The following is a 288358-nucleotide window of genomic DNA, read 5'->3' on the forward strand; positions in this document are numbered from 1 at the left end:
GTAGCCATTCCCTTCTCCAGGGGATTTTCCCAAATCAGGGATCTAGGTCTCCCACATACAGACAGACTCTTTACCTTCTGAACAGGGCTCTGACAATGAATACTTGAATAAAATGAATCCCTTTTTGAGTTATAACATACCTGGTAGACAAGTTTAGAGATGTTATTTTAGAGCAAAATTTTATATACAATTCTCTGAGTATATTTTTTTCTAATGATTTTTAAATTACCTTTCAGGAGTCTCTTGATCTAAAGAAGGGAGAGGGACATCAGATGAAGGGGCAAACAGATGAAGTTAACCCTCACATCCCACATGAACTTCTGCTTCCTACTTCCATCAATTTACCTGTTTCACATGGTAAGCATCTGGACAATATTTCATTTGGAAAAGGAATATTTTTGTTAAAATTATTTTAAAGAACTTTGGATATTTTATATTAGCTTATGTAATTAATCACATTCTAGCATTTTGGGATTCTATGTCTTATGAAAAACCCAGTAAACTGGATGTTAAAATCTCTTATATTCAAATTAAGTTCACATTTCCAGGGATGAAAGTTCATACAAAGATATGAAGCCACTTAAATCTACATAGAAAAATTTAGGATAAAGAAATTATTTATAACATAACCAGATTATATGCTTGTTGCATATTACAATTTGACATTGTTCTTGAGCTTCAATAATAATTCAGCTGACTCTTGAACAACAAAAACTCCACTGGTCCCCATGTATGCAGGTGCCTTTTCACTACATGCTTGCTACAGTACTATTTGTAGTACTGTAGTTGATTGAGTTCTGGGTTGCAGAACTCGGGACACAGAAGGCAGGCTGTAAACTTATACTTGGATTTCAATTGTAGGTTGATAGTTGTTGGTGCCTTCCACAAATTATTAAAGGGTCAAAGGTATATAGCACATTTTTTAGGAAATTCTATGGTCTTTGTACATTCTCCCAAAAAGGTCAAAATGTAAAACTTGTTTTTTAAAGAGGATAATTCATGTGTTATTAAGTGAGTGATTTTTGTTTAACATCAATTGCAGAGCAAGGTAAAGGAAAATAAAAATAGACATATTTAGAAGTTTCATATAAGACAAGACTAGAGGAATTATAATCCTTCACGAGAGTCATCCTTTTACTTTTTAAGAGTTGGGATAATGTGCCTGTCTGTTCCATAAAATAAATTTCCACTGAAAGTAAAAATAAATAAATAACTTTTGCCTTTGTTATGGCCCATCATAGCATACTCTGCACATACTGAGTAGACAGATGAGGTGAGATTTCTACTTTTTTTTTTTTTTAATCACAATAAGTCAACTTTAAGATTGCCTACATTCTTAGACAAAGGTTTAACAATTTTCAGTGCTATTACCTTTAATTATTCATTGTGCCTATAACAGAAAGATAGAACTGATTTCAAAAATAGTAATTTTGTCATTTGGACTGAAGAAAAAAGTTCACAATTTTAATTGATCACTGTGACAGTTTTTATGGTCGGAAATAGGACAGAGGCAAAAAGAGAAAGCACAGTTCCCATTTATCTTCCTTAGTAGTGTGGAACAGCAGAGAGAGAGAATCTGTGCTTGTAGTGTTCAACTTTATCCAGGAGTTTAAACTTTATGTTGATAGACAATGCAACAATATTTTTCTCAACTCTAAAGAATATGTATCACCCTATCTAATCATTTTAGTATTTTCTTATTTATTTTTTCAATAAATATTTCTTAGGTCCATGTATTATTTTATTAAAATGTTGTGCTAGACAATGTTGTCCTAAGAGTGAAAAAGATGATACAAGCTACCAAAATAAAATACCAAAATGATATGGACAAACAGAAATTAATGATAAAATTCAAGAATGAGTTTTAGCCAAGACATGCATGCGTGCATGCTAAGTCGCTTCAGTCATATTGGACTATTTGAGACCCTATGGACTGTAGCCTGCCAGGCTCCTCTGTCTATGGTATTCTCCAGGCAAAAATACTGGAATGGGTTGCCATACCCTCCTCCAGGGGATCTTCCCAACCCAGGTATCAAATCTGCATCTCCTGTGTCTCTGGCATTACAGATGGATTATTTGCCCACTGAGTCACCTGGGAAGCACATACTAGTTATAGATAGTTGTTATTAATCATTTTATACCCTAAAGTTGATTAATAATCTGAAGAAAGACATATAACCACCATCCACTTCTTTTCCCTCAAAAAATAAAAAATAAAAAGAATAAAAGCAAACAAAAAAAAAGAAATTTTGTACACTAAATCTTTCATTCCATGTAAGAAAATACATAAATATTGTAGAATCTAATGTGGCTTTTATGAATACAATTTATAGTGAAGGTCTCTCAGTCATGTCCAGCTCTTTGGGACCCCATAGATTCTACAGTCCATGGAATTCTCCAGGCCAGAATACTGGAGTGTGTAGTCTTTCCCTTCTCCAGGGGATCTCCAACCCAGGGATCGAACCCAGGTCTCCCACATAGAAGATGGATTCTTTACCAGCTGAGCCACAAGGGAAGCACAAGAATACTAAAGTATGTAGCCTATCCCTTCTCTAGCAGATCTTCCTGACCCAGGAATCGAACCAGTGTCTCCTGCATTGCTGGTGGATTCAACTGGTAAAGAATCCACTGGCAATGTGGGAGACCTGGGTTCGATCCCTGGGTTTGGAGGATCCCTTGGAGAAAGGAATGGCTAACCACTCCAGTATTCTGGCCTGGAGAATTCCATGGACTGTGGTCACAAAGAGTCAGGCACAACTGAGTGATTTAAAACAATATCCATACTAATTTAATTGATTATTCAATAAGCATTGCTCTTGGAGAAAAAGAGAAATGATATCTTAAGCCTAAACCTTAAATCAAACAAAGTCCCATGATAGAGTAAAAATCACATTCAAAAAATAGAATACATGTTACATTTACATTAGGATCTCTGTTTAAAGATTATTTTTCCACATTTTAAAAATCAACATATCCAGAATTAACAATGCAAACTCAGAATTAAACAGAACCAGAACTTAAAGAACTTTCTAGAGCACTTGGAATAAACTGAATTAAACAGAACCAGAACTCACTAGGAGGCTCTGGGCTCACAGAACCTTGGGGAGTCCACCATACGTCCTTCCCCGTCAGGTTCAGTGCTGGCAGTTGATCACCACTGCTGGACTGGCTTCACATGCCCTCCCAACCTGGATTCTTTAACCCCTCCTGTAGCACAGGGACTGCTGACACTGCCCTGTTTTGTGTGATATCTCTCACTGGAGTGGGGACAAAGATGAATATCCTCATCATGGAGCAGGTGTGACCCACTGGCATAACCTGGATTTTGTTAAAGTGACAGATTCTGAGATTCGGGCAGTGGACTGTTAGAGAATCTGCATTTGACAAGGTTTCTCAGTGATCTACAACTTTAACAAATATCTCCAAAATACAGCTGCTAAATCAGTGAGCTTTTATGATCTCACACCATTTCTGAGGGTCAAGGAGAAGCTTCACTGGATTGCTCCAGCTCAGTCCTTCCTAAGGCTGCAGGCAGATTTGGACAAGCCTGGCCTGGGGCAGGAGGGCCTACGATTCTGCATGGCATTAGTATTTACATGGCCCATGGTGATAGTTCCTTAACATAGGGCCTTTTCACCACTTGGGACAACTCAACTGTCCTTACAATATGCAGCTGGGGCCCCACAGCAGGTGGTCCAAGAGAGCCAGGAGGAAGTCCCAGCACCTCCAAAGTCACATGTGTCTTTATACAGGTTGGCTCCACTCAGACAGTGAGGGGTCACTGGGGATGTGACTGCCAATGGGCAGGATCATGGGGGCCTACATGAAGCTGAAGACAAGATCATTACAGTTGAGGAAGCACTAGCTTCTCCCCAAACCCACTTCCCTGATGCATGAGGCCTGTGATGGTGTATTATATATATATATATATTTTTTTTTTTTTACTTTATTTTACTTTACAATACTGTATTGGTTTTGCCATACCTCAACATGAATCCACCACGGGTGTACATGAGTTCCCAATCCTGAACGCCCCTTCCATCTCCCTCCCTATACCATCTCTCTGAGCCATCCCAGTGCACCAGCATCGAACCTAGACTGGCGATTCATTTCTTACATGATATTATATATGTTTCAATACCATTCTCCCAAATCACCTGAGATTTGTTGGTGTTGGTGGCATTGGGCCTCCTTCAAGCTAGTGAGCTGCTCACACTAGCCAGTCCTGGAAGGGCTCTGCTTGTCCAGTGCTGAAGACACTTGTTGGAGGGACAACCCACAACTCACAGACCCATCAAACTGCAGGGATATTTGGACAGTGAGGTGGCCAGTGAGTACCACTGTCTCCCCAAGGATTTGAGGCAACTGCCTCTCCCACCAGCATCTCCATTCCCCCACATCCCATCAGCACTTGTGTTTTTTCCAGTTTCTACTCTTCACTCATTTATTTTGGCTTGATCCCAGGTCAGGAAGGTCCCCTGTAGAAGGAAATGGCAACACACTTCAGTATTCTTGCCTGGGAAATTCCATGGACAGATGAACCTGGTGAGTTGCAGTCCATGGGGTCTTATGAGTCAGACATGACTTGGTGACTAAAAAATAGCAAAACCATTTAGCAGATGTGGAATACATCTTATAGTTTTCATGTGAATTTCCAAGATTCCAAATGAGGCTTATTGTTTATTTAAATTTCCTTTGTGTGAAATGCCTCTTTTTCCACTACAATGTTTCTTTTTTGACTGTTGATATCCTTTATATATTTTAGATGCAAATCCTTTGCAGTTATATGTGAGTGTTATAAATAAAAATAAAAGTTCTAATGCTGGGTAAAACCACCAGATAATAGGAGAGATGCAAGTGGCTGACCAACTCTCCTCCCCATGAGCCTTAAAACCCTGAATAAAGATTACTTGTCTCACTCAATAACTATACTCTTGAGGAGCACATTTTCCTTTATGAAAACTTAATATTGGAATGAGATGTCAGTTCTGTTGTATAGCCAATAACACTCTCTTGGAAGACATTGCTTCATTGTAGAGAAGGATTTAAAAGAGTCTCTAAGTTATGAAAATTAAAGCAAATTGCCAACCCTTTTTGTTGTTCAGTCATTCAGTCATGTCTGACTATTTGTGACCCCATGGACTGCAGCACACAGGCTTCCCTGTCCTTCACCACCCCCCAGAGATTGCTAACTCCTAACCAGTGTGAATTTGTGTGTAAGTATAGGTATGAACAATGAGTGCATGATTGTTGCTTAGCAACGTTGCCTTTCCCCTTCATGTGCAACAGGGAGCTCCCTTCTTGTGCTATGCTGAGGTGGTCTCATGTAGGGGGAGCAGACCAGTATCCATGGGTACTTATTCCAGCACATCAGAAGCCAGGGCTGTATTCTGCAGCATGGCCCACCTGGCACTGTGCTAAGCATTAGGGGGAAATGTCTGAGCATGTGAGTATGATCTTGATGTGTGGCAAAACCAATACAATATTGGAAAGTAATTAGCTGCCAATTAAAATAAATAAATTTAAATTTTAAAAAATCAAGGGTAATAAAAAAGAGAGAGAGAGAGACACATCCTCAGTGCTCAGGGAAATACTGGTGGAATGAAGAGAAGAAAAGAGCTTAATAAATAAAAGTATTGTGGTAACAGTGAATATATTTCCTGCCATCAGAATTTGCAAGACCAGCTGTAACTACACTTGGCAGAGACGCAAGCCTTGGTGTTAGTGGACTGGTCAAACTTCCTGTTTAACTGTTTCTTGCTGATTTTTGTAGAGCAGGACCAATTTTCTTTGAACTTGGTTCAATGTCTCTAGTGTTCCTGCCCCAGCAGGTGGTTGGGAGAGGGTTTTGAGAAATAAGGGCACTTTTGTCACTGAGGGCAGGTGGGTGTTAGTAGAGAGGAAGAAGTTTCTTCAGGTGGGAATGATTAGAAGAAAGAATACATTAATAGAAACACAGTGGTGAGAAAGCTTGTGTGATGGAGGGTTCAGTCTAGGTCTCTCTGAGCTAAATTGATAATATATGCTTATTGATGGGTATCCCTACTAAGAGGAAATAGAAAACTTCAAAGAAAGAGTTGCACATCTCAGTTTTCTGGGCCTAATATCAGCCATCCAAGCACACTTAAGGTGGCAGACAGAGGGGACAACACCTTAATGCTTATTCTAGATTTTATATTTATTTTCCTCCCTTTATGGTTTAGTGGGTGTTGGGTAATATGTGTGCAGAAAGTAATAGAGAAAGTGGGAAAAATGTTTTCTGTTCTTTCCTCTATAATTTTAGGGGCCACACTGTAAGTGAATTAGAGGTCTAAGTACCATTGTGATGTCTAGACTGTATGAGAAGAAATAGGAGGCAGTAAGACACAGCTTATCCAGTGATTCCTGGGGCTGAGCCTATGTTAATGGTTTGATTTCCCCGAGAGTGACTGAAAACGTCAGGACAGTCTCTATTTACCGGCAAAGAAGACTATTTCTTTTTTTTTTTTTATTTTTTTAAGTTGTTACTCTGTTAGGAAACTCTATTGTTGCAGATTTTCTTCACAATAATATTTTACTTTGTATTGTATTTTTTCTTTTGCTAATGTAGAAATTGATCTGGTATATCATGTGTGTTTTGCTACTTGTAGCCTGAGAAGAGTTTTGAAAAATGTAGAATTGTGAAAAGGTACAGAATTTCCCTGGTCTGAAAGATTTATACCAAATTCAGACAAAATTGAAAGACTTCCACAAATATGATAAATTCAAAGCATTGGAAGTTGAAAAACTGAAAGAGGTTACAGGATCAGAAAACTTGAGTGGAAAAACAAACACATTTAGAACATTTACTCACATGGGGCTGGGTTCTCGAGAATGTTAAAATAAAGATGAAACTTAGAAACCAGCAACATTTTACAATTCATATGTATTTCTTTGTTAGTGAACTTCTACTGCTAAGTCACTTCAGTCATGTCCGACTCTGTGCGACACCATAGACGGCAGCCCACCAGGCTCTCCCGTCCCTGGGATTCTCCAAGCAAGGAAACTGGAGTGGGCTGCCATTTCCTTCTCCAATGTATGAAAGTGAAAAAAGTGAAGTCGCGGACCATTTAAATGTGTGAAATCACTTTTGCAAAAATAATAACCTGATAACAAGGTCATCTTTACATAACCAGCATCCCTGACATGAATAAAATAAGTAGAATAAAGTCAATTAAATTACAAAAAGACGAGAAAAAATAATTTTATGTGCAATATTTGGCATGAAACAAAATACTCAAAGATGGATCAGTATGTCATAGTAACCTATTTGTGTAAATGGGCATGTATAACCAATTTGCACCCAGGGAAATATTGCTCATGATATTCACAATCAATCTTCCCTGACCCAATTCAAAATCAAGTGTCCATTGGTCTTTTTGTCACTTAGCATTAGCTTTCTCTCTCTCTCTCTCTCTTCTAGAATTTCATATAATCGGACTTTTATACTTTTTTGTGCCTGGCTTCTTTCAGTCAATATGTTTTTGAGATATTTCCACAAAGTTTTGCATATCAGGAATTAGTGATCATTTAAAAAATAAAAGTGATTTTTAAAAGTACAATAAAAACAATAGATTCAGTTACAATGATAAGAATGTATTTCTTTATGTCAGAACGAGTTAATATATATTAAAAGGCACATAAAAATGGATAAATGTTTCTATAGATTAAACAAACTATTATAATATCTAGTATACATAAATTACTAAGGTATATTTAACATCAATTAATAAAATGGGTAAAGGAAATTTATAGAAAATAATAAATATGAACAACTAATATATAAAATACCCAAGATCCTAATAATAAAAGGTATGAAAATGAAAGTAAAGCGATATTTAATTTGTATTGTAATGTAATTAATGGAAAGAAACAGAAGAAAACAGTACAATGGAAACTACTAGAGATCTCTTCAAGGAAACTGGAGATATCAAAGGGACATTTTATACAAGAATGGGCACAATAATGGACAGAAGTGATAAGGACCTAACAGGGGCAGAAGAGATTAAGGAGAGATGGCAAGAATACACAGAACTATAGAAAAAACCACAATGGTGTGGTCACTCACCTAAAGCCAGACACCCTGGAGTGTGAAGTCAAGTGGTCCTTAGGAAGCATCACTGTGAACAAAGTTAGTGGAGGCAATGGGATTCCAGCTGAGCTATTTCAAATCCTAAAAGAGGGTGTTGTTTAAGTGCTGCACTCAATATGCCAGCAAAATAGAAAATTCATCAATGGCCACAGGACTGGAAAAAATCAGTTTTCACCCCAATCTCAAAAGAGGGCAATGCTAAAGAATGTTCAAGCTATTGAACAATTGTACTCATTTCTCATGCTAGTATAATTATACTCCAAGTCCTTCAAGCTAGGCTTCAGCAGTACTTGAATCAAGAGTTTTCAGATGTGCAAGCTGGTTTCAAAAACGAAAGAGAAATCAGAAATCAAACTGTCAATATTTGTTGGATCATAGAGAAAGCAAAGGAATTCCAGAAAAAAAAAAATTACTTTTTCTTCATTGACTGCACTAAAGTATTTGACTGTGGATCACAACTGAAAAGTTCTTAAAGAGATGGAAATATCAAACCATCTTACCTGTTTCCTAAGGAAACTGTGCTTGGGTTAAGAAGCAACAGTTAGAGCGTTACATGAAACAACTGATTTGTTCAAAATTGGAAAAAGACTAGGATACAACGGTATATTGCCACCTGTTTATTTGACTTCTATGCAGAGTACATCATGTGAAATGCCTGGCTGGATAAGTTACAAGCTATAATCAAGATTGCATAGAGAAATATCAACAAACTCAGATATTCAGATGATAACATTCTAATAGCAGAAAGGGAAGAAGAACTAAAGAGCCTTTTGATGAGGGTGAGAGAGGAAAGCAAAAAAACTGGCTTAACATTCAACATTCAGAAAATGAAAATCATGCCATTTGATTCTATAACTTCTGCAAATAGATGGGGGTAAAGTGGGAACAGTGATAAATTTTCTCTTCTTGGATTTCAAATCACTGTGGATGTTGACTGCCACCATGAAATTAGAAGACACTTGTTTCTTGAAAAGAAAGCTAGACAGTGTATGTAAAAGCAAACACATCACTTTCTGACAGATATCCATACAGTCAAAGCTATGGTCTTTCCAGTAGTCATGTATGGATGTGAATATGGGATGGATGTGTCTGAGTTCTGAGTGCTAAGAACTGATGCATTTGAATTCTTATGGTGGAGAAGACTTTTGAGTGCCCCTTGGACAGCAATGAGATCAAATCAGTCAGTCTTAAAGGAAATCAACCCTTAATACTCATTGGAAGCTGAAGCTCCAGTACTTTGGCCATCTGATGTGAAGAATTGATTCATTGGAAAAGACTCTGATGCTGGGAAAGATTGAAGCCAAAAGGAGAAGAGGGCAACAGAGGATGAGCTGGTTGAATAGCATCACCAACTCAATAGACATGAACATGGGCAAGCTCCAAGTGATAGTGAGGGATAGGTAGACCTGGTGTACTGCAGTTTATGGCTTCACAAAGAGTCAGACATGACTTAGTGACTAAACAACAATAATTGCTGTAAAATAAGAAAAATATTATCATAATAAATATTCTCAGGATGCAATGACATAGACATTTTCATGTACCATTTGTAGCAATCTCTACAATTTAAATTTGTAAATGAAAGATTCCCAAAATAGAAGTTTCCAAGTGCAGATAGTTTCATGGACAAATTCTTCCAATTATTAAATAAAGAGTTATATACAATCTTTCCCAGAAAAATAGAAAAGAAGGCAACACTCCCAGTTCATTTTATGAAGACAGTATTACCTGATAACAAAATGAGACAAGTATAAACAAACAACAGTAGAGATCCTCATTCCTCATAAATATAAATGCAAAATCTTTGACAGAATCAGCAAGTGAAATTTTGCAATACATAGTACAATTATGTACAATGACCAAGTGGACTCCAAGGGATGAAACGGTACATAATTATTAAAAAAAAAAAAAAAGTAAATTCAAAGTTCCCATCAGGGATCATAGCCTTGTCATGCTTAAGAGGCTTGCATAACTCAGTGAAGCTATCAGCCATGCTGTGCAGGGCCACCCAAGACTGATGGGTCATAGTGAAGAGTTCTGAAAAATTTCACCCATGGAGAAAGAAATGGCAATTCACTCAAGTTTTATTGCTTGGTAAACCCCATGGACAGTATGAAAAGGAAAAAAAAAAAAAGAAGAAGAAGAAGAAGAAGACGACGAGTCCCTCCAGGGCAGTAGGTGTCCAATATACTAAATGGGAAGAGCACAGGGCAATTATTAATAGCTGAAGAAAAAGTGAAGTGACTGGGCCAAAATGTAAAGTACACTCAGCTTGCATGTGGTAGTGAAATTAAAGTTCAACACTATAAAGAACAATATTGCACAGGAACATGGAGTTTTAGGTTCATGAGTCAAGGCAAATTGAATGTGGTCAAATAGGAGATGGTAAGGGTGAACACTGATGTCTTAGGAATCAGTTAATTAAAATGGGAGAATGGGCAAATTTAATTCAGATTAGCATTATATCAACTATTGTGGGCAAGCATTTCTTAGAAGAAATGGAGTAGCCCTCATGGCCAGCAAAATAATCTGAAATGCAGATTTACATTCAGTCTCAAAAACACAACAGAATGATCTCAGTTCATGTCCAATGCAAACCAGTCAACATCACAGTAATCCAAGTCTATGCCCCAACCACTGATACCAAAGAAAATGAAGTGATCAGCAGTTCTATGAAGATCTACAGCACCTTCTAGAACTATCAAAAAAAAAAAAAGGTGTCCTTTTCATCATAGAGGATTGGAATGCAAAAGTAGACAGCCAAGACATATCTGGCATAAGAGGCATGTTTGGCCTTGAATAGAAAATAAAGCAGGGAAAAGGCTAATAGAGTTTTGTCAAAAGAACATGCTGGTAAAAACGAACACCTTTTTTCAACACCCCGAGATGACTCTACATATGGACATTACCGGATGGTCAGTACAAAATTAGACTGATTATGATATTTGAGTCAAAGGTGGATAAGTTCTATACACTAAGTAAAAACAAGACCTTGAACTGACTGTGGCTCAGATCATGAGCTCCTTTTTTATTTTTGCAAAATTCAGGCTTAAATTGAAAAAATTAGGAAAAACTAGCCAGCCATTCAGGTGTTATCTAAATCATATCCTTTATGAGAAACACTCTGGCTGTGACAGACCGCTCAGTAGCATAGCCAAGAGGAGCTACCTCTCACCCAAGGTCAGGGACAGCGGCAGAGAGGAGCTACCCCACAGAAAGGAGTGGTGGCTGCATGGGCACAGAAGCGCCGAGATGAGCTACTCCACGTTCAAGGTCAGGAGGGGCAGCTGTGAGGAGATACCCCTTCTCCAAGGTAAGGAGCAGAAGTTGCGCTTTGCTGAAGCAGCTGTGAGGAGATACCCCACGTCAAAGGTAAGAGAAACACAAGTAAGATGGTAGGTGTTGCGAGAGGGATCAGAGGGCAGACACACAAACTGTAATCACAGAAAACTAGTCAATCTAATCACATGGGTGACAGCCTTGTCTAACTCAATGAAACTAAGCCATGCCATGTGGGGCCACCCAAGACAGGCAGGTCATGTTGGAGAGGTCTGACAAAATGTGATGCACTGGAGAAGGGAATGGCAAACCACTTCAACATTCTTGCTTTGAGAACCCCATGAACAGTATGAAAAGGCAAAATCATAGTATACTGAAATAGGAACTCCAGAGGAGGGTAGATGCCCAATGTGCTACTGGAAGTCAGTGAAGAAATAACTCCAGAAAGAATGAAGGGATGGAGCCAAAGCAAAAACAATACCCACTTGTGGATGTCGCTGGTGATAGAAGCAAGATCTGATGCTGTAAAGAGCAGTATTGCATAGAAACCTGGAATGTTAGGTCCATGAATCAAGACAAATTGGAAGTGGTCAAACAGGAGATGGCAAGAGTGAACGTCAACATTCTAGGAATCAGGGAAGTAAAATGGACTGAAATGGGTGAATTTAACTCAGATGACCATTATATATACTACTGCAGGCAGGAATCCCTTAAGAGAAATGGAGTAGCCATCATGGTCAACAAAAGAGTCCGAAATGCAGTACTTGGATGCAATCTAAAAAATGACAGAATGATCTCTATTCGTTTCCAAGGCAAACCATTCAATATCACAGTAATCTAAGTCTATGCCCCAACCAGTAATGCTGAAGAAGCTGAAGTTGAACAATTCTATGAAGACCTCCAAGACCTTTTGGAGCTAACACCCCCAAAACATGTCTTTTTCATTATAGGGAGCTGGAATGCAAAAGTAGGAAGTCAAGAAACACCTGGGGTAACAAACAAATTTAGCCTTGAAATCCAGAATGAGGCAGGGCAAATGCTAATAGAGTTTTCCCAAGAGGATGCACTGGTCATAGCAAACACCCTCTTCCAACAACACAAGAGAAGACTCTACACATGGACATCACCAGATGGTCAACACCGAAATCAGATTGATTATATTCTTTGCAGCCAAAGATAGACAAACTCTATACAGTCAACCAAAACAAGACCAGAGCTGACTGTGGCTCAGATCATGAACTCCTTATTGTCAATTTCAGATTTAAATTGAAGAAAGTAGGGAAAACCACCAGATCATTCAGGTACGACCTAAATCAAATCCCTTATGATTATACAGTGAAAGTGAGAAATAGATTTAAGGGCCTAGATTTGATAGATAGAGTGTCTGATGAACTATGGATGGAGGTTCGTGACATTGTACAGGAAATACGGACCAAGACCATATCCATGGAAAAGAAATGCAAAAAAGCAAAATGGCTGTCTGAGGGGGCCTTACAAATAGCTTTGAAAGAAGACAAGCAAAAAGCAAAGGAGAAAAGGAAAGATATAAGCATTTTAAGGCAGAGTTCCAAAGAATAGCAAGGAGAGATAAGAGAGCCTTCCTCAGCGATCAATGCAAAGGAATAATTGAAAACCAGAGAATGGGAAAGACTAGAGCTATCTTCAAAAAAATAGAGGTACCAAGGGAATATTTTACACAAAGATGGGCTTGCAAAAAGACAAAAATGGTATGGACATGACAGAAGCAGAAGATGTTAAGAAGAGGTGGCAACAATACACAGAAGAACTATACAAAAAAAAAAAAAAATCTTCATGACCAAGATAATCATGATGGTGTGATCACTCACCTAGAGCCAGACATCCTGAAATGTGAAGTCAAGGGGGACTTAGAAAGCATCTCTACAAACAAAGCTAGTGGAGCTGATGGGATTCCAGTTGAGCTATTTCAAATCCTGAAAGATGATGCTGTGAACTTGCTGCAATCAATTTGCCAGCAAATTTGGAAAACTCAACAGTGGCCAAAGGCCTGGAAAAGTTCGGTTTTCATTCCAATCACAAAGAAAGACAATGCCAAAGAATGTTCAAACGACCACACAAATGCACTCATCTCACACACTAGTAAAGTAATGTTCAAAATTATCCAAGCCAGTCTTCAGCAATGCATGAACCGTGAACTTCCACAAGTTCAAGCTGGTTTTACAAAAGGAAGAGGAACCAGAGATCAAATTGCCAACATTCGCTGGATCATGGAAAAAGCAATAGAGTTCCAGAAAAACATCTATGTCTCCTTTATTGACTATGCCAAAGCCTTTGACTGTGTGGATCACAGTAAACTGTGGAAAATTCTGAAAGAGATTGGAATACCAGACCACCTGACCTGCCTCTTGAGAAAACTGTATGCAGGTCAGGAAGCAACAGTTAGAACTGGACATGGAAGCACAGCCTGGTTTCAAATAGGAAAAGGAGTACTTGAAGACTGTATATTGTTACCCTGTTTATTTAACTTCTATGCAGAGTTCATCATGAGAAATGCTGGGCTGGCAGAAACACAAGCTGGAACCAAGATTCTTGGGAGAAATATCAATAATCTCAGATATGCAGATGACACCGCCCTTTTGGCAGAAAGTGATGAGGAATTTAAAAGCCTCTTGGAGGGTGCATGTTGATGTATGGCAAAACCAATACAATATTGTAAAGTAATTAACCTCCAATTAAAATAAATAAATTGATATTAAAATAATAAATCTCCTGAAAAAAAAAGCCTGTTTATGAAAGTGAAAGAGGAGAGTGAAAAAGATGGCTTAAAGCTCAACATTCAGAAAACAAAAATCATGGCATCTGGTCCCATCACTTCATGGGAAATAAATGTGGAAACAGTGGAAACAGTGTCAGACTTAATTTTTGGTCGCTCCAAAATAAATACAGATGGTGATTGCAGCCATGAAATTAAAAAACAAACAAACAAAAAAAAACACGCTTATTCCTTGGAAGGAAAGTTATAACCACCATCCATAGCATATTGAAAAGCAGAGACATTGCTTTGCCAACACAGGTCCGTCTAGCCAAGGCTGTGGTTTTTCCTGTGGTCATGTATGGATGTGAGAGTTGGACTGTGAAGAAGGCTGAGCACTGAAGAATTGATGCTTTTGAACTGTGGTGTTGGAGAAGACTCTTGAGAGTCCCTTGGACTGCAAGGAGATCCAATCAGTCCTTTCTAAAGGAGATCAGCCCTGGATGTTCTTTGGGACTGATGCTAAAGCTGAAACTCCAGTACTTTGACCACCTCATGTGAAGAGTTGACTCATTGGAACAGACTCCGATGCTTGGAGGGATTGGGGGCAGGAGGAGAAGAGGAGGACAGAAAATAAGATGGCTGGATGGCATCACTGACTCGATGGACATGAGTCTGAGTGAACTCCGGGAGTTGGTGATGGACAGGGAGGCCTGGCGTGGTGCAGTTCATGGGGTCTCAAAGAGTTCAACACTACTGAATGACTGAACTAACTGAACTATGATTTATCAGTTGAGGTGACAAATTCAATGGATTAGATCTGGTAGACATAGTTTATGAACAACTATGGATGAAGGTTTTAACATTGTACATGAGGCAGCGACAAAAATCATCACAAAGAAAAAATAAATGCAAGAAAGTAAAGTGGTTGTCTGAACAGGTTTTAGAAATAGCTGAGGAAAGAAGAGAAGTGAAAGACAAGGGATAAAGGGAAAAATATACCCAACTGAATGCAGATTTCCAGAAAATAGCAAAGATAGATAAGAAGGTCTTCTTAAATGAACAATGCAAACAAATGGAGAAAGACAACTGAATGTGAAAGACTTGAAATTTTTCAAGAAAATTGAAGATATCAAGGAACATTTTATGCAAGAATGGGCATGATAAAGGACAGAAATTTTAAGGATCTAACAGAAGCAGAAGAGATTAAGAAGAGGTATAAAAATAACACAGAATAAGTATACAAAAAATCTAAATGATCCAAATAACCATGAGGTGCAGTCACTCACCTCGAGCCAGACACCCTGGAGTGTGAAGTCAAGTTGGTCTGAGGAAGCATTTTTATAAGCAAAGCCAATGGAGATTATGGGATTCCAGCTGAACTATTTAAAATTCTAAAAGATGATACTGTTTAAGTGCTCCAGTCAGCATGCCAGCAAATTAGGAAACTCAACAGTGACTATAGGACTGGACAAGGTAAATCTTTGTTTCAATCCCAGAGAAGGACAATGCCAAAGAATGTTCAAGCTACTGTATAATTGAGATCATTTTATGTACTAGTAAGTTTATCGTTGAATTTTTTTTCACATTAGGCTTCAGCAGTATTTAAACCTAGAATTTCCAGATGTACAAGCCAAATTTAGGAAAGGCAGAGGAACCAGAGATAAAATTGCCAACATTATCACATCATGGAGAAACAATCTGATAGATTCACCTTGTTTATGGAGACCCCCCTGGACTTCAAGGAGACCAAACCAGTCATTCCTAAAGGAAATCAAGACTGAATATTTATTGGAAGGACTGTTGCTAAAGCTGAATCTCCTATAATCCATCCACCTTATGCAAAGAGATGATTCATTAGGAAAGCCCATGATGATGAGAAAGATTGAAGGCAAAAGCAGAAGGGGATGGAAGAAAAATGAGATGGTTAGATAGCACTTATTCAATGGATATGAATTTGAGCAGACTCTGGTATATAGTGTAAGACAGAGGAACCTGGTGTGCTACATTCCATAGGGTTACAAATAGTGAGATATTATTAGTGACTGAACAACAACAAAAATATTAAGCACCATTAACTTGCTCAAAAAGTGACACAATTATATCTACTACTATATATAAAAAAAGTTTTCAACCTTGCTACAGAAAACAGAATCCATAAAAGGAAAAATTGATAAATTATACATTGTCAAACATTTTGAAGTGAACCAAAAATGTTTGTTCTGTGATGGTACCACTAATAGGGTGAAAAATAAAGCTTACAGCCTGGGAGAAAATATTTGAAAATATATTAGAAAAGCTTCCAGAAACAGTGAACAAGAAAAAAAAAAAAACACAACTGCCTTTAGAGGACAAACTAGGAGTTAGCAGTGGGGAGAGGGGAGGGAGGAGGTGCCAAATAGGCCTAGAGGATGAAGAGGTACATAAACTACAAGGATATACTGTAAAACACAGGGACCTTAGTTCAGTTCAGTTTTGAGTAATGTCCAACTCTTTGCAACCCCATGGACTGCAGTATGCCAGGTTTCCCTGTCCATAATCAACTCCCATAGCTAGCTCAACCTCATGTCCATCAAGTCGGTGAAGAAATCAAACCACCTCATCCTCTGTCATCTCCTTTTCCTCCTGCCTTCAATCTTTCCTGGTATCCAGGGTCTTTTCCAATGAGTCAGTTCTTTGCATCAGGTGGCCAAAGAATTGGAGTTTCAGATTCAGAATCAATTCTTCCAGTGAATATTCCGGGCTAATTTCCTTTATGGTTGACTAGTTTGATCTCCTTATAGTCTAAGAGACTCTCAAGTGTCTTCTACAACACCACAGTTCAAAAGCACCAATTATTCAGTACACCTCTTTTTTCATGGTCCAAGTCTCACCTCCATACATGACTACTGGAAAATCCATAGCTTTGACTATATGGACCTTAAGTTGGCAAAAAAATATTGTCTAGGTTGGTATTTCTAAGTATCAAGAAATGGAAACGTCTTAACTTCTATACTCTAATGCTTCCAGCTTGAACTATTCAACAAAACTACTTTAACTAGAGAAACATCAAAACAATTACTATTTATGATCTATACTGGCCACATTTGCTAGGCTCTATGACAGATGACAAAAGAAAACAGGGAAAGGATGTGTTCTATCGGAGTAAGTTGTTTAAAGTTTTGTGCATGTTGTTTGGTTTTGTTTTTCAGTTTTTTTTTTTTTTTTATTTTGTATTTTGTTATTTGTGGCTTTTTTACTCATTCTACCTAGATGTCCATCAGCAGATGAATGGATAAGAAAGCTGTGGTACATATACACAATGGAGTATTACTCAGCCGTTAAAAAGAATTCATTTGAATCAGTTCTGATGAGATGGATGAAACTGGAGCCGATTATACAGAGTGAAGTAAGCCAGAAAGAAAAACACCAATACAGTATACTAACACATATATATGGAATTTAGGAAGATGGCAATGACGACCCTGTATGCAAGACAGGGAAAGAGACACAGATGTGTATAACGGACTTTTGGACTCAGAGGGAGAGGGAGAGGGTGGGATGATTTGGGAGAATGACATTCTAACATGTATACTATCATGTGAATTGAATCGCCAGTCTATGTCTGACGCAGGATGCAGCATGCTTGGGGCTGGTGCATGGGGATGACCCAGAAAGATGTTCTGGGGAGGGAGGTGGGAGGGGGGTTCATGTTTGGGAATGCATGTAAGAATTAAAGATTTTAAAATTTAAAAAATAAAAAAACTAAAAATTAAAAAAATAAATAAATAAAAAATAAAAATAAAAAATATTTTATATATATTTTATATTAAGGATTCTTTAAACTTTTCATTAAAGATGATTTCCAAAATTATATAAACTTCAAGCCTCCCAAAGGCAGGGTGCACATCTGTATGCATCCAGCCATCATCACATGGTGTGGGGTTGGGTTCTTTGCAGAGCATCCAAAGCCTGCGGTGGTCACCTCTGAGGGGATTTTCTTGATGTGGGCAACATGTTTCTACCATCTGGCTACTTGCGGTGTCTCTCTCACCTCCTGTTGTTCTCCCTTCTTTCAGGGTCTTATTTCTTTTGAGATGACACTTCCTTGAGTTCTTATCTAATTCCCAGAACCACATATGTTTGTCACATCATCAGTGGAAGTGCAGCTGGTTCCAAACATAGCCCCATGTGTCTCTGCTCTACTCAGTCATCACACATCCAGCCCTCACTGTACCTGTCAGATGTGTATGGCTCATGTATCCACACTTGAGGACACAACGCTGTGAGTGGTCCCTTTGAGCAGCAGTCCCCAAATTTTTTGACACCAGGGACCGGTTTCATTGAACTTATTTTTTCCTCAGGGGCAGCAGTGGAGAGGCTGGTTTTGGGATGATTCCAGCACATCACGTTTATCATGCACCTTATTTGTAATCGAATGAGACTGTTGATCTGACAGGAGGTACTGGTCTACAGACTGAAGGTTGAAGAACCCTGCTTTGGAGCACCCTCACTCACCCAAAGAATAGGAAAGTATTCTTTACTTTTTACTGAGTGGAGACGGACTGCACTCTCTAAAGGACTTCATGCCACAGTTTTTTGGCAACTCTGTTCTTGTAAAGCCTTGCCTTATAGGATAATGTGGTCTTGCTAATCTGTTTCCCCATCTCACTGTGGACTGCATGATATGCTGTGTTTACAGATTACTACATGTTTACAGAATATTAGGTTAGGACTTGGGGTGATAAAATCCACACAAGAAGAACCCCATTTAAAAATTTTATTGCATGTCCTTATAACAAGATATATTCATGTTATTTTTATATACATTGCAATTTTAAAACTAGTGACTCACAAATAGTGAAATACATCGTATACCGGAAATCACTTTTTAAATTACAATTATGAAAGATCACATCCTTTCAGCTTTTTATGTTAATTGTTGTTCATAGGCCCTAGCAAATTCTATATATGTAATAAATAAGGTTTTTTTTAATACAGTTTCTCACAATCAGTTGTTTTTTCACATAATCTTTCAGATCAGAAGCATTTGAGTGTAGAACTTCAGTGTATCTTAATGAGTGGTTTTCTCATAATTGCTAGTGTTTTGTTTGCCTTGTTTTAATTTTAATTCCTTGGATCGCTTGTCCAAGAAATTAACAAACCAATAGGACTTTCCTACTATTTCATGAAGCACAAAGAGGGGTAATTTGAACATAAAAAGTTGAAAAGTGATGGAGAAAAAAGATTAAGGGTATTTTCAGTTGACTGTTAAACTTTTCCACTCTGTCCCACTAGATGCTGATATTAGCTATTCAGGAGGTTTAGTGTGCAGGAACATTGCTAGATCATCTTTGAAATCCCATCGAGACCTGAGAATACCTTAAATTTTAAAATAAAATATTCATGAGCCCTAACTTTTTGTAAAATGCTATTGAGCTACCTGAAAGTGACTCATATCCTATATATTTCACAAGGAATCATAAATCTTCTTTAAATGTACTTATCATAAAGAGGTTCAAGAAGAAAAAAAATAATTTATTTCAGAAAATTTAGATAATAAATCCATGTTATTTTATTTACTATGAAAGTATTATATATTAAAAATTCACAGTTAATTTAATATAGCAAGTTAAGTATATTCAACAAAGATGAATGATTTCTGAATATAATAATTAATGAAGATTTGTACTGCAATATTGTATGTTAATTGAAGCAGTTTTCCCCAAAGTTATTAAACCCAACTTCTTCCACTAATTAGTTGCTCTGAGACTTTCTTTAATTGAAGGATAAAAACATCATTGGTGAAATAGAATAGGATTGGGCCCCTTTCTTCTGTTGGTTTTATTGGATAAGATAATGCATTTCAGGACACAGGGCAGTGACCATTAAAATGTTCAATAACACAGGAGTGACAACAACAGTGATAGTATCAATGAAGACAATTGTTATAGTGTTTTCAGGTCAACCTTGAATTTTTACTGAAAGCAAAATGATGAATTACCATTACAAAGCAGACAAAATGTGATTCCTTTGACTAAAAGAAATGCTGTAATGAGCAAATAATCTTAATTTCACATAATATGCATTAGTTTTTGTACTCTTCATTGAATATTGTTGTGAAATAGAATTGAAATGCTATTACTGCTATTCTAACTTGACATATGTTTAGCCTTTAAAACAGTGAAATGGACATTTCAATTGACTATAGAATGAAAAGGAGAAGGCAATGGTACCCCACTCCAGTACTCTTGCCTGGAAAATCCCATGGACGGAGGAGCCTGGAAGGCTGCAGTCCATGGGTTCCCTGAGGGTCGGACACGACTGAGCGACTTCACTTTCACTTTTCATTTTCATGCATTGGAGAAGGAAATGGCAACCCACTCCAGTGTTCTTGCCTGGAGAATCCCAGGTACAGGGTAGCCTGGTGGGCTGCCGTCTATGAGGTTGCACAGAGTCGGACAAGACTGAAGTGATTTAGCAGTAGCATAGATTGAAAGCTCCTCACTGAAGGCCATATTCTACACTTTACCCCACAAACATCCAAAATAATATATCCAGAAACTGAAATATTGACTATTTAAACTTGAAGAAAGCACTGAATAGATTTTGAATCTGCTCTTACATTTGGCTGCCAATTCTATTAATACTTTTAAACATATCATAAAATATGCATCTTAATATAGTTTTATTTATATTTTGAAGATTAAAACAAATAAATGAAGGCTAGGAAATTATTTCTTATTGGACCATTTTAAGAAATTTTATATATCACACCAAATATTAAGTCAGAAATTTAATGCTCTGGAACAATGTTTTTGACTATGCAAGAAACATGATGCTTTGACAAGAAACAAGATTCCCTAAGGAGATGATTTGAAATCATAGTCTAAATGATTTAATTTCTTTGTCACATCATGAAATATATACCTTGTAGTTTAATTTCTCGACCAAGAAACTCATATAGTCATCTTTACTCTTCCATAGAAGCATGCAGCAATAAGAGAAGGTTTTATTCACCACACAGTTCTCCTCAGAGTCTGGAAAGGATACAAACTGAGCGACAAGGATTGGATGATATGTAGTAGTCAATATTATCTAATCAAGATCAAGAATCAGGATTGCCGCTGTTTTCTCTTGTGAAATAATGTAACAAGGAAGGGCTAATTTTGAAACTACACTGGATCTGGTTCTGTGAATTTAACCCTTATCTTGATGCTTTTGTTATAGTCATGCATAATGGCCTGCCCCTCACTTAGCCCACCTGTGAAAAAATGTGATATTCTTGAATTCTTTGTGGGGCAAATGACTCAGTGCCTGGCGACCCCTGTCTGCTGCTTACTTTCTTGGCCCAGAAATTCACCTTGAGGCTGGAATCACAGATACATGTGACATCTTTGTTGATGTGAGAGGAGATATTCCATTTCATAAGACCCATGAAATGACTATAAGGAAATGAAACTAACATATCCCCCTACCTGAGACTTGCCATTCTAGAATCTATTTGTACGAATTAAATGGTCTTTTTACTTTGTTTCTGCACTCCCTCCATCTCTGATCCATAAATTAATCTAAAATCCAGACCCCAACAAGATGGTTATTTTGAGATGCTAGCCTGCCATCTTCTCAGTCAACCAGTTTCTGAGTGAAGTCCCCTCCTTGTCCCAACTCTTCATCTCAGATTTATTGACCTATCTTGTGGCGAGCAGAGCAAGCTTGAACTCAATAAGAATGAAGTGAAGTGAAGTCGCTCAGTCGTGTATGACACTTTGTGATCCCATGGACTGTATGGGATCCTCCTATCAGACTCCTCCATCCATTGAATTTTCCAGGCAAGAGTGCTGGAGTGGATTGCCATTTCCTTCTCCAGGGGATCTTCCCGACCCAGGGACGGAACCCAGGTCTTCCGCATTGCAGGCAGATGCTTTACCATCTGAGCCACCAGGGAAGCCCTCAATAAGAATACATGTACTCCAAGGTTTGGCATGGGAAACAATAAATTCTATTAATATAGCAGTACCTTTTCTTTCATATTTCAACATTTCCCAAAGCATCTTTTCAGCCTATGATCCAAAACTCAAATCTGAAGCACTTCACTCATCAGCAGTGTGAATTTTCTGTGTTAAAAAGAACCAAAAATGACTTTAGCCCTCATATATTTGACACACATACTCTTTAATATCACTCATACTTTTAAAATCTGTTGTTCCATTGATATAACTGGAACTGATCATACCTCTTGATCAAGTCATTTCCTATCACATGCATATCATCTGGTTTTTCTCTAAGCAAGATAACTCTCCTTGATATTTCATGTGGTTTTATAAATTCCTTGTAATAGAGTCACTGATGCCAGTGGTGTTTGTTCAGAGCCTAGGAGTAGGGGTGAACAACTTGTAATTTCAATTAAAGCCAGTTTTCAGGTATACATATTTTCATGCATACTTCTTTCTTCCACCTACATTTGCAAAAATCATCTTATAGGGGTCTGGATATCAGAGAGACAGAGGCAGGCAGTGAGGAATAGAGTAAAAGGGCAATTTATCTTGAAAAATATATCCTTGCTTGTAGTCCACATAAGAGAGGGGGACTATTATTTTTTTTTTCCTGCAGTCATTCACAGATGGGCAGGGTTTACTGAGGCAGGACATTATGTATGAATATAGCTATGGACAGTATTCCTTTAGTAATTACAATAAGTAAAGCAATGAAAACCAAATGTTAAAGTAAAAGAAAAAGATCCAGCCTGAGGTCAGATTTGCCCCTTCACTGTCACAATTCCCCACTGTCATATCTATTCCACCATCCTGTGGGATACGGAGTGACTATCCCTATTAGATATTTCCTGCTGTGAAGGAGTGATAAGGGATGATCATGGAATGGAATTTATCAGCATTGCACAAGGAATCATCCTTAGAATTTTTAGTAAATAGTACTGATGCTATGTTATTCACTAGAACAGAATTTAACAAGTGGCCTAGAAAGCAGTGGTTTTTCCAACTCAAGACAGCAGAGTAGAAGGACATTCACTCACCTTCTCCAAGAACTCCAAAATTGCAACTCACTGATGAACAACTATCAACAGGAGGTTATTGGATCCCACACAAAACAAACAAACAAAAAGATACCACACATTCAAGAGCAAAGGAGAAGCCACAATATGGCAATAGGAGGGGTGAAATAACATCAAACCCCATACCTGCCAGAGATGCTCAGTAGCCTCAATAAAACATTATGCACACCAGGACCCAGAGATTCTACAAGAGACTGGGCCAGACGTGTCTTTGAGTATATGAGTGTTTCTTGTGGTGGCATGGGTCAGTGGTGGCCTGCCATGGGCACAGGGGCTCTGGCTGTAGCACACCTGGAAAGTCAGTGTGTGGCACAAATGCTCTTGGAGGAGGTCGCCATTACACCCACTGTAGAGACACCCAGCAGATAACCCATAAACTGAAGAACAACTGTATCAAAGAAGCTATTGCATTGTTGCAAAAGTTCTAGGCCCCATGATAGATTCCCCAGCTTGGAGACTTAGCAAAGGCACTGAGAACCCCCAGGGAATTTGACTTTGAAGACCAGTGGGATTTGATTACAGAATTTCCACAGAACTGCGGAAACAGAATCTTGGAGGGCACAACTGAAACCTTGTGCACACCAGTGTCAAGAGAGTGTGTAATTTCCTTGGTTCTGTCTCACTGCAACAAATATTTGAAACAGTGGACCAATGTTACAGCTTGGTTATAGCTCAGAGTTTTATTCGGCAAACAAAAGGTAAATACATCCTTGATGCTTGAGGACAGGGTGACCCCAAAGGAGAGGCCTCAATTTGTCTCGGCTTCCTCTTTTTATACATTTTGCCTCCCCTTCCCCCTCCCATGACTTCCTGAGCCTACTATTTGCAAATTGGGCTAGTCAAGAAGGGGGTGTGTTTGTTCAAACTGAAGTTCTCACTCCAATCCATGGAATTTATTTTGTTCCATGTTCACGGGCTTTTCCCTTTCTTTGTCTTTTAGCCATCAACATTTTGGATTCCTTTTTCCTGTTCTAACTACCTAACATCTTCCCATCAAGAAAGGGGAAACACAATTCTTTGAGAATAGGGATGTCGAGGCCTCAGAATCCTTACAGCAGTGTCCATCTAAAGGTGAGTGATAGATATTTTCTGTGGTCGAGTGAAGTTTTATGTATCCTTGTTGAACTAGAACTGCATTTTGTAGCTTGTTGATCTGGGCAGAGGAGCAATCATAAGAAGTATCAATATGGTGATAACAGGAATTAGTACGGACATTAGCCTATCCTAAATACCCCTTCATCAAGAGAAGGATCCCCCAAAGAGAGTTTGTAGCTGTGCTAAGGACTCTCCTGATCATTCTTTGAAATTTTGTAGGATCTGAATGCTTATTTCTTGAGGACTGTAAGACTTTCTTTAACTTGGCTGGAAGTATTTACCCATGTCTCATTCAACATGGCTCAAGTTCATCCTTGTTCAGGGATCAGGAGATCTATCTCCTGTTTATTTTGTAGTACAACCCCTGCCAAGCTGTGTTGTCTCTTTAAATTTATCCTGAGAAAGCTTATCCCCAGAAACAATTTGGGGGGTGTTTATTAGAATGACACTTATTTGTAGCCCTGAATATGTATGTGAGATCTCCTAGGGGCTCACCAGTGTATTGAGTGTCCTCTTCTATTTTCTTCCATGGCTTGACTCATGAGTAGTGAATCCAGGATTCATGCCCTGGTACTTTGACTGATGTGGGGGTAGAAAGTATTACAAGGTAGGAGCCTTTCCACGTGGGCTGGAGTTGAGCCTTTTGGGACCCATCTTTCCAGATTTTAATTGGACTTGAGTTCCTGAAGCATATGTTGGTAGCCCTTCAGAATCTTTTGGGTCCTGATTGGCATCCCATAAATGTATTTCTTGTTGGAATTGCCCAATGGCTATGGTACAAGACCAGAGAGTCTGAGCCTATGGATCTAGGAAGATGTCATTGATTTGAGCAAAAGGTCTCCCATATAGCATCTCATAAGGGCTAAGACCCCCTTGGAGAAGGAAATGGCAACCCACTCCAGTATTCTTGCCTGGAGAATCTCATGAACAGAGGAGTCTGCCAGGCTGCAGACCATGGGGTCATACACAAGAGTCAAACATAACTTAGTAACTAAACAACCACCAGTAAGCACTAAGACCAACCTGTTACTTAGGGGCAATTTCGGTGTGGAGGAAAGACAATGGTAAAGCCTCCTTCCATCTCAGAGGAGTCTCCTGGGTTACCTTTTTTATTATTGATTTTAAGAATTTGTTGGTTCTTTCTACTTTTCCTGAAGACTGAAGCCCCCAGGAAGAATGGAGGTAATAAGTAATGGCCAAATCTTTAGAGGCTCCTTGGTGACCTTAGAAGTAAATGATGTTCCATTGTCATGTTGTAATGACCTGGGCAGGCCAAATCTCACAATGATTTTATAGAACAGTTAATTTGTTTGTTTGTTTACTATCTCCTTGTCCTTCTCAGTCTAGGTGGAAAAACCTTCAATCCATCCTGTGAATGTATCTATCATGATTAGTAGGTATTTATACCCTTTAGAAACTAGCATCTGGGGGAAGTCCATCTGACAGTCCTCTCCTGGGTAGGTCCCATGCAATTGGATGGGCTGGGACAACTGGGGTCTTCGAGTTCCTTTCCAGTTGTTTAACTGAAAAATGGGACAAGAGGAGAGCACTTGCCTTGTAGTTTTTTGGAGGCCTGTTTCTCTGAGGGACCTTTCTAGTAATCTTTGGAGGGCCTTGTCCCCATATTATTGGTGGCATGTAAGGAGTTAACTAATTTCCACTGAAAGTTCCGAGGCAGAAAAAAAGGAGTCTCTCCTTTAGGAACACCTCATATGATCTTGAAAGTCTCACTCTTAGCTTTAAGAGTCTCATCTTCACTATATGAAGAAGTTTCTGGCAAATTAGTCTGTGGGACTAAAGTGGCAACCCCTATTAGGCCATTGTTCTGTAATGCTGCTCTCTTAGCTGCCTGATCAGCTGCTTGGTTCCCTCATGCCACTTCCATGCTCCCTTTTTGGTGTCTTTACAATGGGAGACTGAAACCTCAGGGGGCAGATGGACTGCCTCTAAGCCTAAGGATTTGATCACCATACTTGACTGGGTAACTTCAGGTGGTCAACTGGCCTCTTTCTTTCCAAATAGCATTATATGCATGTAGCACCAGAAAGGTATACTTGGAGTGGTCACATATAAATGATCCATGTAAAGCTTTTCCCAGCTCTAAAGTTCAAGTGAGGGCTAAGAGCTCAGCCAGTTGGGCTGAAGTACCTGGTGTCAAAGGTTTAGCCTCTATGGTCTCAAAATTGGAGACTACTGCATATCTGGCTTATCTTTTTCCATCTAAGACAAAACTGCTTCCATCAGTGTACCAGATTTCCTCAGGATTGGTCAGAGGATCTTCTGACAACCCTCTCAGAATTTTGTCCAATGGTCCAAAGTTTCTAGGCAACAGAGAAAGGGGAGAGAGCCCTCGGGGGTAGGCAAGAGGGTAGCTGGGTTAAAAACCTCACAAGGGGATATAACCAGGCCTGGATTTTCCATCAGCACTACTTGATATATGAGGGTCCTTTGATCAGACATCCATAAATGGCCTCTCCCATTCAGGAGTTGTTTCACTTGGTGGCTGGTAAAAATAGTTATTTTGCCCTCAAGAGAGAGTTAAAGTATCTTCTATCAGGACTGGAATAGCTGCAAGCTTTCAAAGGCAGGGAGGCCTGACTGGGCAGTTGGGTTTAGCCTTTTGAATAAGAAAGCTACAGGCTGGGGCTTAGGTCCCAATCTTTGAGTTAACACTCCCAATGCTATTCCTTCCTTTCATGGACCTATAGTTGGGATGCTTTTTTCTTGGCCTGGCAACCTCAAGATGGGTGCTTGACCTAAGACTTCTTTTAGTGTAGCCTCTGCCTCCTTTTGAGGAGTTTCCCAGGCGGTGGCGGCGGCAGCGGCTGGTGCACTAAGCACAGGCAGCGGCTGCAGCCAGTGCACTAAGCATGACCAAGAGCTACCCCACGTCCGAGGTCAGGGGCAGTGGCCTAGAGTGCCAGGCTGTGACGGTGCAGGAATGGCCAAGAGGAGCTACCCCACGTACAAGGTCAGGAGTGGCAGCCGAGAGGAGCCACCCTATGTCTGAGGCCAGGGGCGATGGCCAAGAGGAGATACCCCACGTCCAAGGCCAGGGATGGCAGCTGGGAAGAACTACCCCATGTCCAAGGTCAAGGGCAATGGCCGAGAGGAGCTACCCTGCATCCGAGGCCATGGGCCACGGCCGAGAGGAGATACCTCACGTCTGAGGCCAGGGACAGTGGCTGGGAGGAGCTACCCTACGTCTGAGGCCAGGGGTAGTGGCCGAGAGGAGCAACCCCGCGTCTGAGGCCAGGGGCAATGGCTGAGAGGAGATACCCCACATCCGAGGCCAGGGACAATAGCCGGGAGGAGCTACCCCGCATCCGAGGTCAAGGGCAATGGCCGAGAGGAGCTACCCTGCGTCTGAGGCCAGGGGTGGCAGCGGGGAGGAGCCACCCCCCATCTGAGGCAAAGGTGGCGACCGGAAGAAGCAACCCCATGCCCAAGGAGTGGTGGCTGTGCGGACACAGGAGAGCCTAGAGAAGCCATCCCAAGGTGAAGGTCAGGAAGGGTGGCGGGAGGAGATACCCCTCATCCAAGGTAAGGAGCAGAGGCTGTGCTTTGCTGTACCAGCCGTGAAGAGATACCCCATGCCCAAGGTAAGAGAAACCCAAGTAAGATGGTAGGTATTGCAAGAGGGCATTAGAGGGCAGACACACTGAAACCATACTCACAGAAAACTAGTCAATCTAATCACACTAGGAACACAGCCTTGTCTAACTCAGTGAAACTAAGCCATGCACATGGGACAACCCAGATGGGCGAGTCATTGTGGAGAGTTCTGACAGAATGTGGTCCACTGGAGAAAGTAATGGCAAGCCACTTGAGTATTCTTGCCTTGAGAACCCCATGAACAGTGTGAAAAGGCAAAATGATAGGATACTGAAAGAGGTACTCCGCAGGTCAGTAGGTGCCTAATATGCTGCTGGAGGTCAGTGGAGAAATAACTCCAGAAAGAATGAAGGAATGGAGCCAAAGGAAAAAAAAAACAAAACAAAACAAAACAAAAAAACAGCTGTGGATGTGACTGGTGATAGAAGCAAGGTCCGACCCTATAAACAGCAATATTGCATAGGAACCTGGAATGCCAGGTCCATGAATCAAGGAAAATTGGAAGTGGTCAAACAAGAGATGGCAAGTATGAATGTCGACATTCTAGGAATCAGTGAACTAAAATGGACTGAAATGGGTGCATTTAACTCAGATGACCATTATATCTACTACTGCAGGCAGGAATCCCTCAGAAGAAATGGAGTAGCCATCATGGTCAACAAAAGAGTCTGAAATGCAGTACTTGGATGCAATCTCAAAAACAACAGAATGATCTCTGTTCGTCTCCAAGGCAAACCATTCATATCACAGTAATCCAAGTCTATGCCCCAGCCAGTAATGCTGAGGAAGCTGAAGTTGAATGGTTCTATGAAGACCTAAAAGACCTTTTAGAACTAACACCCATAAAAGATGTCCTTTTCATTATAGGGGACTGGAATGCAAAAGTAGGAAGTCAAGAAACACCTGGAGTAACAGGCAAATTTGGCCTTGGAATGTGGAATGAAGCAGGGCAAAGACTAATAGAGTTTTCCCAAGAGGATGCACTGGTCATAGCAAACACCCTCTTCCAACAACACAAGAGAAGACTCTACACATGGTCATCAACAGATGATCAACACCAAAATCAGATTGATTTCTGCAGCCAAAGATGGAGAAGCTCTATACAGTCAACAAAATCAAGACCAGGAGCTGACTGTGGCTCAGATCATGAACTCCTTATTGTCAATTTCAGATTTAAATTGAAGAAAGTAGGGAAAACCGCTAGACCATTCAGGCATGACCTAAATCAAATCCCTTGTGATTATACAGTGTAAGTGAGAAATAGATTTAAGGGCCTAGATCTGATAGATAGAGTATCGGCTGAACTATGGAATGAGGTTCATGACATTGTACAGGAGACAGGGATCACAACCATCCTCATGGAAAATAAATGCAAAAAAGCAATATGGCTGTCTGGGGAAGCCGTACAAATAGCGGTGAAAATAAGAGAAGTGAAAAGCCAAGGAGAAAAGGAAAGATATAAGCATCTGAATACAGGGTTACAAAAAATAGCAAGAAGAGATAAGAATGCCTTCTTCAGCGATCAATGTGAAGAAATAGAGGAAAACAGCAGAGTGGGAAAGACTAGAGATCTCTTTAAGAAAATTAGAGATACCAAGGGAACATTTCATGCAGAGATGGGCTCAATAAAGGACAGAAATGGTCTGGACCTAACAGAAGCAGAAGATATCAAGAAGAGGTGGCAACAATACACAGAAGAACTGTACAAAAAAGATCTTCATGACCCGGATAATCATGATGGTGTGATCACTAATCTAGAGCCAGACATCCTGGAATGTGAAGTCAAGTAGGCCTTAGAAAGCATCACTACCAACAAAGCTAGTGGAGATAATGGAATTCCAGTTGAGCTATTTCAAATTCTGAGAGATGATGCTGTGAAAATGCTACACTCAATATGCCAACAAATTTGAAAAATTCAGCAGTGGCCACAGGATTTGAAAAGGTCAGTTTTCATTCCAATCCCAAAGAAAGACAATGCCAAAGAATATTCAAACTACTGCACAATTGCACTCATCTCACATGCTAGTAAAGAAATGTTCAAATTTCTCCAAGCCAGGCTTCAGCAATAAGTGAACCGTGAACTTCCTGATGTTCAAGCTGGTTATAGAAAAGGCAGAGGAACCGGAGGTCAAATTGCCAACATCTGCTGGATCATGGAAAACGCAATAGAGTTCCAGAAAAAAAACATCTATTTCTCCTTTATTGACTATTCCAAAGCCTCTGACTGTGTGGATCACAATAAACTGTGGAAAATTCTGAAAGAGATGGGAATACCAGACCACCTGACCTGCCTCTTGAGAAATCTGTATGCAGGTCTGGAAGCAACAGTTAGAATTGAACATGGAACAACAGACTGATCCCAAATAGGAAAGGGAGTACGTCAAGGCTGTATATTGTCACCCTGCTTATTTAACTTATATGCAGAGTATATCATGAGAAACGATGGGCTGGAAGAAACACAAGCTGGAATCAAGATGGCTGGGAGAAATATCAATAACCTCAGATATGCAGATGATACCACCCTTATGACAGATAGGGAAGAGGAACTAAAAAGCCTCTTGATGAAAGTGAAAGAGGAGAGTGAAAAAGTTGGCTTAAAACTCAACATTCAGAAAATGAAGATCATGGCAACCTGTCCCATCACTTCATGGGAAATAGATGGGGAAACATTAGAAACAGTGTCAGACTTTATTTTGGGGGGCTCCGAAATCAATGCAGGTGGTCGTTGCAACCATGAAGTTAAAAGATGCTTACTCCTTGGAAGAAAAGTTATGACCAACCTAGATAGCATATTCAAAAGCAGATACATTACTTTGCTGACCAAGGTCCATCTAGTCAAGGCTAGGGTTTTTCCTGTAGTCATGTATGGATGTGAGACTTGGACTGTGAAGATGGCTGAGTGCCAAAGAATTGATGCTTTTGAACTGTGGTGTTGGAGAAGACTCTTGAGAGTCCCTTGGACTGCAAGGAGATCCAACCAGTCCATTCTGAAGGAGATCAACCCTGGGATTTCTTTGGAAGCAATGATGCTAAAGCTGAAACTTCAATACTTTGACCACCTCATGCAAAGAGTTGACTCATTGGAGAAGACATTGATGCTGGGAGGGTTTGGGGGCAGGAGAAGAAGGGGATGACAGAGGATGAGATGGCTGGATGGCATCACTGACTCAATGGACGTGAGTCTGTGTGAATCCGGGAGTTGGTGAATGACACGGAGGCCTGGCATGCTACAATTCATGGGGTTGCAAAGAGTCGAACACTACTGAGCGACTGAACTGAACTGAACCACATCAATGGGATTAAATCGTCCTGTCCCTTCAAGTTTTCATATTAGGGTTGAGTAATTAGACCATAGTTGGGTATCCAGATTCTACAATACTCGGTTGGCCCCAGCAAAGCTCACAATTGTTTTCAAGTCCTGGGGAAGGATTCCTTGTACTCGGTCAGAGAACAGCCTTCTGTACCCATGCATAAGCTGAAGTCCCAGGTAAGTGACTTCTGTAACTTTGCCTTAGAACGGGATAATTTAATCCCCTCTCTGTCTAAAAATTTAGAACCTCAATTGCATGTTGTTGGGTTTTTTTCTCATCTGGAGAGCAGATCAGGTCATCTACATATTGTAATGTTTTCCCATTAGGTCCCAGGTCCAGATCTAGCATATCTTGGCTAAGAGCCTGTCCAGACAGGTGGTGGCTATCTCTGAACCCCTGAGTTATTACTTCCTCAGTCATCTGTGGTGTTTTTCTCCTGGAACCTCCCACTTGAAGGCAAAACGATATTGGGATTCTTTAACTAGTGGTATGCCAAAAAATTCATTCTTAAGATCCAGGACTCTAAACCACTTGGCACTGGGTGGGATTACATAAGGATTCTGTACTGTGGGATGGAGGGGGACTACAGCTTCACTTATGATTTGGAAACTTTTAACTTTCACCACGTTCTATTCTTTTTCTTTATGAGGCAGATCGGGGTGTTACCTGATGAATTAGTGGAGACCAGTAGCCCACAAGCAGGTATTTTATTTATTAGAGGCTGTAGCCTTTCACAAGCTTTTCTTCTGAGGGTGTATGGTTTCAGTTTTGGAAACCAAGTGGGATCTTGGAGGACAATGATAACCAGGTCAGCATTGTGGGCTCATCCAGGATTCCCAGGAATCTCTTGGTCCCACACCTGGGGGTTAATTTTGTCCTCCCATAATTGTTGGTCCCACCCTTTTGGAGAGGGTGTAATAGGTTCCTCAATAGTAACCAGAAGCTGTAGGACTCTAGGGGTTGAAAAACTTCACATCACAAGGGTGGCCCCAAGCTTAGTGAGTATATCTTTTCCCAATAAGGGAGTAGGACACTCAGGGACCGCCAGAACGTGGTAAGGGGGTGGTGGTGGTGGAATATTTGTCTATCCCAGCAACAAAGAAGTGCTCTGATAAAACTTTTTTTGTAACTGGTTTTCCTGTAGCACCCAAAATGGTACAGGCTTGGAAGGAGAAGGCTCCAGAGTAGGAGGTCAGGACAGAGTAGGTAGCCCCTGTGTCAACCAAGAAATTCTCAGACATACCTGCCGCATCCAGTTGCACCCTTGGTTCCAGCCCTGTGATGGTTATCTGTGATAGGCAAGCAGGCTGGAATAGGCCACTTTGGTCCTGTTGAGCCATCATGAGGGAAGGTGTGGTGCTTGAACTTGAGGCTCTTGGGTTCCAAGGGTAGAGTGCCACCCAACGCCCCAAATGATGGAATTTGTAGCAAGCCATATTTTAGGTGACTTGCCATAGTTTGCACACTCTTTGGCCCAATGTCCCACCTGTGTACAGATTAGGCATTTGCCTCATGTCTTGTCCTTCAAGGACTCAAGTTTTGTCATAAGGGTTCCCTGGAGGGTGGCCATTATCTGGGCATGCCGTGTCTCTCCCTCTCTCCCTTTCCTGTGCCTTGACTTCCCTCTCATAAAAGATATTGGTGGCTGTCTGGACTGCCTCATCCCAAGAAGAAACAGGGTCCTGCTGCTCTAGCTGTTGTAACTTTGTCCTGATGTCTGATGCACCCTGGGACAGGAATTTGTCTTTTAAAATCACCTGTCCCTTGTAAGAGTCTAAGTTCAGAGTGGTAAACTTTTGGAGGGACTCTTTTAGCTTTTGGAGAAAGGCAATGGTGTTCTCACTGGGCTCCTGAATTATTGCTGAGACTGATCATAGCACCACAACTAATAGACTTCCTTCTATATTCATGGGTGGGCTTCCTTAAGGGTGAGTCTTTCTGAAGCTTATCGTACCCAGTACTGGTGCAACCTGAGAGCCAGGAAAACCCGGGTCAGGGTGCAGCTCCCCAAGCAGGTTGAGGTTTGACAACCTCCTGAAGATCAAATCCCTAGGCAGGTAGAGGCAGGTCTACCTCCTGGGACACCAGGCTGGAGTTGGGCATCCCCAAAGTCTCCAGCGTGACTAGTGGTGAGTAGGATTAAGGGGTTATACTTTTAACTCATTACTGGTTTGTCCACCGCGGGTGGGAATAGATAACATGATGCAAAGCAATCTGAGTCTGTGCACTCAGACTGGGAACATAGAAAAATAGCCATAAATCTTATCCTCTTATTGCTCAGAGATAATATAAGCCACTGATTTCCTCTCTTAGTCTTCCATAAGAACAGTTTAGGGTGTCTCCAATGATAAACATTTCATTGTCATAAACCCAGTCTAGGTCATAACAAAAGCAATGAAAAAGAAGTGGGTTATCTGCTCCTGTTAGGGGTGTTAAGAGTATTTTAGCAATAAGCTGGGGGAAGAGATGTTGCCTACAGAGGAGGCAGGGTCCTGGTTGTAGGAGTTAGTAAGTGACTTAAGGACAAATTGATAAGAGGCAACAGACAAGATATTCCATAAAAGTGGAGAGGAGATTTGAGCCAAGGGTATGTTTGTAATTTTAGGAGAAGGGTGGTAAGGGTTCAGGCCCAAAAGGCCTACAGGGTTAAACCCCAAAGTGGCAAACATTGTCTCTGGAACCCCAATTGCCCTTGAAGGGATGCCACCAACAGATGGACTTCTAGCAGGCACTGTGTGCCTGTCATCCACTCTAGCAGATTCACTGAGAAATGGTGTTGTCATATATGTAGTAGGAAACATGGAAGATGAAGGCTTCTAGAGTGATAGGATATTATACAGTATTTTCTTCCCAAGGGTCAGCTATTTTCTGGTTGTTCCATCAGAAGATTGTAGATTCAACGTTGTGGGCCTGGATGGGACTCATGAAAAGAGCATGAAACAGGAGGGAAGGGGGCAGGGCACAACTTTTGAAAGAATGACATAGCCCAAGGAGATAACATAAACTGATTAAAATCAAATACTTCCAAAATGGCTGACAAGTGGGTTTCAGTTAAACCTTGATCCTCAATCTGCAAGCTAAATGACATACCCAGTGGCTCCAAGACAGTTCCAAGGCTCTATCAAAAGACCAAGAATTGGTTGGTTCCCCAACTGTTGGAATGATCTTCCAACTCATTACCATGTGAAATGACTCAGCCCATAAAAACTAACTGTACCACATTTCATGGCCTCCACAGTCACCTTCTGGGATGACCCACACTCTGGAGTGTGTTTCTTTCTGAATCTGAACAAATCCACTTCTTACCTATGGCTGTGTCTCTACTGAATTATTTCAACAATGAGAAAACAAGAAACTGAGATTCATTAAGTCCTGAAAACAGGCACCATGGATTTTGGCTTGGTTTGAGTCCCTGTCACATAGTTTCATGCCTCAGTATGAGGTAAATGGTTTCAGTCACAACTTTCAGAAATAGAAAGTAGATGACCTGCCCAATACTTTGTAAACAGCAGCACAGATGGAGAGAGGAGCTGAAGGATGGGAGGAAAAAACAGTGGGAAGAGCATGCCAAAGAATCTCTTTAATAATCTGCCAGGAAGCTGATAAATGACTGACCTGTGCCCACGGGTTTCATTGCCCTGATCCTTGGCACAAAGGGGATTAAGGATAGAAGAACTGTCACCTGCTTGGGCAACAGCTACTAGGGCATAGCAGATAGAGTAGTGTCCTTTGGGACACACTGTGGAGTAGCCCCTTTCAGCATCTTTCAGTTGCAACCACTGCCACTCCCTGTTCACAGTGGGTTCGAGGAGACAAGAAATGAAAGATCATAAAGGAATTAAGATTTTTTTAGTAGTATATCTTTCCAACCATAGGGGTTAGGTCCTCCTACCTTAACCAGAGGTCTTCTGGAATCTGTGACTGAGCTACACGAACCTTCTGCCAGATTAGTTTTTGGATTAAAAATTTATTGAGGCTGGTGCACCCATTGGAACAGGACCCAGATTCCCCCACAACCAGTCCCTACCATCAGGAAACTTCCCTAAGCCTCTTACCCTTATGCAGAGGGTAGACAGAATGAAAACCACAATTACAAAAAACTAAGCAAACTGATCACATGGATCATCTATAAGTCAATTAAACTATAGGCCATGCCATATAGGGCCACCCAAGAAGTAAGAAGAGGTGGCAAGAATACACAGAAGAACTATACAAAAAAGATCTTCATGATCCAGATAACCACGATGATGTGATCATTCACCTAGAGCCAAACATCCTGGAATGCGAAGTCAAGTGGACCTTAGGAAGCATCACTCTGAACAAAGCTAGTGGAAGTGATGAAATTCCAGTTGAGCTATTTCAAACCCAACATATGTTGCTATGAAACTGCTGCACTCACTATGCCAGCACATATGGAAAACTCAGCATTGGCCACAGGACTGGACAATGTCAGTTTTCATTCCCATTCAAAAGAAAGCAATGCCAAAGAATGTTCAAACTACCACAAAATTGCAGACATCTTACAAACTGGCAAAGTAATGCTCAAAATTCTTCCAACCTAGGCTTCAGCAGTACTGAGAAATTAAGAAGTTCAAGCTGAATTTAGAAAAGACAGGGGAACCAGAGATCAACTTCTATTGGATTATAGAAAAAACAAGAGAATTCCAGAAAAATAAAATTCCACTTTATTAACTATATCAAAGCCATTAACTGTGTGGATCAAAATAAACTGCAGAAAATTCTTAAAGGGGTGGGGATACTAGAGCACCTTACCTGCCTGTTGAAAAATCTGAATGCAGGTCAAGAAGCAACATTTAGAAACAAATATGAAACAATGGACTGGTTCTAAATTGAGAAAGATGTATGCCAAAGTCTTGTACTTTCAGTCTGCTTATTTAAGTTATATGCTGCTGCATTGTACATAAAACAAAATACTGGGCTGAATGAAGACAAGCTGAAATCAAGATTGAAATGAGAAATATCAATACCCTCAGAGATGCAGATGACACCACCCTTATGGTGGAAAGTGAAAAGGAACTAAGGAGACTCTTGATGAAAGTGAAAAAGGAGAGAGAAAAAGCTGGCTTAAAACTCAACTCTCAAAGTAAAAAGATCATAGCATCTGGTCCTATCACTTCATGGCAAATACACGTCATAGCAATGTGAAGAGTGAGAGACATTTTTGTTGTTGATGGGCTCCAAAACCACTGCAAATGGTGACTGCAGCCATGAAATTAAAAGATGTTTGCTTCTTGGAAGTAAAGCCATGACAAAATGAAACAGCATATTCAAAAGCAGAGACATTACTTTGCTGGCAATGGTCTGTCTAGTCAAAGCCAGAGTTTTTCCAGTAGTCATGTATGGATTTGAGAGTATGACAGTAAATAAAGCTGAGCCCCGAAGAATTGATGCTTTTGAACTGTGGTATTCAAAAAGATTCTTGAGAGTCCCTTGGACTGCAAGGAGATCCAACCAGTTACTCATAAAAGAATTCAGTTCTGAATATTCATTGGAAGAACTGATGGTGAAGCTGAAGCTCCAAAACTTTACTTCAGTTCAGTTCAGTCACTCAGTCATGTCCAACTGTTTCTGACACCATGAATCGCAGCATGCCAGGCCTCCCTGTCCACCAACTTGCGGAGTTCATGCAGACTCATGTCAATCGAGTCAGTGATGCCATCCAGCCATCTCATCCTCTGTTGCCCTTTTCTCTTCCTGCCCCCAATCCCTCCCAGCATCAGAGGCTTTTCCATTCAGTCAACACTTCACATGAGGTAGCCAAAGTACTGGAGTTGCAGCTTTAGCATCATTCCTTCCAAAGAAATCCCAGGGCTGATCTCCTTCACAATGGACTGGTTGGATCTCCTTGCAGTCCAAGGGACTCGCAAGAGTCTTCTCCAACATCGCAGTTCAAAAGCATCAATTCTTTGGTGCTCTGCTTTCTTCACAGTCCAACTATCACATCCATACATGACCACAGGAAAAACCATAGCCTTGACTAGACGGATCTTATTTGGCAAAGTAATGTCTCTGCTTTTGAATATGCTATCTAGGTTGCTCATAACTTTTCTTCCAAGGAGTAAGAGTCTTTTAATTTTATGGTTGCAGTCACCATCTGCAGTGATTTTGGAGCCCCCCCAAAATAAAGTCTGACACTGTTTCTACTGTTTCCCCATCTATTTCCCATGAAGTAATGGGACTGGATGCCATGATCTTCGCTTTCTGAATGTTGAGCTTTAAGCCAACTTTTTCACTCTGCACTTTCACTTTCATCAAGAGGATTGTTAGTTTCTCTCCCCTTTCTGCCACGAGGGGTGGTGTCATCTGCATATCTGAGGTTATTGATATTCCTTCAGGCATTTTTGATTCCAGCTTGTGTTTCTTTCAGCGTTTCTCATGATGTACTCTGCATATAAGTTAAATAAGCAGGGTAACAATATACAGCCTTGACGTACTTCTTTCCCTATTTGAAACCAGTCTGTTGTTTCATGTCCAGTTCTAACTGTTGCTTCCTGGCCTGCATACAGATTTCTCAAGAGGCAGGTTAGGTGGTCTGGTATACCCATCTCTTTCAGAATTTCCCACAGTTTATTGTGATCCACATAGTCAAAGGCTTTGGCGTAGTCAATAAAGCAGAAATAGATGTTTCTCTGGAACTCTCTTGCTTTTTCCATGATCCAGCGGATGTTGGCAATTTGATCTCTGGTTCCTCTGCCTTTTCTAAAACCAGCTTGAACATCAGGAAGTTCACAGTTCGTGTATTACTAAAGCCTGGTTTGGAGAAATTTGAGCATTACTTTACTAGTATGTGAGATGAGTGTAATTGGGCCATAGTTTGAGCATTCTTTGGCTTTGCCTTTCTTTGGAATTGGAATGAAAACTGACCTTTTCCAGTCCTGTGGCCACTGCTGAGTTTTCCAAATTTGCTGGCATATTGAGTGCAGCACTTTCACAGGATTGTCTTTCAGGATTTGAAATAGCTCAACTGGAATTCCATCACCTCCACCAGGTTTGTTCATAGTGATGCTTTCTAAGGCCCACTTGACTTTACATTCCAGACTGTGTGGCTCTAAATGAGTGATCGCACCATCATGACTATCTGGGTCATGAAGATCATTTTTGTACAGTTCTTCTGTGTATTCTTGCCCCCTCTTCTTAATATCTTCTGCTTCTGTTAGGTCCATACCATTTCTGTCCTTTATTGAGCCCATCTTTGTATGAAATATTCCCTTGGTATCTCTGATTTTCTTGAAGAGATCTCTAGTATTTGCCACACTGTTCTTTTCCTCTATTTCTTTGCATTGATCACTGAAGAAGGCTTTCTTATCTCTTCATGCTATTCTTTGGAACTCTGTATTCAGATGGTTATATCTTTCCTTTTCTCCTTTGCTTTTCACCTCTTTTCTTTTCACAGCTATTTGTAACAGTATTCTTGCCTTGAGAACCTCATGATAGGATACTGAAAGAAGAACTCCCCAGGTTAGTAGGAGCCCAATACACTACTGGAGATCAGTTGAGAAATAACTCCAGAAATAATGAAGGGATAGAGCCAAAGCAAAAACAATACCCGGCTGTGGATGTGACTGGTGATAGAAGCAAGGTCTGACCCTATAAACAGCAATATTGCATAGGAACCTGGAATGTCATGTCCATTAATTAAGGCAAAATGGAATTGGTCAAACAAGAGATGGCAAGTATGAATGTCGACATTCTAGGAATCAGTGAACTAAAATGGACTGGAATGGGTGAATTTAACTCAGATGACCATTATATCTGCTACTGAGGGCAGGAATCCCTCAGAAGAATTGCAGTAGCCTTTATGGTCAACAAAAGAGTCTGAAATGCAGTACTTGTATGCAATCTCAAAAACAACAGAATGATCTCTGCTCGTCTCCAAGGCAAACCACTCAATATCACAGTAATCCAAGTCTATGCCCCAACCAGTAATGCTGAGGAAGCTGTAGTTGAACAGTTCTATTAAGACCTAAAAGACCTTTTAGAACTAACACCCATAAAAGATGTCCTTTTCATTATAGGGAACTGGAATGCAAAAGTAGGAAGTCAAGAAACACCTGGAATAACAGGCAAATTTGGCCTTGGAATGTGGAATGATGCAGGGCAAAGACTAATAGATTTTTCCCAAGAAAATGCACTGGTCATAGCAAACACCCTCTTCCAACAACACAAGACAAGACTCTCCACATGGACATCACCAGATGGTCAACATCTAAATCAGAATGATTATATTCTTTGCAGCCAAAGATGGAGAAGATCTATACAGTCAATAAAAACAAGACCAGGATCTGTCTGTGGCTCAGATCATGAACTCCTTATTGCCAAATTCAGACTTAAACTGAAGAAAGTAGGGAAAACCGCTAGACCATTCAGGTATGATCTAAATCAAATCCCTTATGATTAGAAAGTGTAAGTGAGAAATAGATTTAAGGGCCTAGATTTGATAGATTGAGTGCCTGATGAACTATGGAATGAGGTTCGTGACATTGTACAGGAGACAGGGATCAAGATCATTCCCATGGAAAAGAAATGCAACAAAGCAAAACGGCTGTCTGGGGGGCCTTACAAATAGCTGTGAAAAGAAGAGAGGCAAAAAGCAAAGGAGAAAACTTTACTTACTTGATGGTAAAAACTGACACATTGGAAAAGACCTGGGAAAGTCTGAAGGTAGGAAGAGAAGTGGATGACAGAGGATAAGATGGTTCGATGGCATCACAGACTTGATGGACATGAATTTCAGCAAGCTCTGGGTGTTGGTGATGCACAGGGAAGTCTGGCCTGCTGCAGTCTCTGGGATCACAAAGTATCAGACACAAGTGAATGATTGAGCTGAACTGAGAGAGCAGTGGCTTTATGAACCTTTATAAGATCTATTTTTGCTCTTCAAAAAGGATACGTGTTGAGATTGCATTTTCCTTACAGATGAAGGAGAGTGGGTCAATCTAATTGGTTATCCTGTACTATTAATAATATGGTTCTTTATATTGATGACTAAAAAATATAGTCACAGCCTGAAAGTAGAGTTATTTTATTTGATGGGAATGTTTATGACAGTCTGGGAGACAGCATCTTGGTAGCTCTGAGAAAACTGCTCCAAAGAGGCATTAATGTTAATCAGGATATGTACAGATTTTTAACAAAGAGAGCAGGGAGTCTGAACATCAAAGATCAAGTATCAATTTAAGGAATTTAGCATTTTACATATGGGAAGATAGAAGCTTCTGGATTCACTGTATTCATTCCTTTGATATACAGCTCAGCTATCTGGGGCCAATCCTGTTTCTTCAATTACTTTGCTTTTTGCATTCCCCCAGCTCCTCGGCCATCACCATGGAGAGTGGCAGTTAAGCAGAAATTGCTCAACAGTGTAGGTCGCTGAGACCTTGGTTCTTTCTATTTCTATGGTTTACTCCTCAAGTAAATAACTCACTTTATTAGCTTAAAACTACACTCTTTGTTCCAACTTCCAGGCTTTCAGAGCAATGCTTCCTTGGTCTGGTAAATCAGAAAACATTCAGACCCTGGACAAGACAGTAATTAACTGCTATTCAGCTTCACAAGAATACTAAGCAAACCATTTTACTCTTAGTCCATACATGTGATACCTAAATAATGGTCTGTAGTCGTGAGAAAGGATCAAGGGATGGCAACTCAGTGTCTGGGAAAACTGAAAAACTGGGTACCAAAGGGAGTCATAAAGATGTCAAATTGGACATGGTGGTCTTTAAATTAATTGATTAGAAATTGCATATGTTGAAATGGAATGTACAGATCAATACTAGTAAAGAAATAAACTCCTATAATTCCCACCTTTTAAGGCACTCCACCTCGACGCAGCATCTATAATGAGAGCTTTACACCCTCTCGCTCGAAAGTAAACTCTGCTTGCCTGCTTCTGTGAGTGTTTGTGTGTTCGTGAAGTTCATTCTTTGGATCTATGAATAAGAACTTGAATTCCCATTGCAGCACCACCAGATAGACTGCAGTTTTGGGAGCCATCAGTCATATTTGGAGGGCAGAAATCAATGATGTCTGTGATGTTTCTTTATTAATATTGTGGAAGATATTCATTTCACAATACACACAGTTATATTTACTGCTTGCTGATATAACTTTACTCTGAATAGAAATATTCATATAATTTTGAATTTTAGTGTACTTCTTTAAAAGACTGTTCTACATTTTTAAATGAAAATATAACCATGCACACACACACAGATACACAAAATAGCCCACATGACTTGGGAATATGGTTATGATTATCTAATTTTATACAATGTAAATGTTATTAATAGTATATGAACATCTATTTTGATATTTACATGAATTTAGTATTTTAAATTCAAGAGGCCACAACTAGCACTGAAAAAATTTGACAAAAGTTAAAATACAATGCTGAAACAGATATGCCAAAATATGTAGCATCACTAATAAAAATTTACTAAAATATTAGGTTAAAAATTAAATACTGATTAATGTACCAAGTTGAAATATATATATATATATATATATATTAATTTTACAGATTGTCACTCCTGCTATAACATTGCTTTTAAAAGTGTGAAATGGTACAGTCCTTTTGAAGGGCTATTTGACTGCATTATCAAAAGCTATATATCTGTGCTTGCCAGTTCTCTAAGAAGTATCCTTCTAGGAATTAGTCTAAGAATATAATCAAAGATAGGAACAAAGATTTAGACGTAATGATCCTGAAAGCATTTGCAATGGAACAAAGCAAAGATCACACTAAAGTATTTTAAATATAATTTATAACACAATCAATAGACATTACCAGACAAATAATCTTAAAAAGGAATAATCATAAACTGCAATTATGTTAATAGTTTATGTTAATAATGCCAGCTATGAAAATATGCAAAATGTTATTACATAGAGACACAATTTACAGCTAAATATATATATTTCTGTATTTCTATCTCTGCATTAACATTTTATTAAACAAGATTTACTTCTAGATAAATATGTAACAAGATGTTTCTAATAGTTATCTCTGGATGAAATATTGATAGAGTGTGAAGGCATGAGAAATGCTTTTTAACGTGTCTTTGTTTAACTAATAGATTTCCAAGTAAAATAAATATTAAGAAATATATGCTTTTTTATCATTGCTAAAATGTATGTTTAATTTATTTGTAATAATATTTTCATGTTATGGACAGAAGTAAATTAACAAATTCTCCTTTTAATTACATTTAAAAGAGATATATAAAAAGTATAAATTCAACCAATGAATTCAGGACTTTTGGAGACACGGAAATTAGAAACAAAATACATTAACATCAGAATATATGCAATTTCTATTATGCTCATAAATGATATTATGTTTTGAAATATTTTCTTCTCTACCCTCTACCAGTAAACAAGTCTTTTCCAATTGCAAATTTCTGAGCCCAGATGAAAAAACCATCTATTTGGAAAATATTAGCTACTTCCTCCCCAGTAAGCACTGAGGAGCTGGAGGGATTTGAGATGTGGCCAACCACCACACTGGCCATCTCTTACTATAAACAAGGAATTAGTATGTGAAAAACAAAGAAAACAGGATTGCCCCAGATAGTACATGCATATGAGGGAAATGATTTCAGCAAGCAAAGACACTTGCATTTTCTTATACATCATACATTAAATCACTCATTCATGTTGAAGGAGGAAACAGACAGAACAGGCTCCATCTTGAAAGCAGGACTCCATCTTGGGCGGGACTGTGGACTTCGAGCTATATGCCCAGTATCTATGGAAACAACATATCAACTGGAAAACCAACCCCCCTGGATGGAAAAAACCCAGGGCTCATACCTAGACTCTCTGTTGCCTTAAAGAATACCCTAATTATCTGTGTAACCAAATAGAATCATAAATTCTATTATGCTTATTGGGGTATGACCACAGGACTTTGATAATTGTCCACTGTTAACTACCTAGGATTAAGGCAGATGAATCACGGGTTAACTTTGATTGTATCTTTCTTTCCCTTTGTTCAGACTAGTTTCAGGTAATTTGGGGAGGTGGGTTTGGGCACATACACTTACGGTATATAACATTTTTAGAAAAACTGCTCAGGGTCCTTGGCTAAGAGGAGACTCTGCCTTGGGCCTGCCAGTGTAATAAACTGCACTCCACTATCTTTGTTGTCCTTCTGAGTTAGTTTGTTTCCCAGAATGCGTGGCTACATTTGGTGCATTAGCCAGGAAACTCCTCACTTTGAGGAGACAAGTCCCATTTGGGACTACTTTGAGGCCTGTGGCTTGAATCGTCTAGAGGCAGGAAGACACCTCGCCCGCCTGGAAGGATTCTGTGTCTCAATGCCTGGACCTTTCATGTTAACAGATAGTGGACAGCAGCAGGGAAATTGAGCACTCAGGTGAGCAGGAACCCAAGCAGTAGGGTGGAAGAGGGGGCCTGATAACCCCCCCTGGGAGGGATTAGAAGGGGCACAGACACACAGGAGCCTGGAATAGGCAGGTGACAATGATTGCTTGGTACACAGGTTGACGGGCGTGTCAGGGCTTAAGGAGGAAATTTGTGAAGTTCATTTAGAAAGTGCTGTCCATGCCGTTTTGGGGAAAATTATTACCACGTAATTGCCAGGGGATTTTTAGCAGAAGAAACTTTCTTTTCGTGTGCTCATATTCCACCCTCCCCAAGGAGTTGTCCCATCTGCTATGAAATTCTTGACCCTCTCAGAATTGTCAGGCTAGAAGGAGGGGGATACATAAGTGAGTACTAATTGGCTTTTCTGGAGATGGCCTGGGACGCGGGATATTTAACCCAACTGTATTTTATGACCCCACAGTCCCATTGCTCTTCTCCATACAAAATTGTGTATGGGAGGCCCCTCCCATAATAAGACAGGTGTCAACAAATTTGCCTCAGGTAAAGGAAGGTGAGATTTCACAGCAGATGGAACAACTGGATAAGGTAATAAATCAGGTAACTGGCGGCCGGGAGGAGACACCTCACGTCCGAGGTCAGGGCAGCGGCCAGGAGGAGCTACCCAACGTCTGAGGCCAGTGGTGGCAAGGAGGAGATACCCCACGCCCGAGGTCAGGGGGGGTCGGGAGAAGCCACCTCGAGCCTGAAGCCAGGGGCGGTTACCCTGAGGAGCCACCTGGAGCACAAGGCCAGGAGCATCGGCTGGGAGGAGCCACCCACGCCCAAGGCCAGGGCTGGCGGCCCAGAGGAGCAACCTGAGGAGCAGTGGCTGAGCAGGCACAGGAGAGCCTAAAGGAGCTATCCCACGTTGAAGGTCAGGAATGGCGGCAGTAAGGAGATACCCCTAGTCCAAGGAAAGGAGCAGCTGCTGTGCTTTGCTGTACCAGCCGTGAAGTGATACCCCACGCCCAAGGTAGGAGAAACCCAAGTAAGATGGTAGGTGTTGCAAGAGGGCATCAGAGGGCAGACACACTGAAACCATACACACAGAAAACTAGTCAATCTAATCACATTAGCACCACAGCCTTGTCTAACTCAATGAAACCAAGCCATGCATGCGGGGAAACCCAAGATGGGTGGGTCATGGTGGAGAGGTCTGACAGAATGTGGTCCACTGGAGAAGGGAATGGCAAGCCACTTCAGTATTCTTGCCTTGAGAACCCCATGAACAGTATGAAAAGGCAAAATGATAGGATACTGAAAGGAGCTCCCCAGGACATTAGGTGCCCAATATGCTACTGGAGATCAGTGGAGAAATAACTCCAGAAAGAATGAAGGCATGGAGCCAAAGCAAAAACAATACCCAGTTGTGGATGTCACTAGTGATAGAAGCAAAGTCTGATGCTATAAAGAGCAATATTGCATAGGAACCTGGAATGTCAGGTCCATGAATCAAGGCAAATTGGAAGTGTCAAATAAGAGATGGCAAGTATGAAAGTCAACATTCTAGGAATCAGTGAACTAAAATGGACTGTAATGGGTGCATTTAACTCAGATGACCTTTATATCTACTACTGCAGGCAGGAATCCCTCAGAAGGAATGGAGTAGCCATCATGGTCAAAAACAGAGTCCAAAATGCAGTACTTGGATGCAATCTCAAAAATGACAGAATGATCTCTGTTCATCTCCAAGGCAAACCATTCAATATCAGAATAATCCAAGACTATGCCCCAACGAGTAACACCAAAGAACCTGAAGTTGAATGGTTTTATGAAGGCCTACAAGACCTTTTAGAACTAACACCCATAAAAGATGTCCTTTGCATTATAGGGGACTGGAATGCAAAAATAGGAAGTCAAGAAACACCTGGAGTAACAGGCAAATTTGGCCTTGGAATGTGGAATGAAGCAGGGCAAAGACTAATAGAGTTTTCCCAAGAGGATGCACTGGTCATAGCAAACACCCTCTTCCAACAACACAAGACAAGACTCTACACATGGACATCACCAGACGGTCAACACCGACATCAGATTGATTATATTCTTTGCAGCCAAAGATGGAGAAACTCTATACAGTCAAAAAAACAAGACTGGAAGCTGACTGTGGCTCAGATCATGAATGCCTTATTACCAAATTCAGACTCAAATTGAAGAAAATAGAGAAAACTGCTAGACAATTCAGGTATGATCTAAATCAAATCCCTTCTGATTATACAGTGAAAGTGAGAAATAGATTTAAGGGCCTAGATTTGATAGATTGAGTGCCTGATGAACTATGGAATGAAGTTCGTGACATTGTACAGGAGACAGGGATCAAGACCATTCCCATGGAAAAGAAATGCAAAAAAGCAAAATGGCTGTCTGGGGGGCCTTACAAATAGCTGTGAAAAGAAGAGAGGTGAAAAGCCAAGGAGAAAAGGAAAGATATAAGCATCTGAATGCAGAGTTACAAAAAATAGCAAGAAGAGATAAGAATACCTTCTTCAGTGATCAATGTGAAGAAATAGAGGAAAACAACAGAGTGGGAAAGACTAGAGATCTCTTTAAGAAAATTAGAGATACCAAAGGAACATTTCATGCAAAGATGGGCTCGATAAAGAACAGAAATGGTATGGACCTAACAGAAACAGAAGATATTAAGAAGAGGTGGCAAGAATACATGGAAGAACTGTACAAAAAAGATCTTCATAACCCAGATAATCATGTTGATGTGATCACTAATCGAGAGCCAGACATCTTGGAATGTGAAGTTAAGTGGGCCTTAGAAAGCATCACTACAAACAAAGCTAGTGGAGGTGATGGAATTAGAGTTGAGCTGTTTCAAATCCTGAAAAATGATGCTGTGAAAATGCTACGCTCAATATGCCAACAAATTTGGAAAACTCGGCAGTGGCTACAGGACTGGAAAAGGTCCGTTTTCATTCCAATTCCAAAGAAAGGCAATGCCAAAGAATGTGCAAACTACCGCACAATTACACTCATCTCACATGCTAGTAAAGTAATTCTCAAAATTCTCCAAGCCAGGCTTCAGCAATACGTGAACCCTGAACTTCCTGATGTTCAAGCTGGTTTTAGAAAAGGCAGAGGAACCAGAGATCAAATTGCCAACATCCGCTGGATCATGGAAAAAGCAATAGAGTTCCAGAGAAACATCTATTTCTGCTTTATTGACTATGCCAAAGCCTTTGACTGTGTGGATCACAATAAACTCTGGAAAATTTTGAAAGAGATGGGAATACCAGACCACCTGAACTGCCTCTTGAGAAATCTGTATGCAGGTCAGGAAGCAACAGTTAGAACTGGACATGGAACAACAGACTGGTTCCAAATAGGAAAAGGTGTACGCCAAGGCTGTATATTGTCACCCTGCTTATTTAACTTATATGCAGTGTACATCATGAGAAATGCTAGACTGGAGGAAACACAAGCTGGAATCAAGATAGCTAGGAGAAATATCAATAACCTCACATATGCAGATGACACCATCCTTATGGCAGAAAGTGAGGAGGAGCTAAAAAGCCTCTTGATGAAAGTCAAAGAGGAGACTGAAAAAGTTGGCTTAAAGTTCAACATTCAGAAAACGAAGATCGTAGCATCTGGTCCCATCACCTCATGGGAAATAGATGGGGAAACAATGGAGACAGAGTCAGACTTTATTTTGGGGGGCTTCAAAATCACTCTAGATGGTGACTGCAGCCACAAAATTAAAAGACACTTACTCCTTGGAAGAAAAGTTGTGACCAACCTAGATAGTATATTCAAAAGCAGAGATATTACTTTGCCGACTAAGGTCCGTCTAGTCATGGTATGGTTTTTCCTGTGGTCATGTATGGATGTGAGAGTTGGACTGTGAAGAATGCTGAGTGCCATAGAATTGATGCTTTTGAATTGTGGTGTTGGGGAAGACTCTTGAGAGTCCCTTGGACTTCAAGGACATCCAACCAGTCCATTCTGAAGGAGATCAGCCCTGGGATATCTTTGGAAGGAATGATGCTAAAGCTGAAGCTCCAGTACTTTGGCCTCCTCATGCATATAGTTAACTCATTGGAAAAGACCCTGATGCTTGGAGGGATTGGGGGCAGGAGGAGAAGGGGATGACCAAGGATGAGATGGCTGGATGGCATCATGGAGTAGATATACTTGAGTCTGAGTGAACTCCGGGAGATGGTGAATGACAGGGAGGCCTGGTGTGCTGCAATTCATGAGGTCGCAAAGAGTCAGACACGACTGAGTGACTGAACTGAACTGAACTGAAGTTTATACAAGAAAGGGAGCCATTCCCCCTTATAGAACATATTTATGAATTTGTGCCCAGGGATCAGGTGTGGTCAATGTGTGGAAACATGACTCCTTGGCCCCACATTGGAAGGGTCCATATACTGTTGTTCTAACCAGCCCTACTGCAGTTAAAGTTTCAGGTGTCACTCCGTGTATTCTCCACATGAGGGTGAAGAGAGCATACCACACAGACTGGGAGGAAGGTGAGCAGACTACACAAAAGGACTCCACTGCTCCCTGGGAAACCAAGATCATCTTAAAGAAGAAAAAGAGATAAAGCTCTACAATCAACTGCTGCTACAAGGACTTGCTGGTATCATCTTGAGACTAACCATAGTTTCAGTACAAAGAGGGACCTGTGCTATAATTAGAGTTGAATGTTGTGTATATATTCCTGATTTATCTGGCTATATATCAGCCACCCTAAATGACATGAAAGTTCAGGTAAAAGTTATGTGTGATGATAATTTTCCTTTTTGGACTTCGCTCCTAACTTGGGTGAAGGATGATTGGTGGAAAATTATATTTACCATTTTTATATTTGCCTTGATATTTCTGCTTTGTGGACCCTTTATTTTACAATGTATTGTGAACTTTGTAACCCAAAGGTTGATGTCGTTCTCCCAAATTGGAGGTTGGATCTTCAGGATGCAATATATCCCTAATAATGATGCTCATACTGTGAGTTAAGAGCATCAAGAGGGGGGAATGAAGGAGGAAACAGACAGAGCAGGCTCCATCTTGAAAGCAGGACTCTATCTTGGGCGGGAATGTGGACTTTGAGCTATATGCCCAGTATCTATGGAAACGACATACCAACTGGAAAACCAACCCCTCTGGATGGAAGAAACCCAGGGCTCATACCTAGACTCTGTTGCCTAAAAGAATACCCTAATTATCTGTGTAACTGAATAGAATCATAAATTCTATTATGCTTATTGGGGTATTACCACAGGCCTGTTGATAATTGTCCACTGTTAACTACATAGGATTAAGGCAGATGAATCACGGGTTAACTTTGATTGTACCTTTCTTTCCCTTTGTTCAGACTAGTTTCAGGGAATTTGGGGAGGTGGGTTTGGGCACATACACTTACGGTATATAAGGTTTTTAGAAAAACTGGTCAAGGTCCTTGGCTAAGAGGAGACTCTGCCTTGGGCCCACCATTGTAATAAACTGCCCTCCACTATCTTTGTTGTCCTTCTGAGTGAGTTTGTTTCCCAGAACGCATGGTTACAACAATGTCCAATTCTTTGTGATCTCATGGACTGTAGCATGCCATTTTCCCTGTCCATAACCAACTCCCATGGTTTTCTGCAACTCATGTCCTTGGAGTTGGTTATCCCATCCATTTCATGCACTGTTGTCCCCTTCTCTTCCTGCCTTCAATTTTTCCCATCATCAGGGTCTTTTCCAGTGAGTCAGTTCTTCACATCAGATGGCCAAATATTGGAGCTTCGGCTTCAGCATCAGTCCTTCCAATGAATTTCAGGGTTAATTTCCCTGAAATTAACTGTGTGACTGATTAACTGAGTGACTGGTTTGATCTCCTTGCAGTCCAAGGGACTCTGAAAAGTCTTCTACAGCATCACAAGTTGAAAGCACCAATTCTTTGGTACTCAGTCTTCCATATGGTCCAAGTACATGACTACTGAGAAAAACATAGCTTTGACTATACGAACCCTTTATTAGCAAAGCAATGTCTCCACTTTTTAGTATATTGTCTAGATCTGTCATAGCTTTTCTTCCAAGGAGCAAATAATTTCAAGACTACAGTTACTGTCCACAATGATTTTGGAGCCTAAGGAAATAACATCTTTCACTGTTTCCATTATTTCTCCATCTATTCGCCATGAAGTGATGGGACTGGATGCCATAATCTTTGTTTTTTGAATGTTGAGTTTTAATCCAGCTTTTTGACTCTCCTCTTTCACCCTTATCAAAAGGCTGCTTAGTTCCTCATCACTTTTCTATACCTAGAAGATCAATAAATCTCTCCATGTGAGAAATTTAGTTTTATCTTAATAACAATCTTTTCATATTCAGATTACCTGCCTCTTGGTGCAAACTTGTATATAGACTGTCTTTTACCTTGCCTGTTCAGAATCTACTTTCTCAGATCACCTGAGATACTGTCTCTTTGGCTCAAGTCCAAAACTTACCACCAAATAAGATCTAACTTAACTTTTAGGTTGTGCACATTCTTTTTTTGTTGTTATTGTTTTTAGTTGACAGTATTTATTTAAAATGGCAACTTAAACTTCTAAAACACATTTGAATATATATATCCACATACACACACACACGAGTGTGTTGCTCTTCATTTGTTTTTAATGAGTAACAAGAGACATATATTAGAATGGTGACTTAAAGAAAAAAGAAAATGTTTATTCAAATGATTTCAGAAGCCACTAAAGCATCTGCCAGAAAAAAAAAAGTAGTATCCACTTTGTATAACTAAACATTTGACCATTTATTTTGTCAATTATAAATATAATTCACATTTTAAAGAGAAGAGCAAATGAATTAGACTATTGTATAGAGTATCATATTAAAAGCCTGTCCTTTAATATAACTAAAATGAAATCAGTGATAAAGTAATTTATTCTAAAGTAAGAAATTAAAATAATATGAGTTTTGTTTTATTTTAAATATTTGAGTGTAGAACATCTTTTTAGATATCACTGATTAAGCCAATTACTCTTAAAATGATTTTTGCAATGAATCTTTGCTTAATCAGAACTTAACTAAGATGAAAATGAGTAATTAGAGTTGGAATAAAAGGAAAAGATAATATGTAATGAATTCCCAGTAGCATCTCTCTGCTATGGAGCTATCAATGTTGTTTCTAAAATTTCAGGTCTAGTGTAAACTATATTTTCCTCATAAAGACTGACATGGTCTTTCGATCTTACAAAAATAGTGGTAAGATAATTCAAAGACTCTATGCATGATTAATTTAGAAAGATGAAAACTTAGATTCTTGAGATGAAAAAATGCCATGGTTCAAATTTCTCTCTACTTAAGCTAATGATTCTCAATGGAAGGGAGTGGGAGATTTTGCCCTCCAGAGAAAATGTGACCATTTATGGAGATATTTGTCAGTACAATACTGGGAAGGGTGTTGTTCAGCATTCTCTGTGCTTAATAAAATATCTTACAACAAATAAAAAAAAAGGTAGTGTAAAGAGTTAATATAAAGTATTTGACTGACAATGGCTTTATTATGCTATTTTGGTAGATTTTTCATGTGTGAGCTGTCTCATTCTCTATGGGAACCAATGAAGAAACAGAGCAAAATAAAACAAGTTTATATTATATGAGCATATATTCTTTGGAGACTTCTATCTAGAACTGAAACAAAGTTTATCTTAAAATTGATTGTAGAACATTGGAATGAGTAAGCCGTTAATAATTTGGATGAATTTGGAAAACTAATTATTCCTTGATCTCCTATTGTTTTCTATATGAAAATATGAACTTTTCACCACTGAACAATAATAACTTTAACAGTATTCTATTCATGTCTCCATATGTAAAGGATGCAGTCCTTCATAAGTCTTATCTGGAAAAATGGTTTATTAATTAAAATATATAAACTTGACAGATAGCTTAAGTAAAAAAATAAGGGTTCATTTCACATTCTAGTGAAGGTGAAAGTTTAGTCACTCAGTTGTGTCTGACTTTTTGTGACCACATGGATGGTAGACCACCAGGCTCCTCCATCCATGGGATTTTCCAGGCAAGAGTACTGGAGTGGGTTTCCATTTCCTTCTCCAGAGGATCTCCCAGATCCAAGAATTGAACCCGGGCCTCCCACATTGTAGGCAGATGCCTGTCTGAGCCACCAGGGAAGTCCCCTCATTCTAGTAAGGTTTTGCTCAAAATCTTTCAAACGAGGCTTCAGCACTTGAGAACTCCCAGGTTTTACTAACAGTAGAATCAATCTGTAAAAATGCAGTCAAGCAATTGTGCTTATGACATAATATTTTGGAAGCAGTTCACTGAATGGAGAGTAAATGACTTCTAGGAAGGAGGGGAACTGTTATTTATAGGCTTGCTCACAATAAGTCCTAGAAAAAAACAGTGGAAAAAATAATACTCTTAAAGTAAATATACTACCCAAGGCAATCTACAGAGTCAATGTAGTCTCTATCAAAAATACCCAATAGCATTTTTCCCAGAATTAGAACAAAAAATTATGGAGGTTCATAACATTGTATAGGAGGGAGTGACCAAGACCATTCCCAAGAAAAATAATTTCAAGAAGGAAAAGTGCTTGTCTGAGGATGTTATGTAGTCCAAGCTCACTCTTCTAGCTTCACGATAGGCCAATAAATGACAGAGATGAGATGTTGAAGCAAGGAATACAACTTTATTCAAAGAACTGACTGACCAAAAAGATGACAGACTAATGTCTCAAAATGACTGTCTTGTCAGGGCCTGGATGCCAGGTTCTTTATGGATCAGAGATGACAGGAGGTGAGGAAACAGAGTAAAAAGACCACTTAATTCTTGCAAATATCTCCCAGAATGACAAGCCCCAGACAGGGGGATATGTTAGTTTTACTTTCTTATAGTCATTTCACAGATGGTGTGAAATGGAATATCTCCTGTAATATCAATAACATGGGATTTCACACCACAAATGTGAATTTTTGAGCTTTGCTGGCAATCAGTAGATGAATTTTGTCATTCTTCACAAAAGGAACTTAGAATGTTACTGTCCTTCACAGGTGTGCAGAGTTAGGTTATCTCCCTATGAGTCAAACAAAGTCAGTTTAAGTTTAAGGGTCATGCTGGGTGGGGGGCGGGGGGGGGGGGGGTGCAGGGTGGCAGTGTTCCCTGAGGCAAGCCATTACATATGTTATAATAACAAAATATACAAAAAAAAAAAGGAAAGAAGAGAAAAGAAAAGCATTAAAGTCACAGAAATAGAGCCAGTATGGAGTCCAAACTAATCCTTCCCTGAAACAAGCAGGCCTTATGAAAATCTTAGGAAAGAAAAAAAAAGTAAATGGCAAGGAAGAAAGGGAAAGATACCCAGCTGAATGCAGAATTACAGAGAATAGCAAGGAGAGATAAGAAAGTCTTCTTAAATGAACAATGTGAAGAAATAAAGGAAAACAAAAGAATGGGAAAGACTAGAGATCTCCTCACAAAAACTGGAGATATAAAGGGAACATATCATGCAAATGTGGGCACAATAAGGGACACAAATGCTAAGGACCTAATAGAAGAAGAAGAGATTAAGATGTGGCAAGAACACAGAATACAAACCACCACAATATTGTAAATTAATTAGCCTCCAATTAAAATAAATAAATTTATATTTAAAGAATAATAATACCCCCCGCTCCCCCCCAAAAAAAAATACGTCTAAATGAGCTTGGTAACCACAATGGTGTGGTCACTCCCCAGAGCCACACGTCCTGTAATGTGAAGTCGAATGGGCCTTAAGAAGAAACACTACAAACAAAGCGAGCAGAAGTGATGGAATGTAGATGATATAAAGATATTCTCACACAAGAACTCTCTTCAAGACTGAAATAGTTACCTGCTTACTTAATTTCATAGAGGAAATGTGAAGAGAGAAGTCTGTTTAATTGAATAAGCAAGAGAAAACTCCTGAAAAAAAGAAATAAATGAAAGAGAAATAAATAATTTACCAGATAAAGATTTCAAAGAATTATAATAAGAATTCTAACTGAATTAGGGAAAAGAATAGATGAACACAGTGAGAATTTTTCTTTTTTAAATTTATTAGAATATATTTTCAGATATATAGCAAAGTAAATCAGTTATACATATATCCAGCCATTCTTTTTTTAGATTTTTTTCCCATATAAACCATTACAGAGTCTTGAGTAGAACTTTGTGTTATACAACAGATTATTTTTTTCTATTTTATTTATAGTGTTGTGTATATATCAATCCAATCTCTCAATTTATCCTGTCTCCCAACAATGAGAATTTTAACAAGAAGTTAAAACATACAAAAATAATAAATTGGAAGAGAAGAAAACTGTATATAAAATGAAGAACATGTTAGAAGAAATGTACAGTGGACTAGATAATACAGAATAGCACATAAATGATCTGTAATATAGAATAATGGAAACTACTCAATTAGAACAGCAAAAAGAAAAACACATTAAAAAATTAGAGTTACCTCAAGAGCAAATATACTAATGTTTGCATTTTATGAGTCAGAATGTGAAGAGAGAGAAAATGGTAAAAAACGTATTTGGTGTAATTATGGCTGAAAACTTCCTGAACTTGAACTAGGAAACAGATATCCTAGTACAGGAAATACAGAGTCTCAAACAAGACAAACCAAAACAAGCCCATACAAAAGCATTTCATAATTAAAATGGCAAAAATTAAGTATAAAAAGAAAGTTATAAATGCAGCAAGTAAAAACACAAAGTCATATTCAAGGTACTACCATAAGGACATCAACTGACAGTTCTATAGAAACTTTGGGAAAGGGAATGAGATGATATATTCGAAGTGCTGCAAAAGACAGAAAAACCTGAAGCTAGTATACTCCACTTGGCATGATTATCATTCAGAATAGAAGGGAAGATAAAGAAATTTTTAGACAAGTAAAAGCTACAAGAGTTCACCAATATTAATCTTATCCTAAAAGAAATATTCAGTGGTTTTCTCTAAGTGAAAAATAAAGGCTACAAGAAGAAGTAAGTGTAAATATAGGAAAAATTCCACTAATAAATATAAGTATATAGAAAAGGCTAAGGATCAATCATTTAAATAAACTAGTACAAAGATAAAAAGAAAACAATTGTAAAATCAAATGCTATTACAATATTCATTAAAGGGCTAAACATGCAGATGTAAAATATGATATCAAAAACACAAAATTCAAAGTAGGGAAGCAAAAATGTATATATTTTAGAATATGTTTGAACTTAAAATCAAGTAAATATAATTACAGATCAACATATATAAGTCTCATGGCAACTACAAATTAAAAACCTACAATAAATACACGAAATAAACAGAAATATATACAAATATAAACAAACATAACACTAAAAAAGAATTATCAAACCACAAGGGAAGAAACTAAGAGAAGAAAAGAACAGAGAACTACAAAAACATAAGAAAATAAGTAACAAAATGACGAAATGACAGCAAGTACTTACTTATCAATATTCATGCTTAGTTCAATAAATTAAATGCTCTGGTACATGAACATAAGGTAGCTGACTGGGTAAACCACATGAATCATCTGTATACCACTTATAAGGGAATAACTTCAGAGATAAAGATACATGCAGACTGAAAATAAAGGAAGAGAAAAAGGAAGTCAGTGAAAATGATTAAAAAAAAATGTGGGTAGAAATACTCACAGCAGACAAAGTAAACTTGAAAAAAATAGTTATAGCAAAAGATAAAGAAGGAGATTATATGAAGATGAAGAGATCAATGCAAAGAAAAGATACAATGCTTCTTAACATGTATGCAACTAAATATATAAAGCAAATATCAACAGATATAGTAAGAGAAGTTGACATAAGCCTACCACAAGAAAAAACAAAAATCTCATATAAACCACCCAACCTATGCCTTAATGGAAAAGGAGAAAAAGCCTGAAGTCAGCAGAAGGAAGGAAAGAATAAAGCTCAGAGAAGAAATAAATAAAATAGAGACTAAAATATTGTTTTTTAAAAAGATCAACAAAATTGACAAGCTTTTAGCCAGGCTCATCAAGAAATAAAGAAAGAGGACCCAAATAAACAATATGGAAAATTAGAGAGACATGACATGACAACATATATCAGAAAACCATAATAATCACAAGAGAATACTAAGAACAGTTATACACCCACAAATAGGACAGCCTAGAAGAAATGTACAAGTTTCTGGAGACATAATTTTACAAAACTGAATCAGAAAAGAATATATCCTCTGAATAGATGAATTGTTAGTAGCAAAACTGATTTTTCAATAAAGAAAGTCTAAGAAAACAAAATTCGAGAATCTGAAAGTTCCTCTGGGAAATTATACTAAACATATAAGAAGACTAACACCTATACTCTCAAACTATTAAAAAAAAAAAAGAGAGAGAATTGGACACACCCTAATTAATTGTATGAAGTTATTCCCATGAAACCAAAATCATTCAAAGACACCATTTAAAAAAAAAATTAAAAGGCAAGCCAATCTCTTGGATAAATATAGATGCAAAAATGCTCAAAAATATTAGTTAAATTCAACAATATATAAATTTTTTCATACAATATGAGCAAATGAGATTTATTCCAGTAATGTAAGGATTATTCAGTATCTGCAAAGTAATCACTGTGATACTCCACATTAAAAAAAGGAAGAATAAAAGTCACATGACTATCTCAATATTCACAAAAAAGCATTTGACAAAGTCAGCATCCATTCATGAAAAACATTCATCAAGTTTGGTATGTAGAGAATATATTTCAACTTTTTAGAGGCCATTTACAACAAACCCACCACTAACATCATATTCAGTCATGGTGAATATTCAGTCAGCTAAAATCACTTCCTCGAATATCAAGAACAATATAAGAATTCCCACCTTCACCACTTCTGCTTACCATATTATTGGAAGTCTTATCTCTACAGCAATAAGAAAAGAAAAATAAAAAGCATCCTGATTGGAAGAGAAGCCATTAAATGACCATTATTTGTGGATGACATAATCAGTTCAGTTCAGTTCAAATGCTCAGTCCTGTCTGACTCTTCACGACCCCATGTACTGCAGCATGCCAGGCCTCTCTGTCCATCACCAACTCCTGGAGTTTACTCAAACTCATGTCCATTGAGTCGGTGATGCCATCCAACCATCTCATTCTCTGTCGTTCTCTTTTCCTCCTGCCCCCAATCTTTCCCAGCATCAGGGTCTTTTCAAATGAGTCAGTTCTTCTCATCAGGTGGCCAAAGTATTGCAGTTTCAGCTTCAACATCAATCCTTCCAATGAATATTCAGGACTGATTTCCTTTAGGATGGACTGGTTTGATCTCCTTGCAGCCAAGGGACTCTCAAGAGTCTTCTCCAACACCAAAGTTCAAAAGCACCGATTCTTCTGCACTCAGCTTTCTTTGTAGTCCAACTCTCACATCCATAAATAACTACAGGAAAAAGCCATAGCTTTGACTAGATGAACCTTTGTTAGCAAAGTAATGTTGCTGCTTTTTAATATGCTGTCTAGGTTGGTCATAACTTTTCTTCCAAGGAGTAAACATCTTTTAGTTTTTTCGCTTCAGTCACAATCTGCAGTTATTTCGAAGCCCCCCAAAATAAAATCAGTCACTGTGTCCACTGTTTACCAATCTATTTGCCATGAAGTGACTGGACCAGATGCCATGATCTTCACTTTCTGAATGTTGAGCTTTAAGCCAACTTTTTCACTCTCCTCTTTCACTTTCATCAAATGGCTCTTCTTCACTTTCTGGTGTAAGGATGGTGTCATCTGCATATCTGAGGTTTTTTTATATTTCTCTCAATAACCTTGATTCCAGCTTGTGCTTCATCCAGCCCAGGGTTTCTCATGATATACTCTGCATAAAAGTTAAAAAAGCAGGGTGACACTATACAGCCTTGGCATACTCCTTTTCGTATTTGGAGTCAGTCTGTTGCAATTTGTAAATTACATATTATATATCGATTATCATGGGCTTCCCTGGTGGCTCAGATGATAAAGAATCTGCCTATGATGCAGGAGACTCACATTAGATCCCTGAGTTTTGAAGATTCCCCTGGAGAAGGAAACAGCAATCCATTCTAGCATTCTTGCCTGGAGAATTCCATGTACAGAAGAACCTGGTGGGCTACAGTCCATAAGGTCAAAAGAGTTGGACACAACAGAGAGACAAACATTTTCACTTTCACTTTCAAATCTCCATCACCAAAAAAAAAAAAAAATAAAAAAAAACAAAAAACTGACTATTTAATAAAGTTATAGGATACAAGATTAATACTTAGAAATCTGCTGCTTTTCTCTACACTAATAATAAACTATGGGAGAGAAAAAAACAAAAATCTATTCCCTTATAAAATCACATCAAAAATAATAAAATATCTAAGTGAAAGGCCTATATTCCAAAAACATTAAAACAATGGTGAAAAAAATTTAAGATGAAACAAATGAAAATATATTTCATATTAATGAATGGGAAGTAGGAGTAGTGTTAAAAATTACATATTGCCAAAATAATCTACAGACTTATTAAAATTTCTGCTAAAATTGCAGAATTTTTTTTAATAGAAAAATAGTCCCCAATTTTATGTGGAACCACAGAACAGCCTTAATTGGCAACGTAAACTTGACCAAAAAAACCCCACAAATCTGGCAGTATCACATTCCTTGTTTAAATATACAGTAATCAAAACAGTTTTGTGCTATCACAAAAGCAGTTACATAGATCAATGAAATAGAATAAAAAGCCCATATATAAATCCAAACACTTATGAGTAATTCTAGTATAAAATAAGCCTCTTGAGGAAAGTGAAAGAGGAGAGTGAAAAAGTTGACTTAAAGTTCAACATTAAGAAAACTAAGATTATGTCATCTAGTCTCATCACTTCATGGGAAATAGATGGGGAAACAGTGGAAACAATGTCAGAGTTTATTTTGGGGGGCTCCAAAATCACTGCAGATTGTGATTGCAGCCATGAAATTAAAAGACACTTACTCCTTGGAAGGAAAGTTATGACCAACTTAGATAGCGTATTCAAAAGCAGAGACATTATTTTGCGAACAAAGTTCCATGTAGTCAAGGCTATGGTTTTTCCAGTGGTCAAGTATGTGTGTGAGAGTTGGACTGTGAAGATAGCTGAGAGCTAAAGAATTGATGCTTTTGAACTGTGGTGCTGGAGAAGACTCTTGAGAGTCCCATGGACTGCAAGGAGATCCATCCAGTTCATCCTAAAGGAGATCAGTCCTGGATGTTCATTGGGAGGACTGATGCTGAGGCTGAAACTCCAATACTTTGACCACTTGATACGAAGAGTTGACTCATTGGAAAAGACCCTGATGCTGGAAGGAATTGGGGGCAGAAGACAAAGGGGACAGCAGAGGATGAGATGGCGGGATGGCATCACCAACTTGATGCACATGAGCTTGGGAGAACTCTGGGTGTTGGTGATGGACAGGCAGGACTGGCATGCTGTGATTCATGGGATTGCAAAGAGTTGGACACGACTGAGCGACTGAACTGAACTGAACTAAATCTAAAATAAAAGAAGGAAGAATACACAATGAAGACAAGAGAGTCTCTTCAATGAAAGGTACTGGAAAAACTGGACAGTTACAAGCATAAAAGTTATACTAAAACATTTCCCCCCACCATATAAAAAATAAACTCAAAATGGATTAATGTGAAACTTGAAATCATTAAACTCCAGGAAGAAAACACAAGATGTAATTTTTAACAATTTTTGCATCTCTCTCCTAACACAAGTGCAAAAAGGATAGAAAAAAAAAAGCAATCTAATTAAACTTAAAAGCTATTGTACAACAAATGCTATCAGCAAACAAACCAACAAATAAACAAAAAATCCATCATATGGAAGAAAGTATTTTCAATTGATATGACCGATAAGGAGTAATATTTTAAATATGTGAAAAACTGATACAACTCAATATCAAAAAAAATCAAAGAAACCAATTAAAGAAAGTCAAATAGCTTTAACAAATTTTCTACCAAGGAAGGCACACAGATATTCAGTAGGCACATAAAAGATGCTCAGTATCACTGATCAATAGATAAATGCACATCAAAATCAAATTCAGATATCACCTAACTGTCTGAATAAATATCACCAAAAAGGACACAACACAAATAACAAATGTTGGAGAGACTGTGGAGAAAATAAATCTCACGTAAAATATTAGTGAAAATGTAAATTTGTATTGCCACTACAGAATGAATATTCCTCAAAAAAACTGAAAATCGAACTACCATTTGATACAGCAATTCTATTCCTGGGTAGATATCCAAAGAAAACAGAATCACTCATTCAAAAAGATACACTCATTGCATTGTTCATAGCAGCATTATTTATAATAGCCAAGATATGTGAGGAAAGTAAGTATCCACTAACAGATGAATTGATAAACAAGAACAGTAAAATGCTACACAACCATACAAATAATAGAAATTTTGCAATTTGAAACAACATGTATGACTCTGGAGGGTATTATGCTAAGTGAAATAAATCAGATAAAGACAAATGCTATATGTTATCACTTATATGTGGAATTTTTAGAAAGAAAGAAGAATAAATATAACAAAACAGAAAAAACAAAACACAGATATAGGGAATAAGTTAGTGGTTATGAGATGGAAGAGAGAATGGACAAGTTAGGGGTATGGAGTTAAGAGGCAGACAAGACTATGTATAAAATAAATCTGCTACAAGTGTATATCATTCAGCACAGGGAAAATAGACAATCGTCTATGATAACTTTTATTGAAACATATCTGTGTGTCACTATGGAAATATTTTAAGTCAGCTACAAGTCCACTAAAAAAATTAAAAAAAAAATAGAAGCTGTTGATCACCTAGAACTAAGTTTATAAACTTACTGTAGAAGGGAAAACAATGTCTGTCAGAGTCTTAGTGTCTGAAAAGCAAAAAGTAAAGAATATTTAAATAATTTGTCATCTGGATTCAGATGGCTTACGATGTCTTTAGAGTGGAAAGTAGGTGAGATTGAAAAGACTCTCTGGCAAATGAGTTTACGATGGGCAGAGAGAGAAAATTGAGGAGCCTATGGACTACCCAGTTGAGCAACTGCCACCCAGATACAAGCATTCTTTGTCAAGAAAATTAAACTACGATCCAGTAACACTGAAAAAGCTAAAGTTGAACGATTCTATGAAGATTACAAGACCTCCTAGAAACAAATCCCCAAAAAGATGTCCTTTTCATTATAGGGGACTGGAATGCAAAAGTAGGAAGTCAAGAAAGACCTGTAATAATGGGCAAATTTGGCCTTGGAATACAGAATTAAGCAGGGTAAAGGACAATAGAATTTAGCCAAGAGAACACACTGCTCATAGCAAACACCCTCTTCCAACAACACAAGAGAAGACTCTACATATGGACATCACCAGATGGTCAACACTGAAATCAGAATGATTATATTCTTTGCAGCCAAAGATGGAGAAGCTCTATACAAAAACAAGACCAGGAGCTGACAGTAGCTCACATCATGACCTTCTTACTGCTAAATTCAGACTTAAACTGAAGAAAGTAGGGAAAACCACTAGACTACTTGTGTATGATCTAAATCAAATCTCTTATGATTATACAGTAGAAGTGAGAAATAGATTTAAGGGATTAGATATGATAGATAGAGTGCCTGATGAACTATGGATGGAGGTTAATGATATTGTACAGGAGACAGGGATCAGGATCATTCCCATGGAAAAGAAATGCAAAAAAGCAACATGGCTGTCTGGGGAGGCCTTAAAAATAGCTGTGAAAGAAGAGAAGTGAAAAGCAAAGAAGAAAAGGAAAGATACAAGCATCTGAATGCAGAGTTCCAAAGAATAGTAAGAAGAGATAAGAAAGCCTTCTTCAGCGATCACTGCAAAGAAATAGAGGAAAAGAACAGAATGGGAAATCTCTAGAGATCTCTTCAAGAAAATTAGAGATACCAAGGGAAAATTTGATGCAAAGATGGGCTCGATAAAGGACAAAAATGATATGGACCTAACAGAAGCCGAAGATATTAAGAAGAGGTGGCAAGAATACACAGAAGAACTGTCCAAAAAAAAAAAAAAAAAACTTCAATACCAAGATAATCACAATGGTGTGATCACTCACCTTGAGCCAGACATCCTGGAATGTGAAGTCAAGTGGGCCTTAGAAACATTACTATGAACAAAGCTAGTGGAGGTGATAGAATTCTAGTTGAGCTATTTCAAATCCTGAAAGATGATGCTGTGAAAGTGCTACACTCAATTCACCTGGAAATTTGGAAAACTCAGCAGTGGCCACAGGACTGGAAAAGGTCAGTTTTCATTCCAATCCCAAAGAAAGGCAATGCCAAAGAATGCTCAAACTACCTCACAATTGCCTGTATCTCAGACACTAGTAAAGTAATGCTCAAAATTCTCCAAGCCAAGCTTCAGCAATACGCGAACCATGAACTTCCAGATGTTCAGGCTGGTTTTAGAAAAGTCAGAGGAACCAGAGATCAAATTGCCAACATCCCCTGGATCATAGAAAAAGCAAGAGAATTCCAGAAAAACATCTATTTCTGCTTTATTGACTATGCCAAGGCCTTTGAATGTGTGGATCACAACAAAATGTGGAAAAGATCACCTGACCTGCCTCTTGAGAAACCTATATGCAGGTCAAGAAGCAACAGTTAGAATGACATGGAACTACAGACTGGTTTCAAATAGGAAAAGGAGTAAGTCAAGGCAGTATATTGTTACCCTGGTTATTTAATTTATATGCAGAGTACATCATGAAAAACGCTGGGCTGGAAGAAGCACAAGCTGGAATCAAGATTGCCAGGAGAAATATCAATAACCTCAGATATGCAGATGACACCAACCCTATGGCAGAAAGTGAAGAGGAACTAAAAAGCCTCTTGATGAAAGTGAAAGAGGAGAGTGAAGAAGTTGGCTTAAAGCTCAACATTCAGAAAACGAAGATCATGACATCTGGTTCCATCACTTCATGGGAAATTGATGGGGAGACATTGGAAACAGTGTCAGACTTGATTTTTGGGGGGCTCCAAAATCACTGCAGATGGTGATTGCAGCCATGAAATTAAAAGATGCTTACTACTTGGAAGAAAAGTTATGACCAATCTAGATAGCATATTCAAAAGCAGAGACATTAATTTGCAAACAAAGTCCGTCTAGTCAAGGTTATGATCTTTCCACTGGTCATGTATGGATGTGAGATTTGGACTGTGAGGTAATTTTAGTGCCAAAGAATTGATGCTTTTGAACTGTGGTGTTGGAGAAGACTCTTGAGAATCCCTTGTACTGCAAGATAATCCAACCACTCCATCCTAAAAGAGATCAGCCCTGAGTGTTCTTTGGGAGGAATGATGCTAAAGCTGAAACTCCAACACTTTGTCTACCTCATGTAAAGTGTTGACTCATTGCAAAAGACTCTGATCCTAGGAGGGATTGGGGGAAGGAGAAGAAGGGGACGACATAGGACGAGATGGCTGGATTGTATCACTGACTCGATGTTCCTGAGTTTGAATGAATCCTGGGAGATGGTGATGGACAGGGAGGCCTGGAGTGTTGTGATTCATGGGGTTGCAAAGATTCAGACACGACTGAGCCACTGAACTGAACAGAATTTCCAAAACAAGTAATACAGTTATTTTGTGTGCTGCAGCCCATGCAGTCACAAAACATCGGACACAACTTGGTGACTGAACAACCATCACCGCTACAATAAATAATCCTATTTACATGAGAAAAATTTCATGAAACTGTTGTACTGTTGATATAGCTGTTCTCAGCTCCCATTGTAGGTTATGTTGACACAGGTAATCTCAGTTTTTTTAAGACATTATTTTCAAGTATGGATAAAGCACTTCCCTCCAAATGATGCCAAAGTTTGTTTTAATACAAATATTTAAGTAGTATAGATAAAGTATTGTTTCTAGCAGATGGTTCTAGTAGAAATCTAGAGGTTGTGTCGTGTTGGTAAATTATTTCTCCACTGGTATTCCATTGTTCAGGAGTATATTTCTTGTTGCTTAATGTTTCCAATTGGAAGAGCCTACATGGGGTAACTCTCCTGATTGATGACTGCTCTTCACTTATTCATACATGCAGAAGAGGAGAAATAACTATATTTAATTTTCGTTTTTTCCCCCTTTATTTTACTTTACAATACTGTATTGGTTTTGCCATACATCAACATGAATCCACCATGGGTGTACATCAGTTCCCAAACCTGACCCCTTCCATTTCCCTCCCCATACAATCTCTCTGGGTCATCCCAGTGCACCAGCCCCAAGCATCATGTATCCTGCATCAAACCTAGACTGGCGATTCATTTCTTTCATGATATTATACATGTTTCAATGCCATTCTCTCAAATCATCCTGCCGTCTCCCTCTCCCACAGAGTCCAAATGTCTGTTCTATACATCTGTGCCTCTTTTGCTGTCTTGCATACAGGGTTATCCCTACCATCTTTCTAAATTCCATATATATGCATTGATATACTGTATTGGTGTTTTTCTTTCTTGCTTACTTCACTCTATATAATAGGCTCCAGTTTCATCCACCTCATTAGAACTGATTCAAATGTATTCTTTTCAATGGTTGAGTAATACTGCATTGTGTATATGTACCACAGCTCTCTTATCCATTCATCTGCTGATGGACATCTAGGTTGCTTCCGTGTTCTGGTTATTATAAACAGTGCTGTGATGAACATTGGGGTACACGTGTCTCTTTCAATTCTGGTTTCCTTGGTGTGTATGCCCAACAGTGGGATTGCTGGGTCATAAGGCAGTTCTATTTCCAGTTTTTTAAGGAATCTCCACACTGTTCTCCATAGTGGCTGCACTTGTTTGCATTCCCACCAACAGTGTAAGAGGATTCCCTTTTCTTGCTTATAGACTTTTGGATCACAGCCATTATGACTGGTGTGAAATGGTACCTCACTGTGGTCTTGATTTGCATTTCTCTGATAATTAGTGATGTTGAGCATCTTTTCATGTGTTTGTTAGCCATCTGTCTTCTTTGGAGACATGTCTAAATAAACTCAAAATGGATTAAAGACCTAAACGTAAGACCAGAAACTATAAAACTGCTAGAGGAGACATTAGGCAAAACACTCTCCAACATAAATCACAGGATCCTCTATGACCCACCTCCCAGAATACTGGAAATAAAAGCAAAAATAAACAAATGGGACCTAATTAAAATTAAAAGCTTCTGCACAGCAAAAGAAACTACAAGAAAGGTGAAAAGACAACCTTTGGAATGGGAGAAAATAATAGCAAATGAAGCAACTGACAAACAACTGATCTCAAAAATACACAAGCAACTCATGCAGCTCAATTCCAGAAAAATAAAAGACCCAATCAAAAAACGGGGTAAAGAACTAATTTTCTTTTTTATATAAATTTATTTATTTTAATTGGAGGTTAATTACTTTACAATATTGTATCAATTTGCCATACATCAACATGAATCTGCTACAGGTGTACACGTGTTCCCCATCCTAAACCCCCTTCCCTCCTCCCTCCCCATACCATCCCTCTGGGTTATCCCAGTGCACCAGCCCCAAGCATCTAGTATCATGCATCGAACCTGGACTAGTGATTCATTTCATATATGATATTATACATGTTTCAATGCCATTCTCCCAAATCATCCCACCCTCTCCCTCTTCCACAGAGTCCAAAAGACTATTCTATACATCTGTGTCTCTTTTACTGTCTCACATATAAGGTTATGGTTAATTTTCTTAGGATAATCATAGTTTATTCTGAATTAAAAACTAAAGCTTTTGAAAAACAGCCAGTGAATGTTTGAACGTTGATGGGTAAAAACAAATAAGGTTACAGATGAAATATTTTCAAAGTTTAATCTAGCATTAAATAATATTTCATTGATTATGAAGTTTGCAATCCTTTATTACAACACACTTCCTTTCATTTTTCTTCTTTAAAGTCTTAGTGTGAATTATTCAGTTGCCAGGGAAGTATTATTGATAAATATATTTTCAAGCCTTTGTGATCTAATCTTCTATATTATTTTTGGTTCATTCATTAAGAGGAAATATTTAGGCTTTTTTTTTTTTTTTTTGGACATTCATGGTCAAAGATGATGTTGAGTCAAGCTGAATACCTCTCTTTCTCTCTATCCCTTACCATCTTGTCCAGAAACCAAAATCTCTCCTGGATACTTAAGAATGACTTTACTGTTCACATAACCGTATCCTGATTAATTTAGCTTATTATTTAGGTTTATTTTGTATGAATATGTAATTTAAAAAATTTTATCACTTTCAAACGATTTCTTTCTTACACCTGTCATATCCTAGGGAGTTAAAATACGTTGGATATCATCATCCCTGTTTTACATATTAAGAAATAAAGTCTCAGAGAAGTTGAATAACATGATATGGAAAAGTAAAGCATCCCAGATATTCCAAACATGAGACTCAAAACCAGAATCAGTCTGAATTCAGTGGTTTCACTGTCTTCAGTATACTTGATTATCTCTTACATGTAAAAGTTATTTGATAAGTTTTTTTACTTGTCTTAATTGATTAAGCTTTAATTAAACACAGAACATTTTTTCTCAGCATTTTAGAAGCACAAATGAAAGAAGTCAAAGTGAAGGCAGATGGGCTGATCTGAGGATACTAAGTAAAAATAAGATTTTAAAAATAGTATATTCTTTTCTTATTCTTAAAAAATTATTTATTTATTTTGTTGCATTGCACATCATGAGGAATCTTTTTTTTTTTTTAAATTTATTTTACTTTACAATACTGTGTTGGTTTTGCCATACATTGACATGAATCCACCACGGGTGTACATGGGTACCCAAACATGAACCCCCCTCCCACCTCCTTCCCCGTAACATCTCTTTGGGTCATCCCCATGCACCAGCCCCAAGCATGCTGTATCCTGCATCAGACATAGAATGGCGATTCCTTTCTTACATGATAGTATACATGTTTCAATGTCATTCTCCCAAATCATCCCACCCTCTCCTTCTCCCTCTGAGTCCAAAAGTCCACTCTACACATCTGTGTCTCTTTTGCTGTCTTGCATACAGGGTCATCATTGCCATCTTTCTAAATTCCATATATATGTGTTAGTATACTGTATTGGTGTTTTTCTTTCTGGCTTACTTCACTCTGTATAATCGGCTCCAGTTTCATCCATCTCATTAGAACTGATTCAAATGTATTCTTTTCAATGGCTGAGTAATATTCCATTGTGTATATGCACCACAGCTTTCTTATCCATTCATCTGCTGATGGACATCTAGGTTGCTTCCATGTCCTAGCTATTATAAACAGTGCTGCAATGAACATTGGGGTACATGTGTCTCTTTCAATTCTGGTTTCCTCATTGTGTATGCCCAGCTGTGGGATTGCTGGGTCATAAGGCTGTTCTATTTGCAATTTTTTAAGGAATCTCCTTACTGTTCTCCATAGTGGTTGTCCTAGTATGCATTCCCACCAACAGTGTAGGAGGGTTCCCTTTTCTCCACACCCTCTCCAGCATTTATTGCTTGCAGACTTTTGGATCACAGACATTCTGACTGGTGTGAAGTGGTACCCCATTGTGGTTTTGATTTGCATTTCTCTGAGAATGAGTGATGTTGAGCATCTTTTCATGGGTTTTTAGCCATCTGTATGTCTTCCCTGGAAAAATGTCTGTTTAGTTCTTTGACCCATTTTTTGTTTGGGTCGTTTATTTTTCTGGAATTGAGCTGCATAAGTTGCTTGTATATTTTTGAGATTAGTTCTTTGTCAGTTGCTTCATTTGCTATTATTTTCTCCCATTCTGAAGGCTGTCTTTTCACCTTGCTTATAGTTTCCTTTGTTGTGCAGAAGCTTTTAATTTAATTAGATCCCATTTGTTTATTTTTGCTTTTATTTCCAGAATTCTGGGAGGTGGATCATAGAGGATCCTGCTGTGATTTATGTCGGAGAGTGTTTTGCCTATGTTCTCCTCTAGCAGTTTTATAGTTTCTGATCTTACATTTAGATCTTCAATCCATTTTGAGTTTATTTGTGTGTGTGGTGTTAGAAAGTGATCTAGTTTCATTCTTTTACAAGTGGTTGACCAGTTTTCCCAGCACCACTTGTTAAAGAGATTGTCTTTACTCCATTGTATATTCTTGCCTCCTTTGTCAAAGATAAGGTGTCCATATGTGTGTGGATTTATCTCTGAGCTTTCTATTTTGTTCCATTGATCTGTATTTCTGTCTTTGTGCCAGTACCATACTGTCTAATGACTGTGGCTTTGTAGTAGAGCCTGAAGTCAGGCAAGTTGATTCCTCCAGTTCCATTCTTCTTTCTCAAGATTGCTTTGGCTATTCGAGGTTTTTTGTATTTCCATACAAATCTTGAAATTATTTGTTCTAGTTCTGTGAAAAATACCGCTGGTAGCTTGATAGGGATTGCATTGAATTTGTAAATTGCTTTGGGTAGTATACTCATTTTCACTGTATTTATTCTTCCGATCCATGAACATGGTATATTTCTCCATCTATTAGTGTCCTCTTTGATTTCTTTCATCAGTGTTTTATAGTTTTCTATATATAGGTCTTTAATTTCTTTAGGTAGATATATTCCTAAGTATTTTATTCTTTTCATTTCAATGGTGATCCTCCACGTAGAAAACCCTAAAGACTCCACCAGAAAATTACTAGAGCTGATCAATGAATATAGTAAAGTTGCAGGATATAAAATCAACACACAGAAATCCCTTGCATTCCTATACACTAATGAGAAAGTAGAAAAAGAAATTAAGGAAACAATTCCATTCATGAGGAATCTTACTTCCCTGATCAGGGATTGAACCTCTACCCTTTGTAGCAGAAGCCTTGATTGGATTTGTAATCACTCGATCTCCTGGAAAGGACCTACTCTGTTTTATTCATTTTACATTATTTATTAAAAGTTTTATATAAAAAAAGTTTGCTGATTTTTGCCCATTTTTCCTTATAATTATTAACTATCTATACATTGATCTATCAGACACTGTTGAAGCACCTTAGCAGCAGCAGCTTACATTGATTTATTGCCTATCCATTCAGTTTAGTACAGTCACTCAGTTGTGTCTGACTATTTTAGGCCCCATTAACCACAGTATGCCAGGCCTCCCTGTCCATCAACCCCCAGAGCCCATCCAAACCCATGTCCAATGTTTCAGTAATGCCATCCTACCATCTCATCCTCTGTCTTCCCTTCTCCTCCTGCCCTCAACCTTTCCCAGCATTAGAGTCTTTTCAAGTGAGTCAGCTCTCCGCATCAGGTGGCCAAAGTATTGGAGTTTCAGCTTCAACACCAGTCCCTCCAGTGAACACCCAGGACTGATCTCCATTGGGATGGACTGGTTGGATCTCCTTGCAGTCCAAGGGACTCTCAAGAGTCTTCTCCAACACTGCAGCTCAAAAGCACCAATTCTTCTGCACTCAGCTTTCTTTATTGCCCAACTCTCACACCCATATGTGACTATTGGAAAAACCATAGCCTTGACTAGATGGACCTTTGTTGGCAAAGTATTGTCTCTGCTTTTTAACATGCTGTCTAGGTTGGTCATAACTTTCCTTGCAAGGAACAAGCGTCTTTTGATTTCATGGCTGCAATCACCATCTGCAGTGATTTTGGAGCCCATAAAAATAAAGTCAGCCACTGTTTCCACTGTTTCTTCATCTATTTCCCATGAAGTGATGGGCCCAGATGCCATGATCTTTGTTTTCTGAATGTTGAGCTTTAAGCCAAAGTTTTCACTCTCCTCTTTCACTTTCATCAAGAGACTCTTTAGTTCTTCTTCACTTTCTGCATAAAGGTGGTGTCATCTGCATATCTGATGTTATCGATATTTCTCCCAGCAATCTTGATTCCAGCTTGTGATTCTTCCAGCCCAACGTTTCTCATGATGTACTCTGCATAGAAGTTAAATAAGCAGGGTGACAATATGCAGCCTTGATGTACTCCCTTTCCTATTTGGAACCAGTCTGTCATTTTATGTCCAGTTCTAACTGTTGCTTCCTGACCTGCATATAGGTTTCTCAAGCGGCAGGCTAGGTGGTCTGATATTCCTATCTCTTTCAGAATTTTCTACAGTTTATTGTGATTCACACTGTGAAAGGCTTTGGCATAGTCAATAAAGCAGAAATATTTTTTTTTTTCTGGAATTCTCTTGCTTTTTCAATGATCCAGGAGATGTTGGCAATTTGATCTCTGGTTCCTCTGTCTATAAATGTTTCAAAGGTATCATTTAAAATGTTAGCTGTACAATTGACTTTGTTGAAATGATCTCTACTTCTTTCTTTACAAAGGAAGGTTACTCTAATAGATGTAGGATGATATCTTTTTAATTTCAGTTGTTTTAATGTACTTGATATCATTATCCAAGGAACTCTGGGTGGAAAAACAGTTGTGCACCTTTTAATTTTACCAGTATTAACACCTGAGACCACTCTTTTCAAGTATAATTATATCCTTACATTGAAAACATTTTTCCCCCCTTCTAAGGTTTTCAAAGTCCTACTACCCCTCCAAAAGATTCCCAAGTAAAATTTTCTGGAAATAAACTTGGGATTATTGTTCATAGGCTTACAGTATAAATGTTCATTTCAGTGGTGTTTTCACTTTGTGTGCACATTTGCAGAAGTTGGAGCACTTGTTTGAACTGACTCATGGATGCTTTTATTCTTGTTTCCAGGTGGTTTGTATGGTAGAACATTTGTAGAATAAATCAGAGCCCATATATTTACTAACATACCCAATACTTCCTCTAGTGTTTAAACAATACCTGTCTTACAACTAATTGTTGGTTTAAATTCTGAGTACTTTTTTTTAAAAAACAAAATAAAAAAGATAATGAGGGTACCTCTAAATACTGTCAAGTAGATTAAAAGCATCTATTAAGAATCTACACTTGCACTTGGTATATCTCCTAGCTAACTGCAAAGCTCAGCCACAATTGCCTTGATGTTTACTACAAACCACTCTTAAAATAACCAACATGACCTACTTTAGTATCTTCTATTTGCTTGTGAATAGCAAAAACAGAAGAGTTTGGATCTGCAGATAGCAAAATGTACTGTTTATTATCTATAAAAAGTGGATTTAACATTAAAAAAATTCAGCTATAAATCCTGATTTAACTGTTTACTAGCTGTATGAATTTTAAGCAAAATGTTTAATGAATATATGTCCCCATCTGAAAGAATGGCCACAATTATTATTGACTTTACATAATTGTGAAAAAGAACATTTATATACCATATAACACATGACATAATTCATATAAAAATGCTCCCAAATCACACAGTAGGAGCTCAAAAATTAGTGGATATAATGAATAATATCTGTTCACATTCACTTTTGAAATGGCAGTGTTTTTTTGGGGAAACTAGGGTCATGACTATTGTTTTTTCAAAATATGATCTCAAGAACTTCCTATTAGCTACACTATGTTTTACAAATGATAGTATATAAAATTATGATTTTCTCAAAAAGCCAGCCCAATGTTAAAACAAAAGTTTATTAACATTGTGATGGAAAGGAGGTGGGAGGTGGGAGATTTGCCTTACAGATTTGCCAAAGTCCAGATAAAAATCTCAAAATAGAATCTTTATATGGTAATATTGTTCTTTCTTTAATTTTCTTACTTATTTAAAATATATTATTTTTCTATATTTTAGGCATCTTTGTAAGACAATTTAAATCTTCATTGAAATGTTATTCATCAGTCAATTAATGTCATTCTTTTTTTAATTTAAATTCATTTACTTCAATTGGAGGCTAATTACTTTACAATATTGTATTGGTTTTGCCATACATCAACACGAATCTGCTTGACTAAAACTAAAACCTTAAAATGTTTATCAGCAGTAATTTAAATCAAGAGAAGATAGTTTAGTTATTATCAGTTTTAAAATAACTGATAAATATTCGCTCATATTTAAAGGGATTATGTGGTAGACAGAATTCTAATCTGGCCCTCAAGATTTCTGCTAGTGACCACACACCTTATAAAATTCTTTTCTCTGAGTGTAAGCCAAAATCTGTGGAAACGATTTGGTGCTTCCATGGTTACTACAAGGCAGAGGGTTTGGTTGGCTCCCATAATTATGTCACAGCAGACTTAGACCAGCTGACTAGAGAAAGTATCTCCTATAGCCATAAAGAAGTAAGCCACTGTACTGAGAGAGAACCTAAGGACCAGCTGAGAATTATCTCTGACCAGCAGCCAGCAATGAAATGGAGACTGCCATCACCCTGCTCCAAGAAAGGGAACTACCAAAAGTGTGAATGTGGAAGAGGGCCTGAGCTTCAGAAGAGCCTGCAGCCCCACACATTACCCTGACTTCAGCCTGGAAAATTCCTGTGGAGAGGACTTAGTTAGCTCATGCCTGACTCCTGATCCAAGCAAAACATGACATAGTACATTTTTGTTCTTTTAAGCTCAAAATGTGTCATAATTTGCAGCAATAAAATTTAATGAGCGTTAAGCAAATAATAATGTAGAAAGAGTTGCCACATTTGTGTGAGTATCTTTCAAATTGATGTGGGGAGGCTGGGCTGAAGAGAGTGTGAAAAGGTCAGGATGAAAATGAGAATTCCGTCCAACCCTACCCCGTGGGATGAGGAAACAGATTACAATCATGACCTAAAAGAAAACATTAATCTTAAAAGGAAAGAGGAAATTCTGAGCATAATATATTGTCCATCAGGTGAGTTTTTCTTTTGACTTATTTGTTTTGACTCTAGGAGTTGAGTCTTATCCTGAAAACAGGAATTGCTTATGGCCATAGATGCAAGCAAAATTAAATATATATATATATATACACATACACATATATATATATACACATATATTTTATACATTTATAAATATTTACATATTTATAAATAAATATATATATATATATGCTCATCTTCAAAATCATTGTGGTTTACATAAATTCTGACACTTTGACAATATGCTAAGATTAACATTTTTTTTTCTTACTTTAATAAAAACAGTGTGAAATGAAGCCTAGTTTCACCCCATATATTCAACTTACAGTGGCAGATTCATTAACACAGATTTTGTGTGTGTGAAGAGGCCAAGGAAGTGACAATATTCCATATTGGGTGATGATGATGATGATGATGATGATGATGATACTATTTAAGCAATTGAAAAAATAGCTTAGAATAGCTAAAATTTAATGTTCTTCAATTAAAGGGAATTGTCAGAAATAATAGAAAATCCTCTGGATTTTATTCACACATGATGTAAAGTGTGTATAATATCATAATAGAGTATGTTTTAGTGAGCTAATAGAAATGTTACAGATTTATATGGCTGGTGGAGATTACTAAAGGTCATCTGGACCATATTGTCCTTCCTTTAGAAAAACTTACACTTAAATCTTCCAAGATGACTCATTTCTAAAAACACCCTGAAGTTCTACGACCTCAGCAAAAATATATATACAGATTTTCCTTCTGTGAGAAGTTTCCTCTTCATATCTACTCTAAGTCACCTCACACCCATTTAAATTTATGAAGATTTTGTTCCAAACAGTTCATACAGTCTGATATTTAAGGAAAAATAAATAACAAAATTGGGCATAAGACCTAAAGTGACATCTCTCCAAAGAAATACTAACGGCCAGTAGGCATATGAAAAGATGATCAGTGTCACTAATTATTGGAGAAATGTGAATCAAAACTACAAAATGGTACAACCTTACACTGACCCGAATCAATATCATAAGAAAGTCTAAAAATAATATTGCTGAAGAGGGTATGGAGAAAAGGGAATTCTTCTACACTACTGGTGAATGAAAAAGTTGTTTTAAAACACAGCAGTCACAAAACTAAGATCATGGCATCCGGTCCCATCATTTCATGGCAAATAAATGGGAAAACAATGGAAACAGTGATAGCCTTTATTTTCTTGGACTCCAATATCACTGCAGATGGTGACCGCAGCCATGAAATTTAAAGAAGCTTGTTCCTTGGAAGAAAAGCTATGACAAACCTGGACAGTGCATTTAAAAAGCAGAGATATTACTTTGCCATCAAAGTTCTGTTTAGTCAAAGCTATGGTTTTTCCAGTACTCATGTATGGATGGGGGCTTCCCTGATAGCTCAGATTCATGTTGATATATGGCAAAATGAATAAAATATTGTAAAGAATTCACCTGCAATGCAGGAGACCCTGGTTCAATTCCCAGTTTGGGAAGATCCCTTAGAGAAGGAATTGTCTACTCACTCCGGTGTTTTTGGGCTTCCCTTGTGGCTCAGTTGGTAAAGAGTCCACCTGCAATGGGGGAGACCTGGGTTCAATCCAGGGGTTGAATCCAGCTCAACATTCAGAAAACTAAGATCATGGCATTTGGTCCCATCACTCCATGGAAAATAGATGGGGAAACAGTGGAAACAGTGGCTGACTTTATTTTTCTAGGCTCCAAAATCACTGAAAATGGTGAAGATCCCCTGGATAAGGGAAAGGCTACTTACTCCAGTATTCTGGCCTGGAGAATTCCATGGACAGTCCATGGAGTCACAAATAGTTGGACACGACTGAGTGACTTTCACTTTCACTTTTGGAGAAGGAAATGGCAACCCTCTCTTGCAGTCTTGCCTAGAAAATTCCATGAACAGAGGAGCCTCCCAGGCTACACTCCATAGGGTTGCAAAGAGTCAGGCATGACTGAGCAACTATCACTCATGTATGGGTATGACAACCATAAACCGTAAAGAAAGATCCATAGAAAGCTGAACAAGAAAAAAAAAAAAAAAACAAAACGATGCTTTTAAACTATGTTGTTGGAGAAGACTCCTGAGAGTCCTTTGGACTGCAAGGAGAACAAGCCAGTCCATCCTAAAGAAAATCAGTCCTGAACATTCATTGGAAGGATTGATGATGATGACAAAGCTTCAATACTTTGGCCACCTGATGTGAAGAACTGGATCATGGAAAAAGCAAGAGAAATCCAGAAAAAAAAAAAAAAAACAAAACATCTATTTCTGCTTTGTTGACTATGCCAAAACCTTTGACTGTGTGGATCACAATAAACTGTGGAAAATTCTGAAAAAAGATGAAAATACCAGACCACTTGACCTGCCTCATGAGGAACCTGTATATTGGTCAGGAAGCAACAGTTAGAACTGGACTTGGAACAACAGACTGGTTCCAAATCGGAAAAGTAATATGTCAAGGCTGTATATTGTCACCCTGCTTATTTAACTTTTATACATCATGAGAAACGCTGGGCTAGAAGAAGTACAAGCTGGAACCAAGATTGTTGGGAGAAATATCATTAACATCTGATATGCAGATGACACCACCTTTATTCAGAAAGTGAAGAAGAACTAAAGAGCCTCTTGATGAAAGTGAAAGAGGAGAGTGAAAAAGTTGGCTTAAAGCTCAGCATTCAGAAAACAAAGATCATGGCATCTGGTCCCATCACTTGGGAAATAGATGGGGAAACAGTGGAAACAATGGCTGACTTTATTTTTCTGGGCTCCAAAACCACTGCAGATGATGATTACAGCCATGAAATTAAAAGACGCTTACTCCTTGGAAGGAAAGTCATGACCAACCTAGACAGCATGTTAAAAAGCAGAGACATTACTTTGCCAACAAAGGTCCGTCTTGTCAAGGCTATGGTTTTTCCAGCAGTCACATACTGATGTAAGAGTTGGACTACAAAGAAAGCTGAGAGCAGAGGAATTGATGCTTCTGAGTTGTGGTGTTGGAGAAGACTCTTGAGAGTGCCTTGGACTGCGAGGAGATCCAACCAGTCCATCCTAAAGGAGATGAGTCCTGGGCGTTCACTGGAGGGACTGATGTTGAACCTGAAACTCCAATACTTTGGCCATGTGATGCAAAGAGCTGACTCATTTGAAAAGAGCTTGATGCTAGGAAAGATTGAGGACAGGCAGAGAAGGAGATGACAAGAATGAGATGGTGGGATGGTATCACTGACACAATGGACATGGGTGTGGGTAGACTCTGGAAGTTGGTGATAGACAAGGAGACCTGGTATGCTTCAGTTAACCGGGTCTCAAAGAGTCGGACATGACTGAGCGACTGAACTGAACTGAACTGTGAAGAACCGACTCATTTGAAAAGTCGCTGATACTGGAAAAGATTGAAGTTAGGTGGAGAAGGGGATGACAGAGCATTAAATGTTTGGATGGCATCACTGACTCAATAGACTGAGTTTGAGCAAGCTCTAGGATTTGGTGATGGACAGGGAAGTGTGGCGTACTGCAGTTCATGTGGTTACAAAGAGTCAGACCTGACTGAGCTACTGAACTGAACTGAAATGATTGGTGAGAATATAAATTGGTGCAACCGCTATTGAGAACAGTACAAAGGTTCTTGATAAAGCTAAACACAGAGTTACCATATGATCCAGAAATCCCAGTTCTGGGCATGTCTCTGGAGAAAACTCTAAATCAAAAGATGGCAGTACCCCCGTGTTTATTATCACACTATTTATAATAGTCAAGGCATAGAACCTAAGTGTCCATCAATAGATGGATGGATAAAAAGGTATGGTATGTTTTCTATTCCAGCACAGTGGAATATTGTACATATATAAGAAAATGAAGCAATGTCATTTGAATCAACATGGACGGACCTAGAGATTTTCTTATTAAGTGAAGGGAGTCAGACAAAGGCAAATATCATAATATTACTTATATGTGGAATGTAAAAACATGACATAAATGAACTTATTTACAAAACAGAAATAGGCTGAGAGGCATAGAAAACAAACTCATGTTTATTAAAGGGAAAAGGTGCGAGAAGAAATAAATTAGGAGTTTGGGATTAACACATACACACTACTGTAGACAAAGCATAGAAACAGCAAGGACCTATTGTATAGCACTACTGTATAGCACTAGGAACTATATTTAATATTGTATAATAACCTATAATGTAAACGAATTTGAAAAAAATATGTACATACATATATTTGTCCATGTTTATATATGGAAACAAAAGCATTCCATGCTTCACCTCAAACTGAAAACTAATTTACAACGTTGTAAATTAACTATACCTCAATTTTAAAAAAAAAGCCTTTGATATGCACTGGAGCTAAATTATATGTTTATGTTCTTTTCCATATTTATATCACATATAGAGAGAATTCTGCCTACAGTAAATCATTAAATATATATTTAATATTGGAATGGTGGTCAGGGGAACTGTCGTAGATGTGACAAAGGCCAACTGGATATTCATCAAGCCTGATTCCCTTTGCTTTGATTACGATTATAAGCTTCTTTTGCTCTTGGCTGGGGGCTATATATTAATAGCAAGATCCTGGCTAATAAAATCTATGCAGAAGTGATAAAATATCTCATCCAGGCCTGACAAAAAGGAAATCTGAACTATCTTCCATGTCTCTTTTTCCTTTTCTGCTTGACTGGAAGCAAGAGATCTCAAAGGTGGGATGGGAAGGGAGATGGGAGGGAGGGGACCTGGATGTACCTATGGCTGACCATTGTTAATGTCTACACAGAAAATCACATAATTCTGTATAGCAATTATCTTTAAATTAAAATGAATATATATGGTGGCAAAAAAGGAATATAATCTCCTTGCAGTCCAAGGGACTCTCAAGAGTCTTTTCCAACATCACAGTTCAAAAGCATCAATACTTCGGTGCTCAGCTTTCTTCACAGTCCATCTCTCACAGCCATACATGACCACTGGAAAAACCATAGCCTTGACTAGACGGACCTTAGACGTCAAAGTAATGTCTCTGCTTTTGAATATGCTATCTAGGGTGGTCATAACTTTCCTTCCAAGGAGTAACAGTCTTAATTTCATGGCTGCAATCACCATCTGCAGTGATTTTGGTGGCCCCCAAAATGAAATCTGACACTGTTTTCACTGTTTCCCCATAAATTTGCCATGAAGAGATGGCACAAGATGCCATGATCTTAGTTTTCTTAATGTTGAGCTTTAAGCCAACTTTTTCACTCTTCCCTGTCACTTTCATCAAGAAGCTTTTTAATTCCTCTTCACTTTCTGCCATAAGGGTTGTGTCATCTGCATATCTGAGGTTATTTATATTCCTCCCAGCAATCTTGATTCCAGCTTGTGCTTCTTCCAGCCCAGCATTTCTCATGATGTACTCTGCATATAAGTTAAATAAGCAGGCTGACAATATACAGCCTTTACATACTCCTTTTCCTATTTGGAACTAGTCTGTTGCTCCACGTCCAGTTCTAACTGCTGCTTCCTGACCTGCATATAGGTTTCTAAAGAGGCAGGTCAGGTTGTCTGCCGTTCCCATCTCTTTAAGAATTATCCACAGTTTCATTTCAATCCACACAGTCAAAGGTTTTGGCATAGTCAATAAAGAAGAACTCTCTTGCTTTGTCCATGATCCAATGGATGTTGGCAATTTGATCTCTGCTTCCTCTGCCTTTTCTAAAATCAGGTTTAACATCTGGAAGTTCACGGTTCTCATATTGCTGAAGCCTGACTTGGAGAATTTTGAACATTAATAGCATTGGAGATGAGTGCAATTGTGCGGTAGTTTGAACATTCTTTGGCATTGCCTTTCTTTGGGTTTGGAATGAAAACTGACCTTTCTAGTCCTGTGGCTACTGCTGAGTTTTCCAAATTTGCTGGCATATTGAGTGCAGCACTTTCAGAGCATCATCTTTTGGGTTTGAAAGAGGTCAACTGGAATTCCATCACCTCCACTAGCTTTGTTCATGGAGATGCTTTCTAAGGCCCACTTGACCTTACATTCCAAGATATCTTGCTCTAGGTGAGTGATCAGACCATCATGATTATCTGGGTCATGACGATTTTTTTTTTTTTTGTACAGTTCTCCTGTGTATTGTTGTCACCTCTTCTTGATATCTTCTGCTTCTGTTAGATCCATACCATTTCTGTCCTTTATCAAACCCATCTTTGCATGAAATGTTCCCTTGGTATCTATAATTTTCTTGAAGAGAAGCCTTAGCATATATTAGACAATACTATTTTAACAACTGAACACATGAGTAGAAACTAAGTAACCAGAAATAGAAATAAGATTTTGGTTACTCATCACTATCTCTGTCTCTGTAATGGAATCATCTGGCAAAGAAAGTCTCATTAATTTTCCTTATTAAATCCCCTTATTCTGAAAAATACTCAATTAATTTCAGAAATCAAAAACCTATCTATTAATTTTTCTATTTGTTTAAGGGGTAAAATACCAAAGTAGTAAATGTATTCTCATATGGTACATGGTTATTATATTTAATATTAAAAATAATATATATCTATAGCAACAAATCAAACAATGTAAAGAGAAGTAAACTTCAAATTCTCTAATCTCCAAAGGACAGGGTAAGATTTTAAATGTATCCTTCTTGATCAATCTTTATGTTCATGAAAAGTGTTTCAAATCCAGTCAACCTGAGGACAATTTTATCCCTTCATCTTTCACTACAGCATGTTCTTTGATGATCAGTGGTCCCTGTAGTAAATGGGAAAGCTGCATTCATGAGAAGCTTCTGTAGCACTTAACACTCACTTGGACAACTTCTTACCTCAACTACTTGAGTCTCTCATCTCTTGGGCTTAATAGCTCTTGCTAGTGCCATAGAAGTGTGCATTTCCAAGACATATTGACAATGGGGATAGGGGGTTGCACACAAGGAGGGGAAAGTGACTGAGAATAAACACCATTCTCTCCTTATCCTTCAGTGGGACCTCATGAGGCACACTTCAGACAGTGTCTGAGAGTCTCCAACAGGTTTGAGTCCGGTGGTATTTTCTTACATTACAGAATCATTAATGGACCACATATCACACTATTCATGGACTTCTCTCCCTTCTCTCTCTCGCTGTCCCTACATCTTCATTTGTGTTTCCAAGAATCACCTCCCATGTAATCTATCTGAACTCAGTTTTTTGTCTGTTTGTTTGAAGGAAATTCTCTGAATCAAAACTCCTATTAAATGTTATAACACTGTATACATTATTCTGCACCCAATTGATATTTTTAATACCAGTAAGACATTATAGATATACTTCTAGTTTTATATATAACTATATATATAAATATATAATATATATAAATGTAAATCTGCAACTTGAGATTTACATTATTATTCTTCTGTCACTAAGGCATATCCGAATGTTGACAGTATACCTATTTCTTTATGAGGAATATAACTCGAATATGTAAAATATCTTTTATATATGCATGTGTGTATATATGTGTATGTATGTGTGTCTATATATATTAAGCATATATTTATATATATAATGAAATACTTTCTTACTTATTTTAAGCTTAACATGTATTATTCTTGAAATCTCCCCAAGACTTCAAGTTTATCCTTCTCCTATGTTAAGCTCATGCCACTTTTTGAGGGTCTTACTTAACAGTGGAAATCTAACTTACCCTCAGTCACCAGTCTATATAGGTGAGCACCAATTATCTATCATCCTTATTCCTTGTCTTACCAAGTTCTGCTTTGCTTTTTGGGCATATTTGGACATAGACATTTGTTTTGAGACTATCCATTGTCCTATTTAGTTTGGATACATCAGATATTGAAATTTATTTTCCAGAAACTTTACCAACTCTGTAACTGAGGTGCAGATCCGCTTCTTCAACTTTAGGAACCATGGTAGGATCTATGTCTTTTGATCATCCTGTACCAATAGTCTGTCTGGAAAGTGAAAGCTGCAATCTCATTTTGCTTGAGTCCAGCTCCAGCAGCCAGGGATTCAACCTGAAGGGGTGAGTGGTGTCAGCGAGAAACTGAGGCAGCCTCTCATTTTTATTGGACTGCCTGTTTATTTCAAGCTTATGATTCTCTTCTATACTTTTACAAAAGCATGAGGTCGGAGGTTTGATATTTTTAGTCCCATTGACCCAGATTTATTTTCCTCCAAAAATCATTGTTGCCCCTCAGAAGGAGTTCCTTCCTCAGTGATTGTCTTATCTACTTTTTCTCATGTGTCCTTGTGAATACACTGCAACTCATGCTAATGTCTCATGCTACATTCCTCAGTTTAATTCTTAGCTTTCTAAACCCTATTTGCCCCTAGAATCCTAAGCTCACTATTTCTTAGAAAGGGCTTCTAGCTAATAATATCTCTAAAGTCCCTAATTTCTATAAGCTATAGTAGAATATGCTAACATTATAGCATCCCTTAAATCTTTAGCTTCTAACTATTTTAATTATTCCTAAGCCCTAAATTCAGCAAACTCCTTTGCCATAAACACTTTCCTCACAAATGGGCTTCAGATAGCAATCCCTCCCACGGCCTCAAGCAGCAGCCTGTGTGCTCATCCTGGAGCAGTCTTTTGTAAAAGTCCTTGAACAAATGTCAGTGTTTAACTTTATGAATTATTCTTTGAGCACAGCTGCAGAAGGCTTATGCCTTCTCATGCTCCTCTCAAAAACAGTAATCATCTTTATATTCTCTTTAGTCAACTCAGCTGAGGAAAGGAAAACACAAGTCAGAATTACAAAGCCTAACTCCTTCATTCTGGGTCCATGCCTATGGAACAAAGGGAGGGGGTTTAGGGTCGTGCCTCCATTTTGTCGGTAATGCCTAACATGGCTCCCGACATCATTTCTCTTTCAACAACACATTCTCAAATACCTTCTTAATATCCCATTTCATATTAAATTCATTCAACCATCTAGCAAGCCAGCTGAAAAGCACTTGACTTGATTGACTTTTGAATTGTAGATATTTATTTTGCCATAAACATTTTGCAGATATTGTTATTTGATACTTTTAATGCTCTTAGATTATTTCATTGTTTCTCATAAGCTAAACTCCCATGAAATATATTGAAATTGGTTACTTTTAATATTAAAATCTGATGTATGTATAAGGACTAGATTATGATTATACATTTTCAAATCATTGATTTTTTTTTTATCCATTATCCTTTTTGGCATAGATATTGTTAGTTCATTCTTTAGCTTAGAAGTGTAGAAATTTGAGGCTCATTTTTTTCCACAGACTTCACTAAAATTTTCTTCCTACCTCTTCCTGGCATTTGCCTCTTGTATTCTCTAAAGTTTCTGTTTTACCTAGGATCAGCATGCCCTCAGAGCATGACCCAATTTTAGAGTTTGCTCTCTTTCAAGATTTATGACTCAGTTTTATTTTTGGTCTTTGAAAAGCTTTCTTTCTTAAATCAGGTAAGTCATAGGTTTAAAAAAAAAACTAACATTTTATAGAACTTACAGCTGAAGGATTTTAAGGATATCAGAACCTCCTTTCTGTTAAAAAATGAAGTGTCAAGTATAAAATGTATATTATTAAATATAGGTTCTCATTTAGGACCTTGACTCAGTGATTTGCTTCTGAGAAGAGGATTGTCAGTCAGTATTAAACGTAGAGAGAACAGAAATGACTATACCTAGTAGAAGACAGCTTGGGAATGTAGGTGATGCTGTAATTACCCAGAGAGGATGAACTTTTGGCTCTCTCTTCTCAAGGAACTCAGTCCTCACTGACTGGCAAGGAGACCAAGTTAAAAGGTCAAAGGTTCCAGGCTAGAAAGGAAGACTTAATGTGTTGAAGATTGTTCCCCAAAATTCGTCTCCACTTAGAAATTCAGAATGTGACTTTCTTTTGAAATAGAGTATTTATAATGCTGTTAAAATAAGAATCAAGGTGAGATCATAATAGGTTTAGAGTGGATCCTAAATCCAATGAGCATATCTTTAGAAGAGACAGAAAATTACCTTCAGGGGCAGAGGAGAAAATGCCATCTGAAGATAAAGGCAGAGATTTTCTCTTGTTCTCCCATTAACCAAAGGAAGCTGGAGCCACAGGCTTTTTTCCTGGAAGCATTTGACAGACCATGGCCCTTGTCAACACTTTGACTTTGGCATCTGACTTCCAGAACTGTACTGTGAGAGAGACTCTTTCTTTTGTTTTGTCTACTATGTCTGTGGTATTTACTATGGCACCCCTGGGGAATGAATGCAAAGGGTTGGCAGTACTTGGTACAAAGCAAGATCACTCCCTAACACTACAGATCTGAAAGCAAGATTCTTGTTCTGCAGAGGGAGAGAAAGTCACCTAGTCACAATTAAGAAGCAGCAGTGCATTAGGAAGGCATTATGGACTTGCACTCAGTTTACTTGACTTGCCATCTGGCTTCACCAGATTCTAGCTGTGTGATTTTTCTTCTCTGAACATCAGTTTCCTGCTCTCTAAAGTGAGGAGAATAAATATTCCTATTTTACAAGTTGCAGTGAAGATTAATAAAATTAATACATAAAGCACTTGACACAACAATGCTTGGCACATTTTAAGTATTACATTTCCAGCTTCCAGAGCCATGACTATAACCATGATGATTATGGATCACATTGTACCAAATACTGGATATAGATAAGTAGACAGAAGAGAAAGTCAATTATTACTATCCATAATTTGATTTTTTTTAAATTTAAATTTGGTTTGTTCGTTTGTTTTTTTTTTTTTTTTTTTTTTGCTAGAAGAGTGATATAATAGATAATCTGTTAGTGGAGTAAGGAAATCTAAATTATTTATTTCCTTTTGTTAAATTGTCCCCCTGTACTTTGGCCCAATCTTGGTAACTGGTCCCTCTTTAGGAAGGAAGAAACTCTGACTCCTTCATTTTAGTGTGCCTTCAGGATCCTTTTGAGCTCTAACTAGTGTATGCTGCTGCTGCTAAGTCACTTCGTCGACTGTGCAATCCCATAGACGGCAGCCCACCAAGCTCCGCAGACCCTGGGATGACTTGCGTGTGTGTGTGTGTGTGTGTGTGTGTGTGTGTGTGTGTATAGCAAAAGAGCATTCTGAACAGGAAGAATATCATGAAAGTTGAGTAAATGCAGTCTGCCTTGCATAATCAATAAATGACAAAAAAGTGTATAGATCCAAGGTGGAGTGAGTGAGAGGAGAAGTAATAAGCATTAAAAAGCAAGAGAAGTGACAGATGCTACATCATGGAATGCTTGTGGGCCAATGTAAGGAAATGATTTGGCTCTTATTCTGCATGGAAAAGGGAAAAAAAGGACAATATTCTGAACACATGAGTGCCAGAGTGTGAATTACTAAGAGAATTATCGTGGCTTCACCTTTGCAAATACATCAAATGGGCATAAGTTTATAAATAGTGAAATTAGTCTGAAAGGCTAGTGAAATAACCCAGGTGAGAAACAGTAGTGATTGAATCAGGATGTTAGCAGTAGAGCTGGTTAACAGGTAGTCAGATTTTACTGATATTTAATATTCTGTAGGCAGAGGCAATGGATACTTTTGACAATGAGTGTATGATAAGAGAAAGAGATCAGGAATGACATGAGGCCATTTTGATCAAACAAATAAGAAATATAAGTTCTTTCTTTCTGAGATAAATTTGAAGATGATGAGGAAAAACAGGAACTTATTTTTCACACACTAGTTTGAGATGCCTGCTAGACATCTGAATGGTTATGATGATAAAGCAGCTGGCTGTATGAGTTTGGCGATATCTAAGCTTAAGCATAAATTTCAGTTTATTGGTGAAGAGAGAGCATGAAAATCCATGACACTGATAACAATAAGAAGGGAGAAAATAAAGAATAAAAATAGAAGCTGCTCAAAAGCTTGCCTTTGAGGCAAACTATATTTTTAGATAGCCAGAGTCCTCTTACTCAGGCTATGAGTGCTATCATTTGGACATGCCCTAGGCAGACTGTAGATATTGTTATTTTCCAATGCATTTCATACATTCAAATATTTAGAAGAGATTTGCTTTCTTTCATTTTTTGTAAACTCATTTTCAGATCATGTTTCTATAATGAGAATGCAATACCTTGATGTTTATTTCCCACTCAGCATGTTAAACTATGATTAACTTCAAAGATATCTCATGCCTAAAGGAAATTGTATCCACTGTGTGTGTGTGTGTGTGTGTGTGTTTTCTATATAAACAAGTATATGGTTTATTCAGCATATAGTTTACATACAAAAACAATTTCTAGATATTTCTCGTATTAAGATTGCCTTTAGGTTTGAAGCTACTGAAAAACCTCTATTTATTTAAAAATTAAGGCTTTTGTTCAGTTTGAATAGGTGTCAGGTGATGATGGACCGATCTGTTTTTGTGTATAAGCTTTTTTTTTTTTTTTATAAGAAATACAGTTGCTACACAGTTTTTGTTTTTCTCAAAGGATTCCATTCTTTCATATTTCTCCTTCATTGATGTTCTTTTGTGTTCAGAGTTGTTTTTTCAATACTGTTCCTGAAACTTGTTTTTAAACTTAATCTAAAATGGAGCTGATGAGACATATAAAAACACTGTGGAATGCTGGTAAAAGTATTGCATTTTTATAAAACCTAAGATCTAGTCCCAACTACTTGCTTTGCCATTTATTAAATGTGTGATTAAAGTTACACATCTAGAAATTCTGAGTCTCAAATTTCTTCTTTCAAGAAAAATTCAATGTAATGATGTTGTGAAGTTTGTTTCTGTTATTTTTCTCTTTTTACTTTTTTAAAAATTATTTTTAAATGAAGGATAATTGCTTTACAGTATTTCATGGTTTCTACCAAATATCTATTTGAATCAGCCATAGGTTTACCTGGTTATATAGTCCTGATTCAAGAGAAAAAGAGGCTGATAATTGTAACCAAAGCAGGAGGAATCAGGCTTGGTAACTATCTAGCTGGTTTTTGTCACATATACTGCAGTTCTCCTGACCACCATCCCAACACCAAAAATATGGAATTATTTTCTGTAGTACAATTTTATCTACAGGTAATTTATATGAAGAACATAGCATTATTCTTCAACATAATCACATTAATTAATTTAGTTCCAGTCCATGTCAAAGTTTTAATAAATTTAAATAGATGTGTTAGGATTTAGTGTAGGTATGAAGCAGACATTTCTCACCGAGGGAAAAGCTGCACATATAATTACACTGAAGTCATAGAACCTCAGGGTGTTTTTAGAAATAAGAGTCATCTGGGAAGATTTAGATGTAAGTTTTCCTAAAGAAAGGAGAATATGGGCCAAATGACATTTAGTAATCTCCACCAGCCATATAAGTCTGTGACATTTCTACTAGCTATCTAAAATACATCCTATTAGGATGATATTATAAACACTTTATAGAGTATATGAAAAATGTCCAGATGCTTTTCTACCATTCCTAAGAATTACCTGTAATCAAAGAGTACTCATTTAAGCTATTCTAAATCAACTTTCTAACTTCTAAAATGGTGTAATACCAATAATAGTAATAATAGAACTGTAAAAGGCTGCCTTTGTCTTGGTCTCACATGTAAAACTCTGGAGTACCTATAATGAGTGTCTTAAAATCTGTAGTAATAAATCTGTCACTGGAGGGAAAGGGGCTGGGAGGAACCTAGTCCTCACAGCCTCCTATTTCTATTATTATTATTTTTTAGGTCATTGTATCATGGCTTAGTCTCAAAGTTTTAGAATTAATATAAATCACAATGACTTGGGAGTGGTGCATAAATTTGTAAATTATTAATTTAATTCCAAGGGCACCTATAACAGTAATTACTGTTTTCTGAATAAGATTCAACACTGAGTGTAAAGACAAACAAGTAAATCAACAGAAAAAACATCCCCTCTTAATGTATTTTTGTTTGGAGTTTGTTTCTTCACTGTAAGGATAAATTAAGTCTTCTCAGGAACATATGAGGATAACAGTTACTCTATAGCCTTGTAATCATTTGGAACTTTTTATCATTTACTTTTAGCCATGTTGAGAATTTGTATTAATAATGCTTAAACAAATATGATTTCAATTTGCATTTTCCTAAGCGAATGAAGTTGAGTATCATTTTTACATAATTAATGAATTTGGGGTGCTCTTTTTATAATATGTATGTGCTCAAATATTTTATTCGTTTTCAAAGTGTACGTTTTGTTTTTTGCTTAAGAATTTGTGTGAAGGAGTTTATTATAAACTCATTTACCCAACATTGTTGTGAATACTCAATTGTTAAATGTCAGGTCAAGAGTAGAAACATCTACTCATGTAGACGCATGAGTACTCATGTGCCTCATGTCCATCGCATCGGTGATGCCATCCAACCATCTCATCCTCTGTTGTCCCCTTCTCCTTCTGCCTTCAACCCATCCCAACATTAGGGTATTTTCCAATGAGTCAGTTCTTCACATCAGGTAGCCAAAGTATTAGAGTGTCAGCTCCAGCATAAGTCTTTCCAATGAATACCCAGGACTAATTTCTTTAGGATTGACAGGTTCGATCTCCTTGCAGTCCAAGGGACCCTCAAGAGTCTTCTCCAACACTACAGTTCTAAAACATCAGTTCTTCGGCACTCAGCTTTCTTTATTGTCCAAATCTCACATCCGTACATGACTACTGCAAAAACCATAGATTTGACTAGACGGAATTTTGGGGGCAAAGTAATGTTTCTGCTTTTTAATATGCTATCTAGGTTTGTCATAACTTTTCTTTCAAAGAGCAAGAGTCTTTTAATTTAATAACTGCAGTCACCATTTGCAGTGATTTTGGAGCTTAAGAAAATAAAGTCTGTCACTGTTTCCATTGTTTCCTCTTCTATTTGCCATGGCGTGATGGGACGAGAAAGCATGATCTTCATTTTTTGAAAGTTGAGTTTTAAGCCAGATTTGTCACCATATTCTTTCAATTTCATCGAGACACTTTAGTTCCTCTTTATTTTGCCATAAGGATGGTGTCATCTGCGTCTCTTAGTTATTGATATTTCTCCAGATAATCTTGACTCCAGCTTGTGCTTCATCCAGTCTGCAGTTCCCATGATGTATTTTGTATATAAGTTAAATAAGCAGGGTGACAATGTACAGCCTTGACATACTCCTTTCTCAATTTTGAACCAACCCATTGTTCCCTGTCCAGTTGTAACTTCTTGACCTACTTACATATTTCTCAGGATGCAGGTAAGATCTTTTTAAGAATTTTCCACTGTTTGTTGTGATCAACAGAGTCAAAGGCTTTGGCGTAGTCAATAAGGTGTGGTCAATAAAGCAGAAGTAGATGTTTTTCTGACATTCTCTTGCTTTTTCTATGATCCAACAGATGTTGACAGTTTGATCTCTAGTTCCTCTGCCTTTTCTAAATCCAGGTTGAACATCCGGAAGTTCACAGTTCTTGTACTGTTTCAACAGCCTGGCTTGGAGAATTTTGAGTATTACATTGCTAGCATGTTAATGAGTGCAGTTGTATGGTAGCCTGAACATTCTACACATGGACATCAACAGATGGTCAATTATGAAATCAGGTTGATTATATTCTTTGTAGCCAAAAATGGAGAATCTCTATATCGTCAGCAAAAAAAAAAAAAAAAAAAAGAAAAAGGAAGATATCTGTGGCTCAGACCATGAGCTCCTTATTGCAAAATTCAGGCTTAAATTGAATAAAGTAGGGAGGAAAACAAAAACAAAAACAAAAACAAAACACTAGACACTTTAGGTATGACTTAAATCAAATTCCTTAAGAATATACTGTGAAAATGACAAATAGATTCAAGGGATTAGTTCTCATAGAGTGCTTGAAGAACTATGGAAAGAGGTTTGTGATATTGTACAGGAAGCAGTGATCAAGACCAACCCCAAAAGAAATGGAAAAAGGCAAATGGTTTTCTGAGGAGGCCTTGTAAATATCTGATGAAAAAAAGAGAAGCCAAAGACGGAGGAGAAAAGAAAAGATATATCCATCTGAATGTGGAATTGTAAAGAATAGCAAGGAGAGATAAGAAAGGTTGCCTCAGTTATCAATGCAAATAAATAGAGAAAAATAATAGAATGGGAATGACGAGAAATCTCTTCAAGAAAATTAGAGATACCAAGGGAATATTTCATGCAAAGATAAGCACAATAAAAATAATACCATGGATATCATATCATAAGGGTAATATAAAGAGTAGGACATATCATAAGGGTACATAAAGAGTAAGACAAAAAAAAATTGGAACTGAGAACAGAGAAAAGAAAATAGAAACAGAGCATACTAAGTCAACTAAGACATGTCAAGTAAGGGAGAGTAGAGAGTTAAGTCAGCTGCTTCACCAATCTTCACATTGCCATTGAGTGATTAACCTGAACATCCACAAAAAAAACCCTCCTTCACATGAGGCTGCTCTCACTGTAATCTCTACCTATTCTTCAGCAGACTCATTGGATACATCCAATTCTGTGTGCTTTTGGAAAATGCCTTCCTTTATTCCTGCTACCTCACTACAAGTCACAAGCTCAAATTCAACATTTGCTTTAAGGCAACAATGACATTATCAACCTTATTCTCTGTTCATAATGTCATTTTAGGAACGGCTATACCACACAATTGTGCTCATTTTACATGCTAGTAAAGTAATGCTTAAAATTCTCCAAGTCGGGCTTCAGGAACACATGAACTGTGAGCTTTGAGGCGTTAAAGTTGGTTTTTAGAAAAGGCAGAAGAACCAGAGATCAAATTGCCAACATCCATTGGATCATGGAAAAAGCAAGAGAGTTCCAGAAAAACATCTGTTTCTGCTTTATTGACTATGTCAAAGCCTTTGACTGTGTGGATTAAAATAAACTGGGGAAAATTCTGAAAGAGATGGGAATACCATACCACCTGACCTGCCTCTTGAGAAACCTGTATGCAGGTCAGAAAGCAACAGTTAGAACTGGTCACAGAACAGACTGGTTCCAAATAGGAAAAGGAGTATGTCAAGGAAGTATATTGTCACCTGGCTTATTTAACTCATATGCAGAGTACATCATGAGAAACGCTGGGCTGGAGGAAGCACAAGCTGGAATCAAGATTGCCGGGAGAAATATCAATAACCTCAGATATGCAGATGACACCACCCTTATGGCAGATAGTGAAGAAGAATTAAAGAGCCCTTTGATAAAAGTTAAAGAAGAGAGTGAAAAAGTTGGCTCAAAATTGAACATTCAGAAAACGAAGATCATGACATTTGGTCCCATCACTTCATGGCAAATAGATGGGGAAACAGTAGAAACAGTGGCTGACTTTATTTTGGGGGGCTCCAAAATCACTGCAGATGGTGATTGCAGCCATGAAATTAAAAGATGCTTACTCCTTGGAAGGAAACTTATGATCAACCTGGACAGTATATTCGGAGATGGCAATGGCACCCCACTCCAGTACTCTTGCCCGGAAAATCCCATGGGCACAGCAGCCTGGAAAGCTGCAGTCCATGGGGTCGCTGAGGGTTGACTTTCATGCATTGGAGAAGGAAATGGCAACTCTCTCCAGTGTTCTTGCGTGGTGAATCCCAGGGATGGGAGAGCCTGGTGGGCTACCATCTATGGGATCTCACAGTGGGACACGACTGAAGCTACTAAGCAGCAGCAACAGAAAGCATATTAAAATGCAAAGACATTATTTTGCCAGCAAAGGTCCATCTAGTCAAGGCTATGGTTTTTCCAGTGGTTATGTATGGATGTGAGAATTAGACTATAAAGAAAGCTGAGCACTGAAGAATTGATACTTTTGAACTGTGGTGTTGGAAAAGATTCTCGAGAGTCCCTTGGACTGCAAGGGGATCCAACCAGTCCATCCTAAAGGAGGTCATTCCTGGGTGCTCACTGGAAGGACTGATATTGAAGCTGAAACTCCAAATTTGGCCACCTGATGCGGAGAGCTGACTCATTTGAAAAAGACACTAATGCTGGGAAAGATTGAGGGCAGGAAGGGAAGGGATGACAGAGAATGAGATAGTTGGATGGCATCACTGACTCGATGGACATAGGTTTGGGTAGACTCTGGGTGTTGGTGATGGACAGGGAGGCCTGGTGTGCTGTGGTTCATGGGGTTACAGAGTTGGACACGACTGAGTGACTGAACCGAACTGAATACTGCAGGGTTAGCTTTCATCATCTGAACTCTTATCCCACAAATGTTTCTGAGAGGATTACAAGTAGGGAGGCCAGACATCTCCAAACAGCAAGAGGAAGTAAATTGCAAGTGGCAAACTTTTTTTTTCCCCTTCTCTCTTAAAGAAACTGGTTTTGCCTAAAACTAACTTTGTTTTTTGTTGTTGTTGTTTTTCTTTTTTTTGTTTGTTTGTTTGTTTGTTTTCCCTTTTCTCAAACCTTGGTCTGATAATGGCTCAACAAACCAATATTCGTGCCAATTGTTTTATGAGAGGGGATGATTTACTTCATGCTCTTCTATCTCAAAAATGAATATTGTGGGAGAGGGACCTGGTGAAACTACCTCAGTCTTGAAGTGTTTTCCTTATCTGGTAAATAGCTTTTAAATTCCAGTGAGTGGCAGCTGTGTGGGCACTGGAAGGCCGAGAGGAGCTACTCCACATTCAAAATCAAGAGGGGTGGCTGTGAGGAGATACCCTTTGTCCAAGGTAAGAAGCAGTGGCTGTGCTTTCCTGGAGCAGCTGTGAAGAGAGAGCCCAGATCCAAGGTAAGAGAAACCCAAGTAAGACAGTAGGTATTGCAAGAGGGCATCAGCGGGCAGACACACTGAAACCATAATCACAGAAAACCAGCCAATCTGATCACACGGACCACAGCCTTGTCTAATTCAATGAAACTAAGCCATGCCATATGGGGCCTCACAAGATGGACGGGTCACGGTGGAGAGGTCTGACAGAATGTGGTCCACTGGAGAAGGGAATGACAAACAACGTCAGTATTCTTGCTTTGAGAACCTCATGAACAGTATGAAAAGGCAAAATAATAGGATACTGAAAGAGGAACTCCCCAGGTTGGTAAGTGCCCAATAAGCTACTAGAGATCAGTGGAAAAATAAGTCCAGAAAGAATGAAAGGATGGAGCCAAAGCAAAAACAATACCCAGTGGTGGATGTGACTGGTGATAGCAGCAAGGTCCAATCCTATAAAGAGCAATATTGCATAGGAACCTGGAATGTTAGGTCCATGAATCAAGGCAAACTGGAAGTGGTCAAACAGGAGATGGTAAGAGTGAGCATCAGCATTCTAAGAATTAGCAAACTAAAATGGACTGGAATGGGTGAATTTAACTGAGATGACCATTATATCTACTACTGCAGGCAGGAATCCCTCAGAAGAAATGGGGTAGCCATCATAGTCAACAAAATAGTCTGAAATACAGTAGTTCGATGCAATCTCAAAAAGGACAGAATGATCTCTGTTCGTTTCCAAAGCAAACCATTCAATATGACAGTAATCCAAGCCTATGCCCCAACCAGTAATGCCGAAGAAGCTGAAATTGAATGGTTCTAGACTGAACTGAACTGAACTGATGAAGACCTAAAATGCCTTTTAGAACTAACACACACACACACACACACACACACACAATGTCCTTTCATTATAGAACAAAAGTAGGAAGTCAAGAAACACCTGGAGTAACAGGAAAATCTGGCCTTGGAGTACAGAATGAAGCAGGGCAAGGGCTACTAGAGTTTTGCCAAGAGGATGTACTGGTCATAACAAACATGATCTTTCAGCAATCAATGCAAAGAAATAGACCAAAGCAACAGAATGGAAAAGAATAGAGATATATCACTTCAAGGAAATTAGAGATATCAAGGGAACATTTCATGCACAGATAAAGGACAGAAATGCTGTGGACATAACAGAAGCAGAAGATACTATGAAGAGGTGGCAATAATACACAGAAGAACTGCACAAAAAAGATCTTCACGACCCAGTTAATCACGAAGGTGTGATCACTCACCTAGAGCCAGACATCCTGGAATCTGAAGTCAAGGGGGCCTTAGAAAGCATCACTATGAACAAAGTTAGTGGTGGTGATGGAATTCCAGTTGAGCTATTTCAAATCCTAAAAGATGATGCTGTGAAAGTGCTGCGCTCAATTTGCCAACAAATTTGGAAAACTCAGCAGTGGCCACAGGACTGGAAAATGTCAGTTTTCATTCCAATCCAAAAGAAAGGCAATGCCAAAAATGCTCAAACTACTGCACAACTGCACTCATCTCACATGCTAGTAAAGTAATGCTCACAATTCTCCAAGTCAGGCTTCAGCAATATGTGAACTGTGAATGTTCAGATGCTCAAGCTTGTTTTAGAAAAGGCAGAGGAACCAGAGATCAAAATGCCAACATCCGATGGATTATGGAAAAAGCCAGAGAGTTCCAGAGAATCATCTATTTCTGCTTTTTGACTATGCCAAAACCTTTGACTGTGTGGATCACAATAAACTGTGGAAAATTCTGAAAGAGATGGGAATACCAGAGCAGCTGACCTGCCTCTGAGAAACATATATACAGGTCAGGAAGCAACAGTTAGAACTGGTCATGACACAACAGACTGGTTTCAAATAGGAAAAGAAGTACGTCAAGGCTGTATATTGTCACCCTGCTTATTTAACTCATATGCAGAGTACATCATGAGAAACACTGGGATGGAGGAATCAGAAGCGAAGAAGAACTAAAAAGCCTCTTGATGAAAGTGAAAGAGGAGAGTGAAAAAGTAGGCTTAAAGCTCAACATTCAGAAAACGAAGATCATTGCATCTGATCCCATCACGTCATGGGAAATAGATGAGGAAACAGTGTCAGACTTCATTTTTTTGGGCTCCAAAATCACTGCAGCTGGTGATTGCAGCCATGAAATTAAAAGACTCTTACTCCTTGGAAGGAAAGTTATGACCACCCTCGATAGCATATTCAAAAGCAGTGACATCACTTTGCCAACAAAGGTCCGTGTAGTCAAGGCTATGTTTTTTTCTAGTGGTCATATATGGATGTGAGAGTTGGATTGTGAAGAGAACTGAGCACCGAAGCATTGATGCTTTTGAACTGTGGTATGGAGAAGACTCTTGCGAGTCCCTCGGATTGCAAGGAGATCCAACCAGTACATTCTAAAGGAGATCAGACATGGGTGTTCTTTGGAAGGACTGATGCTTGAAATCCCATATGCTGCATGTTGTTCTAACAAAACTTTGGCATATCTCTGACCATTTTTCTCCTCTGATATATTTTACACATAAAAGAGTTGTGAGATAGCTCTTAAGACATCACTACACATGCTTTTCTTTCCCACCAAAGACATTGTAGATTGAAAGAAGAAACATTTCTCATAATTACCTCTTCTACTTCCACCCAACATCAATCTACATAATACTGCAATGATTATATTACTATGTAATTTATTGTGTCATCTTCTGTTGAATTCCCTATTGTGGTTTTCCATTTCAGCAAAAGTAAAACCACAAACTGACGATCTCTTCAATGTTTTGATGACTTGTCCCTTCCAGTTACCGTCTTCTCTGATTTCATTTCTACTGTTCTTCTTGCTCAGCCTGTTGTAGACACATTGGCCTCTTCAATTTCCTTAATGCCCAGTAGACCCCTAAGTTCTTTGTAAAATGCTGAATCAGAGGTCTGGAATGCAATTCCCTTAGGAAATCTATAAATTTCACTTACAGTCTGTTGTTCAGGTCTTTGGTTAAAGACCTTATCTCATCAGATAAGTCTGTATTTACTATGCTGGTAAAATATCACCACCCATTCTTCCATCTATCCTGATGTCTCTAATTTTCCTTGTGAAATAATTAAAATCCTTAAAGTATGAAAGGAGCCTGAGTTAAGGATTTTAATACCAGGAAATCAGAGATGGAGGTTGTTGAGTTCAATTAGGGAAAATTTGAGAAAGACTCAATTGAGGTGATAAAGAGCCCACATAAACTCTCCGGGAGATGCGGGTTTAGTGTAGGCAAAACTTTTAACTGAAATTACATATATCTGACTCCAGCCATTATATGAAAACCAATGATGAAGGTAGGAGTACAAGATAATTGGGAAGATTTAACATGTTTGTATTTCAGAGAACATATTAATGATTGTTGATTAATGATTTCAGCAGTAGTAAACGAGGATTTGAGAAAAGTAATTTTGAGATGATGAGGGAGTGTAGAAGTTTGTGCTACAAATTAGGAACAAGAAAGGTGTATTTTCCATAGATAAGATAAACTATTTAGCATCACTAAGTTAGTATTTACTTCCAGAGAACTGGGAAATATCTAGGGAGTAGGGAAAATGCTATCATATAATTCAAAACTTCTTTGACTTCAAGCACTACTGTGGATTCTTATACAAGATCAGCTTTAAAAAAACTAATCCATAGGAAAACTGCAGAAGCATATCTTAAAGCACATGAAATATATTTTTACCCATGACATAGAAAAATCATCTTCATATCTCATCGGCTTGTACAAACCTGGGTAAAATGTGCATATAAGGGGCCTTGAATGTTCATATGCCACCTGATTACTCACTTTCTACTCTTCAGATAGGAGATACCCAAACAGGAATTGTAGCTCAATCTTCCAAACACTGCTAGAGTTTGTCTTTTATTAGTATTTATCTCCATATCGGTGAATCTCTGTGGTCATCCTAAATTAATTTTGCATCCTCACATTTCTTTTTCCAGTCACTAGGAATAATACTGGAGATTCTCTCTGCAGAGGCCCTTAGCCTGGCCTTTTCTTAAAATTAAATTTAAATACTGGATGTCATAACTGATACAACTGATCCCACACCATGGTTAGCTCACATAATTGCATTGAGTGATAATCAGCTAGATAACATCTTATTCCAAAGTAGGAACTCATATATTTTACATTTTTGAATGAAAATAACTGTACCTATGTTATTTTGAGGTAATTTCAGAGAGTTAAATAGTTAAATATTGTAAAATTTTATAAATTCTTTCAAAAATAAAACAAGGAATAAATGTTTATTTTGGTTTGAAAAACTTACTTTCATCAGTGGCATAACATTTACTCTGGAAACCATACACTAAGACCCACTCAAAGAGACACCAAGAAAAATGTTTCAAGAATACTCTTAGCAGTTAAAACAACAACAACCAGTTTTTGGATGTCTGTAAAATAGTCACTGAGTCTGTTTATAAAAGCTTATTTTCCAGAATAAAAACACACACACAAAAATACATATTTGTAATGAAAGGTCTATTTTTTGTCTAGACTCGAATTTTGAATGTGTATATTTTATTTTACTATTTTTTTAAAATTTCTACATTAATTTTATTGAGGTCACAACCATCTCCAGAATATTTCCCAAGTCCTGATAAGTATGTTCTGAGTAACTATGCAGACGTTAACTTAACATGAATGAACTGCTATACCATCCTATGTCTAAAAAGAACTGGAAGAAAAAGTCAAACAAAATACTAACATAGTCTATCATAAGCAATAAATAAACAAGAGTTGAAATCATAAATCAAGATTCTCATCAACATACCAAGGTAATTGAAATAGACATTGTAATTCATGCATTTTATAAAAATTATATGAAGTTTTAGTTTAAAATTTTAAAAAAGCTTTATATAAAGAGTAATTATATAAAAATTGGAAATAGAATTAAAAACTAATAGAAAATTAAAAATTAACTGATAGCTAACTAACTAATAGTAAAAGAGCTGATATAGATACACACAAGATGAATACAGAGTATTGCTGCTGGGTGCTGCTGCTAAGTCACATCAGTCGTGTCTGACTCTGTGCGACCCTATAGACGGCAGCCAACAGGCTCCCCCATCCCTGGGATTCTCCAGGCAAGAACATTGGAGTGCCCAACAATATTTGCACACACAGTTACTAGTATCATCTTTTATAATAATAAATAGTGAATCTCAGAAAGTCGTATCTCAAGGATATGAACTGCAAAGTTAGAATTCAAATCTTGTGCAATTTAATTTAATTAAGCTACTGGAAGATTTTATATACTTAAGTAAGAAAGATTCACTAGGTGAAATTTGAGAATAACCACTAAGGCACCATTGAAAAACCTATGCAATCATATGCAGTTCACGTGGATAGTTTTGCTTTTAACATGGCTAATCTATTGCTTTGATTGGTTTCTATCTTGTCTACATAGTTGTCCCTGGACTAGCGCAAAAATCATCTTTCCTTGAAAATAAGAAAACCCTGTAGGTATTACTCAATAGTATTTTTATTCTTTTCCACTGGTAGCAATTAGCTCATTTTACTCTTATGTCACATATGTCCTCATATTCCTATTTAAGTTTCTAATTCCCTAAGAAAAACTCAGTTTCTCAAAGTCTGATTTATCTTTTTACAACCTTTATGGCATTGAATAAAACTCAGGTCTCCATTTAATATTTTAAATCTCAGATATGCTTTTTTTTTCAGAAGTGTAGCTAAAAATGGAATTCCCATGTAACCCTTCTTTAGTTTTTAAATTTGTTTTAATGCTATTGAATGATAGTTGTTTTGCAGTGCTGTGTTAATTGATCCTGTGAATCAAAGTGACTCAGTTACAAAACACACACACATGCATATGTGTTTGTATATATATATTCATACACATCTAGATAAACCATGATGGAAGATAATATAATATTATATATATATATATATATATATATATATATATATATATATATATATATGCGTGTTTGTGTGTGTGTGTGTACTCTTTCCCATTGTGCTTTATCAAAGGATATTCAGTATAGTTCCCTGCATTATACAGTAGGAACTTACTTATCCATCCTGTATATAATAGTTACATCTGCTGTTCCTAAACTTCCAATACTTCCCTATCTCCCCTTCTCTTTCCTTATAAACTACGCCTGTATTATCTTTGTCTGTGGTCTGTTTCCATTTCAGCAATAAGTTCATTTGTCTCATATCTTAGATTCCACATGTAAGTGATTTCATGTGAAGTGACATCATGTGAAGTCTTTCTGAATGCTTAGTATGATCATCTCTAGGTCATTCCACACTGCTGAAAATGGCATTATTTCATTCTTTTATGGCTGAGTAATATTCCACTACACTTCATTCCAAATATATATATAATATATATACAAATGTAGGAGTGAATTATAGTGTGTTGGGGTATATAACCAGGAATGGGATTGCTGGATCATATGGTAATTCTATTTTTAGTTTTGTGAGGAGCCTCCCTATTGTTTCCACAGTGGCTATACCAATTTACACTCCCACCAAAAGTGTAAGAGAGATCGCCTTACTCACATTCTCTCTGGCAGTTATTTTTTGTAGACTTTTTAATGATGGCCATTCTGACAAGTGTTCGATGCTACCTCATTGTATTTTTGATTTGCATATCTCTGATGATTAGCAATGCTGCACATATTTTCATGTGCCTATTAGTTATATATATATATATATATATATATATATATATATACACATATATATGTAAATGTATATATATGGAAATAAGAAAACCCTGTAGGTATTACTCAATAGTGTATATATATATATATATATATATATATATAGAGAGAGAGAGAGAGAGAGAGAGAGAGAGAGAGACAGAGACAGAGACGGAGACAGACAGACAGACAGACAGACAGAGACAGAGAGAGAGGGAAGGAAATGGCAACCTACTCCAGTATTCTTGCCTGAGAACTCCCATGGACAGAAGAGCCTGGCAAGCTACAGCTCATGGGGTTGCAAAGAGTTGGACACAACTGAGTGACTAACAGGAGAAATGTCTCTAGCTCTTCTACATATTTTTCAATTGAGTTGTTTTTGTTGTTATTATTGAATTATATGAACTGTTTATATATTTTGGAAATTAAATCCTTATTGGTCACATTATTTTTATTATTGTTTAGCCATTGAATTGTGTCTGACTCTCTGCAACCCCATGGACTGCAGCCTGCCGGGCATTCCTGTCCTTCACTATCTCCCAGATTTAACTCAAATTCATATCCATTGAGTTGGTGATGCTATCTAACCATCTCATCCTCTGTCAACTCCTTCTCCTCTGCCCTCAATCTCTCCCAGCATCAGATATTTTCCAATGAGTCGGCTTTCAGGATTTTGTGGCAAAAGCATTGGAGCTTCAGTTTCATCATCAGTCTGTCCAGTGAATAGTCAAGGTTGATTTCCTTTAGGGTTGACTGATTTGATCTTCTTTTTGTCCAAGTCATTCTCAAGCATATTCTCTAACAACACATTTCAGAAGCATAAATTACCCAGTGCTCAACATTCTTTATGGTCCAACACTCATCACATCCATACATACTACTGAGGAAACACCAGTTTTGGCTATAGAGATCTTCATTGGCAATCTGATATCTCTGCTTTTTAACACACTAAGTTTGTCATAGCATCCCTTCCAAGGATCAAGCATCTTTTAATTTCATGGCTGAAATCCCCATTCCCAGTGATTTTGGAACTCGAGAAGTCATGGTTTCTACTTCTACCCTTTTATTTGCCATGAAGTGATGGGGCCAGATGTCATCATTTTGGTTTTTTGAATGTTGAGTTTTAAGTCAGCTTTTGTATTCTCATCTTTCACTATTATCAAAAGGCTTTTTAGTTCCTCTTCACATTCTGTCATTAGGGTGATATCCTCTACATATCTGTGGTTGTTGATATTTCTCCCATAAATCTTGATTCTAGCTTATAAATCATCCAGTCTGATATTTTGCATGATGTACTATGCATATAAATTAAGTAAGCAGATGACAATATATAGCCTGTTGTAACCTTTTCCCAATTTTGAATTAGTCCGTTGTTCCATGCCTGGTTCCAACTGTTGCTTCTTAGCGTGTATAAAGATTTTTCAGGAGACAAATAAGGTGGTCTTGTATTCACATTATTTACACCTTCTTCCAGTAGTGTTTTTTTTTTTTTTGAAACAAATTATGGATGAATAAGATGAAGTAAGGGGAACTTCCCTGGCTGTCCAGGGGTTAAAATGTCACTCTCCAATGCAGGTTGTGAGAGATCCATTCCTGTTCAGGGAACTCACATCATACATGCCTCAAAAATCCAAAACATAAGCAATTCTGTAACAAATTCAATAAAGTTATAAAAAAAAGATAAAGAAATCAAGTGTTGATGTTAACGTAAATCAAGGATGAATTCTCAATACCAACAATTAAGAAATTTTAAGGTAAGAAAATGGTTCAAAAAATATCATTCCCACATTTCTGTCTAAAGTGGGGAGTGGTATGCATACTTATAATTTGTATCTATCCTTTTATTTTTTCTATTACCATAATATGTGAAATTTTATAATGCATTTGTGATAAGGAAAACTCTCAAGATTTCAGAAATTATGGCTATTTTCTGATTAATAACCTCTTTAGCCCCTGAAGCCCTTATTTAATTTTTAATTGGTTGTTCTAAATAATAAATGATAAAGAAACATTCATTCTTTTATATTGAAATTATGCATACTATTATTTTTGTTGTTTTTGTAGCCCGCAGTGTTTTGGAGTTTAGATAAAATAAACTGATGACTTTGACAAAATATTTTCTTAAAAAATATGTGTAAAGAATGAAATTAGAACACGTCCCAACACCATACACAAAAATGAACTCAAAATGGATTAAAGATCTAAACGTAAGACCAGAAACTATAAAACTCCTAGAGGAGAACATAGGCAAAACACTCTCTGACATACATCACAGCAGAATCCTCTATGACCCACCTCCCAGAATATTGGAAATAAAAGCAAAAATAAACAAATGGGACCTAATTAAACTTAAAAGCTTCTGCACAACAAAGGAAACTATCAGAAAGGTGAAAAGACAGCCTTCAGAATGGGAGAAAGTAATAGCAAATGAAACAACTGACAAATAACTAATATCAAAAATATATAAGCAACAACTGCAGGTCAATTCCAGAAAAATAAAAGACCCAATCAAAAAAAGGGCCAAAGAATTAAATAGACATTTCTCCAAAGAAGACATACAGATGGCTAACAAACACATGAAAAGAGGTTCAACATCACTCATTATCAGAGAAATGCGAATCAAACCACAATGAGGTACCATTTCATGCCAGTCAGAATGGCTGCGATCCAAAAATCTACAACCAATAAATACTGGAGAGGGTGAGGAGAAAAGGGAACCCTCCTACACTGTTGGTGGGAATGCAAACTAGTACAGCCACTATGGAGAACAGTGTGGAGATTCCTTAAAAACTGGAAAAAGAACTGCCTTATGACCCAGCAATCCCACTGCTGGGCATACACACTGAGGAAACCTGAATTAAAAGAGATATGTGTACCCCAATGTTCATCACTGCACTGTTTATAATAGCCAGGACATGGAAGCAACCTAGATGTCCATCAACAGACGAATGGAAAAGAGAGCTGTGTTACATATACACAAAGGTGTATTACTCAGCCATTAAAAAGAATGCATTTGAATCAGTTCTAATGAGGTGCACGGAACTGAAGCCTATTATACAGAGTGAAGCAAGCCAGAAAGGAAAACACCAATACAGTATACTAACACATATATATGGAATTTAGAAAGATGGTAATGATAACCCTGCATGTGAGACAGCAAAAGAGACACAGATGTATAGAACAGACTTTTGGACTCTGTGGGAGAGGGTGAGGGTGGGATGATTTGGGAGAATGGCATTGAAACATGTATACTATCATGTATGAAACGAATCACCAGTCCAGGTTCTATGCATGATACTGGATGCTTGGGGCTGGTGCACTGAGACTACCCAGAGGGATGGTATGGGGAGGGAGTAGGGAGAGGGGTTCAGGATGGGGAACATGTGTATACCTGTGGTGGATTCATGTTGACGTATGGCAAAACCAATACAATATTGTAAAGTAATTAACCTCCAATTAAAATAAATAAATGTATATTAAAAATATGTGTATGAGCCACTGAAAAAATAATCATGTCAAAAATATATATTAATGAAGACATTATTTTTATGCAGAACAAATAGTTTTAGTCAAATGTTAAAACACTGGAAAAAATAAAATATATTGGCTTGCATAATATTGTATGAAGAAAAAAAATATACAAGGAAATGCTATTCTAGTTATTTTTTCCTGAGACTATGTAATGTTGTTTTCTTTTGTAATTGATACCCTTTTCATTTCCACCTGTTTACCTACTCTATCTTCTTTCTACCTATCTGTCTATCCATTTATTTTTCTTTCCATAGGCCCTGGTTTTATCTGAAGTCTGGAAAGGTGAAATAATGTATTTTTGTGTAACCTGCAACACTGGTTAAAGTAATTTTACTACTCAAAGTAGGATTATCTATCTCATGACATTATATTAATCATTAAATAAAAGGATAGCTTACATTAAATTAGAATTGGAAGTTGTGCACATGCTAACATAGCCTACTTAAACTTTATACATGAATATAAAAGGAAGTGATTTGATATTTTTTATGAGAAAAAAGCAATTTGTTACATATATTTACATCTAATTAACATCCATAGAGTTCTCTGGACTTGTATATAAACAGCTTGTAAGTCTTCTTGGATCCACTGAAGATGGGAGGAGACAAAGCAAGGAGAGATAGACAGGTGAATACAGGGATTGTGCCCATAGGAACAGAGACTTACTGGCAGACACTTCTCAGCAGTCAGTGCCAGGGTAGGAAACCTGAACAGTAAGTGGTAAATTACTGTTTCAGCTATGAAGCAGTTTCATAGCTGATACCATGTTCTGTCTTCCTATTACTTTGTGCACAGCTGAATATGGCTATTCCCAGATTTCTTAGCTTATGGTTCTGGATCCCATGACACCCACAGAGACACTTTTGTTCCTGGATAGATGTCAAATTTTAGCTGTCAAACTGGGGACAAGATGAGAGATATCTTATGCTACCAGATTGCTGATGTCCCTCTGTACTGTCTTTTTTTATGCTTTGTTTTAACCTGGCAACATTTATATTGGCATTATCCAAAATGAAAAGAGAAAACCATCTTTCTCATACTAGGAAAAAAACATTTGGGAAGATAAAATTTAATTCAGTTTTTGGTATTTGCTATTTAGATATGTTAGCATCCTGTAAGCCAATTGGTAATTTTTTTTTTTTTAGTTAAATATTGTTTTCTGTTTTGTTTTGAAATTTTTATCGCATGCCCCCCAAATTGTAGCCCAATGCACTTTTTAATCAAGATGTTTCACATGGTGTGTACTCAGTGATTAGTTGCTCAGTTGTGTTCAAATTTGCAACACAATGGACTGTAACCCACCAGGCTCCTCTATCTACAAGATTTCCTAGGCAAGAATACTGGAATGGGTTGTCATTTCCTCCTTGAGGGGAAATCCTGCGTTGGTGGGCAGATTCTTCACCACAGTGACACCTCAGAAGCCCATGTGTTAACAAATGTTTATTCATTACTGCCAAGTAGAAGCACTTCTCCCTTTATTCACTTAATACAAAATTGCATTTCCAGAATGTTAGAAAGTGTTAGTGGTCATAAATTAAGTATGCTAACTGCCAATCTAGTCACCTTAGGATGTGAAATGAATGGGGAAACTGAACAAAAGATGACTAGACATAGGTTGGAAAGGAAATCCTAAGTGCAGAGGGAACATTTTAAAACATATAGCAGCGGGTAAATATAAACTGAGTGTGAGGTACCCAAAGCCACCAGTTTAGCTTGTGTCAGACATATGGGCAGAGATGTAGAAGGACAAAGGGACTAAGATGAAAGTTTGCATCAGAAAGCCAAGATAAGAAGTCTTATAATTATTTAGCATATGTGAAAACTTTGGAGCAGGTGGGAAACATTTTATTTCCTTGAAATGTCTTATTTGTCCCCCAGAAAAAATGAAAAAAAAATTAGTTGTAATGCTTTTGGACTTCCTTTTACAAACAAAGGCACAATGAAGACAAGAGACATGAACAGAAATCAAAACTAACACAATAGATAAAAAGCAATTATTGTCAAGTAAAGCCAAAAGACACAATACTGGATATTTTCTAGTAGGCTTCTTTGTTTCATAACGGCTGGGAAAAACAAACAAATGCCCATGATATTTTTTTCACTGAATACAAACAGAATCAAAAAATTATATCTTAATAAGTCTGAGATAATATTGCTCAGAAATGTAACTGGGGTGAAAAATAAGAATTTAAACAGTAATTTAGGAAGAATCTAAGCATTAGCACAGATCAAAGTAAGAAAGATAATATTGATTTAGATAAGTACAGGAAAAAGGATGTCATCAGAGTGACTCATAGGTTTATATAACAAAAAATATAAACAATATGTTGAATAAGATAATTTTGGCTTAAATGTTATAGAATCAAAACACACGGGGAAAGACATGAAATTCTGGATATTGATTGAACTCAAATATTCCATATACCATATTAGATTTTATGCTATATTATAGTTTACCTGATAAAAGCTTCAAAATTCATCAGATAATTATAATGGCTGTTTTTTTTTTTTTCTCAAAGTTAGATTTTATAAAGCATTTTAAAAAATTATATTGGCCCTTTCAGCAGTGAGGAAATATTAAGAAAAGTGAAGCAATCAAAGAATACATAACTTGATCAAAGTTCACCAGTTTGAATGATATTTATTAAAATAAAATGTTATATGTTCAAGTATTAATTACTAACACTCTTGCTGGAACCTTATTTTTTCAAGACAATTTAATGCATATGGATTGTAGTAAATTAAACTGTTTCCCCAAAGCCATATAGAGTTAATATGTTTTTTCCATCTGCTAAAATCTAATGTCTACAGCTCCTATTTAATTGCTTAAGTGTGGTTTAAAATCAATATATTCTAGCAACCATAAAGATTTACCTCAATTCGTTTACAAAGACTCATATTTCTAATTCAAGTATCTAATAAGCAATGAAATTTAAAATTATGGAGTAAGGTAGCTGTAATGGAGAGGGTAGGGCTACTTGCCTGTTGTTTCATGTTCTCAGCAGATTTTCTTTGAATTACTTTGAAATCCCAGGTAGGATATATTTATATATATTGAATTATTTGTCACGAGATACATACGCTGAGTGCTTTTAACATCTTAAACCATGAAATCAACTAGGACCCATAATCTTATGTATTCCACCTCTGAATGCCTTCATTTTTACCTTTTCCAATGGGCTGGGCTATGTCTGACTTGTGTACTCTTGAAACCCTGCTGCCTAGCATACCAGCTGATGCATAGTAAGAAGCCAACAACCAAGTGTTACATGCAGGAATGCATAGTAAACTGACAGACCAAAGAACAAACCTATGTTGTATTCACATATCAACTAGTCTTCTCTGTAAGCTCAGATAGTGAAGAATCTGAATGAAATACAAGAAACTCAGATTCAATCACTGGGTAGGGAAGATCCCTGGAGAAAGGAATGGCAACCAACTCCCAATATTTTTGCCTGGAAAATTCGTTAGACAGTGGGGCCTGGCAGGCTAAAGTCCATGGGATCCAAAAGAGTTGGAACAACTGAGTGACTGATACTTAAACTTTCAACCAGTCTTTATTAAGTAAATTTACATATACTATGTAATTTTCATACATACATATGTAATCTTCAGTTCAGTTCAGTTCAGTCACTCAGTCGTGTCCGACTCTTTGCGACCCCATGAATTGCAGGAAGCCAGGCCTCCCTGTCCATCACCATCTCCCAGAGTTCACTCAGAATCACGTATATCGACTCCGTGATGCCATCCAGCCATCTCATCCTCGGTCGTCCCCTTCTCCTCCTGCCCCTAATCCCTCCCAGCACCAGAGTCTTTTCCAATGAGTCAACTCTTCGCATGAGGTGGCCAAAGTACTAGAGTTTCAGCTTTAGTATCATTCCTTCCAAAGAAATCCCAGGGCTGATCTCCTTCAGAATGGACTGGTTGGATCTCCTTGCAGTCCAGGGGACTCTCAAGAGTCTTCTCTAATACCACAGTTCAAAAGCATCAATTCTTCGGCGCTCAGCCTTCTTCACAGTCCAACTCTCACATCCATACATGACCACAGGAAAAACCATAGCCTTGACTAGACGGACTTAGTCGGGAAAGGAATGTCTCTGCTTTTGAATATACTATTTAGGTTGGTCATAACTTTCCTTCCAAGGAGTAAGTGTCTTTTAATTTCATGGCTGCAGTCACCATCTGCAGTGATTTTGGAGCCCAAAAAGATAAAGTCTGACACCCTTTCCACTGTTTCCCCTTCTATTTCCCATGAAGTGATGGGACTGGATGCCATGATCTTTGTTTTCTGAATGTTGAGCTTTAAGCCAACTTTTTCACTCTCCTCTTTTACTTTCATCAGGAGGCTTACTTGATGCACTATTATTACAATATAGAAGATATTATCAGTCTATATTTTTCAATTGATATTGGTGTGAAAGGAATTTGAATGGTTGCTTAGTGTCATACAACCAGTGAGTAGCAAAGGCTGTAGTGGAATGGGTGTCCTTGAATGTTCATATTTACGGAACAATAACGTCAAGATAAGGTGTAATAAAATTAGCGAATACTGTTATGCTGCCTTTATCAATTTATTATAGTGAACCTGCCATATAAAAGGTTAATAGAATCTTATAATAAAGTTATGTTTTATCACAAGCAAGCTTCATGTTTACCATCCTCATATCAGTGTTTAGATCCTATCTTGTGTTAAGAAACATATAGACTCATAGTACATAATGAAAATTATTGCTGAATAAGAATTCAAATAATCCACAAATACAACTTTAGTAGAATTTGTCTATTTCTGTGATATTAGAAACATATTAGAGCAGATGATTCATATTATATAATATCATATATTAATAAAGCTTCATTCATAGAAATCTTCTCAGAAAATATGGTACAGAAACTTGTACTTTTGATAATGCTTTCTTAAGGGTTGAGTAGAATAAATGTTACACATTACTGTTTATGCTAAAAAGCTTTTACTTTAAGAAATGCATTAAGAAAATTACAGTTAACAAAATAGTAGCTACATCATTTGTCAGCCACTCAAAAACATAATAAGCACAATGAGAAACTGCGAGACAGGCACTTCATTACTTTATACATAAGATATAAAAATGACTTTCAATTTTATTTTAAACAGGGTTACACACACTTAGCACATCATCATATCTTAAGGGCATGTAATAATAGAATGCATGAGCTGAAGAGAACTCTATTTTATTTTTATTTGGGAATATAATTGAAGAAAGAAATATGTCCTGTCAGATATGTATTAAATGTCACCCAGAAACCACAGAATGTTGTTAAATATTTCAATTTTTTAAACTAGCTACTATTCCACAGATCTTTGATCAACTGATTAACTCAATAAATATTTTGATAAATGAAGGGCATAGTACATAAATTAAAAGGCGCTTACTCCTTGGAAGAAAAGTTATGACCAACCTAGATAGCATATTCAAAAGCAGAGATATTACTTTGCCAACAAATATCCGTAGTCATGTATGGATGTGAGAGCTGGACTACAAAGAAAGCTGAGTGCCGAAGAATTGATGCTTTTGAACTGCGGTGTTGGAGAAGACTCTTGAGAGTCCCTTGGACTGCAAGGAGATCCAACCAGTCCATTCTGAAGATCAGTCCTGGGTGTTCTTTGAAATGGATGATGCTAAAGCTGAAACTCTAGTACTTTGGCCCCCTCATGTAAAGAGTTGACTCATTGGAAAAGACTCTAATACTGGGAGGGATGGGGGCAAGAGGAGAAGGGACAACAGAGGATGAGATGGTTGGATGGCATCACTGACTCGATGGACATAAATTTGAGTGAACTCCGGGAGATGGTGATGGACAGGGAGGCCTGGCGTGCTGCAATTCATGGGGTCACAAAGAGTCGGACATGACTGAGTGACTGAAATGAACTGAACTGAATGCAGTATACTAGTGTACTTCCATGAAGTACTTAAATCGTATCTCTGCAGGATTCAAAATGCATTATAAATTTTTGCTTTCATATAATACATTTGCAAGGGTTTCTGTGCAATAAGTTACCCCATGTTAACAAATCTTTTTTACATGACTTTTCTCACCAGAGACAATGTAATTTCACCATTCAAATAAAATTCAGAATTACCACATTAACATAAGTTTAAAAATATTACATAAATGCCCTATGAGAAAATGGAGCTTTGCATAGAATTTAAAATATGGAAGGTTGTCAATCTATGTCACCTTTAAGCCTGTATTAATTTTAATAAGACCAGTGTCTTTGCCAAGAATTTTAAGTCTGGTAGAATTTTCACTATCATAAGAATAATTAGTTTCATCTAACAAACCGAAATGAAATTCCAGTCCTTGAAGATGAAGAGATCATAGTGTTTGTTGTGGGGCTATGGTGGGTATAGTGATCAAGTTTGTCCGTGTGTTTAGAATCTAATTATTTATTTATATTTAAAGATTATGGAAGGAGTTCTAAGTGGATCTGACAGTGCATAGAAGTATCTTATGGAATGGTGGAGGCCTATTATTGTCAGTCAATATGAATATGAAGCGTTGTCCAGAATAATTTGTCAAGAGCAGTTTCTAATAACAATATATTGATCTTTGTAACTAACCTTACCTTTTCAGTGGTGGTGTTTACAGGGTAAATTTCTAGGTGCTATGAACAGTACTCAAAAAAGTAGCAAAAACACAGCAACAACAGAAACAATAAAAACAACAAAAGAGACCCTTTCTTTTTCATAAACATGCACCAGATAAAGAGATTCAATAGATATATCTCTGTTATAGACATGTTGTTCTAAAGAAATCATGGTGCTGATAGTAAAAGAAGTAGGCTGTTACCTTGAGGTTATAGTAAGAATAATAAAAAAATAATAAGTAATAGCTAAAATTCACAAGTCCTAAAAATTTGAGATGAGAGAATATATTTCAATTATAAGGCATTTTTGTTGTTCACTAACTTGTGTTCAAATTTTTCCAGCTCCATGAACTACAGCACACCAGGGTTCCCTGTCCTTCACTATCACCCAGAATTTGCTCAAACTCATGTTCATTGCATCAGTGATGTCAGAAAATATACATATAGTCATTTAAAAGTGTACCATAATCAGACAAAAAATAAACATTATTAGATATCACTTAGTGAATTTACTTACAAAACAGAAACAGACTCAGACTTATAAAACAAACTTACTCTTACCAAAAAGGAAAGGTAAGGAAGAGGGAAAATTTGTTTTGTATTAACATACACACACACTACTAGATATAAAATAGATAACTAACAAGGACCCATTGTATAGCCCTGGAAACCCTACTTAATATCCTGTGATAACCTAAATGGGAAAAGAATTTGCAAAAGAACAGATATATGTATATGTATAATGGAATCAATTTGCTGTATACCTGAAATTAACACAGCATTGTGAAATAAAATAAGCACTTAAAAAATTTAGCATAGTGAGAATAATATTATCATGAAAAACAAGGGACTCAGCTTTTTATGGGCTTCCCAAGTGGCACTAGTGTTAAAGAACCCATCTATGCATACAGGATATGTAACAGACATGAGTTCCATACCTGGATTGGGAAGACCTCCTGGGAGAGAGCATGGCAACTCACTGCAATATTCTTGCCTAGAAAATCACAAGGACAAAGGAGCCTGGCCTGCTACAGTCCATAAGGTGGCAAAGAGTTGGAGGTAACTGAAGTGACTTAGCATGCACACCCACATGCATAGCCTTATAGTGCTCATTAGCTGCAGAATCACCATGTGGATTTTGACCTACCATATTACAATATTTTAGAAATTTGAGAAATCTCTTAATAGATTCCAACCAATAGTAGTAAATTGCAAAAGAGATTTAGTAACAATTAAAAAAATTAAAAAGAAAAGGGAAAAAGATATGATGCTGAGATAAACTCCTCAGATCTGTAGATGCTGAATATGCTACTGGAAAATAGAGGAGAAATAATTCCAGAAAGAATGAAGAGACAGAGAGACAGTGAAAACAATGTGCAGTTGCGGATGTGACTGGTGACAGAAGTAAAGTCCAATGCTGCAAAGAGCGATATTGCATAGGAACCTGGAATGTTAGGTCCATGAATCAAGGTCAATTAGAAGTGGTCAAACAAAAGATAACAAAAGTAAATGTCGATATTTTAAGAATTAGTAAACTAAGATGGACTGGAATGAGTGAATTTAACTCAGATGACCATTATAGCTAGTAATGTAGACAAGAATCCCTTAGAAGAAATGAAGTAGCCATCATAGTTAACACAAGAATCCTAAACGCAGTACTAGGGTGCAATCTCAAAACCAACAGAAAGATCACTGTCCATTTCCAAGACAAACCAATCAATATCACAGTAATTCAAGTCTGTGTCCCAACCAGTAATGCTGAAGAAGCTGAAGTTAAACGGTTCTATGAAGACCTACAAGATCTTCTAAAACACCCAATAAAGATGTCCTATGCATAATAGGGGACTGGAATGCAAAAGTAGGAAGTCAAGAGATATCTGGAAAACAAGGAAATTTGGCCTTGGAGTATAGAATGTAGCAGGGCAAAGGCTAACAGTGTTTTGCCAAGAGAATGCACTGGTCATAACAAACACCCTCTTCTAGCAACATAAGAGAAAATTCTACATATTGACATCACCAGATGGTCAATACCAAAATCAGATTGATTATGCTTTTTGCTTCCAAAGATGAGGAAGCTCTATACTGTCAGTAAAATCAAGACAGAGCTGACTGTGGCTCAGATCATGAACTCCTTATTGTTAAAATTAAGATTTAAATTGAGGAAAGTAGAGAAAACTAATTGATAATTCAGATACGACCTAAGTCAAATCCCTTGCAACTATACAGTGGAAGTCACAAATAGATACAAGGGATTAGATCTGATGGACAAAGTGTCTGAAGAACTATGGATAGAGGTTTGTGACACTGTACAGGAAGCAGTGATCAAAACCATCTCCCAAAAAAAGAAATTCAAATAGGCAAAATGGTTGTCTGAGGAGGCCGTACAAATAACTGTGAAAGAAGAAAAGTGAAAGGCAAATGAGAAAATAAAAGATATACCCTTCTGAATGCAGAGTTCCAAAGAAGAGCAGAGAGATAAGAAAGTCTTCCTCAGTGATCAATGCAAAGAAATAGAGGAAAACAACAGATTGGGAAAGATTAGTGATCTCTTCAAGAAAACTAGATACAAAGGGAATATTTCATTAAAAAAAAAGGCACAATAAAGGACAGAAATTGTATGCGCCTAATAGAAGCATAAGATACTAAGAAGAGGTGACAAGAATACACAAAAGAAGTACACACAAAAAAATCTCCATTACACAGATAACCATGATGGTGTGGTCACTCACCTACACCCAGACATCCTGTAGTCTGAAGTCAAATGGGCCTTAGGAAGCATCACTATGAACAAAGCTAGTGGAGGTGATAGAATTCCAGTAGAGCTATTTCAAATCCTAAAAGGTGATGCTCTTAAAGTGCTTCACTCAATAAGCCAGAACATTTGGAAAACTCAGCAGTGGCCACAGAACTGGAAAAGGTCGGTTTTCATTCCAATCCCAAAGATGGGAAATGCAAAAAAAAAAAAAAAACAAAGTACAAACTATTGCATGATTGTACTCATCTCACACTCTACCAAAGTAATTCTCAAAGTCCTCCAAGCCAAACTTCAACAATATGTGAACAAGGACCTTCCAGATGTTCACTCTGGGTCTAGAAAAGGCAGAAGATCAAGAGGTCAAATTGCCAACATCCATGGGGTCATAGGAAAAGCAAGAGAATTCCAGAAACACGTCCACTTCTGCTTTATTGATTACACCAAAGCCTTTGACTGTGTGGTGCCGGGGTCTAGCCAAGGTGGATCCAGGGTGATTCAAAGGTGGGCAGACGGAGTCAGCATCTTTGGAAAAATACATATTTAATCACAGATATAGAGAGATTAGAAATGGATAGTGTAGTAGGAAGATTAGTGGAGAAAAGGAGGCTGAAAAACTTGGATTACGTGGAATAGCATCCATGCTCCAGAGGGGAATTCAGCCAGAAAAACGGGAGCAAGAAAGAAGCGACATGGGGGAATCAGTCTTTCCGGAAACTGATCCAATTTCTTTATTTTGGGGTTTGCTTATATACCTTTTGTTACACATATGGATGAATACAGAGTCATGTAGGGGTCAGCAGTCCTGACCTTTATCAAAATCAGGTGCTTCACATAAATGTATAAAAAAAGGTCTTAGGGATATTACATCATCTTCTGGCCATGAGTGAGACCTTCTGACATTTTATGATCCTTTCTTTCTGATAACCAAAAAACTTATTTTTTTCCTAGTGTGTTTTTTCTTAAACCAGGCACCACCCTCCAAATAAAGTTGCATTCCTATAGGGTAAGGGTGTAGTGAGTTACAATCAAGAAAGGAATGTATTTAACCCAAGGTTAACATGATTAGTCTTAAAGGTTAATACTTATTTCTCCTATATGTTAGTTATATTCATTATAAGGGTAGGGAACATGGAGATTTAGCAGCAAACATCAGCCCAACAACTGAAAATCCTTTCACCAATGCTCCCCTTAAGATCTATGTAGTCTTAAGATATGATAAAGTTACATTTTTACATAGCAAGGACACAGTGATTTATAACAAAGTATAGTGATCTATTACAAAAGAGAAAGTCCATTAACTCAAAAAGTCTAGTATTGTTAACATCAAACTACTATATTTCCTTCGCTATATTCCAAATACATTGATTAATATATTCCCAGGTGCCTAAGGATATGGAGGCCTGGCGGCAATCATTGACTCAACAAGAAGAAAAAGCCCTATGCTAATTAAGACTCTCAAAATACTCCAAAACTCTCTGTGCTGTTTATGGTTAAGAGGTAGTAAACAATCATGTGGCAGGAGTATGGATAATCCTGTCACACAAGCTAGTCTGTCAGCAGAGAGGTTTGACCTGAGACACCCTAGTCCCACCCAGAGCAGAGAATTAGCAGCAATTATTGACACAACAAATGAAAAACCCTTCACCAATATAATTCCTAACCAACCCATTAAACTAATAATTTCTAACTCCCCAAAAGAATTTGCCTTTAGTAACTCTAAAGCATCTCATGCCTCTCAGGTTGGGAGGCTGTAAACAATCACATGTGGCTGGAGGAACCTATACAGGCGGGCTAGATAACCTTCAGAGGAGTCTGTAAGCTGAAACACTCTTGTCACGCCCAGGAATTTTTATTGCCTTGGAGCTGTGCGTTTACTCCTTCTCCAAGAGAAATGGTTACGGGGGAGACCCCCCCCCAGTAAAGTCAGAGGTGTAGGTGAGAGCATAAAACAGACTCTGGTTTGGGGGCTAGATTCTCGGGAACAGGGGGTTTCCTGAGGCTTGATCACGCCTTTTCGTATGCCAAGCCTCCTTCCTCATGACCTTTGCCATGGGCGGAGTTCCTCACACTGGTCCCCAGCAGTGTGGATCACAACAAACTGTGGAAAATTCTTAAAGAGATGGGAATACCAGAATACCTGAACTGCCTCTTGAGTAATCCATATGCAGGTCAAAAACCAACAATTAGAAACAGACATGGAACAAAAGAATGGTTCCAAATCGAGAAAGGAGAACATCAAGGCTGTATATCACTCTGCTTATTTAACTTACATGCAGAGTACATGATATGTGAAATGACGGGCTGAATGAAGCATAAAATGGAATCAAGATTGCCTGAAAAAATATCAGTAACCTCAGACACACAGATGATATCACCCTTATGGCAGAAAGTGAAGCAGAACTAAAAAGCTTCTTGATGAAAGTGAAAGAGGAGAGTGAAAAAGCTGGCTTAAAACTGAACATTAGAAAAACTAAAATCATGGCATCTGATCCCATTGCTTCATGACAAATAGATGTGGAAACAATGGAAACAATGACAGACTTTATTTTGGGGGGCTCCAAATTCATGGAAGACAGTGACTGCAGCCATAAAATTAAAAGATGCATGGTGACTACAGTCATGAAATTTAAAAAAAACAAAAACAAAAAACAAAAACAAAGCTTGGAAGTAAAGGTATAGCCAAACTACACAGCATATTAAAAAGCAGAGACATTTCTTTGCCAGCAAAGTCTGTCTAGTTTTGTTTTTTTTCCAAAAGCTATGGTTTTTCCAGTAGTTACATATGGATGTGAGAGTTGGACTATAAAGAAACCTGAACTCCAAAGAATTGATGCTTTTGAACTGTGGTGTTGGAGAACACTCTTGAGAATTCCTTGAACTGCAAGGAGATCAAACCAGTCAATCCTAAAGAAAATAAATCCTGAATATTCATTGGAAGGACTGATACTGAAACTGAAACTCCAATATTTTGGCCACCTTATACGAAATAAAGACCATGGAAATAATTGAAGGCAAGAGGAGAAGGGAACAATAGAAAATGAGATGATTGGATGGAATCACCAACTTGATGGACATGTATTTGAGAAAACTCCAGCAGTTAGTGATGGCTAGGGAAGCCTGGCTTGCTGCTGTCCTTGGGGTTGCAAAGAATCAGATACTACTGAGGGATTGAACTGAACTGGAAAAAAAAAAAAAAAAAAGCTTCTTATTTTGGTTCAATACTCACAAAATTTACCCAAGTACATTGTGCCAATGATTATACAAATGGATACCAGGAAAAATAATGCAAAATGATCTTTCCATATGTTTCAGTTGGGAATAAATGAGAGATTTCTAGATGGAAATTGGTAGAAGAAAATAAAGGACGTTGCTATTAGTTGAACTGTTTCTGCTCAAAATTTATATGTTGAAGTCTAAGCCCTCTGGACCTCAGAATGTGATTTTCACTTGGAGATAGGTCATGAATTAAAATGATGTCATTAGGGTGGGCCCTAATCCAATGTGACTGGTGTCTTTATAAAAAAGGGGAATTTGGAGATACACACAGGTTTGGAGAGCAGGAAAAATGCAGATGAAGGCAGAGATCAAGTTGATGTTTTCACAAACTAAGGATCTCTCAGAATAGAGTCTGAAGGAGAGACATGTTTAGAATATTCCTCACAGCTCTCAGAAGGAACCATACCTGCTAACACCTTTGTCTTGGTCTTCTAGCATTCAGAAGCATGTGGCGATACTTTATATAATTTAAGACACTCATTTTTTGGTGCTTTGTTCACATAGCCCTAGCAAACTAATACAGGAGCTGTATGTCTGTACAGCAAAGTAGACACAATCTCATGTTTAATTAGCAAATAAATGTTCAGAATAAACCAGCTGTTTAAACCTTCATCTGAAAGTAAAGGTATTGCAATTTAGAAAGATAAAATTCTCTCTCTCTTTTTTTTTTTCCATTTTTCAGATCATGTTAAACTATCCTATCTGTTTTTATCTCTGTAATTTGCTTGCTTTAAAATGAGAAATAAGCCTTTGCCCTGTCTAACAGGAAAATCTTCCTTTTTGGATATTTACAATTTTTGCTTCTGTTACCACATTGTGTGGTCAATTTTAGTTTTATTAAATTTCAATCTACTTTTGAAAATAGACACACTTTGGACATATGATTTTTCTTTATTTTGTCAGAAAATTCACATATAGAAAATAGCAAAAAATGTGAAAGTGTAGTTTAGTAATTAACTGTAAACAAATATTCATATAAAAACCCAAGTTATTACAAAGAAAATTGCCAGGACCTTGGATCCCCTGGTATATGCTAACCTAGTCACAGATTTCACTCTAACCTTTAAAATCAGTCATCCCATTTTATGGGAATAACTTCTTTAATTTATTATTGAACTTCATGTATGCATTCCTAACCAATACCATTGCTTATTTTGATTTTTATAAAAACATATCCATTGTCTCAGGTTTTACTTCTTTAACTCTTTTGGTTTTGTTTAGAGATGCAATTTATTAATTCTAATTATTGTACACTGATAATTATAGATTTATTCTGGATAGATATTTGATATTACCAATATGGAGTTATTAAGAATAATAATGCATAAGATTTACCAGGGAATATAATTATGATGGAATTTCTGGGTCATGCAATATTCTTTTCTTTCTTTGCCCCTAGAAATGCTAAAAACACCCTTGTTTTCTTTAACAAGAGGTCCTAGAATCATCCTGAGTTTTACCTGGACAGGTAATGAAATAAAATGCCTTACCAAAGATCTTATCTGGGAAATAATAGTATAAGAAAATAAAATTGGGTAGAAAAGGCTGCACAATTCCTGCCTAATATGATGACTGGAGATTAGCAGGGTGATGAGAGAGGTGAAGGATTTTTAATTATTGTAAGAGCAGTACTTTTTCTAAAAGTAACAGAGCAATTATCTTTTTCTGAAATTAAATATCATGGGCTTATATTGGTATTTCCAATATGTCTCTAATTTATTGTTTCTTCTGCGTTGCTTCAATAGCAGAGCTTCTAGACCAACATCTAAGGGCACTAACTGTGGAACCTGACTCCCTGGGTCCAAATCCAGTCTCCACTATGAGAATGTATTGCACGTTTTTGGTATACACTTATCATATTTTAATTCATTATAGAATAGGAATAAAAATACTCCCTAAAATTTTCTAATAGATGTAAAATGAAAACATATTAGCAACATATTAATTGAAAAATATCAATTTAGATAACAAGAAGATGCTATTGGATTCAGTAATTATTGATATTTCTTTGGCTTTCTTGGAAAAAGGTCCTAAAAGGCAAGATTCTAAAATGAAGAACAATCAATCCAGGGAATCACCAAAAGAAGTAGAGATAGAATCTATTTTTGCACTTAATTCATTTGTGAACTCTAAATCACAGAGGCTTCAATTATTAAGTACTTTATGGGCTAATGTTTTAAAATGAAGGATTTGCCTCTTAATGTGAACTCTGCAGTTCAAGGTAATGTGAAGAAAGTAATGTTCTCAGCTTAGTAACTCTCCAGAGAAGCTTACTCTCATTTTATGCTGTCTGCTAGTACATAAAAAACAGATATTTGGGAAGAAAAAAAAAGCTATTTCCATATGAAAACATGGCAGAATATTAATACATTGAAGTAGAACAGCTTCTTTTAAAGCAAAAAATGCTTTATACTAGCGATTTTGCTGGAAATTCAAATATTTTATATGAAATCTCTTAGGTTTATTAATTCTCACTATAAAACTTAAGATATAGCCTTCAAATAAAAGTCACTCAAACATAATTGAATTCCCCTTAACAAGAGTAAAGTATTCTAAAAATAATCATAACATGTTAGAGAAATAAAACATTAAATTTACAAATATAAGAAACTTTAAAATTCTCTTCATGAGTTAATAATACTTCTGTTATAGAAGATCAAAACAACATATTATCTGAATTTCAACTAAAACTTTTGCATCCTTTAAAGTACAAAGATTTACCACTATTTTATGGAAGGAAGTGATTTTTGCATAGTGTTATCCTATGTCCATTTAAAATAGGTTTATTAATGATACAAGGAGAGATATGTTCTTAATTTTAATATTTCTAAATATCTAAACATGGATTCATTCATTTTATTTCTGCTTTTGCCTATGTAGTCATTATCCTCCCTTATTTCCACTCTCTTCTTGAAAAACTGGTGACAATGGAAGGTCCAGAGCTAGAATTCTGTATCTAAGCTTGCCATAACATGTTTTATTGACTTTTGGATTCATCTGGTGCCTGAAAAATTAAACCAGAGGTAATAGAGTGTTTAAGGTGAGAAAAGAAAGCAATCTGGCTAAAAATTTAGTGAGGGTTAATTAAATTAGCTAGACAACAAGGTCCAGTTAAATCAGACAATAGATATCAATAGCAAAGCTGCAACACCTAAAGTATGTCTTATTTGGGGTACTACATGGTGACAGAAATAGTTGTTTCATGAATTTGCATCTTAGTATTCATATGGACTATTTTGATAGAGATACCCTATTCAGTTGGGAAGAGGAAAATGACCAATTATTGCTTATAGGATGCCAGTCCCAAGCATACTAGGTAAAATTATGTTTGGAACCATTTGGTCTGTTGATTCAAATAATAAAGCAAGGGATAGGTACCCTTGAATCTATGAAAAGATGATAGGTATTTGCATTTGTGGTAAGTACATGTGAATGCAAATATGAGGCCTATGAAACAGCCCTCATTTATGTTCTGGTGGAAGAATAGATTTACTTTTTTGAAAAGTGTTGATGATGAAAGAAGTTCCTTTTGAAGCCTAGGGTGGAAAGCTAAAGGGTCCTCCATGTAAAAGTAAGTGAAGTGAAACTGTTAGTTGCCCAGTTGTGTCTGACTCTTTGCCACCCAATGGACTGTAGCCGTCCAGGCTCCTCTGTCCATGAAACTCTCCAGGCAAAAATACTGGAGTGGGTTGCTATTTCCTTCTTCAGGGGTTCTTCTTGAATCAGGGACTGAATCCAGGTCTCCTGAACTGCAGGCAAATTGTATCATCTGAGTCAGTAGAGAAGTCTGAAAGGACTCTCTAGTGATAGACAATCACGAATTTGGGTCCCCTGATACTTCTAAAAGAAAGAGAGCACATAACCAGCAATTAAATCAGGACTGTGAGATTGTGCTATGACTTAAGTGAAGAGATGTCATAGTGTCCAGGGCTTTTGAAGGGATGGGGGAATTATTAAAGAAGGAACAGCTTGTGTGAGGGGAAGAAAAACAATAGTATTGAGACAATGTAAAGCTCATTATGTACAAAAGGTCGGGGAGACAGAGTCTCATTTGCAGAAGCAAGAGGGAAAATGCTGTGGGTACGAATGTCAGATTTGAGAGGAAAAGAGCATTGGAGGAAGACTGATGTGGCCTTTAAGTGACTAGGCAACTTCAGATAAGGTTTATGGAGGTTGTGGAAGGGCCTACTTGATATTTGATAGGGAGAACAAGTTTTTGCTTGCTTGTATCATCATATCAAGTTAAAAAAAAAAAAAAAAGCAGGCTTTTATTTGTAGGTGTTTCTGGGTCCCTGAAATTCAAGGGCTCTTGAAACATGGAAGCTTTGGGAGATTGCAGGAGTCCAAAAGTGATCTATGCAACTATAAACTATCCTTGATGTTTTGAAGGTTTGGAACAGAGTTAGTGTCATGGTGTTGACATATTGTCTGCTGAAAGATGGAAGAAAGGCATCCAGTACCTGACAGTTAACTATGAGAAAGTGGTATTAGATAGAGAAAGGAGCCAGGAAGGAAAAAGCCGTCTCTGTCTCAGTGTCTCCTACAGTTCATGTTGAGAAGCTGCAGGACTTGCTCAAAGCAATCTGTGGATAAGGAGGAAGAAAGATTAGAAAAACCTCACAAAAGAATGGAATACCTCTGCTTCAGTCAGGGAGTTAATCTCCAGTTAAAAGAACCATGAACACTTCGATCCAGGAAGTTCTCTCTTGAATAGAAATGAGTCAGGAAGCATGTTGTTCAATAGAAATAGTCAGGGATTAAATTCTCCCTCAGGGAATAATTCTACTAGGGAAGATTCTCAGTCAACATTAAAGAGCCAGTGAAAGTCCTGTGCACACAGAAAAGAATGTGATGAGACGGAGAAGAATTAAAGGAACTCCCCGCATCTGGTGAAGCTATATCATTACAATTCACCAAAAAATTATCATGAGGCTATTAATTAACATAATACCAAGCAAATGATGAGCAGAGATAATTGGAGAATGTGACTTCTAGTGTGGTAACTCATATCATAGAAACTTGCTTTCATTTGTATGTTCATAAAATTGAGAAAAAGAAAAACCATTGCTTCTGTTATCCAGATAATTGCTTATTCTCTGCAATTTGAATATACAGTTTACCAGTTAAGCATCATCACTAATGTCCAACAAGGAAGATCGTAATCTTTTGAGATATTAAATAGGAAACAAACATATATATCCTTTTTACTTTTAGTTATGGAGACAAAAATAATTAGATTGTGTTCCAGGTCTCCAGAGACAAAGGCTGTGCGTTCTCAAAGGCATATGGTTGAAGTAATTTTTTATGCTGAATTTATAAGCAATAAAATCTCTTAAAAAAAAAAAAAAAAACTGGACCAAGGAAATTGGATATAGCCTAACAACCAGAGAGGACCCAGAGGTGTTATTTATAGTATTTCTTAATATATAAACTATTCAAACATTTGGCAATGATTAAATATATTTGAAATGAATTTTGCTTGTTTAAAAGACTAAACAACTACTTGGGTAAATCTGCTCTCAAAGTTTTATCTGCACAAAAATAAGCATCCACACAGAATTTTAAAGAAAATCCCCCAATCTTTTGAAATACATTTGTATTTCACATAGAAGTGTTTTTGTATGATTTTATCAAGTTTTGAAAGGCAAGAATGTTATACAAGTTAAATTCTCCTTACTTTACACTCAAAAATTTTGATTCAAAGAGATTTTTCTGTAATAATCATTCCTTCCTCAATGCCACCCCATATTTTTCTCAATTAATCATAAGCCAAGATTCAACTATTCAGATATAACCTCAGCTATCTACACTTAACCACTGTGTAGCATTTAATTCTCTGTTTTGAGAACAAAGGAGAAAATAGTTTCATTATATTTTTAAACAAATTTTTGTGATAATTACAACTTATTGTGTATACAATTGCAGTCCAGAAATAAATGGAAGCTCTGCTTGTCTAAACTGAATATTCACTATAATTTCTTATCTCAAGCCTTAGTGTAAAACAATATATGCTTTACATGATTGTTTTATTTCTCACAATTTTAACCAATAGACAATATCTAAAAAAATTAAAACTATTCTAATGCCATTACCAACCTAGACAGCATATTAAGAAGCAGAGACATTACTTTACCAACAAAGGCCCATCTAGTCAAAGCTATGGTTTTTCCAGCAGTAATGTATGGATGCGTGAGTTGGACTATAAAGAAAGCTGAAAGCCGAAGAATTGATGCTTTTGAACTGTGGTATTGGAGAAGACTCTTGAGAGTCCCTTGGACTGCAACGAGACCCAATCAGTCCATCATAAAGGAAAATCAGTCCTGAATATTCATTGGAGGACTGATGCTGAAGCTGACACTCTAATACTTTGGCCACCTGATTAGAAGAACTGACTCACTAGAAAAGAACCTGATGCTGGGAAAGATTGAAGGCAGGAGGAGAAGGGGACAACAGAAGATAAGATGATTGGATGGGATCACCGACGCAATGGACCTGAGTTTGAGTAGACTCCAGGAATTGGTGATGTACAGGGAATACTGGCGTGTTGCAGTCCAAGGGATCGCAAAGAATCAGACATGACTGTGCAACTGAACTGAACTGAATGGCATTTTCACAGAACTAGAACAAATAATTTCAAGATTTGTTTGGAAATACAAAAAACCTCGAATAGCCAAAGCAATCTTGAGAAAGAAGAATGGAACTGGAGGAATCAACTTGCCTGACTTCAGGCTCTACTACAAAGCCACAGTCATCAAGACAGTATGGTACTGGCACAAAGACAGACACATAGATCAATGGAACAAAATAGAAAGCCCAGAGATAAATCCACACACATATGGGCACCTTATCTTTGACAAAGGAGGCAAGAATATACAGTGGATTAAAGACGATCTCTTTAACAAGTGGTGCTGGGAAAACTGGTCAACCACTTGTAAAAGAATGAAACTAGATCACTTTCTAACACCGTACACAAAAATAAACTCAAAATGGATTAAAGATCCAAATGTAAGATCAGAAACTATAAAACTCCTAGAGGAGAACATAGGCAAAACACTCTCAGACATAAATCACAGCAGGATCCTCTATGATCCACCTCCCAGAATTCTGGAAATGAAAGCAAAAATAAACAAATGGGATCTAATTAAAATTAAAAGCTTCTGCACAACAAAGGAAACTATAAGCAAGGTGAAAAGACAGCCTTCTGAATGGGAGAAAATAATAGCAAATGAAGCAACTGACAAAGAACTAATCTCAAAAATATACAAGCAACTTATGCAGCTCAATTCCAGAAAAATAAACGACCCAATCAAAAAATGGGCCAAAGAACTAAATAGACATTTCTCCAAAGAAGACATACGGATGGCTAACAAACACATGAAAAGATGCTCAACATCACTCATTATTAGAGAAATGCAAATCAAAACCACAATGAGGTACCACTTCACACCAGTCAGAATGGCTGTGATCCAAAAATCTGCAAGCAATAAATGCTGGAGAGGGTGTGGAGAAAAGGGAACCCTCCTACACTGTTGGTGGGAATGCAAACTAGTACAGCCACTATGGAGAACAGTGTGGAGATTCCTTTAAAAATTGCAAATAGAACTACCTTATGACCCAGCAATCCCACTTCTGGGCATACACTCCGAGGAAACCAGAATTGAAAGAGACACATGTACCCCAATGTTCATCGCAGCACTGTTTATAATAGCCAGGACATGGAAACAACCTAGATGTCCATCAGCAGATGAATGGATAAGAAAGCTGTGGTACATATACACAATGGAGTATTACTCAGCCATTAAAAAGAATTCATTTGAATCAGTTCTGATGAGATGGATGAAACTGGAGCCGATTATACAGAGTGAAGTAAGCCAGAAAGAAAAACACCAATACAGTATACTAACACATATATATGGAATTTAGGAAGATGGCAATGACGACCCTGTATGCAAGACAGGGAAAAAGACACAGATGTGTATAACGGACTTTTGGACTCAGAGGGAGAGGGAGAGGGTGGGATGATTTGGGAGAATGGGAATTCTAACATGTATACTATCATGTAAGAATTGAATCGCCAGTCCATGTCTGACGTAGGGTGCAGCATGCTTGGGGCTGGTGCATGGGGATGACCCAGAGAGATGTTGTGGGGAGGGAGGTGGGAGGGGGGGTCATGTTTGGGAACGCATGTAAGAATTAAAGATTTTAAAATTAAAAAAAAAAGGAAAAAAAAAAGGAAAACATTTAGTCTTTTAGTGCACTTTTAAATTAATGTGCTAGAAATTGCAATGATTATAACTTTAAATTTGTGTTGTAAAATAAAAATTAGAATAGCATAAGTATAAGAAAGTTCTCTCAATATCAGTACACTTCTTAATCAGTTCTATTTTCATCAGTTTGTTGCCATTGAGGGTTGAAACAGAGAAGGTAAGGCAATGATTTTAAAGATCAGGTTCCCAAAATTATGAACTTTAGCTTATCTATTGATATAGTTGCTCTCCTTCTTGAAGAGAGGTGCTTCAAGCATAAGGAAAGTTTTATTTCCATTTTTGGAGAAAAAATAAGTTAAAAAGCAAACAGTAATAATACAAAACCCACTTGAAATCAAACACAGATCAAAATATTTGTTTCATGACACCATTCCCAAGACTGCATCTGAAACAAAAGAGGTGGGATTTTTTACACTGTCTATTTTTATGAAACATTATTTTCAGAGTGGCCAACAATGTTCATTTAAACTGCATTCTTCCAGGAAAAGATGATTTGGACATAGAATAGTTACGGAGAGACACGGTATAATTACTCTCCAACACTGGAGTTAGCTGGATGTGTCTCTAATAATAAGATGCCCTGCATTTCAAGGACAGCTTTGACATTTGGAGGACTTATGTGTAAAATGGAAATCATATGGCATATAGCAGAAGAAATTTCTATTATAAGGATGTAAGTTTCCTGAAATACTTTTAACCTCTACAGTAGGGTTAACCTATAGAGTAGGTTAACCTAACCTAACCTATAGAGTAGGAAATTGTACAACCTGCACATAAACAGAACAGAACAAAATAATCAAACAAACAAACAAAAAAAGTCTGCTAAGACACAATAAAAATATTAAGCAAAACCCCATTTAACCTGGAACAACAATTAGTCTTCAATAGATGATATTTTTCTCTAAGATTGTTCTTTACTTTTAGTGTCAGATGACCTAAAACAAGCTGACTATCTAGGGATAGGATTCTCAATTGGCACTTAAGGCAGACCTAAGGTTTTCCTTGCACAAATTTGTTCATGTTTTGAGTCTAGTATTAGAATTGTGTAAGAGATCTCATAGACAAATTAGTCTGTGGCCCAGATAGCTTCCAGTGTAGATGATGCCTTTGTGGTTTGATGTTCTTTAAATAAAGGTGATAGACTAGACAACAGATGTAAGGTTTGATTTTAATATACTGAAGAACTATCTATCCAAACATTAAATTGTGTTTTTCAAATTTGAGGCATTGACCATATTTTATATGGCAGTTTTTTTGAAATGTAATTATTACCCACTTCCTTGCTTGGTTGTGCTCTATATAGCATGTAACATGTATCATCTTCGGATATACAATATAACATTTATTTTGCACATTATCTCACATGAAATAGAATATAACCTTCTTTAGATGAAGGATTTTGGTCTTGTCTTAATTGCTGCATTGCCAGGCTCTAGAACAAAATCCAGAACAAGGCAGACACTTAGTGTCAAATGTGTCAAACAAAGGGGAGAGTGAGCATGAAGAACAGAAAAGAACCTCTTCAAAATCATTTTAGTTTTCACCTCAGTATAATGTATCAAGAGTTTATGATCAGACACTAACTTTTCTTGAATATTTAGGTGAAAAGTGATCTGTTTTGAAGAATGTTCAGGATGTGCTGACATTAATTTTGACAATTGTTAATGTGTCATAACCTTGCTCTTGATCTGTGGCTAGTTACCCACATGTGTAAACTAGTCAAGAATCTTGTCAGCTGCCAATTAATCACAATGCCTGTGAAATGGTTTCTGAGTTTTTAAAGGATTATGGTCATCATCTGTGGAAGCATTTAATGACATGACATAGTTGTAGACACTAACAAAGTTGTACCAGACAGATTTGGATCCTAGCTGGATCTGTAGCCCACAAAGTGTCACCTTTACCCATTAAAATGATACCAGGAGTGGCCAGCAAGTCCTAGGCAAGACAATTCACACATTCCTTTCAGTGCTTCTAGTATCAAAAGTATTTATGCCTCAGGTAGTTCTTTATATCTGCCTTCATGGAGCTCATTTCATTAAGTGCAAATTGGAGTGTCAATTTCTGCTGGAAAACTGTACTTTCATGTTATTTTAATGTTTAATTTACTGAGCTGTGTCTTCAAAGTACCTTTTTGCAGAGTACCTATCCATCACAGGTAATATCTATGTATCTCTAAAGTCGCATAGGTAGCTATTCTCTTTGCTTACTTAGTATATTTTACATAAGTTTGACTAATTCCCTTGGGGAATAGTTTCAGAGAGAGCAGTACAGAATCTTGGGTCCCATTGAGGGTGGAGGAGTCAGACAGAAATTTGGGAAGCCTCTGCGTCTTCTTGGTGTGCCTAGTTAACTTACGATGGGTCAGAGTGGGATTCAATCAAAGCGAAGGGCTAGATGTCTCCCTTCCATGAGGTCAGTGATTATGGTGTATAGGGAGAAAGGGAAGGCAAGAAAGTATCCTGTGGACTGTCAGGAGTCATCCTTGTTCCTCCTCGAGGACTCCAGTCTACTACTCAGTTTAAAAATAAAGGGGGTTGGGGAGAAAGGTAGACACCAAGTTGTAGAAAATCATGTTGCCTCTCAGAACTTTGTTAGATCTCCTTCCTCCAGATGAGTTTGGCTCCCTTCTAAAAAAGGAAGGAAATAAAGCAAAGCCCTGTTCCATTCAAACTCTTTTGCTAGGCTCATTTGCAATTGCCTCCTTAACTCAAAAATCTGCCCGTCTTTCTGCCTCTTGTCTAAATGGGTCTCTTTAATTTGTTCCTTCTTTGCATTTTGCTTGAATTCCCCACCTGCTATCCTCTGCGTCAGTAGTTTGAACTGAGTGTACATACACTTTACGGTAATTTCAAGAGACATATTGGAAAACAGAATTTTAAGATAAGTCTCTATATTCTCAGCTTTCATTTCTAGTTTTCATCTGTAGTCTCTCCTGAACTTGAACTGTTTCAGCATTCTACTCTTGTCAGGGCATCATGCACGTTGTTTTTTTTTTTTTGTTTGTTTTGTTTTTTGTTTTTTTTTTTTAACCCCTTTGTCTTTCATAATCACACTTCTTATATTCTACAAAATAAAAATCGTGTTTCTATTCATCCTAAGTCTCACTATCATGTGTTGTTGTGGGTTGTTATTAAAATCTCAGGGTATTAAACAAAGACAGAGTACAAAATTAAAATATTCTGTTGGTGAGTCATTATTAATCAAGGCATCTGATCTTATTTTAGGGTTTCTTGACTTTCCCTGTTTTATATATGTTGCGTTAAAGGCAAAATACGACATCATAAATGAACTATCCTCACTTGTTTCTGGATATTTTTATTTCAGGTATATTGCAAAATGGTGCAGCAAGAGTAAAGGAAAACTTTCCTCTTCTACCTATCAACCATTATTAAAGAATATAACGCTTGTAAGAGAGCCCCATGATAACACTGAATGCAACACTGCCAATAAACACTGAAGAGGTTCATAGTCTCTCTGCTTTATCCATGTTTTAAAAACAACTGGAAATAACATTTCTCTAGTAATAAGTGCATCCTTATTCATTCTTCATTTTTACCATTCCATATAGTAAGTCAGAACTTTGTGTAAACTTTCATTTGTCAATGCTTTTTCTAGGTTCCATTTGCATACTTTCCTTCTGTGAAATTAAAATAATTAATTTTTTTTGCATATGCTTCCTGCAGACCACGACTATAATTTATCTCTCACACACTCAAACTATATGCTTCTTTGTAGGAGGCCACCGAAGCTTGAGATAGAAATGGATAAAGCCATCAAAATATACTTTAGGCACCCTTTCTACAGTATGCTTCTTCTGTTACTTCTTACAGAATCACCCTACTCCTTTTCCCTTGAGTTTTATGAAGAAACACTTTCATTCATATTTCCAGCATTCCTAAATTCCTGAACATTGAACATTGTCCATCTGTAATACCCTCTTTCTGCTTATACCTGTTCTATGTGATGGTCAGTTTGATGGTTCTTAGCTTGGCATAGTACCCATAGCACCCAGTTAAACAAACAAAAACTTACTTAGGTATTGTCATAAAGATACTTTGCAAATGTGATTAATATCTGCAATCAAGTGAATTTAAGTAGTAGAGAGTATCCTCAATAATCTTGCAGATCTGATTCAATCTTCTGAAAGGCCTTAAGAGCAGAGTTGAGAGTTCTGGGAGAAAGAAATCCACTTGTTGACTACAGCATCCACTTATGCCCTTAAATTTCTACTTCAAACGTCCCAGTGGCCTACCCTACAAATTTCCCACTTGTCTAGCTGTGCCCCTAGGCATTTAAAGCAACAAAATCTACATCAGTTTTTTAGGAGTGCCTTAACAAATTATAAAAAATTGTGGCTCATGACAACAGAGATATGTCCTCTCATAGTTTAAAGGCCAGAGACCAAGATGTCAATGGGATGGCATATCACTTCAGAGGCTGTCAAGAAAATCTGTTCCTATTCTCCTCCAGCTCTGAAGGCTGCAGGCACCCTTTGGCTTGTGGCCACATTAGCCCATCCTCTGCCTCTGTCATCCCATTGCCTCCTCCTCTTCCCTGTCTTTATGTGTCATCTCAAAATTCCCTCTGCTTCTCTCTTGTAAAAACACCTTTGATTGAATATACTGCCCATGGGGTGGGGATAATCCAAGATAAGCTCCTCTGTTAAATATCTTTAACAAAATCACATCCCTTGATATGTAAGTTAATATTCATTATTTTGCTATATAAGGTAATATTCAGTTCCTGGAAATTAGGGTGCAAAAGATCGAGGAGGGGCAGTACTTTTTGCCTGCCACAGTCTGCCATTTGACTCCATAATATTCACGTCTATCACACATGCAAAATATATTTACTCCACCCCAAGGACCCAAAGTCTCAAATGAGCACAACATCTATTCAATCTTATAATGCCATCTAAACATCATCTATTTAAAAGTCTCAAATCTCAACATCTAAATAATCTAAAGCAGGTATGAGTGAGACTCTGCTTATTATTCTTCTTGGGGAAAAACTTCGCTCCTTTTCTGGCCCCATGAACTAGAAAATAAATTATGTATTCTTGAAATACAATGGTGAATAGACCTGTTATAATAGTTACAGACATTTCTGTTTCAAAAGCAAAAATGAAAGGCAGAGAAGATTTACAAGTTCCAACCTATTTCAAAAATGCAGCAGACAAATTCACTAGGCTCCAGTCCTGGGAATAGGCCAGTGAGTCTTGCAGCTCTACCCTCTTGTCCTGTGACTTGGTTCTCAGCCTGTAGCTCACCCCTCTAGACCCAGTTTCCTGTCCTTAGAATTTTTCATACTGCCTTTGGAGCGGTGCTGTAGTGCTGTGCTGTGCTTAGTCACTCAGTCATGTCTCCTTGTGACCCACTGGACTGTAACCTGCCAGGCTCCTTTGTCTATGAAATGTTCCAGGCAGGGATCCTGGAGTGGGTGTCCCCTCTCCAGGGAATCTTCACCCCCCAGGGATTGAACCTGAGTTTCCTGCATTGCAGGCAGATATCTGAGCCACCAGGAGAGCCCACATTTTTACCATACACAGCAATAATAAACCAGGCTGCACTGTAATTGTTGGCTGGAAATTGTCTCAGTTTAACATCTAAGTTCATCACTTACAAGTTCTGTTTTCCCTACAAATAGAGGACACAATTCAGGTAAGTTTTCTACTTCCATATGACAAGGACCACCTTTCCTTCCATTTCCAATAGCATGTTTCTCATTTCCTTTTGAGTTTTTACCAAATACCAAAAGAGACTTTCCATTTATATTTTAGCAACATTTTGTTTATGACTGTACAAACATCCCCTCAGATGAAAGACATTAATGGACAATACTCTTCACTTCTTTTTGATCCCTGACCTCTTATCTAATTCCAAAGTAACTTCCACATTTTCAGATATTTGTCATACAGTAGCAACCCACTTCTGGTACCAAAATCTGAATCAGTTTCCCAGGCCTGCCATTAAAAAAAAAAAAAAAAATCACTACCATTAAGCAGCTTAACATAATAAAAATATCCTCTCTCAAAGTTCTGAAGATCAGAAGTACAAAATCACCATGTTAGCAGGCCTGCAGTCTCTAGGGGAGGTTCCATTCCTCACTTCTCCAGTTTGGGATGACCTCATGTCCTCTGTTTTCCTGGTCCCTCTGTAATCTTGTCGTCTATGTGTCTTTTCTTTCTTTGACATAATGGAATGCATGTTTATTTTCATTGACTTTAGCTGGTACAACAAAAAGTAAATTAATTTAAAGATTAAATTTTGTATTTATTATATCCTGAACTTTCTTTTTCTTCCCTCACCTTTTTTTTTTTTTTAATTGGAGGATAATATTTGCCTTTTGGTTGAGCTGGGCCCTTGTTGCTGTGATGAGACTTTCTTTGGTTGTAGTGAGAAGGGGCTACTCTTTGCTGTGGTGCATGCACTTCTCACTGCAGTGCGTTCTCTTGTTGCAGAGCAGAGACTCTAGGCATGAGGGCTCAGTAGTCATGGGACATGGGCTTTGTTGCCCTGAGTCATGTGGAATCTTCCCAGATTGGAGATTGAATCCACGTCCACTACACTGGCAGGCAGAATTTTATATACTGTACCACCAGGGAAGTCCATGTATTCTCTTTTGTGTAATGATTCTAAAATCCCTTGTGCCTCTTTCTTATAAGGACACATATGAATACATTAAGTGCCCACCCAGATAATCCAGGATAAACTTTTTCTCTGAAGAGTCTTAACTTTATAGCATCATTTGTGTATGAGTGAGTGAATGAGTGAAGTCGCTCAGTCGTGTCCAACTCTTTGCGACCCCCTGAACTGTAGCCTACCATGCTCCTCCATCCATGGGATTTTCCAGGCAAGAATACTGGAGTGGGTTGACATTTCCTTCTCCAGAAGATCTTCCCGACCCATGGATTGAACCCAGGTCTCCTGCATTGTAGGTAGACACTTTACCTGCTTTACCGTCTGAGCCACGTCCTCATTTGTGTATACTATACGGCAATGTTCACTTCAAAAGATGGACTTTCAATTAAATGGACTGCTTTATCAAAAAAGAAACATTTTCCTGATTGTCTTGTTTCAAAAGGAAGGTTTCTTGTTTGTACTAATTCTCTCGAGCTTTCACTTGAACCATGAAAACAAGTAGTTTCTCAAAGAAAAAAGAAAAATACCTGGCAATGACTCTAAATTTTCATATCTTACATTTTATTTCCATTTGAAAGATTAAAAAAATGAAGGATTTTGGAGACATTGCATGTTTATTTTTCCCTTGATAGTTCCTCATCATTCCACAACTCAGCAATGTATTACTTCTAGATCACTTAATTCCTGTGTTCAACCATACATGTACAATCTTAACTGTGACATTTTAAAAAACATTTTTTCTGGGGGTGAAGGCAAAATTACTTCTTCATAGCAAGAAATGATTATATATTTATTGTTTTTGTTAAAATTATATTTGTCTCTTTTCTCCCAGGGAATATTTTGAAAAATATTTGAATATAATTTTAACAAAATCATAAAAATATCTATAGAATATTGCAAAATAATTAAATGTTGAAAGAAAAACGAGATAAAAATTGAAATGCCATACCAATTGCATGTCCAAAAATAGTTTGAAGCAGTTTTATTTGCAAGTCAAAAACCTTTACACACTTGCTTTAAAACTGTTAAATGTGACTATATGCAAACATTACTCTCATTAGTCAATGGTTCAAAAAAAGGGAAATAAATTTTTAAAACATAGTATATCTGTGTTTTGTTATATTTCCTACATCTGTTTATCATGAGCCTTCTTAAGTAATTTGAAGGATTCTTTTTTCCATTGCTTGAATGATTTAAAAGTAATTTAGTTTTTTTTTTTCTTCCTAGACTCACACCAGTGGTTTTACTTGCTTGGATATTGTCTAAAATAACCCTAGATGATATAAAACATCTAAAAGATAAATGCTTATTTTTATGTCAAATGTAAAACATGTGGCATAAAATTTGTAAATTAGCTTTACATGTTTTCAGTGATTTTCAAAGTGTATGATCTGAATCAAGACCTTACATTTGTATGCTTGAAAATAACTTGAAATCATACTCATTTCTGACACAGCAGGTTTTTGATAGCTCTGTAAAACAGAAGATCATTACTTCAGGCAAGGTGACAAGGATAATCACTTTCTATAATTAATGTTTAATACTTGAATGCCAGGGAGGAATCATTATGTCCTTGGTCCAAAAATTTTAACCACACTACATCATCTGCCCTCCAGGAAATATTGGTGAGAATAACTAGAGTGACTCTAGTTCAAAGAAACTGTATTAGATTTTTGTCAGCTTTTGAAAATGTTGTAATTCAAAGTAATATTTGAACTGCTAACATGCAATGCAGAGTTTATAGCTTTCTTACAGTACTAACTCTCTTTGGAAGTCTAGAAATCTGATCAAGCCATTTTATCTGCACCATTTGTCAAATAAAGTGATACCTCATGAAGAAGAAGTTAGAATCAGTTATGTTCTTGCTTAAAAACTAGGCTGAAAAATATGTGTTTTTGTTTTCCTTAAAGTCCATGTTTCTGTTATAACTGGAGATTTTTTGTCTGAAATGCAGTAATTTAAATCAATATAATTTATTAATAAAGATAAAAATATGGATGCTTCCCTGCATAATATGAACTTGGGTTTGCTTCTTCAACTTGTAAATATGATAGACTCTGTCTATGTGTGATAGTTAGCAATATAACTTGCTGCATTTATATAAATCCTGCTCTCTCCACATACATGTTGCATCTTTGTCTTATCATATACATGTGTTCAAACAAGTGGAATATGTATTTTATTTTCTACCATATTTAATACTTTCCTTCTTCTCTTTCTAGTATTTTCAAATAAATAAAATGACTATATTTTATGTATAGTCTGATCATGTCTTTACACTTAAAACCTTGCAGTTCTAATTGAAAAATTTTATGGCAGATAAGGATTTTTGGAAATATTATCAGATTTTTTAGAACTATATTACTTTCATTATTTTTCAGCTTACTAAAGTCTATCTCCAGGAATTTTTCCTCCTGAAAACTATTTTAAATTTCTAGCATTTGTGTCCCATATTGATCGTAAGTGAGCCAGACTATTGGTGGAGGTGGATTGTGGGTTCAGTGTAAGCCTTACTGTGAAACTGAGAAGAGGTAAGTCCACAGAAAGTTGAAGATAAACAATGCACATAGCAGTTAACAGCGTTTCATGTGGAGGGGAGCCAATTCATAGCCTAGAGAGCTGCTGGGAGTGAGTGGAAGGCCAGTGTCTCTATCATTAGAAGAGCAGGGTGAAGCATCAATGAGATTATTGGTGCGCTCCTGGGTGCTTGTGCTGAGTCACTTCAGGTGTGTCTGACTCTCTGTCACCCTATGGACTATAGCCTGTCAGGTTCCTCTGTCCATGGGATTCTTCCAGGCAAGAATACTAGAGTGGGTTGCCAGACCCTCCTCCAGTGGATCTTCCAGACCCAGGGATCAAACACATGTCTCCTGCAATTCCTGCATTGACAGGTGGATTCTTTATCACTGAAGTACCAGGGAACCCGAAGATTAGTGGTGGATGATGTCAAAGAGGATAGTTCTTGTAAGGACTTGGAGGACCACATGAGGAGATAGATTACCTTGTAACCAAAAATTTCCCATAGGATTTGACAACTTTGATGCAGGTCTGATTGGCTGATGGAAAGCATACAGCTACCTCATTTCCAAATCAACTTTCTATTAAAATGAAAGAAGGAATGCACATGTTAGAAAATCCCTAAAAAAAGCACTAGCACTAGAAAAGGACCAAAACAACACTTTAGTCTTACAAAAATTTTGGAAAATATGCATTAGATGTGATCAACTTGACTCTGAAAACTGTTAATAACAAGAAATGCATAAGCTCCTTCAGCAAAATAAAATATCTCAGAGAAGACAAGATTTTTGCTTTGTTGACTTAGTTTGAGTTAAAGGTGGATGGAAAAATGATGATAAAGGCCAATAAAAGTTCAGTTGTCTTGGAAGAGCTAATGCCTGCCTATAACTCCAGGGTAAAGCCTGGAGGTCCAGTACACTGCAGCAGGAATGACTACAGTGTGTGGCCCAAACTGCATCTTCTAGGTGTCCAGCATCTGTTTTGTTGATACATACTCAGGGGACAAGGGAAGGGAGGCAAAAGAATCATAGTGTGTGGGTCTTACTTAAATCTAGCAAGGCAAAATTAATGGATAATGCTCCACATAAAACCTGTGCAACAACACTCTATACTCTACAATAGCAAAAGTAAATATTCCATATTTGATATGGTAAATAATATGGATATACTTAGGTACATATAATACAAATCTATTTAAAATATATGTATTGATATTGATAACTTTATTATCCCAAAATATGTACATGTTTTTCAAATGTCAATAGACCATATTTAGCAATTGTTTTCTAACTGGGCATTAAGAATAAGCCAACTCAATATAAAATGCCATTTTAACTAATAAATATGTAAAATAATTTATATATTCTCATACTACATAAAAATGCAATATGTAATGAGATAAATGATAATTAAATTGTACTCAACACAAAATCTTCACATCTTGGTAATTTTACAAAGTCAATAGAAATAAACTAAATATGAGCGCTACGTTAGAAAAATCTGTGAAATATGCATATATATGTAAGATTAGAACACAATATAAATAAATTTAAAATAAATAATTTTTTGGTTCTAGAAGATATAAAGTATGACAAAACATAGTAGTAGAGTGAAATATTTAACAAATCTAAGGGCAATTATTTCTTAAGTTAAAAACAATATGAAGACGCAGCTGAAAATGTGCAGGAGAAAGGAGTGGAGGGTGGCTCTAGGGATGATGTTATAGTTTTCTAGAGGATACGATATGGATGGAAGGTAAAGTTTGATAGCACTCTCTACTTACAATATTTTTTTTTTTGCTTTAAATCTCATTAACAATAATTCTTCCCTTATTAAAGACAAATTGTTCTCCACAGATATGTTAAAATAGACTCTGTAAAATTACATTACACACATTCTGTTTGTCTTAGTGTGTATATTGATGAAAATATAAATATAAATAATCCACCCAAAAGAAAATGAAGTAACCTGTCCTTAGTACTATTTTTTTTCCTTTTCTTGATGAGCAACATGTGATTCATCATGTAAAAATTTACTGATTAATAGCTTAAACTAATTGAATTCAAACTAATTACAAGATATAGCACTTTTTGTGTAAAATATCATTAAAAAATAGGGCTTCTTAAATTTTAAATCCACTTTGGATTATTTTTTTGTAAAATTAAATATCCATTATGTTTGAAATCTAAAGTTTATGGTCATGAAAACTTCACCTGGGTCTTCTCTATTCACCAGCTCTTAGAAGTCTGTTCACGATCAACAGATTCATGTAGTACATCACACAGCATCACATAGCACATGTGTTAATCACGTCCTAGCCATGAAATTAAAAGACTCCTTGGAAGAAAACCTATGACCAACCTAGGCAGCATATTAAAAAGCAGAGATTTGACTTTGCTGAAAAAAGTTCGTCTAGTCTTTTTTTGCCTATGGTTTTTCCATAGGATGTGAACTTTGGGCCATAACGAAAACTGAGCACCAAAGAATTGATACTTTTGAACTGAGGTGTTGGAGAATACTCTTGAGAGGCCCTTGGACTTCAAGATCAAACCAGTCTATCCTAAAGGAAATCAGTCCTGAATATGCATGGAAGGACTGATGCTGAAGCTGAAACTCCAATATTTTTGCCACCTGATGTGAAGAGCTGGCTCATTGGAAAAGATCCTCATGCTGGGAAATATTGAGGACAGGAGGAGAAGGGAATCACAGAGGATGACATGGTTGGATGGCATCCCAGACTCAATGGACATGAGTTTGAGCAAGCTCCGAGAGTTGGTGACGAACAGGGAAACCTGGGTTGCTGCAGTCCATGAGGTCACAAAGAGTCAGACATGACTGAGCAACTGAACTGATTGACTGAAGCATTTGTCGTATACAGTTGACCCCTTTTTCTATGAAGTTTCAAGACCCCAGTGGATACCTGAAACCACATTTAGTATGGAAACTTACATACAGTGTTTTTTTTTTTTTCCTATACATATATAACTACAAGAAAGTTTAATTTATAAATTAGGAACAGTAAAAGATGAACAACAACAATCAATAATAAATTAGAGCAATTATACCAATATACTGTGATAAAAGCTTTGTGAATGTGGTCTCTTTATCTCTCTCTTAAAATATTTTATTGTACTTAATTCACCCTACTTGTGATCGTGTGAGATGGTAAAACACTTACATGATGAGAAGATGTTAGGTGAATGATGTAGGCATTATCAGGTAGCATTAGGCTACTACTGACCTTCTGATCACACACCAGAAGAACTATCTGCTTCATGTGATCTTGGATCATTGAGTCAGGACATTGTTGATAGTTGAGGACCCCAGGAAAGACAGAGTGGAATAGCATGAGATGTCATCACATTACTTAGAATGGTACACAATTCAAAATTCATGAATTGCTTATTTCTATAATTTTCAATCTAATATTTTTCAGACTGCAGTTGGCTAAGGGTAACTAAAACCATAGAAATTTAAATGGCAAGTAAAGAGAGACCACAGTAAACTGGTGAAAAAAAATAAAATGATGTCTGTCTTGTCTCTGAATTTTTCTCCTGCTTAAGGATGACAAAAATGTTGAAGATAATCTGGGCTGACAATTTCATGACTGGTGAAGGAAAAAAAAAAAAGGCACAGGATCAGGGTGGCTAGTTCAGACGGGCCATCAGTCCACTGTAGCCAAGGATGTATGTTTCAGGAGTTTAGGTATATATATATATATATATATATATATATATATATATATATATATATATATATATATTGGGCTTCCCTGGTGGCTCAGTGGTAAAGAATCTGCCTGCCAAGTAGGAGACTCAGGTTTGAAATACACCCTGGGTTGGAAATATACCCTGGAGGAGGAAATGACAACCCACTCCAGTAATCTTGCTGGGAAAATTCCATGCACAGAGGAGCCTGGCAGGCTACAGTCCATGGGATCCCAAAGAGTCAGACATGACTGAGAGACCAAACAAACAACAAGCTCTTCTTTGCACTGTGCATAACCAAAAGGAGGATACTGAATGTATAAATGGGGGAAGCCAAGAGGAATAGATAGGAAGTATGCAGAGGACTCCTTTGGTAGTATCTGACTATTACAAGATCTGTCTGTCTACTTGAGATGAACTGAGCTATAACTTGACTGTTGTTCTACACTGTTTAGTTCATCACTCAAAAATTTTATTGTGATGAAACAAGAACTGAGGAAAAGAAATAAACCAACCTGACAGACTGATCTGAGTAATAGGAACTACAAAGTCCAACTTTTCAGAGGCAGAGAGCAATGGGCTAGAGAGAGGAGGGACATAAAAGAGATGACTGTGGCTTAGATTTTATTCTAAATGTGATTGCTCTGAGTGAGCTACTGAAGGATTTAAAGCAGGGACATTGTATGATCTCTTCAACATTTGAGAATGCCATCCTGGAAACAAATTAAAAAGAAACAAAAACAGTAGCATGGGACCATGTAGGCATTATGCTAAATGAAATGATCTTGTTATATGTGAAATCTTAAAAATAAATAAATAAATAGATAACCCAGCTCATGGATACAGAGAATAGATTGGTGGTTGCCAGAGGCAGGGAATAGAGGTTGGGAGAAATGAGGACTGTTTAGTTTAAGTAACTTTAGATTAAAAAAAAAAAAAAAAACAAGCAGGGAAAGGAGGCAGAGAGCTATTTCAGATGGTTCAAGATGACACTAGGCTTTGATGGCTTGGATTAGGGTGGTGAGAGTAGAAATAGAAGTGGACAGACAGGATATATTTTGATGTTAAAATCAGCAGAACTTGTTGATGGCTTACTACCCACTTCAGTATCCGTGGGCTTCTCTTGTGGCTTAGCTAGTAAAGAATCCACCTCCAATGAGAGAGACCTGGGTTCAATCCCTGGGTTGGGAAGATCCCCTGGAGAAGGGAAAGGCTACCCACTCCAGTATTCTGACCTGGAGAATTCCATAGACTGTATAGTCCATGGGGTCACAAAGAGTTGGACTGGACTGAGCAATTTCACATTCACTTTCACTTGATCACCTAGGGCATGGAGAGATCTTAATAAAGACCAGACATAGGTGTTGGGCTTGAGCCATTTGATTGGTTGTGGTGAGTTGGTACCTGGGAGAAGAAAGCTGAGTTTCGTTTAAATTAACTTTGGGGTACTAATCCAAATCTGAGTCATTAGGTTATTAATAAAGATTATAGAATCAAATAAATATCACTTCATGCTTTTAATCCAGAAATAAAGCACAGTCAATTTTATCTGATTATATTCATTATAATTATATTTTTGAATCTTATGAAAATAAAATCTGCTTAAACTTTTTGTTCAGGTAGCTCTTTCTCATCTCTTATTTGAAGAGGATAATTATTGAAAATATCATGAAGACCTGATTCTGGAAATGAGTCACATATGAAACAATGGTAGAAAACTATCCCCGCAAACAGTAGTACACTGTAGGCCATTCATCTTGGTAGTTCTTATAAAATCTATTCAAAGGACACTGTTTCAAAGTAAATCTTCATTCTATATTGTTGCTCTCATTTCAACTAAGAACAAAAGTAATGAGTATTGTATTTTAAAATTCTCCAAGCCTGGCTTCAGCAATACATGAACCGTGAACTCCCTGACGTTCAAGCTGGTTTTAGAAAAGTCAGAGGAACCAGAGATCAAATTGCCAACATCCGCTGCATCATGGGAAAAGCAAGAGAGTTCCAGAAAAACATATATTTCTGCTTTATTGACTATGCCAAAGCCTTTGACTGTATGGATCACAATAAACTGTGGAAAATTCTGAAAGAGATGGGAATACCAGACCCCCTGACCTGCCTCTTGAGAAATCTGTATGCAGGTCAGGAAGCAACAGTTAGAACTGGACATGGAACAACAGACTGGTTTCAAATAGGAAAAGGGATATGTCAAGGCTGTTTATTGTCACCCTGCTTATTTAACTTCTATGCAGAGTACATCATGAGAAACGTTGGATGGGAAGAAACACAAGCTGGAATCAAGTTTGCTGGGAGAAGCATCAAAAACCTCAGATATGCAGATGACACCACCCTATGGCAGAAAGTGAAGAGGAACTAAAAAGCCTCTTGATGAAAGTGAAAGAGGAGAGAGAAAAAGTTGGCCTAAAGCTCAACATTCAGTAAACGAAGATCATGGCATCCGGTTCCATCACTCCATGGGAAATAGATGGGGAAACAGTGGAAAAGGTGTCAGACTTTATTTTTTGGGGCTCCAGAATCACTGCAGATGGTGACTGCAGCCATGAAATTAAAAGATGCTGACTCCTTGGAAGAAAAGTTATGAGCAATGTAGATAGCATATTCAAAAGCAGAGACATTACTTTGCCGACTAAGGTCCATCTAGTCAAGGCTATGGTTTTTCCTGTGGTCATGTATGGATGTGAGAGTTGGACTGTGAAGAAGGCTGACCATCGAAGAATTTATGCTTTTGAACTGTGGTGTTGGAGAAGACTCTTGAGAGTCCCTTGGACCGCAAGGAGATCCAACCAGTCCATTCTGAAGGAGATCAACCCTGGGATTTCTTTGGAAAGAATGATGCTAAAGCTGAAACTCTAGTACTTCGGCCACCTCAGGAGAAGAGTTGACTCACTGCAAAAAACTCTGATGCTGGGAGGGATTGGGGGCAGGCGGAGAAGGGGATGACAGAGGATGAGATGGCTGGATGGCATCACGGACTCGATGGACGTGAGTCTGAGTGAACTCCGGGAGACAGTGATGAACAAGGAGGCCATGGCGTGCTGCGATTTATGGGGTTACAAAGAGTCGGACAAGACTGAGTAAACTGAACTGAACTGAACCCCTTTTTTACGTGTTTTATAAATCTATTATAAGATGACTATGGAAATCGTCAAACATTTCAATGTGAAAGTCAGACTATTTTATGATCCAGAAGAGATCAAAAAGAATATGTTTATCCTCTCAGAATTAAAAGCATTTCCCTAAATTGATGTGCACAATAAGAGTTGGTATTTTTGAGAGTTCCATAAAGTCCCAAGAGGATAATCATTATCTTTCTTTTTTGTTTTACGTTTTTGCATTTTTAGAAAGGATATTTAGTAATAAGTAAGTTTAGCTGTACGTTAAAAATTACCTCCACTCATATATGTTTAGGGAAGGCATACATCACTTGATAGGAAACATATGAAATAAAAAACAAGAGGTCATGCTATTTAAAAGCATAATAAATTACTGTAAATGTGAATTATAAAACCATCAGTATATTTATGAGAACTTTCATTTTTGCTTTGTACATTTAAGAATAACTCAACATCTCACTTTTAAAGGATTCAAACTTCAGATGCAGCCTATATTGCCATACTTAATGTAAAATGCAAATTTACTATTTAAATAACTTTATTCCTATTTGACTGAAATTTTAATTGTAACAAGATGATTTCTTTCTTCACATGCATTTAAAAATTAAAATGAAAAAGCTAATACAAAATGTTTTCAGCTCTAAAATATTTTTAGATATCTTTCTATAACAAAAGAAAGGTTTTTATAATAGCTTTATTATTTTTAATTACCTCCGTTACTGACTGAGAATTCTGTCAATAAAGAGAGGCTAGAAAATAAAAACAATTAAGAAACTCTTTTAGCAGCTAGCACCACTGCTATATAATTATATATATATATATAGAATATTTATAGACATATAGACGTTTTTGTTGTTGCAAAATCAAATTGTAAAACATTTGTTCTTAAGTAATTTATCTTTGATTTAATATAAATATAGATATATTTGTAGGTTAATATATGTATGCAGTATCCTACTGAGTCATAAAAATTCATTTATGAATTGTGTGCCATAGTTTATTAGTGCATTTATTTATATAATTTATGATTTACTCTCTATCTTTTTAGATGTTAACAATGTGAGTTAACATTGCAAACTACCTTAAAATGCATGCAGTTTTCAGAGGACAGAAATCTGTTCATAATGCAACAAAGTTATTTTGTTGCCACTTTTAAAATAATAATTATTACTTACTGAATATTTACCTTGTGCTGTTTCTACTAACAAAAACTTCTCTAAATTATGTTTCAGTTATTAACCCCATTCTCAGGATAAAGAAACTGAAAGCAATAAAGTTTAAATAACTTCCCCAAAGTTACCTTGTTGCTAAGTCGTTTCAGTTGTGTCTGACTCTGGGTGACCCCATTGATGGCAGCCCACCAGGCTCTCCCACCTTACTAGGAATCAAATGTAAGGACTCTGACCTAAAACACTGAGCTACTGTATAATTTCAGTGTGTTTGGTTGATGTGTGAATTGTCTGTTATTTCAGTGAATGATGAACTACATTTCCAATATTAAGACATATATTCTTATGCTCCAAGTAGAAATATACTAGGAGAAATAATGGCCAACTTCAGTCAAATAATTGGCTGGGATTCAAATATGGTTATTCCTGTTCAGTATTCTGGGAGAGACTAGTTCTTTTTTTATATATATTAAACAATAGAAATTTACTTCTCATCATTCTGAAGGATGGGAAACCCAAGATTGAGGTACTTGCATGGTTGAATTCTAGTAAGGACCCTCATCCAGTTTCATAGCTGACATCTTCTCACTGTGCCCTTTTTTTTTCTTGAAACTAGTTAATTTTCAGAAAGCTTTTGTGTAAGAGAGGTTCATGCCCATGATCTGCAGAGATGTGAATTGGGTGCTTGGAGTTTGTCTATCAACATTATGAAAAATAAGATCACAGTATCTGGTCCCATCACTTCATGCCAAATAGATGGGGAAACAGTACAAAAAGTGAAAGACTATTTATTTATTTATTTGGCTCCAAAATCACTGCAGATGGTGACTGAAGCCATGAAATTAAAAGATGCTTACTCCTTGGAAAAAAAGTGTGACCAACCTAGACAGCATGTTAAAAAGCAGAGACATTATTTTTGCCAACAAAGGTCTATCTAGTCAAAGCTATGTTTTTTCCAGTAGTCATGAATGGATGTGAGAGTCGGGCTATAAAGAAAGCTTAGCACTGAAAAATTGATGCTTTTCAACTGTGTGGTGTTAGAGAAGACTTGTGAGAGTCCCTTGGACTGCAAGGAAATCCAATCAACCCATCCTAAAGGAAATCAGTCTTGAATATTCATTGGAAGGACTGTTGCTGAATCTGAAACTCCAATACTTTGGCCACCTGTTGTGAAGAACTAACTCATTTGAAAAGACCCTGATGCTGGAAAAGATTGAGGGAAGGAGAAGGGGACGACAGAGGATGAGATGATTGGATGGCATCACCAACTCAACGGACATGAGTCTGAGTAAACTCCAGGAGTTGGCGATGGGCAGGGAGGCCAAGCATGCTGCAATTCACTTTCATCAAGAGGCTCTTTAGTCTTTCTTCACTTTCTCCCATAACAGTGGTGTCATCTGCTTATCTGAGGTTATTGATATTTCTCCCCACAATCTTGATTCCAGCTGCTGTTTCCTTCAGCCCGCATTTGTCATGATGTACTCTGCATATAAGTTAAATAAGCAGGGTGACAATACTCAGGCTTGACGATCTCCTTTTCCTATTTGGAACCAGTCTGTTGTCCCATGTCCAGTTCTAACTGTTGCTTCCTGACCCGAATACAGGTTTATCAAGAGGCAGGTCATGTGGTCTGGTATTCCCATCTCTTTTCAGATTTTTCCACAGTTTATTGTGATCCACACAGTCAAAGGTTTTTGCATAGTCAATAAAGCAAAAATAGATTTTTTTTTTTTTCTGGAACTCTCTTGCTTTTTCAATGACCCAATGGATGTTGGCAATTTGATCTCTGGTTCCTCTGCCTTTTCTAAAACCACCTTGAACATCTGGAAGTTCACATTTCATGTATTCTTGAAGCCTGGTTTGAAAAATTTTTGAGCATCACTTTACTAGTGTGTGAGATGAGTGCAATTGTGTTTGAGCATTCTTTGGCATTGCCTTTCTTTGGGACTGGAATGAAAACTGACCTTTTCCAGTCCTGTGGCCACTGCTGAGTTTTCCAAATTTGCTGGCATATTGAGTGCAGTACTTTCACAACATCATCTCAGCATTTGAAATAGCTCAACTGGAATTCCATCACCTCTACTAGCTTTATTCATAGTGATGCTTCCTAAGGCCCCCTTGACTTCACATTCCAGGATGTCTCACTCTAGGTGAGTGATCACACCATCGTGATCATCTGGGTCATGAAGATCTTTTTTGTACAGTTCTTCTGTGTATCGTTGCCACCTTTTCTTGATATCGTCTGCTTCTGTTAGGTCTATACCATTTCCGTCCTTTATTAAGCCCATTTTTGCATGAAGTTTTCCCTTGATAGCTATAATTTTCTTGACGATATCTCCAGTCTTTCCCATGTTATTGTGTTCCTGAACTTCTTTGCGTTGATCACAGAGGAAGGCTTTCTTATCTTTCCTTGCTATTCTTTGGAACTCAGCATTCAAATGGGTATATCTTTCTTTTTCTCCTTTGCTTTTTTGCTTCTCTTCTTTTCACAGTTATTTATAAGGCCTCCTCAGACAGCTTTTTTTTTTTTTTTGCATTTCTTCTTCTTGGGGATGTTCTTGATCCATGTCTTCTATACAATGTCACGAGTCTCTGTCTATAGTTAATCAGGCATTGTGTCTATCAGAACTTGTCCCTTAAATCTATTTCTCACTTCTGCTGTATAATATATAGGGAATTTGATTTAGATCACACCTAAATGGTTTTGTGGTTTTCCCAACTTTCTTCAATTTATGTCTGAATTTGGCAATAAGGAGTTCATGATCTGAGCCACAGTCTACTCCCGGTCTTGTTTTTGCTGACTGTGTAGAGCTTCTCCATGTTTGGCTGCAAAGAATATAATCAATCTGATTTTATTGTTAGCCACTGGTGACGTCCATGTGTAGAGTCTTCTCTTGTGTTGTTGGAAGAGGGTGTTAGCTATGACCAGTGCATTCTATTGGCAAAACTTTATTAGCCACACACACACACACACACACACACACACACACACACACACAGCAAATGAAATAGCTAAGAATTCTGTTTGTACCTTTGGAGCACACCTGACATCACTTTGAGGTCCAGGCAACAAGTGAGGATATAGAGGTGTGTTAGTCATCATCTGAACAACACTACACAAGCACTTGCCATTCAGGAACTCAGAACTCTGATACCATTTTGATTGATCAAGGATTCAACGTGCGTTTGATGACACTTGAGGCCTGGAAGTATTGGGTATTGGAAAACTCAGTTGGTACCCCTTGGGAGAACTAAGGTCTTGCTCAAAACCATTGTCCTGTGTACCCAAGTACTTTAGACAATGACTGAGAAAATAATGTCTTGAGAATGGATTGGTCAACAAAATATGTGATTAATATTGACATTTGTTAACATTAAAAATTAGCTAGTGCAGATTTTTCAAGACCTGAGGTATATTGGAATTGTTAGGAGAATAGTCCCATATAACCATCAGTAGAGCTGATTTTGGATGAAGCGAGACCACAATGGAAATATTCCATTGCCTTTTAGAAAGACAGCAGGTTTTTTTTTTTTTCAATAAAAATGCCCAACCTGCTTGTAGACATAATTTGATATGTTTTATGAGGATAAGTTTCCCGTCTTGCTTTGATTACATCAATTATATTTATATTATATTTATGATTCATATTTATATTATTATTTCATTAATAGATACTAATGGTCCACAATTGTTTGAATACTCAGATACAGAGACACAGATTTGAAGGACCAACTACACATCACACGTGGATTTTTGACTTCAGAGATCAGTGAGTTGTTCAAAGTTCAACTGTACTTATCCAAGAGAAAAAATCCTGTTGAAAAATGCTGGTGAAACACACATTCACGCACACATTTCAAAGGAAAGCTCAGAGTGTGGCTTTATCAAGTTAGGCAGTTTTTTTTTTTTTTTTCCAAATCTTAGGTGGTAGCCTGAAATCCTCCCACTTGTCTTCAGCAGGTGGTCATCACCGAACTCTCCATTCATTTCCAAACACAGAACCTTGTTAGGAAAAGCCTGTTTGAATTGACAGTTGGCTAATTAAATAAAGTTGGAAGATTAAGTAGTGAGAGGAATTTTTTCCCAAAACTTATACCATGATTTTGCAGTATGTTGTTAATAAAGGTTGTACGTTAATTCGATTTTATTATATTTTTCTCCTGTTTTTCCTAAAACCTTTCAGGGCCAATGCATCAAGTTTTGCTAAAATGAGCATCCAACTATGTGAAATTATATCCTTTCAATCAGATGCTAGTGTTTATCCCCTCCAGAAGGTCTCAGCATATGTGTTTCTGGAGTATGCATTAAGATCCAGAGACTCCTGGCATATGATATATGTAAATGAAGTCAACGTTGATGTTTCAGGTATTTCTATGTTTGGATCACTTCTCAGAATATTCTGAATAACTTATAAGGTAACATTCTGAGTCATAGAGTTGGCACTCTTTCATCAGAGTTAGATTTCCTGCCAAACTGCTCACTACCTCATCCTATAACCCATCTATTAAATTAAAAAGCATTATCCTTCAAAGACCTTTCTATAACTGCATTTGCACATTTATAATTCAGAGCATCTCCCTAAAGCCCTTAAATTGTCAATAAGAAACTCTCAGTACTACTAGATAAAGGCTATTTGTAATATTTATCAACCCAGTTCTGCCTGTGAGTTCCTCTAGAGACATGTATTTAAAGTGAGCAGTATGAATGTAAATCCTTTATTAGTATTGTCCTTGTTAAATCATTTGCAGGTGATGGGTTTGAGTCACTTGGCCTTAGGATCCCATGTGAAGAATAAAGACCTTAATCATATTTGTGATAGAATTGTTGTTTTCTGATGCGACATAAGCAATAGCATTAGGATGTATTCTTATACCTATAAAAACATGATGTTCTCATCATAAAACTATACTTTCCTCACTTAGAAAATAGAGTTGTTTTCCCATGGCTATCATTATTTTTATGTTTCAGGCTAATATTTATATTGTTTGCTTTCACAGAAGCAGGTCATGAAATAAATGATCTGACACAAGAATATAATTGAGTTTTATTTTGGTATATTTTGATTCTTAACTAAAATCTTTAGGTTATGGTTCATAATTTTATATGTCATTAAAATTTTCAGAGTTGGAAGTATATGGTTGAATTTGTCACAAAATTTTAAATGGAGATATATTGCCAAACACGATTATTCCCTTTCCAAATGTGCTTTAATATGTTACTGGAGATTGGAGACAATGTTACTTACAATGTTAATGTGTTTATACACTGGTACCCCACTTATTGCTAATCTATTGTGATTTATACAATGCCTATTGCTTTAAACAGTGCTTCAATAGCTAGGGGTTTCTTTACCTTAAATAAATGACCCTATTTCAGAAAACTAATAGCTACTTTATCATCACACATATTCTAAATGCAAAATTGTATATCAATGATATCTATATAAAATTTATATTTTGTCTTTTCCTAAATAAAATTGTTTCCTCTTATCTCACTCCATATAATTAAAAAGAAAAAAAAAACATGAAATGCTTTCACAGGACAACCCATATTTTAATATCTTCCATGAAAACATATGAATTCTTAAAATTAGCATGCTTTAGTGCTATATATTTGAAGAAAATATATTTCAAAGCCAGTAAGCATTGATAAAGCCACACTCTGAGCTTTCCTTTGAAATGTGTGCATGAATGTGTGTTTCACCAGCATTTTTCAACAGGATTTGAAATTTTTAAATATAAAATTAAAAAATATATATATTTAATCCAGTTGCAAGCCTTTGGAGAAATTGTTCAATCCAAATAATACCTTACTGCAGTGCCATTCCTCTGGCTGATTCTAAAATTATGCATAGAACTATATGCTACAATGTTTGTATAATTTTCCTTTTTTTTTTTTTTAATGGATCTTTGCTCTGACCTACTATGAGAAAAACTTTGCCAAAGCTTTCAATTTGGCATCACCACAAGGTCTCTGACTCATTAGGGTGGTTCCTTCAAATTTACCCTTATTCCTCTGCCAGAAAACATGATCAAACAGATTATTCCTCCAACCAGAATGTAACAGCATCAGCAGGTTGTAAAGTAGGCATTCTCTCTTGTCTCTACGTGGCAAAGACTTAAGTAAGGCATCCAGATGCTTGTATGGGTAGTCAGGGTAGTACTCAGAACTCTTTCCTGCTGGATTATCATAACACACAGTGGAAATTTACTACTTCAGATATTACTTTGACTGATTTAAAATTACTTAACTGATGAGAAAACACAAAATGCAGAGCCCAGGCATTTAATCCACAGCCCTACTGTTAATAACATTGACCACTTCTAGTCTTTTTTGAGCAATTTTTTTAATAAAATGCTTCTTTTTTTTTCTTTTTAATGAGACAACATCAAATGTTATTCTTATAATCCACTATATAAAAAATATACATGTTTACAAATGTTTACTCATTTGGTATTCATCATTATGATGGCCAATTAAAAATAAATTTGATATATTTCAGTTGGTTTTCTGTATTGACCAGTTTTCATGTTTTTTATGATAAAATATGATAAATGTTACCATATTTACCAAATAAATTTTGTGTTAACCCTATTTTTAATGCACTTCTGATGAAAAGTTCTTGATCCTACATTGTTTAAACTCACAAATTCAAATTTTTTATTAGTATAAAACCAAGTCCATTACTTTTTAAAGATTTCACAGTTATATATTCCATTATTGATTATTATATGATTATAATAAAACAACTAAAGCATTTTACATAATGTACATAAGAAGGGAATTCAGCTTGAGAAAATACGACCAATAAATCAAATTTGAAATATTTCAGTGGCCATCAATTATTTTTTACTAAACTGGATTTATGGCTTAGGGATACATGATACCTATCTATTGGAAACTGAAGTCTCAAGGATAAACATTTTAACAATTGTGACACACTACTCTTCATGGGTTTTCAAGACAACAATACTGAAGTGGTTTGCCATTCCCTTTTTCCATGGACCATGTTAGTTCAGAACTTTCATCCATTACCCTCTGTCTTGGGTGTGGCTACATGGCATGGCTACATGTCTACACAGTATGGCTCATAGATTCATTGAGTTAAACAAGGCTGTGATCCATGTGATCAATTTGGTTAGTTTTCTGTGACTGTGGTTTTCATTCTGTCTGCACTCTGATGCCTTTTCATACTGTTCATGGAGCTCTTAAGGCAAGAACACTGAAGTGGTTTGCCATTCCCTTCTTCAGTGGACCACATTTTACTTGCCTCCTGAAAAATCTGTATCAAGAAGCAAGAGTTAGAACCAGACGTGAAACAATAGACTGGTACCAAATAAGAAAAGGAGTACATCAAGGCTGTATATTGGCATTGTTTATTTAACTTATATATGGAGTACATAATGGGAAATGCCAAGGCTGGATGAAGCACAAGCTGGGATCAAGATTGCGGCGAGAAATGTCAATAACCTCAGATACGCAGATGACACCACTCTTATGGTACAAAGCAAAGAGGAGCTAAAGAGCCTCTTGATGAAAATGAAAAAGGAGTGTGAAAAAGCTGGCTTAAAACTCAACATTCAACAAATGAAGATCATGTCATCCAGTCCCATCAATTCATGGCAAACAGATTGGGAAACAGGGACAGATTTTATTTTGGGGGGCTCCAAAATCACTGCAGATGGTGACTGCAGCCGTGAAATTAAAAGACACTTGCTTCTTGGAAGAAAAGCTATGACCACTAGACAGCATATTAAAAAAGCAGAAACATTACTTTTCCAACAAAGGTCCAGCTAGTCAAGGCTATGGTTTTTCCAGTAGTCATATATGGATGTGAGAATTGGACCATAAAGAAAGCTGAGTGCCAAAGAATTGATGCTTTTGAACGGAGGTGTTGGAGAAGACTCTTGAGAGTCCCTTGAACTGCAAGGAGATCCAACCAGTCCATCCTAAAGAAACCAGTCCTGAATATTCATTGGAAGGACTGATCCTGAAGATAAAATTCAGATTCTTTGGCCACCTGATGCAAAGAACTGAGTAGTTGGAAAAGACCCTGATGCTAGGAAAGATTGAAGGCAGAAGGAAAAGTGGGCAACAGAAGATGAGATGGTTGGATGGCATCACCAACTCGATGGACGTGTTTTTCAGGAAGCTTGAGGAGCTGATGATAGACAGGAAAGCCTGGTGTGCAGTAGTCCTTGGATATGCAAATTCAGACATGACTGAGCAACTGAAGTGATTGCCCTTTGATGGATGAGGATAAGAAGTTTCCAAAAAGAAGTTTCCTAATGAGAGGGACTGGCTGTGGGGAAAACTAGGCCATGCTCATTTAGTCTAATTTTCTGCTGATATTTGGGACTGTGTTCCTTCCCTGTAGTTCAATCGGAGGCCAAACTATAGTTGGGGTAATGGCACTAAAGTCAACTTCCTTCAAAAGAACTTATGCCAGCAGGTTGTGTCTCCCAGGACTTTTGCAGTCAGTGCCCCTGACCCTGAAGCAGGCCACTGTCAACCCATGGCTCTGCTGGGGAATTGGAGGCACTCACAGGCAAGTCTGACTCAATCTCTGTGGGATCCTTTTTCCTTTCCTGGGTCCTGGTGCACACAAGTTATTTTTGTGCCCTCCAAGAATCTGCTTCCCCAGTACTGGGAAGTTCTGTAATCAAATCCCACTGGGCATCAAGTCAAACTCCCTGGGGGTTCTCAGTCCCTTCTCTGGGTCCCCACACTGTCAGTTCAGTTAGTTCAGTTCAGTCACTCAGTCATGACCGACTCTTTGCAACCCCATGAATCTCAGCATGCCAGGCCTCCCTGTCCATCACCAACTCCCGGAGTTCACTCAGACTCACGTCCATCGAGTCAGTGATGCAATCTAGCCAACTCATCCTCGGTCGTCCCCTTCTCCTCCTGCCCTCAATCCCTTCCAGCATCAGAGTCTTTTTCAATGAGTCAACTCTTCGCATGAGGTGGCCAAAGTACTGGAGTTTCAGCTTTAGCATCATTCCTCCCAAAGATATCCCAGGGCTGATCTCCTTCAAAATGGACTGGTTGGATCTCCTTGCAGTCCAAGGGACTCTCAAGAGTCTTCTCCAATACCACAGTTCAAACGCATCAATTCTTCAGCACAGCCTTCTTCACAGTCCAACCCTCACATCTATACATGACTACTGGAAAAACCATAGCCTTGACTAGATGGAACTTTGTTGGCAAAGTAATGTCTTTGCTTTTGAACATGCTGTCTAGGTTGATCACAACTTTTCTTCCAAGGTGTAAGCATCTTTTAATTTCATGGCTGCAGTCATCATCTGCAGTGATTTTGGAGCCCCCAAAAATAAAGTCTGATACTGTCTCCACTGTTTCCCCATCTATGTCCCATGAAGTGATGGGACTGGATGACATTATCTCCGTTTACTTAATGTTGAGGTTTAAGCCAACTTTTTCACTCTCCACTTTCACTTTCATCAGCAGACTTTTTAGTTCCTCCTCACTTTCTGCCATAAGGGTGGTGTCATCTGCATATCTGAGGTTATTGATATTTCTCCCAGCAATCTTGATTCCAGCTTGTGTTTCTCCCCGTCCAGCATTTTTCATTATGCACTTTCCTATTTGCATATAAGTTAAATAAGCAGGGTGACAATATACAGCCTTGATGTACTCCTTTTCCTATTTCGAAACAGTCTGTTGTTCCATGTCCAGTTCTAACTGTTGCTTCCTGACCTGCATACAGATTTCTCAAGAGGCAGGTCAGGGGGTCTGGTATTCCCATCTTTTCAGGATTTTCCACAGTTTTCTGTGATCCATACAGTCAAAGGCTTTGGCATAGTCAATAAAGCAGAAATATATGTTTTTCTGGAACTCTCTTGCTTTTTCCATGATGCAACAGATGTTGGCAATTTGATCTCTGGTTCCTCTGCCTTTTCTAAAACCATCTTGAACATCAGGAAGTTCAGGGTTCATGTATTGCTGAAATCTGGCTTGGAGAATTTTGAGCATTATTTTAGTAGCATGTGAGATGAGTGCAATTGTGCAGTAGTTTGAGCATTGTTTGGCATTGCCTTTCTTTGGGATTGGAATGAAAACTGACCTTTTCCAGTCCTGTGGCCACTGCTGAGTTTTCCAAATTTGCTGCCATATTGAGTGCAGCACTTTCACAGCATCATTTTTCAGGATTTGAAATAGCTCAACTGGAGTTCCATCACCTCCACAACTTTAAAGACTGTTTTTAGTCATAGTTTCACAGAAATTTTCATAAATTTGATGTATACAGAGCTTGGTCTGAAATTACAAATAAATGAGGTGTTGGAGCAATTGTTGTTCTTCAGTCACTCAATTTTTCCTGACTCTTTGCGACCCCATGGATTGCAGGTCTTCCTGTTCATCACAATATCGCAGAGTTTGCCCAAGTTCAAGTCCTTTGCATTGGTGATGGCATCCAATCATCTCATTCTCTGTCACCCTCTTCTTCTGCCTTCAATCTTTCCCAGCATCAGGGTCATTTACAATGAGTAGGCTATTCACATCAGGTGATCGAAGTATTGGAGCTTCAGCTTCGAGTCAGTTCTTCCAATGAATATTCAGGGTTGATTTCCTTTAAGATTGATTGGTTTTGACTCCTTGCTGTCCAAGGGACTCTCATGAGACTTCTGCAGCACCACAGTTTGAAAGCATCAATGCTTCAGCACTGTGCTTTCTTTACAGTCCAGCTCCCACAGCCATACATGACTACTGGAAAGACCACAGCATTTACTATAAGGACCTTTGTCTGAAAAGTGAAGTCTTTGCAGTTTAACACAATGTCTAAGTTCATTACAGCTTTCCTGCCAAGAACCAATTTTCTTATTGAAAGGCTGCTTTTAGTACATCCGTTCTGGCAATTGGGTTGAGGTTTGATCTTTTCTAGTCCTGTGACCAATGCTGTGTTTTCTAGATTCACTGCCATAATGAGAAAAGAACTTTGATAGCATCATCTTTAGGGATTTTTAAATAACTCTACTGGAATTCCATCACCTCCACTAGCTTTATTGACAGCGGTGCTTCTTAAGGCCCACTTGACTTCACATTCCATAGAGTCTGGCTCTGGGTGAGTGACCACATTATCATTGTTATCTGGGTAAATGAGATTTTTTTTTTCAACAGTTCTTCTGTGTATGCTTTTCATATCTTCTTGATCTCTTCTGTTTCTATTAGGTCTTTCCTGTTTCTGTCCTTTATTGGAATAGACAATGTTTTTATATTTGAAAGATATTAGTCCATGTGAAGGTACATCTACAGACACATGAATCTGAAGAAATCCATAGTCAGATAATCTGAGTTTAGACAATTTCTGTTATGCACACAATATTATTTGGCAAAAAAATCAATTCTTCTTATAAGTAGTCACATAAATGTAAAAAAATAAAATAAAAATCTCCTTGCCTTTTTCCCATTATGCATAATCATGGTGTGCTTTCTTTTTTAAATAAAAATTTATTTATTTTCATTGGAGGTTAATTACTTTACAATATTGTATCGGTTTTGTCATACAGCTTTCTATACTAGTGTCAGAATAGTTAAAGAGGATATTGTTTTACTGGGAAGACTGTGTAAATGTTCAGGATCAATTTATGGAAATGATGATATAAATTATAACTAGGAAAAGCTGTTCTCTAGAAGTCATCATGTAGAAGGAAATGGCAACCTACTCCAATTACCTGTAGAATTCCATGGACAGGGGAGCCTGGTGGTCTGCAAGCCATGGGGTCACAGAGAGTTGTATATGACTGAAGTGACAGAGTACGAAAGTCATCATAATAGAGTGGTGACCCAAGTAGTTGCCCAAACTTAATCTCAATTAAGACTTTATAGTTTCGTTTAGTTATGACAATTCAATGAGAATGAAAATAATTACATTGCCCAGAAATTTCTTTTCAAGTTTGAAATGGTTTATATAAATTTTAAACAACAAAGTCACATAATTTAATGTGATATCATTTTAGATGTGTGTATAAATGATTTGACGTTTAAATACCATAGCTATGAGAAAGCACAACCAGACAGAAAGTGTCCCAAATTTAATATATCACTGAGGTGATTTGACTGTTTTCAAACCAGTTTTACTAATAATCAACCTAGATATTTAGATGGGAAACATATTCTAATTTAGACAGTGCAGTCCATGGGGTCTCAAAGAGTTGGACAAAACTGAAGGACTGAACTGAACTTAGAATTTAATTCATTCTTATTTTTTTAAAAATAGACCTGCCTTTGAACAGTTGACAGGGGGTAAAACCACTAACCATATACTTATAGTAGATTTGTTGCTACTCTGTGATTACTAAAAGTTACCTATGGTGTCATGATCTTACATGGAGCCATATTTTATATATATATATATATATATATATATATATATATATATATATAATGTTTTAAGCTTACCAGTAGATCAATAGGGGTGCTTTTATTAGTTGCACTGGATATCTATACAGTTAGTAGTTTTCACTATGTGGTTTATCAAATTCTCTTATGTATAATTTTGAAAATTAAGCTTCATTTATTGTGCACATAGGCTCTGAGTATTTTTTGCTCATATCTGTATCCTCAGTTCTGAGGTTAAAGCCTAAACTATAGTGCAGACTCAATAAATAACCACTGAAGGAGTGAATAAGTAAATGAAACAGCCAATCAGTCAATGAAGACTTGCTAAGTTATGGGCTGGATGCAATATCAATTTATACCCCCTCACTACTTTAACAATCTAATTTCCTACTAAACTGGGATATTCATCCCACATTTCATCCACACCATTTTACTTACATTACTTACATCAAACTTCTGGATGAGTTATGTCTTAGTGCCTCCCAAGTAAACATGACAGCCTGAGCAAATCATTTTTAATACCACTCTCTTTTGTATGATAAATTAAAATATATAATAATTATGAATAATCATTATTCTCTTGCAATATTCCTTCATTTTAAGCAATTAGAATTTTAAAAATGTATTTCAATGGATATATTTTGTTCAAATAGAACTAGATATTTCTTGTATGCACTTAATTTGCATTTATTTAAAAAATTACAAATCACATTTTATGTTCTTTTTCAGAAATCTAGCTTGCAAACATATTTAAAAATTTTAAATGCTCATGTAGAATGAAAATAAATTGAGTTCAGTTTTCTTATTTTCACATGATGAGCTATTATTATTTACTTTGAATCAATTGCTCAAACTAGGATATATGTAGCACACAGAGGTTGAAAACAGTAGCTGCCCCAAAAACTGCCATAAACAATCCTAATGCTTAATGAGCAAATACCTGAAATTTACATGTTGAAAGCCAACTATTTACTGAGAATTATTCAATTTGGCATCTGTATTCAGGCAGATCTTGGTGTTTTTTCTTTTCCTTTCTTTTTTTCTTTTTAATGTGCCGCTCTTTATTACATGTTGAATGAACGATATATTTTACACACTGAAGGTGTATGGCAATCCTGTCTTGATCAAGCCTATTGGCAACTTTTACCAATGCCACATTCTCACTTCCAATATCTGAGTCACATTTTAATAATTCTTAATATAGTTCCAATTTTTATCGCTATTATACTTGCTATGTGGTCTGCCATCAGTGATCTTTAATGTTATTATTGTCAATATTTTGGGGCCCTGCAAAACATATCCCTGTAAGATCGCACACAATAAATTAGGCATGCCTTCTGATTGTCCCATCTCCTGGCTATTCCCCAGTCTGTCTCCTTCTCCTTGGGCCTCCTTATGCCCTGGGACACAACACTGAAATTAAGCCAGTTAGTGACCCTACAAAGACCTCTAAGTGTCCAAGTGAAAGGAAGTGTTACACATTTCTTAATTTAAATCAAATGCTAGAAAATATTAACTTTGTGAGGATGGTATGTGAAAAGCTGAGTTGGCTGAAAGACTAGGACTCTTGTACCAAACAGCCACATTATAAATGCAAATGAAAAGTTCTTGAAGGTAGTTTAAAGTGTAACTTCAGTGAACACACAGATGGTAAGAACGTGAAATAGGCTTATTGTTGATATGGAGAAAGATTCATGTGTCTCAAGCGATCAAACCAGTAACAACATTTCTTTGGACCAAAGACCAATGCACAAAATACTGTAATTCTCTTCCATTTTATGAAGGCTGAGAAAAGTGAAGAAGTGGCAGAAGAAAAGTTTGAAGCCAGTGGAGTTTGGTTCATGAGATTTAAGAAAAATCATCATCTCTATAACATAGGAGTGCAAGGTGAAGCAGAAGGGCTGATGTAGAAGAGACAGCATGTTATCCAGATCCAGATAAGATAAATCTCAAAAATCGTTATACTAAACAACAGATTTTCAATGCAGATAAAGTAACCTTAAATTAGAAGATATCATCTAGGATCATTTCAGTTCAGTTCACTCAGTCATGTCCGACTCTCTGCGACCCCATGAATCACAACACGCCAGGCCTCCCTGTCCATTACTAATTCCTGGATTTCACTCAGACTCACGTCCATCGAGTCAGTGGTGCCATCCAGCCATCTCATCCTCTGTCGTCCCCTTCTCCTCCTGCCCCCAATCCCTGCCAGAATCAGAGACTTTTCCAATGACTCAACTATTCACATGAAGTAGACAAAGTACTGGAGCTTCAGCTTTAGCATCATTCCTTCCAAAGAAATCCCAGGGCTGATCTCCTTCAGAATGTACTGGTTGGATCTCCTTGCAGTCCAAGGGACTCTCAAGAGTCTTCTCCAACACAGTTCAAAAACATCAATTCTTCAGCACTCAAATTTCTTCACAGTCCAACTCTCAAATCCATACATGAAAACTGGAAAAACCATAGCCTTGACAAGATGGACCTTTGTTGGCAAAGTAATGTCTCTGCTTTTCAATATGCTATCTAGGCTGGTCAAAACTTTCCTTCCAAGGAGTAAGCATCTTTTAATTTCATGGCTGCAATCATCATCTGCATTGATTTTGGAGTCCAAAAATAAAGTCAGCCACTGTCTCCACTGTTTCTCCATCTATTTCCCACGAAGTGATGGGGCCAGATGCCATGATCTTCATTTTCTGATGTTGAGGTTTAAGCCAACTTTTTCCCTCTCCTCTTTCAATTTCGTCAAGAGGCTTTATAGTTCCTCTTCACTTTCTGCCATAAGGGTGCTGTCATCTGCATATGTGAGGTTATTGATATTTCTCCCAGCAATCTTGATTCCAGCTTGTGCTTCTTCCAGCCCAGCGTTTCTCATGATGCATTCTTCATATAAGTTAAATAAGCAGGGTGACAGTATACAGGCTTGATGTACTCCTTTTCCTATTTGAAACCACTCTGCTGTTCCATGTCCATTTCTAACTGCTGCAGGCTGACCTGCATAAAGGTTTCTCAATAGGCAGGTCAGGTGGTCTGGTATTCCCATCTCTTTCAGAATTTTCCACAGTTTTCTGTGATCGACACAGTCAATCTCACATGCCAATCACTTTGGCATAGTCAATAAAGCAGAAATAGATGTTTTTCTGGAAGTCTCTTGCTTTTTCCATGATCCAGCAGATGTTGACAATTTGATCTCTGGTTCCCCTGCCTTTTCTAAAACCAGCTTGAACATCAGGAAGCTCACAGTTCATGAACTGCTGAAGCCTGGCTTGGAGAATTTTGAGCATTACTTTACTAGCATGTGAGATGAATGGAATTGTGTGGTAGTTTGAGCATTCTTTGGCATTGCCTTTCTTTGGGACTGGAATTAAAACTGACCTTTTCCAGTCCTGTGGCCACTGCTGAGTTTTCCAAATTTGCTGCCATATTGAGTGCAGCACTTTCACAGCATCATCTTTCAGGATTTGAAATAGCTCAACTGGAGTTCCATCACCTCCACCAACTTTGTTCGTGGTGAGGCTTTCTAAGGCCCACTTGACTTCACATTCCAGGATATCTGGCTCTAGGTGAGTGATCACACCATCGTGATTATCTGGGTCATGAAGATCATTTTTCTACAGTTCTTCTGTATATTCTTTCTACCTGTTCTTAATATATTCTGCTTCTATACCAATTATGTCCTTTATCGAGCCCATCTTTGCATGAAATGTTCTGTTGGTGTCTCTAATTTTCTTGAAGAGATCTCTAGTCTTTCCCATTCTGTTCTTTTCCTCTATTTGTTTGCATTGATCACTGAGGAAGGTTTTCTTATTTCTTCTTGCTATTCTTTTGAACTCTGCATTCAGATGATTATATCTTTCCTTTTCTCTTTGGATTTTTGCTTCACTTCTTTTCACAGCTATTTGTAAGGCCTCCTCAGACAGCCATCTTGCTTTTTTGCATTTCTTTTCCATGGGGATGGTCTTGATCCCTGTCTCCTGATAGAGCTAAAGAAGAGGTCAGTGCCTAGTTTAAGCACAAGCTGAGTCTCTTTTTAGGAGCTACTGCAGCTAGTAACTGTAAGTTGAATCCGGTGCTCATTCACCATCTGAAAATCCCAGGACTCATAAGAATTATGATAATCTACACTGCCTATGCTTTATAAATGTAACAGGAAAGCTTGGATGATGGTATATCAATTTACAACTTGTTTTACTGAATATTTTAAATATACTCTTAATAGAAAAAATGTCTTATTTTAAAATATTTCTGTTCATTTGACAATATGCCTGGTCACCAAAGATCTCTGATGGAGATGCATAACAAAATTCAGATTGTTTTCATGCCTGTTAACATAAATCCCTACTGCAGGCCATAGGACACAAAGTAATTTCAAATTTCAAGTCTTGTTATTTGAGGGATATATTTTATAAGGTTATAGCTGCCATAGATAGTGACCTGTATGATAGATCTAGGCAAAGTATATTGAGATTGTTCCAGAAATGATTCATCATTCTAGATGCCACTAAGAACATTCTTGATTCTTGAGAAGAGGTCAAAAGAGCAATATTAAAAAGCATTTGGATGAAGTTGACTACAACCCTCTAGGAAGACTTTGAAGAGTTCAATACTTCAGTGGAAAAAGTAACTATAAGTGAAGTGGAAATAGCAAAAGATCTAGAATTAAAAGTGGAGCCTGAAAACGTGACTGAATTAGTATACATCATGACAAAACTTGAATGGAAGAGGAGTTGCTTTATTTAGATGAACAATAACAACAAAAAGTGGTTTCTTGAGTTGGGATCTACTTCTAGTGAAGATGCTGTGAAGATTGTTGAAATGACAACTAACGATTGACAATATTATATATGTGTGCTAAGTCACTTCAGTTGTGTCTGACTGTTTGCAACCCAATGTACCATAGCAGGCCAGGCTCCTTTGTCCATGGGATTCTAAAGGCAAGAATTCTGGAGCGGATTTCCATGCCCTTCTCCAGGGGATCTTCCTGATCCAGGGATTTAACTTGCATTTCTTAATCTTCTGCATTAGTGGGTGAATTCTCAACCACTAGTGTCATCTGGGAAGCCCATATTACATATACTTAGTTGATAAAGCAGGGTTTAAGGTGATTGACTTCAATTACAAAAGAGGTTCTATCGTGGGTAAAGTGCTAGAAAGCAGCATTGCATTCTACAGAGATATCGTTCATAGTAGAAATAATCAATCAATGCCGAAAACTTCATTTTTGCTTATTTTAAGAAATTGCCAAAGCCACTTCAACCTTCAGAAATCACCATCCTGATCAGTCAACAGCCAACATATTGAGGCAAACCATTTATCAGCAACAAATTACAGCTTGCTGAAGTTTCAGGCGATAGTTAGAAAGTTTTAGCAATAAAACATTATTAAATTAAGGTAACTGCACTGCTTCCTCCCACTCCCCCACCTTTTTGGTCATAATGTTAATGCACACTCAGTTGACTACAGTATAGTATGAAGAAAACTTTTTATGTTGTTGTTTTTCATTTGTGTCCAACTCTTTGTGAATGCATGGGCTACTGCATGCTAGTCTCCCCTGTCCTTCACTGTCTCCTGGAGTTTGCTCAGATTCATGATCATTGAGTCAGTAATGCTAACTAACTATCCTGGGCAATATCGCTCTTTACAGCCTCAGACTTTGCTTTCACCACGAGACATCCACAATCTAGCATCATTTCTTCTTTGGCCCAACCACTTCATTCTTTTTGGAGCTACTAGTCATTACCCTCTACTCTTCCCTAGTAGTATATTGGACATATTCTAATTGGGGGGTGAGGTGGGGGATGGGGAGGTTATCTTCCGATGTCATGTATTTTTGACTTTTCATACAGTTCATTGTGCTTTCCTGGAAAGAATATTGGAGTGGTTTCCCATTTCCTCCTCCAGTGACCATATTTTTTTCAGAACTCTTCACTATGACCTATCCATCTTGGGTGACTCTGCACAGCATGGCTAATAGCTTCATTGAGTTACACAAGCCCCTTCACCACAACAAGGCTGTGATCAATGAAGTGGAAATTTTATATGCACTGGAAAATAATAATGGAAAATAATAATGATAATAAGTGTAATATTTGCTTTAATGCAGTGGCTGTAACAGAAACAGAAATATATCAGAGACATGCCTGTAAAATGAAAATATTGATGAATGTGTAGGGAATAAAAAACGATAATTTGAAGTTAATATATTTGCATATTAAAAAAATTCAAAAGTACCTATAACAACTTACTCATTTTAAAACTGTCATAAAATGTAAAGTTCCCTGATTTACATGGTCCCACTGATTTTTTTTTCCAGTTATGTGTTAATTTACCACAGATTGCTGCAGGATGACATAAGTATGCAAAGAGCTGAAAAAATATCCTTTTATTTGTTAATTTCAAGTTCTTAAGAAAATATAAAACAATTAGAAATTTACTAGCAAAAATAAAGTGCACTAAGCTTCACGGATCTCGTGGGAAGCAATGGAACTTTTCCAAACCTCCACTCTCAAGATCCTAAGAAATCATGTCCAGTTTAATTGTGGAAAGAGATAAAAGGCATTGAGGTTGAAAGCTACATTAAAGGGAAGGGTCATTAAAAGAATTAAGATTAATGTGAAAATAATTCACCAATTCAATTATCTGAGAAAATGAAAATAGGAGTTTCCAGTGTTATTAATGACAATAATGGAAAGGATAAAAGGAACAAAGAGTTTAATTGTGTGGATATAAGAAGACAAGGCAGTTTAAATGAAAGAAGTGGTCAGATAAGTCTAGAGAATTTTCAAATGATGTATTGCAAGCAAAATTCAAACCAGAAGGGTAAACGCATCTCTTAAGGAAAAAAAAAAAAAGGAACAGCTTTTAATCCAAGGTTATGCAGAAAATATCATAAAATTTATTACAATAGTCCATAAAGCACTTCGTTTTGTTTGTGATTTGTGAGTTAATAAACTGTAATAAGCTTCTCTTCACTAAATTTTATTGTCATTTACAAGTTACTATTTTACCCAGGAGACTGTCTATAGGTGACACCTACCTTTGTGAGGTGGATTTACTCCTGAAGCTAAAATTAACTGGAACAAGTGCAAACAAATAAAATATTTCAGGAGCATTTTTGTTCAATGGGAAAACAAACAATTATGGTTTATAATTTCAAACTCAATCCCATTAGAATAACTAGATTTTAGAAAAATATATATAATTATTTCAGAAGTAGTGCATGTTTAATGGGAAAACACTTAAAATGTGCAATTAAAAAACCTTTGAAAATTACATTTAATTCAACCACAGAGGCATACCATTTTAAATATTTTAATGCTTATCCTTCTGGTCTCTCATTTAAGGAGACAGATAGATAGATACTTAGCTTAAAATTATTATTATATTCAGAACAACATTTTATCATATACACTCTAGTGTGTACATATGGGATCCCCTGGTGGCTCAGCAGTAAAAAATCTGCGTGCAATGCAGGAGATGTAGCATACAAGGGTTCAATCCCTGGATCAGGAAGACACCCTGAATGTGGACATGGCACCCCACTCCAGTATTGCCTGGAAAATCCCATAGACAGAGGAGACTGGTTGGCTACAGTCAATGGGGTCACAAAGAGTTAGACACGACTGAAGCGATTGAGCACCAGGACTGGTATGTACATATAGTGTCATGTATGTGCTGTTGATGTAAGACAAAGAGACAACCAGATAGTTCTCCTGGAAAGATGGGTTTATCTGGGGTCACCAGAGCATTATCATTCAGGATCTGCAACCATAGTGAGCCACCTACAAGTTCCTATGTGGTAGGTGCAGAACACTTTAGAGGAGGGCTTCAGTAAACAGCAGTCAAAGGCTTTTCTCTAGCTGAATCTTTGCAAAGAGGAGAGTTCTTACATTTGAAAGAACATGAGAGCATGAAATCTCCCCCTGCTAGTCTTCTGGTTGTATTTGAGATTTTCATTAAATATTTTACGTTTCCCCTTTTTGACTGAGATGTTTCTCTGAAAACATCACTGATCAAGAGCCATCTTTTCTGGTTTCAGATACTTTTTATTCTTCATGTAGTGTCTCATGTACTAAGTGCAAACATTGGAAACCTATTGAAGTCACATGGGAGTAACAAGAAGTATAGAGGGGGCTCTCTCAGCACTTTTCATCTTAAATTGATATGTTATCCAGGGCATAGATCCTGGAGATCACTGAAGCATTACAGCACCATGAAAATCTGTTGACAAACTTTGAACGGCCCTGGGAAAACAATCATCAGATGCATCTGATTCAGTTCTAGGAAGCCTTTACTTTCAGATCACCAGATGATGTGCAGGTTCAGATGGGGTTTTGTACTTTATTTAGGTAAGTCATGAGAATCAAAGAGTCTATTCCCTGTATTTCATGGCACGGGAATTAGTTAGTAGTACCTAATTGGAGCCTTTCCAGTAATACCGAAGAAACTATTTCTGGGAGTGTCTTTTCTAATAGCAGAAATCTCCAGGTTGCTAAATGTGATGGTTAAGGTCTTCCTTTCCTGAGGGAACACACTGAAAATATAGCTCTATCAAAACACAGTTATTTATAATAGAAGTAATAAGCCCTTTGCAGTAATGAAGTAAGTGTCCTTTTATCAGTTGTGGATCAGCAAAAGCAGAAGCCAAAGTCATTTTGTGTTCTGTCACTAGCTCAAAGAGTGAGAGATTACAAATTCTCATAAAATTATAAGAAAGATTATATGGTAATGCTTTTGGCCAAAGTATTTGGAAGATCTCTACACTTTTTGTCAATTAAATCTTAATAGTGCTGTTAATGTGTTCAAAAAAGCCAGAGGTTTGAGGATGAGAAGCTCAGCAAAATTGTGTAAAACTAGTTAAACAGCACAGATTTGTCAAAACATCTGGCTAAAAAAATGACTTCCTCCATCACTATAAAGTTCAAGAGGAGTTCCCCAAGGATGGATAATGTTTTGTAAAAGGTCTTTATCCACAGAAGATGATGGAGTTTGTCTGCAAGAAGAGGCTTCAGTCCAGTGTGAAAACACACAGATGATGACTGAACATATTTATATCCACATAAAGAGGAAGTTATATGAAATCCACTTGCCAAACCTCAAACTGCCCATTAGACTGTTTAAATTTCCAGAAGCAGTGTGAACAAGCTTCCCTGGGCTGTAATTGTGGTAAGTATAATGAAGAGGTAGGTACTTTTTGCATCTTTGTTAATGTTTCCCCACCAATATTGATCTATAAAAGCTACTGTTTGTCAGTAGAACAATAGTTTAATGCATGCACAATTGTGAGGAGTGGGAATGTTGGAGTTTCTGGTATAAATGGGTTGTTATTTGATTCAAACTACAGCTCTCTCTTTTTATCAAATAAAAAATTCTTAAATTTTCAATCTTGTTTTTATTTATTTATTTTTCTTTCCTGACATCAATTATTGGGTTTCTCTAGAGAGTTTTTCTAAATTACAGTTTGGGGAATCAGCCCTTTGGACTATGATAGAAGTTGATCTACAGTTAGTCTCTTTAAGGCCTCTATCTGTGGAAGTGTCAGCAAGCTCAGTAGTCTTAGCTTCCAGAGTCAAGAGTCTAGAATGTATCAGAATGTTAATAATAGTGAAAGTGGCAGATAAAAGTACTGTATTCAATTATTCTTGAATATAGCAGAATTTTTTTAATTTTTATTTTTACTTTATTTTACTTTACAATACTGTATTGGTTTTGCCATACATTGACATGAATCTGCCATGGGTGTACATGAGCTCCCAATCCTGAAACCCCCTCCTACCTCCCACCCCATATCATCTCTCCAGATCATCCCCGTGCACCAGCCCCAATTATTCTGTATCCTGCATTGAACATAGACTGGCAATTCATTTCTTACATGATAGTATCCATGTTTCAGTGCCATTCTCCCAAATCATCTCACCCTCTCCCTCTCCCATAGAGTCCAAAAGACTGTTCTATACATCTGTGTCTCTTTTGCTATCTCACATACAGGGTTATCATTACCATCTTTCTAAATTCCATATATATTTGTTAGTATACTGTATTGGTGTTTTTCTTTCTGGCTTACTTCACTCTGTATAATCGGCTACAGTTTCATCCATTTCATTAGAATTGATTCAAATGTATTGTTTTTAATGGCTGAATAATACTCCATTGTATGTATGTACCACAGCTTTCTTATCCATTCATCTGCTGATGGACATCTAGGTTGTTTCCATGTCCTGGCTATTATAAACAGTGCTGCGATGAACATTGGGGTACATGTGTCTCTTTCAATTCTGGTTTCCTCGGTGTGTATGCCCAGCAGTGGGATTGCTGTGTCATAAGGCAGTTCTATTTGCAATTTTTAAAGGAATATCCACACTGTTCTCCATAGTGGCTGTACTAGTTTTATAGCAGACATTTTAAATATTATTTCCTTTGGAAGTAAAAACAGCTATGTTGCTTTAATTAATACAACATTACAAAGTCATGAACTACTCCAAAAGCATATCTGCTATCAGCATAAATATTTGTAGTTTTGTCCTTGATTAAAGTACAAGTCCCAAGTAAGAATATAAAATTCAGTCTATTGGGCCAAAATAGCAATGGGTAAAGGTGCTTTCTCAACAACATCAAAAGGTGCTTCAATGACACACCCAGCACAATATTTACCATTAGCAGCTTTTAAATAGGAGACATCAGTGGTCCACAAGAAGTCACTGCTACCAAGATAAATTTCCTGTATATCATCATGAGGAGTCAGGAGGTGATCCATCTGCATTCAACAGTTATGACACACTTTGTTGGTGGCAGAACAGAGAAGGGTAATAAGGTTATGGTTTTTACAATATACAAGGGTTATTCAAGGAGCAGTGGGCAAAATGGCTTCACAGGAGGAAAGGCAGCTGGATGAGAAATGTTCAGTGCAACGAGAATTCAGGAACTTCTGCTACATATGGTACAAAGATTTTTTTTCTTTAGTTTTTTAGTTTTTAACATGTACCCCAATGTTCATCGCAGCACTGTTTATAATAGCCAGGACATGGAAACAACCTAGATGTCCATCAGCAGATGAATGGATAAGAAAGCTGTGGTACATATACACAATGGAGTATTACTCAGCCGTTAAAAAGAATTCATTTGAATCAGTTCTGATGAGATGGATGAAACTGGAGCCAATTATACAGAGTGAAGTAAGCCAGAAAGAAAAACACCAATACAGTATACTAACACATATATATGGAATTTAGGAAGATGGCAATGATGACCCTGTATGCAAGACAGGGAAAGAGACACAGATGTGTATAATGGACTTTTGGACTCAGAGGGAGAGGGAGAGGGTGGGATGATTTGGGAGAATGACATTCTAACATGTATACTATCATGTGAATTGAATCGCCAGTCTATGTCTGACGCAGGATGCAGCATGCTTGGGGCTGGTGCATGGGGATGACCCAGAAAGATGTTCTGGGGAGGGAGGTGGGAGGGGGGTTCATGTTTGGGAATGCATGTAATAATTAAAGATTTTAAAATTTAAAAAATAAAAAACTAAAAATTAAAAAAAAAAAAAATTTTAAAATCTTTAATTCTTACATGTGCTTCCAAACATGAACCCCCCTCCCACCTCCAAAGAGGGTCCCACAATGATATTCTTTTCTTGATAGCTTGACCAGAAGGTTAGTGGTCATAATGGTTCTAATGTAAAGGGGAATCCCCATGCCACAGGGTTTAATTGCTAGCTATATCTTATAGGTTGATGGTAATCCATGTGTATCTTTGGGTGGCTACCCCCAGGGATATTCTCTTCCTTTGTATAAACTAAGCTGAAAAGTGAACCTGACCATGGGATGTCTGAGGGCAGATGGTTTCATCAAAGTCTCCTTTAAGATTTTGTCATCATTTGTCCCTTAAAATAGGGTTGGAGTTATTTTGTATTTTTTAGAAAAACATACAAAGATTTGGCCATAAAAGAAAGATCTGGGAGCCAATTTTGGCAGGGGCCAGTTAGCCCAAGAAAGCTTTGTGGTTGACTCTTAGTCTTGGGTTTTGGGAAGCCTAGGGAACTATGTTGTCTGTCTAGACCTAGGGGTATCTTTTGTTTTAATATCAGGTGCCCTGAATATAAAATCTGTTTTTGGTCAAAGTGCAGTCTTCTTTTGTCAACCTTCTTTCTCTTTAAGACTAAAAGCTTTGTTAAGTGTTTACTATCTTCCTGTGATGAGGAATTTTCTTGTGAGAATGAAAGCAAAGAACCAAATTCTCTACATATCACAACAAATTATAAAACTGAGGGAAATTTATAACTTAAGAGATCAGCCTTCAGTATTTGGGAGGTCCAGATTAATTGTTTTTCTTTCCAAAAGAAAGTCAGCTTTATTAGCTGAAATAATAATATGTAAAATGCATAAATTAATTACAGTAAGGAATTTGCTTCAGATGATAATGGATGTTAGGAATGCATGATGCTTAGAAACAATAAGGCTTTGAGTATTTTCAATGTTTATTGTTATGAGATCCTGGACAAACCTCCATCTTTGTCCCTTATTTATTTATTTATTTTTTTCACTGGTAAAATATAAGTATTATAAGGAAGTGTATAGGGTATAATGATGCCTTGAGCCTTGTGATCTTCTGTTACGGGCTTTATAACTTGACGGGCTTCTTTAGTTCTAAGATATTAATTAATTCTGGCAAGAGATTTTGACAGATCTAGTTGAATCTTGATGGGAGGTATGTTGCGAATTTTGCCAATATCAGCTGGAGATTTTTCCTGTAAGGAGGGTGGTAGCTGATTCTATAGGAACAAGAGATCAATGTTTCCAGAATTTGTTCTAGTATAGTCAGAAATGGAACAAATGAAAGTTGTCAAAAGATCATTTAATCCACCTGGTGGCCTACTCTGATGACTACTCTCAAATTCTAGAATCATTTCCATTTTTGGTAGAAAGAAATCCAGACATGATATTTCTCTAAGAAATCTCAGTCTAGTAAGAGGGTAGGGGTGGAAGAACTAAGAAGAAAAGCATGTGTAGTTCTAAAGCATCTAATCAAAATGGGATAATTTCAGAGACAGAGTTTTCTTGGGTTAATTAGAGATCCATACTATTTGAACTTTCAGGAGGGGGCTGTTCTGTAGCAGTGGGGTTGGACAACAAGACTGTAGCTTTATTCTCAATTAGACATTCATCCCCAGTCTAGAGAAATGTTCCTCCAAGCTGATTAAGAGGGAAGATTGTGAAGAATTCCTGTATCTCTTTGAAGCTCATAACTGAGAATTTGGATAACACTAGAAAGTGTTGTTAGAGGGCTGAAGGTGCCCGTAATGCTTGAATTTGTAACAACCTCTTTTCAATGCCCTGACTCCTCACAATAAAAGCAGAGACTAGGACAATTTCGATTTTGTTTAAGAATTTTGATTTGCTGGAGTTGAAGATCAGGATTTTGGAAATTTTCCTTCGAGGTGGAGAAATATGATTTGCCAAACTAAATCTGTAGTAAAAGTAGTTTCTCACCTTATCCAAATCCTTTTTACTAGAAGGGAAAGGTCCTGATTCAGCCATTACTAAAAATAAGAGTTCAAGACCACTTGAGTGAAAGGAATTTCTGAAGAAAGACTGGATTTTTTCTTAAAAACAATCTGAAGCTGATTGTAATATTTATGAACAGGTTCACCAGAACTTCATGTGGAAGCTTAAATTTTGTTTAAACAGACAGGCTTTGGAAACAGCTTAAGAATTGCCCTATGAAATCACCTACTTGTTGCTTGAGTCTGATCATACAATAAGTAGTTAACAGGCTTATTTCCAAGTTATAATTCCACAGATCTTTCAGGATTTTCCCAATTAATATCTCTTTCCCACTTTTGAGCCTGGTTTTCACTGACAAGCATTTAAATTTTCTGATATATGCCAGAGATGTATGGTTGATATATTTGAATGGCTATATTACATTTCCCAGCAAATCTATGACTATCATTTATTACTTTGGGGGAAAAAAAAAAAAAAAAAAAAAAAACATTGACAATGGTTCCCAGTTCAGCTTTAGTTCAGGGAAGATAAGAACTTAAGTGTTTATCTCTAGTTCATCAGAAGGCTTAATTTTTAAATAGACAGATTATGATAAACTCAGAGGTAAAGGGATTGGGGAGAGTTTCAGAGAAAAAGATTCAGCAAGGACAATGGGTGCTGAGGGTGTAGAGGAAGTGTAGGCAACACAGAAAGGAAGGAGGAAACGGTGTCAGAATCAGAGCATGACACATAGAAGCCGAGGAAGAATAGCCAGAGCTTTTAGGACTCATTTTATCTTTTTCAATTGTTCATTTGGCTCAGTTAATCTTAAAACTGTATTTCATTGATAAATTGTTTTAAACTCCTGACTGTATTTGAAAGTTTCAAAAATGCCAATGTAAGTAAGCATTCCACCTAGTTCTTGAAATTTTTGAGCTGTTGCAGTCGAATTTGGTTTTAAGGAAAGTAAGTTTAGGAATTTCAAAAGTTCTTCATAATGGTCATTTACATTATAAATTACTTTTGGTCAGATGGCTCCATTTAGTTAGAAAGGCACATGAGGAAGAACCACAATTTTTAAATGCAAAAGTTGTTGGAGTATCTGTACATGTATGTGTTCAGTTCAGTTCAGCTCAGTTCAGTTCAGTTCAGTCCCTCAGTCGTGTCCGACTCTTTGCAACCCCATGAATCGCAGCATGCCAGGCCTCCCTGTCCATCACCAATTCCCAGAGTTTACTCAGACTCACATCCATCGAGTCAGTGATGCCATCCAGCCATCTCATCCTCAGTCGTCCCCTTCTCCTCCTGCCCCCAATCCTTCCCAGCATCAGAGTCTTTTCCAATGAGTCAACTCTTCCCATGACGTGGCCAAAGTACTGGAATTTCAGCTTTAGCATCATTCCTTCCAAAGAAATCCCAGGGCTGATCTCCTTCAGAATGGACTGGTTGGATCTCCTTACAGTCCAAGGGCCTCTCAAGAGTCTTCTCCAACACCACAGTTCAAATGCATCAAGCACCTTCAAAACATTTAGATGATGGAACTCCATTTCTAAGAGATTTTTTTTAAAATAGAGTAAAACATTATTTTTAAGCTCAAATAGCTTACAATGAAAAGTGCTCAATTCAAACAGCTTGCAACTCAGCCTTCAGACCTCAGGCCAATTAGTTCTAAGGAAACAGCTTGGTCATGAAGGAGCCTGTCCAAAGGCTTCCCAGCCATTTTCCACTGGACTCCTAAGGAATAAACAGTCTGAAAAAGCAGTACAGCTTTACGGAAGCAACCCCTGTCCCCATAGAAACAGGGCACCTCAGTCATTTTCAACTAAAATAACCCAGTTTCAAAATCATACCAATGTGCCAAATGGGTGGCAAATACAGAGCAGATTTTAACCAGGAAGGCAAAACCTTAAGAAAAATCTTGAATAAAGAATAGAAACTTCAAATGCAGAGATTGTAAGCTTGAATCCTAGAGAAAGATGCACTTTCAAACTCCAGGATCTGTGAGAAAAGCAATAAGCGTAATAGACTCAGTTGTGGGTACTGCATCTGTTTACACACCAGCCCTAGATCTTGTGGAAGTCCTTACTGGTCCCTGTACAGACCACTAAAATGTTGATTAAAAACAAAGAGGCTGCCAGATATTTCTCTAGCAAAGGTAGGTTTATATGGGATGAGCAGAGACTTTCATTCTGGGGTCTGCAATCCTGGTAAGCCACATGCAAGTTCCTGCATGACAAGGGAAGGAGAATTATTCTATCAGGGAAAAGTGGGATGGGAAGTTATAGTAACAAAGAGTCCATGGCTTTTCATTAGCTGAATGCTTGCCAGGAAAGGAGAGGATCATTTTTCTTTCTATTGGGTTTCTGTTATCATCACAGTGTGAGAACCCCCAATGCCGGTCTCCAGATTCCATTTGGTTGAGTTTTCTGTTTATTAATTTTTATATTATTTAACAACATTTACTTTTCACATTTATAAGCCATATAATCCATGTTATAATCAAATATGTAATTAAATTGATTTAGTGACTTCATAACTTCATCAACTCTATTTGACTATAATTTTTAAAGCAGTCTTCCATTCAGTTTCATTTAGATTTTAAAATATGTTTATATATATTTGAAAACACACTTCCATGCACAATTCAAAAATGTTCTCATCATTTTCCTGGTAGTGGAAAAATTGAATTAAAATATGTGAATATTTTTAAAGTAGAATTTTGAAATAAAATGTTCTCTACCTTATGGGTTTCCCTGGTGGCTCAGTGGTTAAAAACCTGCTGGCCATGGTAGGACACACAGGTTCAATTAATGAGTCAAGAAGATCCCCTGGAGAAGAAAATGACAACATAACCTAGAATTCTTGTTTGGGAAAACTCATAGACAAGGAACCCTGGTGGGCTACAGTCAATGGGGTCACAAAAGAGTTGGATGTAACTTAGCAACTAAACAACAACCTCTATCTAATAGTGGAAATGATACTTAAAAAAATTTTAACTGCCATTTTGTGATTGGTCTGTTCATATTTTCTGTTTTTTTTTTTTTTTTTTTTTTTTCCTGGTTCAGTTTTGGAAGGTTATACTTGTCTAAAAAATTCATCCATTTCTTTCATGTTTTCCATTTTATTGGTATATAGTTGCTCATAGGCTTTTATGATCCTTTGTATTTCTGTGTTGTCTGTTTTAGCTTCTCTATTCTTTCTTGTTTCTTGATGAGTCTGGCTAACAGTTTGTCAATTTTGTTTATCTTCTCAAAGAACCAGCTTTTAGTTTTACTTACTTTGTTATTTTCTCCTTCATTTCTTTTTCATTTACTTCTTCTCTGATCTTTATGATTTCTTTCCTTCTACAAACTTTGGGTACTTTTTGTTCTTTTTCTAGTTGCTTTAAGTGTAAGGTTAGGTTGTTTATTTGATGTCTCTCTTGTTTCTTGAGGTACACTTGCATTGCTATAAACTTCCTTCTTAGCACTGCTTTTATGGCATCCCATAGTTTTTTGTTTGTTTGTTTGTTTTGTCTTCTTCTTCTTCTTCACTTTTTTTAATGTAGCCTTGTGATTTAATCCAATTGCACAGATATTTAAAATTACAGCTCCTCTAGATATCTAAGGAAGATTATGCATGCCTCCGTATTTCAATTCTGCAATGTTACATTTGAACTGATATAGTGAATTTCACATAATGATGGATCAATTTAGAATCCCCTTGCAACACCTCAAATTATATAAAATGGAACCAAGTTTTAAAACTCTGTGGAACGTTTTCATGCTAGTTATATATATATGTATGTGTATATATATATATATATATATATATATATATATATATATATATTTACTATCAACTTTGGATTATAATACATCAGGTGACTATACTATAAAATGTTGGTCACTGAATATCATGGACTTTAAACTAGCTTTGGCCCTAAAACCATAGCATCACTTAAATGGACAACCAGAAAGTCCCTTCACTTCTAGAGCCTCAAATGTTTTTCTTTAAAAAAAAAAAAAGGAAGATTTGTGTAACCAACTGCCTTCTGTGGGACAAGAACTATGGTAATAGTGGGTTCAGCTATTACAGTTATGCTTATATTTTATTTTCAAAAGCACTTTATATGAAAATATAAGTATGAGTTTCACTAGGAAATTTACATCTGGACTTGGTATCAACCTCAGATTTCAGTTTTGCAAGGAAAAATAGGCTTTCAGGTTAAAAAACAATTTGTAACCAAGACTTTAATACCAAGGATTCTCACAAAATATATTACAAGTGACAGCATGAAAAAAGAAGAATCTGGCACAGTAACTCAGTCCAGCTCTGCATTGCACCCTTAAAATGGAAGGGCATTTGGTATCTTGAGTAGTCTCAAATTTCCAAATAAAGAAAATTACAAAGAGCTATATATTCATATTCAGCAATCACAAAAGGAACTTAAAACCTAAGGCAAAGGTAAACTAACTTCCTTGAAACTTCTTAAATTCTACACAAACTGTACAACCTTTTGTCAAGTGTGAAGACTAGTAGAACTTTAAAACCTTTAATCTAGCTTAAGGGTGCAGCTCTAATTTTTCTGGCTGGCTTTGTGTTCGCAACAGCTTTTAAAAACTGTTTAACTACAGCTGCATACCATATCCTAGCTATGTTGAAAAAATATTCCACTTTTTGCCAATTTTTGTTTCCATAGTGTTAAACATCAACTTTAGCTGGTCAGGAGTTAGAGGTTTATTATCAGTCTATGCAAGACTAAAATTCAAAGCAAATTCAGTTTTACTTGAGGAAACATTGTAAAGTAACAATTATTTATATTACATGTCTCATATGATCCAATGGAAACCATAGAGAATTATACCTTTTGTGTCACTGTTCCAACAAACAAATCTGAACAGCTAAAACATTTTGAAAATGCATTAAGCTTATGAAGTCTCAAAAAAATTTTGTTTTTCGGTACATACTTCTGTCAGATGAATTTATTCCCTGTACACCACTCCTCTTGCAAACTGGTCTTTTATTACCTTTCATTTGCTTACTGAGACCTAGAGAAAGATCAGGAGGGCTTGTGATTTCTCTACCAGGACAGTGATCTCTCTCTTCTATCTCTAGAAAGGGACCTTCTCCAGCTGTGGGAGGAGCTTCTCCAACTTGGAGATCTGTGTCAATGTGGGGGACTCTTCCTCCAATAATCATCTCGAGGGCAATGACCCCAAGAAGGAGGTGGGGCACAATTTTGACTTCTCTTTTCACCATTTGACAATTCCACTCTTACTTGGCATCCACCTAGGATTCTTCCATCTAGCTCTCGGACAGCAGCAGCTGCATCTCGGGGATCTTCAGATTCAACAAAAGCGAACCTGGGAGGGTTTCTAGCAAAGCACACAATTCAGAGTGGTCCATAATAGCCAAAATCTCATTCTAATTCTGTCTTTTTACCATTGTTTCCAAGATTATCTACATAAACTTTACAGTCCAAAGAACAGGAATCATGATGCATTTTGAAATCTTGAGTTAAAAATGTGAAAGTTCAAATCCATAGAACCTAGGTTAGGTCTTCCTTGTCCTCTCCCTCCTGAAACTCCCAGATGCTCTCGCATATCAGGAATCCACAAAATCGCGGATCCCATAGGTTTTGAGTTGTCACCCCTTCATTGTCATTTGTTCCTAGGCATATTTTAATTTTCTTAATGATCTGTTGACTATTCATAATCATGTTGTTTAGTCTCCATGCGCTTGTGTGTTTTTTTTAAAATAGTTTTTAATTCCTATAGTTGATATCTAATCTTGCAGTGCTGTGTTCAGAAAATATTTATGAAATATTGTAAAGTAATTAGCCTCCAATTAAAATAAATAAATTTCAATTAAAAAAATGATTTCAATTAAAAAAAATTACTGAGGCTTGAATTGTCAGACCAAGATGTAATCTATCCTAGAGAATGTTTCATGTGCAGTTGAGAAACTATAATCAAGAATCTTCCTCAAAGGAAAGCCAAGGGCCAAATGACTTCACAGGCAAATTCTACAAAAATTTTAGAAATGAACTAACATTTATCATGTTCAAACTCTTCTAGAAAAATGCTAAGAAAAGAAGGAAAATTTCCAAACTCATCTGTAAGGCCACCATCACCCTACTAAAACTAGACAAAGATGCACAAAAATAAAGAAAATTATAGGCCAATATCACTGATGAATTTAGATGCAAAAATCCTCAATAAAATTTTAGCAAACTGAATACAATAATACATTAAATATCATGCATCGAGATCAAATGTTATTTATCCCAGGGATGCAAAGATTCTTCACTATACACAAATCAATCAGTGTGATACACCATACTGATTAGTTGAAAGATAAAAATCTTATAATCATTTCAGTAAATGCAGAGAATGCCTTTGACAAAATTCAATACACAATTATGACAAAAACTCTCCAGAAAGTAGGCATAGAAGGAACATAACTCTACAGAATAGAGACCATATATGACAAACCCACAACAAATATTATCATCAATGGTGAAAAACTGAAAGTGTTACCTCTACAATGACGACCCTGTATGCAAGACAGGAAAAAAGACACAGATGTGTATAACGGACTTTTGGACTCAGAGGGAGAGGGAGAGGGTGGGATGATTTGGGAGAATGGGAATTCTAACATGCATACTATCATGTAAGAATTGAATCGCCAGTCCATGTCTGACGCAGGATGCAGCATGCTTGGGGCTGGTGCATGGGGATGACCCAGAGAGATGTTGTGGGGAGGGAGGTGGGGGGGGGGCATGTTTGGGAACGCATGTAAGAATTAAAGATTTTAAAACTAAAAAAAAATAAAAAAATAAAAGCTGCTTTACTGCGAAAAAAAAAAAAAAGAATAGTACAAGGGTGTCCACTTTTGCCACTATAGTTCAACATAGATTTGGAAGTCCTAGCCAAAGCAGTCAGAGAAGAAAAAGAAATAAAAGGGAGCCTAATTGGAAAAAATGAAGAAGTAGAACTCTCACTGTTGAGAGATGACATGATTCTCTATATAGAAAACCATAAAGATGTCATTAAAAAATTAGTAGAACTAATCAGTGAATATAGTAAAGTCAAAGGATGGAAAGTTAATACGCAAAAATCCTTTGCATTCCTATACAACAACAACAACAACAAATTAATAAGAGAAATTAAGGAAGCAATCCCATTCATCATTTCAACAACAACAAAAAAATAATAAAATACTTAGGAATAAGGAAAATATTTACCTAAATAGACAAAAAGTCTGTTTGCAGAAAAAGCATAACACAGTAATGAAAGAAATCAAAGATGACACAAAAAAGATGGAAAGATATGGTATATTCTTGGATTTGAAGTATTACTACAGTGAAAATGACTATTTCCCAAAGGATTTTTATAAATTCAATGCAATCCATATTGAACCACCAATGATATTTTTCATAGAGGTAAAACAAATAATTCCATAATTTGAATGGAAATAAAAAAGACCTTAAAAACAACACCCATTTTTGGATGTGACTAGTGAGGGAAGCAAACTCCAATGCTGTAAACAAGAATATTGCATAGGACCCTGGACTGTTAGGTCCATGAACCAAGGCAAATTGGAAGGTGTCAAACAGGAGATAGCAAAAGTGAACGTCAACATCTTAGGAATCAGCAAACTAAAATGGACTGAGATGAGTGAATTTAACTCAGATGACCATTATATCTACTACTGTGGGCAAGAATACCTTAAAAAAAAAAAAAAAACACGGAGTAGCCATCATAGTCCACAAAAGAGTCCAAAATGCAGTACTTAAATGCAATCTCAAAAACGATAGAATAATCTGTTTATGTCAAAGGCAAATCATTCACTATCATGGTAATCCAAGTCAATGAACAGACCAGTAAAGCTGAAGCTGAAGTTGAACAGTTCTGTGAACCTAAAAGACCTTCTAGAACTAACACACCAAAAATATGTCCTTTTCATTATAGGGGACTGGAATGCAAAAGCAGGAAGTCAAGAAACACCTGGAGTACAGGGCAAAATTGGCCCTGGGAAACAGAAGGAAGCAGGGCAAAGGCTAATAGAGTTTTGCCAAGAGAGCACTTTGGTCATAGCAAACACCCTCTTCCAACAACAAAAGAGAAGACTCTACAAAAGGACATCAACAGATGATCAGCACCAAAATCAACTTAACTATATTCTTTGCAGCCAAAGGTGGAGAAGCTCTATACAGTCAGCAAAAACAAAATTGTGAGCTAACTGTGTCTAAGATCATGAACTCTTTACTGCCAAATTCAGACTTAAATTGAAAAAGTAGGGAAAACCACTAGACCATTCAGGTATGACCTAAGTCAAATTCCTTACAATTATATATTGAAGTGAGAAATAGATTTAAGCGACTAGATCTGATAGACAGAGTGCCTGATGAACTTTGGATAGAGGTTCAAGACATTGTAGAGGAGACAGGCAGCAAGACCGTCCCCTTGGAAAAGAAATGCAAAAAAAGCAAAATGACTGTCTGAAGAGGCCTTACAAATAGCTGTGAAAAGAAGAGACGTGGAAAGCAAAGGAGAAAAGGAAAAATATACCCACTTGAATGCAGAGTTCCAAAGAAGAGCAAGGAGAGATAAGAAAGTCTTCCTTAATGATCAATGCAAAGAAATAGAGGAAAACAATAGAATGGGAAACACTAGAGATCACTTCAAGAAAATTAGAGATACCAAGGGATCATTTCATGCAAAGATGGGCTCAATAAAGGACAGAAACTGTACGGACCTAACAGAAACAAAAGATATTAAGAAGAGGTGGCAATAATACAAAGAAAAACTGTATAAGAAAGATCTTCATGACCCAGATGATCATGATGGTGTGATGACTCACCTAGAGCCAGACACCCTGGAATGTGAAGGTAAAGGAGCCTTAGGAAGCAGCACTATGAACAAAGCTAGTGGAGGTAACGGAATTCCAGTTGAGCTCTTTCAAATCTTTAAGGATGATGCTGTGAAAATGTTGAACAAAATATGACAACAAATTTGGAATATTCAGCAGTAGCCACAGAACTGGAAATGATCAGTTTTCATTCCAATCCCAAAGAAAGGCAATGCCAAAGAATGCTAAAATTACTGCACACATGCACTTATCTCACACACTAGTAAAGTAATGCTCAAAATTCTCCAAGTCAGGGTTCAACAATATGTGAATTGTGAACTTCCAGATGTTCAAGTTGGTTTTAGAAAAGGCAGAGGAACCAGAGATCAAATTACCAATGTCTGCTGGATCATTGAAAAAGCAAGAGAGTTCGAGAAAAACATCTATTTCTGCCTTAATGACTATGCCAAAGCCTTTGTGTGGATCACGACAAATTGTGGAAAATCCTTCAGAAAATGGGAAAACCAGAGTATCTGATCTGCCTATTGAGAAATCTGTATGCAGGTCAAGAAACAACAGAAGTGGACATGTAACAACTGATTGGTTCCAAATAGGAAAAGGAGTACATCAAGGCTATATATTTTCACCTTGCTTATTTAACTTTTATGTGGAGTACATCATGAAAAATGCTGGGTTGGTTGAAGCACAAGCTGCAATCAAAATTCCAGGAGAAATATGAATAAGCTCGGATATGCAGATGACATCACCCACCCTTATGGCAGAATGTGAAGAAGAGCTAAAGAACCTATTGATGAAAGTGAAAGAACAGAGTGAAAAAGTTGGCTTAGAGCTCAATATTCTGAAAATTAAGATCATGGTATTCAGTCCCATGACTCCATGGCAAATAGATGGGGAAACAGTGGAAACAGTGACAGATTTTATTCTTTTAGGGTCCAAAATCACTTCAGATGATGACTACAGCTATGAGATTAAAAGACATTTACTCCCTGAAAGAAAAGCTATGAACAACTTAGACAGCATATTAAAACAGAGACACTACTTTGCCAACATATGTCCATCTAGTTAAGGCTATGGTTTTTCCAGTAGTCATGTATGGATATAAAAGTTGGACTTTCATGTCAATGTATGGAAAAACCAATACAGTATTGTAAAGTAAAATAAAGTAAAAATAAAAATTAAAAAAAAATAAAGAAATAAATCTGAGTGTTGAAGAATTGATGCTTTTGAACTGTGGTAATGGAAAGACTCTTGAGTGTCCCTCGGACTGCAAGGAGATCCAACCAGTCCATCCTAAAGGAGATCAGTCCTGGGTGTTCATTGGAAGGACTGATGTTGAAGCTGAAACTCCAATACTTTGGCTGGCTGATGCGAAGAGCTGACTCATTTGAAAAGACCTTGATCCTGGGAAAGGCTGAAGGTGGGAGCAGAAGGGGATGGCAGAGGATGAGATGGTTGGATGGCGTCACTGATTCAATGGATATGAGTTTGAGTAAACTCTGGGATTTCATGATGGACTGAAGATCTGGCATGCTATGGTCCATGGGGTCGCCAAGAGTCATACAGGACTGAGCAACTTAACTGAACTACTGAACAGAAAAAAGACCCTGAATAGTCAAAGAAATGTTGAGAAGGAAGAATAGGGTTGGAAGAATCAACCTTACTGGCTTCAGAATATACTACAATGTTCCAGCGATCAAGACAGTATGTAACTGGACACTCACACACACACACACACACACACACACACACACACACACACACACACACAAAGAATAAAAAGAAATATAGACCAATGGAAAAATATAGAAAGTCCAAAAATATAGTCATACACATATGGGCATCCAGAGATAAACTCATGCTCCTATGGGCACCTTATCTTTGACAAAGGAGGCAAATATATATAACGGAGAAGAGACCATCTCTTCAATTATTGGCAGTAGGAAAACTTTCAGCTACGTAAAAAGGAATATAATTTGGACTCTTTCTAACACCATACAAAACAAACTGAAAGGATTAAAGACCTACATGTAAGACTATAAGCTATAAAACTCTTAGAGAAAAACAGAAGTAGGACACTTTATAATATAAATCACAGCTAAGTCTTCTATAAACCATCTCCTACAGTAATGGAAATAAAAGCAAAAATAAACAAATTGGAAATAATTAAATTTAAAAAAAAAACACTTTTGCACAATGAAAGAAAGTACAAACTAAATGAAAAGACAACCCTCAGAATGGGATAAAATAATAGCAAATGAATCAAATGACAAGTAATTAATCTCCAAAATATACAAACAATTTATTCAACTCAACAGTAGAAAAACAAACAACCCAATCAAAAAGCAGGCAGAAGACCCAAACAGACATTTCTCCAAAAAGGCATACAGATGACTGAAGAGCACATGACAAGAGGCTGAACATCATTTAGCTTTTTTTTTTTTTAATAAATTTATTTATATTTATTGGAGGCTAATTACTTTACAATATTGTATTGGTTCTGCCACACATCAACATGAATCCACCATGGGCATACACATGTTCCCCATCCTGAACCCTCCTCCTTCTTCCCTCCCCATACCATCCCTCTGGGTTGTCCCAGTGCACCAGCCCCAAGCATCCAGTATCATGCATCAAGCCTGGGCTGGTGATTCATTTCATATATGATATTATACATAATTCAATGCCATTCTCCCAAATCACCACACCCTCTCCCTCTCCCTCAGAGTCCAAAAGACTGTTCTATACATCTGGGTCTATTTTGTTGTCTCACATACAGGGTTATCATTACCATCTTTCTAAATTACATATGTATGCTTTAGTATACTGTATTGGTGTTTTTCTTTCTGGCTTACTTCACTCTGTATAATCGGCTACAGTTTCATCCACCTCATTAGAAAAGATTCAAATGTATTATTTTTAATGGCTGAGTAATACTCCATTGTGTATATGTACCTCAGCTTTCTTATCCATTCGTCTGTTGATGGACATCTAGGTTACTTCCACCTCCTGGCTATTATAAACAGTGCTTTGATGAACATTGGAGTTCATGTGTCTCTTTGTGAAGAGCATACACACTCTCTCAGTGTGTATGCCCAGCAGTGGTATTGCTGGGTCATAAGGCAGTTCTATTTCCAGATTTTTAAGGAATATCCACACTGTTCTCCAGAGTGGTTGTTTTAGTTTGCATTTCCACCAACAGTGTAAGAGGGTTCCCTTTTCTCCACACCCTCTCCAGCATTTATAGTTTGTAGACTTTTGGAGGGCAGCCATTCTGACTGGCGTGAAATAGTACCTCACTGTCGTTTTGATTTGTATTTCTCTGATAATGAGTGATGTTGAACATTTTTTCATGTGTTTGTTAGCCATCTGTATGTCTTCTTTGGAAAAATGTCTATTTAATTCCTTCATCCATTTTTGATTGGCTCGTTTATTTTTCTGGAATTGAGCTTTAGGAATTGCTTCCATATTTTTGAGATTAGTTCTTTGTCAGTTGTTTCATTTGCCATTATTTTCTCCCATTCTAAAAGCTGTCTTTTCAGTTTGCTTATAGTTTCCTTTGTTGTGCAGAAGCTTTCAGTTATAATTAGGTCCCATTTGTTTATTTTTGCTTTTATTTTCAATATTTTGAGAGGTGGGTCATAGAGGATCCTGCTGTGATTATGTTGGAGAATGTTTTGCCTATGTTCTCCTCTAAGAGTTTTATAGTTTCTGGTCTTACGTTTAGATCTTTAATCCATTTTGAGTTTATTTTTGTGTATGGTGTTAGAAAGTTTTCTGCTACTGCTAAGTCACTTCAGTCGTGTCTGACTCTGTGCAACCCCATAGACGGCAGCCCACAAGGCTCCCCTGTCCCTGGGATTCTCCAGGCAAGAACATTGGAGTGGGTTGCCATTTCCTTCTCCAATTCATGAAAGTGAAGAGTGAAAGGGAAGTCGCTCAGTTGTGTCCAACTCTTTGCGACCCCATGGACCACAGCCTACCAGGCTTCTCTGTCCATGGGATTTTCCAGGCAAGAGTACTGGAGTGGGAGTTTCATTTTTTTACAAGTGGTAGACCAGTTTTCCCAGCACCGCTTGTTAAAGAGATTGTCTTTAATCCATTGTACATTCTTGGCTCCTTTGTCAAAGATAAGGTGTCCATAGGTGCATGGATTTATCTTTGTGCTTTCTATTTTGCTCCGTTGATCTATATTTCTGTCTTTGTGCCAGTACCATACTGTCTTGATGACTGCGGCTTTGTAGTAGATCCTTAAGTCAAGCAGGTTGATTCCTCCAGTTCCATTCTTCTTTCTCAAGATTGCTTTGGCTATTTGAGATTTTTTTGTTTTTCCATACAAATTGTGAAATTATTTGTTCTAGCTCTGTGAAAAATATCATTGGTAGCTTGCTAGGGATTGCATTGAATCTGTAGATTGCTTTGTGTAGTATCCTCATTTTCAGTATATTGATTCTCCCAATCCATGAACATGGCATGTTTCTCCATCTATTAGAGTCCTCTTTGATTTCTTTCACCAGTGTTTTATAGTTTTCTATATATAGGTCTTTAGTTTATTTAGGTGGATATATCCCTAAGCATTTTATTGTTTTTGTTGCAATGGTGAATGGAATTTTTTCCTTAATTTCTCTATTTTCTCATTATTAGTGTATAGGAATGCAAGGGATTTCTGTGTGTTGATTTTATATCCTGCAACTTTACTGTATTCATTGATTAGCTCTAGTAATTTTCTGGTGGAGTCTTTAGGGTTTTCTATGTAGAGGGTCATGTCATGTGCAAACAGTGAGAGTTTTACTTCTTTTTTTCCAACTTGGATTCCTTTTATTTCTTTTTCTGCTCTGATTGCTGTGGCCAAAACTTCCAAAACTATGTTGAATAGTAGTGGTTAAAGTGGGCAACCTTGTCTTGTTCCTGAATTTAGGTGACATGCTTTCAATTTTTCACCATTGAGGATAATGTTTGCTGGGGGTTTGTCACATATAGCTTTTATTATGTTGAGGTATGTTCCTTCTATTCCTGCTTTCTGGAGAGTTTTTATCATAAATGGTTTTTGAATTTTGTCAAAAGCTTTCTCTGCATCTATTGAGATAATCATATGGCTTTTATTTTTCAATTTCTTAATGTGGTGTATTACATTGATCATTTATTATTAGAGAAATGTGAATCAAAACTACAATGAAGTATCATATCACACTGATCAGGAAGGCTATCATCAAAAAGTCTATAGAAAGTAACCACTGGAGAGGGTGTGGAGAAAATGGAACCCTCTTGCACTGTTGGTAGGAATAAAAATGATGCAACCACTATGGAGAACAGTATGGAGATTCCTTTAAAAACTAGTAATAAAAGTACCATATGAAACCAGAACTGAAAGATACATGTATCCGAATGTTCATTGCAGCACCATTTACAACAGGTAGGACATGGAAGTAACCTAGATGTCCATCAACAGTTGAATGGATAAAGAAGTTGTGGTACATATATACAATGGAATATTACTCAGCTAAAAGAAACACATTTGGGTCAGTTTTAATGAGGTGGATGAACCTATAGCTTATTATACAGAGGGAAGTAAGTCAAAAAGACACAGCCAAATATCATATATTAATGCATAAGCATGGATTCTGGAAAGATAGTACTGATATTACAAGACAGCAATGGAGACACAGACACAAAGAACAGACTTTTGGACATAGTGGGGGAAGGAGAAGATGGGATGATTTGAGAGAATAGCATTGAAACCTATACATTACTATATGTAAAACAGATAGCCAGTAGAAATTTTTTGTATGATGTAGGGAGCCCAAATCTGGTACTCAATGACAACCTAAAGGGGATGGGATGGAGTAGGAGTTGGGAGAGAGATTCAGGAGGGGGGAGATATATATAAATATATATGTATGGTACTGCTAAGTCTCTTCAGTCGTGTCCGCCTCTGTGCGACCACAATGACGGCAGCCCACCAGGCTCTCCCGTCCCTGGGATTCTCCAGGCAAGAACACTGGAGTGGGTTGCCATTTCCTTCTACAAAATATATATATGTATATCTATGGGTAATTCATATTGATGTATGGCTGAAACCATGACAATATTGTAAAGTAATTATCCTCTAATTAAAAAAAAAAAAATCTGCCAACTATAAGTCAGCTATTTTCCATAGAGATCTCTACAAAGATGGAAATATTCTCAATCCAATGTATGACTACATGTGGCTGCTGAACACTTGAAATGTTACTAGAATGACCTATGAACTGAATTTTAAATTTTATTTAATACTAATTTAAATTTTAATAGCTACATGTGGCTAGTTGTAACTGTATCAGACAGCAAAGATAGAGATTCAAAATAGGAACTTGGTTTGTAATTTGCATTTTTAAATCCCATAGAGGTTATTTTTTGCTAATGAATGAATAAATGAAACAAATGTACATTCTTGTGTGTTTATGGCCCAGTCCAATCTCCTGCTGGACTGTTATTGTTCCAGACTGATAATAATTGGGACATAGAAATCATAGAATTTAATCAGATAAAAGTAATATAAAAATTACAAATTATAATTTAAAAGCAACCATAAGTTATAAGGAAGTCTACATGGAAAGACAAACTTAGAAGAAATTCAGGAGAGAAGATTTGGTTTGACTCACATGACAGCAGACAACATGATTTATCCAGTCAGGTTGGAGCTTGTCTAATGTTGCCTACATGCAGCAGTTCAAGATCTAGAATAAGGGTTGGGGATTAGGCCATCAGTAACCAGTAATGTGTGTGAGTGGCAGGTCCAATGTCAGTGGACAGGAGACCTTCAGAGCATGCAGTGTGGTGGAGTCTTGGTGTAGGAGCCTAGGCAGGTAGCTGTGGGAAGACCATGTAAGGTCCCAGTTTGCTTTTCTAGAGATTGCAGGAAAGTTGTCACCAATCCAAGTCTTCAGAGGTGCAGAGGACCTACATTGTACATTTTTCAACATTCTTTCTCTGTTTGTCATGTTTCCATAGTTATGAATCCTATTTCTTAAAAAGGAAGCCACAAAAAACTGGCGATCTTTACTAGCTGCAACTGAATCTAGTTGGGTCGTATAAGCTAGATAATTTCTATCTCAATCATTTGCTCAAATTGTAAATTAGAAGGATCCAATTAGGAAGGATATTTCTTATGGATTCCATGTGACTGGTGTTTGTAGCAAAAGATTTTCAAACCTAAAGTTATTAATGGTAAAAAAGCGAAGTTTCAGGGACAGAGGAGGCATTTTTGCTAGCATAATTAGTAAATCCAAGTTCAGACAACAGGACATCTGTAGCAATTTGAGAATTTTTTTTTGGCCAATGTTATAGAACTACATTTTTAGACTTTTTCTGATAGCTTAGTCTTGAGCTTGGTTTTTCAGCTCTAAAAATATCTATCCTCAATATCCTTTACATTTTTTTTAACCTGCTGAGTCAGCAAGAGTTAATTTCTTCTGTATGCAACTGAAAACCCTAATTAAGATAGAAATTTGTTCTAAAATAAGCTGTCAACCAAAAGACTTGACAGAAACTGAAATATTCTAAAGTTAGTTATGTGGCCTAGTTGAGGATGACAGATGTGAAATCTTCAAAATTAATAATAGGCAGAACTCTTGCCAACTCATAGCCTATGGTGGGGAAATGGATAAATTTTCTGCTGTGATCAAAAAAATAATGCCTAAGTCTTTTGCAAACCAATGAACATTTGACACAGAAACAAAATGAATAGCAAGAGGTAATCAAGGATTTTGAGTTCAGCTTGATTTTTTCTGAGTGTCCTGAGCATGAAATGAAAATAATAATAATAACAAAACCAACCAATAAACAATCCAGCAACAACAAAAAAATCCCTAATTTCTCAGACAAAGGCAAAAAAAAAAAAAGATTTTTAAAAATCTACAGGTATGTTTTAAAAACCACACATGCAATGACAGTGATAGAAAAGATAGTTGTCAAACTAGAATATGACTTAATTGTTTTCAGCTCTTAAATTATCATAGGGTCTTGATTGAGCTCATTTTCCCACAAGGTATAGCCAGTTTTCACTCCATTCACCACATTGTAATGGAAAGTCTCCAGATATACACCTATGATACATTCCCAGCATATCTTAGAATTTCCTATCAAATGAACTAGAAGAGATTGCTCAGTTATAAAAGATGAAGACAGGGAAAAGTTGTGGAAATGGTTTCAAGGATCCTAAATCAAGAATACAGAAAAAATATATATATTTTAGAATACCTGAGTTTCTCTATAATGTTCACTTATCAAAAATTCTGGATTGCCTCTGCAAACTTTCACATTATTGCTTTTAATCATTAATATATCCTAATTATATTAAAGAGCATATTATCCACTCTCAACAGATGGTTTTGAATAAAGGTTCCTGTGGCTCAAATGGTAAAAATGTGCCTGCAATGGGAAGACCTGGGTTTGATCCATGAGTTGGGAGGATCCACTGGAGAAGGGAAAGGCTACCCACTTGAGTATCCTGGCCTGGAGAATTCCATGTACTGTATAGTTCATGGGGCTGCAAAGAGTTGGACATGACTGAGTAAATTTCACTTTCACTAATTCTAGAAATACAAATTAGATGTGGTTATTGACCCTACAAAATAGTTGCAATGGGTACAATGGTGTTACAATCTCAAAAACTTAGATGAACAAAAAAGTAATTTTAAGTGCTATTTGGGGGAAAAAATGGCTGATGTCCTTTCTTTGAATCACAAAATTATTTTAAAATTGTATGGAGACGCACCAAAGTTGCCATTCTGGAAGAGTTTGAATCCTAAGAATTATGAAGAAAGTAATTTGGGGGTAGTTGCATCATACTTCATAGCTTATCCAACCCAAACGACATCCCTCAAGACTTGCCAGAAATATTCATTTCTTCAAGGTGTTGGAAATCATTCATAAGAGGAGAATAAGCATCAGAGAAAATGCCAACTTCTATTATCCATAACCTGAAGAGACCTAGAGTAGCTGTTACTTCAGTAAAACTATTTTTCCTTTTCAAAGTAACTAGTAGAAGCAAAAGATAAAAAAAGCATTGTTGTTTGGTTGAATGAACTTTGATATCCTAATAAAAGACAAGATGAGAGTGATAATCATTCCTTCAGGGACCTGGAGGAATCCTTAATGGTGGCTAATAAATATTGAAGTTTCTCAGACAAAAAGAAATGATGTCTACCAAATTCATACTTGACTTATAAAACTGGGAAAAAAATGTCTAGGTGAACAGAGATCTCAATAAGTTACAATGACAGAGCTGATCCCCTTTCATTGGCAGAGAGCCCTTGGAATAAAGGAGAATTTGGAACACTTACTTGAGAGCATCACAACTGTATCACTGATCCTGCTAACAGCATCAATTGTCTCACTGTATCTCACTGTCTGCACTGTTTGCTGAACCCAGAGTAGGCAAGACACGAGCTAAGAGGCTGGGAGAAGATTCGAGGAGCCATAGGAACTACAGTCATGTTTGTTTATTCCTGGCAAGAGCCATAGCATAACCTAATACAGCACAACCTCTCTTCTGGCTGGCTTAGTGGCCATAACAATATTATCTCCTGGCTGACACAGAAGCCATAGCAGTAGAAATTCTATATCCTCTCTTCTCATGGCCGAACCAATGGATATAGACAAGATGCAGCAGTACTATTGCTGCTGTCTAGGTGGAGCTCACATATGTGTACCACACACAAACCATGACGCTATGACCAAACAAGTAACTCATGACACCGTATGCACGGTGCTATAAGTGATCTCAGCTGTCACACAAACTTTCATTTATTTATTTATTTATTTATTTAATTGTGGGACTAGAGAAAGAGGCAGCGGAGCCAAGAGAGCCCAGTCATGCCATCGTGGCTAATTCGCGCTCTCTCCACAACAAACAAGCAGCACACTTCTGCTCTTTACTTCCTGCCTGGATCTTGTGTTCAGGTGTGCAGTGTATTGAATGGTGGTGTTAAGACCATGAAGAAGAAAACCATCTACAAAAGGTGATGACACCAGAGGCTGGTGAGATCCTGAAGTCTTGATACCACTGTTAACTGTAGTTGTCAAAAGCACAGATCCCAGCACAGGGATGCCTGTACTCAAGACCAAACCCCAGTGCTAACTAGTTGTATGAAGTTAAGCAAGATACTAACATTCTTTTTGTTTATGTATTTTCATTGACAAAATGGAGATGATGTTGTTAAGTATTTGGTTGGTTCCTATAATTAAAATGTAAAGAAATGTCAAAGTAATACCTGACAAATAGTAAGTATTATGGAAATGGCTTGTTTTTATGATAATAACACTGGACTTTAAAACTCTGAATTTTTTATTGCCTGAGATTCATGATCAATTCTTTTTCTAAGTCATTTGAGATAGGTTTTCTGTAATTAGAGATTAAATTCAATCCTGAATAACATAATAATATGAACAATAGTACAGTAATTATCAAAGAAGAGGAAAGCTATACATGTATATTATATGTGCAAAATTATATTATTCAGTTCAGTTCAGTTGCTCAGTCGTGTCTCTCTTTGCGACCCAATGAATCGCAGCACGCCAGGCCTCTCTGTCCATCACCAACTCCCAGAATTCACTCAAACTCATATTCATCAAGTTGGTGATGCCATCCAGCCATCTCATCCTCTGTTATTCCCTTCTCCTCCTGCCCCCAATCCCTCCCAGCATCAGTCATTTTTCCAATGAGTCAACTCTTCACATGAGGTGGCCAGAGTACTGGAGTTTCAGCTTTAGCACCATTCCTTCCAAAGAACACCCAGGACCGATCTCCTTCAGAATGGACAGGTTGGATCACCTTGCAGTCCAAGGTACTCTCAATAATCTTCTCCAACACCACAGTTCAAAAGCATCAACTCTTCAGAACTCAGCTTTCTTCACAGTCCAACTCTCACATCCATACATGAGCACTGGAAAAACCACAGCCTTAACTAGATTGACCTTTGTTGGCAAAGTAATGTGCCTGCTTTTGAATATGCTATCTAGGTTGGTCATAACTTTTCTTCCAAGGAGTCAGCCTCTTTTAATTTCATGGCTGCAATCACCATCTGCAGTGATTTTGGAGCCCCAAAAAATAAAGTTTGACACACTTTCCACTGTTTCCCCATCTATTTGCCATGAAGTGATGGGACCAGATGCCATATTCTTTGTTTTCTGACTGTTGAGCTTTAAGCCAACTTTTTCACTCTTCACTTTCACTTTCATCAAGTGGCTCGTTAGTTCCTCTTCACTTTCTGCCATAAGGGTGGTGTCATCTGCATATTTGAGGTTATTGATATTTCTCCCGACAATCTTGATTCCAGCTTGTGCTTCTTCCAGCTCAGCGTTTCTCATGATGTACTCTGCATATAAGTTAAATAAGCAGGGTGACAATATACAACCTTGATGTTCTCCTTTTTCTATTTGGAACCAGTGTGTTGTTCCATGTTCAGTTCTAACTGTTGCTTCTTGACCTAAATTAAACTATCATAATTTTCTTTGGAGTATCATTATGATCAAGTCAACTGTATTATTTTAATTTATTTATCTTGTATTGAAGAATAATTGTTTTGCAGAATTTTGCTGTTTTCTGTTAAACCTCAGTATGAATCAGCCATAAGTATACATATACCCCCTCCCTTTTGAAGCCCCCTCCCATATCCCTCCCCATCCTACCCCTCTAGTTTGATACAAGTGCCCCTGTTTGAATTTTCTGGGCCATACAGTGAATTCCCATTGACTATCAATTTTACATATGGCATTTTTGAATAGCTAACACCTTTGTGTCAATAAATGCTTCAAATTCTCTACTTATGTAAAATAGTCAAACTCAGTTTATCACAGGAAATCTGAGGTAACTTTAGAGTAAGTTTTATGAAAATAAATACTATATATTAAATATTTTTAATAAATTCAGTTCCATATGAAACTTTAACTGTAAAATTGCCATAGATCATTACTAGTAACTACTTCATTTAAAATATTTACAAGAATTTAATTCTGGTGTTACATAGCATTTTCCTCAATTTGATAATCTACAGTTATTATTTTTTATTTATCACAATTTGGCAAAATGTTAAAAATAGTAAATATTATGGATATTCATAACTAAGCCTGAGTGGACCTAAGGGGTACTTGGATATTTTATTTCTGTTTTTACTTCCTTAGTATATAATGTTTATGATTCTACAATGTATCCCATTATAAGATATTTTCTGGGTGAGGGGTAACAAATAGCAGAGAAGATATGAGGAAGCTATGGCCAATCTTCAAGTGTTCTTCTCTGGATAATAAGCAAAGAAGTAAAAACGACACATAGAAATTTTCTGAAGCACTTAGAAATTATAGAAGATAGATTTACATTGGCACAAATCACAAGAAAACAAATGGCTTTATAGTGCCAGTTTTGCGTGTAGGAGAGGATTAAACCAGGGTTATGTCTTTTTTTGACAGATGTCAGAAAGCCAGAAGGAGGGAAATTGTCTCAAGAGAGTTCAATTCAGTCTCATAGTCATGTCTGACTCTTTGCAACCCCATAGACAGCAGCATGCCAGTCCATCACCAACTGTCCATCAGCCAACTCACGAAGCTTACTCAAATTCATGTCCATCGAGTCAGTGATGCCATCCAACCATCCTCTATTTCCCCTTCTCCTTCCACCTTCAATCTTTCCCAACATCAAGGTCTTTTCAAATGAGTTAGTTCTTCACATCAGGTGGCCAAAGTATTGGAGCTTCAGTTTCAGCATTGGTCTTTCCAATGAATATTCATGACTGATTACCTTTAGGATGGACTGGTGGGTTCTCCTTGCAGTCCAAGGGATTGTCAAGAGTCTTCTCCAACACCGCAGTTCAAAAGCATCAATTCTTTCATGCTCAGCTTTCTTTATAGTCCAACATCCATACATGACTACTGGAGAAACCAAAGCCTTGACTAGACTGACCTTTGTTGGTAAAGTGATATCTCTGCTTTTTAACATGCTGTCTAGGTTGGCCAGATTTTTTTCCAAGGAGCAAGTTTTTTGTTTTTTTTGTTTTTCAAATATTGTCATCGCTGCAGTCACCATCCCCAGTGATTTTGGAGCCCCCCAAAAAGAGAAAAAAACAAAGTCACCCTTTGTTTCCATTGTTTCCCCATCTCTTGGCCATATAGTGATGGGACCAGATGCCATGTTCTCAGTTTTCTGAATGCTGAGCTTTAAGTTAATTTTTTCACTCTCTTCTTTCATCAAGAGGCTCTTTAGTTTTTCTTCACTTTCTACCATACGGGTGGTGTTGTCTGCATATCTGAGGTTACTTATATTTCTCCCCAAAATTTTGATTCCAGCTTGTGCTTCATGCAGCCTGGTATTTAGCATGATATACTCTGCATATAAGTTAAATAAGCAGGGTGATAATATACAGTCTTGACATACTCCTTTCTTGATTTGGAACCACTTTGTTGTTCCATTTCCATTTCTGACTGTTGCTTTTTGAGCTGCATACAGATTTCTTGGGAGGCAGGTCAGATGGTCTGGTATTCTTATCTCTTTAAGAATTTTCCACAGTTTGTTGTGATCCACAAAAAGCATTTAGCATAGTCAATAAATCAGAAGTAGAGGTTTTTCTGGAACTTCTTGCTTTGTCAATGATTCAGTGGATGTTGACAATTTGATCTCTGGTTGCTCTGCCTTTTCTAAATGCAGCTTGAACATCTGGAATTTCATGGTTCACATATTGTTGAAGTCTGGCTTGGAGAATATTGAGCATTACTTTGCTAGTGTGTAGGCTGAGTGCAATTGTATGGTAGTTTGAACATTCTTTTGCATTGTTTTCTTCGAGATTGGAATGAAAACTGACTTTTTCAGTCTGTGGCCCATGCAGAGTTTTCCAAATTTTCTGGCTTATTGAGTTCAGCACTGTAACAGATTTAAAAAATCTTTTAGGATTTGAAATATCTCAACTGGAATTCCATCACCTCCACTAGCTTTGTTCTTAGTGATGCTTCCTCCTCTAAGAGGGCTTATGCCATACACATCTCGAGAGAGTAGAAGTGATGAATTATGGAAACTTATTGAAAAATAGCAGCTGTGTGGGGTTAGTAGAGTTATGGAAAAGAGAGTTGGAATGAATCCTAGATCACCATGAAATCAAGGAATAGTGCTGAGACAGAAAATAAAAGCCTTTGTTTGGAAGATGGAAGCTAATATTTTGTAATGGAGATGTTTTGTGAAGCTAAGTGGATGCTTTTAAAACTGAAGGAGAAGCATGTGAATATTCATATTAAGAAACAAATTTTTTTTTCTAAAATTAGAGTACTGATCTTTAGGTATGCTTCTCAAAACATGCCTACCAGAAATCAGGGTACAAATTAAACAATTCATGGCATAGTAAACATTGTTCTTAGGTGTTGCTTATCATTTTCTTAAAATGTACACAGTAAAAATGTGATAGCAAGTGTTCCTTCTAAAATAGAGATGCTTGGTGGCCTGAATAATTATATCACTATAGTTTACTCTTTCTCTCCATTCATGTCCCTTTTTCTGTTACAAATATTACTTTATAGTTTTATCAGCAACAAACCTTTTTCCAGGTTTTTCCATAGTCAGAAGATCCACTGAGATCTTCCATCAATAAGTAATTGGTATAAAGTAATACATACAGTAAGCGTATTTCTCCATAGAAAGTGATATTAAACCAAGAAGCTTAGCTAATAATTATTAAACTGACATATAAGAATGTTATGTTGTGAATGAGAGAGAAAATATTAAGGAAGAGAAGATACTGGACATAGGTATGAGAATAGGATATAAGAAATGGAACAGAACAACTGCATATTCAACATGACAATCAATTACTTACAGATACTGCACACAAAAATAATGTATTAATTCATTAAGGCAAACGTAATGTATTGATTCATTATTCAGCATCTTTTCAAAATCAAGCATTGGTCTTATTGGTGGGAATCTTAAAGCGTGCAAGGCTTCTTTTACTCAACACTCTAAAGCGGAATGAAAAACTTGCAACTGATTTTATTACTAAATAATGAAGTGTTTAAATTTACAGCATTATTTTAGTATTTTGTGCTATTATTAATCCTATAATGACACACAGAAAAAAAATTTCCAGTGTTTAGAAATATAGAAATTTCAATATATGGGAGTATGGTTTTAAGCAATCTCTGGAAACATAAGAAAAGTCTTTCTAGAGCTGATAGGTACTTTACTTCATAGTCAGCCAATTTTAAATAATGATGGATGGGTAAAGCAGATTATCAGGATACTATGTACTGTGTCCTTTAGATTTGTGCCAAGCTTGATTTCTGTGGAAACTTTGTTAGATATTTTATATGTCTTATAAATTAATTATTTATTAATTACATTACAGTGTTTATGTTAATTGCTAGTATATTGATATTTTAAACAATATATTTAATTTTACATCTCCTTATATTTATGTATTTTTATATTTGCATCATTTTACTATACTTCTATTCATTACATATCACATTTTGTGTTCTATAGTAAATTACATATAATGTATATAATATACACTTTTGAGTATTTGTTTCTTCTATTCATAATGCATCCTAAATTATGTTTTATATTAGTATATCTAATTGTGCCTTTAATATTCTATAAAACATAAATGTAAAAGAGATTTTATAAATGTAAAATATATGGGTAGCTTAGCTGGTAAAGAATTTACCTGTAATGCAGGAGACCTCAGTTCAATTCCTGGGAAGGGATGATCCACTGGAGAAGGGATAGGCTACCCACTCTAGTATTCTTGATCTTCTCTGTGGCTCAGCTGGTAAAGAATCTGCCTGCGATGTGGGAGACCTGGGTTCAATCCTGGTTTGGGAAGATCTCCTGGGGAAGGGAACAGCAACCCACTCCAGTATTCTAGATTGGAGAATTCCATGTGGTCACAAAAAGTCAGAAACGACTGAGTGACTTTGCTTTCATATATGTGAATTACATATAAATAAATGATCAATATAACACCAAAGACACCATAAAAGAAATCATGGATAACCTGGATTCCATTAAAATTTAAAGCTTTGACTCTGTGAAAGACAATGTCAAGTGAATGAGAATACAAATCACAAACTGGTGGAAAATATTTGCAAAAGATATGTGACAAATAATTATTATCCAAAATATGCAAAAATGTCTTAAAACTGAAAATAAGAAAACAAATATCCTCATTAAAAACTAGGCCAACAATCTGAAGATACATCTCACCAAAAAAGATATATAGGTGCCACATAACCATTTGGAAAGATGTTCTACATCCTATTCCATTAGGATAATTCAAATTAAAACAGCAAAATAACACTACAGACCATTAGTGGCCAAATTCTGGAACACTGACAAACCAAATGGTAATGAGAATGTGGAGCCACAGAAACTGTCTTCATTCCTGGTGAGAGTGAAAAATGGCACAATCACTTCAGAAGACAGTTTGGAGGTTTCTTACAAAACTAAATATACTCATCATATGATACAACTATTGTGCATTTTTGGTGTTTACACAAAGGAACTGAAAAAGTATGTCTCCACATAATCCTGCACAAGAATATTTATAATATCCTTATACATAATTGCCACAGCCTAGAAGCAATTATGATGTCTTTCAATAGGTAAATGAACAAATAATAATAGAAGAGCCAGACAATAAAATATTATCTAGTGCAAAGAAGAAATGAGTTATCAAGCCATGAAAAGACATGGAGGGAACACAAATGTCTATTAGTAAGTAAAAGAAGCAAGTCTTACAATGTTATATACTGTGTGATTCAAACTATATGACATTCTGGAAAAGGCAAAACTATGGACAAAATGAAAGGATTAGTTTTTGTCATAGGTTGGATTGGAGTAAGTTATACATAAGCAGAGCACAGAGGAATTTTAGGACAGTGAAACTCCTATGTATGGTACTATAAAGATGGACACATACCATTATTATCAAAACCCATAAGATGTACAGAGGCTTCCATGGTAGCTCATTGGTAAAGAATACACTTGCAATGCACGAGACCTGGGTTTGATCCCAGGATTGGGAAGATCCCCTGGAGCAAAGCATGGAAGTCCACTCCAATATTCTTACCTTAGAGAATCTCCATGGACAGAAGAGCTTGGCAGGCTACAGTCCATGGGGTTGCAAAGAATCAGACAGGGCTGAATGACTAAGCATAGAACATAAGATGCACAAATTCAAGCAAACTCTAAGGTAATCTAGGATTTCGGTGATAATGACATATCAATGTAGGCTTATTTTGATTATAATTAATTGATTAAAACACAGGTACCACTCTAGTGCAGGATTTTAATGGAGGGAGTATGTGCATATGTGGGAGCAAGGGCTATAGAATAATTTTGGTATTCCCCTCAATTTTGTTATGAATTTAAAACTTCTATGAAAGATAGATTCTATTTAAAAATATAGACGTTCAAATATGTCAGATTATATCAGATTTATCCTCTCATATTAAAATATATGTTTAAGATTACATAACAAAATCTTCAGTTCAGTTCAGTCACTCAGTTGTGTCCAACTCTTTACAATCCCATGGGCTGCAGCATGCCAGGCTTTCCAGTCCATCACCAACTCCTGGAGCTTGCTCAAATTCATGTCTTTTGAGTCGGTGACACCATCCAACCATCTCACCCTCTGTCATCTCCTTCTCATGCCTTCAATCTTTCCCAGCATCAGGATCTTTTCCAATGAGTCAGTTCTTAACATTAGGTGGCCAAAGTACTGGAGCTTCAGCCTCAACATCAGTCCTTCCAATGAATATTTAGAACTGATTTCCTTTCTGATTGACTGGTTGAATGTCCTTGCAGTCCAAGAGACTCTCAAGAATCTTCTCCAACACGACAGTTCAAAAGAATCAATGCTTCAGTGATCAGCTTTCTTTATAGTCCAACTCTCAAAAAATGATCCAGAAGGTTCATGCTTAGTAACCAGTTGATTTCCACAGAAACAAATCCTTAATTTTAATTATAAATCCTCATATTCCCCCCATCTTACATCTTTTCCATTGACATGTAGTCTGCTTGCAGGAGAGAAATACTATCTTTCCATATTCTTATGGAACTAATTAAGTACTGGAAGATAAGATAATTTATAATTGAAATTAAGGATATGTCAATTAGAAACCGATTACTAAGTATGAGACTTTCAGATAATTCTCTCATTTTTTGGTAATGTACTGTCCATTTTCCTCATTATTTCAAAATTTGGTGAATACGCATAAAAATCAACTCTATTGTTAAACATCTGTGGATCTAGTTAATAGGTCCAAACTGAGTTTGAAGTTTCAGGTTTTGTGGTAGCATACTACAAAATAGAATTGGAAAATATTTAGTGATACATAAAAACAATAATTGACTAGAGAGTTCCAAGTTGCAGAAAAATTAGTACATAACTATTTATTCATTTGTCAATAATATAAGAGAAAAACAAGTATATTTGTTTAAGTTTTAATGCAAATAATACTATTGATAATAGTAAGTTAAATCTTCAAATCTTTATCTACTATACTTATACTCCCACAATCTGGGTAGCATATTTATTTATATTTTTTAGTTATATTTTCTGTAAGTTACTATCAGTGAAATTGCATTGTCAAATTATGAATGAAAGATCAAGGAGATAAACCTGGTCAATTCTCAGGTATCACTCATTTTAGTTCTTTTAATAACATCATCTGGTTGCCCAGGAATTATAGCAATTTAGCCACAGAATGGGAATGTTTTAATAGATTATTGCTAATATGTATTTATTTTCAGTTCAGTATAAAGACAGCTATTGAACAAAAACTCTGACACACAGAAAAGTACGGGAAGATAAAACTAATCTGTCAGAGGACGTTCAACTTTAAGGGATCCAATATTTTGCTTTCTTTCTTCGTGTGCCATTTCTAAGGACTCTTTGTTCTTTATCAGTTCCTGGAAAACAGGAACAAGCAGAGCTGCATGCACTTCTCAGGACTGAGATCATGGGAAAGAGCACCTGCTTTGATTCCCTTCAGTGACTCCTTTCAGTGACCTTTTAAGACTACCCATTTTGTTGCAACTGGTGGAATTTCATTCTATTTAATGGCTGAGTAATCATTTTATTGAAGACATGCATTTTATTGAAGCATGCATTTCTGCAAATAAAGCACCCTTTTTTCACTCAAGACTTGGGTCCCTTGCATCCTTCTTCTTGTCAACTCCAGTCCCCAGGTTCCGGTCTACGAAGACCGTGACAATTGGCTCCTGAACAGGGACCTGGTGAATGCCCTTGGCAAGCAGATGGAGTGATTGTTAGGACCTACAGAGGCCAGTAAGGGCGGGTTTATGGGACAAATGGCTGGAAAGCCCCACCACTTTTCTAATTTACTTCATCATTTATTTAAGGTTCAAGGACTCTTGGTTTCATATCAATAGATACAAGCTTGTCTCCAAACAGTGGTCAAATATAATCTCCTGTTCCCTAATGAAGACAGCTTCAATTTAAAAATTTGGAACCAGGTTATAAAATAAAATGTTGAACAAGCCACAAGATGGGGAAAAATTATTCCAATAGATTTCTGGCCCTGTGGGCCCTCATTAAAATCCATAGTTTTGCTATTTCAAGGCAATTCTATCATCCCTGATATTAGTCAACAAGCGAACACTCGTTATACAAATATGAATTAGATGATAAGACTTTATAAAAGACCCAATTTGAGCAAGATAAAATGTTTCAGAACTTTCCCACCATCCTTGCTCTGGCTGTCCCGAGCACTCCTTCTCCTCTTTTAATGAACACAAAACCAAAGGTCCCCTCTATTCGAGGACAAAATGAATCTGATGATGGTTCTTCTGATGCTCTCTTTGATACTAAAGCCAATAATACTTTTTTTGATGACAATGATAAGCCCCTAATACACACTCATATTTATGAAAACAGATGATCCACTCATTCGCCTTCATGATGAAGGCCTTCTGATTTACTGACTTTGCAATCTCAAGTTTCTGAGGCCGATGATATTTTTGCCTTTCCTGTGTTAAGAAATGTTAATACTCAAGGACAGCTAATACCTCAATATGAAGACATTGATTTTTCTCACATGCAAAAAATGAAAAAGGTTATAACTATGTGCCACACTCATTCACTTTTTACTAAAGAACTTCTAAATACTATGACATTGTCTATTGAAAATTTTATTCCTTTTGAGTGACAAATTTTGATAAAAGCTCCTCTTGAACCAGGAAAATATCTTCAATACATAATACGGTTTTACGATGTGGCCCAAGATCATATCAATTATAATTCTTGAGCTGGCACTCCCCAAAACCAAATTACTTTCAAAATGTTAGCCATTATGTGGCAATTTGATTTGATGGAAGCTCAGATACAATGTCCTCCTCTGTTACATGAGCAATTGAAAAAAGCAGCCCTTGAAGCTTGGATTGCATTACTCCTCGAGAAGAACCTAAAGATAGCTGCACAAACATATTACAAAGGCCTAATGAAGCCTATGCTAATTTTTTTAGCTAGACTGGGAATTACTATCTCCTATAATGTTGTCGGAGAGGAGGCCAAAGTACAGATAGATCTTACTCCTTGGAAGAAAAGTTGTGACCAACCTAGATAGCATATTTAAAAGCCGAGACATTACTTTGCCAACAAAGGTCCTTCAAGTCAAGGCTACGGTTTTTCAAGTGGTCATGTATGGATGTGAGAATTGGACTGTGAAGAAAGCTGAGAGCCAAAGAATTGATGCTTTTGAACTGCGGTGTTGGAGAAGACTCTTGAGAGTACCTTCGGCTGCAAGGAGATGCAACCAGTCCATTCTGAGGGAGATCAGCCCTGGGATTTCTTTGGAGGGAATGATGCTGAAGCTGAAACTCCAGTACTTTGGCCACCTCATGCAAAGAGTTGGCTCATTGGAAAAGACTCTGATGCTGCAAGGGATTGGGGGCAGGAGGAGAAGAGGACAACATAGGATAAGGTGGCTGGATGGCATCACTGATTCAATGGACATGAGTCTGAGTGAACTCCGGTAGTTGGTGATGGACAGGGAGGACTGGTGTGCTGCGATTCATGGGGTCGCAAAGAGTCGGACACTACTGAGCGACTGAACTGAACTGAACTGAAAGTCTAGTTACAAACTATTAAATCACCCATAAGAACAAACACATAGCTCTGAATAAATATAACACCAATGGATAGAACTCATTAAACAAAACTCTAAATATTTGCTAGGTAATTTTCTTTAACTTATCCACAAGTATAATTTTAATACCATCTAAAGATAAAATGATCCAATAAAAAATTAATTTGGAAAAAGTGAAGATCACCCCCTTTTTATGCCAAATCTCAGTATGTATTCTGGTAGATTAAATGTTAACTAAAAAAGGAAGTCAGCATCACTCCAGTTCAGTTCAGTTCAGTTCAGTCACTCAATCGTGTCCAACTCTTTGCGACCCCATGAATCACAGCATGCCAGGCCTCCCTGTCCATCACCAACTCCCGGAGTTCACTCAGACTCAAGTCCATCGAGTTGCTGATGTCATCCAGCCATCTCATCCTCTGTCATCCTCTTTTCCCCCTGCCTCCATCCCTCCCAGCATCAGACTCTTTTCACTCCTGAAAATGCAAATATTAATCTTTCCCTGGAGTGTGCATGTTCAGTTATGTGGAACCTCATGGACTATAAGCCTGCCAGGGTTCTTTGTCTATGAAATTTCCCAGGCAGGAATACTGAGTAGGTTGTCATTTCCTACTCCTACTGTAGTGGGATCTTCCTGACCCATGAATCAGCCCAGGTCTCTTGCATCTCCTGCATTGGCAGGTGGATTCTTCATCACTGAGCCCCCTGAGAAGCCCTCCCTTGGATTGAGGAACAAGCAATAATAATAGATATACAGCAAAGCATTAGTTGAAAGTGTTTCATGAAAACATTTTTAGAATGTACCTTTAAAAGAAAATATATTTATAATTCCATCTTCAATAAATTTATAGAACAAATAGATCTCATGGAAAAATGACATTTTATAAACTGTATAAATTCTGTGCATATAAATTTTTCTGTGATTTTTAGAAAAGACAAAAAATGTCTTATCTAAATAAGGTAAATGTCTTTGCTGTCTGTTGGAGGAATGCATGTATTTCTTGTTTACTCTTAAGAATTATCAATTTTTTTTTGTAATTTTGCATTAATTGAGTGTATTCTTTGAAATTTCCTATAGGACACATTTTGAACCTTGTCTTCTGTTTCTCATACGTTTTGGAAACCAAGCCCAAATCATCAGGAGTAGATAAGGCTTTCTATCCAGAGTGGAACATTTCTTTCTATCCAGATACTTGTTTTCTCCTTTTTTTCTTTTTTTTTTTTTTTGGTCTTTTTGCTATGACTGCAAGATAATCACTACATAACAGTTTTAAACAATGTTATTGAAAATAATTTTTATTTTTCCATACTTCATGAGCAAGATTCCATATTGCTTCCCTCTCATGGACAGAGGAGCCTGAAGGGCGACAGTTCATGGGGTTGCAAAAGATTTGGACACAGCTTAATGACTAAGCAACAATATAGTTAAAAAAAATAGTAAATATAACTATCAATACATATAAAAAGGAAAATAAAATAAGAAAAAATAAATGTTGGCACCTTATGTAAAAGGCCAACAATTTAAATTCTTAATTTTTAAGAGATTTTTCAAATTTCTAAATTTCTTTTATTCATTGTATATGAAGACTGATGAAATAATCTTTTCAGAAATTAAGAAATATAGGAATATATTTTTATTTCTGTTTTAAATAAAGAAAAAATATTCCATAGACCTAATTAATAAATATGTACTGAAGAATGCTTTAAGACTCTTCAAATAGTAAACAGTGAACTACTTGCCAGTTTTCTTTGAAAAGGTGTAAATAGAATACAGAGACATAGTTATCTCTGGAGTCATTGTTTTTTAAACAACAATTAAGAGTATAAAATAGGTTATTGAATTAACTACTGTAGAAAGTTTTTGTTTGCTCCTTGGAATCTGGGACTAGATGGATATATTCTCTTTTTTTTTTCTCTTTCTAATTAGCTATGCAGAAAAAATTAAATAAATTTAGCATTATGGAAATAAGGCTATATTTTAAAAATATGTATTTGCAGTAATAAAACATGTGGGAATATAGCTAGTTTTGCTAGTTCACTTTAGTAGTAAAATATGCTTTTTATTTATTCAATATAAAAGAATGTATTGATTGTGTATACCCCTATAGCTAGTACTCCATAGGTAGCCATATATATGTAGAACTCCATCACTAGTGCTTAGATTGATCTCTCCACAAAGAACATCTATAAAATTTTGGGGAAAAAAACACATAAAACAATGTTTGAAAACTTCAAATACACTTCAAGAGCAGTCAGAACTTAAGGGGCAAAGAGCTTGTCAATAAGGGTAGTATATTCATCCAAGGCAAACTTCTCTGAATCTCTTTGTCCTCAAAGTATTTGCTGGTTCACACCTAGGAACAAAGAGATGTAACAGGGAAAAGAAAAAAAAAATCAGCATAATATTTTCTACACTTTCAGTGGACTTGGGGTGAAAAAAACTGGAGTTTAAATTTTTGAAGGCAGCAAAAATTCCAGAAAGAAGAATCCTGGTGGGGGGGGGGGGAAGGCCACTGAGAAATGAACCCAACATTCTTCAGTAAATTTTTTGCTGAGGCATATGGCAAATGATACGTTACACATAAAGGGACCAGCCTATGAGAAAACAAGCAGAATGCACTTGCTGTTCAGATATAACATAAGCATATATTTCAGCATACAGTGCTGAGAAGACAACCATTTTATCTCAAGCTTTTCAAGTAGCAAGGGCTGCAGTAAATACTTCAGGCTTTAATTTGAGATGTCTCAGGTAATGAAAAGTGCATATAAGTAAAGGAAAAATTACTAATAGCCTCAAAGTAATCTTCTCATACTGTTTTAACTTCCTGATAATGGAATTAAATCTTTTATAAAGGAAAGTGACTTTATCCAAAGCATTTTTATAATTTATTATACACAAAGTCTTACATATATTAAAAATAAATTACTAAACATCAGAACATTAAACCAACTGTTGGAATCATAAAATATTACAAGAGAAACAAATCCATTGTAGGTAATCCAGATTTTTGACAAAAATTAAAAGTACTGTGGCTAAAATTTTGAGAAATATACCTCTAAAAATAATGAATTTTGCTAGAGAGACAGAATTTATAAGAATCAAATGGAGATGCTATAATTTGGAAAAATACAAAAATGAAACTTAGAATGAACACAGTGAAGCAAAGATCAGTGAACTGGAAAACCACCAAACCAACAACCTAGAAACTTCTTCCTAAAACGATATCCTTCAATAATGAATGAAATATGTGAATCATAAATTAGAATGAGTGAATTTGTCAAGAGCAGATTTCCATTACAAGAAAATGCTTTAATTTTTTAAGCTAAACAAATATGCAAACTTTACAAAGAAATGAAGAGCAGTGATATTAGAAAGTTTCTTATAGTCTTATCACAATAATCAAAAACTTACATATATATACATAGTTAAAATTGAGAATAGTAGTGAAGGTAAAATATTTTTTTTATAAATCAGCAAGGCAAATAGAAAGAAAAGAAAACTGTTTAATATCAAAATGGTAGTATGAACGAAATGCAAAACAACATATGGGGAAATTAGAAAATGTGAGATGGAATTAAATGTACTATTATCAATAAATCTAGTAAATATGATTTGACTATTTTTTAAAAGGCAGAAACTGTCAGATTGAATAAAAAACAAGGTTCAAACATATCCTATTTAAAACATATATACTTTAATACACTCTAAATGTATAGATAAATCTAAGAAGATGGAAAAAGATATTTTAAGAATAATACAAGGAAATGTGAGTGGTATGTTCAAATCAAAAAGGAGATTTTAAAGAGATATTTCCTGAAAGCTAGAACACTATTAACTTTTTATAATAAAGAATTACAATTCATCAAGAAGATGTAAAAGTTCTAAGTGTATACACATTTTACAACAAAGCTTCAATTAGACAAAACTATGGAAAGAAATGAATCACAGCACGCCAGGCCTCCCTGTCCATCACCATCTCCTGGAGTTCACTCAGACTCATATCCATCGAGTCAGTGATGCCATCCAGCCATCTCATCTTCGGTCGTCCCCTTCTCCTCCTGCCCACAATCCCTCCCAGCATCAGAGTCTTTTCCAAAGAGTCAACTCTTCGCATGAGGTGACCAAAGTACTGGAGCTTCAGCTTTAGCATCATTCCTTCCAAAGAAATCCCAGAGTTGATCTCCTTCAGAATGGACTGGTTGGATGTCCTTGCAGTCCAAGGGAATCTCAAGAGTCTTCTCCAACACCGCAGTTCAAAAGCATCAATTCTTTGACGCTCAGCCTTCTTCACAGTCCAACTCTCAAATCCATACATGACCACAGGAAAAACCATAGCCTTGACTAGACAGACCTTTGTCAGCAAAGTAATGTCTCTACTTTTGATTATACTATCTAGGTTGGTCATAACTTTTCTTCCAAGGAGTAAGCATCTTTTAATTTCATGGCTGCAGTCAGCATCTGCAGTGATTTTGGGGCCCAAAAAATAAAGCCTGACACTGTTTCCACTGTTTCCCCATCTATTTCCCATGAAGTGATGGGACCGGATGCCATGATCTTCATAAACTGAATGTTGAGCTTTAAGCCAACTTTTTCACTCTCCTCTTTCACTTTCATCAAGAGGCTTTTTAGTTCCTCTTCACTTTCTGCCATAGGGTGGTGTCATCTGCATATCTGAGGTTATTGATATTTCTCCCAGCAGTCTTGATTCCAGCTTGTGTTTCTTCCCATCCAGCTTTTCTCATGATGCACTCTGCATATAAGTTAAATAAGCAAGGTGACAATATACAGCCTTGACGTACTTCTTTTCTTATTTGAAACCAGTCTGTTGTTCCATGTCCAGTACTAACTGTTGCTTCCTGACCTGCATACAGATTGCTCAAGAGGAAGGTTAGGTAGTCTGGTATTCCCATCTCTTTCAGAATTTTCCAGAGTTTATTGTGACCCACAAAGTCAAAGGCTTTGGCATAGTCAATAAAGCAGAAATAGAAGTTTTTTCTGGAACTCTCTTGCTTTTTCCATGATCCAGCGGATGTTGGTAATTTGATGTCTGGTTCCTCTGCCTTTTCTAAAACCATCTTGAACATCAGGGAGTTCACAGTTCACATATTGTTGAAGCCTGGCCTGGAGAATTTTGAGTAGTACTTCACTAGCACGTGAGATGATTGCAATTGTGCGGTAGATTGAGCATTCTCTGCAATGCCTTTCTTTGGGATCGGTATGAAAACTGACATTTTCCTGTCCTGTGGCCACTGCTGAGTTTTCCAAATTTACTGGCATATTGACTGCAGCACTTTCATAGCATCAACTTTCAGGATTTGAAACAGCTCCACTGGAATTCTATCACCTCCACTAGCTTTGTTCGTAGTGATGCTTTCTAAGGCCCATTTGGCTTCACTTTCCAAGATGTCTGGCTCTAGATTAGTGAGCACATCATTATGATTATTTAGGTTGTGAAGATCTTTTTTGTTTAGCACTTCCATGTATTCTTTCCACCTCTTCTTAATATCTTCTGCTTCTGTTAGGTCCATATCATTTCTGTCCTTTATCGAGCCCATCTTTGCATGAAATGTTCCCTTGGTATCTCTAATTTTCTTGAAGAGATCTCTAGTCTTTCCCATTCTGTTGTTTTTCTCTATTTCTTTGCATTGATCACTGAAGAAGGGTTTCTTATCTCTTCTTGCTATTCTTTGAAACTGTGCATTCAGATGCTTATATCTTTCCTTTTCTCCTTGGCTTTTCACCTCTCTTCTTTTCACAGCTATTTTTAAGGCCTCCCCAGACAGCCATTTTGCTTTTTTGCATTTCTTTTCCATGGGGATAATCTTGATCCTTGTCTCCTGTACAATGTCACGAACTTCATTCCATAGTTCATCAGGCACTCTAATTATCAGATCTAGGCCCATAAATCTATTTCTGACTTCTACTGTATAATCATAAGGGATTTGATTTAGGTCATACCTGAATGGTCTAGCGGTTTTCCCTACTTTCTTCAATTTAAGTCTGATTTTGGCAATAAAGAGTTCATGATCTGAGCCACAGTCAGATCCTGGTCTTGTTTTCGTTGACTGTGTAGAGCTTCTCCATCTTTGGCTGCATAGAATATAATCAATCTGATTTCAGTGTTGCCCATCTGGTGATGTCCATGTGGAGTCTTCTCTTGTGTTGTTGGAAGGGAGTGTTTGCTATGACCAGTGCATTTTCTTGGCAAAACTCTATTAGTCTTTGCCCTGCTTCATTCCACATTCCAAGGGCAAATTTGCCTGTTACTCCAGGTGTTTCGTGACTTCCTACTTTTGCATTCCAGTCCCCTATAATGAAAAGGACATCTTTTATGGGTGTTAGTTCTAAAAGGTCTTGTAGATCTTCATAAAATCGTTCAACTTCAGTTTCTTCAGCATTACTTTTTGGGGCATAGACTTGGATAACAGTGATATTGAATGGTTTGCCTTGAGATGAACAGAGATCATTCTGTAATTTTTGAGATTGCATCCAAGTACTGCATTACAGACTCTTTTGTTGACTACGATGGCTACTCCATTTCTTCTGAGGGATTCCTGCCCACAGTAGTAGATGTAATGGTCATCTGAGTTAAATTCACCCATTCCAGTCCATTTTAGTTCACTGATTCCTAGAATGTCAATGTTCACCCTTGCCATCTCTTATTTGACCACTTCCAATTTGCCCTGATTCATGGACCTGACATTCGAGATTCCTATGCAATATTGCTCTTTACAGCATCAGATCTTGCTTCTATCACCAGTCACATTCAGAATTGGGTATTGGGTTTGCTTTGGCTCCATCCCTTCATTCTTTCTGGAGTTACTTCTCCACTGATCTCCAGTAGCATATTGGGCACCTAATGACCTGGGGAGTTCCTCTTTGGGTATCCTATCATTTTGCCTTTTCATACTGTTCATGGGGTTCTCAAGGCAAGAATACTGAAGTGGCTTGCCATTCCCTTCTCCAGTGGACCACGCTCGGAACATGTATAATATCGGATATGAAATGAACCACCAGTCCAGGCTCGATGCATGATGTAGGATGCTTGGGGCTGGTGCAGTGGGATGACCCAGAGGGATGGTAAGGGGAGAGAGGTGGAAGGGGGGTTCAGGTTGGGGAACACATGTACACCTGTGGCAGATTCTTGTTGATGTATGGCAAATCCAATACAATATTGTAAAGTAATTAGCCTCCAATTAAAATACATTTATATTTAAAAATTGAATATACACCTGTAATACAACCAAAGACAACAAACAAAACAAAACGAAATGATTCATGGCCAAAAATACTAGTTCAAAAATTTTCATAGAAGCTTTGTTCGTGGCAGCACCAAACTGGAAAACATCCACGTGTCTATTTATTTCAAGCCTACCTATTCTTTCCCCACAGTATGTTTGTTTGTGCAGTTGTCTCCACACACCTGAGTACTTAGTCAAAATTAACACAAAATGGACATCCATGTTTTCACTTGGCACTTATAATGATATTAGATTTAAAATTCCCTCCTTTTTCTTTTTTTTACTTTTTTTGTTATATTGGAGATTAGCAGATTAACAAAGTCATGATATTTTCAGGTGCACAGCAAAGTGACTCAGGTATTTGTATACATGTATCCATTCTCCATGGAACTCCTGTCCCATCTAGGCTACCACAGAACATTGAGAAGAGCTCCCTGAGCCTCCTATTTTAAACACAGTGATGTAATTGGCAGTCATTTGGCTTTGCTGACTTAGCTATTGGAATCTTAATTGACATATTGGTTGTAAAGGGAAATGAGTGAAATTTCTGAGTAATGAAATGTTGTATATCTTATGTATATCATACGGTGGCATTCTGAATTGATTAAAATATTTGGCAGATTAAATGTATTTCAAGTACATATCTATTATTTTTTTTACAAATGTTCACATTTTAAAAAAAAATTAATAAAACATTGTTTTGTTTGTCACTATTTTCATTTCTAACAACACTCTAATTTTTTACTTCTAAATTTATCTTTCCTAAATTATTGTAATACTTGCCATAAATTTTTATTCCATAAAAATTAACTTGATAGTTTATACTTGTGGAGGAATAATTACTTTCATTTAATAAAATGATACCATTTGTATTTCTATTTGACCGTGTATCATTATAGATGCTTTTGTTTGAAAATATGGTAAGAAATCAACTGAATCAACATAAACATTAAAGAAAACACATTATTTCTTTAGAAAGAAACTGACTTAAGCATGTATCAGAGTTGCTAAGTCCAGCAACACAATGGTTGTTTCCTCAATTCCTTTGTCTTCCCCATCCTACCCCAACTATCTTATCAGAAACTTACTCACTTTTGAGAGTCTTCTAGAGACAAAAAGTTAACAAAAGGAAAGAGGTATTTTTTTATGTTAATCTTTTTATAAACAGAAGAGACTAATCAAACTAACCAACAAACAAAGATATTTCTCCAAAGTCAATAGATAAACTTGGAAATTTCTGTAATCATATTAATGAACAGAATAATGTTGAGAAGCCCTGTATATATCATTCATTGAGAAGAGAACGGGATTAAAATGATTGTATTTATTAAATTATATTTATGAGAATTTTACGTTCAGATTTGAGATAGTGTCAATTCTGTTGAAGCCTGTGGTTAAGGTAACATCCTATCTAAATTCAAGGATTAACTAAGAAAGGGGAAGATATAGATTAACAGAAGAATGGGAATCCAAAAGTGCCAATTGAAAAGTTTGTTAAAAAATGCATGATAGTGTTTTATTTTTCTTGTAGAACATTATTTTTAATTTTAAGCATATCTTTAGGCATGCATGCATTCATGTGCTTATGGAATGTTGAGTCTTTTATAGGAAAAGGATTGAAGTGCCTTTTAGTCATCATGTACCCCAAATTCCTAACACAGTGCAGACATACAAAAGGTACTCAATAAGTAGTTGGTGAAAGAGTAAATGACATGATGATTCACATGTTGACAAACAAGAGCCCTTCAAGAAAACAAAGATTCTTGTGTTTAGGTGAGCAACAAAGTCCTCTTAATCTCTACAAATAATAAACACATTTTTAAATGATGTGGTACATATCCACAATGGAGTATTACTCAGCCATTAAAAAGAATACATTTGAATCAGTTCTAATGAGGTGGATGAAACTGGAGCTGATTAAACAGAGTGAAGTAAGCCAGAAAGAAAAACACCAATACAGTACACTAATGCATGTCTATGGAATTTAGAAAGATGGTTGGGATAGCCCTGTATGCGAGACAGCAAAAGAAACACACATGTATAGAGCAGTCTTTTGGACTCTGTGGGAGAGGGAGAGGGTGGGATGATTTTGGAGTATGGCATTGAAACATGTAAAAAATCATATAAGAAAGAAATCGCCAGTCCAGGTTCAATGCAGTATACAGGATGCTTGGGGCTGGTGCACTGGGATGACCCAGAGGAATGGTATGGGGAGGGAGAAGGGAGGGGGGTTCAGGATTGGGAACATGTGTACACCCGTGGTGGATTCATGTAGATGTATGGCAAAACCAATACAATATTGCAAAGTAAAAGTAATAATAATAATAAATTAAAAATAAATAAATGCAAGAACAACCTTTTGTTGACAAGAATTTGACAAGAGGAAAAATTACATAAATGTATTGATGGCACAGTGTAATAAAACCCTCCTTAGTTTAATAGATTAAAAAAAAATTAAACACTTGATCTGTTCAGACAGAAAGAGATCACTGGTTGCTAAGAGCTGGTATGTTTGGAGGGGTGGACAGTGAGAAGAGACAGCCTGCAAATGGACATGTGGCTTCTTTTGGGGACCATGGAAATGTTATTAAAACTGACTGTGGTGATAGTTGCCCAATTGTGCGATTATCTTGAAAATATTGAATTGTACACTTTAATTGAATAAATTTTACAGTACATGATTTACATCTCAATTAAGTTGTTTAAAAAGTGAATCACAAAATTAATAAAAATATATAAAAATAAAAAATAAAAATAAAATGATGTAATAAATGGTTGGGTTTATCTTTCTGGTTAAATTAAGCTCTTTCAAGGTTTGGACCGCATGTATGTCTTTATTTTTCGCATCTATGACCCCAAAACTCACAAAGGGCCTTGTTGGTATGTGCACTTACTTAAAATTCTTTAAATATTCTGGATACAATATGTTTATCAATTTTTGTTGCAAATGTATTCTTGCATACTGTGGCTTTATATTTGACCTTGTTAGTAGTGTTTTTGTTGAACATGCATGCACGCTCTTTATCTCAGTCATGTCCAACTCTGTGACCCCACAGAATGTAGCCCACCAGGCTCCTCTGTCCATGGCGTTATCCTGGCAAGAATACAAAAGTGGGTTGCCATTTCTTTCTCTAGGAAATCTTCCCTACCCAGGGATAAAACCTGTGTGTTTTGCATCACCTGCATTGGCAGGTGGATTCTTTACCACTGAGCCACCTGGGAAGTGCCTTTTGTTGAAAAGGATCACTTAATTTCATATAGTATGGTCTATTAACAATTTCCTTTATGCTCTGATTTTTTGTCATTATATATATATATATATATATATATATATATATATATATATATATATATATATATATATATCAACCGATTCAGGAAGATCTTCCCCTATATTATTGTTATACTTTTCACATTTAAATCTTCAATTCCCTGAAATCGATTCCTGTATTTGATATGAACTATGAGTCATTTCAGGAGAAGGCAATGGCACCCCACTCCAGTACTCATGCCTGGAAAATCCCATGGGTGGAGGAGCCTGGTAGGCTGCAGTTCATGGGGTCGCTAAGAGTCAGACATGACTGAGCGACTTCACTTTCTCTTTTCACCTTCATACATTGGAGAAGGAAATGGCAACCCACTCTGGTGTTCTTGCTTGAAGAATCCCAGGGACGAGGGAGCCTGGTGGGCTGCCGTCTATGGGGTCGCACAGAGTTGGACACGACTGAAGCGACTTAGCAGCAGCAGCAGCAGCAGCAGCAGCATGAGTCATTTCATTGTTTTTCATATGGATCATTAATTGATATAGCATCATGTTTTCCAAAGTAGCATATTTTGAGAATTTTTGACATCAAGAGATAATGAGTGGTACATGAGTAGATAGATAGATAGATGATAGGTCGATAGATATTATAGTTAATTGTGTGTGTGTAATGTCTGTCTTGTTTTGCTGTCCCAGTAAGCCTGTCTTAATAAAGTTAAGAAATATTTCTTTATCTATTTACTGGAAGAGTCTTTGAAGGACTGCTGTAATTGTTCTTTAAATACTTGGTAGAATTTACCAGCAAAGCCACCTAATGTTAGACTTTTACTTGTGGAATTAATATATATATATATATATATATATATATAAATTTAATATTTTTTATTTGTTTTAGATTCATTCAGACTTACTATGTCCTCTTGATGTGGAAGAAAATGACAACCCACTCCAGTATTCTTGCCTAGAGAATTCCATGAACAGAGGAGCCTGTTGGGCTATGGTCCATGAGGTCACAAAGAATCAGACACGACCGAGTGACTAACATAGACACATGTCCTTTTGAACTGAGTCTTGGTAACTTATGACAATAGAAACCTATCCTTTTCTTCTAAAAAGGCTGCCTAATTTATTGGCATATAATTGTGCATAGTCTATCCTTATAGTCCTTCTTTTCATCTGTAATTTGAGAAGTCACTCTACCGATTTTATTCCTCATTTTTGACACATGTGCGTGCACATAGGTATTATGTTGGTCTCAGTCTATTGACAGTGATGCTATCAGCAACAAATGCCCATGGAAGTCACTTGGGCCCATCCCACCTGTGGTCCCCCTCAACAGATATCTCCCAAATGAGAGTCCTTTCTGTGTCCAGCTCAGCTTTTATGGTTTACATTATGATTTCATGATGTACCTCAGCAACATCCATTAGGGAACTTTGAAAAAAAACAAGGCTTACTCTTCACAGATTCTGGAGGATTAGCCCAAATGACACATAGGGAAATCTCCAGGTCGAGAGAGGGAAGGAGAGTGGACTAAGGGCTACCTTCATTAGTGTAGGGCCAGCTGCCTAGGAATTTAAAACAACAGTGTGAGAATTAGAGCAAAGGAAGGGAAAATTTGGTCACTCAGGTGGTCACTAACTAAAGTTATCAAGGGCATCCTAAAAAGGGTGGGGCAACCTGGTTTCTTATCTGATTGTCTTAATAGTAACTGTGTCATGCAACTGGCAATACGTTTGTTTAGAATGGCCGTCTTTGAAATGTTTGTCTTGGCAATCTGAAGCTTAATTTTAGGCACTTACATTTGAATGAATCAGCTGTTTGTTGTTGTTGTTTTTTCTTTATCAGTGTAGATAAGGGTTTGTTAGTTTCATCAATCTTTGAAGAACCAACTTTTTCTTTTGAGTATAATTGTTTTACAATGGTGTGTTAGTTTTTCTCTGTACAACAAAGTGAATCAGCCTTATGTGTACATACATCCCCTCCCTCTTGAGCCTCCCTCCCACCCCACACCACTAGGTCACCACAAAGCACCAAGCTGAATTCCCTGTGCTGTGCAGTGGCTTCCCACTACCACTAGATGTCTATTATCATTTTACGCACAGTAGTTTATCTATGTCATTGCTACTCATTCAATTCATCCAACCCTCCTCTTTCCCCTCTGTGTCCACAAGTCCATTCTCTACATCTGTATCTCTGTTCCTGCTGTACAAATAAGTTTATCAGTACCATTTTCCAGATGCATGCATTGATATATTATTTTTTTTCTCTTTCTGTGTTACTTTACTTGATATGACAGACTATGGGTTCATCCACATCACTACAAATGACCCAATTTCATTTCTTTCATGGCTGAGTAATATTCCATTGTTTATAAGTACTATGTCTTCTTTATCCCTTCATCTCTTGATAAACATTTAGGTTTTTTCCATATCCTGACAATTGTAAATAGTTCCGTAACAAACATTGGAGTACATGTATCTTTTTGAATTATGGTTTTATCAGGGTATATGCCCAGTATTGGGATTTCTGAAACATACAGTAGCTCTATTTTTAGCCTTTTGAGGAACCTCCAAAATGTTATCCACAGTGTCTGTATCAATTACATTCCCACCACCAGTGCAAAATGGCTCTCTTTTTTCCAAACCCTTTGAAGCATTTTCGAAGAACCAACTTTTTATTTTCTATTAACTAGTTCTTTGAGGAGGGTGGGGTTCAAAATTGTATTTCCTGATTTTTATTCCAGCTCCACCTTCTCAAAGGGAAGCGATATTTTTGTCTTTATATTTGTCTTTATAGAAAGTGTTGTGGCATCAGTCTATGATGAGTATTTCTTATGTGCAAGACTCATTTCATTGCAATAAAGGCACTTTGTGATGATGGAGATTGTCACCCCTTCTTACCTTTCTCTGTCTGCTCCTAGGACCCCAGTTGCTGCAAGATGTATTATAAGTATGGTTTTCTGTCAGTGTGGAGGTTTCTGTTTTTCTTTGCCCTAGGACTGCTGAATTCACAAGCTATACAATTTCCTATCATTCATCCCACATTCCACCCCATTTCTCTGCTCATATTTAGCTAACCGCCTGCTCTAACATTCTCCTTCAAGGAGTTTGGGCCCTTAAAATTTTGATAGTCTATATTCTATGGATGCTTTAACCTGAGCAGGGGCATTGCCCCTGGGGGTTCCAGATCCCCTTGATATCTGTTTGAGATAGGGGTCTCAGGAACGTTTACAGTCGTGGATCTGAAGATTGGGAGAAGGAGTATGCAGTCTTGCCCAATGGATATAGTCCTCATCTTCAGGAGAGATGAACTAAAATCCTTGTTGGAACACCATTTGAAGTTGGAGTTGTTGCATTCTAGATGATGGAAATTTAAATAGGCAATTAAAAATACAAAGACCTAGACTTCACACCTACCCACCACCACCTAGTCCAGCCTACCTTGGCCAGTCTGGATAGAGCAACCCTGATAAATGGAGACCCTGAGGGCCCCAGGATCCTCTGACCTGTGTCCTATCCTGGCATTCACCGTACCCAGGATGAGTGATATTCTTCAAATTTCCTCTATAGATTTTATGAATAATGATGAATCTCTGTGTTCTAGGGAGCATTATCCTGTAATGGATATATTTATAGTTCCAGGACCTATTTAGGTCTCATTTCCATTTCTCTAAAAATATGGTGAGTATCTGAAAAGAGGCTCTGGTCACTATGGAATTTCTGTGTGGAGTTGTGTCAAACTCTCTATTATCTAAAAAAATTCAATTTACTTTAGATTACTGTCTATTCAAGAATTTTGTTTCCACAAAGTTGAACCTGATAGCACTTAATCGACTGATAAATAAAGCAAACCAAGGACAAAGATCCTGTGGTTTGAGACCCTAGATATGTGTGAGAGTGGCTGGAAACTTTTCCTGACATGACATCATGCACATATACAACAGTGAACTGTGTAAGATATAGTGGTAAGTTTGGAAAATGCCTGACAAATTCATTTCCACCATTTCCAGCAGAGTAAGACAAGAAAGTATGAGTGAGACAGGGTTGCAGAAATGAGGCAAGAATAATCAGATACAGGTGGACCAATAATAAGTCTGTAAGCATAGCCACAGGGGAGGTGGTGGTATGCATTAAACTGTGTACCTAGAGATGGTGAGTGGAAGTTGTCTTGAAGTGAGCAAACAGACCAAGCATCTAACTAGTCTGTTGCATGACCCACTTACCCTCATATTGGAGTCTTCTAGGGGAAAGTTTCTAGTGGTTTTTGTGTGTAAGTATGTTCAAAAAAATGAACAAAGAAAGCAAGAGAGAGAAAGAGAGAATAGTAGCAGGAAGTCAGGCAACACCTCTCAAGTACAAGCAAGGTTGAGAGGCTGAGGCTTACTGGAATTCTCCTGGTTGGCTCACCAATGATATTACTGGAGAGTAGGTTCTTGTCTCATTGCAGAAAGTATTCAGCAATGAAACATGGAGGACAAGAGAAAAATGTATTTGACAATATTTTCTCAGGAGGGAGATTTGACAAGCTCAGGTGAGCAGTTGCCCTGAGTTCCTCTTGGTAAGATGGTTATGTGGAGTGTGAAAATGATTGGCAGAATAGTCATTGAGGAAGGAGGGGTTTGAGGTCATATTTCCTGGTTTTCATCTTAGATTCAGCTTCCTGAAAGGAGAAGGGGTATTTACACTTTATTGGAAGTGTCATTGCATTGGTGCATGATGGGTACTTCCGTTTTGCAAGGCTAATTTTACTTTAATGAGGGCATATTGAGAAAGATGTTACATTTGAACACTGGAGAATCCTGCTTTTTCTTGCTTTTTTGTTTTGTTTTGTTTTTGATCTGCCTCAGGACCCCTATTGCTACAAAATACATGGTATACACTATTTCCTGTCACCCTAGAGGCTTATGCTTTTAAATGTCTGACCAAGGACCCTTGTTATTCACAAAATGTGTATTTTCCTGCTATCTGGTCTGTGTCCTCTTCTTTATTCATATCTAGCTATTACCCTGTTCTAACAATATGATCATCTCTGTAGAGGTAAGCATTCACACATACACCACCATCATAAGCACTACCACAATAAAATATTAAAACAATATATATTCATGAAAAAATTTATAACAATTAATTTATAGAAGATAAGTTATTGCATCTCACGAAGGAGTTCTAAATCATTCTCTGGGTTTCCCTGATGGGCTCAGTGGTAAAAAATCCACCTTCAAGTGCAAGAGACGTGTACAATATCTGGGTTGGAAAGATACACTGGAGAAAAAAATGACAACCTTCTATACTATTATTGTCTGGGGAATCCCACTGGGCAGAGAGCCCTGGCAGGCTACATTCCATGAAACTGCAAAAGAGCTAGACACGGCTTAGTGATCAAACAACAAAAATAACAACAAATCATCCTCTAATTAACATTATTCTGAAAGGGGACAACAGAAAATAAGATGGTTGGATGGCATCACCAACTCAATGGACATGAATTTGGGTAAATTCCAGGAATTGGTGATGGACGAGGAGGCCTGTTTTGCTGCTGTCCATGGGGCCGCAAACAACTGAACGACTGACCTGAACTGAATCATAAAATACTAAATTTTATCCCAAAGATTTACAACAAAGCAAGAGTGTCTTTCCTCATCTCCATTTGCCATTTCACTGGAGGTCCTGACCTCTACAATAGGTTATAAAAATAAGTAAAAAAAAAAAAAATTAGCAAAGTTGGAGAGAAAGAAAAACTTTATTTATTTGTAGGTGACATGATAATGTATTTAGAAAAACTTTTAAAAATCTGCAAGAGTAACCTTTAGTGAGTAAAATAAATAATTACTATAGGCAGGAAACAAGATCAATATATAAAATTCCATTGTATTTCTATATATTATCAGCAAAGTAGCCACAGTCTCCACTCCTGGTGTTGCCCTTCTGTCAATTCCTTTAAGTTTCACCTTTGTAAGCTTACCATCACCACCGCCTCCACACCTGAACCCAAAGACTGGTTTCCTGGAAGCTTCCTAGAGGGTCAAATTATCCTTCTGTAGGATCAGCAAAAATTTTGGGGAAAAATGCGTTTCAAACACCATATAGAACACCAAAATTCTTAGACTGTATTTATCAAAAGATATGCTAAACCTCTAAAATAAAAATCAGAAGACATTGCTGAGAGCTATTTAAAACTTATGATGTTATTTTGTGAATTGAAATGCCTCTATTGGTATGTCAGTTTTCCACAGATTGACCTGTAGATTAAATATAATATTAATGCTAATCAAAATAAAAAATAATCTTTTGTAGAAACTGACAATTTGTTTTTAAATATGTATTTATATATATATGAAATTACATTATTTTTTAATTGATAAAAACGTTGGAAGAATTGTATTGTCTCATTTCAAAGTTTAATCTAAACAAAAATAGTCATTTTGAACTCCTCTGGTGGTACAGTGTTTAAGAATCCACCTTGCAATTCAGGGGACGTGAGTTTGATCCCTGGTAGAGGAAATAGTCAAGGCTATGATCTTGCCAATTGTCACGTTTGGTTTTGAGAGCTGGGCCATAAGGAAGGCAGAGCATCAAAAAATTGATGCCTTTGAACTGTGGTGCTGGAAAAGACTCCTGAAAGTCCCTTGGACAGCAAGGACATCAAACCAATTAATCTTAAGGGAAATAACCACTGAATATTCATTGGAGGGACTGATGCTGAAGCTGAAGCTCCAGTATTTTGGTCACCTGATGCGAACAGCGGACTCACTGGAAATGTCCCTGATGCTATGAAAGATTGAGAACAGAAGGAAAAGAGGTCATCAAAGGATGAGATGGCTGAATGGCATCATTGATGCCATGGACATGAATTTAGGCAAACTTCAGAAGATGGTAAGGGACAGGGAGGTTTGGGGTCCTGCAGTCCATGGGATCACAAGGATTCAGACATGACTGAGCAACTGAACAACAACAAAGAGGAACTAAGATCCTACATGCTGAGGAACAACTAAGCCCACACACCACAAATACTGGACCCACATGCCCTAACTAGTGAGTGTGTCTATTGTAATAAAAGATCTCTCATAGCACAATGAAGATCCTGTGTGCTTCAGTGAAGACCTGATACATCCAAATAAATAATCAATAAAATAAAATACAATAATCAGCACATTAAATAGATCTTCTAAAGCAATAGGACTGTTTATTAAAATGTACTTTACTACTGGCTTGTCAGTAAATATAATTCCCTTCGATTTTATGTATGTTTTTTTGGACAATAGAATGGGGAAAACAAGAGATCTTTTCCAGAAAATGAGAGATACCAAAGGAATATTTCATACAAATATGGGCATAATTAAGGACATAAAAGGTATGGATTTAATAGAAGCAGATGATATTAAGAACAAATTGCAAGAATACACAGAGGAACTATACAAAAATGATCTTAATGACCCAGATAACCATGGTGTTGTGATCACTCACCTAGACATCCTGGAGTACAAAATCAAGTGGGCCTTAGGAAGCATCACTACAAACACAGAGAATGGACGTGATGAAATTCCACTTTAACAACTAATGCTGTTAGTGTGCTGCACTCAATATGCCAGCAAAGTTGGAAAACCCAGCAGTGGTCCCAGAATTGGAAAAAGTCAGTTTTCATCCCAATTCCAACGAAAGGCAATGCCAAAGAATGTTTAAACTACCTCAAACTGCACTCATTTCACATGCAAGTAAACTAATGCTGAAAATTCTCTAAGCATTGCTTCAACAGTATGTGAAATGAGAAATTCCAGATGTTCAAGCTGGATTTTGAAAAGGTAGAGGAATCAGAAATCAAATTGTCAACATCCATTTGATTGTATAAAAAGCAATAGAATTCCAGGAATTAAAAAAAATAAATTGTTTCTACTTTATTGACTATGTAAAAGCCATTGATTGTGTGGATCACAACAAACTGTGGAAAATTCTGTAAGAGATGGGAATAACAGACCACTTTACCTGCTTCCTGAGAAATCTGTATGCAGGTCAAGAAGCAACAGTTAGAACTCAACATGAAACAATGGAATGGTTCCAAGTTGGAAAAGGAGTACATTGAGGCTGTATATTGTAACCCTGCTTATTTAATTTATATGCATATTGCATCATGAAAAAGGCCAGTCTAGATGAAGCACAAACTGAAATCAAGATTGCTGGAAAAAATATAAAAAGTCTTAGACATGCAGATGACATCACCCTAATGTCAGAAAGCAAAAGGGAACTAAAGGGCCTTTTGATGAAAGTGAAAGAGGAGAGTGAAAAAGTTGGCTTAAAACTCAACATTCAGAAAACTAAGATCATGGCATCCGGCCCATCATTTCATGGCAAACAGATGGGGAAACAATGGAAACAATGAGAGAGTTTATTTTCTTGGACTCCAAAATCCTGCAGATGATGCCTGCAGCCATGACATTAAAAAAATCACTTGCTCCTTGGAATAAAAGTTATGACTAACCTAGACAGTATTTTAAAAAACAGAGACATTACTTTGCCAACAAAGATCCATCTCTTAAAAATTATGGCTTTTCCAGTAATCTTGTATGGATGTGAGAGTTGGACCATAAAGAAAGCTGAGCACGGAATAGTTGATGCTTTTGAACTATGGTGTTGAAGAAGACTCTTGAGAGTCCCTTGGACTGCAAGGAGGTAAAACCAGTCAATCCTAAAGGAAATCAGTCCTAAATATTCACTTGACAGAACTGATGCTAAAGCTGAATCTCCAATACTTTGGCCACCTGATGCAAAGATCTGACTCATTAGAAAAGATCTTGATGATGGGAATGATTGGAGGCAGAAGGAGAAGGGGATGACAGAAGATGGGATGATTGAATGGCATCACTGGCTCAATGGACATGAGTTTGAGCAATCTTGGGAGTTGGTGATGGACAGGGAAGCCTGGTGCGCTGCAGTCCATGGGGTTGCAAAGAGTCAGACATGACTGAGCAACCAAAGTGAAGTGATGCTTTTTGTCATCAGATGAAGCTATTAGTCATTGGTAAAATTTAGTGTAGATATGTCAAATCGTTTAAGAAGGATGACAGCTTTGAATATGAAATTTTCAGACATGTCTTTTAAAACAAATTGGTAAAGACATAGCAAAATAACTCAGTTGCAAGTGATATTTTGATCCTAAAATCTTCAATGATATTGTGTGTAAAAGTCACCTGTACAAGGAAACTGAGCAGATAAATACCCTGCTTCGTCAGTCAGATGACATCTACACATTTGATGCTCAACAAAGAATAATCACATAAGATGTGTGTTTTTTCTTGCTTTTTTTCGGGGGGAGGGGCGGGTATTGCATTACATAGGATAGAAGAACCTAAGAGCATAGTTTGTGGAATCAGACTACTGGCATTGAAAACCTGGTTCTAATGCAGGTTACGTTTGTTTCTGTTTCTAATGCAAATAGACCTCATATGTACCATAAAAATTATCTCAAAATAGACTGTAGACCTAAACATATCAATAAACTGCAAAACTACAAGACTTCTAGAACACAACATAAGAGAAAAACCTTGATGACCTTGGGTACTGCTATGATTTTTTTTTAATTTAAATATATTTATTTTATTTACTTATTTATTTTGACAAATTTAATCTACATTTAATATTGAATTTTGGATTTTTAAAAAATTTTTATTTTTACTTTATTTTATTTTACAATACTGTATTGGTTTTGCCATACACTGACATGAATCCACCAAGGGTGTACATGTGTTCCCAAACATGAACCCCCCTCCCACCTCCCTCCCCGTAACATCTCTCTGGGTCATCACCGTGCACCAGCCCCAAGCATCCTGTATCCTGTGTCGGACATAGACTGGTGATTCAATTCTTACATGATAGTATACATGTTAGAATGCCATTCTCCCAAATCATCCCACCCTCTCCCTCTCCCTGTGAGTCCAAAAGTCTGTTATACACATCTGTGTCTTTTTTGCTGTCTTGCATACAGGGTTGTCATTGCCATCTTTCTAAATTCCATATATATGTGTTAGTATACTGTGTTGGTGTTTTTCTTTCTGGCTTACTTCACTCTGTATAATCGGCTCCAGTTTCATCCATTTCATCAGAACTGATTCAAATATATACTTTTTAATGGCTGAGTAATACTCCATTGTGTATATGTACCACTGCTTTCTTATCCATTCATCTGCTGATGGACATATAGGTTGTTTCCATGCCCTGGCTATTATAAACAGTGCTGCGATGAACATTGGGGTACATGTGTCTCTTTCCATTCTGGTTTCCTCGGTGTGTATGCCCAGCAGTGGGATTGCTGGGTCATAAGGTAGTTCTATTTGCAATTTTTTAAGGAATCTCCACACTGTTCTCCAGAGTGGCTGTACTAGTTTGCATTCCCACCAACAGTGTAGGAGGGTTCCCTTTTCTCCACACTCTCTCCAGCATTTATTGTTTGCATATTTTTGGATCAGAGACATTCTGACTGGTGTGAACTGGTACCTCATTGTGGTTTTGATTTGTATTTCTCTAATAATGAGTGATGTTGAGCATCTTTTCATGTGTTTGTTAGCCATCCGTATGTCTTCTTTGGAGAAATGTCTATTTAGTTCTTTGGCCCATTTTTTGATTGGGTCATTTATTTTTCTGGAGTTGAGCTGCATAAGTTCCTTGTATATTTTTGAGATTAGTTGTTTGTCAGTTGCTTCATTTGTTATTATTTTTCCCATTCAGAAGGCTGTCTTTTCACCTTGCTTATAGTTTCCTTTGTTGTGCAGAAGCTTTTAATTTTAATTAGATCCCATTTGTTTACTTTTCCTTTTATTTCCAGAATTCTGGGAGGTGGATCATAGAGGATCCTGCTGTGATTTATGTCGGAGAGAGTTTTGCCTATATTCTCCTCTAGGAGTTTTATAATTTCTGGTCTTACATTTAGCTCTTTAATCCATTTTGAGTTTATTTTTGTGTGCGGTGTTAGAAAGTGATCTAGTTTCATTCTTTTACAAGTGGTTCACCAGTTTTCCCAGCACCACTTGTTAAAGAGATTGTCTTTACTCCATTGTATATTCTTGCCTCCTTTGTCAAAGATAAGGTGTCCATATGTGTATGGATTTATCTCTGGGCTTTCTATTTTGTTCCATTGATCTATATGTCTGTCTTTGTGCCAGTACCATACTGTCTTGATGACTGTGGCTTTGAGGTAGAGCCTGAAGTCAGGCAAGTTGATTCCTCCAGTTCCATTCTACTTTCTCAAGATTGCTTTGGCTATTCGAGTTTTTTTGTATTTCCATACAAATCTTGAAAATATTTGTTCTAGTTCTGTGAAAAACATGGCTGGTAGCTTGATAGGGATTGCATTAAATTTATACATTGCTTTGGGTAGTATACTCATTTTCACTATATTGATTCTTCTGATCCATGAACGTGGAATATTTCTCCATCTATTAGTGTCCTCTTTGATTTCTTTCATCAGTGTTTTATAGTTTTCTATATATAGGTCTTTAGTTTCTGTAGGTAGATATATTCCTAAGTATTTTATTCTTTTCGTTGCAATGGTGAATGGAATTGTTTCCTTAATTTCTCTATTTTCTCATTATTAGTGTATAGGAATGCAAGGGATTTCTCTGTGTTGATTTTATATCCTACAACTTTACTATATTCATTCATTAGCTCTAGTAATTTTCTGGTGGAGTCTTTAGGGTTTTCTATGTAGAGGATCATGTCATCTGCAAACAGTGAAAGTTTTACTTCTTCTTTTCCAATTTGGATTCCTTTTATTTCTTTCTCTGCTCTGATTGCTGTGGCCAAAACGTCCAGAACGATGTTGAATAGTAGCGGTGAAAGTGGGCAGCCTTGTCTTGTTCCTGACTTTAGGGTAAATGCTTTCAATTTTTCACCATTGAGGATAATGTTTGCTGTGGGTTTGTCATATATAGCTTTTATTATTTTGAGGTGTGTTCCTTCTATTCCTGCTTTCTGGAGAGTTTTTATCATAAATGGATGTTGAATTTTGTCAAAGGCCTTCTCTGCATCTATTGAGATAATGAAATGGCTTTTATTTTTCCGTTTGCTAATGTGGTGAATTACATTGATTGATTTGCAGATATTGAAGAATCCTTGCATCCCTGTGATAAAGCCCACATGGTCATGGTGTATGACCTTTTTAATGTGTTGTTGGATTCTGATTGCTAGAATTTTGTTGAGGATTTTTGCATCTATGTTCATTGGTGATATTGGCCTGTAGTTTTCTTTTTTGTAGTATCTTTGTCAGGTTTTGGTATTAGGGTGATGGTGGCCTCATAGAATGAGTTTGGAAGTTTACCTTCCTCTGCAATTTTCTGGAAGAGTTTGAGTAGGATAGGTGTTAGCTCCTCTCGAAATTTTTGGTAAAATTCAGCTCTTAAGCCGTCTGGACCTGGGCTTTTGTTTGCTGGAAGATTTCTGATTACAGTTTCAATTTCCATGCTTGTAATAGGTCTGTTAAGATTTTCTATTTCTTCCTGGTTCAGTTTTGGAAAATTGTACTTTTCTAAGAATTTGTCCATTTCTTCCACATTGTCCATTTTATTGGCATATAACTGCTGATAGTAGTCTTTTATGATCTTTTGTATTTCTGTGTTGTCTGTTTTGATCTTTCCATTTTCATTTCTAATTTGATTTGATTTGATTTGATTGATTGCTTCTTGATGAGTCTGGCTAATGGTTTGTCAATTTTGTTTATCCTTTCAAAGAACCAGCTTTTGGCTTTGTTGATTTTTGCTATGGTCTCTTTTGTTTCTTTTGCATTTACTTCTGCCCTAATTTTAAGATTTATTTCCTTCTACTAACTCTGGGGTTCTCCAATTCTTCCTTTTCTAGTTGCTTTAGGTGTAGAGTTAGGTTGTTTATTGGACTTTTTTCTTGTTTCTTGAGGTATGCCTGTATTGCTATGAACTTTCCTCTTAGCACTGCTTTTATAGTATCCCACAGGTTTTGGATTGTTTTCTATGCATATTTTGATTTCTTTTTTGATTTCTTCTGTGATTTGTTGGTTATTCAGAAGTGTGTTGTTCAACCTCCATATGTTGGAATTTTTAATAGTTTTTCTCCTGAAATTGAGATCTAATCTTAATGCATTATGGTCAGAAAAGATGCTTGGAATGATTTCGATTTTTTTGAATTTATCAAGTTTAGATTTATGGCCCAGGATGTGATCTATCCTGGAGAAGGTTCCGTGAGCACTTGAGAAAAAGGTGAAATTCATTGTTTTGGGGGTGAAATGTCCTATAGATATCAATTAGGTCTAACTGATCTAATGTATCATTTAAAGTTTGTATGTCTTTGTTGATTTTCTGTTTAGTTGATCTGTCCATAGGTGTGAGTGGGGTATTAAAGTCTCCCACTATTATTGTGTTATTGTTGATTTCCCCTTTCATACTTGTTAGCATTTGTCTTACATATTGTGGAGCTCCTATATTGGGTGCATATATATTTATAATTGTTATATCTTCTTCTTGGATTGATCCTTTGATCATTATGTAGTGGCCTTCTTTGTCTCTTTTCCCAGCCTTTGTTTTAAAGTCTATTTTATCGGATATGAGTATTGCCACTCCTGCTTTCTTTTGGTCTCTATTTCCGTGGTATATCTTTTTCCAGCTCTTCACTTTCAGTCTGTATGTGTCCCTTGTTTTGAGGTGGGTCTCTTGTAAGCAGCATATAGAGGGGTCTTGTTTTTGTATCCATTCCGCCAGTCTTTGTCTTTTGGTTGGGGCATTCAACCCATTTACGTTTAAGGTAATTATTGATAAGTATGATCCTGTTACCATTTACTTTATTGTTTGGGGTTCGGGTTTATACACCCTTTTTGTGTTTCCTGTCTACAGAATATCCTTTAGAATTTGTTCGAGAGCTGATTTGGTGGTGCTGAATTCTCTCAGCTTTTGCTTGTCTGTAAAGCTTTTGATTTCTCCTTCGTATTTGAATGAGATCCTTGCTGAATACACTAATCTGGGCTGTAGGTTATTTTCTTTCATCACTTTAAGTATGTCTTGCCATTCCCTCCTGGCCTGAAGAGTTTCTATTGAAAGATGAGCTGTTATCCTTATGGGAGTCCCCTTGTGTGTTATTTGTTGTTTTTCCCTTGCTGCTTTTAATATTTGTTCTTTGTGTTTGATCTTTGTTAATTTGATTAATATGTGTCTTGGGGTGTTTTGCCTTGGGTTTATCCTATTTGGAACTCTCTGTGTTTCTTGGACTTGGGTGATTATTTCCTTCCCCATTTTAGGGAAGTTTTCAACTATTATCTCCTCAAGGATTTTCTCATGGTCTTTCTTTTTGTCTTCTTCTTCTGGGACTCCTACAATTCGAATGTTGGAGTGTTTCATATCGTCTTGGAGGTCTCTGAGATTGTCCTCATTTCTTTTAATTTGTTTTTCTTGTTTCCTCTCTGATTCATTAATTTCTGCCATTCTATCTTCTATTTCACTAATCCTATCTTCTGCCTCCATTATTCTGCTATTTGTTGCCTCCAGAGTGTTTCTGATCTCATTTATTGTGTTATTCATTACATATTGACTCTTTTTTATTTCTTCTAGGTCCTCGTTAAACCTGTCTTGCATCTTCTCAATCCTTGTCTCTAGGCTATTTATCTGTGACTCCATTTTGATTTCGATATTTTGGATCATTTTCACTATCAATATTTGGAATTCTTTCTCAGGTAGATTCCCTACTTCTTCTTTTGTTTGGTTTGGTGGGCAACTCTCCTGTTCCTTTACCTGCTGAGTATTCCTCTGTCTCTTCATCTTGATTATATTGCTGCCTTTGGGGAGGCCTTTTTATATTCTGGTAATTTGTGGAGTTATCTTTATTATGGAGCTTCCTCACTGTGGGTGGGGTTGTATCAGTGGCTTGTCAAGGTTTCCTGGTTAGGGAGGCTTGTGTTGGAGTTCCAGTGGGTGGAGCTGGGTTTCTTCTCTCTGGAGTGCAGTGGAGTGACCAGTAATGGGTTATGAGATGTCAAACGTTTTGGAGTAACTTTGAGCTGCCTGTATATTGAAGCTCAGGGGTGTGTTCCTGTGTTGCTGGAGAATTTGCATGGTATGTCTTGCTCTGGAACTTGTTGGCCCTTGGGTGGAGCTTGGTTTCAGTGTGGTATGGAGGCATTTGATGAGCTCCTATTGCTTAATGTTCCCTGAATTCAGGAGTTCTCTGATGTTTTCAGGCTTTGGAGTTAAGCCTCCTGCTTCTGGTTTTCAGTTTTATTTTTACAGTAGCCTCTAGACTTCTCCATCTATACAGCACCAATGATAAAACATCTAGGTTAATGATGAAAAGTTTCTCCACATTGAGGGACACTCACAGAGGTTCACTGAGTTACAAGGAGAAGAGAAGAGGGAGGGGGTAGTTAGAGGTGACTGGAATGAGATGCAGTGAGATCAAAAGAGGAGAGAGCAAGCTAGCCAGTAGTCACTTCCTTATGTGTGTTCCATAGTCTGGATTGCTCAGAGGTATTTACGGAGTTATACAGGGAAGAGGAGAGGGAGGAAGTAGACAGAGGTTGCCAGGAGGATAAGAGAGAGGAATGAGAAGGAGAGAGACAAATCCTGCCAGTAACCAGTTCCTTAGGTGTTCTCCACCGTCTGGAACACACAGAGATTCACAGAGTTGGATAAAGAAGAGATGGGGAAGAAAAGAGACAGAGGCCACCTGTTGGAGAAAAAGGAGTGTCCAAAGGAGGAGAGAGTGGTCAAGCCAGTAATCTTGCTATCAGGTAAAATTGGGTAGTGAAGTTTGGGTTTTTAAATGTACAAAATTGACAACAAAAAACAAAGAGCAAAGATTAAAAATCTAGAGTAGAGGTTGGATTTTCAAAAATACAATATTAAAGAAAAGAAGCAGAAGGAAAAAGGAAAAAAAAGAACAAAGAAAAGAAAAGACCACAAGAATTATTAAAAAAAAAAAAACACCAATAACCACCCAAAGACTATATATGGTGTTTGCCTTAAAAAAAAAAAAAAATCTTTTTTTTTTTTTGTGAATAGTAATAATAGGTTATAGAAATAAAAATTAGTGGAGAAATAGAAGGCTTAACTATTAAAAAAAAGTAGAAAAAAAAAGAATGATTTAAAAATTATATCTGGCCCTTCTCTGTTGTGGGCAGTGTGGGGTCACTTCCAAGGCAGTTCCCTCTGTTTAATTTCTTCTTTATGCTGGTTTTTTAGGCTCACTAGTTCAGTCGCACTGTGGGGAGGGGAGATGCTGCAAACAAATAGCGCTGTCATGTGCACACAGTGTCTCAGCCCTGCTGGACCTGTCCCTTCTCGAGGCGTACAAACCGTTCCGGCTCTATGACGCTCAGCCGGGAACCATCTGAGGCTGGCCCTAGGCTGCGTGCACTTCCCCGGTCTAAGCCACTCAGGTTCAGCACTCAGGTAGCCCTCAGAGGCACAGATTCAGTTGGGACTGCGTTTTGTGCCCTTCCCGGTCCAAGTAGCTCAGGAGTTTGGCGAGCTCGATTGCTGCGACTTGTTGCCTTTTCTGCCTCTGTTGCTCAGTTTTCTGGGTGGACCGCTGGCACCCCTTGTGAGGCAGATGGTGACTGTCCAGCACCCCCAGAAGTCTTAGCAAAGAAGCCTGCTTGAGTTTGGTAAGTAAAGTCTCTCTGGGTCTGCAATTGCCCCTTTCCAGCTCTATGGCTCTGGCTGCCTGTCCCCGGGGGAGGATGGTGTGCAGCCGGCTTTTTCCATTCCATTCTTTGTTCTGTGTGCGGTCCTGGTGGTGTCTTATGTTCGAGCTTTTTGCGTGGTAGCTATCCCACAGTCTGATTTGCTAGCCCAAGTTAGATCGTTCTGGTTGCTCATGGGGCGTTCTTGCCTGATTCTTACAAAGTACTGCAGCCTGTGCTTACCGCACTTCCCTGCCCTGCCCCCACTTCCTAGTGGTGGGTGCAGGCATCTGTGCTGCTTTTCCACTGGGGGAGTTACTGTTGGGCTTGTAATCTCTTGGTTTTAATTATTTATTTATTTTTCCCTTCCTGTTATGTTGCCCTCTGTGTTTCCAAGGCTCGCCACAGACTCTGCAGGGAGAGTGTTTCCTGGTGTTTGGAAACCTCTCTTCTTAAAATTCCCTTCCCGGGACGGGCTTCCCTTCCCGGGACAGAGCTCCCTCCCCACCTCCTTTGTCTCCTTTTTCATCTTTTATATTTTTTCCTACCTGTTTTTGAAGACAATGGTCTGCTTTTTTGGTTGCCTGATGTCCTCTGCCAGCCTACAGAAGTTGTTTTGTGGAGTTTGCTCAGCGTTGAAATGTTCTTTTGAGGAATTTGTGAGGGAGAAAGTGGTCTTCCCATCCCATTCCTCTGCCATCTTACAACCACCCCTCTTTATTTTAATTGCAAGCTAATTACTTTACAATATGGTATTGGTTTTGCCATACATCAACATGAATCCCCCATGGATGTACACGTGTTCCCAACCCTGAACCTGCCTCTCACATCCCTCCCCATACTATCCCTCTGGGTCATCCCAGTGCACCAGCCCTAAGCATCTTGTATCCTGCATCGAACCTAGACTGGCGATTTGTTTCTTATATGATATTATATATGTTTCAATGCCATTCTCCCAAATCATCCCACCCTCTCACTCTCCCACAGAGTCCAAAATACTGTTCTATACATCTGTTTGTCTTTTGCTGTCTCACATACAGGGTTATCATTGCAATGATTTTCTAGTTACAACACCAAAGCCATGATCCAAGTTAAAAATAAAGGATAAGTTATATTTCATTACAGTTAACAACTTCTGTTAAATTAAATACAGTGCCAAGAAAATGATAACACAAGCCCCATACTGGGAAAAATGTATTTTCAAAAAATGTAATACAAAATAATATCCAGAATATACAAAAAACTCTTAAATAAGAGTTCAAGGAGAAACAGACAACCTTAAAATATGAGACAAAAACCCTAACAGACACCTCATCAAAGAAAATTTGTAAATGGAAAATAAGAGTTGAATATCTTACTATGTTCATTTTACAAATAAGAGAAATGTGTCCTAGAAAGTTTAAGTGATTTACCTGTAGTTACATCCTAACTATACTGTAGCAAAACTGGATCCAAAATACAAGGCACTTGCTTCCCCAGATATGCATGTCCAACATTAGACCAAAATTAACACTTCTGTCAAATGATGCAGTGACAAGGTTGTGCCCTATTAATTGCTAACCTTAAGGAACAAGAGATTGAGATTGTATTGAGGAAATTCATTTCTGTCATCTTTCATCGTTCATAAAAACAAGGAGTCTGATTTCTCACTCCATATTTAACTAATTATGGACACTTTAGCAAGATTGTTCACCTTTTCAAACCTGCTTAGTTATTTGCAAAATGTAGAAAATAGTATATTAAACATTTCTTGAAATGTTACCTGGTATTTAACACAACTGTATTATATCAATAATTTTAAAGAAGTGCATATTTTGCTACTTTAAAATGATAATTATTATGTTTATAACCTTATATGACTGCATATTGTTACAAAAACTAATATTTTTCTTTCACCAGTGTGAGATTCAAAGAAAGGTAGCATCACGTTTTGTTGTTTATTTATTTATTCATTCAACAAATATCTTTGTAACATATGTTATTAGCCAGAGTCTATCTAAGGTACTGATACTAGCAGTGAGTGAATAAAAATAGATGGCTTTATTCTTCTCTTTATAGACTTTAAATATCTTTCTCTTGCTTTGGAAACTCATCTCTGTTTTTCCTAAATTCCATAATCCAAAAACAGAAAGAAATACATGAAGGATCTAATAACCACTCCTATTATATATTATTCCCTCTAATGATAACACAGATAATGGGGCTGGCACGTTTTCTTATAGGTAATTGGGGAAGAAAAGGGGCCGTTCTCCTAGAGCAACATTTAAGCTTGCACTTCCATTGGATAATGTTGAAAATACTGCCATATTTACTCACTCAGTTCTTTATCCATATTTCCTGTAAAATGCTCAGTAATGCCCGGAGAACCAGAGGTGATGGCATGCCAACCTCAGTCACATTTTGAGAATGGATATATTTTCCTTAAAATGATTGCCTCATATAATACTTGAATAACCAAATTAAAAAAAAAAAATCTTTCTTCTCTCTCAGGGTGTTTCCCCTTTCATTTCCAAGTCTTTCCCCAAGAGCACAACCAATCTGTGGTTATTTCAACCCATCAGTCATGGCCAGCAGAGGTAAATATTGCTACAAATACAATCAACTGAAACTTTGGTGTCTTAAATTATCATTTTGTTAGTTTAAGATTGTCTAATTTAAATTTAGGCAAGGCTCAGCTAGAACCTTCTGTTCTCAGCTCTGCCCCCTCATAGTCTTCAGTCAGCAGCAAAACAGTAATTTTCTCCTTATTCAGATACTCTGGCTAATGTTTGGGATGAAGAAAATTACTGAGCTATGTATCTTTCATCTACCAGTAGGTCAGCCTGAGCTTCTGTGAGTGTTATCTAAGGTTTTCAAAAGCCACAGTGGAAGAAGTCAAGGTATTTGAGGCTTTGATTTGAAAGTGGCCTAAAGGTCACATTCACATAAATTTATTGATCAAAGTGAATCAGAAGGCCCCAGATCATCACCTTTTGATGATGAAAGGAGCTACAAAGTTATGTTGAAATTATATGTCAGCCACTCAGAACCAGACAGTCTGGAGTGTGAAGTTAAGTGGGCCTGAGGAAGTGAAAGTTAAAGTGAAAGTCACTCAGTTGTATCCAGCTCTTTGCAACCCCATGGACTATACAGCCCTGAATTCTCCAGGCCAGAATACTGGAGTGGATAGCTTTTCCCTTCTCAAGGGGATCTTCCTAACCCAGGGCTCAAACTCAGGTCTCCTGCACTGCAGGCAGATTCTTTACCAGCTGAGCCACCAGAGAAGCCCAAGAATACTGTAGTGGGTAGCCAACTCCTTCTTCAGTGGATCTTCCTGACCCAGGAATTGAACTGGGGTCACCTGCTTTGCAGGAAGATTATTTACCAACTGACTTATTATGGAAGCTGGCTTTATGAATAACTACTGTTAACAAAACTAGTAGATGCAATGGAATTCCAATAGAGCTAATCAAAACATAAATGATGATGCCATCAAGTGTTGCATTCAATATATCAGTGAATCTGGAAGACCCAGCAATGGCTACAAGGTGGGAGAAAGTCTATTTTCAGCCCAGTTTCCAAGAAAGGTAGTACTAAAGAATGTTCTAACCATTGGACGATTGCACTCATCTCCCATGCCAGTAAAGTCATGCTTAAAATCTTGCATGCTAAGCTTCAGCATTATGAGAGTCAAGAATCTCCAGCTATCCAATATGGGTTTAGAAAAGACAGAAGAACCAGAGATCAAATTGCCAACATTCCTGGATCATAGAGAAAGCAAGGGGATGCCAGGGAAAAAAAAAAAAAATCTACCTCTATTTCATCAGCTAAGCTAAATCTTTTGATTGTGTGGATCATAACAAACTGTGGAAAGTTCTTAAAGAGATAGGAATACTAAACCATCTTACCTGGCTTCTGATAAACCTTTATGCAGATCAAGAAACAACAGTTAGAATCCTGTATTGAACAACTGAATGGTTCAGGATTGAGACAGGAGCACCACAAGGCTGTCTGCTGTCACCCTGTTTGTTTAACCTATATGCTGAGCACATCATGAGAAATCCCAGGCTGGATGAGTTACAAGCTGGAATCAAAGTCAACAACCTCAGATATTTGGATGATATCATTCTAATGGCAGACAATGAAGAGGAACTAAAGAGCCCTAGATGACGGTGAAGAAGGGAAAGGAAAGAGCTGGCTTAAGGCTAAATGTTATAAAAAACTAAAATGGCATCTGGCCCCATTACTTCATGGCAAATATAAGGTGAAAAGGTAGAAGCAGTGACAGATTTCCTCTTCTTGGATCTAAAATCTCTGTGGATGATGAGTGCAGCCATGAAGTCAGAAGATGATTGCTTCTTGACAGAAAAGCGATGACAAACCCAGACAGTGTGTTGAAAAATGGAGAAATTACTCTGCGAACAAAGGTCCATATAGTCAAGGCAATGGTCTTCCCAGTAGTCACGGACAGTTGTGAAAGCTGGACCATCCACAGAGCATCAAAGAATTGATGCCTTCAAACTGTGATGCTGGAGAAGACTCTTGAAAGTCCTTTGGACAGCAAGGAGATAAAATCAGTCAATCTTTAACAAAATCAACCCTGAATACTCATTGAAAGGACTGATACTGAAGCTAAAGTTCCAGTAATTTGGGCACCTGATGTGAAGAGCCGATTCATTGGAAATGTCCTTAATTCTAGGAAAGATTGAGGGCAGGAGAAGAGGGTGTCAGAGGATGAGATTATTGGATGTCGTCACTGATGTAACAGACACGAAATTGGGCAAACTCCAGGAGATGGTCAGAGAAAGGGAGGCCTGGCATGCTGAAGTCCATAAAGTCACAAAGAGTGGTACATGACTGGGAGACTGAACTATGTATGTGTATATATACACATACATATACATAGTTACTTATATGTAGAGAGGAAATGTTCAGTCATTTGTACAAAGTCTACAGGAGTCTTCAGTCTGCCACAATTAGCCATATTACTTCTATATGCAAAATACTCTCGGCTACACTGAGGAGCCTGAAAGGTTCAAGTAAGGTTGCCATAATGCTTAAAGTCCTAGTTTCTGGTAAAATATCCAATTGAGGAAAACCTAAAATGCAGGTTGTCTTAATTCATAGATTTTTGAACTACGAGAACAAATCTTCTTACCCCTAAAGAGATAGCATAACCATAATAAATATTTCCATTCAAAACAGGAAGAATAGAAGGCACACGATTATTGCTCCAAGGCAGTTTAGAAAGCCTGTGAGATATACTTTTTATTTTTAATTTTATTAGTGATGTATTAACTAGAGAACTAATAGCAAATGCAATTCTAACAATTTTAAATTCTCTTCTTGAGAATTTCTTTCTACTTCATTTAATTCACAGAAAATTAAAAGCAAAGCTGGTTTAAAGTTTTTTATTAAAATTTCATTATTTGTGTAAAGAATAAGCTTGTTCAGGGAATAAGGCTCAGATCCTGGCTCCTCATTCGCCTCAGTTCACTCACGATTACTACTCTTTTACAAATGATGTGCTGGATCAGAATATTTATAAAACTTCAAATAAAAGAGTCTAAAATAGTGTTATGGCAGGCACAGATTCTTTAAAATTTTGGATGTATTTTCTTTATGTTTAGAGATTTGCCTTTATATAAGCAGTACTACTTATATTTTTCCTCATCATTTAATCACTTAAATATATCAATAGATTTTTAAATGCTTTGTTTTTATTTATTTATTTATTTTTTAATTTTTATTTTCACTTTATTTTACTTTATAATACTGTATTGGTTTCGCCATACATTGACATGAATCCACCACGGTTGTACATGCATTCCCAAACATGAACCCCCCCCTCCCACCTCCCACTCCATATCATCTCTCTGGATCATCCCCGTGCAGCAGCCCCAAGCATCCTGTGTCCTGCATCAAACATAGACTGGCAATTCGTTTCTTACATGATAGTATACATGTTTCAATGCCATTCTCCCAAATCATCCCTCCCTCTCCCTCTCCCTCAGAGTCCAAAAGTCCTCTCTACACAGCTGTGTCTCTTTTGCTGTCTCGCATACAGGGTCATCATTACCACCTTTCTAAATTCCATATATATGTGTTAGTATACTGTATTGGTGTTTTTTTCTGGCTTATTTCGCTCTGTATAATCAGCTCCAGTTTCATCCATCTCATTAGAACTGATTCAAATGTATTCTTTTTAACTGCTAAGTAATACTCCATTGTGTAAATGCTATGTTTTTAAAAGGAGTATTGAGATGGGGAGGGAGGTGGAATGGGGTTCAGGATAGGGAATACATGTACACCTGTGGCAGATTCATGTCAATGTGAGGAAAAACCAATACAATATTGTAAAGTAATTAACCTCCAATTAATATAAATAAATCTATATTAAAAATAAAAAGTGAATTAAAAATAAGAAGAAGGAATAGGCTTTCTGCATACCCATTGCCTCCAAAAGTGCATACCCTCCCCCATTATAAAAATTATTCACCAGATTGTATAATTTTCACTGATAATAACCCTGCATTGATGCATCATAATTTCCCAAAGTATATGTTTATGATGCATCAATGTAGGTCTATTTTCAATAAAATAATATACAATCTGGTGAGTGATTTTTTAGTTAATTAATTTTGGTTGGAGGCTAATCACTTTACAATATTGTGGTGGTTTTGCCATATCTACATGAATCAGCCATGGGTGTACATGTGTCCTCTCATTCCTGAACCTCCCTTTCTCCTCTCTCCCCACTCCATCCCTCTGGGTTGTCCCCGAGCACCGGCTTTGAGTGCCTTGCTATGGTAATATACATGTTTCAATGCTATTTTCCCAAATCATCCCACCCTCACTTTCTCCCACAGAGACCAAAGGTCTGTTCTTTACATCTGTGTCTCTTTTGCTGTCTTGCATATAAGGTCCTCATTACCACCTTTCTAAATTCCATATATGTGCATTAATATATTGTATTGGTGTTTCTCTTTCTGACTTACTCTGTACAATAGGCTCCAGTTTCATCCATCTCATTAGAACTGACTCAAATGTGTTCTTTTTATAGCTGAATAATATTCCATTGTGTATATATAAGACAACTTCCTTACCCATTTGTCTGCTGATGGATATCTAGATTGCTTCCATGTCCTAGCTATTGTAAACAGTGCTGCAAAAGGATCTCAAAGAGTCGGACATGATTGAGTGACTAATAAAGGGTCACAAAGAATTGGACATGACTGAGTGACTGAACAACAACAGCAATCTTAGGGTTCACTCTTGTTATTTATTCCATGAGTTTGGACAAATACATGCTAACATACCCATTATTATAATATCATACAGGATATTTTCACTGACCTAGAAGTCTTCAGTGTTCTGCCATTTCATTTCCCATGATCATCTCTGACAACCATATATCTGCCTCCATACTTTCAACCTTTGGAGAAGGTCATATTGTTCAAACCATACAGTATATATATAGACTTTCCAGATTGACTTTGTTTTTCACGTGGTAATATGAATTTAATATACACCCATGTCCTTTAAATGGCTAGATAGCTAATTTATTTTTTGCACTAAATAGTCATCAATTGTCTACATGAATCACACTATTTATTTATCTACTTATGGACATCTTGGTTGCTTCCAAGTTTAGTAAATATGGATAAAACTGCAGTAAACAGCAGAATGCAGGGTTTTATGTAGATATAAGCTTTCAATCCTTTTTGGGTAAATATCAAGAATGTGATTGCTGAATTATGTAGTTAAGAGTGTTTTTCAGTTTGTACGGAACAACAAATTGTCCTCTGGAATGGCTGTGAAATTTCGCTTCCCACCATCAGTGTATAGATCACCTTAATCTATATATTTCTGTTGCTCCACTTGCTCAACAGCAACTGGTGCTGTCAGTGCTCCAGATTTTGGCCATTCTAATACGTATGTAATGGTATCTCATTGTTAAAATTTTGTTTTTCACAGATGACATAGAATGTGGAACACCTTTTCATGTGCTTATTTGCTATATCTTATTTTACAAAGCGTCTCTTCAGATTTTTGGCCTTTTTCCCCCATATGGTGTGGCATGAAGGATTTTAGCTCCCTGAGCAGAGATTGAGCCTGTGCCACTTGCAGTGAAAACATGGATCCCTAACCATTTAACAAGCAGGGAATTACCTGGCCCATTTCTGATATTTTTATTTGTTTTCTTATTGCTGAGTGTTAAGAGTTATTTGTATATTTTGGATAGGAACTCTTTATCAGATGTTTATTTTACAGATATTTTCTCCAAGTTTGTAGCCTGTTTTCTAATTCTCTTGATATTATCTTTCACAGAGCAGAAGTTTTGAAATTTGATTAACTCCAATTTATCCACATTTGTTTCTTGTATCAAAGCTTTGATAAAAAATAACCCCATTATCCAAGGGCTTGCCAGCTTTATGTTATGGTTAGGAGTTTTATAGTCTTGTGTTTTATATTTAATCTACATTTTCAGTTAATTTTTGTGAGGTGTGTAATTTTTTTTTTTTAGGATGTCAGATACTGCATGACCAATTTGAAAAGACTATATTTACTTCATGTATTGTCTTTGCTCTTTTGTCAAAGATAATTAATTGCCAACATCTGCTGGATCATATGAAAAGAAAGGGAATTAAAAAAAAAATCTACCTCAGCTTCTTTGACAACACTAAACCTTTGACTGTGTAGATCACAGTAAATTATGGGAAAGTCTTAAAGAGATGGGAATACCCAACTGCCTTACCTGCCTCCTGAGAAACCTGTATGCAGGACAAGAAGCAGACGTTAGTACTAGACATGGAACAATGGACTAATTCAAAATTGGGAAAAGATATGTCAAGGCTCTGTATTGTCATCTCGCTTATTTAACTTATATGCAGACTACATCATATGAAATGCCAAGCTGAGCCCCAAAGAATTGATGTTTTCAAACTGTGGTACTGGAAAAAACTTTTGAAAGTCTCTTGGACAGCAAAGGGATCAAACCAGTAGATCTTAAAGGATATTAACTCTGAATATTCAATGGAAGGACTGATGCTGAAACTGAAACTCCAATACTTTGGCCAGCTGAGTAAAAGAGTCGACTTACTGGAAAATATCCTGATGCTGGGCTGGGAAATATTGAGGGCAAGAGGACAAGGGGACAACAGTGGATAAGAAGGTTGGATGGCAACAATGACTCAATGGACATGAATTTGAGCAAACTCAAGGAGATAGTGAAGAACAAGGAAGCCTGACTTGCTGCATTTCATGGGGTAACTAAGAGTCAGATATGACTTGCTAACTGAGCAACAACAAGAGGAAGGTTAGTTTCTGGGCTCTTCGTTATGTTTCATTGATTAATCTGTCAATAACATAATGTCTTGGTTACTATATCTTTATAGCATGTACGTTTTGAAGCTAAGTAGTGTTAGTCCTCTAAATTTGTTCTTCTCCTTCAGTGATGTGCTGATTCTTCTGGATTTGGGCGTTCTTCATATAAACTGCAGAATCAGTTTGTTGAGATCCATAAAATAACTTGCAGTATTTTTATTGGAATTTCTTGGAATCTATAGGTTAATTTGAGAAGAACTGATATCTTCACAAGGTTGAGTTTTCTTCTTCATGGACACAAAATTTCTCTCCACTTATAAAGTTCTTCTTTAATGCCATTCTTCAGAATTCTGTAGCTTCCACATGTAGATCCTACACATATTTTGATAAAATAGGTGATAATATAAATGATATAGTGTTGTTAATATCAAAGCTCACTAGTTCATAATCATTATGTAAGAAAGTGATTGGCATTTTCACATTAACTTTGCATTCTGAAACCTTGCTAAAATTGATTATTAGTTTCAGGAGTTTGTCTATTCTTTTGGATTTTCTATTTAGAGAAATGTGAGAAGGGGACAACAGAGAATGAGATGGTTGAATGGCATCACCGACATGACTGACATGAGTTTGAGCAAACTCTGGGAGTTGATGACGGACAGGGAAGTCTGATATGTTGCAGTCCGTGGGTTCCCAAAGAGTCAGACACAACTGAGTGATAGAACTGAACTGATATCATCTCTGAACAAAGACCTTTTTACTTTTTTCCATTTTCAATCTGTAAATATTTTATCTCCCTTTCTTGTCATATCTAATTAGTCAGTACTTCTAGTACTATGTTGAAAAAGAGTGATGAGAGGGGACATCCTTGCCTTGTATTTGACGTTAGTTTGAAAGGTTTGAATTCATCACTGTTAAGTATCATGTTAACTGTAGGAATTTTTGTAGGTATTATTTATCAATTTGAAGATGTTCGCTCTATACTAATACTTGAAATCTTTTTATCATGAATGAGTATTTGACTTTGATCAAATATGTCTTGTATCTATTCATCTGACAATGTGATATTCCTTTTTAAATTGCTGGTGTGATAGATTACATGGATTAATGTTGAACAATCCTTTAATGTTGAACAAGTATTTAATTTATTTAGATAGAAAATACATATCTGTGTTAAATACATTATATATATATATAAGATCAGTATGCAATATTAAAATGTGATATTGAGAGAAATGTTGAGAGAAATGTTGAGAGATGTTCATTTTATAAAAAACATTATTCAGAAAGTTAAATATTGACACATTAACTTGCAGTTCATTAAGATAAAACATGGGTAGTGTTCTTTTCAAAACTAAATGTATTTTTATATTAAGTTGAATTGAAAGTTTTAATGTTGTGCTCTATTATTTATATTTTAGTTTCTTTTCTTTCCTTATTTTTAATTTTACTGGAATGTTTTCTTTTAATTAGTTTTTCATTTTTTTTTCTTTCTGGAATGCAATTGTCTCGTCTCCATTAGTACATTGCAACATCTGTTTACAAAGAAGTTTAAGATATTTCAAACTTTGCAAAATATTTTTAATTACATTATTAATTGATTAAAATAAATCACAAGCTTTCTATCAATAAGATTGCAAAAAAATACTTAATACTAGTCTTTTATATATCTGAGGTATTTTAACATGCTAGCTTCAAAGAGTATTCCCACCTAATAATACATTCACTATTTTTCCCAACTTTATTCTAGTCAAATTAATATTAAAGTATTTTATTTTTAATAGGAAGATAATTTACAATATTATATTAATTTCTGCAATACATCAACATGAATCAGCCATAGGTATACATAGGCCCACACCATGTTGAACCTCCCTGCTACCTCCCACTCCATCCCATTCCTCTAGGTTTTCACAGAGCACCAAATTTGGGTTCCCTACATCACAAAGCAAATTCCCACTGGCTATCTATTTTATATATGGCAATGTATATGCTTCATGATACTCTCTCAAATTATCCCACCTGTTCTTTATGTCTGTTCTTTATGTTTATATCTCCTTTGCTGCTCTGAAAATTGGTTCATCAGTACTATTTTCTAGATTCCATATATATGTATTTAAAGGCAATGTAAGTTTTCTCTTTCTGAATTACTCCACTCTGTACAATAGATTGTAGGTTCATCTACCTCACTAGGACTGACACAAGTGTGTACTTTTTAAATATCTGAGTAATATTCCATAGTGCATATGGACTGCAATGTAATCCAACCAGTCAATCCTAAAGGAAATCAGTCCTGAATATTCATTGGAAGGACTGATGCTGAAATTGAAACTCCAGTACTTTGGCCACCTCATGTGAAGAGTTGACTCATTGGAAAAGACTCTGATGCTGGGAGGGATTGGGGGCAGGAAGAGAAGGGGACGACAGAGGATGAGATGGCTGGATGGCATCACTGACTCTATGGACATGGGTTTGAGTAAGCTTCGGGAGTTGCTGATGGATAGGGAAGCCTAGCAGGCTGCAGTCCATGGGGTTGCAAATAGTTGGACACGACTGAGTGACTGAACTGAACATTGAGTGATGTTGAGCATCTTTTTATATATTTAGTTAAGTATGTGTCTTCTTTGGGGGAAAAAAAAATGTCTGTTTAGATATTCTGCTAACATTTTGATGTGTTTGTTTTTCTGGTAATGAGCTTCATAAACTGCTTGTACATTTTGGAAACTAATTCTTTTGTTTCATCTGGCATTGTTTTATCCCATTCTGAGTGTTGTCTCTTCACCCTGTGTATAGCTACCTTCATTGTGCAAAAAATTTTAAGTTGACTTGTCCTATTTGTTTTCTGTTGTTCTTGTTGTTGTTTGTTATTACTCCCATTACTGTAGGAGGTTGGTCATAGATGATCTTCATGTACTTTATGACAGAGAGTGTTCTGCCTATGTTTTCCTCTAAGTATTTTATCGAATCTGGTCTTACATTTGGGTCTTTCATCCACTTTGCCTATTATTATGTATAGTGGAAGAAAGTGTTCTAATTTCATTCTTTTACTTATAGCTGGCCAGTTTTCCCAGCTCCACTTACTGAAGAGACAATCTTTTCTTTTTTACATTCTTGCCTCCTTTGTCTTTGGATTTATCTCTGGGCTTTTAATCTTATTCAATTGTTCTACATTTATATTTTTGTGTGAATATCATAACAGTTTGATGACTGTAGCTTTGTAGCATCATTTGAAGTCAAGGAGGTTCATTCATTCATCGGCTCCATTCTTCTTTCTCAGGGTTGTTTTGGCTATGTGGGTTCTTTTGTGTTTCCATACAAGTTGTGAAACTATTTTTTTTTCCTAATTCTTTGAAAAACGTTATTGATAGGTTGATAAAGATTTCATTTCATCCATAGATTTCTTTGGCTTATATAATTTTCACAATATTGATTCTTCCAATTCAAAATCACGATATTTCTCTCCATCTGTTTATGCCATATTTGATTTTTTTTCATCAGTGTATTATAGTTTTCTGAATAAAGGTCTTTTGTCTCTTCGAGTAAATTTATTCCTAACATTTTACTCTTTTTTTTTTAATGGCTAATGGAATTGTTTCCTTAACTTCTCTTTCTGATTGTTCATTGCTAGTGTATAGCAATAGGTGGATACCCTTGTCTTGTTTCTGATTTTAGAGGAAAGAATTTCAGATTTCCACCACTAAGGACAATGTTTGCTGTGAGTTTGTCATATATGGCCATTATTACATTGATGCATATTGTTTATAAGCTTACTTTCTGGAGACATTTTTATCATAAATAATTATTGAATTTTGTCAAAGTTTTCTCTGCATCTATTGAGATACTATAATTTCTTTCAATTTCTTAATATGATATATCACACAGATTGATTTACATATATTGAAGAAGATTGACATCTCTGGGATAAAGCCCATCTGGCCATGATGTATGATCTTTTTAATATGTTGTTGGATTCTGTTTCCTAGAATTGTAATGAAGATTTTGGCATCTATGTTCATCAGTGTTGTTGACCTGAAAATTTCTCTTTTTGGGGCATCTTTCTCTGGTTTTGTCATCAGAGTGGTGATGGACTCATTGAACAATTTTGGGAGTCTTCCTTCCTCTGCAATATCCTGGAGGAATTTGAGAGGATAGGTGTTAGATCATCTCTAAACTTTTGGTAGAATTCGCTTGTAAAGCCATCTAGCCTTGCACTTTTGTTCACTGGAAGATTTGTTTATTACAGTTTATATTTCTATGTTTTTGATTGGTTTGTTCATGTTTTCTGTTTCTTCTTGGTTCATTTTTTGATGGTTATGATTTTCTAAGAACTTATCTATTTCTTCAAGATTGTCCAATTTTTTGGCATATAGTTGCTGATAGTAGTTTTTTATGATCTTTTGTATTTCTGCATAGTCTACTGTAACATCTCCTTTTTCGTTTCTAATTTTATTGAGTCTTCTCTCTTTTTTTCCTTTATTAGCCTGGTTAGCAGTTTGTCAATTTTATCTTCTCAAAGAACCAGCTTTTAGTTTCATTGATCTTTGCTATTGTCTCCTTCATTTCTTTATCACTTACTTCTGCTGTGATCTTTATGATTTCTTCGCTTCTACTAACTTTTTAAAAAATTTGTCTACTTTTCTTCTCTAGTTGCTTTAACTGTAAGGTTAGGTTGTTTATCTGTTGTTTATCTTGTTTCTTGAGGTAGGTTGTATTGCCATAAACTTCCTTCTTATCACTGCTGTGTTTTGTTCTTTTCATTATATATGTATGTGTGTGTAAATCAAATGTTATTGACTTACAATGTTTCAGGTGTACAACAAGATGATTCAGTTATACATATACACATATATTAGTTTTCAGATGATTTTCCATTATAGGTTATTAAAAGATAGTGGCTATAGTTCCCTGTCCTATAATTAAATCTTTATGGCTCGAGGCATATCTAGTCAGTCATTTCAGTCACTCAGTCATGTCCAACTCTGTGACCCCATGGATTGCAGCAGGCCAGGCTTCCCTGTTCATCACCAACTCCCGGAGCATGCTCAAACTCATATCCATTGAGTAGGTGATGTCATCCAACCATCTCATCCACTGTCATTCCCTTCTACTGACTTCAAACTTTCCAAACATCAGAGTCTTCAAATGAATCAGTTCTAATGAGGCGAATCTTATTTTTTTTATTTTTTAAAATTAGAAATCTAGCATTCTATTCATACCAAGTCAAACATATGGGGCCAAAATGTCATAAAATTTTACTTAGGTAAAGATTTATAAGTATTCTAATACATATATCAGATCAGTTCAGTTCAGTTCAGTCGCTCAGTCGTGTCTGACTCTTTGCGACCCCATGAATCGCAGCACACCAGGCCTCCCTGTCCATCACCAACTCCTGGAGTTCACTGAGACTTGAGTCCATCGAGTCAGTGCTGCCATCCAGCCATCTCATCCTCTGTCGTCCCCTACTCCTCCTGCCCCCAATCCCCCCTCCCCCCACCCACGCCCCCGCCAGCATCAGAGTTTTTTCCAATGCGTCAACTCTTCACATGAGGTGGCCAAAGTACTGGAGTTTCAGCTTTAGCATCATTCCTTACAAAGAACACCCAGGACTGATCTCCTTTAGAATGGACTGGATGGATCTCCTTGCAGTCCATGGGATTCTCAAGAGTCTTCTCCAACACCACAGTTCAAAAGCATCAATTCTTCGGTGCTCAGCTTTCTTCACAGTCCAACTGTCACATCCATTCATGACCACTGGAAAAACCATAGCCTTGACTAGATGGACCTTTGTTGGCAAAGTAATGTCACTGCTTTTGAATATGCTATCTAGGTTGATCATAACTTTCCTTCCAAAGAGTAAGTGTCTTTTAATTTCATGGCTGCAATCACCATCTACAGTGATTTTGGAGCCCCCAAAAATAAAGTCTGACATTGTTTCCACTGTTTCCCCGTCTATTTCCCATGAAGTAATGGGACCAGATGCCATGATCATGAACTCCTTATTGCCAAATTCAGACTTAAATCGAGGAAAGTAGGGAAAACCTTTAGACCATTCAGGTATGACCTAAATCAAATCCTTTATGATTATATAGTGGAAGTGAGAAATAGATTTCAGGGTCTAGATCTGATAGATAGAGTACCTGATGAACTATGGACTGAGGTTTGTGACATTGTACAGGAGACAGGGATCACGACCATCACCAAGCAAAAGAAATGCAAAAAAGCAAAATGGCTGTCTAGGGAGGCCTTACAAATAGCTGTGAAAAGAAGAGAAGTGAAAAGCAAAGGAAAAAAGGAGATACAAACTTCTGAATGCAGAGTTCCAACGAATAGCAAGAAGAAATAAGAAAGCTTTCTTCAGGGATCAATGCAAAGAAATAGAGGAAAAAAACAGAAATGGAAATACTAGAGATCTCTTCAACAAAATTAGAGATACCAAGGGAACATTTCATGCAAAGATGGGCTCAATAAAAGATAGAAATGGTGTGGACCTAACAGAAGCAGAAGATATTAAGAAGAGGTGGCAAGAATACACAGAAGAACTGTACAAAAAAAGATCTTCATGACCAATATAATCACAATGGTGTGATCACTGACCTAGAGCCAGACATCCTGGAATGTGAAGTCAAGTGGGCCTTAGAAAGCATCACTACGAACAAAGCTAGTGGAGGTGATGGCATTCCAGTTGAGCTATTTCAAATCCTGAAAGATTTGTGACCTAAGATGTGACAAACCTTGGAGATTATTCCATGTGCACTTGAAATCTATTATTTTTGAATGAAATGCCCTGTAGGTATCAAGTAAGTCCAAGTAAGTCCAACTGATCTAATGCATTGCTTAAAGCTGCATTTCCTTGTTAATTTCCTGTTTGGATGATTCTCTCCATTAGTGTGAGTGGAGTATTAAAATCCCCTTCTATTTTTATGTTACTATCTATTTCCCCTTTAATAGCTGTTAGCATTTGCCTTATGTATTGAGGTGCTCCTATGTTGGGTACATATATATTTATAATCATTTATCTTCTTGGATTAACCCCTTCATCATTATGTGGCATCCTTCCTTATCTCTTGTAAAGTCTTTTTTTAAAATCTATTTTGTGTGATATGAGTATTGCTATTACTGATTTCATTTGATTTATGTTTGAATAGAATATAATTTTCCAGCTCCTCATTTTCAGTCTGTATGTGCCCCTAGGTTTGAGGTGGATCTTATAGCATATATAGGGGTTTTATATTTATATCCTTTCAGCCAATCTGTGTCTTTTGGTTGGAACATTTAATCCATTTACTTATAAGGTAATTATTAATACATATGATCCTATTGCATTTACTTTATTGTTTTGGGCTTGTTTTTGTAGGCCTTTTCTTTGACTTGTGTTTCTGTTTAGAGAAGTTCCTTTAGTATTTGTTGTAAAATTGGTTTGGTGGTGTTGAATTTTCTTAAATTTTGCTTATCTGTAAAGGTTTAGATTTCTCCTTTGTATGTGAATGAGATTCTTGCTGAATAGAGTAATCTTGATTGCAGTTTCTTTTTATTCTTTTTTTTTCCTTTTATCACTTTAAGTATATCAGGCCACTCCATTCTGGCCAACAGAGTTTCTGTTGAAAAAAAAGCTGTTAGCCTTATGGGGATTCCCTTGTGTGTTATTTGTTGCTTTTCCCTTGCTGCATTTAATATCTGTTCTATGTGTTTAATTTTTGTTAGTTGATTAATATGCGTCTTGCCATGTTTCTCCTTGGACTTATCATGTATGAGACTCTGGTCTTCCTAGATTAGTGGTTATTTCCTTTCTCATTTTGAGGAAGTTTTTGATTATAATATCCTTAAATATTTTCTCATACACTTTCTTTTGGTCTGCTTCTTCTGCAACATCTATGATTTGAATTTTAGGGGTGCTTAATTTTGTCTCAGAAGTCTTAGAGACTGACCTTATTATTTTTCATTCTTTTTTTCTTTATTCTGCTCTGTTTTTGTTATTTACACCATTTTATATTTTAATTCATTTATTCATTTTTGCATCAGTTATTCTGCTATTTTCCCTCTAATTTATTTTTAATCTCAATTATTTTGTTGTTCATTATTAATTGTTTATTACTTAGTGCTTCTAAGTGGTTCATAAACATTTCTTGTGCCTTCTCGATCCATTCCTCAAGTCTATTTATCTATGCCTCCACATTAATTTCAAAATTTTGAATCATCTTTACTATAATTACTCTTAATTGTTTTTCAGGCAGCCTGCATAATTCTTCTCCATTTGTTTGGTCTTGTGGGTTTTTATCTTGTTCCTTCTCTGCTGCATGTTTCTCTGTTTTTGTTATTGCTATTCGTTTAATTTACTCTGTTTGTGGTCTCCTTTCTACAGGCTGGAAGGTCATTGCTCCTATTAATTTTGGTATCTATCCCTATGGGTGGGATTGAACCAATACCTAGTGAAGATTTCCTGGTTGGGGGGATTTGTGCTGTTTTTCTGGTGAATAGAGCTGGATTTTGTCTCTCTGAAAGACAGTCATGTACAGTAGTGTTTTGGGGTGTTTAAGGGTTTGGTAGGGTTTTGGGAAACATTTATGTTAATAGGAAGGTTTGTGTTCCTGTTTTGTTAACAGTTTGGCATAAGGTATCTGTCATTGGAGCTTGCAGGCTTTTAAATGGGGTTTGGCCTTTGTTTTTTGATGGAGGCCTTTGGTAGGCCTCTCACATATTAACAGTCCATGGGGTTGGGAATTCTCTGGTGGTCCAAAGTCCTGGATTTTGGTCTCCTACCTCTGGTTTTCAGTCCCAATCCCTTAATGTAACCCAAGGACATCATAGTCCACACAGCACAGAAGAAAGAACCCCAAGACAAATGATGATATAGCACTCAATAGCCAAGTACATCCAAAGAGCCTCATACACTTACAAATAGAAAAGAAGGGAGAAGTATATAGAGAAAAAGGTAAAACCAAGAGTCAAAATAGGAGAATGCAATCAATCCAATAACCAAACCTCTAAGTGAAAATTGATACTAAAAATTAGACTTTCAAAAATACAAAATAAAAACATCAAAAATAAAAATCAAAAACATGAAAAATTCCAATAGAACTGAGAAATATTACACAGAAAAAATAGGGGAAAGTGAGATGAATTTATGTAAAAATAAGATGTTTTAAAAAAGGAAGAAGTGGGGTATAAAAATTAAAATTAAAGGAATAATAAGGAACAATTTTAGACCAATATGATAAACGGGAGTGGGGGCATATATATGCACATAGAATGGTAGTGAGAAAATTGTCCATGTGATGTCTTCATTTTCCTACCCCAGTCTATTTGCTTCCTCAGAAAGTCCTCCAGTATTTCTAGGACGATCTCTAGACCTGCTGTGGCCAGTGTGGGGTCAGCTCAGACTCAGATCTTGCCTTGAACAGTCTTTATTTGATCTCAAACTTTACAGTTGCCTCTAAAGTCCATAGCTTTAGGCCAACTGCAGGATTTAAGTTACTGTACTTGCAACACAAACACATGTTTGTTTGTTTGTTTGTTTGTTTGTTTTTCTAATAGTCATGTATAAATGTAAAAGTTAGACCATAAAGAAGGCTGAGCACTGAAGGATTGATGCTTTTAAATTGTGGTGTTGGAGAAGACTCTTGAGAGTCACTTGGGCAGCTAGGAGAGAAAACCAGTCAATCTTAAAGGAAATGAACCTTGAATACTCATTGGAAGGACTGATGGTGAAGCTGATGCTCCAATATTGTGGCCACCTGATGTGAAGAGACAACTAATTGGCAAAGACCCTGATGCCAGGAAAAATTGAGGGCAGGAGGAGAAGGGAGCAACAGATGAGATGATTGGATGGCATCACTGACTCAGTTGATATGCTTTAAGCAAAGTTTGGGATATGATGAAGGACAGAGAAGCCTGGTGTGCTTCAGTCCATGGAGTTGCAAAGAGTTGGACAAAACTTAGTGACTGAATGGCAACAAGCTTCAACTGCATGGGTGATTTTCCCTTCTTTCCTTTGTTCATGAACGGTCTTCCCACTTTGGTTTTTGGCCCACTTATACTTGTTGGTTGCTCTCCTGTTCTCTGTCTAGGCATGAGGGGACAAAACTAGCTGCTTATTATGAGCTCATTTGCTCAGTTGGACTGGGGAGGTGGTGGGGTAAAGCAGTCACAGCTGGGGTGTGTGGGGAGTTTCCACTGTGTCTGGAAACTATGAAAAGTCACCACAGTCTGAGGGGCATTGTTCATTACCACAGGGGAGTAAGCCCCAAGATTTGTGGCACCCTTGGCAGAGACAATTCACTCAGGCTCGCAAGAAGATATGGGCAATCACCCATGGCTGCTCACAACTTAGTGGTAACTATCATCCCTGAGACTAAGACCATAGCAGCCCCCTGCATTCCACCTCTGTCACTTGAGCTGGCCTCTCTATCTCTAAAGCCACAGACAGTGGCTCGCTTGCCCTGTTTTTGTATTTGCTAAGGTGAAGTCCTTTGTTCTGTGAGCACACATCACTAAAGTTTTTCTGTGGGAATAATATTTTGTCACCATGGCGGGCCCAGGCTTTTCCTTGGACTCTCTCCACTGTGTCACACTAGCCCCCTCAGATTATCTTCATAGCAGTCAATCCCAGTCCTCTCCTTGAGGTTCGATCCCCAAAGCCTGAGCCTCAGCACCTAGCCCCCACTCAGTGTGATGGACACAGTGTGTGAGCCACTTCTCCACTGGGAAATGCCATTTGACAAGATCTGTGTGGGGAATGTTCTCGATTTTGTTTTCAGAGCACCTGCCACTACACTTCCCTTTGAAATCTTGAAGCTCACTCCTCACCTTACCTGTGAGGGAGTTCCCTAGTGTATGGAAACTTTACCCCTTCATAACTGCCTTCCTAGGGTGAGGGTTCCCATCCCCAAATTCTTTGTTTCCATTTTTATCTTTATCTTTTGCCCTACCTCATTTTGAGGAGGTTGGTTTGCCTTTTTGGAAGTCTGGAGTACTCTGCCAGTGTCCAGAAGATGTTCTGTAGGAGTTTTCCACAGGTAAATGAGTTCTTGATGCATATGTGGTGGTGGTGGTGGTGGGGAGATCTCCTTGTCTTATTCCTCCACCATCTTGAGTGTCTCCAAACTAGTATGCCTTTAATTCATGATCCTGAATCACTCTGCAATGAACCCAACTTTTGTACTTTAATTAATATGACAAGGTATACTCAGTAATGATGCTACTATTCCTAACAATATGACTTTGACTAGATTTTAGCATATTCTTGTTTTATGTATTCTTTAAGTGCTTTTGAAGAATATATTTTATTTCTATATTTAATGTTCCTGCTAGCTTTATACACAGTTGACCCTCTACTGTTCCTATATATCTGTCTTTAACCAGTAAGATTTTTCCTTTCATAATGTTCTGATTTCTAATTTTGTCCTTCTCTTTTCTGGTTACAGAAGTTCTTTAACATATCTCATAAGATCAGCCTTGGCTGTTCCACTGGCATTTGTGACCAGGTTCTTGCATGGCAGCCTTCATGTTCTAGGGGTATGGGCTTCTTATGGCCCACTGAAAATCAGGAATTTCATAACTTACTATTGAGTAAGAATGAGAGAGATGATTAAATGATGAATTAATACACAAACACATCATTAAAGGAAGTGAATGGATAAATTGACTTGAGGCTTTGAATTAATTCAAATTCAGAGTACACTGAATTTTTCCTAATGGTTTTGATACCTTTTTGTTATCCAGATGGACATAATGTCATTTCAATCTCATTTGGAAAATTTTCTAAAACTAATTTTTTATCCTCATATTTTTTCTCTTCAATTGTATCATATTTTTCTAACTCTATTTCCCACCCATATACCAAAAATGTGGGGTTCTTGGTACAATTGTTGGAATTTGTTAGAGGATGTGATGGGATTTATGTTTCTACTAAATATGAATGAGAGTACATATGAGTGCAATTTGTAAATCCAAAAAAGTTAGCTTAGGTACCTAACACATTCAGCTTAGTGCTGTATTGTCATAGATTTATGGCAGTTTTCACCCAAATAAGACAAAAAAATATATAGAATACATTTTAAATCTTACAGTACCATACCTTGAAAAGTACAGTAATATAGTACAACAGGGTCTTCCCTTGTTGCTCAGGGGTAAAGAATCTGCCCGCTATGCAGGAGATACAGGTTTGATCCCTGGACAAAGGAAATTTCCTGAAGAAGCTAATGGCAACCCACTGTAGTATTATTGCCTGGTAAATCTCGTATACTTAGGAGTCTGGCAGGCTGCAGTCCATGAGGTTGAAAAAGAATCTGGCACAACTTAACAATAAAACAGCAACAACAACGACACAACAGCTCACATACAGGGACTGGCATCAAGTGAACAGGCAAGAATAGTTACCGACTGGAGGAGCCAGAGGAGGTAGAAGATGGGGGAGTTGAAGGATCATCAGCAATATGAGAAGAAGGGCAAATTGCAATTTCACTCACATCTCACATTGATGGCACAGGGTCTGGTTCCTTGCCAAATTCAATTCCATCTGCCCTCTTATGTAACTGACCCAGTGATTTCTGGGTAGCAGCTTTTATTTATTTTTTCCCCTCATCTTAAATAACATGTAGCACTGGATTGCATTCTGAGTGGCTGCTGCAAACTTCATGTACCAGTCTATGTTTGTATCCTGTGCCTCAACAACTAATAATGCCTTTTCTAAGAAAGAAAATCCCCTTTTTATTTCCTGTATTGTGAATCTCTTCAGTTCTTCAATTACTTCTTCCTCTTGTCTATATTGATCCATTCTCTGGACTTCAAATTCCATCAGGTCTCCATTAATAAGTTCCTTGTGTTGCACAGCTATAAACTCAGTGAAGCTGTCTCTTGAAAATCTAGTTCCAGCTTATACACAAAAGCACAGCTGCTTATAGAGGGTGAACTCACCTGGAAATGTACACCAGATATATCAATTGCCTTATGTTATTAGAAGTGAGAATGTATTTCAACAACTGAAGTTTCACATATAGGGGAATTACTATATTTGAATTAGTGGAATAAATTCATTCACTGCAAACGCCATGGCCTTCACATCTCTGATCATGAGTATGTAGAATCGGAAGCTCATAATTAACTTAGAATAATTTTAATGTATTCAAGTCAATACTGCAGTGTTTCCATGTCACAACATGGGCAGAAGTGAAGTAATTCTCAACTGTACTGAAAGGTAGCTAGGCTGATGAGCACTACATCTGTTGATGGACTCCAGTTCTAATTATTCCCTGCATAGTAGTCAGGGAGGATTTTTCATACTTCAGGTTTTTCATAGCATTACCCATGTTGTGCAGTTTAGTTCATATCAGTCATTCAGTCGTGTCTGACTCCTTGTGACTACATGGAGTGTAGCACTGCATACCTCTCTGTCCATAGCCAACTCCCAGAGTATACCCAAATTCATATCCATCAAGTTGGTGATGCAATCCAACCATCTCACCCCTCTGTCTTCCCCTTCTTCTAGTGCCTTCACTCTTTCCCAGATTCAGGGTCTTTTCCAATGAGTCAGCTCTTTGCATGAGGTGGCCAAAGTACTGGAGTTTCAGCTTTAGCATTATTCCTTCCAAAGAAATCCCAGGGCTGATCTCCTTCAGAATGGATTGGTTGGATCTCCTTGCAGTCCACGGGACTCTCAAGAGTCTTCTCCAACACCACAGTTCAAAAGCATCAATTCTTCAGTGCTCAGTTTTCTTTACAGTGCAACTCTCACATCCATACATGAACACTGGAGAAGCCATAGCCTTGACTAGATGGACCTTTGTTGGCAAAGTAATGTCTCTTCTTTTTAATATGTTGTCTAGGTTGGTCATAGTTTTCTTTCCAAGGAGTAAGTGTCTTTTATTTTCATGGCTGCAATCACCATCTGCAGATATTTTGTAGCCCCCAAAAAACAAGATCTGCCATTGTTTCCACTGTTTCCCCATCTATTTGTCATGAAGAGACAGAACCAGTGGCAATGATCTTTGTATTTTGAATGTTGAGCTTTAAGCCAACTTTTTCACTCTCATCTTTCACTATCATCAAGAGACTCTTCCTTTCTTCAATTTGTGCCATAAGGTTGGTATCATCTGCATATCTGATGTTATTGATATTTCTCCCAGCAATCTTGATTCCAGCTTGTGCTTCCTCCAGCCCAGCATTTCTCACAATGTACTGTGCATATAAGTTAAATAAGCAGGGTGACAATATACAGCTGTGACATACTCCATTTCCTATTTAGAACCAGTCTGTTGTTCCATGCCCAGTTCTAACTGTTGCTTCTAACTGCTGCATATAGATTTCTCAAGAGGCAGGTCAGGTGGTCTGGTAATTCCATCTCTTTCAGAATTTTCCAGTTTATTGTGATCGACACAAAGTCTTTGGCATAGTCGATAAAGCAAAAGTAGATGTTTTTCTAAGGCAATGGCACCCCACTCCAGTACTCTTGCCTGCAAAATCCCATGGACGGAGGAGCCTGGTAGGCTACAGTCCATGGTGTTGAGAAGAGTCAGACATAACTGAGCAACTTCACGTTCACTTTTCACTTTTGTGTATTGGAGAAGGAAATGGCAACCCACTCCAGTGTTCTTGCCTGGAGAATTCCAGGGATGGGGGAGTTTGGTGGACTGTTGTCTATGGGGTCGCACAGAGTCGAACACTACTGAAGTAACTTAGCAGCAGCAGCAGCTATTTTTCTGGAATTCTTACTTTTTCGATGATCCAGGGGATATTGGCAAGTTGACCTCTGGTTTCTCTGCTTTTTGTAAAACCACCTTGAACAACTGGAAGTGCATGGTTCATATATTGTTGAAACTGGCTTGGAGACTTTTGAGCATTACTTTACTAGCATGTGAGATGAGTGCAATTGTGCGGTAGTTTGAGCATTCTTTGGTACTGACTTTCTTTGGGACTGGAATGAAAACTGACCTTTTTAAGTTCTGTTGCCACTGCTGAGTTTTCCATATTTGGTGGCATATTGAGTGCAACACTTTCACTGCATCATCTTTTAAGATTTTAAATAGCATAACTGGAATTCTGTCACCTCCACTAGCTTTATCTATAGTAACGCTTCTTAAAGACCACTTGACTTCATATTCTAGGACCTATGGCTCTAGGTGAGTGATCACACCATCGTGATTATCTATGTCATGGGGATATTTTTTGTACAGTTCTTCTGTGTATTCTTGCCACCTCTTCTTAATATCTTCTGCTTCTGTTAGGTCCATACCATTTCTGTTCTTTATTGAGCCCATCTTTGCATGAAATGTTCCCTTGGTGCTCAGTTTTTTCAGTTCTTGTTTTTATTTTCTTGAAGGGATTTATAGTCTTTTCCATTCTATTGTTTCTATTTCTTTGCACTGATCACTGAGGAAGGTTTTGTTATCTCTCCTTGCTATTCCTTGGATCTCTGAATTCAAATGGGTATATATTTCCTTTTCTCCTTTACTTTTTGCTTCCCTACTTTCCACAGCTGTTTGTAACGCCTCCTCAGACAGCCTTTTTGATTTTTTGTATTTATTTTGCTTGGGTATGGCCTTGATCCCTTTCTCCTGTAGAGTGTCATGAACCTCTGCCCATAGTTCATCAGGCACTCTTTCTATCAGACCTAGTCCCTTAAATCTATTTCTCACTTCAACTTTATAACTTTAAAGGATTTTATTTAGGTCATACCTGTATAGTCTAGTGGTTTTCCCTACATTCTTTAATTTAATTCTGAATTTGGAAATAGGGAGTTCATGATCTGAGCCAGTCAGCTGCTGGTCTTGTTTTTGCTGACTGTATATAACTTCTCAATCTTTGGCTATAAAGATTATAATATTGTCAATTAGCAGAAAAGTCATTATTTCCAATTTATAAAAAGTATCATGTTTTCCTTTTCCATTCAAAGAGCAAATATTCATATTAGTTCTGCTTCCTCTTAGTCCCAATGTACACTTAAAGTTTTCAGATAAGTTTACTTTTTAAGATGCTAGTGCATTTAAGTTTTTTGTCTCTTCAGTGATATATTCCATTACTACAAGTAACTGAATTTCTATCTGGGAATTATTTAGTCTGCAAGCAATTTTGCTTAATTATAATGCACAATAAGTAAATAAATACTCCCCCAAAAAACAACTAAAACAAGTGTAATTGAAAAATATGTGTAATTTCTTCCAAAATATCCTGATTTGAAATCTGAAGCAGTCTATTTGCTAAGGGTTTTTGATATATATGTAGGAGTGACTATACAGCAAGCTATGTTAAAATTTGGATTTTAAGTACTTTTATAATGACTGCAAGGAGATCCAACCAGTCCATTCTAAAGGAGATCAGCCCTGGGTGTTCTTTGGAAGGAATGATGCTAAAGCTGAAACTCCAGTACTTTGGCCACCTCATGCGAAGAGTTAACTCACTACAAAAGACTCTGATGCTGGGAGGGATTGGGGGCAGGAGGAGAAGGGGACAACAGAGGATGAGATGGCTGGATGGCATCACTGACTCGATGGAAGGGAGTTTGAGTGAACTCAGGGGGTTGCTGATGGACAGGGAAGCCTGGGATGCTGCAATTCATTGGGTCTCAAAGAGTCAGACACGACTGAGCAACTGTTCTGATCTGATCTGATAGTGGATCAAAAAACAAAGAATGCAATCCATAGTGATGATGAATTATAATGAGATAAGAAATGATTCCATATGTATCCATTATTTACCTTGCATTATTTTAGAATCAGTGTTATTTCTATGGTTTGTATTAGGATGATTGTAATTCAGTTGATTTTTCTTTATGTGTTAAATGAATTATAAAGCGAACACATATTCAACAGTTTCAGAAAATTTAACCACCAAAACTATATTTTCAAAATCAGGAAATGCTCTGACAGTCTGGGCGTACAACTCAGTTTAATTTGGGTTAGTAAGAATCTACAATAAAATATTTCATTAGTAACACACTAAAACTTTTATTATTGAGAAATTCACATAAAATAATTTATATATTTAATCATTTCATATTAAACAAGTCTGCAATAGGATAATACCTTGTTAAAATGTTACTCTTTTACTAAATAATATCTATTAGTAGTTAGATAATAAGACATATTGACCTCTTTATCCCCAAAAATATGCACAAAGAATCGCTCATCACTTTTCTTCTTTTTTTTTCCTCCTGACAAAATTATAATCTAATCAGAAGGACACATCAGCTAAGCCCACATTGTGAAGACATTTTGTTAAATATTTGATGGGTACTCTTCCAAAGTATGAAGGTTATGAAAAACAAGGAAAGACTGGGAAATCTTCATAAACTGAAGGAGATTAAGAGGTGCAATAGCTAAATTCAATGTGGTAATGTGCAATGGATACTGGAATAAAAAAGAAAAAAAAATTGGAAATATCCATATATAATTTATAATGCAGTTAGCAGCATCATGTAGTGTGTTGTGCTTACTTGTTCTGTCCAGTCTGACACTTTGTGACTCCCCGGGCTGTAGCCCGCCAGGATCCTATGTCCATGGGAATTCTCCAGGCAAGAATACTGGAGAGGGTTGTCTTGCCTTCATCCGAGGTATCTTCCCAACCCAGGGATGGAACATTAATTGTTAGTTTTGATAATTGTATCAGGGGTATACAAGATGAAAAAAAGAAATGAAAGACAGAAGGAAGGGAGGTGGTAAGAAGAAAAAAATAAAATAGAGGGCCTAGAGCAAACAGAGACAAAGCAGGGATAGGAGCATACATATATATATAATTGAGCTTTACATTTATTAGTGAATGTAGGCACACAGAAACAAGCTTAGGAGTGATAATAGCCCAGTTTTTTCAGTTCTTGTAAAACAAGCTATGTCAAACTTAAAAGTGTAAATATACTTTACACATTCACCTAAATTCCCATGAATATAAAATATTTAAACATTATTTTCTTAGTTTTTATTTTAATATAATAAAATTATTTCCCTATTTCTCCTCAGTATTTATAGAGTCATAGGAATTATGTATTTATTAGACTTTAAGATATAGCTGTAAACTGAGATAAGTTGCTTCCAAGGTAATATTTTTTTTTTTTCTTCAGGTTCATCATATACTTAATCATGGATTATGTTCTGATAGAATGAATTTACATTGATGACTTGTCAACATGGTATGCTTAATCTTAGATTTGCTGAAAGAGTCAGACCTACTGGTCCTTGAAAACTAAGTGAGGTATTTACTGTGAGATATTTACATTAGTAAAACACATCATTACATTTCCAGATCATCATGTAACAAATGAAGAAGTAATCAACTGTATCTTTACTTTTATCAGTTAAGATACATATCAACATTCCCAACTTTCAAATTTAATGAACACAGCACAAATAATTTTATATGTATGTGAAAAATGAGCTATATATGCTCCTTGGTTTTGTAAAATTCATCTAAGTGCCCCTCTGCCTTTTTGGAAACCTTACTTAAATCAAAACTTAACTGGAAAAACAGTAATGTCGAAAGGCTCCTTCTAATGTCTATATTCAGTCATTTTAATCTGTGTGTGTCTGGGTTGTCAAATTCGAAGAATGAAGCAAGCAGAGCTGACTTTGTTCCTCACCACTGCTTCAACATAAGAAAACCCAGTCCTACATTCTGAAGATGTTCACAGATATGATTTGGGAGGAAAACAAACTTTAATGCTTAAAAACAAGTTTAAGAAATCACTCATAAAATCATATAACCTTACTTCCAGGTAGAAAAATAAAAGTCTAAGATGAAAAACGATATACCAAACATTATCTGTTTGTCAGGGTTAGAACTATGAGACAAAATTTCTTTGACTCTCAATTTTGCACTCAGTTGTCTTATAAATTCTAGAGTTCATCAGGTACATTTGCCTTTTACAAAAATCAGAAATAGGTCACTATAAAGAATCAGTATTATGAACTTAAATTTAGACGCGTGTTCTCCAAAAATTACAACTTTGATACAAGAAGACTAGAACAAAAATATTCTTACATAGAATCTATATTACCAGAAATATATTTCTTACTGATTAATTAATTTTATTTTTAATAACCTATAGGAGTAGAAAAATTCCTAAGTCATAGAATAGGATGGTGAATAAGACAGTGAAGATTCATGTGCTTCTGAAGGTGGGGACAGACTAAACATACATACAGAAATGTAAAACATAGAGTATGAGAAAAATAAAATTAAAAAAGTAGTAACTAATGAGTAATACTTATTAGTACTACTAAGAGTAGTATCTACAAATACCTACAGTAACTAATGAACACCAAATGGTTTAGAGTAGATCTGGGCAGGAAGCTAAGAGAAGATAGACAACTGGCTAGTGTATTCTTGAAGAAGCCCCTTCTTTCCAAAGGAAAGAACAAAGCAGAAACCAGCTTGGTAGGATTGGACAGCAGTATAGTTAGAACCCTGAAAATAAGAAGAGTTCATGTACATGGAAGATGAGCCAGAGACATTGGCAAGCATCATAGTATGCAGGGTCATAGTGCTTAGATTTTATTCTAAATTCAGTGAAAAGCTATTGGATAATTTTATGCAAAGTGATTAATATGATCTTTTAGATTTTAGAAAAATAATTATAAGATGGAAGATGGTTACAGTAACCATTCAGTGAGAGTGGATGTTGGTTGGAGATAAATGGTTGGATAAAGAAATGGCAATACAACTGAGAAAATTTTGAGGTCTCACCAAAAAGAACTCTTGATGGGTTTTATAAGATATATGACTCTTTATTTATATTTAGTGCCTATGCTAAACTATTTCTCACCTTGCTATTTAGGATAGCAAGATAACATGTGGAGAAGGAAATGGCAACCCACTCCAATACTCTTGCCTGGAAAATTCTGTGGGCGAAAATCCATGGGATTGCAAAGAGTCAGACACAGCTGAGGGACTTCGCTTTCTCTTTCAAGATAACACAAACTTCAAGTCCAATGCTGTAAATATTGAAGAAGATCAATTTACTTTGCCCATCTCTGATTTTTAGTTTTCATTTTGATTAAATGATTTCAATTTACGAATCATCTCATGGGTTATGAAACTCTGACCACTAAACAGCTTTGAATATCTAACAGACTTTATGATATTGGTGAAATGGAGATGTCTAACATTTAAACCAATCCAAACAGCTTAAGGGCTTCTCTTTTGGCTCAGCTGGTAAAGAACCTGCCTGCAATGCAGGAGACCTGGATTGGGAAGATACCTTGGAGAAGGGAATGGCTACCTATTCCAGTATTCTGGCCTAGAGAACTTCATGGACTGTATAATCCATGCCGTGGCAAAGAGTCAGACAGGACTGAGTGACTTTCACTTCACGTCAAACAGCTTAAAATTTCATAACAGCTCGAAATTTGTTTCGACCACTGTGTTGTCAGAGATTTTTGTAGACCAAGTCACATGGTACAATGCATTTCTCCATCTCTAAATCTTGTTGAATTTTTTTTTTTCTTCCTAGAGGAAAAGATAAACAAACAAGTTATAACTTTTTATTTTTTCCCCTGCACCACTGGGCAAAATGCAATTACCCAGAGAAGTACTAATCTTTTGAATTTTTGGTACATATCAGTTTACTTGCTGCCAATTTCTCATCTTAATTCAGTTCCCAGAACATTTCATACATTCAAAATTTATGGAAGAACTTAGATGAGAAAATGGCCATCTTTCTCATGCCCATCATCAAGAGCAGGTAGTTACCTTAAGGCTGATTTTATTAGGGTTAGACTTTAGCCCACAGAATTAAGCAGTAAAATATAAAATTTACAGAATTGGGAGTTTGACACAAAATTAATTTTTTTAAAAAAACTTTGCATTGTCTCTTTGAATATACAAAATTAAACAACAAAAGAGAAAATATGCAGAACTAGAGTCTATATGCCAAGTATGTCTCAGTGTTTTCCCTTTATTTCAAAGAAACATTTGTTTGGGATATTGCAGAGTAGAAAATAGACTGCCCTACTGTTTCTTTCTTTCTTTTTTTTTTTTTTTCCCACTCTTTCATTTGAAGAGTACATTCATTGTGCCAGAATTGGTTGACTTCAGTAAAGCTTTCACTTTTAGATATTTAACAATTCAGGATGCAAGAAGATTTGATTAGGGTCCCTGAGTTCCTTTCATGAGTTCATTGTTACACTCTAAGGTTTTACTCACAAAAGAAGAAAAAAAAAAAAAAAAAGACACAATCTCTTGCATTTTACTGTAATGAAGTATAGCAGCAGACCAATCATTTGCTAGCATAATATTGAACTTACAATTACTAATATGTTGCAAAAGCCATCTGAGAAGAAAATAGAATTTCTTTACGTATTCCAAAATTTCCTCTGGACTAAATCAGAGAACTGTATATGTGAAAAATCTATGCTTTATTGGTTGAATATTGGATGATCTTTGTCAAACTGTGTTTTAGAAAGTTGTCTCAGATATGGGAAAAGCAGTATTTTTACCTCCTTCCTTCCTTACCATTTGAGCAAACAGATTTGCTGGATGGAGCTAATAAAGTATGGAAATTATGATTGAAATCATTAATATTGGCAAGAAAAAAGTCTATTTCTCTAATACATGATTTTTCAATAAAAGTGACATTGTCCCCCAAAGTGTTGAACATTGATTGGTTCTGGAAGACAAGAGGGAAAACAAAACTTACTACTATATGCATAAATCAGAAATGTACATACAGTGCAGTAGGTCACTTCAGTTGTATCTGACTCTTTGTGACCCTATGAATCAGCCTGCCAGGATCCTCTGTCCATTGGATTTTCTAGGCAAGAATATTGGGCTGGGTTGCCATTTCTTCCTCCAGGAGTTCTTCCCAACCCAGGAATCAAACCTGTGTCTCTTAAGTCTCCTGCATTGGTTGGGGGGTTCTTTATCCCCCAGCACCGACTAGGAAATCAATGTATACAGTACATGAATAGATACACACTATATCTGTGTTATTAAAAATTAATAGAAGGGGCAATTAAAAAAAATAGAAAAATGTGCAATTCCCTCCTTAAAGTGTTAATAACCAAAAAGAAGTGAGAAACACTGTTCTAACAGATACTTAAACCCAAGCAAACTAAAATAACCTAAACTCATGATGAGTATTTACCCCAGATATTGGAGGTCAAGTGAATGTATTATAACAAGAAATCTCCTTGTATTTTCTAGATGAGTTATTTTGAGGGGATCTATTTGTTATATTGGAAAAGGAAATGGCATCCCATGGATGGAGGAACTTGGTGGGCTACAGTCCACGGGTCACAGAGTCAGACATGACTGAGCAACTTCACTTCACTTAATTTATTATATTATATAGTATCTTCATGTTTAGGACATTCAAATGAAATATCACTTTGCCTCAATCTTGGGAATAATTATTTTCTTGAGCATCTGTTTTATTGTCTTATAAGACTTATGAAATCTACAACTTTATGTCCTTCCTCAGAAGGTTAACAGTAAGCATAATGAGAGAGAGAAAAAAAAAAACCTGCCAAGATATAAATAAATATTATAAAGTGCTTGAAAGTATGTATTTGAATTAGTCTAATTTTGGTAGACACATCTTGCTTTTGTGCATGTTTTTCTTTCTCACTATTTTAGCTGATTTTTAAATTTGTTGGATCTCAAACAGTACATTTTATGATTAAAAGACGCTTACTCCTTGGAAGAAAAGTTATGACCAACCTAGATAGCATATTCTAAAGCAGAGACATTACTTTGCCGACTAAGGTCCGTCTAGTCAAGGCTATGGTTTTTCCTGTAGTCATGTATGGATGTGAGAGTTGGACTGTGAAGAAGGCTGAGCGCTGAAGAATTGATGCTTTTGAACTGTGGTGTTGGAGAAGACTCTTGAGAGTCCCTTGGACTGCAAGGAGATTCAACCAGTCCATTCTGAAGGAGATCAGCCAAGGGATTTCTTTGGAAGGAATGATGCGAAAGCTGAAACTCCAGTCGTTTGGCCACCTCATGCGAAGAGTTGACTCATTGGAAAAGACTCTGATGCTGGGAGGGATTGGGGGCAGGAGGAGAAGGGGATGACCGAGGATGAGATGGCTGGATGGCATCACGGACTCGATGGACGTGAGTCTGAGTGAACTCCAGGAGATGGTGATGGACAGGGAGGCCTGGCATGCTGCGATTCATAGGGTCGTAAAGAGTCGGTCACGACTGAGCGACTGAACTGAACGGAACTGAACTGAACAATCAATTTTGTAATAGGGAAGAGATATTGTACTTCATTTTTACTTTTATTTATTTATTTACTTCAGAGCCTACAAATTTATTGTGGACTCTTACAAAATTAAAATTCCAAGTCAGTAAACTCACAGTTCTATTTAGTGATTTAATAATTGTCTTCTTATTCAAGGGTGAATGTCACCCTTTGTGATTGTTCAGAATACCCTCGGAGTATGTGTGCATAGCTGAATCATACAGCCCAATTCTTAAGAGAAAGAAATAGAAAGAAACGAAGGAGGTATATATTTCTCACCCATTTCTTTGATACAGAACACAGAGTAACAAAAAAAAAAAAAAGTAGTTTCCATCTAATGCAAACTCAAAATGGTTTGTAGAGCTGTAATTTCAACTCCATTAGGAGGAAATCCTTCAGGCTTGAGAATATAGACTTTTTGACACAAAGACATTTGTGTAAAGAGATTTCTATTCCTCTAATGTTAAAAATTAAAATGACCTAGATATGAAATAGAACCTTGTGGGCTTCTGTCCATGGCTACCTCTGCTTGTGCAATAAAGCACTTATCTTTGAACAATTTCTCATTATCATAAGATCCTAACTCCTTAAATACATACCTTGAGAAGTGGAGGGCTGTGAATGGAATGCAAAGGATGACAGAAGCTATTTAAATTTTGGAAATAGTAAATAAAAATGAGGGATCTCCAGTATGACTATAGCTGGATTAGATTGAAGCTTAGCAAAGATACAAGGTTGACATTATAGGGGCTAAACTGCCCCCTGCCTTCAACTAACCCACTATTAGGCTATATATCTCTATGAACTCTAAATCCACATGATTGTGTTTTATTTGCTTGATCAATTGTTTCCATATATTTTTTAAAAAGTTCTAGAACTCTTAAAATAGTATTTTATTATATAGTATCCCATTCAACAGGATACAGCATGCTTGGGGCTGGTGCATGGGGATGACCCACAGAGATGTTATGGGGAGGGAGGTGGGACGGGGGTTCATGTTTGGGAACACATGTAAGAATTAAAGATTTTAAAATTTAAAAAAAAAATGTTGTAAAAAAAAATTCTCAAAGGAAATTTGCCATTAGCAATAGTTACTAACTTATATAGCTATTTTTTGGTTATAAACTATTTAATTAATCAATAGTGTTCTTTGTAGTGGTGAACACTGCTGCTGCTAAGTCGCTCCAGTCGTGTTTGACTCTGTGTGACCCCATAGATGGCAGCCCACCAGGCTCCCCCATCCCTGAGATTCTCTAGGCAAGAACACTGGAGTGGGTTGCCATTTCCTTCTCCAAAGCATGAAAGTGAAAAGTGAAAGTGAAGTCGCTCAGCTGTGTCTGACTCTTCGTGACCTCATGGACTGCAGCCTACCAGGCTCATCCATCCATGGGATTTTTCAGGCAAGAGTACTGGAGTGGGGTGCCATTGCCTTCTCCGAGTGGTGAACACTACATACAGTCAAACTTAAACCACATTATCCTTACAATCTAGTCAAAGTTTGAAAGAAATATGTTCAGTAATTTGAATTCATACTAGGTGCTTAATCACATGACTGTCACAAATCCTTTATTAAAGCAGGAATCTAACAGCCAAGCTTAAGGAAAGAGATATACCAGCGTTTAGCTCAAATTGTACAGTATCTATGATAGATGTTAGTTTTTCTAAGTTATTGTAAACCTCAGAGTGGCATTTTACTGTAATATGAAACTCAGTGTAGTATAATGTTGGTATCATCCTTGGAATATCTTTTACTCTAGGTCAGTATATGTTAATATATATTAATTAATAATATATATTTTAATATCTATTTCAAGGTAATCAACTTAGTGAAATGATTCCCTACATTGTAACTTCCCATGTATCATTGATGGTAAGTTTTATCTCCAATTTTCTACTAAAGTATCATGTCTTTTTAAACCTTCAAAATATAATTCTAACAGTTCTCCAACACTTGAATATTTAAAGAAAATCTATGGGTTTATTCATGGAATCTAGCTTTTCTCTCATGGAAAGATATAAAAAGTTTTGATAGCACCTGTTCTTATTTTATAACTGAGATAAAATCTACTTTGCTATAAAGTCACCTAAAATGTTACCTGGATAGTAACTTTTATTCTAAATATCACAACCATGAAAAAGCAGTGATTTTTGCACTTACAAATGTAGTATAAAAAGGAAATAATTAAAATAGCAAATATCTAAGGGTGAATTCTTTGAGTGAAACATTTTTTTAGGCACTACTGTTGAACTTATAAGTGGTATAGAATGAGAAATACAGCCTCAGGCAAAATTAAAAAGGTTTGATGCTATGGTATAAATTTTCATATATTTTTCTACAGATTTACATATATAGATAGACACATCTTTAGATAACTAGAATCTGACTTTTACACATATATAGTAAAATATTCTCAATACAATTTCATTTTTAAATTTATATAGAAGAACAAAGGATTCCTAAGCCTCTGTCTCTATGTACATCTTATTATAGGGACTATGTAAATATTAAATAAGATAACACTGTGTCAGTTTGCTTCCTTTACTGTAATAACATTCATTTACTCAAGAAGCATCTGTTGGAATTCTAATCTGTAACTTGCACACTAATAAAAATGGTGCCTAAGATTTTTTTTTCTTAGTTTTGAAAAAAGGATAGAGTTTCTTAAAATCTGACTAGATCATTTTATTATTCTTCATTATCAAATTTTATGTTGAGACAAACATGTAATTTTGCATTAGTGAGTCAAAATCAAACAATATTGTTTCACTTGCCATAGTCCATTCCTGGCAGTGATTTGAGGGCTACCATCAGATGTATGTTATGAATAAAGCCCTGTGCTAACAATTGTGAACACAAATTTAATACCATTTTCAAATAATAAGCTATAAGGGAAACTGGAATACATTGAGTTCTCTGATGAGCTTTCAGAGAATAATGTGTAAGAGGAGAAAAAATGCAATTGAAGTTGAAAATTGGTAGGACAATAAGGGAAAATGCATTCTGGGTGGAGTTAGTATATTAGTCATGAAAGTAAGTGGATTGTAGAGCAATTCATAATGGGTCTTATGTGTGTGTGTGCACATGTATGTGTCCACGTGCATACAAGGATGGAGTGTCTAAACTCAGGTATGCTTGGTTTATCTGAATCCTTACTTGAGAAAACCCAGACTAGTAAAATACATATTCATACTCTTGTCAATCCCTATGAATACATTAGAGGGAGACTGAACTCCGAAATATCTATTAAGGGAGAATGCTGATACTTTATCCTATTTATCTCTTTAAGATTAGGCTGACATGTATTGCATAATTCTATAATACTACTTGTATAAACATCTTATATATCTTAAAATTATCAAATCTAATCTTACCAGAAACTTAGATGAGGATAACATACATTCTTATGGGTGCTTAGCCTGACCTTGAATCTGTATTAAGTGCTCCTTATGAATTATAGAATTTTCCTACGTATCTTAATTTATAGATCTCATTCAGGTTTCAGCTAACTTGTTCCACCAAATTTATATAATTAATTGACTTTCTTGTTCAGCAAATAAGTTGGATTCTTAGTATAAGAGCAAGTCAAATAAGTGTGTGTGTGTGTGTGTGTGTGTATATATAGATATAATTCAAGGCTCTGTAAAGCAGCCAAATAGAAATAGAAGCCTTACGTCAGTTTCTATAATTTGAAATGGTGTTTTCTCACATTTTCTGTACTTTAGGACTTCTGAGACCCAGAATCTTTCCATTGAAATGGAGATTGATCTCACTGAGAATGGATACAGCAAAACTATCTCAAAGAATACATGAGATATGCATCCATTTATTTTAAAATAACAGTTATTTACCAAACTCATTGTACTCTAGAGAAAAAGCTACACCCAGGCATTCTGAGGACTGTTACATACGTAGCTTTGCTTACCTGATATATACACATGGCCGCTTGGTTAGAATATAAGCTTTGTGAGACTAAATACTGGCCCTGGTCTATTTGTGGTTGTACTCCTTGTCAGTTCCCTGAACCTCAGTTGGAATGAGAGTGTGGCAGCTGGCAGAGCCCACACAATGGCTCTCTGACCTGTAAATAATTTGTATTATGTGGAAAAGGCCAAGTAAAAACCCTTCTCTGTCCCCAGCCAAGATTATAAATTGCAAACAGTACAACATCCTTGTTTAGAATTATATACATAAACACTTTCTTCAAAGATAAAGAAGACAGCAGATATGATTCCATCATCCCCCCAGTTAATTCAAATGTATAATCTCTGTACAAGCAATGGATTGTGAGGAATAAGATGTGCTCTTAAACTTGTGCCTGTGAGTCATCCTTGGTGAAACAGATCAAGTGTTCTGGCTTTTAGTATGCAGCTATTGAAGCAGAAAATGTGTGTGTGTGTGTGTGTGTTTCTTTTTTTAAAAAAATATAAATTTATTTATTTTAATTGGAGGTTAATTACTTTACAATATTGTATTGGTTTTGCCATACATCAACATGAATCCACCACAGGTATACACATGTTCCCCATCCTCTCTATCATTAAAGAAGATTAAAAACGATTCACTTTTGTTTGGGATAAACTGCAGTGTACAATCAAGACCATGGTGACTTCTCTGTTCTCTGACATAATATAGTCCCAGGCATATTGATAGTAGTATTCCTTAGACTTTTTCATTGTTCCTAATTGGTGATACAATGTGATTCATTGCTGGAGGATAAGAAGTGGAGTAATGGATTGAATGCCCTCAACAGTATGTGCCTGCTAACAGCATCAAAGATGAACCTTCAGTGATAAATATGGAATATACATCTGTAGCAACAAGAACAGACAAAGGTACCCTGCTGCCAAAGCCTTCGATTACTCAGGAAAGAGGGGCTGGGGCACCCAGTGATGAGCATTCTTCATCAGGTGAAGGGTGCTGGTGAAGTCAGTAAATAAAAGAGATAATAAAAACAGTTTTTATCCAAGGAGACTGTTTCAATAAACCTGAATAATTAGTAGGAATTGTGGCTCAATGCTTCAAATTTCCTGCATTGTGGATTTAATTTGGGGGATAATAAAATCTGAATGACAACAGAGATGCATTGTAGTTGATGATTTTGGCTGCCCAGAATCACATACTTTGACTAATACTAACTGCCCTTCAATGTATTTCAATGCATGTGAGAAGGAACTGGTGATGCCCCACTTCAGTGTTCTCCAAAGATTTCAGTAAATCTTGAAGGCAAAAGCCATCTGTTACCAGTAGGGATCTTCACTCTTCTCTAGTAATTGTCCAATGATGGGGATGAAAACCACATCCATCTTAGCAAAAGATAACTACAGAAACCATTCCAGAATGGAAATTGTGACTTTTTTACAGAAGCATTCACTCTGGCTTTTTCTCTTTTCTTATTCACTCTTCCTGTCACCTTGTTTCTGTGCCCCAAGATCTCCTTCCAAACATGCTTCTTGAATCAAAATGCTGTTTCAATCTTTCTCTTGAGTCTACTAAATCTATAACAAAGATTTTTATCTTAATACTATTTAACATTCTAATAATTAGCTGATATTTCAGTATGATGATCAATTTTACTGTATTTCCTTTCTTTTGTATAATTTCTTAAAAGATGCTTGATTTCATAATTTTTAAAAGTTGTTCTTATATTGTAATAAACTTTTATTGGAATAATTTAATAAATGTAATGTCATGATTGATTTGTATTTTAAAATACACAATTTGGTTGCAGTATAAAAAGTAAAGTAAATGAGAAAAAAGTGAAGGGCAGAAAACTAAGGAGAGTTACTGAAGTAGTTAAGAAGAAATATGAAGCATAAGAAGCACATAAAAATGGTACACAGAAGAGGAAGATCTGGCTTCTACTACATGTCACAGAATTTTTAAGATTTAGCTGTGGATTAAATGTTATTGCAAGTAAAATAGTTTTTTTTTTTTTTTTTGCAGTAAACCAAAAATTCGCATTTTTCCAATAAAATTTCTTAAAATAAGTACAAAATACTCATTATGAGATTAATTTTTTTCTTATTAATGGTTAAGAAAATAGTTTCCAAAAATAGAAATGGATCATTTCTTTTTCTTTCTTCCTTTTTTTTTTGATAGAGAACTGAGAAAGAAGAAAAGAAATAATAAACTTATATGACTTTTTTTTTTTTTCTCCTGAGCAAAGGGAGAATGGATTTCAAGAGCAAGGTCTTAATTTTGCAGGCACAAATAAAGCCTTAGGCTGAAAAGAATTTAAAGAAAAGTAATAGAATATTAGGAGAAAACCACGTTTCTTTTTTTAATATAAATTTATTTATTTTAATTGGAGGTTAATTACGTTCAATATTGTATTGGTTTTTCCATATATCGACATGAATCTGCCACAGGTATACACGTGTTTCTCATCCTGAATCTCCCTCCCTACTCCCTCCCCATACTGTCCCTCTGTGTCATCTCAGTGCACCAACCCCAAGCATCCATTATCATGCATAGAACCTGAACTGGTGATTAGTTTCATATATGATATTATACATGTTTCAATGCCATTCTCCCAAATCATCCCACACTCTCCCTCTCCCACAGAGTCCAAAAGAGTGTTCTATACATATGTGTCTCTTTTGCTGTCTCACATACAGGGTTATCATTACCATCTTTCTAAATTACATATATATGTGTTAGTATACTGTATTGGTATTTTTCTTTCTGGCTTACTTCACTCTGTATAATAGGCTCCAGTTTCATCCACCTCATTAGAACTGATTCAAATTTATTCTTTTCAATGGCTGAGTAATACTCCATTGTGTATATGTACCACAGCTTTCTTATCCATTCATCTGCTGATGGACATCTAGGTTGCTTCCATGTCCTGTCTATTATAAACAATGGTGCGATGAACATTGGGGTACACGTGTCTCCTTCACCTCTGGTTTCCTCAGTGTGTATGCCCAGCAGTGGGATTGCTGGGTCATAAGGCAGTTCTATTGCCAGTTTTTTAAGGAATCTCCACACTGTTCTCCATAGTGGATGTACTAGTTTGCATTCCCACCAAACAAGTTCTTAAGCACTAAAATTCAGTTCAAAGACAGCAAGTTTGGTAAAAGTCTATATTTGAAAATTTAAGCCTATAGGAAGATATTTGCTTACAACACATCTTATTTTTTTTCAAATTTAGAATATTAGATTAACTTAAGAAACCACTTTCAATTAGGTTATTAAAATTAATATTCCATTTTATTTTAAAATATATAATTGAAAACTACAAAATCATAACAAACATAATAAACATGGGAGCTGATTAGCACCAATTGAATTATTATATGTTAAGCCTTTTTTCATAACTTAATAGGTATTAATTGAATTCTTCCCCAATTATTTAAATAAAATATAATTTTCACTTGATATAGAAAGAATCTAAGGTAGAGAGTGATTAAGTAACTTCAAGGGCTTCAAAACCAGAAATGGCAAAAGTGAATATTGAAACAGAGAAGCCTATATACAGTGTCCAAATTCTTAACAAACAAAACTATGTATTCTCATTAACTTTAATTTGAAAAATCATTACAGGAAATTACTTTATTTCTTCCAATATTAGATGCTAACTTGTCACATTTTAACGTTTCTTAAATCATTATATGTATTCAACTGGATATGTACATTTAATGTAATCTTTCTTTTATTGAAGAGCTAAATCAAATTTGAAGTACATCTAACTGTAGTTTGCATTTTACAATTAAGAATCTATGAAAATTTATTTCTCCACTTGGCTAAAGGAAATCAATTAGCCTTGTGTAACTCAGTGAAACAATGAGCCATGTCATGTAAGGCCACCTAAGACAGGCAGGTTAAAGAGGACAGTTATGACAAATCATGGTCCACTAGAGAAGGGAACAGAGAAGGCAATGGCAACCCACTCCAGTACTCTTGCCTGGAAAATCCCAGGGACGGGGGAGCCTAGTGGGCTGCCGTCTCTGAGGTCTCACAGAGTTGGACAAGGAGGTGACTTGGCAGCAGTAGCAGAGAAGGGAATGGCAAACCACTTCAGTATTCCTGCCTTGAGAATTTCATGAAAAGGATGAAAATGTAAAAAAAATATATATATGAGACTTGGAGTTGAGCTCCCTCCCCGCGCCACCCCTCCACCTCCATGCCCCAGATCAGTAGGTGTTCAATATGCTACTGGTAAAGAGCAGATAAATAGCTCCAGAAAGAATGAAGAGGCTGAGTCAGGGCCAAAATAATGCCCAACTCTTAATGATGGTGAAAATTAAATCTGATGCTATGAAGAACAATAGGAACCTAGAATGTTAAGCTCATGAATCAAGGTAAATTCAGTTTAGTTCAGTTCAATTGTTCAGTTTTGTCCGACTCTTTGTGACCCTGTGGACTGCAGCACGCCAGGCTTCCTGTCCTTCACTAACTCTCGGAGTTTGCTCAAACTCATGTCTGTCGAGTCTGTGATGCCATACAACCACCTAATCCCCTGTTGTCCCCTTCTCCTCCTGCCTTCTACTTTTCCCAGTGTCAGGGTTTTTTTTCAATGATTCAGTTCTTCCTACCAGGTATCCAAAGTATTGCAGCTGCAGCTTCAGCATCAATCCTTCCAATGAATATTTAGGACCGACTTCCTTTAGGATTGACTAGTTTGATATTCCAGCAGGCCAAGGGACTCTCAAGAGTCTTCTCCAACACCGCATTTCAAAAGCATTAATTCTTCAGCGCTTGGCTTTCTTTGTAATCCAACTCTCACATCCATACATTACTACTGGGAAAAAACATAGCTTTGACTAGATAGAACTTTGTTGGCAAAACTGTGTCTCTGCTTTTTAATATGCTGTTTGGTTATAGCTTTTCTTCCAAGGAGCAAATGTCTTTTAATTTCATGGTTGCAGTCACCATCTGCAGTGATTTTGGAGCCTCCCAAAATAAAGTCTACCACTGTTTTGATTGTTTCCCCATCTATTTGCCATGAAGTAATGGGACTGGATGCTATGATCTTAGTTTTCTGAATGTTGAGTTTTAAGCCAGCTTTTTCACTGTCCTCTTTAATGTTCATAAAGAGGCTCACTCTCCTCTTTCACTTTCATAAAGAAGTTATTTAATTCTTCTTTGCTTTCTAACATAAGGGTGGTGTCATCTGCACATCTGAGGTTATTGATATTTCTCCCAGCAATCTTGATTCCAGCTTGTGCTTCATTCAGCTGGGCATTTCACATGATGTACTCTGCATATAAGTTCATATATGGGTAACAGTATATAGCCTTGAAATATACCCTTTGCCTATTTGGAACCAGTCTGTTGTTCCATGTCCAGTTCTAACCATTGATTTCTAATGGCATGCAGATTTCTCAAGAGGCAGGTCAGGTGGTCTGGTATTACCATCGCTTTAAGAATTTCCAGTTTGTTGTGATCCACACAGTCAAATATTTGGCAAATCAATTAAGCAGAAGTAGAGGTTTTTCTGGAATCTATTGCTATTTCAATGATCCAGCTGATGTTGGCAATTTGATCTCTGGTTCTTCTGCCTTTTCTAAGTCCAGCTTAAACATCTGGAAGTCCATGTTTTATGTACTGCTGAAGCCTGACTTGGAGAATTTTAAGCATCACTTTGCTAGCATTTGAGATGAATGCAATCTTGTGGTAGTTTGAACATTCTTTGGCATTGCCTTTCTTTAGGATTGGAATGAAAATTGACCTTTCCCAGTTCTGTGGCCACTGCTGAGTTTTGCAAATTTGCTGGCATATTGAGTGCAGCACTTTAACAGCATCATCTTTTAGGACACAAATTAGCTTAACTGGAATTCCATCACCTCGACTATCTTTGTTCATAATTATGCTTCCTATGACCCAATTGACTTCCCACTCCAGGATGTCTGGCTCTAGGTGAGTGATCACACCATTGTGTTCAATTGGGTCATGAATATCTTTTTTTGTACCGTTCTTCTGTGTATTCTTACCACCTCTTCTTACTATCTCCTGTTTCTGTTAGGTCCTACCATCTCTGTCCTTTATTGAGCCTATCTTGCATGAAATATTCCCTTGGTATCTCTAGTTTTCTTGAAGAGACCTCTAGTCTTTCCCATTCTATCGTTTTCCTCTATTTCTTTGCATTGATCCCTGAGGAAAGCTTTCTTATTTCTCCTTTCTATTCTTTGGAACTCTGCATTCAAATGAGTATATCTTTCTTTTCTCCTTTTTCTTTAGCTTCTATTCTTTTCATAGCTATTTGTAAAGCCTCCTCAGACCACCATTTTGCCTTTTTGCATTTTTTTTTCTTGGGGATGATCTTAATCACTGCCTCCTGTACAATGTCACGAACTTCCATCCATAGTGTTTTAGGCACTCTGTCTAGCAGATTAAATCCCTTCAATTTATTTTTCACTTCCACTGTATAATCCTAAGAGGATGGTAAATTGGACATGATCAAATAGAGGATGGCAACAGTGACACTTTAGGATGCAATGAACTAAAGTGGACAGGAATGGGTGAATTTAGTTCAGATGACCAACATATTTACTACTGTGGGCAAGAATACCCAAGAAATCAAGCAGCTCTCATAGTCAACAAAAAGTGTGAAAGGCAGTACTTTGGTACAACCTCAAAAATAACAGAATGATCGTGATCTGTTTCCAAGGCAAGAAATTCAACATCAGATCAATCCATACCTATTTTCCAGATAGGTCTTCCTTGTAACTCAAATGGTAAAGAATCTGCCTGCAATGCAGTAGAGCCAGGTTTCATCCCTGGGTCAGGAAGTTCCTCTGGAGAAGGGAATGGCAATCCACTCCAGTACTTTTGCCTGGAAAATCCCATGGACAGAGGAGCCTGGTTGTCTACAGTCTGTGGGATTGCATCGAGTTGGACATGACTGAGCAATTAACACTACTATTCCCCAAATACTAATGCTGAATAAATTGAGGTTGTTTGGTTCCATGAAGACCTCCAAGACCTTCTAACAGCAAAAAAGTCCTTTTCATCATAGGAAATTGGAATGCAAAATAGGAAGTCAAGAGACACATGAAGTTACAGGCAAATTTGGCATTGGAGTAAAAAATAATGCAGGGCAAAGGCTGACAAAATTTTGCCAATAGAGCACACTGGTCATAATAAATACCTTCTTCCAACAACATAAGTGATGAGTCTACACATTGACATCACCATATGGAAAATACCAAAATCAGATTGATTATATTCTTTGCAGTTGAAGATGAGGAAACTCTATATGGTCAGCAAAAATAATACCTGGAGCTGACAGTGGCTCATATGATGAGCTCCTTATTGCAAGATTCAGACATAAACTGAAGAAATTAGGGAAAACCACCAGCCCATTCAGGTATGATCTGTATCAAATCACTTATCATGCAGTAGAATTAGTATATAGATTCACAGAATTAGACCTGATAGACAGAGTGCTTGAAGATAGACAGAGATTCATAACACTGTACAGGAGGCAGTGACCAAAACCATTCCCAAGAAAAGAAATGCAAAAAAGGCAAAATGGTTGTCTGAGGAAGACTTACAAATCACTGAGAAAATAAAAGAAGCCAAAACCAAAAGCTAAAGGAAAGATGTATTCAACTGAATGAATAGTTACAAAGAATAGCAAGGAGAGATAAGAAAACCTTAGGCAAACAGTACAAAGAAATAGAGGTAAAAAATAGAATGAGGAAAGCTAGAGATCTCTTCGAGAAAATTAAAGATATCAAAGGAACATTTCAGGCAAAATAGGCACAATAAAGGACAGTAATTGTAAGGTCCTAACAGAAGCAGAGAAATTTAGAAGACATGGCAAGAACACACAGAAGATCTGTTCAAAAAAGGTCTTAATGATCTGGATAACCACAGTAATGTGGTCATTCACCTAGAGCGAGACATCCTGGTGTGTGAAGTCAAGTGGATCTTATGAAGCACTAATACAAACAAAGCTATTGGAGGTGATGGAATTTCAGCTGACTTATTTCAAATCCTAAAATATGATGCTGTGAAAGTGATACACTCAATATGTGGCAAATTTGGAAAACTCAACAGTGGCCACAGGACTGGAAAAGATCAGTTTTCATTCCAATCCCAAAGAAAGGGAATGCTAAAGAATGTTCAAATTACCATACAATTGCACTCATTTCCTGTGATAGTAAGGTCATATTCAAAATCCTTCAAGTTAGGTTTCAACAGTACATGAACAGAGAACTTCTGGATGTACAAGCTTGATTTAGAAAAGACAGAGGAACCAGAGCTCAAATTGCCAACATCTGTTGGATCATCCAAAAAGCAAGAGAATTCCAGAATATCTTTATTTCTGATTCAATGACTATTCTAAAGGCTTTGACTGTATGGATCACATACAGACTGTGGAAATTTTTCTGAAGAGACAGGAATACCAGACCACCTTACCTGTCTCCTGAGAAACCTGTGTGCAGGCTCAGTAGCAGCAGTTAGAAAAGGACAAGGAACAACAGACTGGTTCAAAATTGGTTAAAGAATATGTCAAGGCTACATATGGTCACTCTGCTTATTTAATTTAAATGCAGAGCATGTCATGTGAAATGCCAGACTGGATGGATAAAAAGGTGGAAGCAAGTTTTCTGGGAGATATACCAACAACTTTAGACATGCAGATGATACCACGCTGATGGCAGAAAGGAAAAGGGAATTAAAGAGCCTCTTAATGATGGTGAAAGAGGAGAGTGAAAGAGTCTGACATGACTTAGGGACTGAACAACAATTATAACTGTACTGAAAAATATTTTCAGATAATTTTGTCTAATATAGAATTTAATTTTACCACCAATTTTATTTTTTTTATTTTTTACCACCAATTTTAAAATCAAAAATAAATTTTTCCACCTGAAAAAAAATTAGAAATGGATAAATATTTTGATATGTTTTCTATTCTTCAGACAATTTGTGCAACTATTGCTGACATTAAAATTAAAAATATATTCTATTTACAATTAAAATTTTGATTACATCTCTGAGTCCTTTTGTTAACTAATAGTTCCATTTCCTTTTCCCTTTAAATTGTCTCATAAAACTGGCAAAAGATCTAAAGTGCGTCAGTTACTTTTATGTACTAATATTAACTACCAATAAATTAAATCAGCTCATATATTATCCATTGATTCCACAGTCTTTTTCTGTCTATAAGCTCTTCCAAGGAAATCGTGGTAGATGACCATGGAATTTTCTGCTTCAGACTAGTTTTCTTTTCAAATGACTCAGAAGACTTAGAGTTTTAACATAATCAAAATATATTGATTTTTTTTAAAGAAAAATCTAATCACAAATTTTAAGTATACTGTCAGCATAGGAATGCTGAGTGCATAACTGTGGATGCTGCCCTTGAATTTCATCTGAAAAATGGGAACAATGGCTCTTTATTTACATTATGTACCTGAGAAAACAAATATATGGAGTAAATAATTATTATAGATCTTTGATATCTGGAAGGCAATAAATTGGGATCTACTATAGAAACCCCATTCAGGTATGACCTAAATCAAATCGCTTATGATTATACAGTGGAAGTGAGAAATAGATTTAAGGGAATAGATCTGATAGATAGAGTGCCTGATGAACTACAGATGGAGGTTCATGACGTTGTACAGGAGACAGGGATCAAGACGATCCTCATGGAAAAGAAATGCAAAAAAGCAAAATAGCTGTCTGAGGAGGCCTTACAAATAGCTGTGAAAAGAAAAGAAGTGAAAAACAAAGGAGAAAAGGAAAAATATAAGCACCTGAATGCAGAGTTCCAAAGAGTAGCAGGAAGAGGTAAGAAAGCCTTCCTCAGTGATCAATACAAAGAAATAGAGGAAAACAACAGAATGGGAAATTAGAGATCTCGTCAAGAAAATTAGAGATACCAAGGGAATATATCATACAAAGATAGGCTCGATAAAGGACAGAAATGTTATGGACCTAACAGAAGCAGAAGATATTAAGAAGAGGTGATAAGAATATATAGAAGAACTATACAAAAAAGATCTTCAAGACTAAGAATCAGGATGATGTGATCACTCACCTAGAGGCAGACATGATGGAATGTAAAGTCAAGTGGGCCTAAGAAAACATCACTATGAACACAGCTAGTGGAGGTGATGGAATTCCAGTTGAGCTATTTCAAATCCTGAAAGATGATGCTATAAAAGTGCTGCACTCAATATGCCAGCAAATTTGGAAAACTCAGCAGTGGCCACAGGACTGGAAAAGGTCACTTTTCATTCCAATTCCAAAGAAAGGCAATACCAAAGAATGCTCAAACTACTGCACAATTGCACTCATCTCACATGCTAGTAAAGTAATGCTCAAAATTCTCCAAACCAAGCTTCAGCAATATGTGAACCGCAGACTTTCAGATGTTCAAGCTGGTTTTAGAAAAGGCAGAGGAACCAGAGATCAAATTGCCAACATCTGCTGGATCATCAGAAAAGCAAGAGAGTTCCAGAAAAATATCCATTTCTGCTTTGTTGACTATTCCAAAGCCTTTGGCTGTGTGGATCACAATAAACTGTGGAAAATACTGAAAGAGATGGGAATAGCAGACCACCTGACCTGCCTCTTGAGAAATCTGTATGCAGGTCAGGAAGCAACAGTTAGAACTGGACATGGAACAATAGACTGGTTCCAAATAGGAAAAGGGGTACATCACGGCTGTATATTGTCACCCTGTTTATTTAACTTATATGCAGTGTACATCATGTGAAATGCTGGGCTGAAAGAAGCACAAGCTGGAATCAAGATTGCCCGGAGAAATATTAATAACTTCTGATAGGCAGATGACACCACCCTTATGGCAGAAAGTGAAGAACTAAAAGCCTCTTGATGAAAGTGAAAGAGCAGAGTGAAAAAGTTGGAGTAAAGCTCAACATTCAGAAAACGAAGATCATGGGAACTTGTCCCATCACTTCATAGGAAATAGATGGGGATACAGTGGAAACAGTGTCAGACTTTCTGTTTTTGGGCTCCAAAATCACTGTAGATGGTGATTTCAGCTGTGAAAATAAAAGACACTGACTCCTTAGAAGAAAAATTATGACCAACTTAGATAGCATATTGAAAAGCAGAGACATTACTTTGCCAACAAAGGTCCATCTAGTCAAAGCTATGGTTTTTCCAGTAGTCATGTATGGATGTGAGGGTTGGACTGTGAAGAAATCTGAGCACTGAAGAATTGATGCTTTTGAACTGTGGTGTTGCAGAAGACACATGAGAGTCCCTGTAAGTAGATCCAACCAGTCCATTCTGAAGGAGATCAGCCCTGGGATTTCTTTGGAGGGAATGATGCTGAAGTTGAAACTCTAGTACTTTGGCCACCTCATACGAAGAGTTGACTCATTGGAAAAGACTCTGATGCTGGGAGGGATTGGGTGCAGCAGAAGGGGACAACCGAGGATGAGATAGCTGGGTGGCATCCCTGACTCAATGGACGTGAGTCTGAATGAACTCCGGGAGTTGGTGATGGACAGGGAGGCCTTGTGTGCTGCAATTCATGGGGTCACAAATATTCAGATACGACTGAGCAACTGAACTGAACTGAACTGATAAAAATGTAAGGTAGGATTCCTAGTCTCATCTTCTAATACAATTATTACTTTAAACTATATTTACTAAGTTAAATGTAACTTACTAAGAATCATGTGGATTTGGTTTTAGTATTGATCTCAATTAATATTTCAAGAAACAGAAAGCAAGGATCAGATAATTGTGTATTACTTCTCTAATTTCCAGTCCTTACCCACCTTATTAGATAGATAGATGATAGGCAGATAGATAGATAGATGGATATACATATACAAACTGTGAGCCACAAGATTATTGCAAACATTCAATGTTTAGTTGTTATGTTACATGGCTACATTTATAATTTCCTGATAATAAATTAATTTAAGACTTCTAAGTTCTTATGGGGCTTTCTCTTTGTTTTACCCACTGTCTTATGTGTTTAGAATGCTTGCGGTACATACATCACACCCCACGGCTTCTATATGCTGCTGTCTCTGCGTTTGCTCATATAACACCATCCTTATCTTCTTTGACATCACTGTTCTTCCCACCATTGGATCCCCCTTGAGTCCTAAAATTGCATGTACAACTATATGTACCTTATCCCTTGCAAATGTCCTCAAGCTTGTATCCAGGCTGTAACACATAGGCTCTTAACTTTAGAGAAATTGCTCTCAAACTTTCCCTCTTTTCATGAGGAGGAATTAGGAAACTACATCTGAAGCTTTGCTGACACAAGCACATGACCTTTCTGCACCACAAAATGCTGCTGGAAAAATTATCCTCTCCTTTACTGCTTTATCCTAAGAATACAGACCAAATAGAGATGGTTACTTTTATCACATATTATTTTCTTCATTATTGTGTTTTCTTCTCATGCTCACAGCTGACTGAGATACCCTTACCTCCACCAGGGAATCACACAAAAGCTTTGACAGACCCTGGCTCAGCCACCGAGACTAGGAAATGAACAAACTCGAAAGAAGAACTGGGGTGTCAGTAGTGGGTAACACTGAAGGGGGAAGTTAAAAAGGTGTGAGTAAAAGAATATCTACAAAAACTGTAATAAACTGCCATTTGTACACTATGACTAAAAAGCAGAATTAGTCACAAATCTTTTATATCTATAATTACTCATACAAAATATAATCTGTGGAGGCTCACATCAAAAGTTCTCTATGTTATGGCTTCAAATTATTTCACTAATACTGAAAATGAATTACTTTCATATCATCCTTCTGCTGGAATGAATTGTTTTCTATACACTTATCTTACACCTTACAGCTTCACTTTGCTTGTCTGTTTTTTATGAGGAAATTGCCTGTGTCATCATCCAATCTATGTACCCAGACCACATCTGCTTCTCAATGTGTCTTCAAGGATTTCTCAGTCCTGGTCCCGGGGATAAAACTAACCTTTCTTTCAATGCTTATTTTCCAGTGCACTTTACCCATGTTTCAGTTTGGAGCTTACAGTTTTATTTTGTATTATTCCAAACTAAGTTAATAAGTCTGATGTGTTTATTCCTTTTTCGCCTTTGTTTCCAGTATCTCCTAGCCTAATGTTTTACATAGAATAGTATTTGAGGGAGAAAACGCTTAACAGAATAGGCATAATAAAATAGTGACTTCAATTTGATGTTACTCAAGTGAAATATTCATTTGCAAGTTGTAAGCCCAAATTGTAGCTACTATTTCTTAATCTCGGAGAAGGCAATGGCAACCAACTCCAGTACTCTTGCCTGGAAAACCCCACGGATGGAAAAGCCTGGTAGGCTGCAGTCCATGGGGTCACTAACAGTCAGACACGGCTGAGCGACTTCACTTTCACTTTTCACTTTCATGTACTGGAGAAGGAAATGGCAACTCACTCCAGTGTTCTTGCCTGGAGAATCCCAGGGACGGGGGAGCCTGATGGGCTGCCGTCTATGGGATCACACAGAGTTGGCACAGAATCGGCACAGAGTCGGACACGACTGAAGCGACTAAGCAGCAGCAGCAGCAGCAGCATTTCCTAATCTTAATAGCTGGCTTTTCAAAACAAGGAAAAAAAATATTCATATCATAAGAGACACATAACTTGCTTAAATTGCTGTGGTTGTAGGAAATTATTGCTCATGTTGTCTATTTAAAAATCATTTTAAAATATTCAAAATTAGATAAAGGAATATTTATGCTATCTCTAAATATGTTCAATAAAAATTAAAACTGAAGTATTTCAGTGTCATATTAAAATTGTGTTGATCTTTTTATATGTTCTTATGAATATTTCTATAGTATGAGAATGAATATTATATGAAAAATAATTATTTTATACATATATAGCTAGAGCATTCACACTCAAACACAAAAATTTGTGATGCAGCAAAATATGAATGGGCATGGAAACTGAAGATGGAATTCATGTTGCAAAAATGCTTACACAAATGCTTACACTTAAGTGTGTACTATGGAGGAGGAGTAACCAGCAAACCCAATGTCAGTGTTCAAGCACAAATTTAATGTTCAATAGATGGAATCTTCAAAAAGGAACTTCCAGACAATGATGAGTATTCACTTCAGATCACCAGATATTGTTTGTGCAACATTTACCCACATAGAACAATACAGAAGTCAATGAAGGAGGGATTGTAAAGGTCTAGCACATAAATTTTGTTTGTGTGTGTGTGTTCAGTCCTTTAGTGATGTTTGGCATCTTGTTACCCTGTGGACTGTAGTCCACCAGGCTCTTCTGTCCATAGGATTTTCCAGGCAAAATTACTGGAATGAGTTGTCATTTTCTATTGCAAGGGAATTTCCCATCCCAGGATTGAACCCACATTTATTGCATCTGTGGCTTTGGTAGACAGAATCTTTAACACTGTGTCACCTGAGAGGCCAAGTTCATAAATTGACACTCTAAGAAAATGAGGGCTAATTTTGAACTGAATGGCTATGATTTAGACCTGAAATTCAACTGGATTACTGTAGTGAAAGCCCAGTTGTATTAATCAGTCAATAAAACAATACAAAATAAATGGCTTTAGGAAATGATGCAGGTCAGAAGACATGTAAACATCCTTTTCTTTCACAAGAAAATCAATTTGAAAAACACAATTGGATGAATCCAAATCCATTTCATCCAGGGAGTTTTTACAGTGCAAGATTACCTTGAAAATACACACACACACAGCTATTAAAATTAATAAAGGAATACTGTAAAGTTACAGTACTCAAAAATCAGCTAATTTTCTATATGCAAACAATGGACTATTTTAAAAGGAAATAAGAAAACAACCTCATGTATGGTAGCATCAAAAAATAAAATACCTAAGAAAAAATTTAAACAAGAAGATGAAAGACTTGCACACTGAAAGCTAAAAATCACTAATGAAAAATTAAAAAAATAAACAAATGAAAGGCATCTCATGTTCATGGATTGGAAGACAATATTGTTAAAATGCACATACTTCCCAAAGCAATATAGAGTCAATGCAGTCTGCCACAAAACCAGATATATAGGCCAATAGAATAGAACAGAGAGCACAAAGAGAAATCCACATATATACATTCAATGGATTGTTGAGAAGAGCACCAATAAAACACGATGCGGAAAGGACAGTCTCTTCAACACATGATGTTGGAAAACTGGATATCCACATGCAAAATAATAAAAATTAGATATCTAATGCATACCATATGCAAAAGTCATTTTAGGATGAATTAAATATTAAAATATAAGGCTGAAACTGTTAAAATTCTAGAGTATAGAGGAAAAGACAGGTGAAAATTTTCATAACACTGGGCTTAGCAATGATTTGTTAGATTCTATACTGAAAACACATGCAGCAAAAGCAAAATTAGAAGAAAATAGAACTGTGTTAAACTGTAAATATTCTGCACAGCAAAGAAAACAATCAACATAGATTAAAAATAACATGCAGAATGAGAGAATATATTACAAGTATGTATCTGCTAAGAAAATGTGTTATAGACTGAGTGTATCTCCATAAAAGTCATATGTTGAAATTCTACCCTCAGTATGATGGTATTAGAAGACAGAGTCTTTAGTAAGCAATGAAGATTAGATGAGCTGATGAAGATAGGGCCCTCATAAACGGGTTTAATATCCTTGTATATGTTCAGAGAGATTTTGTTACTTCTCCCTATTCTTTGCCATAGTTGAAGAGGGCCTTCACCACAACTAGACCATAATATCATCCTGATTTTAAATGTCTAGCCTTTATATCTATGAGAAATAAGTTTATGTGGTTTATAATCCACCCAATCTAGGCTATTCTGTTACGGCAAACCAAGTGGACTTGGACAGGAATACATTCACAATATGCAAGGAAATTCCAAAAATCAATATCAAGGAAAAGAATAATTCAATTAAAAATGAACGAATAATTCAAACAGATGCACCCCCAAATAAAGACATACCAGAGGCAAAGAGGTGTATGGAAAGATGTTTTCTGTCATTAATTATCAGGGAAATGCAAATGAAAACCACACAAATGAACTAGTATGTGTATTGCAAAATAAATATATTAATTAAATTTAAAATATGACAAGCGTTGATAAGGAAACAAAAAAATTAAACCTTTGTGCACTGTTGGTGAGAATGTAAAATATTGGGACCACTATGAAAAAGATTATAAATATAAGTGTCTAGTCCATTTACAAGATGGACAGGGTATGTACATAAAGCCATTAGCTAGATTTTATGCCTTCATTCCTTATCAATAAATTCTAAACCTATACCACACTTTAACTTTATTTTTTTCCCCAGACTTTTCTAAATGTCTGAATTTTTTATTCATGTACATTATAGTCTTGCACTATTTTTTAAAATATATGTCTTAAATTTTATTTTAAAGCAATTCATAATTGTGGTACTTTTGGAAAATTAATTTACCATAGTGGAATTAGACTGATGAAAATTTTAGTGTATCATCTCCAAACCCAGCTAAGGAATGTATATCTTCCAAGTTCTAGTACAATTTTTTAATACAGTAAAAAAAAAAAAAAAGTCTGCCATTTAATTACAGTAAAGACGTAGTACTATTAACTGTGTGTGATAAAGAATGTTATGACATAATGCATTATATAATATTATTTTAATATATAATAGTATACATTTTGGGTATTTAGTTCCATCACCTCATGGCAAATAGAAGGGCGAAAAGTGGAAGGAGTCACAGATTCTATTTTCTTGGGCTTGTTCCTGGAAAGGAAAGTTATAACACACCTAGACAGCATATTAAAAAGCGGGGACATCACTTTGCCAACAATGTCTGTATTATCACAGCTATGGCTTTTCCAGTAGTCGTGTATGAATGTGAGAGCTGGAGCATAAAGAAGGCTGAGAGCCAAATAATTGATGCTTTCGACTTGGGGTACTGGAGAAGACTCCTTAGAGTCCCTTGGATTACAAGAAGATCAAACTGGTCAGTCCCAAAGGAAATCAACACTGAATGTTCATTGGCAGGAAAGATGTTAAAGCTGAAGCTTTAATCTTTTGGCCACCTGATGAGAAGAGTCGACTCATTCGAAGAGCTGACTCCTGATGCTGGGAAATATTGAAGACAAAAGGTGAAGAAGGAGGTAGAGGATGAGATGGTTAGATAACATCACTGACTCAATGGACATGAATTTGAGCAAACTCTGGAAGATAATGAAGGACAGAAGAGCCTAGTGTGCTGTAGTCCATGGAGATGCAAAGAGTCAGATACAACTTTACAATTGAACAACAACAGTTAAAACTTAAACAACATTGAGGTTGGAATGTCGACCACTTGTAAAGTAGAAAATTCATGTACAACTTTTGATTACCCCAAAACACAACTGCTAATAGCCTACTATAAGCCTTACTGCTAAAATAATACTAGATTAACACGTTTTGCATGTTATAAGTATTAATATTATATATGGCATTCTTATGATAAATAAACAAGTGATTCATTGGCAAACAATTCACTTACTAATGCACGAAATGAAGGGATACAAGTTCAATACATGGGTCAGGAAGATCCCCTGGAGAAGGAAATGGCAACTCATTCCAGTATTCTTGCCTATAAAATCCAATGGTAAGAGGAGCCTGGTGGGCTACAGTCCATAAAGTCACAAAGAGTCAGACATGACTAAATGACAAAGCACATACATATGCATGAATTATATATGGTAGAAAATGCTAAGCAAATAGCAAGAGAAAAACATGTTTATTGTACTGTATTTCATAAACACCATGTTTACATCACCTGCTTAAAAAGAGTCATCTGTCAGTACTTACATATATATTTTGTTCTCTGAAACACAACATTGTAAGTGCTATAAGCATTGCTAACACTGGCATCATAAGTGAAAAGATAATGTGAAAGAGAAATTCATATTTATTAACAGGCACAGAAATTTGTGCAATGATAGTGAGGAAGCAGAAATATTACTGCTTTATGATAGCCTAGTGAATACAGTATGATTGCTTCACAATAGCCTAGCCTATTCACTAATGAATAAGTCATTATAAAATTTTATGCCATAAAGACTTACTGTCATATTAATAACACAGTATTTGAAAATTTAGAGAAAACACCTAATTGAGTTGATATGCTGATATGAAGTTTCTTGAATTGTTAGAGGTGATGAGGGCATACCATAATGTAATGTGATTGTAAAGTAATTAACCTACAATTAAAATAAATAAATTTATACTAAAAAAAGAAAACTAGCACATTATTACTTTTATAATAAGATATACTCCTGTTATGCCTATTTAAGAATAGGCTATCCACTTCAATACAAGTCTTGCATATGATGTGCTACAAATGAACAATAATGGTGATGACACAAAAGCATCTCATTTAGTCCTCGCTGTCTATGAATTAGATTTTCACAGAGCACAGACATACATATACCCCACAAATGACATTATTAAGTGTGTAGCATGATGGTTGTTTACTCAATAATCATTAAATGGAAATGGATCATCATAAAGTCTTCACCCTTGTTGTCTTCGTGCTGAGTAGGTTGAGGAAGAGGAGGGAAAGGAGGATTTTGTCCTCTTGTCTCAGGGGTGACAGAGGTGGAGGAGGTAGAGAGGGAGGCAGGTACACTCAGCATAGCTTTATGGAAAAGCAATTATAGTTATCCATCTGGCTTTTTTACTTTTACATTTCTCTAAAGATGTTTCTATACAGTGCCACCAATCCTTCTTCCACTGTTTGCTTCAGTTTAAATGCCCATATCAGTGAAGGGTCCACATCATAAAATAAATCAAAAGCAGTCTTGAATATTCAGAAGCCTTCTGCCAGATTGTCTGACGTCATTCATTTTATGGCACTGCTTCTTCTATGTCTTCTTCCTCATCTTCTTGACTTGGTTCAGAATCACCTATTTATTTAAAGTAATCTATTAATTCCTCTGGTGTGATGTAATTCTTGACTTTCTCAAATATTTATATCTTGAAACACTTCATCCACCACCTTTTTTTTTTTTTTTGGTACCTTATCCACAATTGCCATCCTATTTCCTTGATTGACTCTTTTGTAAATCCTATGAAGTCATGCAAAACATCTGGAAACAGTTTTCTCCAGCAAGAATTTATTTTGGGATCCTGACGCTTTCACTGCTTTTTCTGTAACAGTGATGGCATCTCCAATGATGTAACCCTCTCAGACTTTCATGTTCCCTCTATTAGAGTTCTCTTCCACAACATAGGTAATCCTTTCTATGGAGACCACATGTAATGAGCCTTAAAGTTTCTTATGACCCCTTGATCTAGAGGTTGCATTAGAAACATTGTGTTTAGGGGCAAGTAGTCCCCCAACACCTTTGTGGTTGAACTCATGGAGGGGTGGAGGGGTACCGGGTGTACAGGATCACTGTTCAATATTGAAAGGGCTTTATTTTTATTAATTTTAATTTTTATTTTAATTTTTATTTTTTTTAAATTTTAATATCTTTAATTCTTACATGCGTCCACAAACATGAACCCCCGTCCCACCTCCCTCCCCATAACATCTCTCTGGGTCACCCCCATGCACCAGCCCCAAGCATGCTGCATCCTGCGTCAGACAAAGACTGGCGATTCAATTCTTACATGATAGTATACATGTTAGAATGCCATTCTCCCAAATCATCCCACCCTCTCCCTCTCCCTCTGAGTCCAAAGGTCCATTACACACATCTGTGTCTCTTTCCCGGTCTTGCATACAGGGTCGTCATTGCCATCTTCCTAAATTCCATATATATGTGTTAGTATACTGTATTGGTGTTTTTCTTTCTGGCTTACTTCACTCTGTATAATCGGCTCCAGTTTCATCCATCTCATCAGAACTGATTCAAATGAATTCTTTTTAACGGCTGAGTAATACTCCATTGTGTATATGTACCACAGATTTCTTATCCATTCATCTGCTGATGGATATCTAGGTTGCTTCCATGTCCTGGCTATTTTAAACAGTGCTGCGATGAACATTGGGGTACATGTGTCTCAATTCTGGTTTCCTTGGTGTGTATGCCCAGCAGTGGGATTGCTGGGTCATAAGGTAGTTCTATTTGCAATTTTTTAAGGAATCTCCACACTGTTCTCCATAGTGGCTGTACTAGTTTGCATTCCCACCAACAGTGTAGGAGGGTTCCCTTTTCTCCACACCCTCTCCAGCATTTATTGCTTGCAGATTTTTGGATCACAGCCATTCTGACTGGTGTGAAGTGGTACCTCATTGTGGTTTTGATTTGCATTTCTCTAATAATGAGTGATGTTGAGCATCTTTTCATGTGTTTGGTAGCCATCCGTATGTCTTCTTTGGAGAAATGTCTATTTAGTTCTTTGGCCCATTTTTTGATTGGGTCATTTATTTTTCTGGAATTGAGCTGCATAAGTTCCTTGTATATTTTTGAGATGAGTTGTTTGTCAGTTGCTTCATTTGCTATTATTTTCTCCCATTCAGAAGGCTGTCTTTTCACCTTGCTTATATTTTCCTTTGTTGTGCAGAAGCTTTTAATTTTAATTAGATCCCATTTGTTTATTTTTGCTTTTATTTCCAGAATTCTGGGAGGTGGATCATAGAGGATCCTGCTGTGATTTATGTCTGAGAGTGTTTTGCCTATGCTCTCCTCTAGGAGTTTTATAGTTTCTGATCTTACATTTAGATCTTTAATCCATTTTGAGTTTATTTTTGTGGCCAATATCACTGATGAATATAGATGCAAAAATCCTCAACAAAATTCTAGCAATCAGAATCCAACAACACATTAAAAAGATCATACACCATGACCAAGTGGGCTTTATCCCAGGGATGCAAGGATTCTTCAATATCTGCAAATCAACCAATGTAATTCACCACATTAACAAAATGAAAAATAAAAACCATATGATTATCTCAATAGATGCAGAGAAGGCCTTTGACAAAATTCAGCATCCATTTATGATAAAAACTCTCCAGAAAGCAGGAATAGAAGGAACTTACCTCAACATAATAAAAGCTATCTATGACAAACCCACAGCAAACATTATCCTCAATGGTGAAAAATTGAAAGCATTTCCCCTAAAGTCAGGAACAAGACAAGGGTGTCCACTTTCACCGCTACTATTCAACATAGTTCTGGAAGTTTTGGCCACAGCAATCAGAGCAGAAAAAGAAATAAAAGGAATCCAAATTGGAAAAGAAGAAGTAAAACTCTCACTGTTTGCAGATGACATGATCCTCTACATGGAAAACCCTAAAGACTCCACCAGAAAATTACTAGAGCTCATCAATGAATATAGTAAAGTGGCAGGATATAAAATCAACACACAGAAATCCCTTGCATTCGTATACACAAATAATGAGAAAGTAGAAAAAGAAATTAAGGAAACAATTCCATTCACCATTGCAACGAAAAGAATAAAATACTTAGGAATATATCTACCTAAAGAAACTAAAGACCTATATATAGAAAACTATAAAACACTGATGAAAGAAATCAAAGAGGACACTAATAGATGGAGAAATATACCATGTTCATGGATTGGAAGAATCAATATAGTGAAAATGAGTATACCACCGAAAGCAATTTACAAATTCAATGCAATCCCTATCAAGCTACCAGCCACATTTTTTACAGAACTAGAACAAATAATTTCAAGATTTGTATGGAAATACAAAAAACCTCGAATAGCCAAAGCAATCTTGAGAAAGGAGAATGGAACTGGAGGAATCAACTTGCCTGACTTCAGGCTCTACTACAAAGCCACAGTCATGAAGACAGTATGGTACTGGCACAAAGACAGACATATAGATCAATGGAACAAAATAGAAAGCCCAGAGATAAATCCACACACATATGGACACCTTATCTTTGACAAAGGAGGCAAGAATATACAATGGAGTAAAGACAATCTCTTTAACAAGTGGTGCTGGGAAAACTGGTCAACCACTTGTAAAAGAATGAAACTAGATCACTTTCTAACACCGCACACAAAAATAAACTCAAAAGGGATTGAAAGGGCTTTAAAAGAAAGTCCCTTACTGGCAAGGTACTTTCTGTCTTCAAGGGCAAAGAATTGATGGAATAAATCCAGGAAAAATGTTCTCATTGTCCAGGCCTTACTGTTGTACAACCAAAAGACTGACAGTTACTGTCTCTCTTGTCCCTTCAGTACTGAGGGTTAGCAGTTTTATACATAAGGACATTCATGACCATGAATCTGACTGCATTTTCACAAAATAGTAGAGTTAGTCTATGCTTTTTGTATTATCTCCTCACTTCTATTCTTATCAGTAGATGTCTTGTGACATTTTTCTTCCAGAATAGAACTGTTTGCATTAAATCTGTTCAGGTGGATATAATTTATCCTCAATGATTTTCTTAATGGCACCTGGGAACTTTTCTAATATTAGTCTGCAGAAGCTGCTTATCTGTAGACCTTCTTGTCTGTGTGTGTGTTTGTGTGTTCAGTCACATCCGAGTCTTTGCAACCCTATGAACTAGAGTCTGCCAGGCTCTTCTGTCCATGGGATTCTCCAGGCAAAAATACTGGAGTGGGTTGATGTCCCCTCCTGTAAGGGATCTTTCCGACCCAGGGATTGAACCTGTATCTCTTCTGTCTCCTGCAGTGGCAGGTGGGTTCTTTACCAGTAGTGCTATCCCTTGCCAATCTTCTTGCCTATCAACAAGTCAGATAATATGTGTGGCAAATAGTATTGCAAAGGACATTATGGCATGAAATAGGGAGAATCAAAAAATGAAGAGGATGTCAATAGCATTGATAGAGATTAAAAATTATATAAACAAATATGTTGAATTTAGTTTTCAACATGTTACATGTTTTTAGAATTTTGAATAGTAATAGAGATCATTATCATCCTTTACTTACAGCATGATGCAGAAGAAAGGAATTCGGTATTGGATTTAAAAAAAATACAAGATCTTTCTTGAATTATCAAATTACCCATTTTTAATGAGTACTATTTTCCAAAATTGGCCTTTAGGGTTTCCCTGGTGGCTCAGATGGTTAAGAATCCACCTACAATGCACGAAACCTGGATTCGATCCTTGGGTTGAGAAGATCCCCTGGAGGAGGGCATGGCAACCCAATCCAGTATTCTTTCCTGCAGAGTCCCCATGGACAGAGGAGCCTGGCAATCTATAGTCCATGGGTTTGCAAAGAGTCAGACATGACTAAGCACAGCGCAGCACCATGGGAACAATAATACCATTTACCTGTGGTTGGCAAGATTCATGATTCGCTGTACACAAAGTACATGGCTTAGTGATGATAACATAGGAAGGGCACAGTAAAATATTTGATCGTTAGTATAATGATGAAGATGTCAATGATGAAAATGATGAAAACAACAATAGCAACAAATAAATACAAAATAAATAACAATATTCCAAACAGGATAGAATATTTCTCTAAGCTCAGGTGATTAATATTTTTTAATTTATCTTTTACCTCTTTTAAGCATTTTACACATTATTACAATCTTTATGTGGCAGTGACCCTTTGTCTCTGATTCAGTCTTGCTGTTTACATTTGGAAAATAAAGCCTTTACTTGGATGAAGGATCATGATTTATAAGCTTAATGCTAATAAGCATCTTAAAAAATTAAATGATATTATGTCTAAAGAGCAGTATATATGTAGATTGGTGTATGAGATAGTGAATTAGAACTTGCTATGAGAAAAAAAATCATTCTTGAATGCGGTGGAGAGATGAAGATGTGACAGTTTCCTTTTCAGCTTGAAAGTGAAACTATGTGGTAATATTTAGATTTAGGAACCAGAATCCACATAGTTACACACAAGATTCTAAAATAAGTATACCCGTTTATTCAGGTATTTTTATCATTTGCTGGTTAGTAGAGACCCATCATTAAATAATAAATATTTATTTAGTCTAATCTGCATTTAATTTTAAGCTATGTGTATTGCTATCTTTCTTCTTGTTTTAAGTATCACAAGATAACAGCATATATCCTGGATAAAACTACCAAAGTAGGTATCTAAGTATGGGGTACATGCCTTCATTCATATAGTTAGTAAGTACTGGCACCTTGATATCCCTGAAGACATAATTAAGGAACAGATACCATCCTGTGGATTCTGCTTTACTAACAGTTCTCTAAAGACCCATGGGCTTTGTATCACTATCATAAGAGCCAGGGCTGCTACCAGCCAAAGTTGCTAGCTCTCTTGAAGATCAATTAGTAAAGCTCACCAAAATGCTCTCACATAATATTATTTTTGCATGAAATGCTCATATTGAATAAGCTTTCACTCTGAATCTAAAATTGCCTAAAAATAGATAGAAAGATATTCTAGTTAAGAACAATGTGGCCCCATATACTTCCTCCCCATGAACCAGATTTGACATCTATCTATCTATCTATCTATCTATCTATATACACAAAATTTTCATTCATTTTTTAAAATTTTCATAACCAAGTAGAATGAAGAGTTGAGGAAATTCATGATAAAAGTCTTGTTAGTCATCAAAGCTATGATTTTAGTGATTAAATGATTCTAAGTAAAGTAGGCATCACTTCACAAAGCAATTATTTCAAACTTTCTTCACTTTAATTTTTAAGTCAAACTGAAAAGCTAAATATATTCTCCTAGTTGGTATATTTCTGGCAATTGTTTGCAGTTTGTTGTCATTACTCTAAATTCTCTATTATTTTGCATTAAAGCATTTATTCATTGCTTATAAGTTTTGATGCTTCTTATTTTACCTTGGAATTTATTCATTACATAAAAAAGTTAATTTTAAACAAAATACTGGTATTACTCTTCATTTCTATAGAGAATGACACAGGTATCACTTTTAAGGGGATGTCTGGGTAAAGATAACAAAAAGAAGAAAAATAAAGCCTCTTATACCTCACTTTCATATTGAGAGATGAACAGTGGATTTTTGTGGTGATCACAGTCTGATAGAAAGTCTGAGAAAATATTCTTGGAAAATATCACACAAGCATACCCAGTCTCTTTTATCAACTCTGCCTCTCTCCTGTTTGGGGAGATACACATACCCTCCCTTGAGAAAAAAAATTATACTGGCTGATATGTTAATACTATTCTCTAATATAATCTTTCAAAATTTTATCTAGTAGCTGTATAGTAAAATGAACTATTTTGAAAGTTTCCTTCTCTCTTTACATATCTTTTAAGTACTTGGCTGATAAAAAGCTAATGTTAATTTTAATATTGATTGCCAAGTGTGGGGCTCTTAAGAATTTTTTGACCTGGGGTAGAATTGGAGGAATTGTAGTCAATGCCCCGATTTTAGAATAATAATACAAGGCCTGGAAAATTAAATAAGGTTTAGTAATGATAATATTAGAATTAATGAGTGAATATTTGCTGTTCTTTAAAAAACACTTTAGCAACTATTCAATAGTTCATAGGTACTGGTTCTAAAATCATTGTGTATGGTGACTTCAGTCATGAAATTAGAAGATGAATACTTCTTGTCAGGGAAGCTATGATAATCCTAGACAGTGTGTTAAAAACTAAAGACATCACTTTGCCCACAAAGGTTTGTTAATCAAGTCTATGGTCTTTCCAGCAGTCATGTACGATTATGATAGCTGAACCATAAAGAAGGCAGGGTGCAGAAGAATTGATGTTTTCAAACTGTGGTGCTGAAAAAGACTCTTGAGAGTCCCTTGGACAGTAAGGATATCAAACTAGTCAATCTTAAAGGAAATCAACCCTGAATAGCCATTGGAAGGGCTGATGCTATAGCTGAAGCTCCAATACTTTGACCATCTGATGTGAACAGCAAACTCATTTGAAAAGACCTTAATGCTGGGAAAGATTGAAGGCAGAAGGAGAAGAGGCCAATAGAGGATGAGATGGACATGAACTTGAGCAAACTCAAGGAGATTGTAAGAGACAGGTGTGTGGGTGCTGCGATCCATGAAATCACAAAGAGTCAGATACAACTTGGTGACTGAACAACAACAACAAAATTTCTAAAGAAATGGAGAAGTCCTTTATACTTATTTATATGTAGGAAATTATTAGGCTGTAGTGAAAATAATGACACATATTAAGGTATGGACATGGAACAACAGACTGGTTTCAAATAGGAAAAGGAGTACATCAGAGCTGTATATTATCACCCTGCTTATTTAACATATATACAGAGTACATCATGAGAAACACTGGGCTGGAAGTAGCACAAGCTGGAATCAAGATTGTCGGGAGAAATATCAATAACCTCAGATATGCAGGTGGCACCACCCTTATGGCAGAAAGTGAAGAGGAACTAAAAAGCCTCTTGATGAGTGAAGGTGGAGACTGTAAAAGTTGGCTTAAAGCTTGACATTCAGAAAACAAAGATCATGGCATCTGGTCCCATCACTTCATGGGAAATATATAGGGAAACAGTGGAAACAGTGTCAGAGTTTAACTTTTGTGCTCCAAAATCACTGCAGATGGTGATTGTAGCCATGAAATTAAAAGACACTTACTCCTTGGAAGAAAAGTGATGACCAACATAGATAGCATGTTGAAAAGCAAACACATTACTTTGCCAAAACGGTCCATCTAGTCAAGGCTATGATTTTTCCAGTAGTCATGTATGGATGTGAGAGTTGGAATGTGAAGAAAGCTGAGCGCCAAAGAATTGCATTTGAACTGTGGTGTTGAAGAAGACTTGAGAGTCCCTTGGACTACAAGGAGATCCAACCAGTCCATTCTGAAGGAGATCAGCCCTGGGATTTCTTTGGCGGGAATGACGCTGAAGCTGAAACTCCAGTACTTTGGCCACCTCATGCGAAGAGTTGACTCATTGGAAAAGACTCTGATGCTGGGAGGGATTGAGGGCAGAAGGAGAAGGGGACAACCAAGGATGAGATGGCTGGATGGCATCACTGACTCAATGGACATGAATCCGTGTGAACTACAGGAGTTGATGATGGACAAGGAGGCCTGGGATGCTGCGATTCATGGGGTTGCAAAGAGTCTGACACGACTGCGCAATTGAACTGAACTGAAGGTAAATTATATGAAAGCATCTAGAAAATACTGTGCTTTGCTCATTTTTAAATATCAAATAATTCACACTATAAATGAGATCCAGAATTGTTTCTGTGTTGTTTCCATATAAGAAGATTAAGGAGAAATTGGCCAAGATGGCAAATTAGAAAAACCCTGAGTTCACCTCCCCTCAGAAGCACACACATATCATAGCTATCTTCAAAACAGCTATTGATGATAAATACTGGCATCTACCAAGAAATATCTTCCCTAACTAAAAACATAAAGATGCATAGAAGGGACTTTGGATAGCAAGAAGTCTGATATAACCCTTGTTCCCTTCTCGATGGGCAACCCACAAATAGGAGGATAATTATATTACAGAGGTTCTCCAATGGGAGTGAGAATTCTGAGTCCCACTTTGTGCTCATCAGCCTAGGGGGCGTTGTACCAGAGAGATAAGCCCCAGATAATTTGGCTTTGAGGGCCAGTTGAATTTAATTTGGGGGACCTCAGAGGACTAGGAGAAATAGAGACTTTACCCTTAAAAAGTTCATACAAAATCTCACACACCAAAACCCAGTGCAAATGCAGTAATTTGATAGGACCCTGGCCAGACCTATCTGTTGGTCTTCGAACATCCCTGGAGAAGTAATGGTGGCTCTGGCTCACTTAGGGACAAAGACACTAATGGCAGCAATTCTTAGGATTTCATTCTACCATGTGGACACTGGTGCTGGTGGGCACCATTGTGGTTTCATCCCTATAGCACCATGACCTGGCCCCACTCAACAGCCTGTAGGTGCCAGTATTTGGACTTCTTAGGCCAAGCATCTAACTGGTCAGGGCACAGTTCCACCCATCAGGGACAGCTTGCCTAAAGGCTTTTTGAGCTCATGATTGAGTCTAGACATGTCCTAGATAAGGTCCTAACCACCAGAGTGATCAGTGCAGAGCTGGTACAAGCTCCAGAATCCCTTGTGCCACAGCACTTTCCTTCAGGAAGCCTGCTGTGGCCACTGGACCAACCTCACCTGAAAAGGGGAAGACAACACTGTAGTAAATCACAATTCTGCAACCTGTGGACCCAGCCTTCCTAAAGCAGGCCAGGCCCTGTCCTGAGAGCAACAGGGAATATGAATTGGTAGAGCCACTTTGGAAAACAGTATGGAGGGTTCTCAAAAAACTAAAAATAGACCTATATTATCAAGCAATTCCACTTCTGGGTATATATTCAAAAGAGACAAAAACACTAATCCAAAAAGATATATGCACCCCAATGTCCATAGCATCATTATTTACAATAGCCAAGGTTTGTAAGGGGCTTCCTAGGCAGAACTTGTGGTAAATTTTAAAGAATCTGCCTGCCAGTGGAGAAAATGAGAGAGATGAGAGTTCGATCCCTGGGTCAGTAAAATAACCTGGAGATGGTAATGACAACCCACTCCAGTATTCCTGCCTGAAAAATTCCATAGACAGAGGAGCCAGGAGGGTCACAGTCGATGGGGTCACAGAGTCAGACACAGTTGAGCACATATATGCACACACACACACACACACGCACATAATATGTAAGCATCTTAAGTATCCATTAACAGATGAATGGATAAAGTAATTATGGTACATGTTACTTAGCCATTAAAAAAAAGAAAAGAAATATTGCCATTTTTATAAACATGGATGGACTTGGAGAGTATTGCACTAAGTGAAAGAAGTCAGACAGAGGAAAACAAGTACTGTATGATATCACTTATGTGTGGAATCTAATAAATATAACAAACTAGTGAATGTAACAAAAATGAGACAGACTTACAGAGAGCACAAGCTTGTTGCTCCCAGTGGGGAAAGGGAAAGGATGAGGGGCACTTAAGGGTAGGGGATTAAGAGATCAAAAACACTATGTATAAAATAAATAAGCTATGCAGATATATTGTACAACACAGAGAACAGAGGCAATGCTTTATTATAAAAGTAAATGGAATATAACTCTTAAAAATTGCAAATTACTATATTGTACATCTGTAACTTGTATAATATACATCAACTTTATGCCAATTAAAACAAACCAAAAGAAGAACTGAACCAACAAGCCCCCAAAACACATTCAAACATAAAAATATATTAAATTATGTTTCTGTGGGATGGAAACGTAGACTGGGGTTATAAGTGTGAACAGAAAAATAAATTATATAAAAGGAAAGAAAGAAGAATATCCATAGATATTTCATGTTGTTTTATATAAATTCAGGACTGTTATGGACTGGATATTTAATTCTTCACAAAATTCATGTTGAATCCTTAACTCCTAGTGTTGCTGAATTTGGTGTGAGGGAGTAATTAAGGTTAAATGAGGTCATGAAGGTGGGACCTGTGTTCAACAGGAAGACATGTCAGAGTGTGAATGCTCACTCTGTCTCTGTCTTGCTCACCTCTCTCTGTGAGCCACGAAAGGTCAAATAAGGACAGAAAGCAGCTGTTTACAAGTTCACAAGAACCCTATTTCAGAGAACAAATTGACCATCAACATGATCAGAACTGTGACAAAATTAATTACTATCATTTAAGCCACTCAGTCTGTCGTATTTTGATATGGCAACACAAGCAGAATTATACAAAGAATTCTGAGTTTTGTAGGGGTCAAGGTAAAATAT

General features: G+C 36.9%; 1 pseudogene; it reads right to left on the minus strand.

The window, feature by feature from the left end:
- Positions 1-170211: 170211 nt before the first annotated feature.
- LOC138446275 (serine/arginine-rich splicing factor 3 pseudogene) lies at positions 170212-170676 on the minus strand (annotated as a pseudogene).
- Between the last annotated feature and the right edge of the window lie 117682 nt (positions 170677-288358).

Source organism: Ovis canadensis, chromosome 9, assembly GCF_042477335.2.
Source record: "Ovis canadensis isolate MfBH-ARS-UI-01 breed Bighorn chromosome 9, ARS-UI_OviCan_v2, whole genome shotgun sequence".
Lineage (NCBI taxonomy): Eukaryota > Metazoa > Chordata > Mammalia > Artiodactyla > Bovidae > Ovis > Ovis canadensis.